General features: G+C 42.0%; 2 protein-coding genes across 5 annotated transcripts in view; one reads left to right on the plus strand and one right to left on the minus strand.

Moving 5' to 3' along the window:
- The first annotated feature begins 25,321 nt into the window (after nt 1–25,321).
- Nucleotides 25,322–167,180, plus strand: LOC124545920 (calcium uniporter protein, mitochondrial). Its single transcript, XM_047124881.1, has 6 exons — nt 25,322–25,481; nt 93,303–93,479; nt 96,321–96,439; nt 138,679–138,825; nt 157,582–157,785; nt 160,707–167,180. The coding sequence occupies exons 1-6, from the start codon at nt 25,322–25,324 to the stop codon at nt 161,013–161,015; spliced, it is 1,116 nt and encodes a 371-aa protein (XP_046980837.1). The 3' UTR covers nt 161,016–167,180.
- An 84,160-nt stretch (nt 167,181–251,340) lies between these two features.
- LOC124545110 (RNA-binding protein 26) overlaps nt 251,341–288,358 on the minus strand; it is a 266,987-nt gene continuing 229,969 nt past the window's right edge. For all 4 annotated transcript variants that reach the window (XM_047123928.1, XM_047123929.1, XM_047123927.1 and 1 more), the window contains 3 exons: nt 283,740–283,912; nt 276,511–276,649; nt 251,341–252,042 (listed from right to left, as the gene is read on the minus strand). In XM_047123928.1, the coding sequence (XP_046979884.1) occupies nt 251,953–252,042; nt 276,511–276,649; nt 283,740–283,912 (402 nt within the window). In that variant the 3' untranslated portion in view covers nt 251,341–251,952. The remainder of the gene's footprint in view (nt 252,043–276,510; nt 276,650–283,739; nt 283,913–288,358) is intronic.

The raw sequence follows: 288,358 nt of genomic DNA on the forward strand, positions 1-288,358 counted from the left end.
TCCGGACTGAAGCGCTTAAAACCGCTCGGCCACCGCGACCGGCAATACATGATTTCAGCCTCTTCCTTCGGTAGGCTAACCCGCTTTCACGTTTCAGTGGTGAAACTCATCGCTCTGAGCATCGGCTCACTCTTGATAGGCACTACATATTGCGATTACAGCGTCGTCTGTTAGCCGTTTTTCGAACTATTTCCAAACTTATGTATAAAATTCTTACAGCTTTCACAATAAACGTGCGGCTTGTTTCAGTCTATCGATCTCAGTTGTGGAGTTATTTTGTTGTAAAATTAGGGTCCCCTTCGCTGGACACCCTGTACGGGTGTCCTCCTCAGACTACATTAAAGACAAACAGTAAAGCTACCCACGGAAATAAGTTTTTTAACTGTTCTTCGAGTGTCAATAACCCTAACATTGGTACAGGCATTAGTAACATAATTTTCTGTAGCGTAAAATTGGTCAAGATAATTTGAAGTAACGAAAACCTATAGTTGTTTCTTTCTCACATTAAAAGATTACCCGACTGAGGGTGGAAAGTGACACAGGTAAACTGCATGTAGAGTAGTGTGTAGGTATCCAAGTACATGTTACATCGATAGTCGTGAAAGAAATACAGACAACAAAAAAATAGTGATGCAGACACTCTCAACTTAATTAATGTTCAGAACTGAAGAAAATTAAGGGGAAGAAAACTGAATAGATTACCATGAAAATTCACGTATATGTAATTCTGTTCGTAAAGGTCATTGTGGTCTCCAAGAGAGTGGACTGTGGTAAGTATATAATTTTCGCATTATAATTTTCTGCAGAAACACTCAGTGTGATGAGAAATCCGACTGTGCGATGATCATGGTGCTATAAGAATTTCTCTGGGTGTAAGAAACAGTTTATCTGAGTGTACGGAAGACTTAGAACCTCAATAGTTATGGCAGACGTGCGAAAAAGAGTAGTGTTTCGACTTATCGTGTAGCAAAACACCTTGCTACTCTGTCGAGCCCACTAGTTGGTCTCTGTGATCATCACGTTGAGAACTCGGCGGATTTCTTACGTCGATTACGGAGAATGAATTTGAATGACTCTGATATTCTAGTAAGTTTTGGTGTGGTCTCTCACTTCACTCGTGTTCCCCTGTCTGTTTCGTTACGGTTAATTGAGGTTAGGTTTAGTGTGGAATTAACGAACCTTTTTTTGACTTCCGCTTGCCTTTTTTTTATTCAGTGACCAGCACTATTAGTAGACAGATGGAGTAGCAGTGGGAAGCTCCTTGTCGTGTATCATTGCAAATTTGTTTATGGAAGACATTGCAGGGTCGTGCTAGAGGGTCGGAATGTGGCTAGGATGGGCGGACTCTGTGAGGAAACAGCAGTCTTGTTTAAGCTACGCCTCGCCTGCAGCAGCGGCAACCCGCCGTACGCAGGGGCACCGCGTGCAGCGGGATCCCACTGCGACTCTGCGTTTCCTTCGTTTATATGGAGCGCGCGCACGCGCCTGCTCAGGTGGTCGTGGCGTCGTTAACTAGGCGTTTCGCGCGCTCTCGCCGGTCACGGTCGCAATCGCGGCCGCTGGGTGAGAGGCTCTTTCCGAAAGCGTGCTTCTCGTCGCACCGTTGGGCAAACCGCCCACGAGAAATACGGACTCCGCCGCACTTCGCAAACACTCGGGTCCGTGCAGAACCACAGGATATTAATATGTAATTGAAAAGGTACCCACTAACGGTCTTAACTCTCTCGTGTGCTGTCGAGAGCTTGCATGCATTTAAACGCGCGTTCAAGAATTATTAAACTCGTTTGTAAAAGTTACTGGCACCACGCCAGAGAGCTGCTGGTACTCGTAACACCTGCAGTGTCGCGTGACACGATGTACGCACCGCGGCCTATCTCTCACGCGGGCCTCGGCTGGGCTCCATACACCGACACCACGCAGTGCATTTACACACGTCAAAAAAATTTTCGCATCATCCCAGTTCCCTGAACTCCTGAAGATAGACGTTCAGTGTCGATATTGTTTCACAGACAAAGTCCCTTTGGCTGTTCAGAGATGTCATTAAAGCCGCCCAAAGATGTTAACAACCATGCATGAGCAGCGCCTATTAGACGGGGGAGGTCCGACAACCGATCAGTTCCAGTCGTTCCATCAGGAAGTAGGTTCACGGTATTGACCGTCCAGGAGTGGTTGAACTACAGACAGCACGTCTGTAGTTCAACCATGCCTAGAAGGCCAATACCGCGGTTCGATCGCGTCCGCATTGTTACTTTGTGCCAGGAAGGGCTCTCAGCAAGGGAAGTGTCCAGGCGTCTCGGAGTGAACCAAAGCGATGTTGTTCGGACATGGAGGAGATACAGAGAGAGAGGAACTGTCGATGACATACCTCGCTCAGGCCGCCCAAGGGCTACTACTGCATTGGATGACCGCTACCTACGGATTATGTCTCGGAGGAAACCTGACAGCAACGCCACCATGTTAAATAATGCTTTACGTGCAGCCACAGGATGTCGTGTTACGACTCAAACTACGCGCAATAGGCTGCATGATGCGCAACTTCACTCCCGAGGTCCATCTTTGCAACCACGACACCGTGCAGCGCGGTACAGATGGGCCCAACAACATGCCGAATGGACCGCTCAGGATTGGCATCTACATATACATACTCCGCAATCCACCATACGGTGCGTGGCGGAGGGTACCACGTACCACAACTAGCATCTTCTCTCCCTGTTCCACTCACAAACAGAACGAGGGAAAAACGACTGCCTATATGCCTCTGTACGAGCTCTAATCTCTCTTCTTATCTTTGTGGTCTTTCCGCGAAATGTAAGTTGGCGGCAGTAAAATTGTACTGCAGTCAACCTCAAATGCTGGTTCTCTAAATTTCCTCAGTAGCGATTCACGAAAAGAACGCCTCCTTTCCTCTAGAGACTCCCACCCGAGTTCCTGAAGCATTTCCGTAACACTCGCGTGATGATCAAACCTACCAGTAACAAATCTAGCAGCCCGCCTCTGAATTGCTTCTATGTCCTCTCTCAATCCGACCTTACAGGGTTCCCAAACGCTCGAGCAGTACTCAAGAATAGGTCGTATTAGTGTTTTATAAGCGGTCTCCTTTACAGATGAACCACATCTTCCCAAAATTCTACCAATGAACCGAAGACGACTATCCGCCTTCTCCACAACTGCCATTACATGCTTGTCCCACTTCATATCGCTCTGCAGTGTTACGCCCAAATATTTAATCGACATGACTGTGTCAAGCGCTACACTACTAATGGAGTATTCAGACATTACAGGATTCTTTTTCCTATTCATCTGCATTAATTTACATTTATCTATATTTAGAGTTAGCTGCCATTCTTTACACCAATCACAAATCCTGTACAAGTCATCTTGTATCCTCCTACAGTCACCCAACGACGACACCTTCCCGTACACCACAGCAACATCAGCAAACAGCCGCACATTGCTGTCCACCCTATCCAAAAGATCATTTATGTAAATAGAAAACAACAGCGGACCTACCACACTTCCCTGGGGCACTCCAGCTGATACCCTCACCTCCGATGAACACTCACCATCGAGGACAATGTACTGGGTTCTATTACTTTAGAAGTCTTCGAGCCACTTACATACTTGGGAACCAATCCCATATGCTCGTACCTTAGTTAGGAGTCTGCAGTGAGGCACCGAGTCAAACGCTTTCCGGAAGTCAAGGAATATGGCATCCGTCTGATACCCTTCATCCATGATTCGCAAGATATCATGTGAAAAAAGGGCGAGTTGCGTTTCGCAGGAACGATGCTTTCTAAAGCCGTGCTGATGCATGGGCAGCAACTTCCCTGTCTCAAGGAAATTCATTATATTCGAACTGAGAATATGTTCGAGAATCCTGCAACAAACTGATGTTAAGGATATTGGTCTGTAATTTTGAGGGTCCGTCCTTCTACCCTTCTTATATACAGGCGTCACCTGCGCTTTTTTCCAGTCGCTCAGGACTTTACGTTGGGCAAGAGATTCGCGATAAATGCAAGCTATGTAAGGAGCCAATGCAGTAGAGTACTCTGTGTAAAACCGAATTGTAATCCCATCAAGACCTGGCGATTTATTTATTTTCAATCTATTCAGCTGCTTCACAACCCCAGGGATGTCTATTACTATGTCCTCCATACGGGAATCTGTACACCGATGAGTTGCACAAATGTTCTCAACCAGACAATCGTTTTGGGGTGCCATTGTGTGGGGCCGACGTACGCTGCTCGTGGTCATGGAAGGCGCCGTAACGGCTGTAGGATACGTGAATGCCATCCTCCGACCGATAGTGCAACCATATTGTCAGCATATTGGCTAGGCATTCGTCTTTATGGACGACAATTCGCGCCCCCATCGTGCACATCTTGTGAAGGACTTCCTTCAGGATAACGACATCGCTCGACTAGAGTGGCCAGCATGTTCTCCAGACATGGACCCTATCGAACGTGCCTGGGATAGATTGAAAGGGGCTGTTTATGGCCGACTTGACCCACCAACCACTCTGATGGATCTACGCCGATTCACCGTCGAGGAGTGGCACAATGTGGACCAAAAGTGCCTTGAACCTATGTATAGTATGCCACCACGAATACAGGCATGGATCAGTACAAGAGGACGTGCTAACTGAGTATTAGAGGGACCAGTGTGTACAGCAATCTGGACCACAACCTCTGAATGTCTCGATTTTTATATTGATCTCTATTCCAATTTTCTGTACAGGTTCCGGAACTCTCGGAACCAACGTGATGTAAAACTTTTTTTGATGTGTGTACTTGCAACATTCCCACCAATCCCTGTAACGACAGTCATCTCCCTATAAATGTGCATAAATGCAATCATACGCATGCACGAATCCAGGGTTGGGTTCTGCAGGGATACAATTTCTTACTTTCTGCTCCCCCTTACCTCTCTCCTACCGCCCCCTTCCCCTCTCCCCCTCGACTGGAAAAAATAATTTGTTGTCACGTCTACTTCTTAACGTACCACGGTTGCGTCTAGGATTTTAACGATAATAAGAATAATATACACTGAGGTGTCCTAAGTCATACAATACCTCCTAATATCGTGTCGGTCCTATTTTTGCCCGGCTTAGTGCAGGAACTCAATGTCGCATGGACTCACAAATCGTTGGAAGTCCACTGCAGAAATACTGAGCCATGTTGGTTCTGCAGCCGTCCATAATTGCGAAAGTGTTGAAGTGTTGGCAGTGCAGGATTTTGTGCACATACTTGCCTCTCTATTGTGTCCTGTAAATAACAGGATTCATGTCGGGCGATCTGGGTGGTCAAATCATTCGCTCGAACTGTGTAGAATATTCTTCAAACCAATCGCAAATAACTGTGACCAGTTGACTTCGTACATTGTCATCCATAAAAATTCCATCGTTATTTGGGAATATGAAGTCCATGAATGACTGCAGTTCGTCTCCAATAGCCAAATATAACCGTTTCCAGTCAATGATCGATTCAGATGAACCAGAGGACCCAATCCGTTCTATGGAAACACACCCCAGACCATTATGCAGCCACCACAATTTGCACGGTGCCTTGTTGACAACTTGGGTCCATGGCTCGAGCCCTACCATCAGCTGTTCCCAACTGAAATCGAGACTCATCTGACCTGTCGACGGTTTTCCAGTTGTCTAGAGTCCAGCCGTTATGGTGACGAGCCCGTGGGAGGCGCTCTAGGCAATATCGTGCTAATAGCAAAGATACTCGTGTCTATCGTCTGCTGCCATAGCCCATTAACGACAAAATTTCGTCGCACTCTCATAAGAGATACGTTCGTCGTACGTCTCACATCGATTTCTGCAGTGTTGCTTGTATGTTAGCATTGACAACTCCTCGCAAACGTAGCTTCTCTCGCTCGTTAAGTGAAGGCCGTCGGCCACTCCGTTTTCCGTGGTGAGAGGTTGTTGTTGTTGTGGTCTTCAGTCCTGAGACTGGTTTGATGCAGCTCTCCACGCTACTCTATCCTGTGCAAGCTGCTTCATCTCCCATTACGTACTGCGGCCTACAGCCCTCTGAAACTGCTTAGTGTATTCATCTCTTGGTCTCCCTCTATGATTTTTACCCTCCACGCTGTCCTCCAATACTAAATTGGTGATCCCTCGATGTCCCATAACATGTCCTACCAACCGATCCCTTCTTCTAGTCAAGTTGTGCCACAAACTTCTCTTCTCCCCAATCCTATTCATTACCTCCTCATTAGTTATGTGATCTACCGAGCTAATCTTCAGCATTCTTCTGTAACACCAGATTTCGAAAGCTTCTATTCTCTTCTTGTCCAAACCATCTATCGTCCATGTTTCACTTCCATACATGGCTACACTCCATACAAGTACTTTCAGAAACGACTTCCTGACACTTAAATCTATACTCGATGTTGACAAATTTCTCTTCTTCAGAAACGCTTTCCTTGCCATTGCCAGTCTACATTTTATATCCTCTCTACTTCGACCATCATCAGTTATTTTGCTCCCCAAATAGCAAAACCCCTTTACTACTTTAAGTGTCTCATTTCCTAATCTAATTCCCTCAGCATCACCCGATTTAATTCGACTACATTCCATTATCCTTGTTTTGCTTTTGTTGATGTTCATCTTATACCCTCCTTTCAAGACACTGTCCATTCCGTTCAACTGCTCTTCCAAGTCCTTTGCTGTCGCTCACACAGTTACAATGTCATCGGCGAACCTCAAAGTTTTTATTTCTTCTCCATGGATTTTAATACCTACTCCGAATTTTTCTTTTGTTTCCTTTACTGTTTGCTCAATATACAGATTGAACCACATCGGGGAGAGGCTACAACCCTGTCTCACTCCCTTCCCAACCACTGCTTCCCTTTCATGTCCCTCGACTCTTATAACTGCCTTCTGGTTTCTGTACAAGTTGTAAATAGCCTTTCGCTCCCTGTATTTTACCCCTGCCACCTTCAGAATTTGAAAGAGAGTATTCCAGTCAACATTGTCAACAGCTTTGTCTAAGTCTACAAATGCTAGAAACGTAGGTTTGCCTTTTCTTAATCTAGCTTCTAAAATAAGTCGCAGTGTCAGTATTGCCTCACGTGGAATCCAAACTGATCTTCCCCGAGGTCCGCTTCTACCAGTTTTTCCATTCGTCTGTAAAGATTCGCGTTAGTATTTTGCAGCCGTGACTTATTAAACTGATAGTTCGGTAATTTTCACATCTGTCAACACCTGCTTTCTTTGGGATTGGAATTATTATATTCTTCTTGAAGTCTCAGGGTATTTCACCTGTCTCATACATGTTACTCACCAGATGATAGAGCTTTGTCAGGACTGGCTCTCCCAAGGCTGTCAGTAGTTCTAATGGAATGTTGTCTACTCCCGGGGCCTTGTTTCGACTCAGGTCTTTCAGTGCTCTGTCAAACTCTGAGAGGTAATGCCTGAAATTTGGTATTATCAGCACACTCTTGACACTGCCGATCTCGGAATATTGAATTCCCTAACGATTTCCGAAATGAAATGCCCCATGTGTCTAGCTCCAACTACCATTCCGCTTTCAAAGTCTGTTAAGCCCGTCGTGCGGCGATAATAACATCGGAAACAGTTTCACAGGGATGGCCGGAGTACAAATGACAGCTCCGCAAATACAATGCCCTTTTATTTTGTGTGCGTGATGCTACCGCCATCTGTATATGCGCATACCGCTATGCCATGACTTTCGTCACGTCAATCTATATAAAAATGTTTTATACTGAAATTAGTTGAACTATTGTTCAATATACTATTCGACAAAATTGTCAGGAAATGGGAAAAAACTGAGGCCACGGGGAATTTATGAAGCAATCAGGCTAGGAAAGAAAACCAGAGAACGAGATATTCGCTCTCTGGCATTCACTGCTGATCTCTCAATACAGTAAGTCTCTCGATAGTTCGAGGTGAACGGGACCGGAACCACCTCGAACTATCGAAAACTCGGACTATCGAAATTTAAATGGGAAAAAGAAATATTATGATGTTTTAAGTAATCCAGGTCAAAATCTGAACTTTATTAAAATAAAAGTATTTACACATGCATTTGCATTGGCAGAATAACAATAATTATTTATGTAGACAAGTAATAGTGAGTGTCTTTTGCTTGGCGAAGCTGCAACGTTTCCTCGCGGGAATGTCACGCCACCGTCTCAGGAGCAGTAGGTCAGTTGGTGTCGCCTCAGGCTGGTGTTCCACGTAGCACATGGCGGCCTCGAGAGCAGCGTAGCCATCGGTGTGACTCATCATCGGTGCAGCCTCTGCCCCGTCACTCTCACACTGCGATGGAATGTTAACCATGTGAATTATAGAAGAGTCTGTCACCACCAACTGTTCGTCCGAATTTAACCACTCGCCTACTTTCACCTCCTCTGCCTCTTCACACCCTGGCAATCTTCTGATTAAATTACACAGTGATTGATCGTCCTCATCTGCTAAATCTTCACTTTCTGTGTCTGGCATACTTTCCTGTAGAATCTTCTTCCACGACTTAGAAATTGTGTCAGACTTTATTTCGCTCCAAGATTCGCTAATCCAGTACACGACGACGTCCTTCAAAGTCACTTTCTCCAAAGCTCCAACAATGCTTTCGTTGTCTTCGGAATGCCGGATTGACTGTAGCAATCGCCGTAGATACTTTTTTTTTAGACATTCCAGAACGCCCCGAGCCATGGGCTGAATGAGACAGGTAACGTTTGGTGGGAAAAACCAGGCGTGGACACCGTCGCACTGCAGCTCTCCTGCATTTTGATGTGAGGACGCATTATCCATGAGCAAAATTGCTTTGCATGGCAGTCGCCTTTCTTTTAAAAAATTCTTGCAGTCAGGTACAGATGAGCTAGAAAACGAGTACTTGAAGATTTCCTGATTCATCCAGGCATTATTCGGATGTGTATAGACAACTGGAAGAACTGAGACGGATACATTCTTGAATGCTCTTGCCTTGGCAGACTTCCCAATCACAACTAGTTTTAGTTTGTGGTTTCCAGTTGCATTTGAAGCTGCCGTAACTGTGAGCCGCTCTTTGCTTTTTTGTGCCCAGGAGCACTTTTTGCTTCCCGAGAAGCAAGTGTTCTCGCTGGTAACGTTTTAAAATTTAGCTCAGTTTCGTCACAGTTACCTATTTGTTCATTAGACAAATTTTCGTCAGTTATGATTTTTTTAAACTCGACGATAAATTTTGAAACGGCCTGAGCGTCACCAGAGAGTTTTTCTTCACATACGTCTAGTTGACGCACTCCATACCTCTTCTTCCACTTGTCGAGCCAGCCCACACTAGCGGCGAAATTGTCATCTCCTTCCTGCAGCTTGTTTCTGAAAAACAAAGCCTTTTCTTGCAAGATTGCGCCAGAAATCGAAGCAACCTTCTGTCTCTGTTGGTTAAACCACATGAACAATGCCTGACTTGTTTTTTCGAAGTCTGACTTCTTTATACTTCTTCGACTGAGAGATTCGTGTGAGCATTTCTGTGAAGGAAACTGTTCCAATTTAAGTCAGTTTCTTCGCCAGTCACCAACAGTAATTTCACCGACACCATACTCGAGAGCAAGTTTTTTTATCGTTTCTCCTTTGTCAAGTCGTCTTAGTGCTTCTAATTTTAGATGCAAAGGCACAAATTTCCTCTTTTTTGTTACAGCATTCATCTTTGTAAGGTGTACAACTGAACACACAGCCAACAAACAAAACGACACACAACGCTGTACAGTACATGTACTGGGAACTACAGCAGCGTATGAACTCCCCAGTTTTGATCGGTAGCAGCCTGCGTATTTCGTGCCATACTGACAATAGATGTTCGTGCAACAGGGCAGCGAGCTAATCGTCGGTGTTGATTGCATTGTTGTCTGCTTTGTCACTGAGCTGTACTCTCCCTATCTATCTTTTGCAATGATGTTTTCATTATTTATCGTGTCAGTAAAAAAAAGAAAGTAGATTGTTGTAACCTTTAAAAAAAGGCTCGGATTATTGGAAACTCGAACTATCGAGACTCTACTGTACTAGCAATAACACAGAAACGCAGTAAAGCAAACTGCGGTCTTGAAAGAGAAGGCTGATAAGATCGGAATGCAAATCTCTTTCGAGAAAACAGAATACGCGTGAGACCAAAAATATGCACCACAAAAGATCACAACTACATTTGGTGAGATGAGAGTTCACTAATTCAAGTATTTGGGGGAGATGATACAGGCAAATGGAATAGAGAAAGCAGCTCTTGAAAAGAGAAATCAAGAGATGACTAGATTATTCTGGAGCTGGCAACATGTACAATACATAATGCCTATCACATAATGTAAAAGTAAGACATTGCAACACTGCTATCAAACCAGGAACTTTATGCGCATCACAAACATTGGTCGTGGATCGGTAAGTTTCTTGCTAGCAAAGTGGAAGCTTATTATTCCATACGAGAAGTGGCAGATATGATGTGCCATGGTCTAGCCAATGGAAGCAACCATCGAGCCCGTGTCCCTTATATTGCTAATGCTACCATTATGCTGCTAAGCGTAAAGATAAAAGTGCAATGTAGATTTTCAGCAACTTATAAAAATACAAATTGGTACCATTACAACTAACGTATGCGTTGCACTTGCCCAGAACTGTGAATACGGTTTACAGTAAGAACACTAAGAGATGTTTACTGATTAGTTGCCATGGACAATAACAGAGCAATGTGCCCTCATTTGTTTATTACATTGATTAGATCGTGATAGAAAACAGCTAGCAGTACAAGAGGTGTGTCCCACAGCAGCGAAGATTAGCAAGTTGTCGTAACTGTTAATGTATGCACTTTAAAGCCCGTTCTTACTGGACATTTTTGTCTTGTTTTGGTCCATACGTCGACCTGTCAAAATATGGAATACATTTTCGAACAGCCTATATAACTTTGCATATCCTCAGGTTTTAAAATGCCACAGATGCCTAAAACTTTAATTTAAAAAAAATAACAACAAAGCACCTAAGAAGATTTACTATAGTTATATATTTCATTCAGTGTTTCGAAAACCGACATAGCAAAACTTCAAAAAAGTAAGTTTCAGAGAAATACATCATTTGGAAAGTACTAGTCGCAAAATTTGAGATACGCACATGCCGTCGATGTAGAACCTATAGCAGTAGATGAAGATGAAATGGGAGATACGATACTGCGTCAAGAGTTTGACAGAGCACTGAAAGACCTAAGTCGAAACAAGACCCCAGGAGTAGACAACATTCTATTAGGACTACTGACAGCCTTGGGAGAGCCAGTCCTGACAAAACTGTACCAACTGGTGAGCAAGATCTATGGACAGGCGAAATTCCCTCAGACTTCAAGAAGAATATAATCATGCCAATCCCAAAGAAAGCAGGTGTTGACAGATGTGAAAATTACCGAACTATCAGTTTAATAAGTCACAGCTGCAAAATACTAACACGAATTCTTTACAGACGAATGGAAAAACTGGTAGAAGCCGACCTCGAGGAAGATCAGTTTGGATTCCGTAGAAATGTTGGAACACGTGAGGCAATACTGACCCTACGACTTATCTTAGAAGAAAGATTAAGGAAAGGCAAACCTACGTTTCTAGCTTTTGTAGACTTAGAGGAAGCTTTTGACAATGTTGAGTGGAATACTCTCATTCCAATTCTGAAGGTGGAAGGGGTAAAATACAGGGAGCGAAAGGCTATTTACAATTTGTACAGAAAGCAGATGGCAGTTATAAGAGTCGAGGGGTATGAAAGAGAAGCAGTGGTTGGGAAGGGAGTTAGACAGGGTTGTAGCCTACCCCGATGTTATTCAATCTGTATATTGACCAAGCAGTAAAGGAAATAAAAGAAAAGTTCGGAGTGGGTATTAAAATCCATGGAGAAGAAATAAAAACTTTGAGGTTCGCCGATGACATTGTAATTGTGTGAGCGACAGCAAAGGACTTGGAGGAGCAGTTGAACTGAATGGACAGTGTCTTGAAAGGAGGGTATAAGATGAACATCAACAAAAGCAAAAAGAGGATAATGGAATGTAGTCGAATTAAATCGGGTGATGTTGAGGGAATTAGATTAGGAAATGAGACACTTAAAGTAGTAAAGGAGTTTTGCTATTTGGGGAGCAAAATAACTGATGATGGTCGAAGAGAGGATATAAAATGTAGACTGGCAATGGCAAGGAAAGCGTTTCTGAAGAAGAGAAATTTGTTAACATCGAGTATAGATTTAAGTGTCAGGAAGTCGTTTCTGAAAGTACTTGTATGGAGTGTAGCCATGTATGGAAGTGAAACATGGACGATAAACAGTTTGGACAAGAAGAGAATAGAAGCTTTCGAAATCTGGTGCTACAGAAGAATGCTGAAGATTAGATGGGTAGATCACATAAATAATAAGGAGGTATTGAATAGGATTGGGGAGAAGAGGAGTTTGTGGCACAACTTGACTAGAAGAAGGGATCAGTTGGTAGGACATGTTCTGAGGCATCAAGGGATCACCAATTTAGTACTGGAGGGCATCGTGGAGGGTAAAAATCGTAGGGGGAGACCAAGGGATAAATACAATAAGCAGATTCAGAAAGATGTAGGTTGCAGTAAGTACTGGGAGATGAAGAAGTTTGCACAGGATAGAGTAGTATGGAGAGCTGCATCAAACCAGTCTCAGGACTGAAGACCACAACAACAACAACAACAACAACAACAACAGCAGCAGCAGCAGCAGCAGCAGCAGCAGAATTTCAAACTTTTGGCAACGTCATAATTTGCTCGTTTAAATTTCGAAGTGTGCGCTCACGTTTTTCAGTTTTCGCTTAGGACTGCCAACGTGAATACAGCTCTGCGCGCTACAGACATGAGAAAGTGTAAATGGCAGGATGCTGTTCGTTCCGGTAGTTTGCGCCTACGTTTGGGAAAGGTGATTCGTTCTGTTATCATTTTCGTAATGGAAGATGTTCCCCCCTCTGTCTCACCTCATTCAACTTCCTTGGACTTCGAACGTGTCTGGTTTCTTGTTGTCAGCAGGTCCGGATGGGATGGGCGCTTTTAGTTGAGTGGAATGTTTTCTGCAGCCGGTCGGGTAGCAAAATCCAGTCATGTTGGCTATCCCCTACGCAAGCAATTACAAAGTGGAATTATTTCCCATTACGGAGAACCTTCATCTTACATTCTTCTCCCAGAGCTGGCTACATTGTTTCTGCATCTACATATATACTCCGCTAGCCATCAAGCGGTGTGTGGCGGAGAGCACAATTCGCGCCAAAGTCATATTCCCCCCCCCCCTCCCCCTCTGTTCCACTCGCGGATCGCGGGAGGCAAAAACGACTGTCTGAACGCCTCAGTACGAGCTCTAATTTCCCTTATCTTTGAATGGTGATCATTGCGCGATTTGAAAGTTGGTGGTAATAATATATTCTCTACATCCTCGGTGAAGATCGGATTTCGGAATTTAGTGAGCAGCCCCTTCTGTTTGGCGCGCCGTCTATCTGCAAGTGTGTGCCACTTCAATATTTCTATGAGATTTGTAACGCTCTCGCGATGGCTAAATGTACCAGTCACGAATCTTGCCGCTCTTCTTTGGACCTTCTCAATCTCTTGAATCAGACCCAACTGGTAAGGGTCCCACGCATACGAACAATACTTCAAGACTGAACGAACTAACGTATTATAAGCTATTTCCTTTGTTGAAGAACTGCATCGCTTCGGGATTCTACCAATAAACCGTAATCTAGAGTTCGCCTTACCCGTTACTTGTGGAATTTGATCATTCCATTTGAGATCATTTCCAATAGTCACACCCAGACACTTGACGGACGCTACCGCTTCCAAAGACTGGGCATTTATTTTTTACTCGTATATTAATGGGGATTTTCGCCTTGTTATACGCAGTAGGTTACACTTACTAATATTGAGAGATAACAGCCAGTCATTACATCACGCATTTATTTTCTGCAAATCCTCATTGATTTGTTCACAACTTTCGTATGCTACTACTTTCCTGTAGACTACAGCACCATCGGCAAACAGTCTCAGGCCGCTGTTAATACCATCAACCTGATCGGTTATGTAAATCGTAAAAAGAATTGATTCATCCAAAGCAGCCCTATCACGCTCAATATTGTTCACACAGCAATAATGTTCCAATGCATTGCGCGGAAGTGCGATGCCAAGAACGGCACTCTACTGTTGAGCTGCATATAAGAGCTCTCGACGATCCGCAACTCGCGCGCATTGCGACTGAGATGCTTGCATTGGTAATCACAAGCAGAAATTATGCAGAACAAGCAAGGTAAGCCCGAGAAGCTTTATGTGACTATTTCATTGGATCAGGTGGTATTTAATGACAGCAAAGATTTGTAAACCACGACAGTAAAAACTAATTACAAATTACACTAGTGAGCTGTATAAATTGTGTACATATACTATTTTTATGTATTACTGAACTGTAATTACTGTTACAAACGAAATAAAACAACCGCGCTGAATGAAAAGTTAGTTGGTGTTATGTATTTACTGTGGCAACTACTGAATGAAAGTTAAACATGTACGCTCACTGGGTAACTGACCTGATCTTCTTTGACTATTCTGTGAGCTGTTACAATATAGACTTCAGCTATCATGACACCATTATCTCCCGTCTCCCTTGCTAATGCAGGCAGTGACTTACCTGCGTTTCCTGATTTTAGTACCACATAGTGCTTTTATACGCACTCTAAAGGGGGAAAAAGGCGTGCCACGAAGAAATTATACGAATGGGACGGAAATCGGTAGATGTGATATACATGTACAGACAAACACATGATTACAGTTTCAGACAAATTCGATTTGTTCAAGAGAAAGAGCTTCACGAATTGAGCAACATAGGTATTAAAATTCATGGAGAAGAAGTAAAAACTTTGAGGTTCGCCGATGACATTGTAAATCTGTCAGAGACAGCAAAGGACTTCGAAGAGCAGTTGAACGGAATGGACAGTGTCTTGAAAGGAGGATATAAGATGAACATCAACAAAAGCAAAACGAGAATAATGGAATGTAGTCAAAATAAATCGGGTGATGCTGAGGGGATTAGATTAGGAAATGAGACACTTAAAGTAGTAAAGGAGTTTTGCTATTTAGGGAGTAAAATAACTGATGATGGTCGAAGTAGAGAGGATATAAAATGTAGACTGGCAATGGCAAGGAAATCGTTTCTGAAGAAGAGAAATTTGTTAACATCGAGTATAGATTTAAGTGTCAGGAAGTCGTTTCTGAAAGTATTTGTATGGAGTGTAGCCATGTATGGAAGTGAAACATGGACGATAACCAGTTTGGACAAGAAGAGAATAGAAGCTTTCGAAATGTGGTGCTACAGAAGAATGCTGAAGATAAGGTGGGTAGATCACGTAACTAATGAGGAGGTATTGAATAGGATTGGGGAGAAGAGAAGTTTGTGGCACAACTTGACTAGAAGAAGGGATCGGTTGGTAGGACATGTTCTGAGGCATCAAGGGATCACAAATTTAGCATTGGAGGGCAGCGTGGAGGGTAAAAATCGTAGAGGGAGACCAAGAGATCAATACACCAAGCAGATTCAGAAGGATGTAGGTTGCAGTAGGTACTGGTAGATGAAGAAGCTTGCACAGGATAGGGTAGCATGGAGAGCTGCATCAAACCAGTCTCAGGACTGAAGACCACAACAACAACAGTAATGCGTTGCTCCACCTCTGGTCCATATACAAGAAGTTATTCGACTTGACATTGAATGACAGAGTTGTTGGGATCCTTCCGAGGGATATCGTCCCTGATTCTGTCCAACTGGAGCGTTAGATCGTGAAACTCCCCGGCTGGTAGAGGGGGACTGCCCACAACGTTCCAAACGTTCTCAGCTGGGGAGTAATCCGGAGACTTTGCAGGCCAAGGTAGGGTTGAGCGAGCACGAAGACAAGCGGCAGAAACACCCGCCGTGTGCAGGCGGGCGTTATCCTGCTGAAAAGTAAGCTCAGAATGGCTCGCCATGGAGCCGTGTACCGCAAGTCTCTAGAGGAACGGAAGGTTCCAAATGATTGGAAAAGAGCACAGATAGTCCCAGTTTTCAAGAAGGGTCGTCGAGCAGATGCGCAAAACTATAGACCTATATCTCTGACGTCGATCTGTTGTACAATTTTAGAACATGTTTTTTTCTCGCGTATCATGTCGTTTCTGGAAACCCAGAATCTACTCTGTACGAATCAACATGGATTCCGGAAACAGCGATCGTGTGAGACCCAAATCGCTTTATTTGTTCATGAGACCCAGAAAATATTAGATACAGGCTCACAGGTAGATGCTGTTTTCCTTGACTTCCGGAAGGCGTTCGATACAGTTCCGCACTGTCGCCTGATAAACAAAGTAAGAGCCTACGGAATATCTGACCAGCTGTGTGGCTGGATTGAAGAGTTTTTAGCAAACAGAACACAGTATGTTGTTCTCAATGGAGAGACGTCTACAGACGTTAAAGTAACCTCTGGCGTGCCACAGGGGAGTGTTATGGGCCCATTGCTTTTCACAATATATATAAATGACCTAGTAGATAGTGTCGGAAGTTCCATGCGACTTTTCGCGGATGATGCTATAGTATACAGAGAAGTTGCAGCATTAGAAAATTGCAGCGAAATGCAGGAAGACCTGCAGCGGATAGGCGTTTGGTGTAGGGAGTGGCAACTGACCCTTAACATAGACAAATGTAATGTATTTCGAATACATAGAAAGAAGGATCCTTTATTGTATGATTATATGATAGCGGAACAAACACTGGTAGCAGTTACTTCTGTAAAATATCTGGGAGTATGCGTGCGGAACGATTTGAAGTGGAATGATCATATAAAATTAATTGTTGGTAAGGTGGGTACCAGGTTGAGATTAATTGGGAGAGTCCTTAGAAAATGTAGTCCATTAACAAAGGAGGTGGCTTACAAACACTCGTTTGACCTATACTTGAGTATTGCTCATCAGTGTGGGATCCGTACCAGATCGGGTTGACGGAGGAGATAGAGAAGATCCAAAGAAGAACGGGGCGTTTCGTCACAGGGTTATTTGGTAGGCATGATAGCGTTACGGAGATGTTTAATAAACTCAAGTGGCAGACTCTGCAAGAGAGGCGCTCTGCATCGCGGTGTAGCTTGCTGTCCAGGTTTCGAGAGGGTGCGTTTCTGGATGAGGTATCGAATATATTGCTTCCCCTACTTATACCTCCCGAGGAGATCACGAATGTAAAATTAGAGAGATTCGAGCGCGCACGGAGGCTTTCCGGCAGTCGTTCTTCCCGCGAACCATACGCGACTGGAACAGAAAATGGAGGTAATGACAGTGGCACGAAAAGTGCGCTCCGCCACACACCGTTGGGTGGCTTCGGAGTATAAATGTACAAGGTTATTACAAATGATTGAAGCGATTTCACAGCTCTACATTATCTTTATTATTTGAGATATTTTCACAATGCTTTGCACACTCATACAAAAACTCAAAAAGTTTTTTTAGGCGTTCACAAATGTTCGATATGTGCCCCTTTAGTGATTCGGCAGACATCAAGCCGATAATCAAGTTTCTCCCACACTCGGCGCAGCATGTCCCCATCAATGAGTTCGAAAGCATCGTTGATGCGAGCTCGCAGTTCTGGCTCGTTTCTTGGTAGAGGAGGTTTAAACACTGAATCTTTCACATACCCCGACAGAAAGAAATCGCATGGGGTTCAGTCGGGAGAGCGTGGAGGCCATGACATGAATTGCTGATCATGATCTCCACCACGACCGATCCATCCATCGGTTTTCCAATCTCCTGTTTAAGAAATGCCGAACATCATGATGGAAGTGTGGTGGAGCACCATCCTGTTGAAAGATGAAGTCGGCGCTGTCGGTCTCCAGTTGTGGCATGAGCCAATTTTCCAGCATGTCCATATACACGTGTCCTGTAACGTTTTTTTCGCAGAAGAAAAATGGGCCATAAACTTTAAACCGTGAGATTGCACAAAACACGTTAACTTTTGGTGAATTGCGAATTTGCTGCACGAATGCGTGAGGATTCTCTACCGCCCAGATTCGCACATTGTGTCTGTTCACTTCACCATTAAGAAAAAATGTTGCTTCATCACTGAAAACAAGTTTCGCTCTGAATACATCCTCTTCCATGAGCTGTTGCAACCGCGCCGAAAATTCAAAGCGTTTGACTTTGTCATCGGGTGTCAGGGCTTGTAGCAATTGTAAACGGCAAGGCTTCTGCTTTAGCCTTTTCCGTAAGATTTTCCAAACCGTCGGCTGTGGTACGTTTAGCTCCCTGCTTGCTTTATTCGTCGAGTTCCGCGGGCTACGCGTGAAACTTGCCCGCACGCGTTCAACCGTTTCTTCGCTCACTGCAGGCCGACCCGTTGATTTCCCCTTACAGAGGCATCCAGAAGCTTTAAACTGCGCATACCATCGCCGAATGGAGTTAGCAGTTGGTGGATCTTTGTTGAACTTCGTCCTGAAGTGTCGTTGCACTGTTATGACTGACTGATGTGAGTGCATTTCAAGCACGACATACACTTTCTCGGCTCCTGTCGCCATTTTGTCTCACTGCGCTTTCGAGCGCTCTGGCGGCAGAAACCTGAAGTGCGGCTTCAGCCGAACAAAACTTTATGAGTTTTTCTATGTATCTGTAGTGTGTTGTGACCATATGTCAATGAATGAAGCTACAGTGAATTTATGAAATCGCTTGAATCATTTGTAATAGCCCTGTAGATGTAGATGTAGGGCAACTAGACGGGACGTAGAATGTCGTCGACGTACCGCTGTGCTGTAAGGGTGCGGTGGGTGAGAACCAAAGGTGTCCAGCTATGAAAAGAAGACAATCACTCCTCTCTGTCAGGCTGTATGGCGAGCGACAGATAGGTTAGTAGCTCACCGCTGTGTGGGGCGTCTGCAGACGTGTCTTCGGCCTGGAATCTCGTTGACTGGAATAGGATTGTATTCAGTGATGAGTCCCGCATCGAACTAAGCCCCGATGGCCAGCATAGACGTACCTGGAGATACCTAGGATGGCGGTGGGGTACCAACCTGATGGTCGCCCGCCATACGCGGTGTCGTGGGGTTTCCTAGCGTGTGGTTTCCTACGAGCAGTGGCGCACTAAACCTGTCAGAGGCCCGGGCCGGCAAAACAAATCGAGGCTCCCCTTGCTGCCCCCTCCCACCCCCCTCACCAAACAGGATTTCTCCGAGAGTTTCACACGCAAACGGAAGGAAGTCCCACATTGCTTATCATCTTCATTTTCTGTCGTGATAATTTACAAGGTATAACGTTATTTTATGTAACACTGAAAGTGACTGCTCTCGTAATCTCGTTACTATTATTTAATAGCTATGTTGCCCTTTATACGACAGAAATCATTACATGATTTGTGTTGTTCAAATCTATTATGTTTCGCAACTAAATCGGCATAGAGCGAGCGGGATGTACAACAATGAATTCACATTTCCCCAACCAAGAGGAAGGTCACTGTCTACTTAAAACTTCGTTCAGTGCATGGTGAAGGGTACTTTACTTACGGATTTCAACAAAAGCCACAGTGTTGCTCCGATCTTGATGAAATTTGTACATTTGATCTTCAAAACGAGGGGAACCTCGCCGTCTACGTGAAGTTTCATACGGTGTATGGCGGAGGGTGCCTTACAACAGAATTACACACCATCTGACTGATCAGCTTGGGAGTTGGCTCATTTATGTATGTTTTCGTGGTGAAGGCATTTACACAAGCCAACGTATGCTGGATGGCGGATGGTTATTGGCCTACCTTTAAATACATTCAACATCTTCTCGTTAATCAGCATGAAAGTTGGCAGATATACGTATTTTTTCATAGATGGGGAAAGAGGAGATGGCATGACGGAGCGGAGGAGGAGATATACGGAGAGAGGAGAACGTGATGGGGGCGGGGAGGGGGGAGGAGGTGCATCCAGAGAAGTGAAAGAAGCAGATTAAAAGAGAGAGGGAGCAGCAGGTAAACAGAGAAAGGGGGAAGGTGATGAATGACTAAAGGAACACTGTAATAAATACGTAAATTAGGGGTGTTATTGTGAATTTGATGTACTATTAGAAAAAGCGGAGGAGGAGGTGGACAGAGACGGGAAGATGGATGGAGAAGGAGAAGAGGATGGAGGGCAGATGGAGGAGATGGAAAGAGAGGCGGATGGGCGGAAGGAGGAGGTGGATAGAGAGACGAGATAGGACTAAATGGACAAGAGAGATGAGGGAAGAGGGGATGAACTGACATAAAACTGGGATGAATAAATATCCGGGCAACGCCGTGTTTACAGTTAGTAATTAGATAAAGATTCACGCGACAATGGGCGTGTTCATCTGAAAGAAATCACGGAATATTTCCCTATGGTTAGATGCGGTGTATAAAGTCTCGATAACTAGAGTGTTGTTCTTGATGTCTACAGATGATAAAATTCGTTGCTTAGTACAGATGACTCCACAAAAGTTCATCTAGTTGGAATTTCATCTTTATAAAATGAGCTACATTATAATCAGCTGAAAAATGCTCCTGTTGGAGCACAATAAAGGCAAATATGTTTGTGTTTAAAAGTCTCTGACAGAAAAGTGGGCAATCAGCTGGCTGAGTCCTCATTCCGCCTTCATCACCAAAAATTCTGGAAGCTTCACAGGACGAGTGACCATGTTTGTAAGAAATTTACCAAGTAAAATTTCAGTTTTGTTGAGATAAAAATTCAATAAATAGCAGATTGTCTATTAGAACTTTAGAAATACCGTTAAAAGCGTACTTTTGTGAATGAGATCCGCCAAATACAAATAATTAGTTTCGTACAACATATATGACGAAACTCCAGAACTTTGCGAAATTATTGATGCTGATCGACGACGACGCTGTCTGAGAAACGGTGACAACACCTGCACTGAGGGTGAGCGACTGGGGTAGACAAGCAGTGGGGGAGGCTCAGTTCGCAAATACCTCATTAGGGAACCGGTTGCTCTGGACAGCTTCGCTACCTGTTGCACCCTTGTAGGAAACCCCACGATAGGAAACCCCCCGTAGCCCAATACGGCTCGACAACCAGGAAAGATGGCCTGGGGTGACAGTTCTTTTCATAGCAGGATCACTTTTCTTGTCATCCGCGGCACCTTTATAGCACAGCGGTCTTTCGACTATATTCCACGCCTCGTTTTGATGCCCTTCATGGCAAGCCATTCTAGGCTTATATTTCAGCAAGATAATGCCCGCCCGCACACTGCCTGTCTTCGTGCTTCCCAAAGCCTTCGTTGGCCACCAAGGACGCTGGATCTTTATCCAGTTAAGAACGTTTGGAGCATTAGGCGCAGGACCCTCTACCATACCGGCGTTTTGACGATCTAACGCGCCAGTTGGACAGAATTTGGCTCGATATCCCTCAGGAGGGCTATGGTCGCAGGTTCGAATCCTGCCTCGGGCATGGATGTGTGTGATGTCCTTAGGTTAGTTAGGTTTAAGTAGTTCTAAGTTCTAGGGGACTGATGACCACAGATGTTAAGTCCCATAGTGCTCAGAGCCATTTGAACCAAACCTCAGGAGGACACCCAGCAGTACTATCAACCAGTGCCAAACTGAGCATCTGCTGGCATAAGGGGCAGAGCTGGACCAACGCCTCATTGGCTTGATCTCTTTGTGAACCTCTTTCTCTTGTATAAATCATCCATTTTTTCTGAAATTGTAATCATTTGTTTGTCTGTGTATGTACATCACATCTACCGATTTTCCTCCCATTCGAACAGTTTTTTTTGTCTTAGAGTATACATCTTCGAGCCCAATCTCTGATCTTTTGTCCTTTACTTTTTCAGTTCTTTGCGGAAACTCGTTCACAGCGATTTCAATTTCTCTCGGTTTTGATAGGAACTGGTGTGTATTGCGCAATAGCACTCTTAGGCAGTACAGTATCGAACTTCAACATTTCTAAAGCTCCGGAGTGTTGTTCAATATACTGCGCAAACAGTCAATATTGTTCTCAGGTTGTCATTTTTATTGCGCGACGCTCATTACTGTGCAATAAATATTGAGCGAGTGAGGGGGCCCTCAACAATACAAACGGTTTAGTTAATTTGTTGGCCATGTTTTTTTGACTGCATTGACTTAGAAGATTAAATGTTTTACACCTCCAAAAGACCATAGACCTTAGTATCTGACATAAAAATTTCAACTTGATATGTCTACGGATCCTGAGAACGTTCTTAATAGTCGGACAGGCAACGAAGATCCTACAAGCGTTCCACTTTTACGGATTGAGGCACAGAAATCTAAAAGTGTTTATTTTTCCTAAATGAAACTTTTACTACTTCTCAACATAATCCCCACCAATATTAATACGCTCGTCCCAACGATGAACTAGTTTTTTTATACTTCATGCAAAGAAGTCTTTGTCTTGTTGTTTCAGACACACTGCCACAAATTCTTTGACTTCCTCGTTGTTGCTGTACATTTTACCACGTAATGCCTTCTTGAGTGGAACAAACAAATAAAAATACGAGTGAACCACATTTGGACTATACTGAGAATGAGGTACTATCTCCTAACTTATTTATCAATATTTTCTTGGGTCAGAATGGCTGTGTGAGGGCGAGCATTGTCGTGCCTTTTCACTGAGATCCTCCACGTTTTTCTCTTATTGCTGGCTTTACTTTGTTTGTCATCATGTCTGAGTAGTAGGCGCTGTATATGGTAAGGTCTTCCAAATAATCCCAAAAGACGACACCCTGGACGTCCCAAAACGAGGTCAACATGGCTTTACCCCTTGATGCTTGCATTCTGAATTTCTGTTGGACATATGAGTTGGCATGCTTCCAGTCCATGCTTTATGTTTTCGACACTGGTTCAATGTGGTGGACCCAAGTTTCATCTCACTTAAAATCCTGTTTAGAAACGGGTTAACCTCACTTTCATAGCGTTCTTTCCAGTCTCAGATGGTTCAAATGGCTCTGAGCACTATGCGACTTAACTGCTGAGGTCATCAGTCCCCTAGAACTTAGAACTACTTAAACCTAACTAACCTAAGGACATCACACACATCCATGCCCGAGGCAGGATTCGAACCTGCGACCGTAGCGTTCGCGTGGTTCCAGACTGTAGCGCCTAGAACCGCTCGGCCACACCGGTCGGCCATATGAAAGACTATGGTGCCTAACGGTGTGGAAAATTTAAGCTTCTAAAAAATACGGCCATTTACGTCACATCTTTTGATACTCGCAGACTGACTCACTAACACCTAAAGGCTACTCCCGCTGGCCTAGAATCATAAAATTTGGCAAGAAACACGTTCCACAGTACAAGTAAAGGGAAAAAATCCGAAAATAGTTAATTTCTAATTATAACACATTAAGATCTTTTTGCCATTATAACTTATATTGAGTTCATTCCCCGACAAAAGAATTACAGAAATATATTTCTGCATGCAAATATAAAATGTAACTTTTAGTCATGTTTAGTAAGTAGATAAAAATATTTATTAAATCTTTTCTCTCTACGTACAGTGTATCAAAGCTCCTTTAGGACTGCATGTGTATAGTTCCAGACTGCAGTGTCATTTTATGATGAGCTGCGGTGTTATCATCCTTGAAGTTTCAACAACTGCTGTGTAGAAGATCAGCATCGCTGCAGAATGCGCCCTGGTCGCGAATGTAACAGTACGTGTCTGACGGTGGAGCAGCGAGGCAACGTCAAGTTTTGTGTGTGTGGGCGAGAATGGGTCGAATTTGACCCGAGTGCAGAGTGGCAGGTACCTGGCTGTTCCTCCACGACAGTACCCCAGCCCACAAAATGAAGATCGTGCGTGAGGTTTTGGGCAGCAAACGGATCACAGTCTGGATCACCGGCCGTATTCGCTGGATTTGGCCCAAGCCAGTTTCAAGTTGTTCTCCAAATTGAAGCTGGCAATGAACGGACACTGATACAACGCTATTAAGGACGGCCAAGAAAGTTGCACTGCACCACTAAATGCTATTCCAGAAAAGGGGTACAGTGACTGTTTCGAAACACTTTTAAAAAGATTTCAGCTTTGTATTGATACAGGGGAAGACTGTTGCAGTGATTTTGTGAACATAATCCATGATTTTAATTTTTCAAAGCCACAGCTCTAACTTACACTAAGTGATCAAAAGTATACGGACACGTAGCTGAAAATGACTTAAAAGTTCGTGGCGCCTTTCATCGGTAAAGCTGGAATTCAATACAGTGTTGGCCCACCCTTAGCCCTGATGACAGCTTCTACCCTTCGCAGGCGTATTTTCATTCAGGTGTTGGAAGGTTTCTTTGGGAATGGCAGCCCTTTCTTGACGGAGTGCTGCACTGAGGAAAGGTATCGATGTCGGTCGGTGAGCCCTAGCACGAAGAAGTCGTTCCAAGACATCCCAGAGGTGTTCTATAGGATTCAGGTGAGGACTCTGTGCAGGCCAGTCCATTACAGGGATGTTACTGTCGTGTAACCTCTCCGCCACAGGCCTTGCATTATGAACAGGTGCTCGATCGTTTTGAAAGATACAATCGCCATCCCCGAATTGGTCTTCAACAGTGGGAATCAAGAAGGTGCTTAAAACATCAATGTAGGCCTGTGCTGTGATATGCCCAAGCATAACAACAATGAGTTTAAGCCCCCTCCATGAAAACCGGAGTCTTACTATTTGGGGAGCAAAATAACTGATGATGGTCGAAGTAGAGAAGATATAAAATGTAGATTGGCAATGACAAGGAAAGCGTTTTTGAAAAAGAGAAATTTGTTAACATCGAGTATAGATTTAAGTGTCAGGAAGTCGTTTCTGAAAGTATTTGTATGGAGTGTAGCCATGTATGTAAGTGAAACACGAACGATAAATAGTTTAGACAAGAAGAGAATAGAAGCTTTCGAACTGTGGTGCTACAGAAGAATGCTGAAAGTTAGATGGGTAGATCACATAACTGATGGTGAAGTATTGAATGGAATTGGGGAGAAGAGGAGTTTCTGGCGCAACTTGACAAAAAGAAGGGACCGGTTGGTAGGACATGTTCTGAGGCATCAAGGGATCACAAATTTAGTATTGGGGGGCAGCGTGGAGGGTAAAAATCGTAGAGGGAGACCAAGAAATGAATACAGTAAGCAGATTCAGAAAGATGTAGGTTGCGGTAGGTACTGGGAGATGAAGAAGCTTGCACAGGATAGGGTAGCATGGAGAGTTGCATCAAACCAGTCTCTGGGCTGAAGACCACAACAACATTGTGAAGGTGGTTCGATGAACCCACTGCCAGGCACTTAAGTGTGATTCGCAGAGTAGACATGCAGATGTTGATGAACACAGCTCGGCAGAACACTCGGAATCACAAGCTTAGTACAGTGGGCTGCTGCGGATGACAGAGGTGGCGGTAGAGCAGCAGGTGGCGGTGTGGACTGACCTGGCTAGCCGCTGCCGCTGCCGCTGCCGCCTCTCGGCGGCTGTCTGCTCCAGCCAGAAGCCGCCGGGCCTGCAGAGGGCGGCCGCGTCCGCGGGCTCTTCGGCGCCGGAGGAGTGTACGCTGCCCATCGCGGCTCTCGGCTCTGTCTGCCGTCTGCCGTGTGCTGCGTGCCGCGCGCTCTCAGCCGCAGGCTGTCCGGCGAGCGGGAGGGGGAATGTGGGCCGACACAGCCCGTGAGCGTGCAGCAGCTGTGCAGCGGGACCTGCCCACCTGTGCTGTGTACAGGAAAGCTACACACACACACACACACACACACACACACACACTCCGCACCGCACTGTGCGTCGCCTTTCATCCGACGCCCCATTTAACTCGGCCGGTTGTACACTGGTGTCCAAAATTAAAGCAACAGCCGCAATTTATAACCAGGTTATAGTAAAGTAGAAACAACACAGAACGTAAACGACTGCATCGTACCTTCCGCGTGCGAGTCGCAACCTCCCATAGTTCCTCCCGAGTTCAGGAGAACGGGGTACCACAGGGATCTGTCCTAAGTGTCTGCCTGTTTTTAATTGCAATTAACGGGTTCGCTGCGGCGGTACGAACGTCTGTCTCAGCTTCCTTGTATGCTGACGACTTCTGCCTGTACTATAGCTCCATTGGCATTGCAGCTGCTGAACGTCAGCTGCAGGGCGCTATCCGCAAGGCGCACTCTTGGGCTGTCGCGCATGGCTTCCAGTTTTCGGCTGCCAAGACCTGCGTTATGCATTTCTGCCGCTGACGAACAGTTCACCCTGGGCCGCGGCTTTATCTTGCTGGCGAACTTCTAGCTGTGGTGGAGACACATCGGTTTTTGGGCCTTGTTTTTGATGCTCGGTTGACTTGGCTCCCACATATTCGGCAGCTTAAACAGATGTTTTGGCGGCGTCTTAATGCTCTGTGATGCTTGAGCCACACCAGCTGGGGCGGCGACCGATCTACCCTCTTACGGCTCTACCAGGCGTTAATCCAGTCCAGTCTGAATTATGGGAGCATGGCTTATGGTTCAGCATCCCCTTCTGCGTTGCGGGTGCTGGACCCAATCCTTCACAGCGGGATCCGACTTGCCACTGGTGCTTTCCGGACCAGCCCTGTGGACAGCATACTTGTGGAGGCAGGTGTCCCTCCACTGCGGTTACGGCGCCAACGTTTACTGGCCGCCTATGCTGCACATGTTTGTAGCTTGCCCGGGTATCCTAATTATCGTCTTCTGTTCCCACAGTCGGTCGTCCACCTCCCTGAACGTTGGCCCAGGTGGGGTTGTACGATCGCGGTCCGCGTCAGAGAGCTTCTCTCAGGGCTTGGGGTTTTCCCTCTTCCACTTCCTTTCCGGGCCCCTCTGCGTACACCCCCGTGGTGTGTGCCTCGCCCACGCCTTCGGCTCGAATTGGCACAGGGCCCGAAGGACTCAGTCCCTCCGGAGGCCTTCCGCCGCCGCTTTCTTTCCCTTCTTGCCACGTATCTGGCGTTGTTTACACTGACGATTCGATGGTTGCTGGTCGTGTCGGTTATGCTCTGACTCTAGGGAACCACTACAAACAACATTCATTGCCAGCTGGCTGCAGCGTTTTCACTGCCGAGCTGGTCGCCGTCTTTCGTTGCCCTAGAGTATATCCGCTCCTGCTCAGGTGAGTCCTTCGTTATCTGTAGCGACTCCCTGAGCAGTTTACGAGCTGTCGGTCAGTGCTTCCCTCGCTCTCGTCTGGTGATGGCTGTCCAGGAGTCCCTCCATACTCATGCCCGTTGCGGCCGCTCTGTGCTCTTTGTGTGGACCCCGGGCCATGTTGGGATACCCGGCAATGAACATGTTGACAGCCTGGCCAAACAGGCCACCAGTAAACTATCTCTGGAAATTGGCCTCCCGGAGACTGATTTGCGAGCGATCTTACACCGCAAAGTTTTCCAACTTTGGGACACTGAATGGCGCAACCTGACCACGCCATACAAACTCCGTCCTATCAAGGACACGACGACTGTGTGGCGGTCATCCATGCGGGTCTCTCGCAAGGAGTCTGTTATCCTCTGCCGGCTGCGCATTGGGCACACTCGGCTGACGCACGGCCACCTATTGCGACGTGAGGATCCACCTCTATGTCGCTGCGGATCCGTTTTGACGGTGGTCCGCATTTTGTTGGAGTGCCCCCTTTTAGCTGTGCTCAGGCAGACGTTCGTGATGCCTGACACGCTCCCTGCCCTTTTAACAAATGACACTGCCATGGAAGGCTTAGTTTTGCGTTTTATTCGGGCAGTTTTTTTTATCACGTAATCTGAGTGTTAGTTATGTTTTTTGTTTTGAGCCTGCCCTTTGGCCTACGATTTTAGACTGAGTTTTAGTTTGTTTCTCGGTGGTTGGCTTTTCCTTTTTTATCTCTATGGTCGGCCAACCACTGTCACACTCTGTGTGATTTTAATTCGTTTTATCTGATCTCTGTCTGCGTCTTTCTTGTCCTGTGTCGTCTGTTGTCGTCTCCATTCTTCGTTTTTACTCTGTGTGATTGTTTGCAGTTCTGGAAGAAGGGATCGATGACCATCGCAGTCTGGTCCCTTCAATCTCACAAACCAACCGTAAACAACTGCAACGTGCATAGCGGCAGACAAAAATGTTCTTCCTTTTTTCTAACTTAACGGATTTACACGCACACACTCCGACAACTGGTTAATGTGCTCAGTATGGTGTGTGACCACCTGTGGCAGCAATACCGGCCTGACAAACGGCGAGGCGAGCTGTGAATGGTGTCATCAGTCTCATGTTGAGCCAATAACTCCCATTCTTCCTGCAGCGCTGCTCGCCAAGTCTCAGGGAGTGGTTGATGGATGCCGACGCGATGCAACCCGTTTCCCTTCTGCATCTCACAAGGGAAGGCCTCAGACACGGCCAACCGATTCGGCTCAAATTTGGCAGGTCGCCTGTGTACAACCTAAAACGAAGGGTCCGAAAATGCATACTTATTCAGAAATCGAAGTAAGAAACTTTTACAACTGCCGCTTCTGCACCCACATGGTAAACGCTTTTCGCCGACAGCACAGATAGCGCAACGGCCAGGGTAACTGGCTGGAAATCGGAAAACCCGGGTTCGAATCTCGAAGGAACGTAGCGGATGTTATTCTTTTCGTTTGTATTTTTCCATATCTCAGTTTATAGGGATAGGAAGGTTAATAAGGTAAGTAAATCAATAAGGAATGATAATAAACTTACCTTATTGACCCTAGATAGAACTGGAGGTCATCAACGTAGATGTAGTATTTGCAGTAAGACAAAACTGATGGCACATCATTGATATCGTACCAGTGTAGCCGCATGCACGTCATTCGTAGGAATTAGCCTTGTGTAAAGTTACGCTGAAGAGCCAAAGAAACTGGTACACTTGCTTATATTGCGTAGGGCTCCCGCAGGCACGCGGAAGTGCCGCAACACGACGTGGCATAGAACTGACTAATGTCTGAAGTAGTACGGAGGGAATTGACACCATGAATTCTGCAAGGCTGTCCATAAATCCGCAAGAGTATGAGCGGGTGGATGGAGCCACTCTGTAGCATACAGTAAAGGCTTTCAGGACCGGACGTTTCAGCTGCCGAGAATTCTTCCGGGTTGTATGACCGTGGTCCATGGAACTCTTCAATCCCTGACATTTCGTCCAAAGCTGTGTTGGACATCTTTGGAAGTGCTCCTGGTTGTGCTGTGCAGTCGACAGCTTTGGACGAAATGTCAGGTATTGAAGAGTTCCATGGACCACGGTCATGCAACCCGGAAGAATTCTCGGCACTGTGTAGCAGTTCTGGACGGGTGGGGTGTCGCACTGTCCTGCTGGAATTTCCCAAGTCCGTCGGAATGCACAGTGGACATGAAAGGATGCAGGTGATCAGATAGGATGCTTATGTAGTTGTCACCCGTGAAAGTCGTATCTAGACGTATAGGGGTCCCATATCACTCCAACTGCACACGACCCACACCATTACAGAGCCTCCACCAGCTTGAACAGTCCCCTGCTGACATGCAGGATTCATGAATTCATGAGGTTGTCTCCATACCCGTACAAGTCCATCCGCTCGATACAATTTGAAACGAAACTCGTCCGACCAGGCAACATGTTTCCGGTCATCAACAGTGCAATGTAGGTGTTGACAGGCCCAGATGAGGCCTAAAGCTTTGTGTCGTGCACTTGCGAATGGTGCAGGAGTGGGCCTTCGACTCCGAATGCCCATATCGATGATGCTTCGTAGAATGGTTCACACGCTGACACTTGTTGATGGCCCGGCACTGAAATCTGCAGCAATTTGCGGAAGGGCTGTACTTCTGTCACGTTGAACGATTCTCTTCAGTTGTAATTGGTCTTGCACGATCTTTTTCCGGCCGCAGCGATGTCGGAGATTTGAAGTCTTACTGGATTCCTGATATTCACGCTACACTCGTGAAATTGTCGTACGGGAAACTCCCCACTTCATCGCTGTGTCCCATCGCTCGTGCGCCAACTATAACACGACGTTCAGACTCACTTAAATCTTCATAACCTGCCATTGTAGCAGTAGTGACCGATTTAACAACTGCGCCAGACACTTGTTGTCTTATGTAGGCGTTGCCGACCGCATCGCCATATTGTGCCTGTTTATATATCTCTGTATTTGAAGCCTAATGTCTATACCAGTTTCTTTGGCGCTTCATTGTATAAACTGGTATAGCGTAGAAACGAGTTTAGATAGGACATTGCCGCGCGGGGTAGCCGCGCGGTCTGGGGCGTCTTGTCACGGACCGCGCCGCTCACCCCGTCGGAGGTTCGAGTCCTCCCTCGGGCATGGGTGTGGATGTTGTCCATAGCGTAAGTTAAGTTCGATTAAGTAGTGTGTAACCTTAGGGACCGAGGACCCAAGCAGTTTGGTCCCATAAGATCTTACCACAAATTTAATTTTTTTTCTAGGTAGGACATTGTTTAGGTTTCATTGTACGGAACGTGCGGATCACTACTAGGAACAAAGTGGGGCAATAAAAGTATTTGTGGGAATATAAGTGAAAATCAGTATGAAATTGAAAATTATAAAATAATGCCCAGTGAAGAGGGAAGAATCCGAGAGCTACGGCAGCGTCAGAAAGGACATGAAGAAGACTGTGGAAAGCAGTTACGTAGCGGGTCGATCGGGCATACGCGGATAGCGGCAGTCCAAACGTATACAGATCATTTGTATGGGACGTTGGAAGGCAACACAGAATACAGCGATAATATAGACATAAGTGGCAACGTGATAGCGCCAGAGGAGACTACCCGACCACGATATTATTGGCACTTGTGTCGTCGTCGTCGTCGTCGTCGTCGTCGTCGTCGTCGTCCCCCCTCCCCCTCCCCCCCCCCCCCCCACTTGTCTGCTATTGGAAATACGCGATGACGTTGCAGTAAACAAATACGTTGGTAACTAAGGAAAATGCATCGCGTTGTGAATGATTTCAAGACAGCTGTGCATCTACTATTCTACTGTCGAGTGGGTCAGTGTGTCACCGTGCTCTCACTCCCAGTGGCAATAATATTGTGGTAGACTAATACGTATCGTGGCCACTAAATATCGTCGTGTTGTCAAGCGACGCTGACACGTCGGGCATCAGTGCTCGTATATCGATGGAGCGTGCTACGGTAGACGTTGATGTTATTGATAGTTAACTTACATTTTCACAAGTTTAGTCGTAGACCCGAATCTTCGAGTTCGATTTGTAAGATGCTAAACCTGGTTTTTACTTCTGTATGTTCTTGAAGGATGGACAGCAAGTATGCCAATAGCAATGAAGGTCGAGGCCTTTGAAATATCGATGTACCTCAGAATGCTGTAGAAATCAAGAATAACACCGAAATATTGCGAAGAAACACGAACAGCGAGAAATATTAACAACGTTTAAACGAAGAAAAACTGTATTACGGAACGCCGGCCCGGTTGGCCGAGCGGTTCTACATCTACATCTACATTTATACTCCGCAAGCCACCCAACGGTGTGTGGCGGAGGGCACTTTACGTGCCACTGTCATTACCTCCCTTTCCTGTTCCAGTCGCGTATGGTTCGCGGGAAGAACGACTGTCTGAAAGCCTCCGTGCGCGCTCTAATCTCTCTAATTTTACATTCGTGATCTCCTCGGGAGGTATAAGTAGGGGGAAGCAATATATTCGATACCTCATCCAGAAACGCACCCTCTCGAAACCTGGCGAGCAAGCTACACCGCGATGCAGAGCGCCTCTCTTGCATAGTCTGCCACTTGAGTTTATTAAACATCTCCGTAACGCTATCACGGTTACCAAATAACCCGGTGACGAAGCGCGCCGCTCTTCTTTGGATCTTCTCTATCTCCTCCGTCAAACCGATCTGGTACGGATCCCACACTGATGAGCAATACCCAAGTATAGGTCGAACGAGTGTTTTGTAAGCCACCTCCTTTGTTGATGGACTACATTTTCTAAGCACTCTCCCAATGAATCTCAGCCTGGTACCCGCCTTACCAACAATTAATTTTATATGATCATTCCACTTCAAATCGTTCCGCACGCATACTCCCAGATATTTTACAGAAGTAACTGCTACGAGTGTTTGTTCCGCTATCATATAATCATACAATAAAGGATCCTTCTTTCTATGTATTCGCAATACATTACATTTGTCTATGTTAAGGGTCAGTTGCCACTCCCTGCACCAAGTGCCTATCCGCTGCAGATCTTCCTGTATTTCGCTACAATTTTCTAATGCTGCAACTTCTCTGTATACTACAGCATCATCCGCGAAAAGACGCTACAGTCTGGAACCGCGCGACCACTACGGTCGCAGGTTCGAATCCTGCCTCGGGCATGGATGTGTGTGATGTCCTTAGGTTAGTTAGGGGACTGATGACCTCAGAAGTTAAGTCCCATAGTGTTCAGAGCTATTTTTTTTGTATTACGGAACACCAAATATGTGCTTCTACAGTGCATGATAGAAGGGAATATCGAGGACAAAAGCGAAAAGGGCGAACAAAGCCATGGACAGTGTTGCCAAGTGCAGACCAATCACTTCATACTGCAGTTCATAGAATAAAGATGCGTCGTATGGTCGACAACATTCTTTAATGGTTAGGCCGGTATTACACTATCAAATTTCTTTGTCAAAGATATTTGATGGTGTAATAGGAACTTTGTCAAATGTCGTCCAATATTTGATTAGTGCCTCGCTGTAGATTTGATCAAAGAAATCTCTTGTTTTCTGTTCACTGCAATGTGACATGTTACCACATGGGGCGCTATCATTGCTGCAGCGTTCTGTCGTCTGTAGTGTTTTTATAAACATTGCCGGTAAATACAGTTGGCGTGTGCCGACAACTGCAAAATTAATAGAGATGTGTGAAGCTGATGAGGCGCTTTACAACGTGAGGCACGCTGAATACAAAAATAGATTAAGAAGATCGTAGACCTGACCTGACGTAACCTAACCTAACCGAACATAACATAACATAACCCTCTCCTGTAGCAATGAATCGGAGTGTTACAGTGAGTCTGTCTTCTGAAGATGAAGCAGTTCTTAAGTGAATATTGTGCATTGTGATATGAGGATACACTTCACTGAGCACATACAGAAATGTATGCTCATCCATTCTTAAGTAATTGATGTACGACTTGACTTTTTCCACTGTAAGCTCACGTAACAAGTTTTGTTGAATGCTTTTATCGTGTCGTCGTAAAACCCACGGTTTCACCCAGATTAGATTAGTTTTTCGTTCCAAAGATCCATGCTTAGGAGATCCTCGTGGATGTGGAACATTTCAATTTTTTAAAGCTGAAATAACAATACTAACAGTCTGAACAAATACAATACATCATTTGTTTCTATTAAAAATTACGGCAATGGAGTAGGAGGAGTTGGCCACGAATAAGTCTTTCAGACTCCTTTTAAACTGATCTTTATTTCTAACTAAATTTTTTATGTTTGCTGGCAAATTATTGAAGATGAGTGTTCCTGAGTAGCGGACCCCTTTTTGAACTAAAGTAAGTGCTTTTAAGTCCTTGTGCAGATCATTTTTGTTCCTGGTATTGTATGTATGAACTGAGTTGTTTGTTGGAAAAAGAGATATATTATTTAGGACAAATTTCATTAAGGAGTAAATATACTGAGAGGCAGTAGTTAGTATGCCCAGTTCTTTGAAGAGGTTTCTGCAGGACGTCCGTGTATTTACTTCACAAATAACACACATTACACGCTTTTGGACTCTGAAAACTTTTGTTTGACTTGAAGAGTTACCCCAAAATATTATACCATATGACATTATGGAATGAAAGTAGGCAAAGTATGCAAGCTTTTTCATTTTTATGTTGCCTATGTCTGCTAACACTCGAATTGCAATTACAGTTTTGTTGAGGCGTTTCTGCAGTTCTCTGGTGTGCTCCTCCCAACTGAATTTATTATCAAGTTGTAATCCCAGGAATTTAAGACTGTCAACCTCGTATGTATGGTTCCTTCCCCCCCCCCCCCCCCCCCCACTTCTTTTCCGCATGTGCACACAATGTAATTGCGGTATATGCAACTGCTGCGGTTAATAAGTTGTTGTCAGCCATCTTGACCTTTAATATATTTGACGGAATATTTGATCACATCTTTGATCAAATGTTTGACAAAGAAATTTGATAGTGTAATACCGGCCTTAGGCAAAAGAAGAAGAAAAAGGAGATGGTGGGCTAAGTGCTGGCATCAACACTCGACTCTGCTCACCCGGAACCCATTATACGTGTGTGCAGTGGCCTCCGTCACACCTCACACTGCAAGACACCGCGCACCTGGCAGGACACCGTGCAAACAGTTGCATGCGGTTTTCCACTAGGCGGAACTCATTGGCGCTAATGCGCCGTACGTTTCATTTACATGTAAATGACCGCACGTGTCTGCGCTGCCTCGTTCGGGCCGTGTTTGTCCACGTCCCCTCAGCTCGCTAGTTGCACCCGAACCCCCTCCAGTTCCGGGCGGCCTGTGATTGTTTCCGCCGGACTGAGTTTGGGCACGGCTTTGTGTTGGGCGCTGTGCGCCAAGGCCCGCGTCACACGGAGCAAGTTTTTCCGCAAGTTTGCTTGCGGACACGGACGCCTGTTGGCTGGTAGGGAGCATGGACGGCCAGCTCGGCTGCCGAAGCCGTGACGCGGTGAGAGGTGAGCTGTGCGGCAGGTTGTTTGCGGGCAAAGTGCCCGTTTAATGTGCACGTGTTTGTTGGAATAACAGATACCTTAAAGGTATTTAGGCATAACTCCTCCCTATACGTGTGATGTAAAGCAATAAGGGTGTCTTCACTGTGACGACGTCTGCAGTATTGTAGACAAACTAGACTAAGGGAAATTAACATAAAGCTCAACACAGCATTTTCTAGCAAAGAATAAAAGTGTACAATAAAATCCCAACGAGACTACTAAAACAAAGTTATTTAAAAAGACAGGTAGAAAGTACCTGTTAAGCAGTACACAGTGAAGGATTACGCAGGTAACAGTTCGGGCAACGAATTTCGTATAAAACGTAAAACGAGTCAATGACAATAATAAATCTATAATTCAATGTTGTCTGCTTTTTATTTCGGCATATTTTTTTTCCACAGTTGCAGGTATACAAGTTTTGTTGGTTAAATGCCGTCTTTTTCAACTATAATTGAAGTCCCTAAGACCAAACACGTTTCATTTTATTCTATAGCATCTTCACGGTCACTTTAACAATACGGGGTTTACCTATTACATTTATGTCTGCTTGTACCATGAACACCTTACCGCGACAGAAAAGGACATGATGATACGGTACAAGAAACATCTCCTAAACCTACAAGAGAACATCGAAATTCAAAGAGCAGTAATAGAGGAGAAACATACAATAAATAACCAGACAAACATTCAGCAGCCAGACATTATTTATACAAAAAAAATTACACAAAATAACTAGGACAATTTTGTTCACACACACACACACACACACACACACACACACACACACACACACACACACACAGAGAGAGAGAGAGAGAGAGAGAGAGAGAGAGAGAGAGAGAGAGAGAGACAGAAATAGCAACCACTACCAAAACAAAAGACGAACGCATCCCACAATAGCATAGATACACTGAACACACGAAATGGCGAGAGGACACAGAAGCGTGAATGTATTTATTGCAGTGAAAGAACTGTGTGCTGAAATCTCAGACGTAAATGAGGAAGAACAGGAAGAATAACGTAAACAACAAAAAGCAGCGAGTAACGATAAGAATTAACACAGTTTGTGGTAGTAAGTAAACAGTGTGAACTATTCGTGATCCTGGCAAACAAAAGTGTAAGAGAAAAAAAAAAAACCAGCATTCTTACAGTGACAACTGAAGATGCTTTAAAATAAATCGAAATGCGGATGTATAATGTCACGCCGGCACGGTAGCTCAGCGTGTTCGGTCAGAGGGTTAGCTGCCCTCTGTAATAAAAGAACTGAGTTAATAGATCAACAACGAACTTAAAAGGGTGTCTTAGGACATCCGCTCCGATCAGATTCAACGAACAAAAACGAACAAAATGAGATTAAAAAAAAAAGCGGTTCTAGGCGCTTCAGTCTTGAACCGCGCGACCGCTACTGTCGCAGGTTCGAATCCTGCCTCGCGCATGGATGTGTGTAATGTCCTTAGATTAGTTAGGTTTAAGTAGTTCTAAGTTCTAGGGGACTGATGACCTCCGATGTTAAGCCCCATAGTGCTCAGAGCAATTTGAACAATTTTTTTTATATATTTTCACACGAGACTTTCACATTTTTCTTCTTGTTTACAAAACCTTAGACTCAAAGATCTGCAATGTGAAACATCCCATTAGAAAAATTTATGAACTACTGTGCTGATAAACCTCTTACGTTATTTGATTTTCAAACAGCTGAGCAGAACTGAACGTACTCAGACATTTCTCTCTTTACTTATTCTGATCAACACTAAACTGACACACACTATTTTTAGCGCAACGCAATCTGACTTTCAATAATCCCTACTAAAGAATGGACCTGACTGACAATAACCTATACGTTTCATGAACCACTTACCTCACAAAAATCTTTGTTACTCGAACTACTGCAACACGGCGAGCGCCAATACTGCCAGCTAAATAAAAGATTCAAACTACTGAAGGCACTAACTACTGATAGGCACTGTTAGCAAATGAAAGATTTTGATAGAGAACAAACAACGTATTTACCTTAATAATATCCAAAAGTAATCATATACACTCCTGGAAATTGAAATAAGAACACCGTGAATTCATTGTCCCAGGAAGGGGAAACTTTATTGACACATTCCTGGGGTCAGATACATCACATGATCACACTGACAGAACCACAGGCACATAGACACAGGCAACAGAGCATACACAATCTCGGCACTAGTACAGTGTATATCCACCTTTCGCAGCAATGCAGGCTGCTATTCTCCCATGGAGACGATCGTAGAGATGTTGGATGTAGTCCTGTGGAACGGCTTGCCATGCCATTTCCACCTGGCGCCTCAGTTGGACCAGCGTTCGTGCTGGACGTGCAGACCGCGTGAGACGACGCTTCATCCAGTCCCAAACATGCTCAATGGGGGACAGATCCGGAGATCTTGCTGGCCAGGGTAGTTGACTTACACCTTCTAGAGCACGTTGGGTGGCACGGGATACATGCGGACGTGCATTGTCCTGTTGGAACAGCAAGTTCCCTTGCCGGTCTAGGAATGGTAGAACGATGGGTTCGATGACGGTTTGGATGTACCGTGCACTATTCAGTGTCCCCTCGACGATCACCAGTGGTGTACGGCCAGTGTAGGAGATCGCTCCCCACACCATGATGCCGGGTGTTGGCCCTGTGTGCCTCGGTCGTATGCAGTCCTGCTTGTGGCGCTCACCTGCACGGCGCCAAACACGCATACGACCATCATTGGCACCAAGGCAGAAGCGACTCTCATCGCTGAAGACGACACGTCTCCATTCGTCCCTCCATTCACGCCTGTCGCGACACCACTGGAGGCGGGCTGCACGATGTTGGGGCGTGAGCGGAAGACGGCCTAACGGTGTGCGGGACCGTAGCCCAGCTTCATGGAGACGGTTGCGAATGGTCCTCGCCGATACCCCAGGAGCAACAGTGTCCCTAATTTGCTGGGAAGTGGCGGTGCGGTCCCCTACGGCACTGCGTAGGATCCTACGGTCTTGGCGTGCATCCGTGCGTCGCTGCGGTCCGGTCCCAGGTCGACGGGCACGTGCACCTTCCGCCGACCACTGGCGACAACATCGATGTACTGTGGAGACCTCACGCCCCACGTGTTGAGCAATTCGGCGGTACGTCCACCCGGCCTCCCGCATGCCCACTATACGCCCTCGCTCAAAGTCCGTCAACAGCACATACGGTTCACGTCCACGCTGTCGCGGCATGCTACCAGTGTTAAAGACTGCGATGGAGCTCCGTATGCCACGGCAAACTGGCTGACACGGACGGCGGCGGTGCACAAATGCTGCGCAGCTAGCGCCATTCGACGGCCAACACCGCGGTTCCTGGTGTGTCCGCTGTGCCGTGCGTGTGATCATTGCTTGTACAGCCCTCTCGCAGTGTCCGGAGCAAGTATGGTGGGTCTGACACACCGGTGTCAATGTGTTCTTTTTTCCATTTCCAGGAGTGTATATCAGTTCATGATTACAGTATTACAAATTTACTCTTTCTGGTGGACACACGTCCAGATCGTTCACTCTCAGGATTCTGCCATCTCTCCCCCCACATCCACCACTGCTGGCGGCTCACCTCCAACTGCGCAACGCTACGCACTGTTCACATCCAACTGTCCAACACTACAATAGCAATATTCCAACAATGCAAATCAGCCACAGACTGCACACAGCACAGTCAGTGATTTTCATACAGAGCGCTACGTGGCATTACCGACATAAAAACCTAAACAGCCTACTTACAAATGTACAGGGTGTGTCAAAAAGAATCATCCGATTTGGCATGTCTATATTTCTGAAACTAATAAATATGTACAATGAATTTTGTTTTTTGGATGAACGGCATACTCAAAAAGTTTTTTTTTTCATTCCTTTTCATAGGTGTTCAATATTCCTCCCTTGAGATGAACGGCATATGTCAGTGCAGTATTCAAATTTTTCCCGCCACTGCAGCGAGCATGTTATGGCTTCCACAGCTGCTGTTATGAGATGCCTCAGTTCATTCATTGTTGTTGGTAACGGAGGCACACAAACAGAGACTTTTATAAACCCCCACAAGAAATAATCACGCTACAGTCAGGTCCGGTGTCCTTGGAGGCCAGTAATGTAAAGCTGAATCATTTGGTCCAGTGCGAGCGACCCACCGTTCAGTAATCCTCTGATTTAAAAAGTCCGGCGCTTCCAGATGTCAGTGTGGCGGTGCCCCACCCTCCTGTTAAATGAAGTCGTTTAAATCAGTCTCCAACTATGGGAAAAGAAAGTTCTCAAGCATATCGAGATGTGTGCTTCCTGTAACAGTGTTCTCGGCAAAGAAAAATGGACCATACACCTTTTCCCGTGAAACTGCACAAAACGCATTAAAGTTTGGAGAGTGTCTCATGTTGTCCAACTTCATGTGGTTGTTCCGTACCCCATATTCTCACATTATGACGGTTCACCTTTCCAAATGGTTCAAATCGCTCTGAACTCTATGGGACTTAACAGCTGAGGTCATCAGTCCCCTAGAACTTAGAACTACTTAAACCTAACTAACCTAAGGACATCACACACATCCATGCCCGAGGCAGGATTCAAACCTGCGACCGTAGCAGTCGCGCGGTTCCGGACTGAAGCGCCTAGAACCGCTCGGCCACCGGTGCCGGCTCACCTTTCCATTTAAATGGAATGTTGCCTCGTCACTAAACACTAAGCATGGAAGAAAACTGTTACCCTCTGTTTTGCCAAGAACGAAATTACAGAAATCCACACGTTGTTGTTTGTCACCTTCTCGAAGAGCTTGCAGTAGCTGAATTTTGTATGGTTTCATGTGTAAACGTGGACGCAACACATGCGAGACGGACATCGGGGGCATGCTGAGCTGTCGAGCTGTATATCGAACGGATTTCTGCGGACTCCTTGTGAAACTATGGCGGATGCATTCGACGTCTGTGTCAGACACTCGGGGACGGCCCGGCGATTTGCCTTTACACAAACAACCTGTTTCTCGGAATTATTCATGCCAGCATCTTATGCTCCACACCATACCTAGTGCGGAAGTCACGCGAAACAGTTATTAGTGACCCGCACTGCGGAAAACATAGAAGAAAAAACGCTTTCTGTTATCCTGACACCATTTGACTAGAACTGAAGTGGGCGCGCACTGCTGCTACCTGGCGGGAACCGTGTGAAACTCGAGAGTTTGTTATTTGCAACAGTACGTTGTTCACGCACATATCTCAAATAACGTAATAGTTATAATTTCCTTAAATCGGATGATTCTTTTTGATACACCCTGTATAATATTAACAACTTATGCTCTATCTGATCTGAGCATCTCCCCCGCCTATAGAGGGATATTGACGAACCACACTTGTAAGTATGTAAGTGCCTGTATATATGAATATGTTACTTTGTTGTTCTTAAATTGTAATACCATGGCATGTCCAATATCCTTGGAAAAGTGATGTACGGATGAATGAAACTACTAAGTACTAGTAGTAGTAGTAGTAGTAGTAGACCACGTTTAAACAAATTTCAAGGGACCGAGAAATATCCAATTCGGTTAAACGAAGTTTCAGTTAACGTGTTTTCTTGTAAAAATATGCAACTATTGAGTTCACTTTTCTCTTTACATGTTATTGCGCTTCATTGAGACGATTATTTCTTGATCGAATGCCTCTAGACGGGTGGTGGTCATAGCTGATAATAAGACCTATGTGCGGAAGTTCCAGGTCTTCGAACTGATGTGTCGAGCAGTGATCCAAAGTTAGCAAAATATTTCTCTTCCTCTCACCTATTTGTTGTTGAACCTTCAAGAACCAGCAATGGAAGAGTGATTTGGTCATCCAAGCTTTATTGTTATTTTTGTAGTGGCATGGCAGACTGAAGTTTCGTACTTCCAATCAGTAATGGTTTGAGCATCTCAGAACCGTCTGAATTACAACCCAAGACGACCGATTCTCTCCCTGCTGCAGTTTCCTCCATGACATGTTTCGCCCTTGAAATGTGGTGTTCCTTTTTTTTTTTTTTTTCGGGCATCAAGTTACAGAAAACGCTGGTTTTATCCATATTAAATACATCTATTCCGTGATGCATGTGAGAGACATGGGACTGAAATTGCCGCACCCACTCATTGACATCTTTATCATTTATGTGCGTCCTCACAGAAACAGACAATAGTGATTTTATGGCTCTTCTGAAAAGAACCATAGCCAGTCCACAGAACACACAAACCCAGAAATTCCCTTTTTCTGGGTGATTTCACGAGCCTTTTCTTGAAGTGTAACAGGATTTGCTGTGAGCGCATGTATTAGAACCACTGAAATTGCAAATCCTCCATTTGTTCATGTCTAGCTGTCCTCAAGCGCCAGATTTGTCTGTATTTTCTTTCTTGCACTTATTGTCGATAAGAGAGCAGACTTAGGAATCTGAAAATGTTCTGCGACCAGTGTTTTAGTCTTCTGCCCACTGTCGACCATAATGCAAAATTTGTGGCTTCTGTTTTAGCGTGGGAGCAGGATAAGCTCTTTCCTATTTCGGCGGCATATTGCGAGTAATGGAGCGAAAGGGAAAAAAACACAATCACCATTCACAAACAGAGACAGGGAACGCTCTGGATTGTTACGTGTCGCGCGCAGTGTGCGTCTCTTGATCAACCCGTCTCTTCCCTCACCCTTGGATGTTAGGCCGAAGCAAGCGATCAAGCTATTATTGCGAAATTACACTACAGTACATTATTGAGAAAAAAATTGGAAATTCATAACGGAAAATACCGTAGTGCCAGCACTACATGTGTACATACATTATGTGATCAAAAGTATCCGGACGCCCCCAAGAACATACGTTTTTCATATTAGGTGCATTGTGCTGCCACCTACTGCCAGGTACTCCATATCAGCGACCTCAGTAGTCATTAGACATCGTGAGAGAGCAGAATGGGGCGCTCCGCGGAACTCATGGACTTCGAACGTGGCCAGGTGATTGGGTGTCACTTGTGTCATATGTCTGTAGGCGAGACTTCCACACTCCTAAATATCCCTGGGTCCACTGTTTCCGATGTGGTAGTGAAGTGGAAACGTGAAGGGACACGTACAGCACAAAAGCGTACAGGTCGACCTCGTCTGTTTACTGACAGCGACCGCCGACAGTTGAAGAGGGTCGTAATGTGTAATAGGCAGACATCTATCCAGACCATCACACAGGAATTCCAAAGTGTATCAGGATCCACTGCAAGTACTATGACAGTTATGCGGGAGGTAAGAAAACTTGGTTTTCATGGTCGAGCGGCTGCTCACAGGCCACACATCACGCTGGTAAATGCCGAATGGCGCCTCGCTTGGTGTAAGAGGCGTAAACCTTGGACGACTGAACAGTGGTTGGCACTGAGCACTATGGGACTTAACATCTGTGGTCATCAGTCCCCTAGAACTTAGATCTACTTAAACCTAACTAACCTAATGACATCACACACATCCATGCCCGAGGCAGGATTCGAACCTGCGACCGTAGCAGTCGCGCGGTTCCGGACTGCGCGCCTAGAACCGCTAGACCACCGCAGCCGGCTGACTGAACAGTGGAAAAACGTTGTGTGGAGGGACGAATCACGGTGCACAATGTGGCGCTCCGATGGCAGGGTGTGGGTTTGGTGAGCGTCATCTGCCAGCGTTTGTAGTGCCAACAGTAAAATTCGGAGGCGGTGGTGTTATGGTGTGGTCGTGTTTATCATGGAGGGGGCGTGTACTCCTTGTTGTTTTGCGTGGCAAATCACAGGCCTACATTGATGTTTTAAGCACCTTCTTGCTTCCCACTGTTGAAGAGCAATTCGTCGTTGGCGACTGCATCTTTCAACACGATCGAGAACCTGTTCATAATGCACGACCAGTGGCGGAGTGGTTACATGACAATAACATTCCTGTAATGGAGTGGCCTGCACAGAGTCTGACCTGCATCCTATAGAACACCTTTGGGATGTTTTGGAATGCTGACTTCATGCCAGACCCCACCGACTGACATCGATACCTCTCCTCAGTGCAGAACTCCGTGAAGACTGGGCTGCCATTCCCCAAGGAACCTTCCAGCACTTGACCGAGCGTATGCCTGCGAGAGTGGAAGCGGTCATCAAGGCTAAGGGTGGGCCAACACCATATTGAATTCCAGCATTACCAATGGAGGGCGCCACGAACTTGTGAGTCATTTCAGCCAGGTGTCCGGATACTTTTGATTACATAGTATATCTTTTTAAGTTTAAAAGAAAAGTGAGATACGGAATTTGTGAGGTGGGGACTAATTTTTTTTAGTTTGTAAGACAAATTATCCGAAATTTTGTTTAAGGGGTAGATTTATCGATGCAATTCGGCAGGAACCGTACAGCTGGTATGGGTTATAACCGAGTTTTCGATTTATCCGATTCCGAAATAACGAGGGCCTACTGTGGTGGTAGTCAGATTGTCACTAAAATAGAGTGAACTGTCATTAATAAAAAAAAAGATCAGAATAAACGGAAGGATTTACACTTGTCGGGAACTTCGCATGTTTTGCGGGTGATAGCTGCGGTGCTGTTTCCCCAGGAGATTTATCTGAGTGCGACCTGCTTTGGCCAATCAGAAATCATTTCGGCGTCCCATGGCGCAAGCTGCAACGTGGAGCCTCACTTCAAGTGCTAGGACTTAATCTACTACTACTACTACTACTACTACTAATAATAATAATAATAATAATAATAATGGAACAGACAAATGTAAGAAAAATAGCATAGTCAAGGGAAAACACACTAAACAAGAAGATTACTTATTGGATAACCACAGCGACTGCATAGAAGCGATGGAAAAAACAGATGCCTATAAATATCTAGGATACAGACAAAAAATAGGAATAGATAATACAAATATTAAAGAAGAACTAAAAGAAAAATATAGACAAAGACTAACAAAAATACTGAAAACAGAATTGACAGCAAGAAACAAGACAAAAGCTATAAATACTTATGCTATACCAATATTGAACTACTCATTTGGAGCAGTGAAATGGAGTAACACAGACCTAGAAGCACTCAATACACTTACACGATCACAATGCCACAAATATAGAATACATCACATACATTCAGCAACAGAAAGATTCACATTAAGCAGAAAGGAAGGAGGAAGGGGATTTATCGACATAAAAAAACCTACATTATGGACAGGTAGACAATTTAAGAAAATTCTTTATAGAACGAGCAGAAACTAGAAAAATACACAAAGCAATCACTCATATAAATACATCGGCTACACCACTGCAATTTCATAACCACTTCTACAACCCTTTAGATCACATAACATCAACAGATACAAAGGAAGTAAATTGGAAAAAGAAAACACTACATGGCAAGCACATGTCTCATCTAACACTGCCACACATCGATCAAGACGCATCCAACACATGGCTAAGAAAAGGGAATATATTCAGTGAGACGGAAGGATTCATGATTGCAGTACAGGATCAAACAATAAACACCAGATATTACAGCAGGCATATTATTAAAGATCCCAATACCACAACAGATAAATGCAGACTTTGCAAACAACAAATAGAAACAGTAGATCACATCACAAGCGGATGTACAATACTAGCAAATACAGAATACACCAGGAGACATGACAATGTAGCAAAAATAATACAACAACTTGCTATACAACATAAACTAATAAAACAACACGTTCCCACATACAAGTATGCACCACAAAATGTACTGGAGAATGATGAATACAAATTATACTGGAACAGAACCATTATAACAGATAAAACAACACCACATAACAAACCTGATATCATAATCACCAATAAAAAGAAGAAATCAACACAACTAATCGAAATTTCCATACCCAATACAACAAATATACAGAAGAAAACAGGAGAAAAAATTGAAAAATACATCCAACTGGATGAGGAAGTCAAGGACATGTGGCATCAGGATAAAGTTGACATTATACCAATTATACTATCAACTACAGGAGTCATACAACACGATATCCACCAGTACATCAACGCAATACAGGTACATCCAAACGCATACATATAACTACAGAAATCTGTAATTATTGATACATGTTCAATTCCCCGAAAGTTCCTAAATGCAATGTAACATATACCGTACAGTTGAAAGCAAGTCACGCTTGATCAAGGTCCGCGTCACTTTCCATTTTTAACCAGATATAACGTCTGAGAAAGGAGAGAAATAATAATAATAATAATAATAATAATAATAATAATAATAATAAGTACTGCGACTAGCCCTTACTAATACAAGTCCCTACTACTACTAATGCTACTGCTAGCCATTACTACTACTACTACTAGTAGTGCGTGGATTCAGACCGCTACTGCGAGTGTATCACCACGGGACGTCACGGAAGCCCCGACCCATGGGACTAAAGGAATTATTAAACTTCTGCAGCCTCGCCGGGTCGAGCAATACGAGACAGCTGCTGTGTGACGAGCTAGCATCTGGCTGACGAAACAGCAGCTCACACTCGTTAGTGTACGCCACGGCACAGTTTTATTAGCCCACGTACCACCGAGTTAGTCACGTGCGCGTGAGCTCTACCGTACTGTTGCAGGGATATGTCGACATTTATCTGGCTGTATCTTATGTAGCCGTGCTCTAGAGATAGCGTCAGTTTACTGGTAAGTAAGACGTCCTGGGTCCCGGGTTCGAACCTCACCAATGCTTAAACTTTGAATAAAAATCATCAGCAATGGCGGCCGAAGACTTCCGGCATAAGACGTCACGCTCATTCCGCCAAAGGCCTTGTCAAAGGGGGCGGAGAAGCAAACAGTTCAGGGCTCTCTCTTGGCCTTGGGGTTGGGAAACTACCCCTAAAAGGCGGAATAACCCGCAGTGATAAAAGGCAGGAGGATGCGGAAGGCTACTGAAACCACTGCATTAAAGACGCATCACATGTACCCACAAGACATGTGGCATGTAACTGAGAGTGTGTCATGATGGTCTCCCGTTGCAAAAGCTTCCGGACTAGTTCCCCACTCGGATCTCAGGGAGGGGACTGCCACGGCAGAGGTGACAAGTGAGAAAAAACATGAATAACCAACGAAAGGGTGACGTTCTTCGAATCGGGGCGTAGAAAGTCAGAACTTTGAGCGTGATAAGGATGCTGGAAAGGGAAATGCTAAGGCTCAATCTACACTACTGGCCATTAAAATTGCTACACCAAGGAGAAACGCAGATGATAAACGGGCATTCATTGTACAAAATATATTATACTAGAACTGACATGTGATTACATTTTCGCGCAATTTGGGTGCATAGATCCTGAGAAATCAGTACCCAGAACAACCACCTCTGGCCGTAATAACTGCCTTGATACGCCTCGCCATTGAGTCAAACAGAGCTTGGATGGCGTGTACAGGTACATCTGCCCACGCAGCTTCAACACGATACCACAGTTCATAAAGAGTAGTGACTGGCGTATTGTGACGAGCCAGTTGCTCGGCCACCATTGACCAGACGTTTTCAATTGGTGAGAGGTATGGAGAATGTGCTGGCCCGGGCAGCAGTCGAACATTTTCTGTATCCAGAAAGGCCCGTACAGGACCTGCAACATGCGTTCGTGCATTATCCTGCTGAAATGTAGGGTTTGCCACAGCTCGTGGTCGTGTGGTAGCGTTCTCGCTACGCACGCCCGGGTTCCCGGGTTCTATTCCCGGCGGGTTCAGGGATTTTCTCTGCCTCGTGATGACTGCGTGTTGTGTGATTTCCTTAGGTAAGTTAGGTTTAAGTAGTTCTAAGTTCTAGGGGACTGATGACCATAGATGTTAAGTCCCATAGTGCTCAGAGCCATTTGAACCAAATGTAGGGTTTCGCAGGGATGGAATAAAGGGTAGAGCCACGGGTCGTAACACATCTGAAATATAACGTCCACTGTTCAAAGCCCGTCAATGCGAACAAGAGGTGACCAAGAGGTGTAACCAATGGCACCCCATACCATCACGCCGGGTGATACGCCAGTATGGCGAGGACGAATACACGATTACAATGTGCGTTCACCGCGATGTCGCCAAACAGAACCTGGATTCATCCGAAAAAATGACGTTTTGGCATTCGTGCACCCAGGTTCGTCGTTGAGTACACCATCACAGGCGCTCCTGTCTGCGATGCAGCGTCAAGGGTAACCGCAGCCTTGGTCTCCGAGCTGATAGTCCATGCTGCTGCAAACGTCGTCGAACTGTTCGTGCAGATGGTTGTTGTCTCGCAAACGTCCCCATCTGTTGACTCAGGGATCGAGACGTGGCTGCACGATCCGTTACAGTCATGCGGATAAGGTGCCTGTCATCTCGACTGCTAGTGATACGAGGCCGTTGGCATCCAGCACGACGTTCCGTTTTATTCTCTTGAACCCACCGATTCCATATTCTGCTAACAGTCATTGGATCTCGACCAACGCGAGCAGCAATATCGCGATACGATAAACCGCAATCGCGATAGGCTACAATCCGACCTCTATCAAAGTCGGAAACGTGATGGTACGCATTTCTCCTCCTTACACGAGGCATCAAAACAACGTTTCATCAGGCAACGCCGGTCAACAGCTGTTTGTGTATGAGAAATCATTTGGAAACTTTCCTCATGTCAGCACGTTGTAGGTGTCGCCACCGGCGCCAACCTTGTGTGAATTCTCTGAAAAGCTAATCATTTGCATATCACAGCATCTGCTTCCTGTCGGTTAAATTTCGCGTATGTAGCTCATCATCTTCGTGGTGTAGCAATTTTAATGACCAGTAGTGTAGCTACAGAGGTGCCAGTGAAGTGAAATGGAAAGAAGGCAATTATTTATAGTCAGAAGAGTATAAGGTAATACCAACAGCGCCAAAAAATAGTATAATGCAAGTAGGACTCGTTAGAAATAGGAAAGTAGGCAGAGAGTGAGTTGTTATGAGCAGTTCAGTGATATGGTTGTTCTCAGCAGAATCAAAAGCAAACCAACATTGATAACAATAGTTAGGTATACATGTCAACGTCGCAAGCGGAAGATGAAGACGTAGAAAAAGTATATGAGGATATTGAACGAGTAATCCACTACGTAAAGGGAGGTGAAAATCTAGTATCATGGCCAACTGGAATGCAGTGTAGGGAAGGGAGTAGAAGAAAGGGTTACGGGTGAATATGGGTTTTGGTATTACGAATGAGAGAAGAGACAGAATAATTGACTTCTTCAATAACTTTCAGCTAGTAATAGCGAATGCTCTTTTCAAGAATCACAAGTGGAGTAGGTACACTTGGAAACAGCCCGGAGATGTGGAAAGATTCCGGTTAGATTACACCATGGTCAGACAGAGATTCCGAGATCATATATTGGACTGTAATGCGTACCCGGAGGCAGATACAGACTCAGATCACAATTTAGCAGTGCTGAAGAGGAGGCTGAAGTTTAAGACAGTAGTCAGGAAGAATCAATGCGCAAAGAAATGCTATATGGAAGTATAAGGAATGAAGAGATAAGGTGAAATTCTCTGAGGCCGTAAGTACTATGATGATGATGATGATGAATAGCTTAGTAGGCTAAGAGGGATGAACATCTATAAAAAGGGCAACCATAGAATCTAGAAAGAAAAGCATAGGTAAAAGGATGGTAACTGCGAGGAAACCATGGGTTACAGAAGAAATTGTTCAGTTGATCGACAACAGAAGCTAGTACAAAAACGTTAAGCGAAATTCAGGAATGTTGTTGTTGTTGTGGTCTTCAGTCCTGAGACTGGTTTGATGCACCTCTCCACGCTACTCTGTCCTGTGCAAGCTTCTTCATCTCCCAGTACTTACTGCAACCTACATCTTTCTGAATCTGCTTAGTGTATTCATCTCTTGGTCTCCCTATACGATTTTTACCCTCCACGCTGCCCTCCAGTACTAAATTTATGATCCCTTGATGCCTCAGAACATGTCCTACCAACCGGTCCCTTTTGTCAAGCTGTGCCACAAACTCCTCTTCTCCCCAATCCTATTCAATACCTCCTCATTAGTTACGTGATCTACCCATCTAATCTTCAACTTTCTTCTGTAGCACCAGATTTCGAAAGCTTCTATTCTCTTCTTGTCCAAACTATTTATCGTCCACGTTTCACTTCCATACATGGCCACACTCCATACAAACACTTTCAGAAACGACTTCCTGACACTTAAATTTCTACTCAATGTTAACAAATTTCTCTTCTTCAGAAACGCTTTCCTTGTCGTTGCCAGTCTATATTTTATATCCTCTCTACTTCGACCATCATAAGTTATTTTGCTCCCCAAATAGCAAAACTCCTTTACTACTTTAAGTGTCTCATTTCCAAATTTAATTTCCTCAGCGTCACCCGACTTAATTCGACTACATTCAATTATCCTCGTTTTGCTTTTGTTGATGTTCATCTTATATCCTCCTTTCAAGACACTTTCCATTCCGTTCAACTGCTCTTCCAAGTCCTTTGCTGTCTCTGAATGAATTACAATGTCATCGACGAACCTCAAAGTTTTATTTCTTCTCCATGGATTTTAACACCTACTCCGAATTTTTCTTTTGTTTCCTATACTGCTTGTTCAATATACAGATTGAATAACATCGGGGAGAGACTACAACCCTGTCTCACTCTCTTCCCAACCACTGCTTCCCTTTCATGTCCCTCGACTCTTATAACTGCCATCTGGTTTCTGTACAAATTGTAAATAGACTTTCGCTCCCTGTATTTTACCCCTTCCACTTTTAGAATTTGAAAGTGAGTATTCCAGTCAACATTGTCAAAAGCTTTCGCTAAGTCTACAAATGCTGGAAACGTAGGTTTGCCTTTCCTTAATCTTTCTTCTAAGATGAGTCGTAAGGTCAGTATTGCCTCACGTGTTCCAACATTTCTACGGAATCCAAACTGATCTTCCCCGAGGTCGGCTTCTACCAGTTTTTCCATGAATTCGCGTTAGTATTTTGCAGCTGTGACTTATTAAACTGATAGTTCGGTAATTTCCGCATCTGTCCACACCTGCTTTCTTTGGGATTGGGATTATTATATTCTTCTTGAAGTCTGAGGGTATTTCGCCTGTCTCATACATCTTGCTCACCAGATGGTAGAGTTTTGTCAGGACTGGCTCTCGCAAGGCCGTCAGTAGTTCTAATGGAATGTTGTCTACTCCCGAGGCCTTGTTTCGACTTAGGTCTTTCAGTGCTCTGTCAAATTCTTCACACAATATCGTATCTCCCATTTCATCTTCATATACATCCTCTTCCATTTCCATAATATTGTCCTCAAGAACATCGCACTTGTATTGACCCTCTATATACTCCATCCACCTTTCTGCTTTCCCTTCCTTGCTTAGAACTAGGTTTCCGTCTCAGCTCTTGATATTCATACAAGTGGTTCTCTTTTCTCCAAAGGTCTCTTTAATTTTCCTGTAGGCAGTATCTATCTTACCCCTAGTGAGATAAGCCTCTAAATCCTTACATTTGTCCTCTAGCCATCCCTGCTTAGCCATTTTGCACTTTCTGTCGATCTCATTTTTGAGACGTTTGTATTCCTTTTTGCCTGCTTCATTTACTGCATTTTTAAATTTTCTCCTTTTATCAATTAAATTCAGTATCTCTTCTGTTACCCAAGGATTTCTGCTAGCTCTCGTCTTTTTACCTACTTGTTCCTCTGCTGCCTTCACTACTTCATCCCTCAGAGCTACCCATTCTTCTTCTACTGTATTTCTTTCCCCCATTCCTGTCAGTTGTTCCCTTATGCTCTCCCTGAAACTCTGTACAACCTCTGATTCAGTCAGTTTATCCAGGTCCCATTTCCTTAAATTCCCACCTTTTTGCAGTTTCTTCAGTTTTAATCTACAGTTCATAACCAATTGATTGTGGTCAGAGTCCACATCTGCCCCTGGGAATTCCTTACAGTTTAAAACCTGGTTCCTAAATCTCTGTCTTACCATTATATAATCTATCTGATACCTTCTAGTATCTCCAGGATTCTTCCATGTATACAACCTTCTTTTATGATTCTTGAACCAAGTGTTAGCTATGATTAAGTTATGCTCTGTGCAAAATTCTACCAGACGGCTTCCTCTTTCATTTCTTACCACCAATCCATATTCACCTACTATGTTTCCTTCTCTCCCTTTTCCTACTCTCGAATTCCAGTCACACATGACTATTAAATTTTCGTCTCCCTTCACTCCCTGAATAATTTCTTTTATCTCATCATACATTTCATCAATTTCTTCATCATCTGCAGAGCTAGTTTGGATATAAACTTGTACTACTGTAGTTGGCGTGGGCTTCGTGTCTATCTTGGCCATAATAATGCGTTCACTATTCTGTTTGTAGTAGCTTACCCGCACTCCTATTTTTTTATTCATTATTAAACCTACTCCTGCATTACCCCTATTTGATTTTGTATTTATAACCTTGTATTCACCTGACCAAAAGTCTTGTTCCTCCTGCCACTGAACTTCACTAATTCTCGCTATATCTAACTTTAACCTATCCATTTCCCTTTTTATATTTTCTAACCTACCTGCCCGATTAAGGGATCTGACATTCCACGCTCCGATCCGTAGAATGCCAGTTCTCTTTCTCCTGATAACGACGTCCTCCTGAGTAGTCCCCGCCCGGAGATCCGAATGGGGGACTATTTTTACCTCCGGAATATTTTACCCAAGAGGACGTCATCATCATTTAAAGGCTGCTGCCCCTCTTCAGGAGCCACACGTTGTCTGTCCTCTCAACAGATACACCTCCGTTGTGGTTGCACCTACGGTACGGCCATCTGTATCGCTGAGGCACGCAAGCCTCCCCACCAACGGCAAGGCCCATGGTTCATGGGTGGGGGATTCAGGAATACGGAAATACAAGTCACTCAGGAATGAAGTAAACAAAATGAGAGGAAGCTAAGGTGAAATGGCTGCATGAATAATGTGAAGAAATTGAAACACGTATCATTTTCGGAAGGACTGCCTCAGAATATAGAAAAAGCAAAAACAACCTCTGGTGAAATTAAATGCAAGGATGGTAACATTTACAGTGCAGTGCAGAGGAGAGAGCGAATAGACGGAAGGAGTGCAGTGAAAGCGTCTATAAGGGAAGACTTGTTTGATGACGCGATAGAAGAAGAAATAGGAGACTACAGCCGGCCGGTGTGGCCGAGCGGTTCTAGGCGCTTCAGTCTGGAACCACGCGACCGCTACGTTCGCAGGTTCGAATCCTGCCTCGGGCATGGATATGTGTGCTGTCCTTAGGTTAGTTAGGTTTAAGTAGTTCTAAGTTCTAGGGGACTGATGACCTCAGAAGTTAAGTCCCATAGTGCACAGAGCCATTTTGAACCAAGGAGACTACAGGAAACAGATAGAGGATCCAGTATTAGAATCAGAATTTAAAAGATCTTTTGGAGAATTACGTTCAAATAAGTAGAAGGGATAGATAAGATACAATCAGAACTTCTAAAGTCATCGGGGGAAGCGGCAACAAAACGACTATTCGGAAAAACATAATCCACACAATTCGGAAGATAGCGAAAGCCGTCAAGTGCTGACAAGAATAACTTACAGAGGAATGGAAAACAAAACTGACCATTTGTTAGATGACGATCAATTTGGCTTTCCGAAAGGTAAACTGCGAGAGAGGCAGTTTTGACGCTGCAGTTGACAATGGAAGCAGGACTAAAGAAAATCAAGACACGTTCATATGATTTATCGACTCGCAAAAAAGAGTTGAACAATGTAAAATCGTGCAAGATGTCCGAAATTCTGAGAAAAATAGGGATCAGCAATACGGAAAGACGAGTACTATACAAAACGTACAAGAGCCAAGAGGAAATAATAAGACGTGAAGACCAAGAACGAAGTCCATGGATTGAAAATGGTGTAAGAAAGGGATGTATTGTTTCGTCCCTACAGTTCAATCTATAATCGAGGAAGCAGTAACGGAAATAATAGAAAAATTCGAAAGTGGGCTTAAAATTCTAGGTGAAAGGATATCAGTGATAAGACTCGCTGAAGGCATTTCTATCCCCAGTGGAAGTGTGGATGAATTACAGGATCTGTTGAATGGAATAAATAGTCTAATGAGTACAGAGTATCGATTTAGAGTAAATCAAAGAAAGACGAAGTAATTAGAAATAGCAGAAATGAGAACAGTGAGAAGCTTAATATGAGGATTGGTTATCACGAAATAGATGAAGTTGCGGAATTCTGCTGCCTAGGCAGCAAAATAACACATGATGGACGGAGCAAAGAGGACATGAAAAGCAGACTAGGAATTCCCAAAGGGGCGTTCCTGGTCGAGAGTAGTCTGTTTGTATTAAACACAGGCCTTCATTTCAGGGAGAAACTTCTGAAAATGTGCGTTTGAGTACAGCATTGAGATGTGATGCTACAGACATATGTTGAGAATTATGTGGACTGATAATGTAAGAAATGAAGAGAATCTGTACAGTATTGGCGAGGAAATGAGTGAATAGAAAACACTGACAAGGAGGAGGGACAGGATGATAGGACATCTGTTAAGACATTAGGGAATAACTTCCTTGGTACTAGAGGGAGCCGTAGAAGGTGAGAAACTGTTGAGGAAGACAGAGATTGGAATGCATCTAGCAAATAACAGGGAATGTAGTACTCTGAGATGAAAATATGGCTCATTGGAAGAATTCTTGGCGGGTCGCATTAAACAACTCCCTTGTGCTATTTGCATTCTTTTTTTTCCTTGAATTTTAAGTTAATGTCATTTTTGTTGATACAGAAGGCAGAAGACTCCTAAATTTTTTTTCTTAGGTAGAAATATTTCTTAAGTTGTCATTTAAAACAGTTGCCACTCGTTTCTACGAAAAATTGTAAGTGTATTCTTTTTGATTTGTAATCAAGAAAAATTTCAGATCGATTATTTTCCACAAGTTTCTCTTGTCTTCGTCTTCTTCTTCGGTATTGTAATTCTAGTTTCATGAAATAAATACATTTGTTTCAGAAAATTATAAACCTTTTGTTCGAACAGATTTTTCTTTGAATGAATGAATTGTATTCTATCAAGTTTTAATGACGCTCATTGCGAACAGTATGGTAACCAGCCTTGAAGTAATGAAAAATCGATTGCATTCTCCGACTGACAAACACTAAATTTTCGATTGTATCACATTGCAGAGTTACATTACAGTGAGTAGACTTTTTTTTCAACAAAGAGCAGTAGATATCTCATAAGATGTGGCTACCATCTCGGCGTCGCGTTATCTGGCGCTGTGGAGATCCGTGTCAACCGAAAAGTTTAACTCCACACGGTACAAAGAATGACACCTTTGCATGAATAAATTGAAATGTAATAACCGTAACATACTAAAATGTGGCTATTTACCTGTCGCCACTTAGGCGGAAAAGACACCAGTGAGTTGTGAGGCTGTATGCGTGCCTCTTCCCAGACAGAGATTTTTCTTAGCTGCCGGAGTCACGGGTTCATGCTCTCATCAGAACCCCTCAGTCTCGCCATTGTCATGTGCCTGACCAGTGCCCTATATGCAGGGTATAAGTTCAGAGATATTTATATGTGGTATCGTAATACCGGGTGATCAAAAAGTCAGTATAAATTTGAAAACTTGAATAAAGCACGGAATAATGTAGGTAGAGAGGTACAAATTGACACACATGCTTGGAATGACATGGGGTTTTATTAGAACCAAAAAAATACAAACGTTCAAAAAATGTCCGACAGATGGCGCTTCATCTGATCAGAATAGCAATAATTAGCATAACAAAGTAAGACAAAGCAAAGATGATGTTCTTTACAGGAAATGCTCAACATGTCCACCATCATTCCTCGACAATAGCTGTAGTCGAGCAAAAATGTTCTGAACAGCACTGTAATTCATGTCCGGAGTTATGGTGAGGCATTGGCGTCGAATGTTGTCTTTCAGCACCCCTAGAGATGTCGGTCGATCACGATACGCTTTCGACTTCAGGTAACCCCAAAGCAAATAATCGCACGGACTGAGGTCTGGGGACCTGGGAGGCCAAGCACGACGAAAGTGGCGGCTGAGCACACGGTCATCACCAAACGAGGCGCGCAAGAGATCTTTCACGAGTCCAGCAATATGGGGTGGAGCGCCATCCTGCATAATCATCGTACGTTCCAGCAGGTGTTTATCAGCCAGGCTGGGGATGATGCGATTCTGTAACATATCGGCGTACCTCTCACCCGTCACGGTAGCAGTTACAAAACCAAAATCACGCATTTCCCCGAAGAAAAAAGGCCCTACAACGGTATATGTGGTAAATCCAACCCATACCGTGACTTTCTCGTCATGCAATGGAGTTTCCACGACAGTTCTAGGATTTTCGGTAGCCCAAATTCTGCAGTTGTGGGCGTTGACAGACCCTCGGAGCGTGAAATGAGCTTCGTCGGTCCACAACACGTTACTCAACCAATCGTAATCTTCCGCCATCTTTTGAAACGCCCATACCGCAAATGCCCTCCGCTTCGCTAAATCGCCAGGTAACAGTTCATGATGTCGATGGATTTTGTACGGATAGCATCGGAGGGTACGCCTAAGTGCCAACCAAACAGTCGTGTATGGAATGCCGGTGCGGCGTGCGACTGCACGAGCGCTGACTTCCCCGTGCATAGGCGAACCCACTGTAGTCTCCATTTCTTCCTGAACTGTTTCAGCAGCATTCCGCCTTGTGCTCGGTCGGCCACTGCGGGGTCTATCGTCTAAACAACCCGTGGCTTCGAACTTCGAAATCGTTCTCGCCACAGCTGCATTAGTCAACGGACCTTTACCCGTTCGAATCCCCTTCCTCAAGACCGCTACGGTCGCAGGTTCGAATCCTGCCTAGGGCATGGATGTTTGTGATGTCCTTAGGTTAGTTAGGTTTAACTAGTTCTACGTTCTAGGGGACTAATGACCTCAGCAGTTGAGTCCCATAGTGCTCAGAGCCAATCCCCTTCCTATGGCGATAGGATCGTAACGCTGAACTAGCACATTCCCGATTCTTCAATACAGCTTCACTAAAAGCGCCTTTTCAGGTTACGTCAACATGCTGCGACTGCTGGCGCATCTGATTCTTTCTCTTATTACAGCTCCTTCTATACACTATTGTCATGCGCAGTCACTGACGTTTTGCTGTCCAGCGCCATCCGTCGGACACTTTGTGAACTTTGTTTTTTTTCGGTTCTAATAAAACCCCATGTCATTCCAAGCATGTGTGTCAATTTTTACCTCTCTATCTACATTATTCCGTGGTTCATTAAGTTTTGAACTTTATACTGACTTTTTGATCACCCGGTATATACACACATCTGTGTGTTGGTCTTTTTTCTGTGCGTCGAACAGTCTTCTCACAAACACGTCACCAACTGATGTCTTCTGCATGGTCGCATCTGGTCCGCGAAGTGGTCTACGCTTAGACTAACCATTTTGCGTCCAAACTTCATCACCTGACGTGCTGCCGGGGGAAAATAAGCATTAATGGCTTGCTCTTGACGCATGTATTTGGACGTACTAACCAGCTTAAAAACATACGGTGTTCAGTTCACTGTCCTTAACCTCCAATAGAAATATCTGCGCTTGTCCCTGTTATAACATGCAGGTATCTAAAAAAAAGTGTTACAGCAACTCGGTTCCAGGCTCTCCTGAACCCTAACGTTGATTGTGTGTATTACATCAATGACACATCTTGCGCAGTGCCTATGTGACAGAGTGGGTAAGACAGCTGATCTGTTCCAGTCATAACACCAGGAAGGAAGTACACTACTTGTGTTGTCTGTAGTTCCGCCACGCGTAGGTCAGTTCCGAAGTTTGATCACATCCGCATTGTTACGTAGAGTCAAGGAGGGCTCTCATCAAGGAAAGTTTCCAGGCATCTCAAAGTGAACCGAAGCCATGTTGTTCGGACATGGAGAAGTACAGAGGTTCAGGAAATGACATGCCTCGCTCAGGCCGCCCAAGGGCTACTACTGCAGTGGATGACCGCTACCTACGGCTTATGGCTCGGAGGAACCAAACTGTGCGCAATAGGCTGCATGATGTGCAACTTCACTCCCGACGTCCATGGCGAGGTCCTACTTTGACTCCAAGAGACCATGCAGCGCGGTACAGACGTGCCCAACAACATCCTGAATAGACTCGTCAGAACTGGCATCAAGTTATATTCACAGATGAGACTCTTTTATGGCTTGAACCAGGTAATCGAGCCGGCCGATTCTAGGCGCTTCAGTTTGGAACCGCGTGACTGCTACGGTCGCAGGTTCGAATCCTGCCTCGGGCATGGATGTGTGTGATGTCCTTAGGTTAGTTAGTTTTAAGTACTTCTAAGTTCTAGGAGACTGATGACCTCAGAAGTTAAGTCCCACAGTGCTCAGAACCATTTGATCCATTTTGAACCAGGCAATCGTCGCAGACGTTTCTGGAGGCAGGCTGATCAGCCTGAGCATCTTGGACACACAGTCCAGCGAGTGCAGCAAGGCGATAACTCGGTCATATTTTGGGGCGGCATTATGTGGGGCCTACGTACGCCTCTGGTGGTCACTGAAGGGAATCAAAGGGCTATGCGACACAGGGATGACATCCTCCGCCAATAGTGCAACTATACCGGCAGCATTTCAGAGAGGGATTCGTCTTAATGGATGACAATTCTCGCGCTCTTCGTGCACATCTTGTGAATGCGTTCCGTAATAATAACGAAATCGCTAGATTAGAATAGAAGTCAAATCAAACACCTTTCAGCCGTCTAAATTTCCGTATTGTTATATTATTGGGCTACAAGTTTCGGCGATATATTATTCCATCTTCAGGTCCCTCGGGTACAGTCGAAATAGGGACCAGCATTCAAAGACTAGTATGCATAGATATTTGAGTTGTTCTTTGAAGTGATCGCTGTCTCAGAAAATCTACAGTCTTTGAATGCTCGCCCCTATTTCGACTGGATCAAAGGGACCTGAGGACGTGTAATATAGCTCCGAAACTGGGAGCCCAATAAAATAACAATATGGAAATTTAGAGGCCTTGAAAAGTGTTTGATTTGACATTGAGTACTGAACAGCTGAGGTTGTGCAACCATCTGTGAAAAGATGGGCATACATAGACTGAATTACAATGTCCAGCATGTCCTCCAGACATGAACCCAACGAACATGCCTGGGATACAGTGAAAAGAACTGATTTTTGACGAGATGATCTGAAATATCTACGCCGAATTGCCGTTGAGGAGCAGGGCAGTCTGAACCAAGATTGTCTTTATGGTCTAATGCACAAAATGCCACAACGACTACAAGGGTACATGACCTCAGTTCATGGCTTGTAGAAAATAAACTAACGTTAAATCACAGTAAGACTCAGTTTTTAGAGTTTCTAACACACAATTCAACAAAACCTGACGTTTTAATCTCGCAGAACGGGCATATGATTAATGAAACTGAAAAGTTCAAATTTCAGATAGAGAGTAAGCTGTCGTGGAAAGCCCACGATCAGGATCTTGTTCAAAGACTTAATACTGCCATTTTCACTATTCGAACGGTATCAAAAGTGAGTGATACTTCGACACGTAAATTAGTCTACTTTGCTTATTTTCATTCACTTATGTCGTATGGTATTATGTTTTGGGGTAACTCTTCCAATTATAGAAGGATATTTTTGGCTCAGAAACGGGCGGTTCGGGCAATAAGTGATGTGAGTTCACGAACCTCTTGTCAAAAAAATGGTTCAAATGGCTCTGAGCACTATGGGACTTAACATCTTAGGTCATCAGTCCCCTAGAACTTAGAACTACTTAAACCTAACTAACCTAAGGACATCACACACATCCATGCCCGAGGCAGGATTCGAACCTGCGACCGTAGCAGTCCCGCGGTTCCTGACTGCAGCGCCTAGAACCGCATGAACCTCTTGTCGACCTCTGTTCGAGAGTCTGGGTATTTTTTTCGAGAGTCTGGGTATTTTGACATTGGCCTCTCGATATGTATATTCCTTATTGTCGTATCTTGTTACCAATATTAGTTTATTTCCAAGAATAAGCAGCTTTCACTCGGTTAATACTCGGCAGAAATCAAACCTCCATTTGGATCGGACTTCCTTAACTCTTGTGCAAAATGGTGTGCAGTATACTGCTGCATTCATTTTCAATAAGCTACCACAAGAATTCAAAAATCTTAGCAGTAATCCACGCGCTTTCAAATCGAAACCGAAGAGTCTCCTCATGGGTCACTCCTACTATTCTGTCGAGGAGTTCCTTGAAAAATTAAGCTTATTCTTATTGTATTGCTGATAGCGTTTACTTAAACTTGTGGACTGACTTGTTTTCAGGTTCATGAACATTTATTTTTATCTGTTATTACTTTTATGTTGTAAGTTCATGTACTGACACGTTCCATGACCTTGGAGATTTGCGCCTCAATTTGGTCCTACGGAACTTGACGTGTAAATAAATAAATAAAATAAATCAATGCAAGAGGACGTGTTACCGGGTATTAGAAGTACTAACGTATGCTACCGTCTGGAGAACAAATTCAGAAAGTCTAGATCATTATTTTACAACTTGCAATTTTTTGTTTTCATGAACTATAAAGAGAACTGAAATGTTGTTTTTGTATCTCTATTCCATTTTTATCTAAAGAGCCGGTAACTCCTAGAACCCTTTTTTTGACGTGTGTTTATATATATTTGGTTACTAGAACACATTAACTACTCTTACTATCTATCTTTTAATTACGTCATGAATCTCAGTACTCCTTTTCACTGTCAACAAGAAATGAATTCGCCGGGAAATGATAACTGTTGACAGCTGGCTGGAACTTAGCGTTATGATGCAACGCTCATGCAATAACTCCCCGTCTACCAGCACCGGGCCCCAAAAAGTCTCCTCGAAGACAGCGCGCGGCTGCCACCACCGCAACGCAACGTCTCGTTGTCGTCTACGAGGTTGCTCTTGAATGCGGGACACTGCTCCGCACTCTTTCTCAATCAGCTCAGTTGAGCGTCCGTGAATGGCTACCCCAGTACGTTCAAATGTGTGTGAAATCTTATGGGACTTAACTGCTAAGGTAATTAGTCCCTAAACTTACACACTACTTAACCTAAATTATCGTAAGGACAAACACACACACCCATGCCCGAGGGAGGACTCGAACCTCCGCCGGGACCAGCCGCACAGTCCATGACTGCAGCGCCTGAGACCGCTCGGCTAATCCCGCGCGACGCTACCCCAGTATCTCTTCGTCTCTCAGACGTTCTGTGTGCATCGCTCGTGAGGTTTTGCGTTCACACGACCTGTCACGGTCGCCTAATGCGGCATTACGGCACCTGGTTCAGATATACAAGAACAGCATAATATACAAGAATAGAATATTTAATTTAATCTACAGGGTGAAAAGTATTTAAACCGACAAACTCTGGGAGGTTGTAGGGGACATCAAAACAAATATTTTTCCCTAATATCATTTTTTCCGATGAGGATTATTTAAACCGGTGGAGGCCGTATTACGCTCTTCAGTTGTCAGAGGGCGTATTACGCTCTCCAGTTGTAGGCAACTGCTGTCCACCAATGTAGTAGTGCATTGTCTCTGTTTACTAATGGAGCGATACACCTGTAGTGAGTACACTGGTATGGTTGGTGCGTACTACGCAGCGCACCACAACGGACGAGCTGCACAGCAGGTTATCAACAACAATATCCTAATCGCCGTATCCCGTATCATACGACTTTTCCTGCTGTGTACCAACGTCTCCGTGAGACCGGGTCTTTTAGCAGATTATCTGGACAGGGGCGCCGTCGCACGGTAAGAACGCTGCAATTTGAGGAAGCTGTCATGCAGCATGTGGAGCGGGATCCTTTAATCAGCACTCATGCAATTGCACGTCACATGGGGACGAATTAGACGAATGTAAGAACAGTCCTTCGGGAGCAGTTGTTACGTCCATTTCACTTACAGCGTGTCCACAACCTGGAACCAGTTGATTATCCACCCAGAGCACAGTTTTCGCAGTGGTACCTGGAAGAGTGTGAAATGTATCCTACATTTCCATCCTCTGTGTTGTTTACCGATGAAGCAACGTTCGGGCGTGATGGAGTCTTCAACATGCACAATTCGCATGTTTGGAGTGAGGATAACCCACATGCCACAGTTACTAGCGCTCATCAAGTGCGGTTCTTCGTTAATGTGTGGGTCGGTGTTGTTGGGGACTGTTTAATTGGGCCGTATCTGCTACCTTGGCCATTAAATGGCAGGCACTATTACAATTTTCTCGCCAGAGCATTGCCAGAATTGCTTGAAGACGTTCCGCTCCCTACAAGACAACGCATGTGGTTCCAACATGACGGGGCGCCGGCACATTTCAGTCGTCGTGTGCGTCGATTCCTGGACAGACGGTTCCCAGAAACGTGAATTGGCAGGGGTGGTCCTGTACCATGGTCTGCTCGATCCCCAGATATGTCCCCTCTGGACTTTTTTGTGTGGGGAGAGATGCACAACCTTGTTTACGCAACTCCTGTTGCATCAGAAGAGGATCTGGTTTCCCGGATAGTAGCAGCAGCAGCAGGAACAATTCAGGATACTCCTGGGATTTTTGCCCTTGTCAGACAGAACATGATCCGACGGTGTAACCTTTGTTTACGTGTCAATGGAGGCATTTTTGAAAATCTACTGTAATTGAAATAGGGTTGTGTTAATGTGTCTCTTGGTCATAAAAAAATGGAAAAGTGTTTGTTGCTTTAATTAATTTGCCGCCAGAGAAATCTTCCTCTACCAGTTTAAATACTCCTCATAGGAAAAAATGAGATTAGGGAAAAATATTTGTTTTGATGTCCCCTACAATCTCCCAGAGTTTGTCGGTTTAAATACTTTTCACCCTGTATATCAAGTGTGTTAACCAGGATGTCGACAAAAACTAAATTTTTGAAGTTTCTAATAAGCAGTTAGCAGATTAGAACGTTGAAAGACTCCATCTTGAGCAAAAGCAATTCGATATTCCTTTTAAAGATGGTAACTTATCCCAAATCCTATCTCTGGAACGGTCAGCGCCGTAACTAATCTCTGTCTGAGGTTTCATATTTTCGTAAATCATCAGTCTCAAACTATTTTCGATTCTCCACAATGATTTTCAGTGAGCACAGTTAGGATAACTTTCTGTTTGATATTGTGAATAATCAACAACTGTATATTTCTTGAATGGTAAGTCGTACACGTACAATTAATTTTCACTTCTTATGGAATTCCTTACAAAAAATGCGGAGCAGGTCTTGACAGTAAGACTTCAGTCAGCATACTGAAACATAATCTCCTTACGTGCTATATTCGTTATTTTTCAATTACAGTATTTTTCGTGAGTAATTCAGTTGAGGGCAGATATGGGCAAAAGTCGCCGGCAGGATCTTCTCTGCTCTGCTCAGCGGCTTGTGATTTCTCGCAGCACCGACGATGATGTTGCCGTCGGCGCAGTGCGACTGCTCACGACAGGAAACACAGACAAACATTAACGTTCAAAAATTATCGTGGCAACATATTAAAATATGAAAACAAATTCGGAGTTAATAACTTAATTGCCATCGTATTATTGTCTCCTCAAGCGCACACACTGAGGTGGTAACAATCCCGGTGTAACTGCCGCTAATTTCCGTTATATCAAACAACAATGAAGAAATATAGCAGAACTCAGAGTTCCTTGTGAAAAAAACATATTCATTATTATATGACACGAAGAAATTTGACATTCTGGACTGTTTGTGTTGTTGCTTCATGTGTGTGTGTGTGTGTGTGTGTGTGTTTTATAAAGGCTCCTTTGAAAAAAATTAAATTTGTTTACTACTACTACTACTACTACTCCTACTAGGCTACTTACTGTTTAGCTCTACAGGACCTTTATACAGAAATGTTTGCCACACCACCTTGTATTGTCTTTCTATGTGTGTGAGTAACTGTATGTTCACTGTTGTGGGTAAATACATACAGCGTACACAGGGCGATGTGTGAAACTGTTAGCGATTACACGCTTCCGCTGTTGTAGAAATCTGCTCCATTGCTGCAGACACCGTGTTGAGCTGAAAGTGGTAACCAAAGTACGGAGAAATATTCTTCGGGGCTCTGTTGCATAGCAGTCAGATTGCTTTCAGTTCTGAGAAATGTCCAGGTACAATTGTGGATTTGAATGATCCATGAAGTGACTTCTTTTCCGAAGAAATCATCGAACTATTTCACTAGAACTGAACGCTCCCGTCGGAACTGTTCTCAAGCTGGTATTTATTATTAAATCACAATAGAAGTAAACGCTGGGTGTAGAATAACACGTACATTCTTGAAATGAAAAATATTTTATTGTTCTATTAACTGATTTCCTTCCATATACACATATATTTTACAATGTGAATCAAAAACTCGCGATGGCGTCGGTTCTTACACCACAAGAAAGGCTCTCTTCTTGTAAAAATTACTCTTAACAAGAACAAAATCTCTATATCCTAAGAATATTTATGTGAGCGCTGACCGCCACAGAGTAATAAACAATATCTTTGTCTCTCTCTCTCTCTCTCTCTCTCTCTCTCTCTGTCTGTCTGTCTCTCTCTCTCTCTCTCTCTCTCTCTCTCTCTCTCTCTCTCTCTCTCTCTCTCTCGCGCACTGTCACAGCAAGTTGCGCTGCATGATACATCATAGTTTGTGTCTGTTGTGTGTGTGTGTGTGTGTGTGTTGAAGATGCATACATTGGCGTGACAAAAGCCGTGGGACAGCGATATGCACATGTACAGATGGCGCTATTATCGTTTACACAAGGTATAAAAGGACAGAGCATTGGCGAAGCTATCATTTGTTCTCAGGTGATTCATGTGAAAAGGTTACCGACGTGACTGTGCCAACCCGAAGGGAATCAACGGACTTTAAAAGCGGAATGGTAGGTGAGCCAGTCGCATGAAGCACACATTGATGGTCTGCTGAAACGTCTGAGTTCAGCTACGTATGCTATTAGGGTTATTGCAAATTTTGGTGATAAGAATCTCAGTAAATTAGCTTACTATGCCTACTTTCATTCACTGCTTTCGTATGGCATCATATTCTGGGGTAATTCATCGTTAAGTAGAAAAGTATTCATTGCTCAAAAACGTGTAATCAGAATAATTGCTGAAGCCCACCCACGGTCATCCTGCAGACATCTATTTAAGGATCTAGGGATCCTCACAGTATATATATTCACTTATGAAATTTGTTGTTAATAATCCAACTCAGTTCAAAAGTAATAGCAGTGTGCATAGCTATAACACCAGGAGAAAGGATGATCTTCACTATGTAGGGCTAAATCTGACTTTGGCACAGAAAGGGGTAAATTATGCTGCCACAAAAGTCTTTGGTCACCTACCAAACAGCATCAAAAGCCTGACAGATAGCCAACTAACATTTAAAAATAAATTAAAAGAATTTCTAGATGACAACTCCTTCTACTCATTGGTTGAATTTTTAGATATAAATTAAGGGGAAAAAATAAAATAAAAAAAAAAAACAAAACAACTTAAACATTAGTGTCATGCAATATTTTATGTAAAGTAATATCTTGTACAGACATCTTTTATTAACCTGACACGTTCCATATCATTACGAAGTGTCGTATTGATGATCTATGGAACAAGTATTAATCTAATCTAATCATGGGGCATTCCATGTCGGAAATCGTTAGCGAATTCAATATCCCGAGACCCTCAGTGTCAAGAGTGTGCCGAGAATACCAAATTTCAGGCATTACCTCTCACCACGGACAACACAGTGGCTGACAGCTATCACTTAACGATCGAGACCGACGTCGTTTACGTAGAGTTGTCAATGCTAACAGCCAAGCAAAAGGCCGTGAAATACCCACAGAAATCGATTTAGGACTTACTACGAAAGTATCCGTTAGGACAGTTGGGCAAAATTTGGCGTTAATGGTTTAGCACGACGTCGTCTGCGGCTCCTCTCCTGGGCTCGCGATCATATCGTTTGGACCCTAGACTACTGGAAAACCGTGGGGTCATCGAATGAGTCCCGATATGAGACGGTAAGAGCTGATGGTTAGGTTCGAGTGTGGCGCTGACCTCCCGAAGCCACTAACCCAAGTTGTCAACAAGGCACGCGCAAGTTGGTGGTGGCTCCATGATGGTGTGGGCCGTGTTTACATGGAACGGACTGGGTCCTCTGGTCTAACTGAACCGATCATTGACCGGAAATGGTTATTTCCGGCACTTGGAGACCATTTTCAGCCATTCGTGGACTTGATGTTCCCAAACAATGATGGAATTTTTACAGACGATGATGTGCCGTGTCACCAGGCCATAATTTTTTGCGATTGATTTGAAGAACACTCTGGACAATTCGAGCGAAGGATTTGGCCTCCGAGATCGCCCAACACCGGCCCCATCGGACATTTATGACCCACAATTGTGAGGTCAATTCGTGCAGAAAATCCTGCTGCGGCAACACTTTTGCAATTATGAACTGCTATATAGGCAGCATGGCTCAATGTTTCAGCAGGGGACTTCGAACGACTTGTTGAGCCCATGCACCGTCGAATTGCTACGTTACACTGGGCAAAAGGAGGTACGAGACGATATTAGGTGGTGTCCCATGACGTTTGTCACTTAAGTGTTCAAATGGTTCAAATGGCTCTGAGCACTATGGGACTTAACAGCTATGGTCATCAGTCCCCCAGAACTTAGAACTACTTAAACCTAACTAACCTAAGGACATCACACAACACCCAGTCATCACGAGGCAGAGAAACTCCCTGACCCCGCCGGGAATCGAACCCGGGAACCCGGGCGTGGGAAGCGAGAACGCTACCGCACGACCACGAGCTGCGGACGCTTAAGTGTATTTCTAACGAATATCTGGGTTCTTTCTGCTGGAGCAGCTTTGAAATGAAGACAACTGGCTACATCCAGCAAAGAAAAATTTAATGTAATCCGCTGGACCACCTTAGGCTGAGGCTGTAAGTGTGCCGTGGGAGAACTGAAAAAGGACTGACACAGACAATTGTTTTAATTTGTCTTTTATTGCATTACACATTGTCGGCGAGTTGGCTGATGGAGTTAACTGCATCGACAGTTGTCCAGTGCGCCTGTGTCTACAAAAGCGCAAGCGACACACTGAATTAACTATTGGTGAAACGTTATGTGTAATTGAGTCTGAAATACTAGTGTTTATTGGTACATTAGGCGCATTACACGAAGCGTGGTTTGCGAGGTAAGTTGGTAGACATTCTGTTTCTATCGATTCTTCCACTTGCACCAGGCACCTCGCGAAGAGTCTCGTTATAGTGAGCGTATGGTAGATGGAGGCTTTGAGCTGTGACCTTGAGGCTGCTGGCTACGGCAGAATCGGCCTCTGCTTGTGCCCCTCAGGTGACCCACTTGTGTGGTAGAGCTTGCCTCGTTAGCAGGGCTGAGCTGCGAAAGCTGAGCGCGCGCGTACACACACACACACACACACACACACACACACACACACACGTGGGGCCAGCGGACCGTGGCAGCCGCTGACCACAACACAGCCCCTTTCCACAACACAGCGCCTCTCCTTAGTACACTACTCTTCTTGCTTTCTTCCAGCTTTCCCGCATCACTCCAAAGGCGTTACACACTGTACCGCCGGCCGAAGTGGCTGTGCGGTTAAAGGCGCTGCAGTCTGGAACCGCAAGACCGCTATGGTCGCAGGTTCGAATCCTGCCTCGGGCATGGATGTTTGTGATGTCCTTAGGTTAGTTAGGTTTAACTAGTTCTAAGTTCTAGGGGACTAATGACCTCAGCAGTTGAGTCCCATAGTGCTCAGAGCCATTTGACCCACACTGTACCACTGACCATTGTACTGTCGTCGCAGATATCTGTTTGGCACCGCGAATATTAGTATGTGATAAAAATATCAGGACGCCTATTAGTAGGCATTAATATGGGGTGTGTTCACCTTTCGCCTTTATGGCGGCTAAACTGTGCTGGGGATACTTTCAGTGAGGTTTCTGAAATGTCTGTAGGGGAATGGCATTTCATTCTTCCTCGAGAGGCGAAACCAGAAAAGATAGTTCTTCTTGTGGGGCAGCCGCAACTCTACAAGTTTTGCAAAAATGAAGAAACCACAGAGCAGTTGCTTAATCCATAATCTTTTATTGTATACACGATCGGTTTCGGAACGCTTAAATTCCATCATCTGGTGTAAACTGTAGTAAAAAAAAATATATGTTACACGCGAATGGAAGGCTATCCTGCAGTCTGAAATATCAGATAAGCAACTGTGAGACTCAAATTTCTAAATTAAAACAAATTAAAAGAGAGAACAGGAAGTTACTAAAAAATAAAATCACTTAATCATCTGAGGTCATCCTCACTCCGCTGTCATGAAACCAAACGTTCCGTGTCGAAAGGATAAAACGGACCTAAAAAAACCCGAAAAAGCGGACATTTTGACCGGACCCCAAAAGTTGCCAAAATAATGAAACATGTAAAATGGAATAAAATTGGAGGGGGGAGAGGGAAATCACAAATAGCGTAAAATTACTAACAAAAATTTCATAACAACCGTTGCCTCGTGCTGCCTGACCGGGAACACAAACAGGAAAATTATGTAATAGTAAGTACTGGCGGTGAGTACTGAAGACACACACGAACCATGCGCAGGCGCGGTTTGTTTGAAGTAGAAAAGCGGGAAGTAAGAGCAGAAAGGAGACGAAACCATCACAAAATTGAGAGAGAAGAGAACCTGCACATTTTAAGAAAGAAGGAAAAATATAACTTTATATGGACAGCTTAATCTACCTGGGTTATGTCATAATTAACTAAAGTGTTTGTGTGATTCAGGTTTGTTCGCTCATTAATTCTATTGACAGGATGGGAATGAAGACTTCGTACGATTTCAATTTCTTCCGGAACATTTGGTTTTGAATCAAATGTATTGTCAGAGCTGTCTTGGAATTGGTCTGGTCTTTGTGTTCTTTGATTCTCGTATGTCCGCTCCTGGTAGCTGAGTGGTCAGCGCGACGGAATGTCATACCTAACGGCCCGGGTTCGATTCCCGGCTGGGTCGGAGATTTTCTCCGCTCAGCGACTGGGTGTTGTGTTGTCCTTCTCATGATCATTTCATTCCCATGGACACGGAAGTCGCCGAAGTGGCGTCAACTCGAAAGACTTGCACCAGGCGAACGGTCTACCCTACGGGAGGCCCTAGCCACAAGGCATTTACATTTACAATTCTCGTATAAAAATTCCTGCCTGTCTGGTCAGTGTACCTGCTCTTACACTCATAGAGTAAATATCTCTGGAGTGAGCATCCACATGCGCAGAACAGATTTTGTGTTGTCAGCATACATTGCCGGCCTGGTCACGTGTTCTCGGGACGTCGTGTGTTTGTCCGTATAACGCCCTGTATATTTAGAATGTCACTACATCCCTAGTACAGACGGATTCTTTTCGTACGTGCCGTGGATTATTTATATACGTTGCGCAGACATTTTAACAGTATCCATTTGATACGGGGAATAAACCAGCTACTTAACTTTTAAGGGCAAATGATATTGCATTCTGCTTCTTTGCGATAGGTGTCACAGTTCAGATGGACTCGATTTTTGGCAGTTTTCGGTATGATACGGCACTTTATAGTATTACAGAGCCTGACGTACATTTTTGCACTAATAGTCTTGCAAAACGACTTGACAGTACGCTAGTACTTTTGCAAGTGTCCGGAAAACACCGAATTTGCGACACATTAGCGATTATATCCCTGACAATTCGTCCTTTTTTTCCTGCTACTTCTGCGTATTTATTTTCTCGTTTTTGCGACCTAAAGCAAAATTTTTCTTACTGGTGACACTTTGAAGTATTTATTTAACGCATTTTACGTACTTGCTCCCAGTTTATTAAATAAATAGTAGACTGAGTAATCTATATACATAATCGACAAGTCACTGATAAATGCATGGAGGATAGTATCTGCTGAAACAAATAATTATTTCCTTTCCTGTTCCTCTAGCAAATTTACGAGAGGAAGCGATTGTTTGTAACCTTTTGTACGAGCCGTAATATCTATTATATAGTCATAAAATCGTAGAAAAATAGGTCTAAAGAATCAAGCCTTAATTATAATGCGTCTCGAAATTTTTAACATATACGGTGTCTCTAACTAATATAACTATAATTAGAGCTACATGGTATGTACCCATGAAAAGTCACTATCCCTCCCTTCACATATTTTTCTTTGCATCCATAGTAACAACAGTAATTCACCATCGCTATTACACTATCAATAAACGGTGAAACACAACAAAAACTCTTGATATTATAAACTTCAAACCCTGCGGAAAGCACACACGCACAGCGAAGTCCCAAGAACACGTGACAACCCTGGTTTAATGTTGACAACATGCGCAGAACGTAATGCTCACTCCAGAGATATTTACTCTATGCTTACACCACTGGTTTTTATCGCACTCAATACGATACACTCCGAGATAGAAGAAGGGATCCTTTTTGAAGACACTCTGTAGAACAGTGGATGGCGATTGTATCAGATTAGTTTCGTTTTGAACACTGGCCGTGCCGTGGGCGCCGTGTTGTGTGCCCCAGTCGCCCGCACACGCCAGACGCGCGGACACACGCATCTTTCCGAGAAGTCTCTGGCCGGGCGTCCTTCACGGCAGCGGAAGCAACTGGAACCGGCGGCCGCATAGTTCCGCCCCCTGGCGGGCTACTTAGATCCGCCGGCTGGCGCAGCCCACATCCCCACATCTAGGAGAGAGCCCCACCGTGGACCCACCACTAACAAACACTAATAGTGCAGGGAACCAAACGAGAGCGGCGGTAGCGGTAAATACTGCAACGGAAGATAGTGAAACATTGCAGCAGCGTGATTCGCGATGAGGTAGAACCCTGCTCGAAACAGGCAAACTTGAGCCAACGACCGTGAAACCCTGTGTCCGATCACGGGAGTACGCAGCATTGGTGTGCTACAAGTACTGCACGTGACAAACTGTGTGGAAACATCACCTGTCCTAACAAAGCAGATAACAACACGAGCAACCGAACGTGCCCCTACGTACCACAGAGAGAAACGCACCAAATTACTGACAAGCACAACGAGTGCGTTGGTGAGTGGTAGACCTGAAAATATATCTCCAGGCAACTCCGTGTTAAGAAGTTATGTTCGATGTTCATCATCTTAGGTTGTTGTTGTTGTGCTCTTCAGTCCTGAGACTGGTTTGATGCAGCTCTCCATGCTACTGTATCCTGTGCAAGCTTCTTCATCTCCCAGTACCTACTGCAGCCTACATCCATCTGAATCTGCTTAATGTATTCATCTCTTGGTCACTCTCTACGATTTTTACCCTCCACGCTGTCCCCCAATGCTAAATTTGTGATCCCTTGATGCCTCAGATGTCCTACCAACCGATCCCTTCTTGTAGTCAAGTTGTGCCACAAAATCCTCTTCTCCCCAATTCTATTCAATACCTCCTAATTAGTTATGTGATCTACCCATCTAATCTTCAGCATTCTTCTGTAGCATCACATTTCGAAAGCTTCTATTCTCTTCTTGTCCAAACTATTTATCGTCCATGTTTCACTTCCATACATGGCTACACTCCATACAAATACTTTCAGAAACGACTTCCTGACACTTAAATCTATACTCGATGTTAACAAATTTCTCTTCTTCAGAAACGCTTTCCTTGCCATTGCCAGTCTACATTTTATATCTTCTCTACTTCAACCATCATCAGTTATTTCGCTCCCCAAATAACAAAACTCATTTACTACTTTAAGTGTCTCATTTCCTAATCTAATACCCTCAGCATCACCCGACATAATTCGACTTCATTCCATTATCCTCGTTTTGCTTTTGTTGATATTCATCCTATACCCTCCTTTCAAGACACTGTCCATTCCGTTCAACTGCTCTTCCAAGTCCTTTGCTGTCTCTGACAGAATTACAACGTCATCGGCGAACCTCAAAGTTTGTATTTCTTCTCCATGGATTTTAATACATACACCGAATTTTTTTTTTTTTGTTTCCTTTACTGCTTGCTCAATATACAGATTGAATAACATGGGGGCCAGCCGAAGTGGCCGTGCGGTTAAAGGCGCTGCAGTCTGGAACCGCAAGACCGCTACGGTCGCAGGTTCGAATCCTGCCTCGGCCATGGATGTTTGTGATGTCCTTAGGTTAGTTAGGTTTAATTAGTTCTAAGTTCTAGGGGACTAATGACCTCAGCAGTTGAGTCCCATAGTGCTCAGAGTCATTTGAACCATTTTGAATAACATCAGGGAGAGGCTACAATTCTGTCTCACTCCCTTCCCAACCACTGCTTCCCTTTCATGTCCCTCGATTCTTATAACTGCCATCTGGTTTCTGTACAAATTGTAAATAGACTTTCGCTCCCTGTATTTTACCCCTGCCACATTTAGAATTTGAAAGAGAGTATTCCAATCAACATTGTCAAAAGCTTTCTCTAAGTCTACAAATGCTAGAAACGTAGGTTTGCCTTTCCTTAATCTTTCTTCTAAGATAAGTCGTAGGGTCAGTATTGCCTCACGCGTTCCAACATTTCTACGGAATCCAAACTGATCTTCCCCGAAGTCGGTTTCTACCGGTTTTTCCATTCGTCTGTAAAGAAAAAGCGTTAGTATTTTGCAGCTGCGACTTATTAAACTGATAGTTCGGTAATTTTCACATCTGTCAACACCAGCTTTCTTTGGAATTGGAATTACTATATTCTTCTTGAAGTCTGAGGGAATTTCGCCTGTCTCATACATCGTGCTCAGCAGATGGTAGAGTTTTGCGAGGACTGGCTCTCCCAGGGCCGTCAGTAGTTCTAACGGAATGTTGTCTACTCCCGGGGCCTTGTTTCGACTCAGGTCTTTCAGTGCTCTGTCAAACTCTTCACGCAGTATCATACCTCCCATTTCATCTCCATCTACATCCTCTTCTATTTCCATAATATTGTCCTCAAGTACATCGTCCTAGTATAGCCCCTCTATATACTCCTTCCATCTTTCTGCGTTCCCTTCTTTGCTTAGAACTGGATTTCCATCTGAGCTCTTGATATTCATACAAGTGGTTCTCTTCTCTCCAAAGGTCTCTTTAATTTTCCTGTAGGCAGTATATATCTTACCCCTAGTGAGATAAGCCTCTACATCCTTACATTTGTCCTCTGAACATGCCTGCTTAGCCATTTTGCACTTCCTGTCTATCTCATTTTTGAGACGTTTGTATTCCTTTTTGCCTGTTTCATTTACTGCATTTTTATATTTTCTCGTTTCATCAATTAAATTTAATATTTCTTCTGTTACCCAAGGATTTCTACTAGCCCTCGTCTTTTTACCTCCTTGATCCCCTGCTGCCTTCACTACTTCATCCCTCAGAGCTACCCATTCTTCTTCTACTGTATTTCTTTCCCCCATTCCTGTCAATTGTTCCCTTATGCTCTCCCTGAAACTCTGTACAACCTCTGGTTTAGTCAGATAAACTGACAGGAATTTGTAGCATATGATAATAACTACTTACCAAATTCTTTATCAAAAATTCATGAAAATGTGGTGAAAATCTTTATAATGCCCCTACTACCTACCTCCCACCGTAAAAGCCAGAACGGCCACCAGCGACCGATGGAGACTGCACTGACTACGACTGCGTTATGTGAAACGGAGGAACTGATTTTCAAACACTGTTACAGCTAATTGCATCCTATAAGAAGTGGATTGTTATGATCTGTATGCCTCTGGTCCCGCATACGTGTGCCTTGAAATATGGCTAAAATAAATGCCGGTTTGAAGTTGTCACTTGTAGTTCGCACCATGATGATGATGATGATGTTTGGTTTGTGGGGCACTCAACTGCGCGGTTATCAGCATCCGTACAAATTACCAACCTTTGCTCAGTCCATGACAACACAAACACCCAGTCATCTCGAGGCAGGTGAGAATCCATGACCCCGCCGGGAATCGAACCCGGGACCCCGTGCTCGGGAAGGGAGAACGCGACCGAGAGACCACGAGAGTTCTAATCATGGACATTATCTCGTAGGCTCACAACAAACACTACTCTCTGCCTACGATGGTTTTATTGATAGAATACCGCAAAAGTGCAGTCGTCTCATTGGGCGAAGTAAAATTCGCGCACTCGGACCTCGCAGCCCAATTCCTCACATACTAACAATACAAAAATGTCTCTCAAAATTTCGTCCTACGCATATTTCCGGCAGTAAATGGACGTTAAAGATTGTCAGTCTGGCAACGCTGTAATCACAAGTACGGTAACTACCTTTATCAGCACATTTTATCGGTGCTGTGCAGTTCGTACAGTGGATAGCGATTTGGCCTGCAGGAAGTCAGGGGTTCGATTCTGGGCGAGGCGTATTTGTTTTTATTTAACAGTTTCATTCTGCCATATACTACTGTAGTAAACACAGTTTCTCAAGCCACGTGTATCCGATATTTATATAACACATGTTTGGAAATTATTTGCAACGCTCGTTGCTAGCGCTACTGATGACGTAAGGCCACAAGGAAATGTAGTGCACCTGGACATGGCAAGAATAATGATTGGTACTAATCGATGGAACCATTGGGGGGGGGATATGGTATACAGAAGACAGGTGTGGAATCTACACTACTGGCCATTAAAATTGCTACACCACGAAGATGATGAGCTACAGACGCGAAATTTAACCGACAGGAAGAAGATGCTGTGATATGCAAATGATTAGCTTTTCAGAGCATTCACACAAGGTTGGCGCCTGTGGCAACACCTACAACGTGCTGACATGAGGAAAGTTTCCAACCGATTTATCATACACAAACAGCTGTTGACCGGCATTGCCTGGTGAAATGTCGTTGTGAGGCCTCGTGTAAGGAGGAGAAATGCGTACCATCACGTTTCCGACTTTGATAAAGGTCGGATTGTAGCCTATCACGATTGCGGTTTATCGTATCACGACATTGCTGTTAGCGTTGGTCGAGATCCAATAACTGTTAGCAGAATATGGCATTGGTGGGTTCAGGAGGGTAATACGGAACGCCGTGCTGGATCCAACGGCCTCGTATCACTAGCAGTCGAGATGACAGGCATCTTATCCGCATGGCTGTAACGGATCGTGCAGCCACGTCTCGATCCCTGAGTCAACGGATGGGGACGTTTGCGAGACAACAACCATCTGCACGAACAGTTCGACGACGTCTGCAGCAGCATGGACTATCAGCTCGGAGACCATGGCTGCAGTTACCCTTGACGCTGCAGCACAGACAGGAGTGCCTGCGACGGTGTACTCAACGACGAACCTGGGTGCACGAATGCCAAAACGTCAATTTTTGGGATGAATCCAGGTTCTGTTTGGCGACACCGCGGTGAACGCACATTGAAAGCGTGTATTCGTCATCGCCATTCTGGCGTATCACCCGGCGTGATGGTATGGGGTGCCATTGGTTACATATCTCGGTCACCTGTTGTTCGCATTGACGGTGCTTTGAACAGTGGACGTTACATTTCAGATGCGTTACGACCCGTGGATCTACCCTTCATTCGATCCTTGCGAAACCCTACATTTCAACAGGATAATGCACGACCGCATGTTGCAGATCCTTTACGGGCCTTTCTGGATACAGAAAATGTTCGACTGCTGCCCTGGCAGCACATTCTCCAGATCTCTCACCAATTGAAAACGTCTGGTCAATGGTGGCCGAGCAACTGGCTCGTCACAATACGCCAGTCACTACTGTTGATGAACCGTGGTATCGTTTTGAAGCTGCATGGCCAGCTGTACCTGTACACGCCATCCAAGTTGTGTTTGACTCAATGCCCAGGCGTATCAAGGCCGTTGTTACGGCCAGAGGTGGTTGTTCTGGGTACTGATTTCTCAGGATTTATGCACCCAAACTCCGTGCAAATGTAATCACGTGTCAGCTCTAGTATAATATATTGGTCCAATGAATACCCGTTTATCATCTGCGTTTCTTCTTGGTGTAGCAATTTTAATGGCCAGTAGTGTACACTCATGCTCATAAATTAAGGATAACGCTGATACATGGTGAAACAACGCTCTGGTGGTCGGTTTGCGGGTTTAAATCACCTCGGGGTATGACCAAGCAGTGCATTTGACCTGCGGTCGCCGCACGGTGGCGCTGGCAGCAGTCCACATACGCAGAGGTGCGTTGGTGCATGTCAGAGAACGGTGCAGCGAGTAAGTGTGCAGACGTTTTCAGACGTGCTAATGGTCACTGTGTGTTGAAAACGGCTCAAAGAACACATATTGATGATGTTATGAGGGGTAGAATACTAGGGCGACTGGAGGCTGGTCAATCACAGCAGGTCGTAGTACGGGCCCTCCGTGTGCCACAAACTGTCATCTCAAGATTATGGCAACGACTCGAACAGACAGGAAACGTGTCCAGGCGCTACAGTACGGGACGTCCACAGTATATAACACCACAAGAAGACCGATATCCCACCATCAGTGCCCGCAGACGGTCACGGAGTACTGCAAGTAGCCTTGCTCGGGACATTACTGCAGCCACTGGAACAGTTGTCTCCAGACACATAGTCTACAGACAACTGATCAGACATAGTTTATTCGCCCGGAGACCTGCAAGGTGCATTCCACTGACCCCTGGTCACAGGAGAACCCGTAAAGCCTGGTGTCAAGAACAGTTTGTCCTTTACCAGGTGTCGGCCGCGGTGGCCAAGCGGTTCTAGGCGCTTCAGTCCGGAACCGCGCGACCGCTAGGGTACTGATGACCTCAGGTGTTAAGTCTCATAGTGCTCAGAGCCATTTGAACCCATCCTTTACCAGGTAGCGTGGCTAGAGGAGGAACCCACAAGTGTCCACATATTCAATGAAAGGGCCGCGCGTTTCGTTATAGGTTCGTGTAGTAAGAATGAAAGTAATGGAGGGTTTCAGCCAACTGCAGTGGCAGATGCTAAAAGAGAGGCACTGAGGATCACAGTGTGCTTTACTGGTGGAATTCCGAGACCGTTCTTTTCCTAGAAGAGTCAACCAATCTGTTGTTTCCTCTTACATACGTGAAAGTAAAATTAGCGAGATTAGGTCACACACGGAAGCCTACAGTGCGCTCTGACCCATAAATGCGTAGCCAGATGCAGTAGTCGTGGGGTCAGCGGTAGTGGTGGGGGTCCTGCTGAGAGCGGCCACTGCGTGGCAGGAGAGGCGCCGTCCAGCACTTGTAGCCTACTCACAAGCACGGCTGGCAAAGTTGCAGCTAGCGAGTCTACAAATGGGCCAATTATCAGCTTGTATAAAAGACGAAGCTCACAGCTCAGCAGGCGACAGCAGTCTGAGGCGACCACACCTTTGGAACAGATGGGTGGGATCGACAATGCGCCTCTGCATGTGGGAGCTCTAGCGACAGTAGATCTTCGCGCGCATCATTCACAACTGGAGCAGGAATGGTGGTGGGAGAGCGGCTTCCACGGCAGTTGCACGCAAGGTACCCTCCTCCACACACCATGCGGTGACGTGCGAAGCGTGGATGTAGATACTGGAATGGCTACGACACGTCTCAGTGTGGCGATATCACGCCTGCGCAGAAGCCGCGGGTTGCCACAGCTGTTGCAAACGTGGCACAGCAACGGCTTGTGCAAGTTTGTGTAGATAAACAAAGCTAGCGAAGAAGTTTCAGTCCGTATTTTTATGCTAGTCCACTGGTTCAGACTGATGGCCTGACAGCCTATAGTTCTGCCGTTACAATTACTGTCGTTCGGCACATCATGTCGCCAATCTACTGCCCGTCTGCTGGGCTATAACTAGTTTCGATGACATTTAATGAACATCTTCAATCAAAATTCTCTGATAAGACCGTAGCCATAAGCTGTACAGTAAAAGGAATAGCTGTGGCGGTTTTTGTGTATCATCAACATCGACAAGTGCAATGAATATGGATGATACGATACTCTATGGTATTCTGCGGTTTGAATTCACTCTGTTTTTTTTATAGCAGTTGCATTGATTTGATTTTGTAAATGATACAGACATCATTATACACATATATAATGCATTATTCAGACTACAACTTTCCCGGATAATTATTTTGTTGAAATTGCACAAGAATTCCACCTGACGTAGTGTAATAATGTTGACTATATGCCATGCTCATATCACTAAAATTACAGATCGTACATCAGAGCTTATGTAATTTTTTTTGTCATCGATGGATTTAATTTTTCTTAGCAAATTGGTCATGAAAAGGAACCACAGAATACCACCCGCAAGAACACTGACGTATGCTACCAGAAATATTTTTCTCCTTGATTCGTGCGTAGTTTAATTTTGGCCACATACATCAGCAATGAAATCTTGTTCAACAATAAATACCATAAGCACTGTTCTTAGAAAATGCAGTCTGATTCGATTAATTTTTTCTTTTATAAATAGAGTTCAGTACCACCGGTGCACATTTATTTCTTACACATCGAAATATTGAAAGTTTGCAGTTTCAAGTAATTTAAATTTGCCACTGTAATAAAAGGTAAGATGGCGGCCAACAAAAGATAGAGTATTTCTTTTTTGATTAAGATTTTCCTTTTCCCAATAAATCATTTAAATTGATGCCACCAATAAAAAAATTATTAAATTGTTTTGAAAATTAGTTAAACACAAACCCATGCTATTTTCAACTAGAAGTACAGACAAAGTTGCTATATAATCGCAACTAACAATAGCTGCGCTTCTTGCAGCTATGATGAAACAATTAATACAAAATTATAATTAAAAGAGGAAGTGAATTTTCAATAAATAATCATAAATAGTTTTAACGCATTTGGCTCTATTTGTTTTTACCAACAAATGAACATATAAGTACAATAATTTTACATTAAATGTTTTTCATTTAACAGAGCTCAAATCGATTTGCGTCTTGCGTCGGCGACGTACACCAGAAGACGACAACAAAAGGGTACAAAAGAAAAGAAAAGAATGACATAGTTAAACAAAGAATGTGAGACAAATATTGTCTCTGTTTTACATAATTATCATCTTTTTAAGAAACAATTACATAATTGAATGAATATTATCCACACGTTCACATTCCACTCGTAATAATATATATATATATACATATATATCTCGTGGATGTTATATAGCATTACAGCGCACTTGTCACAACATTCTGTGGCATCTAGCATTTTACTAAACCTACATTGCATCAGACAGTGCTGTGCGTAGACAAATTGGTAGATGCCACGCAATATTGTACAGCTTATGATTGTTATTTTCAAAGAATTTTCACAAGTCATAATTCTGATGTCTGATCTGATGTCTACACTACGCTTGTTCGTCCTCTTTTGGAGTACTGTTGCGCAGTGTGAGGTCCTTAACAAATAGGATTAACGAGGTACATTGAGAAGGTTCAAAGAAGGGCAGCACGTTTTGTATTATCTAAAAGTAGGGGAGAGAGTGTCACGGACATGATAAAGGATTTGGGGTGGCCATCACTAAAAAAAGGGCGTTTTTCGTTGCGGCGGGATCATCAACTTCCTACTTCGAATGCGAAAACATTTTGTTGACGTCGACCTACGTAGGGAGAAGCGATCATCTTAATAAAATAAGGGAAATCAGAGCTCGCACGGAAAGGTGTTATTTTCTTCCGCGTGATTTTCGAGGGTGGAATAATACAGACTTAGCGTGAAGCTGGTTCGATGAACCCTCTGCCATGGACTTAAGTGTGATTTTTCAGAGTAGCCATGTAGATGTAGATGTAGATATAGATGTGATGTGAAGACGATCATTGACTGATCGTAACTAGTTATCAATTGTGACTAATCACGACTGACTGTCACAATATAAATATTTCAAAAAAATTTATTGAGTTGTGGCATCTTTCGTGACAGTAAGTCAACCATTATTAATGTTTATCTGAGGAAATATTTGATGGTCTACGGGTTGGTAATTTTTATAAAATAAGGCACTTTTTATAATGTAATTTTAATTCATAAGAACAGCAATACATGAACAATAAACTCAAAAACAAAAATCTCGCAGCCATCGCCATCCATTATTTATGTTTTTTGAACAATTAACTCAAATGTTTCAGTTCTGGAAATGCAATTACAGTTTATTTATTCCTTTGGAAAGATTTTACAAAGCTGCTCAGGTATTAGGTACATTTCGTCATAAATCGTTTCATAACTAATACTTTTACTCTATTTTATTAATTTAACATATGTATTTTGCTACGATTACATGATTTTTTTCGTATCAGTTACATATTACATTTCCGCTTATATGTTGACCTTCGACAATTACCCACATATATTAAGTAATTATTCGTTAGGACATAATCGTGTAGAATTTAGTTTTATGCGCACTTCTTATACACCGCTATAATGGGTCACTTAAAAACAACAGAGGGATTATTGTTTAAAGAAAGATATATTGACGTCGCAGGATATCCTCATGACATCTGCCAAACGAAATACAGAAGTTACGATAGCTTAAGCGTAATTTATGCTACACCTTAAGAGTTAAAATGTTGAAAGAATTGTAAAAGAAAAAGAAAAATTTAGAATTTAAGTCCTAAATAGTAAACATTTATGTGAATGAAGACATTGTGATTGTTGTGATCACTCATTTGCGAATTTATCTTTTCCGTATTGATGACTTTTGAATTTCGTGTGGGAGATAATGTTTTTAATGCCCCGTTACAGAAGAGTATAAGAAGTGCTCGTAATTTACACCATGTTCGCTGGCCTGCTGCACTTCGTGTTGCGACTTAAGAGAGTTTACTTTTATTTCCATCAAAATTCAGTATATAAAATCGTGGTGCTATATTTCTTAAAACAATTAAGTATACAGCGGATGAGATGTTTCCTTGTTGGTGTTTCCCTCTAGTGACTTAGGTTAGAATCACATGAAGAAATGCGAACTAGAAATCACCATCGGCAGTATCCGGCGTTCTCTACTGTTTTGTTATTGTGTGACATGAGTTTGTGTTTTGTGTCAGCCTTTGTAAATATTCTAAGTTCTACACATTTAAGTCCTGTGTCAGACTTACAATGAAAGCCATTGGGAGGACATCGTTCATTCTTCAATTACAGTGCTTTATGATGGATAAAATTCTGTAGATCTTTAAAATTAGTTACGTAATATGTGGACTAATAAGCCGTACTTCGAGGGTAGTGCACCATCTTGTTCTTTTAAACAGAAATACTTCTACCAAGGCACGCATGACATTTGCAAACGAACTGAGTTTCTTTAAGGTCTTAACAATTTTCCCTGTTTTTAAAATTGAAATTTATGTTAGTTGCCAGTAGCTTCTATTTCAGGATGTTTTTAACTTGTAAATGATTTTTGATTTTATTTCTTCTTAATTTTATTTCACTTATTCATTATTGATGTGTAGTAGATTAATAACGTAACACACAGATTATTAAATACTGTACTGACGAGATTTAGTCGGTTGCAACACTTTTAAATCTGAGTAGAATATTTGCTCATAGGGACATGAACCATGTTGTGCTCTCGAACTGTTTTTCACATTTGGAAAAAATCGTACTTTTCCGTATTAATTTTGAAACGTCCCCTTAGAAAAATTTATGAATTACTGTGCTGGTAAACCCCTTACGTTATTTGATTTTCAAACAGCTGAGTGGAACTGGACGTACTCAGCCATTTCTCTCTTTACTTATTCTGATCAACGCTAAACTGACACACAATATTTTTAACGCAACGCAATCTGACTTTCAATAATCCCTACAAAAGAATGGCCCTGACTAACAATAAGCTATACCTTTCATGAATCACTTACCTCACAAAAATCCTAGTTACTCGAATTACTGCAATACAGCGAGCGCCAATGCTGCCAGCTAAATAAAAGATTCTAACTACTGAAGGCACTAACAGCTGATAGGCATAGTTAGCAAATGAAAGATTTTGATAGAGAACAAACAATGTATTTACCTTAATAGTGTTCAAAAGTCATAACATTTATATCAGTTCATGACATCCAGTCTTACAAATTTACTGTTTCTGATGGACACACGTCCAGATCGTCCGCTCTCAAAACTCCGCCATTTCTCTCCCCACATCCACCACTGCTGACGGCTCACCTCCAACTGCGCAACGCTACGCGCTGTTCACATTCAACTGCCCAACACTACAATAGCGAATGTTCCAACAATGCCAACCATCCACAGACCGCACACAGCACAGCCAGTGATTTTCATATAGAGCGCTACGTGGCGTTACTAGCATATAAACCTAAACAGCCTACTTCCAATTTTTGTAATTTTAGAAAAACACTGCAGCAGACATAAAGTGAATGGTATCATTTCAAAATGTAATAAGAAAATATACCAGGGCTAATTTTTTTCAACCTATGATCGGTCGTGAAGTGAAAACCAATTAAAAATTAAAAATGTTTTATTTGCAACATTTAGCTACACCTTCACCGCTACGCATCAGACCATTCTCATAGTGTGGTACTAGCTTTCCAAAATCAGCTGGAAGAAAAGTTTGTACAATCTTTTAGAGGTTTCAATTTCACCCAAGATTTATTCTTGCTACAGTGCATATGGATTATTTTGTGTTAGAAGAAGAGCCAACACCGTGCTACGAGTGGAGGCCGAAATGCACGCGTTTTAGCTCACGCAGGCTGGCGTGAAGAGGAAAGAACTATACTGACGTGAGGTCTGGAACATGACAAGGAATGAGAATTCAGAAAGCGGACCTAATTAGTTTGATACTTTAATCCATTAATGATGAACGTCGCTCTTGACGGTACATGATTCACAATATTATCTGTTCATAGTAACTGAATATGGCGCCTTGCTAGGTCGTAGCAAATGACGTAGCTGAAGGCTATGCTAAACTGTCATCTCTGCAAATGAGAGCGTATGTAGACAGTGAACCATCGCCAGCAAAGTCGGCTGTACAACTGGGACGAGTGCTAGGAAGTCTCTCTAGACTAGACCTGCCGTGTGGCGGCGCTCGGTCTGCAAAAACTGATATTGGCGACACGCGGGTCCGACGTATACTAACGGACCGCGGCCGATTTAAAGGCTACCACCTAGCAAGTGTGGTGTCTGGCGGTGACAGCACAGATTACATGAGATGGCTACAGTTACAGGTCAGTAGCACAAACGGTTCTGAGGTTCCAGGTACCTAGCCATGCTGAAATACCCGTATTGGTGCACGATGTAGCCTCCATGAGCGGCAAGGCAGGCACTGACTCCGACATCCAGCCGATTGTACAGACGATGAATACTGCCCTAGGATATGTTTTGCCAGGCCGCTCGACCTGTTCACACAGTTCTGTGCGAGTTGTTGGCTGACGAGTTGCACAAGTCACTTCTCGTCTCATCATATCCCACACTTACTCAACTGGAGGCAAGTCTAGAGGTCGTGCCGGCGAGGGATATTGCTGCACGTTGAGGTTCATGGGCAGTGTGTGGTCGAGCATTATACAAGGTGCATTCAAGTTCTTTCTAAGGCCTCCAATTTTTTTTCTCCGGACTGGAAAGAGATAGAAACATGCGCATTGTTTTAAAATGAGGCCGCGTTCATTGTCAATACGTCCCAGAGATGGCAGCACCGTACGGCAGATGGAATTTTACCGCCAGTGGCAAGAATGAGAACTGTTTTAAATACTTAAAATGGCGACGTTTTTCTTTCCTGAACAGCGTGCAATCATTCGTTTTCTGAATTTGCGTGGTGTGAAACCAATTGAAATTCATCGACAGTTGAAGGAGACATGTGGTGATGGAGTTATGGATGTGTCGAAAGTGCGTTCTTGGGTGCGACAGTTTAATGAAGGCAGAACATCGTGTGACAACAAACCGAAACAACCTCGGGCTCGCACAAGCCAGTCTGACGACATGATCGAGAAAGTAGAGAGAACTGTTTTGGGGGATCGCCGAATGACTGTTAAACAGATCGCCCCCAGAGTTGGCATTTCTGTGGGTCCTGTGCACACAATCCTGCATGACGACCTGAAAATGCGAAAAGTGTCATCCAGGTGGGTGCCACGAATGCTGATGGACGAACAATGACATTTTTCAATCCAGAAACAAAGCGCCAGTCAGCTCAATGGAAGCACACAGATTCACCGCCACCAAAAAAATTTCGGGTAACCGCCAGTGCTGAAAAAATGATGGTGTCCATGTTCTGGGACAGCGAGGGCGTAATCCTTACCCATTGCGTTCCAAAGGGCACTACGGCAACAGGTGCATCCTACGAAAATGTTTTGAAGAACAAATTCCTTCCTGCACTGCAACAAAAACGTCCGGGAAGGGCTGCGTGTGTGCTGTTTCACCAAGACAACGCACCCGCACATCGAGCTAACGTTACGCAACAGTTTCTTCGTGACAACAACTTTGAAGTGATTCCTCATGCTCCCTACTCACCTGACCTGGCTCCTAGTGACTTTTGGTGTTTCCAATAATGAAAGACACTCTCCATGGCCGCACATTCACCAGCCGTGGTGCTGTTGCCTCAGCGATTTTCCAGTTGTCAAAACAGACTCCTAAAGAAGCCTTCGCCGCTGCCATGGAATCATGGCGTCAGCATTGTGAAAAATGTGTACGTCTGCAGGGCGATTACGTCGAGAAGTAACGCCAGTTTCATCGATGTAGGGTGAGTAGTTAATTAGAAAAAAAATCGGAGGCCTTAGAACTTGAATGCACCTCGTACTGTTGGAACAACACACCACCTTCCTGTTGCAAGAACGGCACGCGAACAGGTCTGACAACGTTCTGGACATACTGAGGGCTGGTTAGTGTTCTCTCCAGAAACACCAAAGGTGAAAAAGATTTCTAGCTTATTGCAAGTCAAAACTATAAAGCCTTGGATGGAGCTAGTGTGTCTTGGATGAATGCACTAGGTCTACATCATATGCGAAAACGACCATCACTTGCATCCAGGCTGAATCTCCTGTCTTCGCTGAAGACCACGGCTCACCATTCAATCTTTTGAGTGACCTGCTGGTAGCTCCAGTCGAACCGTGCACGTCAGTGCTGTGACGTGAGTCGAAGACGAGCAAGAGATGTGCATGTTGAGTCGTGGACAAAATGAGCGAGGCCCCTCGCCTTTTCGTTATGCTAATCCGCACAGATTTTATAAGTCTGCTACACAGCATAACAGGCAAGGCGACGAAGTGCTACCAACATACTACGCACAGCCGTGAAATTGACGAACTATCCAAATTTTCTCAGACTGTTTCAAACATATGTATGACTATATTAATGCTGATTAGTGTGTTAAACACAATACGTAAATAGAAGATATAAATGAAAGAAGAAACGCTAATTAGTATGAACTGTTCAAATCGCTCTGAGCACTATGGGACTTAACATCTGTGGTCATCAGTCCCCTAGAACTTAGAACTACTTAAACCTAACTAAGCTAAGGACATCACATACATCCATGCCCGAGGCAGGATTCGAACCTGCGACCGTAGCGGTCACGCGGTTCCAGACTGAAGCGCATAGAACCGCACGGCCACACCGGTCGGCAGTATGAACTGTACTAATAAAAATAAATGTCAGCTTGTCGAGATAACATAACTGTTTTAGTAAGACAAAGTACCCCAGATAGTTACGAATTAGCAAAACGGGTTTTAAGGGCTGGCTAGACCGACAGACAAATAGTCAAGAAAGTGAGACTAGTAGGGTTCCATTTCCCCCGATTTAGGTGACGAAATCCTAAAACGAAAATAGCTACGACAGTTACTGAAGATCAGGGCCACATAAATAACCCCCCCCCCCCCCCCCACTCTTTATTGGAAATGTTCTAGTTGCAGTCGATACATCAGCATATTACTCGTAGCTATGCTTTCGATCCAAATCACGTTTACAGGAATGCAAATAAAATCCATTTGCCTATACACGTGGTAATTCAGATCCCAGTATTAATGCTACCGCGTTTTAGAAGTGCGAGCATTCCCATTGCCAGGTAGCTTAAGAAACACTTCGGCTAATGAACGTCTTCTGGCTGTGGCGAGTCTAATGGAGAATTCGAAACATTGTAGAATACGTTTGGCAGCTATGTAGCTGTTTATGTCCTCGGGTGGTGCAGAATTATCCTACTAAATTTACTCGCTAATAACCGTATTTTGTTATTTCGATAAACATCCCGAATGATTGTCACATAAGCGGTCACATAAAGGTACAAAATTATTGTTTTTGAGTACAGAAAGCTCTGTGCAACGGAAACTGCGGATCATTTTGCCATTTTCACTGCGAAATTGCCAGCTTATTCAAGTCTGGGGTAAAAAAATGGCTCTGGGCACTATGGGACTTAACATCTGAGGTCATCAATCCCCTAGAACTTAGAACCACTTAAACCTAACTAAGCTAAGGACATCACACACATCCATGCCCGAGGCAGGATTCGAACCTGCGACCGTAGCGGTCGCGCGGTTCCTGGGGTAATAATAGAGGGCAGTTTGCCTGGGTTGTCTGCTAGCGTAGTGAAAGGTGTTTGCTACTGCAAGGGAGGTCTGGTTTGTTTTCGGTCCTAATCTCGATGGAGGCAGGTAGATTGGCAGTAAAGCAATTTTAAGAAATTCACGCGCCCCCAATACGTTTTATTGCTACCTTTATTCTGTACCGGCGTCCTGTGGATGTAAATATGAAGATCTTGTAGAATTTCATACTTCTTACTGATTACTTTTTCCGCTTCTGTCAGTAACTGAATTGACTTACGTGTGGCACTGAATGATTTTTTACTGAATTTCGTTATGAATCTTCATGCATTACTAAATTTGCACGTTTCATGGTAGGTCACGAACGGTATTCCAGTATGACTGGTCTGAACGTTGACACAGACCGTTTCGCAGCCGAATACGCATAATATTTTGCTAATTCGTAACGATCTGGGGTACTTTGTCTTACTAAAACAGTTATGTTGTCTCGATAAACTGATATTCATTTTTATTAGTGCAGTTCATACTAACTAGCGTTTCTTCTTTCATTTACATGTTATATTTAAGTGTTGTGTTTAACACACTAATCAGCATAGTCATACACATTATTGAAACCAGTCTGACAAAGTTCGTATAGTTTTTCAATTTCACGCCTGTGCGTAGTACAGGGTTATTACAAATGATTGAAGCGATTTCACAGCTCTAAAATAACTTTATTATTTGAGATATTTTCACAATGCTTTGCACACACATACAAAAACTCAAAAAGTTTTTTTAGGCATTCACAAATGTTCGATATGTGCCCCTTTAGTGATTCGGCAGCCATCTAGCCGATAATCAAGTTCCTCCCACACTCGGCGCAGCATGTCCCCATCAATGAGTTCGAAAGCATCGTTGATGCGAGCTCGCAGTTCTGGCACGTTTCTTGGTACAGGAGGCTTAAACACTGAATCTTTCACATAACCCCACAGAAAGAAATCGCATGGGTTGAAGTCGGGAGAGCGTGGAGGCCATGACATGAATTGCTTATCATGATCTCCACCACGACCGATCCATCGGTTTTCCAATCTCCTGTTTAAGAAATGCTGAACATCATGATGGAAGTGCGGTGGAGCACCGTCCTGTTGAAAGATGAAGTCGGCGCTGTCGGTCTCCAGTTGTGGCATGAGCCAATTTTCCAGCATGTCCAGATACACGTGTCCTGTAACGTTTCTTTCGCAGAAGAAAAAGGGGCCATAAACTTTAAACCGTGAGATTGCACAAAACACGTAAACTTTTGGTGAATTGCGAATTTGCTGCACGAATGCGTGAGGATTCTCTACCGCCCAGACTCGCACATTGTGTCTGTTCACTTCACCATTAAGAAAAAATGTTGCTTCATCACTGAAAACAAGTTTTGCACTGAACGCATCCTCTTCCATGAGCTGTTGCAACCGCGCCGAAAATTCAAAGCGCTTGACTTTATCATCGGGTGTCAGGGCTTGTAGCAATTGTAAACGGTAAGGCTTCTGCTTTAGCCTTTTCCGTAAGATTTTCCAAACCGTCGGCTGTGGTACGTTTAGCTCCCTGCTTGCTTTATTCGTCGACTTCCGCGTGCTACGCGTGAAACTTGCCCGCACGCGTTCAACCGTTTCTTCGCTCACTGCAGGCCGACCCGTTGATTTCCCCTTACAGAGGCATCCAGAAGCTTTAAACTGCGCATACCATCGCCGAATGGAGTTAGCAGTTGGTGGAGCTTTGTTGAACTTCGTCCTGAAGTGTCGTTGCACTGTTATGACTGACTGATGTGAGTGCATTTCAAGCACGACATACGCTTTCTCGGCTCCTGTCGCCATTTTGTCTCACTGCGCTCTCGAGCGCTCTGGCGGCAGAAACCAGAACAAAACTTTATGAGTTTTTCTACGTATCTGTAGTGTGTCGTGACCATATGTCAATGAATGGAGCTACAGTGAATTTATGAAATCGCTTCAATCATTTGTAATAGCCCTGTATGTTGGTAGCACTTGCTCGCCTTGCCTGTTATGCTGTGTAGCAGACATTAAAGCTGTGCGGATCAGCATAACGAAAAGGCGAGGGGGTCTCGCTCGTTTTGTCCATGACTGTACATAGTCCCACAACTATTAACCGGTTTGTAACAGCTTGTGTTGACACATCTGGGCTCACAAGCACTCTTATCTGTGCCGTGGTAGCTGTGCGATCTGCCACTGTTGCTCCTACAAGACGACGAACCTGGCGGGCGTCTGGGCTGCGTGCACGCCCAGAACTTCGAGTGCGAGGGTGCCAATGTTCACGTGACCACTGATAGCACTGTTGCACAATGACGCAGCATGTTCAACATGTGTGACAGTTCTCGAAAAGGATCTTCGCGCCACTGTGGAAGCTACGATTTGACCTCTTTTACACTCGCTTGAATCACACAACAGTGTAAGTGATGACGAGAAAGGACCAACCATCATAATGGAAGAAGTAAAGTCTGCCATAGCTGCAATGAAAAATGGCAAAGCGATAGGTACAGATACAATACCGGGAGAAATACTAAAATGCTTGAACCAAGATGGAATAAGAGAAATATTGAGGTTATGTAATAAAATATATGACAGTGGTTAATGGCCTGAGGACTTTCTGACAACAGTAATGATTCCATTACCGAAAAATCAAGGAACCAAGAAATGCAGCGAGCACAGGACAATCAGCCTCATTTCGCATGCAGCCAAAGTGATGTTAAGAATAATTAATAAAAGACTTGAAAAAGTAATGGAGGAGAATCTTGGCGAGGAGCAATTCGGCTTTAGACGGAATACGGGCACCAGAGATGCAATAGGGCTCCTACGAATCTTGGGGAAAAGGTTTATTGAAAAAGGAAGAGACCTATATATGGGCTTCATCGATCTAGAAAAGGCATTTGACAATGTGGTTTGGGAAAGCTGGCGACTATAATGAGCGAAAAGAGAGTAGACTGGAAAACCAGAAGACTTATAAACTCATTATATCTTAATTAAAAAAGTTTCAGTTAAAGTGAGAGGAGAAAATACAAACTGGATCAGACTAGGAAAAGGAGTAAGACAAGGATGCTGTCTATCACCTATTCTTTTCAACCTCTACTTGGAAAATATGACTGACCAATGCTCATTAGATGACAAAGGAGTAGAAATTGGACGAAGAAGAGTAGAGTGTTTGAGGTTTGCTGATGACATGGTCCTTTTAGCCACAGGGGAAAAAGAATTACAGGATTTGGTGGACATCATTGCAACTAATGGAAAAAAATATGGAATGAAAATTAACACAAATAAAACAAAAGTATTGGCACTAGGAGGAAATAAGGAAATAAAAATTATGCTGAATGGAGAAATACTAGAACAGGTGCAAAATTTTAAGTATCTTGGAAGCAGGATAGACACTGACTGGAAGTGCACCACAGAAATTAAAACAAGGATAGCAATGGCAAAAGAGGCGTTTTATAAGAAAAGGAAATTTTCTGCAGCGGTCTGGACAGAGAACTCAGAAAGAGACTCATAAAATATCTTGTATGGAGTGTTCTTCAATATGGCGCTGAAACATGGCCTATGAGGAAAAAAGACAGAGAAAGGCTGGAGGCTTTTGAGATCTGTACATGGCGGAGGATGGAAAGAATAAGTTGGATGGACAGAGTAAAAAATGAAGAGGTACTGAGAAGAGTGGGAGAGAAAAGACAGCTACTAGATGTAATAAAGAGAAGAAAAAGAAATTGGATTGGGCATATATTAAGAAAGAATGACGGACTGATAAAAACAGTTTTAGAAGGTTATGTAGAAGGGAAAAGGAAGTGAGGAAGGAAGAGATTCCAGATACTGGATGACATGATGGACGGTACAACATACAGCAGCTTTAAGAAGGAAGCAATGGATCGCAGAAAATGGAGAGGCAAAGGACCTGTTAATATAGCGGATAACTGATGATGATGACACTCGCTGAGTTGGCTGTAGGAAGCGTGAGTGCGTGTTAATTACATCGTTGTCTCCTTGCTTGACATGTTTGCACAACAGTGAGCGCTCTGGTAACTATGCCACTATGCTATCTGTTGGGGAGGGGGGGGGGCGAATTTTGAAATCATTATCAGTGCACTTACTATCACTGAGGTGGCATTTGCCATCACTGGATCAAAATCGACGTCGTCCTTCCAAGTGTACTAATTTTTTTGCGGCAGTTGTAACCTCCCTCTTTCTAAACGGCCTACCCTGCTTGCGATATAAAATATGACCGTGGATCGCGTGAATACCTAATGGATTTTTTCTAATTCTGTAAGGCTATCGATGAGTAGGAGGAAAGCGTACAACCGACCCTTCTGATGGAAAGTCTACTAAAATTAAACGTAATTAAACCGAACAGGGCTATAATTTGAAAAATGAAATTTATTTTCTTCATACACTCACAAACAACACTGGTCAGAAAGGGGTACCACTGATCATGAATCCAAAAGTTACACTAATGAACGAAAAGGAAGTAATTAACGGTCGCCAGCTCACTAGGGCAATTTACACCCAAAATCCTCTACAAGATGATGGGAAAGAAAAACATGTATTATTAAGCACTGACGTGGCGAGTAAGGTTGCCATTTTTTTTTACACTAATTTTAAGTGAGTATGTAATGATAAAGAAAACTGAGAAGTCACTCTTACGTTATGTTTGGCATTAAATTTTGAAAAAGGCTATCGAGTAATGATTTGAAAATATGCAATTAAACTGTATGTTAGTACTGAACGTCGTTACGTGAACAATGACTTTCAGTGACCTCAACATAACGTTATCAAAGAAATAAAAAGCAGCACTTTTTACTTTGCCGTTAGTTATTTTGCAAATTGGATTTCGTATTATTGACTGAACAACTGAGGGTTTTTTTTTTTTTTTCATTGGCTTGAACAGAATTAAACACTAGAATACGAACCAAACCAAACAGCCATGTGCTCCAAGCTATATGTAAAATAAGTAAAACTTCTGCACTCTTAATTTGTGCGTTTCTTTATATTTGGATTTTTTCTAGTGATTGATTCTGAAACTTGAAAAAAGAAATTGCTTTACTTTTAGTCATATACTGAAACCTCTGTTGTAAAACAGTTAATTGAAAGTAGACTGAGGCTAAAATTCTTAAAAGAGAAATTATTCATTAACAAACTGGCTGTAACTATTCAATTTGTTTCTTATGACACTCAGTTAGCATATTAGGAAAAAGAAAGGAACAAGGATCCTGCTTGGTAACAATGTCTGGGGTAAATGAGGACACAATCGCCTTGAGTTTAAACAGTAAAACACAGATAAATACAATGAAACGTCAACAGACTTCTACCTAAGTGTACACGTACAGTGAAGCAATGTCCTTACTTATTAAAAGAAAGCATTTAAATTACAAATATTTACATAAATTCAGATAAAAAGATACATATCAGTAGCAGGTGCATTTTCGGTGTTACACAGAGTATGTTAAACATGTACAAGGTCACTCCAAAAGAAATGCACACTATTTTTTTAAAAAATCCATCTTTTATTCTACATGTTTCAAAGTTTTACAGTGTGTGGATACATCCTTTAGGAACAATATTTTCATTTCTCCACATAATTTCCATGCCTCTCAACTGCCTTACACCGTCTTGGAACCAAACACGGTAAAATTTTGGACAAACCTGTTGGAGCCACTGTTTGGCAGCATATGTACAAGGGAGTCATCACCTTCAAACCTTGTTCCACGAAGAGAGTCTTTCAGTTTCCCAAAGAGATGGTAGTCACACGGAGCCAGGTCAGGACTGTAAGGCGGGTGTTTCAGTGTTGTCCATCCGAGTTTTGTGATCAATTCCATGGTTTTTTGAGTGACATGTGGCCGTGCATAGTCGTGTAACAGCAAAAAATCCTGCTTTTGCCGATGTGGTCGAACACGACTCAGTCAGTGTTGTCACATATGCATCAGAATTTATGATGATTCCACTTGGCATGATGTCCACAAGCAAGAGTCCTTCGGAATCGAAAAACACAGTAGCCATAACTTTTCCAGCAGAAGGTGTGGTTCTGAATTCTTTTTTCTTGGTTAATTTGCATTATGCCACTCCGTTGATTGCCTCTTAGTCTCTGGTGAAAAATGATGGAGCCATGTTTCATCACCTGTCACAGTTCTTCCAATAAATTCATCTCCACCATTCACGTACTGTTCTAAAAATTCGCTGCATACCATTTGTCTTGTTTCTTTGTGAGCCACTGACAGCATCCTAGGAACCCACCTGGCACAAACCTTTTTTAACGCCAACACTTTCAGTATTCTGCAAACACTTCGTACTCCTATCCCAACGTAGCGTGACAATTCGTTCACTGTGATGCGTCTGTCAGCAGTCACCAATTCGTTAACTCTCTGCACATTGTCTGCAGCTTGTGCAGTACGAGGCCTGCCACTGCGAGGACAATCCTCAATATTGCCGTGCCTGCTTTCGTCACGTAACCTGCTTGCCCACCGACTAACTGTACTGCGATCTACAGCAGCATCTCCATACACCTTTCTCAACCTCTTGCGGATGTTTCCCACTGTCTCGTTTTCACAGCAGAGGAGTTCTATGACAGCACGTTGCTTCTGACGAACGTCAAGTGTGGCAACCATCTTGAAGACAAGCTGTGACGGTGCCACTCACGGTGGGGAGAAAGGGGGGGGGGGGACAGGTTGAACTAAGTTTGAAAACAAGCGGGAAGGATGTATCAACACACTGTAAAACTTTCACACATGCAGAATGAAAACTCTATTTTTACAAAAATTGTGTGCATTTCTTTTGGAGTGACCCTCGTACTATTCAGCTCGCAGAACAGCTGCTGTTGTCGTCGATGTCTCAGTGTTCCTCAGACAGATTTTTCTGTGGTACTGTTGTTGTTGTGGTCTTCAGTCCTGGGACTGGTTTGATGCAGCTCTCCGTGCTACTCTATCCTGTGCAAGCTTCTTCATCTCCCAGTACCTACTGCAACCTACATCATTCTGAATCTGTTTAGTGTATTCATCTCTTGGTCTCCCTATACGATTTTTACCCTCCACGCTTCCCTCCAATACTAAATTGGCGATCCCTTGATGCCTCAGAACATGTCCTACCAACCGATCCCTTCTGCTAGTCATGTTGCGCCACTAACTTCTCCCCAATCCTATTCAATACCTCCTCATTAGTTACGTGATCTACCCATATAATATTCAGCATTCTTCTGTAGCACCACATTTCGAAAGCTTCTATTCTCTTCTTGTCCAAACTAGTTATCGTCCATGTTTCACTTCCACACATGGCTACGCTCCATAGAAATACTTTCAGAAACGACTTCCTGACACTTAAATCTATACTCGATGTTAACAAATTTTTCTTCCTCAGAAACGGTTTCCTTGCCATTGCCAGTCTACATTTTATATCCTCTCTATTTCGACCATCATCAGTTATTTTGCTCCCCAAATAGCAAAACTCCTTTACTACTTTAAGTGTCTCATTTCCTAATCTAATTCCCTCAGCATCACCCGACTTAATTCGACTACATTCCATTATCCTCGTTTTGCTTTTGTTGATGTTTATCTTATACCCTCCTTTCAAGACACTATGCATTCCGTTCAACTGCTCTTCCAAGTCCTTTGCTGTCTCTGACAGAATTACAATGTCATCGGCGAACCTCAAAGTTTTTATTTCTTCTCCGTGCATTTTAATACCTACTCCGAACTTTTCTTTTGTTTCCTTTACTGCCTGCTCAATATACAGATTGAATAGCGTCGGGGAGAGGCTACAACCCTGTCTCACTCCCTTCCCAACCATTGCTTCCCCTTCATGCTCTTCGACTCTTATAACTACCATCTGGTTTCTGTACAAATTGTAAATAGCCTTTCGCTCCCTGTATTTTACCCCTGCCACCTTCAGAGTTTGAAAGAGAGTATTCCAGTCAACATTGTCAAAAGCTTTCTCTAAGTCTACAAATGCTTCAAACGTAGGTTTGCCTTTCCTTAATCTAGCTTCTAAAATAAGTTGTAGGGTCAGTATTGCTTCACGTGTTCCAATATTTCCACGGAATCCAAACTGATCTTCCCCGAGGTCGGCTTCTGCCAGTTTTTCCATTCGTCTGTAAAGAATTCGCGTTAGTATTTTGCACCCGTGACTTATTAAACTGATTGTTCGGTGATTTTCACATCTGTCAACACCTGCTTTCTTTGGGATTGGAATTATTGTATTCTTCTTGGAGTCTGAGGGTATTTCGCCTGTCTCATACATATTGCTCACCAGATGGCAGAGTTTTGCCAGGACTGGCTCCCCCAAGGCCCGCAGTAGTTGTAATGGAATGTTGTCTAGCAGTCGGTATTTTGTGCCCGCCCTAGTCGGGCTGCCTCCACTGGCTGCGCCCTTGTCAAATGCGCCCCCTGCGCTGTGTGTTGCAGCCGGCGAGGTGACGGTGGAGTACTACCGCGGCCTACCGCAGGTGACGGTGCCGCTACCGTCGCGGCGTGAGCGCTGCCGCTTCACGCTGCGGCCCGTCTCCAACACGGTGGGCGACTTCCTGGCCATGCTGCGACACGAGGACCACGGCATCGACCGCGTCGCCGTCTCCAGCCTCGGTCAGTACCCAGCCTGCTGCGTCTGTACGCCTCTTTTGTAGCGTCACCACAGTGCTCTAGCGTGTGCTAAACAAATCCGTGACAAAAAGATAAAAGATCCGCTCTTTGTTATATCCTCTCTCTCTCTCTCTTTCTCTCTCTCTCTCTCCCCCCCTCTCCCCCCCCCCCTCCCTCTGCCCCTTTTCCATCTAAATACCAACCACCCTTCCACTACTTTGCATTCACTGTTCACGTCCCTGCACTCATCATTGTCCTGCCGCCTGTCTCCCATCTCCACTTAAGTTATTAACTCTCACGACACTTGACAGATTTTATGAAACGTCCCCTTAAAAAAATTAATGAATTACTGTGATGATAAACCCCTTACGTTATTTGATTTTCGAACAGCAGAGCAAAACAGAACGTACTCAGACATTTCTCTCTTTACTTATTCTGATCAACACTAAACTGAAACACAATATTTTTAGCGCAACGCAATCTGACTTTCAATAATCCCTACAAAAGAATGGCCCTGACTAACATTAACCTATACCTTTCACGAATCACTTACCCCACAAAAATCTTCGTTACTCGAACTACTGCAATACAGCGAGCGCCACTACTGCCAACTAAATAAAAGATTCAAACTAATGAAGGCACTAACTACTGATAGGCATAGTTAGCAAATGAAAGATTTCGATAGAGAACAAACAATGTATTTACCTTAATAGTGTTCAAAAGTCATAATATATATAGCAGTTCATGACCCCCAGTCGTACAAATTTACTGTCTCTGATGGACACACGTCCAGATCATCCGCTCTCAAAACTCCGCCATTTCACTCCCCACGTCCACCACTGCGGGCGGCTCACCTCCAACTGCGCAACGCTACGCGCTGGTAACAGCCAACTGCCCAACACTACAATAGCAAACAACAATGCAAATCAGCCACAGACTGCATACAGCACAGCCAGTGATTTTCATACAGAGCGCTACGTCGCATTACCAATAAAAAAACCTAAACAGCCTACTTACAATTTAAATATATTAGGTCTACAACTTTGCTTCCGTCGTTTTGAAATAGACGGCAGTAGCGCCAAGTGGGGTTCAGGTGGTTGGTCATAGGTGTAATACAATAAGCTTAGGCATCTGTAAACATAATGTCATAAAAATATTAGTCGATTTGTGATTGCATCATAAGGGTATTCTCGATTAAGTACGTCAACTTGCGTACCCATTTCTCGCCATTTGCGGGAAGTTTTAATTTTCTGCCTTAACATGAAGAAATCTGCGGGTGATGCTCTTAAAATGCAGGTAAGACCACTGGTAAGGGAACTATTAGTGCAAGAACGTGCATAGAAAGTTTTCAACGCCTTAAGAACGGTGATTTTGATGTCGAAGACTGGCATGGCGGGGGAAGACAGAACGCTTTCGTAGCTACTGAAACAGACGAAGACAGTTACAGGACATCAGTATCGAAAGCAGTTGATGCGTTCGAGCCCAGCACTGAAACACAAACGGCCACAATACAGCGATAGACACGTAAAGGTAATTTTGCAGCAGGTCAGTGCTCGACCCCAAGTCGCAAAACCCGTCAAAATATACATGGAACGTTGAAATGAGAAGTCCTATCCCTGCCGCCGCATTCTCCATATGTTGCTCTCTCTGACTACCCCCTTTCTCGGCCAGTGGCATACAGTCTGGCTTGAGCAGCACTTCCGATCATATGAACAAGTGCAAAATGGAATCGATTCATGGATCCCCACAAAAGACGCCCATTTCTTCGGCCACGGGATTCGTATGCTATCCAAAAGATGGAAGAATGCATTGGCCAGTGATTGGCAGTACTATGAATCGTAATTTTGTTGTAAGTTTTTCACAACAAAGCCCCGGACTTCGAGAAAAAATGGCGGAAGCAAAGTTGTAGACCTAGTAGATTACACAGTGTCCCGTTTATTTTGTATTTACTGACCTGTCAGAGGCATTTGACTGTGTAAATCACGAAATACTTTTATAGGAGGTGATCAATAAGTTTCCGTTTGAAACTTCCTGGCAGATTAAAACTGTGTGCCGGACTGAGAATCGAACTTGGGACCTTTGCCTTTCGCCGGCAACTGCTCTACCATCTGAGCTACCCAAGCACGACTCACGACCCGTCCTCACAGCTTCAGTTCTGCCAGTACCCCGTCTCCTACCTTCCAAACTTCACAGAAACTCTTCTGCGAAAGTTGAAGATGGTAGAGCACTTGCCTGCGAAAGGCAAAGGTAACGAGTTTGCGTCTCGGTCCGGCACACAGTTTTAATCTGCCAGGAAGTTTCATATCAGCGCACACTCCGCTGCAGAGTGAAAATCTCATTCTGGAAACATACCCCAGGCTATGGCTAAGCCATGTCTCCGCAATATTCTTCCTTTCAGGAGTGCTAGTTCTGCAAGTTTTGCAGGAGAGCTTCTGTGAACCAGATGTGGTGTCGCAGAGGCAGAGCCCAACCAGACCAGGTATGCTGAACATGGGATCCGAGCGGGCCGGTGTGGCCGAGCGGTTCTAGGCTCTTCAGTCCGGAACCGCGTTGCTGCTGCGGTCGCAAGTTCGAATCCTGCTTCGGGCATGGATGTATGTGGTGTCCTTAGGTTGTTGGTTTAAGTAGTTCTAAGTCTAGGGGACTGATGACCTCAGATGTTAAGTCCCATAGTGCTTAGAGCCATTTGAGCATGGGGTCCGCTTTCGCTCCAGTGGAATTACTCGCTCTGTGTTGTTGCTGTTGATGTTGATGCTGCTGGTGCAACTGCCACCAATCTTCAGTATAGCTAATTTTTCGGAGTAGATGAACAGATGAGTCAGTATATTTTCTGTATCTGCGCAGATGACGTCCGGATAGCCTCGTCCAACACCATAGAAGTGCTGATGGAAAACGACTTCAAACTCATCGTCAACGACAGCGTCTACGTGGTGAACACGCCCCGGCAGGAGAGACTAACCAAAGTAAGTACAGCATGTCTCTGCACACACTTCTGCACGACCTCTGGGAGTGGTGAGTCACTCTCCAACGATAAATCCGTGTTTCTTTATCCCAAGTTGCACAAAGTGTTGATCAAAAGATTCTGAGAGCTTGGTTTTGCTAAGCGTTTTGACCTAAGCAAGGCGTGGTTTTGACTGTAAACTGAGTAATTGATGCTACGTAGTGTTACCGCCTCTGTGACTCCGGTAGCTTTAGTTCAGTGTTAAAAATAACGGAGCCGCCTGCTGGTTGCTTGTGTATTGGCAGACGGCTACAGACGTGCAAACAAGAGTTGCTCGCGTAACGCAGCAACTCTGTCCCGTATCGCCCGGCAGCTGTAAAGTCTTTTTTATTTTATCTACTTATTTATTGATTTTTTTTTTTTAGTAAACCGTTCCGTTGTATTGTTTCGTCTTTTGGTTTACTGTGATTTCCCGAGAATTCCACAACATGTCTCGTTAATCAAGTTGTTCCTTTCTTTTAATACGCCCATTTAACTTCAACCTGCGTTTTTTTCATATTCAAACACATATTGGGCCGGCCGGTTTGGCCGAGCGGTTCTAGGCGCTTCAGTCTGGAACCGCGCGACCGCTACGGTCGCAGGTTCGAATTTGCCTCGGGCATGGATGTGTGTGATGTCCTTAGGTTAGTTAGGTTTAAGTAGTTCTAAGTCTAGGGGACTGATGACCTCAGAAGTTAAGTCCCATAGTGCTCAGAGCCATTTTTAATGTCTTCATTTGCTCTTGATCTCTTCGTCCCTTCTTCAGTTAACAGGGACATTTTGTAATTAAAAAGGCGAACTGATATAGAAAAAAAACTGTGGATTGGTACAAAATGAAACTTTTACTACTTCTGCCCCGGCCGATATTAATACAGTTGTCTCAACAATGAACTGGTTTTTTTATGCATGATGCGAAGAAGTCTTTGACTTGTTGTTCGAGCCACTTTTCCCACTAATTCTGTGGCCTCCTCGTTGTTGCTGAACATTTTTCCTCCTTGAGTGGACCAAAGAAATGAAAATCCGAGGGAGCGAAATCTGAGCTGTAGGGAGGATGAAGCAGCACCTTCCAACACATTTTTCTAGTGGTTTCCGGAGTTCAGCTGGGCGGTGTGAGGGCGAGTATTGTCGTTTAGTACATATCAACCCTTTTTTTATCCGCGACGTTTTTCTCTCATTGCTAGTTTTATTTTGTTCTTCTGCATGTCTGGGTAGTAGAGACTGTTTCTTGAATGCCGATCTTCCAAATAATTAAAAAGACGGGCAACACGCCTTTTCCCGCTGATGGTTGTGTTGTGAATTCCTTTGCTTCCTTTCCATGCTTTGTCCTTTGGACTCAAAATGATGAACCCAAATTCCATCACACGTTAAAATCTTGTATGGAAAAGGGTCACCTTCCATTTCATAGCGTTCTTTCAAGTCTGTACCCACTCAGAGTCTTATTTCCTTGTGCTTTGGAGCAACTTTTTAAGTACCCACCTTCCAATTGTTTTGCTGTACTTGAGCTTATCACTGATAACGTTGTAAACAGTGCCAACACTTACTGCAACTGTTTTTGCTGTATATTCAGCTGTAACACGTCGGTCCTTAAGAGGTTAATGTCGTCAATGCGGGTTTCATGCGAAGGAGCTGGCACTTCAGGTAGTTCGCTCTTTGGTTTCCATATTTTAGGAGGTAGTATGGACCAAAACAAGAAAAAAGTGTCTAGCAAATATGGCAATGAGATGAATACCGTAAGCAGTATGAGCACTTACCTAGTAAAAAAGATGCGTGCCTCAGTAACGAAGATGGACAAGTGCTCATAGCTCGTAACATATGCACTTTGCAGCCCATGTTTACTGGACAGTTTTTTTCTTGTTTTGGTCCGTACTACTGCCTCTGCAAATATAGTACGTAAAGAGCCTGCAGAAGAAGAGATGTGTTTCAGAGGATCGAAGCAGAACAAGTGCTGATAGGTCTTCAGGTATGCGTTCTTCAGCCCATGTTTGTTGGACTCTCTTGCTTAGAATGATCATTCTTGTCATATTCCTGAATATTCACCATCCATCTTGGGACGCCTACAATTATTACGGTCATTTGGGACTTCTCATCGCAAAAACAACATAGTATTACGTATGTTATTAGCAAAATTCATAAACACGCTTACGTCTGTAACAAATAGGAGATAATTACATTAAAATTGCAAAATACATTTGGCCAGCCTGAAGAAAGAGGGTCCTTCTACCGTCTAGATACATCTCAGTTCACACTTGTGTTTTGGTTTTCTTGGTTCCGTATGTCAGTTGGTAAAACATGAACCCTTATAGGGTCACCTTATTGCCCGTATGTCTCTTGTCTGTCTGTCCGACTGTTAGAACCCTTCTTCACAGGAACGCGTAAAGTTATCAATCTGAAAGTTATGTCACATATTATCGTCTGCGGCCCCTTGGCAATGTTAAAAATGTGAAGCTTCTAAGTCAATGCAGCCAAAAAATACGGCCATTTGCGTTACAGAAAATGTAATACTCGCATACTCACCCTTCAGGACCAACAAGGTTCTTCCCGTTGATCTAGAATCATGAAATGTGGCATGGAGTAAGGTTTCATTGTACAAGCAAAAGGAAAAAAATTCGAAAATTGTGAATTTGTAATTATACCACAGGGAAAATTTTTTTGTTACCAGTCCGTCTGTCTGTCCGTCCTTCTGTTAAACCATTTTTTTCTCAAAAACAGGTCGACGTATCAAGTTGAAATGTCTATAGTCTACAATCCTTTGGTGGTGTAAAAATTGTTAAGCTTATTAAGTCAGTGCAGTCGAGAGATGCTGCCATTCATGTCACGTATTTTGATACTCGCTAACTCGCTCATTAAAATCTATAGGTTACTTCCCCTTGATGTAGAATCATTAAATGTGGCGAGAAAATAGATTTCACAGTAAAAGTAAAGGTAAAAATGAGAGAATTTTTAATTTGTAATTATATCACACGAAAAGAACATCTGTTTTGTCACTTGGTACTCGACTTCAGACTTGAAATTAAAACATTCTCTAAAGTGGTGGAATGCCTTGAACCGATATCTTGTCACTATTAATGTCGATAACAGACAAAAATCGCCGAGATTCTCGATTCTCAGAATACATGACTTGTCGGTATACGTAATTAAGTTTGTGCGGAATTCTTGAGCGCGCGAGTCCTACTCACGCCTGGATAATTTTGTTATTCATGTTTTATACAACTTTCATTAATGACCATTTTCACAAATACTCATTTAAAGTATATCTAAAAGCTAATTGTAGGTAGTCATTACCTGGTATGATTATGGGAGGAACTAGGTAACTCATGTTTCCTTCATATGACGTGTGACTTGTGGAGGATTTATGGCTGTGGCATATTTTCATATCGATCTATTATCGATCTGTCTGCAACTTTTGAGATACAATCGGGATTTGGGAAGTGGGCTGTTGTGTTTGCTGTTGTGGACAACTTTCATTTGATACTTCACGCGATATGATCTCTCCAACTGTGTAATCGTTATTATTTTCTATTGTCCAGCATAATATTCGTAATTAAAAACAGTTGTAACTTTCTTAATACTTAACGCACAAACATGCTTAGATACAAGCAGCTCACATCATAGATATGATTTTTATGGTGTTTGGTTTTAACGCATCACGTTTGTATGTAGCGTAGTTTCCATGAAAATTCAATTTTCGTATCTTATGTTTCGTTCACTGTAACCCCCCCCCCCCCCCTCTCCTCCCCAGTGTGTCTTGTCTGATTCCTCAGCCATTTCTTCATGGACCCGCGGAGAAAATTCTCGCGTCCACCCGGTCACTGTTTACCTTAGCCAACCCTCCCTCAACCACTGCCTTGACAGTTACGGTCCACTCCGCCAAATACCGCTCCAGAAGACAACTATTACAATGCAACACCCACCCACTCAGTGTTTTTTTTCTTTCTTTTTTTTTTACATTTAAGACTGCGCACCATACATGGGTAGGAGAGGTTAAATTGTCGATCAGATCTGAGGAAAGATACAGGGTGTTACAAAAAGGTACGGCCAAACTTTCAGGAAACATTCCTCACGCACAAATAAAGAAAAGATGTTATGTGGACATGTGTCCGGAAACGCTTAATTTCCATGTTAGAGCTCATTTTACTTTCGTCAGTACGTACTGTACTTCCTCGATTCACCGCCAGTTGGCCCAGTTGAAGGAAGGTAATGTTGACTTCGGTGCTTGTGTTGACATGCGACCCATTGCTCTACAGTACTAGCATTAAGCACATCAGTACGTAGCATCAACAGGTTAGTGTTCATCACGAACGTGGTTTTGCAGTCAGTGCAATGTTTACAAATGCGGAGTTGGCAGATGCCCATTTGATGTATGGATTAGCACGGGGCAATAGCCGTGACGCGGTACGTTTGTATTGAGACAGATTTCCAGAACGAAGGTGTCCCGACAGGAAGACTTTCGAAGCAATTGATCGGCGTCTTAGGGAGCACGGAACATTCCAGCCTATGACTCGCGACTGGGGAAGACCTAGATCGACGAGGACACCTGCAATGGACGAGGCAATTCTTCGTGCAGTTGACGATAACCCTAATGTCAGCGTCAGAGAAGTTGCTGCTGTACAAGGTAACGTTGACCACGTCACTGTATGGAGAGTGCTGCGGGAGATCCAGTTGTTTCCGTACCATGTACAGCGTCTGCAAGCACTATCAGCAGCTGATTGGCCTCCACGGGTACACTTCTGCGAATGGTTCATCCAACAATGTGTCAATCCTCATTTCAGTGCAAATGTTCTCTTTACGGATGAGGCTTCATTCCAACGTGATCAAATTGTAAATTTTCACAATCAACATGTGTGGGCTGACGAGAATTCGCACGCAATTGTGCAATCACGTCATCAACACAGATTTTCTATAAACGTTTGGGCAGGCATTGTTGGTGATGTCTTGATTGGACCCCATGTTCTTCCACCTACGCTCAATGGAGCACGTTATCATGATTTCATGCGGGATACTCTACCTATGCTGTTAGAACATGTGCCTTTACAAGTACTACACAACATGTGGTTCATGCACGATGGAGCTCCTGCACATTTCAGTCGAAGTGTTCGTACGCTTCTCAACAACAGATTCGGTGACCGATGGATTGGTAGAGGCGGACCAATTCCATGGCCTCCACGCTCTCCTGACCTCAACCCTCTTGACTTTCATTTGTGGGGGCATTTGAAAGCTCTTGTCTACGCAACCCCGGTACCAAATGTAGAGACTCTTCGTGCTCGTATTGTGGACGGCTGTGACACAATACGCCATTCGCCAGGGCTGCATCAGCGCATCAGGGATTCCATGCGACGGAGGGTGGATGCATGTATCCTCGCTAACGGAGGACATTTTGAACATTTCGTGCAACAAAGTGTTTGAAGTCACGTTGGTACGTTCTGTTGCTGTGTGTTTCCATTCCATGATTAATGTGATTTGAAGAGAAGTTATAAAATGAGCTCTAACATGGAAAGTAAGCGTTTCCGGGCACGTGTCAACGTAACATATTTTCTTTCTTTGTGTGTGAGGAATGTTTCCCGAAAGTTTGGCCGTACCTTTTTGTAACGCCCTGTGTATCAATTACCTTTCCGTGACAATGAAACAAAGAAAAGAGGTACAGTAATACATGTTAGCCTAAATGATTCGTCGGGTTCAAAATAGAGTTTATTTAAAAGCAGACGACGTAGAAAGACGAGCGATACATGAAAAGACACGTCACTCACCAGGTGAGTACAATGAGTGCACCCTTGGATACCCGGCACACATCCAAAAGGTAATCCAGTTCCGCCCATACGTTCGCTACCATGTTTTCAGTAATGTTCGTCTCAGCTGCATTGATGCGTTCCTGTAACTCTCGCGGAGTTTTTGGCACTGGGAGTCCACAAACTTGCCCTTAACATGGCCTCAAAGGAGGAAAGCACATACATATGATGTGGCGGCCTGGAGGGGCCATGAGAACAGAGGGACATCAACCAGTTCAGCGCGCCTATCCAGCGACGTGACAGTTCTCTGTTGACAGAGGTGCGGACGGTTATGCTCCAGTGAAGTGGAGCCCCGTCCAGTTGACACTCGAAGAGTCAGCAGTCAGTTGCGACAACAACATAACTGCAACATTTCCAGGTACGTAGGACCAATCACCTTGTGCTCGATGAAGAAATCTGAACCATACACTTTTGTCTTGGATACGGCACTGAAGCCGTTCACTTTTTAGAGAGCGCCATTCATATCAACTTGGAAATACCGATATTCAGTACCCCGCACTCTCACACTGTGACCGCTCACATTTCCCGACAGATGAAATGTCGCCTCACCGCTGAATATTAATGTCCCCGCGAAATCGTCATCTTCCTTAGTTTGCTGCATTCGGGTACAGAGCTCCTATCGGCGGGCACATTCAACTGAAGTCAGGTGCCGTAACAGTTGCAAACGGAACGGTTTGAAACTCTGACGCGCTCCACGATTTCTTCTGAGACACACGGTCGTTCCGTGATTTTCCCATTACACAGACAACCAGTATCACAAAACCGGCGAAACCAACGCAAAATGCTCTGGTGACCGGATGCAGCTTTTCCATATTTGCGTGCGGATGCACGATGAACGCTCGTAACCGACGAACACTTAGCATGTTCTACGAGGGGCGTTCTATAAGTAATGCAACAAATTTTTTCTCGACCAATTTCGGGTGAAAAAAAAGCGGAATTTGTTGTGGTGCGTGCTGGAATATTCCCGCTTCAGTCTCTACAGTTTACCGAGCGCCGCGTCCGGCCATCCTGATTTAGGTTTTCCGTGATTTCCCTAAATCGTTTGAGGCAAATGCCGGGACGGTTCCTTTACAGGGGAACCGCCGAATTCTTTCCCCATCCTTCCCTAATCTAATGAAACCGATGACCACGTTATTTGGTCCCCTCCCCGAGTCAACCAACCTCTATAGTTTCTTGTAGTTCCGATTGGTGGCGGTGCTACACGTAGGGTGACCAGACGTCCGGATTAATCCGGACATGTCCTCCTTTTTAGCTCTTTGTCCGGGGTCCGGGCGGATTTTTACAGTGTCCGGCTTTTTCGCAAAGTTGAGCGTAATACAGTTAAATTTACAATTCGTCCCGTTCTCTTGCTATTTTCTTAAATACTTTAACTATTGGCACAGCCTTCGTGATAAACACGCACGAAGGCGGTGTTAGTAGGTGCCACAAGGATCGTCGATGTTATCGTTGATCTACCTATAAGCGAATGCAAATATCAATTATTTAAAATTTTCGTTTTGTATCTACGCTTTGTATTGGCTTGGCTTCCTGTAGTGCACGTGTGATTTGTGAGTGGAATTTTTAACCGAGTGAGTTACGTAAAATATTTGGCTATGCCTAAACGAAAGTGTCCATTTTCTGATGTAATTTCCTGCAAATATCCGGCTTTAACAAAGGGAGAAATGAATTTGAAGCGGAATGTAAGATATGTGGAGCTGAAACGTACGTCTCAGTGGCCAGTGAAGGTAAGAAATAACTCTACAGATTAACTGTCATGGTTTTATTTCATTGTTTCATAGTCATTCAATTTATTTGTATTCGGCAGGTTAAAGTGCAGTTTACATGTCGTCAACTGCTTCTAGAATTGTAGATGTTGGTAGTGGTGCGTCGAATGAAGGAAGGTGAATGGTCTTACGTTTTTCGCTTTGTAAACAATTTCTTGTTGTTGACATAACAAAACAATTGACGCCACACTGTCCCACAATCAATGTTTTTAATTATTTTTGTATCGCTCAGTTAACCACCACCTGACCATCAGTAACAGTTAACTACTAGTTTTACCGGTAATTCCCGGCAGTCACGTGACTTGTCCAAAGCTGACGGGTGGTATCCTCATCTGCAGTTGACCCGTTTGATGTGTCCTCTTTTTTTCTTCCTTTGTCCTCCTTTTTGAAGCTGTTTGTCCTCCTTTTTAAACAATTGCATCTGGTCACCCTAGCTATACGTAGCCTTCAAAATGGCGTCTGTAACTGAGCAGAGAGCTGTCATTGAGTTTCTTTTGGCGGAAAACTAAAGTAGCGCAGATATTTACAGACGCTTGCAGAACGTCTACGGAGACCTGGAAAGCCGACCTTGGTGGTCTAGCGGTTCTAGGCGCTCAGTCCGGAGCCGCGCGACTGCTACGGTCGCAGGTTCGAATCCTACCTCGGGCATGGATGTGTGTGATGTCCTTAGGTTAGTTAGGTTTAAGTAGTTCAAAGTTCTAGGGGACTGATGACCGTAGATGTTAAGTCCCTTAGTGCTCAGAGCCATTTGAACCATTTGAATCACTAACAAACACCTCGCTGCACAACTGTACGTCTCTGTTGGTAGTGTTGACACGTGTCCACCAGATGGGGTACTCAAAGGTTTGTGCCCGGTGGGTTCCTCGGCTCTCGCACCTTCCGACTTCCATCTCTATGACCCAATTAAGGATTCACTCCGCAGGAAATACACTATTGGCCATTAAAATTTCTACACCACGAAGATGACGTGCTACAGACGCGAAATTTAACCGACAGGGAGAAGATGCTGTGATATGTAAATGATTAGCTTCTCAGAGCATTCACACAAGGTTGGCGCCGGTGGTGACACCTACAACGTGCTGACATGAGGAAAGTTTCCAACCGATTTCTCATACACAAACAGCAGTTGACCGGCGTTTCCTGGTGAAACGTTGTTGTGATGCCTCGTGTAAGGAGGAGAAATGCGTACCATCACGTTTCCGACTTTGATAAAGGTCGGATTGTAGCCTATCGCGATTGCGGTTAAACGTATCGCTACATTGCTGCTCGCGTTGGTCGAGATCCAATGACTGTTAGCAGAATATGGAATCGGTGGGTTCAGGAGGGTAATACGGAACGCTGTGCTGGATCCCAACGGCGTCGTATCACTAGCAGTCGAGATGACAGGCATCTTATCCGCATGGCTATAACGGATCGTGCAGCCACGTCTCGATCCCTGACCCAACAGATGGGGATGTTTGCAAGACGACAACCATCTGCACGAACAGTTCGACGACGTTTGCAGCAGCATGGACTATCAGCTCGGAGACCATGGTTGCGGTTACCCTTGACGCCGCATCACAGGCAGGAGCGCCTGCGATGGTGTACTCAACGACGAACGTGGGTGCACGAATGGCGAAACGTCCTTTTTTTCGGATGAATCCAGGTTCTGTGTACAGCATCATGATGCTCGCATCCGTGTTTGGCGACATCGCGCTGAACGCACATTGGAAGCGTGTATTCGTCATTGCCATATTGGCGTATCGCGTGGCGTGATGGTATGGGATGCCATTGGTCACACGTCTCGATCAGCTCTTGTTCGCATTGACGGCACTTTGAACAGTGGACGTTACATTTCAGATGTGTTACGACCCGTGGCTCTACCCTTCATTCGACCCCCGCGAAACCCTACATTTCAGCAGGATAATGCACGACCACATGTTGCAGGTCCTGTACGGGCCTTTCTGGATACAGAAAATGTTCGACTGCTGCCCTGGCTAGCACATTCTCCAGATCTCTCACCAATTGAAAACGTCTGGTCAGTGGTGGCTGAGCTACTGGCTCTTCATAATACGCCAGTCACTACTTTTGATGAACTGTGGTATCGTGTTGAAGCTGCATGGGCAGCTGTACCTGTACACGCCATCCAAGCTCTGTTTGACTCAATTCCCAGGCGTATCAAGGCCGTTATTACGGCCAAAGGTGGTTGTTCCGGGTACTGAATTCTCAGGATCTATGCACCCAAATTGCGTGAAAATGTAACCACATGTGAGTTCTAGTATACTATATTTGTCCAATGAATACCCGTTTATTATCTGCATTTCTTCTTGGCGTAGCAATTTTAATGGCCAGTAGTGTAGTACGTGGATAATGGGGAGGTTAGTGATGCAGCAGGATGTTGGATCCCACGTCGATCAGTAGAATGATATCACATGGACATACTGGCTCTGCCAGTAAGTTTGTGTAAGGCTGCCGCACTGAACAGAGATTATGTTGAAAAACAGGGTTTTGTAGAAAGAGGTGAAAATAAGATGGCTGAATGGAATTCTGAATAAAACGAACCTGCTTTCAGATAAAAATATGTTTCATTACTTACTGAATGCCCCTCGTAACACACAAAATGTACTACCGTCAGCTTGAAGAGTGCTGTCACAGATCTGCCATCCAACTTGCACGCGAGACACGATGCGGACTTTATAAGCTTGGTGAGTGAATCTGTCTTTTCATGTATCACCCTTCTTTGCACGTCGTATACTTGTCGGTAAACAGCGCTTTGAAGTCATTTATGCCAACCCTGTAAATTTTTTTCCCATTTTGGTTGCTTTTGCATCGCTAGTTTAATGAGCGTGGATGTCTGGGGAAAATGTGTTCTGCTTCAAGGAATGAATAGGCAAGCGGACTCAGGGTTGAGGAAGGAGAACCTACAAATTCCGTTTGCCGGCTATCAAGATGTCCGCTACTTGAATACGAAATCGGTTTGCTCATAAGAAATTGGAGTCAAAATACCATATAACTGCTCATGAAAACAGGATGTAACATCGCTGGGAATCAAACTAAATAAATTCTCTCACACTGATGCTGCACGAAGTCACATAAAACACAGGCACTTGGATTGAATACATTACGACCGCTCGCCTAAATTGCCCGTGCCTCTTTCCCCACTGGCTGTTATACTGTTGCAGCTGTCGCGCCATCTGGAGCCAATCCTGTAACGTTCATTTATTACTCGTGTGTTTGGGAAGCACTCACCCAATGAAGTCCAAAGTTACCCTGTGTGATACAGGTATATTCTGTTACCGAAACTCTGTGAATTTCGCCGAACTGTTCACATCTGATATTTTCATATCCTGTCCGTAATCATCAATTGGCAGTCGACCACGTGGTCTGTTAGAAGTATGCTGACGTCGAAGTGTTAGTTCGATTATTTGAAGCACAATCGTGTAACATTTCATGTTCGAATAGGGTATTATAGGTTTTGATGGGTGGCACTGTTCTCAGAAATTATCAATTATTCCTCTTAGCAGTGATACCAATTGTTTTCACCAGCGTGCGCATGATTGTTGGTGACGCGGGTGATGAAGAATTTGCAGCACGATAAGCGAACGAAAAGTAATTCCACTCGTGAAATTTAGTCCGACGGATTATATGTCTCTCTTCCACTTAAAATACCCACTCAGATTTGATCAAGTTGACGCTGTTGGTAGCACAAGGGTCGCGTGGCGGCTGATTGTTGACTCCCTGCATGACTCACGAGTTCGAAAGATTCGCCACTCAAGTAATTCACTATAACCGAGCAGTCAACACTGATGTGAAGCAGCTACTTCAGAGGTAAAGACTTACTTAATCAAAATACCCAAATCGGGTTTTGCTGCCATGACGTTGGCACTGCACTTGGCACGCATCGCGCAAACTGAATCAAGATTCTCGGCTACTGCGCTCTCCGGAGACGCGATTATAAGAACTGCCGCGGGGCAGACAGCGATATTACGTGTGCTTACAAGGGTAGCACACATTAGCTTGCGACTCTTCAGAGCAGTGTTGGAAATTGATTGACGCTTTGAAGATCTAAGGGGTCAGCCTTGCAGTTCCCTCTAGGGTCTAGGCGATAGTGACAGTGTGCTACCATCGTCTGCACGCCTATTACTACGCGACTTGTGAGGTTTAAGGCCGGTATTACAGTATCAAATTTCTTTGTCAAATATCTTTGTCAAAGAAATTTGATGGTGTAATAGGGAACTTTGTCAAATATTTGATCAAATCTAGGGCCTCTCTGTAGATTTGATCAAAGAAGTCGCTTGTCTTCTGTTCACTGCAATGTGACATGTTACCACGTGGAGCGCTAGCATCGCTGCAGCGTCTGTCATCTGTAGAGTTTTTATAAACATTGCCGGTAAATACAATTGGTGTGTACCGACAACTACAATATTAATAGAGATGTATAATGATGAGGCGCTTTACAACGTGAGGCACCCTGAATACAAAAATAGATTAAGAAGATTGGAGACCTGACCTAACCTAACCCTCTCCTGTAGCAAGGAATCGGAGTGTTACAGTGAGCCTGTCTTCTGCAGATATAGCAGTTCTTAAGTGAGTATTGTGCATTGTGATATGAGGATACACTTCACTGAGCACATACAGAAATGTATGCTCATCCATGCTTAAGTAATTGATGTACGACTTGACGTCCTCCACTATAAGCTCAGGTAACAAGTTTTGATGAATGCTTATATTGTGTCTTCGTAAAACCCACGGCTTCACCCAGGTACGTTTCCTCTTTTTTCCCCGCTTCTCTTCCGCAGATGCACACAGTGCAATTGTGGTACATGCAACTGTTGCAGTTAATAACAAGTTGTTGTTGTCAGCCATCTTGAACTTTGGCGAAAAATATGACGACAGTGTAATAACAGTCGCGACACTTCCCCTCGATTTTGTTGCCTGCAGCGCCCCAAGCGGCCGGTAGGTTGAACTGTGAGTTCGGCGCGATCGTGAAAGCGAATAGTGATTATTTATTTTGATTTATACAATGGTTTTTACCATCGGGAGCGTTTTTAGCGCAATAAATTGCAGCAACAACAGGAAGAAGACACCACAGCTGTCTTTTTTTAGGTTTCCTAAGGATCCTGAGAGGTATATACCATCATGTTATTAAACTGTATCGTCAGGATTCACTTGCAAACTATATGTGTATAAATGATGAATGTTTCGTTTTAGGAGCAGAAAATGGCTAGTTAATAGCAGACGAGAAGACTTTATGAAGAAAGACCCAGTTTACCTGTACAATAATATTAGGTTTTGTCTGCTACATTTCGAACAAAACCAGTTCATGAACGCAGACAATAACAAACTCGTGTGGGATGCAGTACCCACACTGTTTGACATTCCAAATAAGCCACCTCAACTGACAATTAAGAGGTAACTGCCACAAAGATTCGACATTCAATCGAAAGCTGTGAAACAGTCCTATGACACAGAAGCAGCCAGTTCAACTCTCCATGTATCAGTGCCAGATTCGTGTGAACATCAACTCAGACCTGCTTTGGCGATGAAGTGGTTAGAATAAGTGCAGCTGTTCGTGTCTTATAAAAGCGTGTGAAGTGTCAGAATGTACAGATCGAGCGAAACTATTACGGGACAAGGAAAGTGCCTACAGACAGATTGTTTGAAAATTATTCGAATATGTAGTTTTTCGTGAAATGTAATGTAATCAGCTCATTATAATGTTTTCAGCATATTTCTCCCACTATTTGGCAGTTGCTTGTCCCACTTACAAGGGAACCTCCCCACCGCACCCCCCTCAGATTTAGTTATAAGTTGGCACGGTGGATAGGCCTTGAAAAACTGAACACAGATCAGTCGAGAAAACAGGAAGAAGTTGTGTGGAACTATGAAAAAAAAGCAAAATATACAAACTTAGTAGTCTATGCGCAAGATAGGCAACATCGAGGATAGTGTGGGCTCAGGAGCGCCGTGGTCCCGTGGTTAGCGTGAGCAGCTGCGGAACGAGAGGTCCTTGCTTCAAGTCTTCCCTCGAGTGAAAAGTACTTTCTTTATTTTCGCAAAGTTATGATCTGTCCGTTCGTTCATTGACGTCTCTGTTCACTTTAATAAGTTTAGTGTCTGTGTTTTGTGACCGCACCGCAAAACCGTGCGATTAGTAGGCGAAAGGGTGTACCTCTCATATGGGAACCGAAAACATTTGATCGCAAGGTCGTAGGTCAACCGATTCCTCCACAGGAAAACACGTCTGATATATTCTATACGACACTGGTGACGGCATGTGCGTCACACGATAGGAATATGTTGTCGACCCACCTAACTTGTACACTTGGCGAATGGGAAAAAAGATTCTTCTACCTTGCCTGATTTAGGTTTTCTTGTGGATATGATAACAACTCCCAAAAAGTGATGAAAACGTAACAGCTTGTTACATAAACTGCAACAAATGAGTGCAACAGTTTCACAGTCGCACAGTTTTCACTGTGCTCTGTCAAAACATATGTTACTGGCAGAAGTAAAGCTGTGAGTACCGGGCGTGAGTCGTGCTTCGGTAGCTCAGTTGGTAGAGCACTTGCCCGCGAAAGGCAAAGGTCCCGAGTTCGAGTCTCGGTCGGGCACACAGTTTTAATCTGCCAGGAAGTTTCATATGTTTTTAACGTTTTCAAATTTTTCCGTGTGTAGACCGTCAAATCCTGCATATGTCCAAGCAGACCTGAACATGTCTTTGAATTTTGGAGAGCGAAGTTGATTATGTGTGAGTGCCTGAACTTTGATAATTGTCTGAAAATAAAAAATTAAACTTTATACTGGAGGGAAGGCTTGAACAAAGGACCTCTCGTTCCGCAGCTGCTAATGCTAACCACGGGACCACGGCGCTCCTGAGCCTACTCCATCCTTGATGTTGCCTATCTTACACATGGACTACTCAGTTTGTATATTTTGCTTTTTTTTCATAGTTCCACACAACTTCTTCCTGTTTTCTCGATTGATCTGTGTTCAGTTTTTCAAGGCCTATCCACTGTGCCAACTTATAACTAAATCTTAGGGGGGTGCGATGGGGAGGTTCCCTTGTTAGAATAATATAGAGGTGAAGGTCGTACGTGTGGCAACAGGCGGCAATGACACACACAGTAGGCCTACAGAACGATAAACGAGCTGTCGATCGCTTTTACATGTAGAGGTACATGTCTGTGCTTCTCACATTTGAATATGTGTGTTTATACTCTTTTGATATCAACGTGGTAAGCTGCAATTCTGTCCAATGTCACAAGTGTTTCTTCACGAATGTGTTGTAGCATGCCACTCTATTCATGGTTTTTGTCCATACTTGCGCTTATTTTAGAATCACTTTTAGAAACATATATGCGTTCTGATACACAAACTCTTGGAGGCAAGGAAATAACTCGAATAATTCGGAAATTACGTAGGAGATGGATGCAAACAAACATTATGCTTACGACGCGTCTGACGTTCACCTTACCTGCCACTTGAAGCGCTAGTGTCGCTCCATCTGTCAGACGGTAACAACTTTTACAGCAGTGTCGCGACTGTTATGTTAGACTGTGATAATACCCCTTTTTAGCGCCACGTCAAAGATCTTTGTCAAATATATTTGACGAATATTTGATCACATCTTTGACAAAGCAATTTGATGGTGTAATACCGGCCTAAGATTGTCAAACAGCTATCGCCGGCGAGAAGATAGAGGAGAGGGAGGGGCGCGAGGTTTGAGGACGATTGAGGGGAAGCGGGACGATAGAGGGGAGACGCGGCGATTGAGGAGAGACGCGGATTGTTGCAGGTGTGTGAGTGGGAGCAGGCCACGTCGAGCGAAGACACACATTCCGACGCAGATAGCGACTCCGATGCGGGTAGCGATTCCGACACCGAGAGGCGCACGGGCCGGCTGCGCGGTCTAAATACTGGCGAAATAGAGGTAATGAAAAGTCAGAATTGTGCCAGTAACACAGCACACCTGTTGATTAATTGGTTATTAATTTCGTTTCACGAATATCTGAGATGACAGAAGTCCTGGGATACCTCCTAATATCGTGTCGGACCTCATTTGGCGTAGTGCAGCAACTCGACGCGGCACGGACAAAACAAGTTGTTGGAAGTTCTCTGTAGAAATATTGAGCCATGCTGCCGCTATAGCCATGCATAGTTGCGGTACAGGATTTTTTTTGCTCGGACTGACCTCTCGATGTTCGATGGGATCCATGTCGCGCGATCGGCGTGACCAAATTGTAATTGTCTAGAATGTACCGGGTGATCAAAAAGTCGGTATAAATATAAAAACTTAATAAACCACGGAATAATGTAGATGGAGAGGTAAAGATTGACACACATGCTTGGAATGACATGGGGTTTTATTAGATCAAAAAAAAAACTAGGTTCACAAAATGTCCGAAAGTTGGCCCTGGACAACAAAACGTCAGTGACTGCACATGACAATCGTATATAAAAGGAGCTGTAATGAGAGAGAGAATCAGATGCGCCAGCAGTCGCAGCATGTTGACGTTACCTGAAAAGGCGCTTTTCAAATGGTTCAAATGGTTCTGAGCACTATGGGACTTAACATCTGTGGTCATCAGTCCCCTAGAACTTAGAACTACTTAAACCTAACTAACCTAAGGACATCACACACATCCATGCCCGAGACAGGATTAGAACCTGCGACCGTAGCAGTCCCGCGGTTCCGGACTGCGCGCCTAGAACCGCTAGACCACCGCGGCCAGCAGAAGGCGCTTTCAGTGAAGCTTTATTATCAGAATAGGGAATGTGCTAGTTCAGCGTTACGATCCTATCGCCATAGTAAGAGGATTCGAACGGGTAGAGGTCCGTTGACAAATGCAGCTGTGTCGAAAATGATTTCGAAGCCACGGGTTGTTTAGACGATACACCCCGTAGTGGCCGACCGAGGACAAGGCGTAATGCTGCTGAGACAGTTCAGGAAGAAATGGAGACTGTAGCGGGTTCGTCTATGCACGGGGAAGTCAGCGCTCGTGCAGTCGCACGTCGCAGCGGCATTCCATACACTACTGTTTGGTTGGCACTGAGGCGTACCCTCCGATGCTATCCGTATAAATCCATCGGCATCATGAACTGTTACCTGGCGACTAAGTGAAGCGGAGGGCATTTGCGGTGTGGGCGTTTCAAAAGATGGCGGAAGATGACGATTGGACCGACGAAGCTCATTTCACGCTCCGAGGGTCTGTCAACTCCCACAACTGCAGAATTTGGGCTACCGAAAATCCTAGAACTGTCGTGGAAACTCCATTGCACAACGAGAAAGTCACGGTATGGGTTGGATTTACCACATCTACCGTTATTGGGCCTTTTTTCTTCGAGGAAATACGTGATTCTGGTTTTGTAACTGCTACCGTGACGGGTGAGAGGTACGCCGATATGTTACAAAATCGCATCATCCCCAGCCTAGCTGATAAACACCTGCTGGAACGTACGATGTTTATGCAGGATGGCGCTCCACCCCATATTGCTAGACGCGTGAAATCTCTTGCGCGCGTCGTTTGGCGATGATCGTGTGCTCAGCCGCCACTTTCGTCGTGCTTGGCCTCAGACCTCAGTCCGTGCGATTATTGGCTTCGGAGGTACCTGAAGTCGCAACTGTATCGTGATCGACCGACATCTGTAGGGATGCTAAAAGACAACATCCGACACCAATGCCTCACCATAACTCCGGACATGCTTTACAGTGCTGTTGACAACGTTATTCCTTGACTACAGCTATTGTTGAGGAACGATGGTGGACATATTGAGCATTTCCTGTAAAGAACATCATCTTTGATTTGTCTTACTTTGTTATGCTAATTATTGCTATTCTGATCAGATGAAGCGCCATCTGTCGGACATTTTTTGAACGTTTGTATTTTTTTGGTTCTAATAAAACCCCATGTCATTCCAAGCATGTGTGTCAATTTGTACCTCTTTATCTACATTATTCCGTGATTTATTCAGTTTTCTAATTTATACTGACTTTTTGATCACCCGGTAGTTCAGACCAGTAACGAACAGCTGTGGCCCGGTGACATGGGGCATTGCCATCCATAAAAATTCCATTGTTGTTTGAGAATATGAATTCCATGAACGGCTACAGATGGTCTCCAAGTAGCCGAACATAGCATTTCCAGTCAGTGATCGGTTCAGCTGGACCAGAGGACTCGGCCCATTTCATGTAAACGCGGCCCGTACCATAATGTAGCCACCACCAGCTTGACAGTGCCTTGTTGACGGATTCGTGGGGTCTGCGCCACAGTCGAATCCTACCATCAGCTCATACCAGGCCACAGTTCTCCAGCCGTCTAGGATCCAACCAATATATTGCTATATATACTAAGATGGTATCTGTTCTTTCGGACATGGCCGACAGAACAGATACCATCGGTGACCATGCAGCTCGTTAGAATGAAATTACAATGAAATGAACACCCTTAGCTGCTTACAGGCGTTGACATACGTCAACGGGGACAGATGAAAATGTGTGCCCCGCCCGGCGCTCGAACCCGGGATCTCCTGCTTACATGGCAGACGCTCTATCTATCTGAGCCACCGAGGACACAGACGATAGCGCGACTGCAGGGATTTATCTCTGGCACGCCTCCCACGAAACCCACATTCTCAACGTATTGTCCCGCACTACGTTCGTAGTGCCACCGCCCATTATACTCATTACTCGCGGCGCGTTGCCGATTCCCGTAAGAGTTCGGGCGCTGTTTGTGCATTCGCACAGAAGAAGAAGATGGTCGAATATATATATATATATATATATATATATATATATATATATATATATATATATATATATATATATATATATACTAAGATGGCATCTGTTCTTTCGGAGATGTCCGAAAGAACAGATACCATCGGTGACCATGTAAGCAGGAGATCCCAGGTTCGAGTCTCGGTCGGGGCACTCATTTTCATCTGTCCCCGTTGACGTATGTCAACGCCTGTAAGCAGGTAAGGGTGTTCACTTCATTGTACAGGGTGATTCAAAAAGAATACCACAACTTTAAAAATGTGTATTTAATTAAAGAAACATAATATAACCTTCTGTTATACATCATTGCAAAGAGTATTTAAAAAGGTTTTTTTTCACTCAAAAACAAGTTCAGAGATGTTCAATATGGCCCCTTCCTGACACACGAGCAATATCAACCCGATACTCCAACTCGTTCCACACTCTCTGTAGCATATCAGGCGTAACAGTTTGGATAGCTGCTGTTATTTCTCGTTTCAAATCATCAACGGTGGCTGGGAGAGGTGGCCGAAACACCATATCCTTAACATACCCCCATTAGAAAAAATCGCAGGGGGTAAGATCAGGGCTTCTTGGAGGCCAGTGATGAAGTGCTCTGTCACGGGCTGCCTGGCGGCCGATCCATCGCCTCGGGTAGTTGACGTTCAGGTAGTTACGGACAGATAACTGCCAATGTGGTGGCGCTCCATCCTGCTGAAATATGAATTGTTGTGCTTCTTGTTCGAGCTGACGGAACAGCCAATTCTCTAACATCTCCAGATACTGTAGTTCAGTTACAGTAGCACCTTCGAAGTAAAAGGGACCAAAAACTTTATTGGCTGAAATGGCACAGAAAACGTTCACCTTAGGCGAGTCACGTTCATACTGAGTTGTTTCCCGCGGATTCTCAGTGCCCCATGTACAGACATTGTGACGGTTGACTTTCCCGTTAGTGTGGAAAGTTGCTTCATCACTAAACACAATCTTTTAAAAGAAAGATTCATCTGTTTCCATTTGAGCAAGGATAAAATCACAGAAATCGATTCTTTTAATCTTATCAGCTGCAGACAGTGCTTGAACCAATTTCAGACGATAAGGTTTCATAACTAACCTTTTTCGTAGAACTCTCCATACAGTTGATTGTGGAATTTGCAGCTCTCTGCTAGGTCTGCGAGTCGATTTTCCTGGGCTGCGAACAAATGCTTGCTGTATGCGTGCTACATTTCCATCACTCGTTCTCGGCCGTCCAGAACTTTTCCCTTTGCACAAACACCCATTCTCTGTAAACTGTTTATACTAACATTTAATACACCACCTATCAGGAGGTTTAACACCATACTTCATTCGAAATGCACGCTGAACAACTGTCTTCGATTCACTTCTGCCGTACTCAATAACACAAAAAGCTTTCTGTTGAGCGGTCGCCATCTTAGCATCAACTGACGCTGACGCCTAGTCAACAGCGCCTCAAGCGAACAAATGTACAACTAAATGAAACTTTATAGCTCCCTTAACTCGCCGACAGATAGTGCTTAGCTCTACCTTTTGTCGTTGCAGAGTTTTAAATTCCTAAAGTTGTGGTATTCTTTTTGAATCACCCTGTAATTTCAATATATTGCTGTCAGCAAAGGCTCTCGCGTCGGTCGTTTGCTGCCATTGCCCGTTAACGTCAGATTTCGCCGCACCGTCTGTCGAATACGTTCGTCCCACATTGATTTCTGCGGCTTTCGTGCAGTGTTGCTTGTCTGTCAGTACTGACATGTTTATGCAAACGCTGCTGCTCCTGGTTGTTAAGTGAAGGCCGTCAACCACTGCGTTGTTCGTGGTGAGAGGTAACGCCTGAAATTTGATATTTTCGCACCCTGTTGTCACTGTGGATCTCAGAGTACTGAATACCCTAACGATTTCCGAAACAGAATGGATATCCCATGCGTCTAGCTCTAACCACGATTCCGCATTCAAAGTCTGTTAATTCCCTTCGTGCAGCCATAATCATTCGGACACACTTTCACATGAATCACCTGAATACAAATGACGCCTCCGCTAAAGCACTGCCCCATTATACCTTGTGTACGCAATACTACCGCCATCTGTGCATGTACATAGCGCTATCCCATGACTTTTGTCAACTCACTGTAGAGTTAGTGTCTCCAGTGGAGGACCCTATTGATCAGTTCATAAATCTTACTCAGAATATTATTAAGCTATGCAAAAAAAAAAAAAAAAATAGCACATCACACATTTCTTTCCCCAGAGAACGAAGTAGATATTGGGCACAGATATAGTGCAGACGGTGGCGTGTAGCGACAGTATACATGGTCTCCTCAGAACCTTGTTGGAGGCAAATGTTTGCAAGTCTTGCTGCAAGTTACCATTGGGAGTAACTAGTTACTGCTCTGTTGTACACCATTTGATTACTGAATAAACATATCCCTCTGTTCTTGTTAGCAAATTTTCATTTCTTTAAAGCCAAAACAGCATTTTGTGACTTTTCCCCCTTCCAGTCACTCGAAATTCTTTTAAATGTGAAAAGCATACGTTTCTGAGAAAGCTTCATTTTAATACACTGCCGACTATCCTACCCTACCCTACCCTACACTACACTACACTACACTACACTACACCTCCCCATCGCACCCCCCCCCTCAGATTTAGTTTTAAGTTGGCACAGTGGATAGGCCTTGAAAAACTGAACACCGATCAATCGAGAAAACAGGAAGAAGTTGTGTGGAACTATGAAAAAATAAGCAAAATATACAAACTGAGTTTTCCACGCGCAAGATAGGCAACATCAAGGATAATGTGAGCTTAGGAGCGCCGTGGTCCCGTGGTTAGTGTGAGCAGCTGAGGAACGAGAGATCCTTGGTTCAAGTCTTCCCTCGAGTGAAAAGTTTACTTTCATTATTTTCGCAAAGTTATGATCTGTCCGTTCGTTCATTGACGTCTCTGTTCACTGTAATAAATTTAGTGTCTGTGTTTTGCGACCGCACCGCAAAACTGTGCGATTAGTAGACGAAAGGACGTGCCTCTCCAATGGGAACCGAAAACATTTGCCAATGGGAACCGAAAACATTTGATCGCAAGGCCATAGGTCAACCGATTCCTCCACAGGAAAACACGTCTGATATATTCTATACGACACTGGTGACGGCATGTGCGTCACACGACAGGAATATGTTGTCGACCCACCTAACTTGTACACTTGGCGAATGGGTAAAAACATTCTTCTACCTTGCCCGATTTAGGTTTTCTTGTGCATGTTGTAATCACTCCCAAAAAAGTGATGAAAACATAAGAGTTTGTCACATAAACTGCAACAAATGATTGCAACAGTTTCACAGTCGCACAGTTTTCTCTGTGCTCTGTCAAAACATATGTTTTTAACGTTTTCAATTTTTTCCGTATGTACACCGTCAAATCCTGCAAATCCAAGCAAATCTGAATATGTTCTGGAATTTTGGAGAGCGAAGTTGATTATGTGTGAGTGCCTGAACTTTGATAATTGACACGGACGGACAGATAATAATTGTCTGAAAATAAAAAATTAAAATTTTCATTCGAGGGAAGACTTGAACCAAGGACTTCTCGTTCCACAGCTACTCACGCAAACCACGGGACCACGGCGCTCCTGAGCTCACACTATCCTTGATGTTGCCTATCTTGCACATGGGACTACTCAGTTTGTATATTTTGCTTATTTTTTTTCATAGTTCCACACAACTTCTTCCTGTTTTCTCAATTGATCTGTGTTCAGTTTTTCAAGGCTGTGCCAACTTATAACTAAATCTGAGGGGGGTGCGATGTGGAGGTTCCCTTGTCAGGTGGAATGACGACGAAGAAAGTCAGGCTTGGGTACTGACATCGAATTAAACAACAAGTTTACTGTTACCAATCACTGTTTATGATATCCACAACGCATTTCAAGGTTTAATCCTCCATCATCAAATGGAGTTAAGACTTTGAGATAACCTGTGGCTATGTCTAGTGAAGAACCGAAACACTACTTCAGAATACGCATGTGGGGAGGTTTTTGACTAAACGCTAAACGTGAATGCGAAAATAAAACAACTAAAACAGGAGACCTCCAGTGGTGATTGGCTGCTTTCTCTGTCGTAATGCATCATATACAGGTTGTATCATAATTAATGGCGTAAACGCATACAGTTGAAAGTACACGATACTAGAAGCAAAAAAGTCTCAGTAAACATAGGGTCGAAAGTGCATACCTTAAGAGCTACGAGCAATTTTTCATCTTCGATACTGTGAAACAAATCTCTTCCACTACTGCTGGAAGAGGCCGACAGGCAATTGCGCCACAAATTGTTGGGGAAGTTAAGTTCGCCGTGGCTGAGAATGCTGGGCGCAATGTGCAATCTTGAAGCAGTACACGAACTGTGTCACAACAGCTAAACGTTCCACAGTCCAAAGTTCGAAAAGTGCTGTGAACAGTTGTGGTATGGTATCTGTACAAACTTCACATTACCAGCCAAGTTTTGCCACGTGATGCAGACATCAGAGTAGACTTCCTGTTATGTTTCTAGCAATGTTTGAAGTTGACATGTGACCCTGGTACATTTTGCGGAGTGATGAAGTACACTTCACGCTCACTGGAGAAGTGAACATCAACAATTTTCGTATTTGGGAATCTTCACCACCAATGAACGTCCACGAGGTTTCCCTGCATAGTGAACGCATTTCTGCATGGTGTGGCTTCACGGCACAGTTCATGGATCGTTCAAGTTTCTTTGACGAAATCTGAACCCAAGGACCAAGGGTATGCAGCGTGGACGACATACATTACTGTGATCTGCTTCATCTACATCTACATCCGTACTCCGCAAGCCATCTGACGGTGTGTGGCGGAGGGTACCTTGAGTACCTCTATAGATTCTTCCTTCTATTCCAGTCTCGTATTGTTCGTGGAAAGAAAGATTGTCGGTATACCTCTGTGTGGGCTCTAATCTCTCCGATTTTATCCTCATGGTCTCTTCGCGAGATATACGTAGGAGGGAGCAATATACTGCTTGACTCCTCGGTGAAGGTATGTTCTCGAAACTTCAACAAAAGCCCGTACCGAGCTACTGAGCGTCACTCCTGCAGAGTCTTGCACTGGAGTTTATCTATCTTCTCCGTAACGCTTTCGCGATTACTAAATGATCCTGTAACGAAGCGCGCTGCTCTCCGTTGGATCTTCTCTAGCTCCTCCATCAACCCTATCTGGCACGGATCCCACACTGCTGAGCAGTATTCAAGCAGTGGGCGAACAAGCGTACTGTAACCTACTTCCTTTGCTACCTCCCAGATAATTTATGGAATTAACTGCTTCCAGTTGCTGACCTTCTATAGTGTACCTAAATGATAAGGGATCTTTCTTTCTATGTATTTGCAGCACATTACACTTGTCTACATTGAGATTCAATTGCCATTCCCTGCACCATGCGTCAATTCGCTGCAGATCCTCCTGCATTTCAGTACAATTTTCCATTGTTACAACCTCTCGATATATCACAGCATCATCCGCAAAAAGCCTCAGTGAGCTTCCGATGTCATCCACAAGGTCATTTATGTATATTGTGCTTCGCCAAAATGTGATACTTGCTGTAAGGGAAGGAAGTCCTTTGGACTCAATTGTTTTGATGTACGATGGAGCTTCACCTCACATTGCTGGTGAGGTCAGTCGGTTACTCCGTAACACGTTTGAAGAAAACCGAATCTTTGGCCGATTGTTAGAAACTGTGTGAGCACCAAGATCATCAGATTTGAACCCATGTTGTTTCTGTTTGTGGGGATACCTGAAGGACAGGGTCTATCAACGGGACACTAACATAAGTTGGAGGCTGCAGATGAGAATAGCGAGGGAGGTGGCCAACATTCCACCTTAGATTTCTCCGGCATCAGTAGAGCTATCTATTGTGCGGTTCCAGGTTGTCGTGGATGCAATTATCGTCAACTTCAGCAACGTTTGCAACCTGGAACGTAAGCATGGAACGCAATTACCTAATGTTACCCCTCTCAAGAGGAAATTAAAATGTGTTTCTTTCAAAGGTTTATTCGCTATTTCTCTTCCGCATGTCCTTAAAATTTTTCCCACGAAGTTTATTTCTCCTACGCTCACTCATTTTTCTGAAGTAGCCAAAGTTAAATTATAATCACACGATATATTATAGATCGCAAGTTTAATTAAGGCACTCGGAGCTTATTTATTTGGAGGATAGAGTTCAAATACAGCTAAAATGAAAAGAAATGAATATGTTCCAAATATAATTTAGAACATTTTGTCCGGATCGGGGCTCGAACCCACAGTTCTTATCTTTTGTGAGCTGTCTCCTTAACCATTACCCTATATCGGTATACCTCAAGGTTGTGGCGTCACCTATCACTAGATGTCTAAAGACAGTTAAATTCTGAGCTCCCCATAAATTACACCACAAATCCTAACATGGATTCCAGAAGATTGGCACCAGATTCCAGTTGTGCTAACGGAGCTGTGTGCCACATATCAAACAATAACTCAAAATATTTATTCAAACTGCATGTTCACAGAGGTGACAGTAACAACCATCGGCCATGTTTAACTTCAGCAGGCCTACATACACACACACACACAAAAAAAAGACTGGAGGTCTCAGTGGTGTACCTCACCAACAAATCACTTAGAACCGCCTGACAGCAAGCATTATTTAAACGTATAGTACTTTTAACTAACAGTAGATTGTCATCTTTATGTATAAAAGGAAAGTCGTGACTCAGTCACTCATCACCGCCCAACCCAAACCGCTAAGGACAGAAACTTGAATTCTGGTGGGAGTGTAGGCGTCGTTAGGGATGGAAGGTTTTTTTTTAAATATGTCACCATTAATGCAATTTTAAAGCTAGAACTACAAAAATTGGTATTTGGTTTCTCGGTCGGAAATAAAGAAGTACCGGTTTCAGCATTTTTGGAGCTTTAACCCCTATGGTGGTGAAATCATGGGTGAACCGTTTTTAAAAATAAATCATTCTTAAAGTACTACTAAAGCACGTTTAAAGCTACATAAAATTGGTATTTGTCTTCTCGGTTAGAATTTTTTTTTAAATGTGTGTTTCAGAGGTTTTTCTTAATACAAACCATAAGGGAATAAAAGAGTGGATGAAAGCTTTCGCGGAAATATTTCATTACGAAAGCATTTTAGACACTATAGCTATGAAGATTTGTATTTGGCTTCTCGGTTGAAAAAAAAAGTTTGTCTTTTTCGGAAATACAACCCCATAAGGGCATATATTAAACATACATAAAGCTAAATCTATGAAAATTGGTATTTATTTGACTTCTAAAGATGTATGTGTTAGGAGATGAAAGTTTCTGTGGAAATATCATCACAAGAACTCAAAAGGCAGGATTAACAAAGACCTCAGACTAGCTATTAGAATCGCTTTCTTTATCAGAAGTACATTCCGGAAAGATCATGTTTTTATGGCAGTAATTAGCGCGAAAAGTTTAAAAGATTTTGCTATTTGTGAACAATACAAAAATTCAATTAAGGAAGAACAAAGAAATCTATGCATACCATATAGTCTACGTGAATCGAAGTAGCAAGCGCTAAGCTAGTTGTATACTAAATCAGAATGTATACAAATTGGCAGCAACAATATTTGAAATGATGTATAAAGTCTCATCTTAAAGGAATCGTTATACTGATTCCGAAAGATCTTAGATTTTGCGAGTTGGCAGCGTTTCCCAAGTTAAGCATAATTTAATAATGTGGTTAATATTTTATTAATATTATTTAACCTGACGCGGTTTGAACCCACTTGTGTGTGAAAAGCATTGTCTTTAGTCCTCTAACATTTGTTGAATGAACTTTACTTCTGAGAACATCCTTCCGTTGAATTTTGACATTGCATAACTGATCCATTTGTCAATACGTGATTCAGTTTTGTAATTATCCAAAGGAATAGGTCTCTTGTGAAACCTATTATCCTATCGTGATCTTTAGTTGTTACAGATCCTAATTTCATGGTAGCAAAATATGAGGTAATTAATTTATCTGGTTTCAACATTCGAAATATGGATTTCTTATAGGGATCTAAAAATACGATTTCGGATGGATTGGACGGTATCTAAGGAATCAGCAAACGATCAGCAATGTCGTGTTGTTGTTAAAAACACGTCTTATCTATAACAAAAATACAATTTACAAAATATCGTTTTAGGCTCGGGGCAAAGACTCCGTTGGAAGGTGTCGCGATCCAATTTGCTTCAGTAATCGACGGTCGATTACTTAAATTATATCAGAAGGTCTGACTCAAACTTCCATTGTCACTGATGATGTTTCCACCTATGATTTCCGAACACTACCACCAGAATCTCTCCCAAAGCATATGTGGGAAATAGCGCCGCTTGCGACGTCCCCTCGGATTTCTTGACGAACTTTGATGATTCAGTGTTTACTATTGGTTATTCCAAACTTGATTAACAATTTTCACCTCAGGAATATCACAATATTGACGGCAAAACATTATTTAAAATTATTATTGAACTCACTACCAAACATACTTCTCAGCGTACTCATGTAAGGACAGCAAAAAACGTATCTCTAGTCAAATAATGCTTCTTTAAGTGATTTAAAAACACAAGCAACCAACTGGGCACTCGTCGGAGGTGCGGTGGCAGTACTCACTGTCCGGTGTTATCGTTGGAACTGCTCTGCTATCTCGAGGTCTTCAGCAGCCTCCTGCATTCTGTAGCTTCCCTACCTTTTCCGTTACAAAATTCATAATTCTTCGTTGGAATAAAAGGAACTGGCCTTGTTGGCTCTCCTTTGTTATAGAATGGAGCTGATAAAAAAAAAAGAAAAACTCTCAGCGTTCGAGTTATATACTGACTCATTTACGACGTTCAGCGTGGATCTTCAAAATGGCATTGACTGTCGGTGGTTTAAGAGATTACCATCCACGCGATTACTAGATTTCACCACTCAAAAGTGGGAACAGTACTGCGTTCTATTGTTATTCTGTTGCTTTAACAATGAACATCATCGCAGTCCTTGTTGCGTATCTTCCCATCGAGTTTTTGAATTCTGGCCTAGCTTTCAACATTCGCAAAGTTTTTAAGACAGTAAATAGTTCCTGTAGTGTGGAGTTCAGTGATGCTACCTCGTTACTGCTTGGACTGTCTGCCTACAAGCATCGCAGCGATCCCCAACGTCGTTTTACTTGTCTTTTCATGACGAGACGGGTCGTTGTTTTCTGGTCAATGTAGAGCGTCATAAGATTGTACCATACTTGGACACTGAATATAATGAACAAATTTAGTACGGGAATAAAACATTCGCGGGTTTCAAGCCGCGTCGAGTGGTTTACTGCCTACGAGATTTCGGCAGAGATCTGTGCCATTGTCAAGTGGACATCCACTCGACAATGGTAGAGGAGATCTCTGCCGAAAGCTCGTGGGCAGTAAACCACTTGACGCGGCTTGAAACCCGTGAATGTTTTATTAACGATATCGCCGCGAAAGCATGCATTCGTACAATTTAGTACGTGAGATAAATCATAATCGTACACACTGGGAGAACATACTCAGTGGAGTATGCCTGCCACAAGGAATACATGTGAAATGGATTAAATGCACTGGCGTGACAGAATGGAACAGAGTAAATCTAATAAACCATGACAACGCAGTGCATGCCAGACAGTGAATTTTACGTAGACACATGAAAAAGTTGATGCAACAAAAATGAAAAATTGGAACCGAACTGGAAATGACAGACGGCCACAAAAACATAAATATGTGATACTAAGAGAATAAATGAACGTACTGGCGATGGTGCAACTTCAGCGAAACATGTGTGGATGTTAAAAGAAGTAATTTGTTCCTGTTCAAAGCAGAGCTTTTCATAATTATGTAATGAGATATTTCGAACAGAAGTCCTCTCCCGTAGCAGCCAGCGTGGATTCGGAAAACGTCGGTCATGTGAAATGTAACTTGCACATCTGTCACATTACGTCCTGAAAACCAAGAATCAAGGCAGTCAGGTGGGTACAGTATTTGTCGACTGCCGGAAAGCATTTGACTCGGTAATAATCCAACGTTTATTAAAGAAAGTGGAGTGTATTGGGTATCAAAGAAAACTCGTGAGCTTTCTTAACAGCGAGGACGCAGCGTGTCGTCTTGAATCGACAGTTGTAAATCTAACTGCACACTTGCCCATGGGAATTATGTTGGGATCCTTGCTGTTGATGTTGTACATTTTCCAAATATCATAATAAGATAATATATACCGCCAACATAGGTTGGTTGGGAGGCGTGGCTGTCGGTTGAGGATCGTGGTGGAGACTTTAACTAATTCGTTCCATGTCCAGGTGTGCGTGGCACTCGCGAAAATCTGACAAAATTCACACTTCCCACCAGGTGGGTGTGGCACTTGCGTCATCAGTGACGTCACGGACATCATCTGGGGTGGCCTACTTTGGGCGTTCTGGTCTGGGGTGACCTACTTTGGGGCGACGTCATCGCCACCATCTCGGGGATGTGTCTGTGACGTCACGACCGCCATCTTGGATAACGGTACTGTGGGGCGACGTCCTGGTCTGGGGTGACCTGCTTTGGAGTGACGCCGGCCCTTGGGGTGACCTACTTTGTGGTGGGAGCCCAATCAGTGTGTCTGTGACATCACCGGTCTAACGGTACTTGGGGCATCATGTGACGTCATGGCCGCCGTCTTGGGTGGTGGTGGTTAGTGTTTAACGTCCCGTCGACAACGACGTCATTAGAGACGGAGCTCATGCTCGGGTTAGGGAAGGATTGGGAAGGAAATCGGCCGTGCCCTTTCAAAGGAACCATCCCGGCATTTGCCTGAAGCGATTTAGGGAAATCACGGAAAACCTAAATCAGGATGGCTGGAGACGGGATTGAACCGTCGTCCTTCCGAATGCGAGTCCAGTGTGCTAACTAGAGATGGGCAAAACTGTTCTTTTCAGAGATCGAATCAGAACTGTTCACTCCCTGAAATGAACTAGATCTTTTTCATGACTCACCACTCATTCACAATAGAAAATAAATGGAAGGCACATTGCCCTTTAAACTTGGTTTATTCCAATACTATACCTGTATTTTGATCTTATTTGGTCCTATTTTGAAGTAACACAGATAATGAGTAAGAATTTTGTATTGTTTATTGAAATTTCCACGATATGACAAAGTTTTTGATTATCGATTTATTTTGCACTATCGTGGTTTTTTGGGTGATCGGAAAATGTTGTAACTTAAGATTCACATTAACAATGTATTTGGCTATAATGTATTAAAATTTCATTAACCTCGTACAAATACATCCCAAGCCATATATTTTTAAAGTGAACGTTTCCTTCCGAAGACGCCCAAAATCGCAAAATCCGTACTACAATTAGAAAAAAAATATAAATTTGACTGTAAGACCAAAGTGCTGCATATAGCCTTACGTAGAATAAAACAAGGAAAATATTGGTGTATCACATTTTGCGATACATTTATTGGTTCACTCGTAATTAAAGTGTAAATTCGAGTGTCCATAATAAAAAATCCTATAGTAAGAGGAGTCGTCAGAAACCTCATCTGATCAGTTTAAACAAATAAAAATAAAATAAAAACAAACGATGTATACATAACATAATTATGTAATATACATATCGGTATTAGTACGAAGAACAATATCCAGTATAGACGAACTCCGATGCAGAGACGCTGAGTCAAGCTGGTCGAGCCGCGAGCTGTAATGCTGCGTGAGCTAAGACCGCAGAGACCAGAGTGACACCTGAGTTGCTTTGCTCAACGCTCTGGCTTAGAGTCGAGGACGTGGGGTGAGCGTTGAGCGGCCGAGTTCCGAGGGTGGGGGGAGCGGTGAACGGCCACCAGTCACCCGCTCCGAGACAAATCGTCCGTTCTCTTGCGAGCAGGCTGTTGCAAGTAGTTCGTATGTTCTCCGCTAGGAGGCTCTGTCCTGTTGCTCGCATCAACTGCCCAGAGGGCAGGACGTGCGACTGAAACGATCGCCGACGGAGTGCGATGCTAAGTTAAGGTGCGCCAGACACTGCACGCGGTAGAGGAAGCACAGAGACGGCACGGCATATGTGAAACACAAAATCCAATGGGGCACTGCACAATGCAGGCAGCCAAGGCAGAAGCTGGGCAGAGGCCGTCGCCGGCTGTGTTGTGTGGCGTGCAGTGTGCTGTGACCAGCAGAGGCCCCACTGACCTGCTCCGACACTCTCTCTCTCTCTCTCTCTCTCTCTCTCTCTGCTGTGTGAAACGTTTGGAGCTACCATTCTTTTTTTCTGAATCACTGATTGTTCACTCCTTTGAAAGATTCAACTCTATGAATCAGTTCAGGAGCGGATCCCCCATCTCTAGTGCTAACCACTGCGCCACCTCGCTCGGTGCCGTCTTGGAGGGGGGGGGGGGGGCGGTGACGTCACAGGTCTAACGGTACTTTGGAGCGATGTCCTGGTCTGGGGTGGTGCCCCCCTTGCCCCCCTACTACTGCCTTGTGGTATTCACATCAGATTGCTTCGTATAACGTGCATTATTAAGCTATGTACACAAATAAACACAGTATGTCGTTACACTTTGTTTTACAGTGGTTCACAGGATGCAAACATTCGATGTTTAGCTCTTTATTCGCATGAAGTGTTTAGTGCTTTTGGTAAGGGATTTCAGATCGATTCAGTATTTCTGGATTTCCGGAAGGCTTTTGTGGTTTCCTATCAGAGAGGTCACAGTTCGTAGTAACTGACGGGAAGTCATGCAGTAAAACAGAAGAGATTTCTGGCGTTCGCCAGGGAAGTATCAGAGACCCTTTGCTGTTCCTTATCTATATAAACGATTTGGGAGACAATCTGAGCAGCCGTATTAGGTTGTTTGCAGACGACACTGTCGTTTATCGACTAATAAAGTCATCGGAAGATCTAAACAAACTGCAAAACAATTTAAAAAAGATATCTGAATGGTGCGAAAATTGGCGGTTGACCATAAAGAAAGAAAAGTGTGAGGTCATCCACATGAGTGCCAAAAGGAATTCGTTAAACTGGTTACACGATAAATCAGTCAAATCTAAACCCGTAAATTCAACTAAATACCTAGGAGTTACAATTACGAACAACTTAAATTGGAATGGCAGGACACTTAGAAACTGCAACAGACCTACTAAGGAGACTTGCCTACACTACGCTTGTCCGTCCTTTTTTAGAATATTGCTGCGCGGTGTGGGATCATTACCAGATAGGACTGACGGAGTACATAGAAAAAGTTCAAAGAAGGGCAGCACGTTTTGTATTATAGCGAAATGTGGGAGAGAGTATCATTGAAATGATACAGGATTTGGGCTGGACATCATTTCGCTGCGACGGAATCTTCTCACGAAATTCCAATCACCAACTTTCTCCTCCGAATGTGAAAATATTTTCTTGACGCCGACCTACATAGGGAGAAACCATCACCACGATGAAATAAGGAAAACAGAACTCTTACCGAAAGTTAATAGGTGTTCGTTCTTTCCGCGCGCTATACGAATTGGAATAATAGAAAATTGTGAAGGTGTTTCAATGAACCCTCTGCCAGGCACTTAAATGTGATTTGCAGTGTGTCCGTGTAGATGTAGATGTAAATCTAATCTAATCTAATCTTCTCTCAACGTATAGCAGTGCCGGGAGGCTTGCCACAACAGCATAAGAATTCCCATATCCATTGTGCTGTTACTTCGTGTTGGCCTTCTGTGATCTACAAAACAGCTTTTGTCTCAGATGTCTCTTGGTACAAAAACAAAAAAAACACTGGTCCAATTTAAAAAAAAAATAGACAGGTGCCTGTAGGACTCGCTCACTCAGGGTTCCGTACAAACTTAATTGTAAATGTAGACACTTCATACATTCCTAGAAGCGAGAATCTCTATCACTTCTGCCTGCTACTGACTTTGATACTGGTAAGACATCCGTTCCAAGGATTCAAAGACTTTAGAGAATGTTTTAATTTCAATTTTATGTCGGATAACAAATGACAAAAGAAAATTTTTTCGTCGATGTAATTACGAATTAACAATTTCGGATTTTTCCCTTTAGTCGTAGTCTGGAACCTTGCTTCTTGCCAGATTTCATAATTCTAGGTCAACGAGAGGTACTCTGTAGGTTTTGGTGAGTCAGTTTGCGAGTATCAAAATATGTAACATAAACGGTCATATCTTTTGACTGAATTGAATGGGACCATATACCCTAATATGTGACATACATTTGAACTTGATACCTGTACTCATTCCTGATAAAAAGGATTCTTAACAGTCGGACAGGCACACGAACAATAAAGTGATACCGTAAAGGTTCCACTTTTACATATTGAGACACGGAAACATAAAAAAAAACCTGGTACTGAACAACTGAACATTGGAATTTATGTACAATGTGTTTTCAAGCGATTTTCAGTAGTATAAGCAAACACACAGGGCTTGGGAAACAAAACAATCTTTGTTTGGACCGTTTTTGCTTTCATTTTATTTATTTATTGTCGTGTTCGATACGTTGAATGCAAGGGGCAGTCACCATGTTTTAATTATCACCTCTTAATGATCAAGCTGCGCCAGTGCCGGTGAAACTTGGTGATGCTATTTGTGTCTGTGTTCACCTTTCAATGTGACACATTTTTAGCCAGCCGCGGTGGCCGAACTGTTCTAGGCGCTCAGTCCGGAACCGCGCGACTGCTACGGTCTCAGGTTCGAATCCTGCCTCGGGCATGGATGTTGTGATGTCCTTAGGTTAGTTAGGTTTAAGTAGTTCTCAAGTTCTAGGGGCTGATGACCTCAGAAGTTATGTCCCATAGTGCTCAGAGCCATTTGACACATTTTTCACCATCAGCGGCTGACGCGGCAGAGATGTTGGCTGTAGTAGTCATTCTGGAAATGCCGCCACGCAATGGTTTGATCTTCCGATGAAACAGGAAGAAGTCATTGGGTGCCATGTTAGGAGAAAACGGGGGGAGGGGGGGGGGGGGTTTAGAGACAGAATCTGAATTTGATAGCCGAAGAACCAGTGACTCTTCGCACTGCGCTGATGGCTGGGTCCTCGCTGTTTTCGGCGTGGTTGTGAATCCGTTTGTTTTCACTTTATTGTCTTGGGGTCATAGTGATAAGCCAAGCACTCGTCCACAATGATTAGGCAGCTTCAGAAGCCATCTGGATAGGCCTGATACAGCTGCAACACTTCGGCTGATGTCTCCATTCGGCAGGCTTCTCTTAATGGGGTTGAGCGGTCACAGAATTCAGCGGGCGGCGAAATTTTTCGTGTTCAAAATGTCGTGAAGGATGTTGAGATCTGCTCAGAGAGCGATTTTCACTTTTTCTGCTATCGCCTCGATTGTGATCGACAGGTCTTCCAGCACCAGGACGTCCATTTTCTTTGTGGTTGCCACTTACTCACAGAGGAGTGGTCTGTCGCTTAATTCTTCGTCATTCGGTGTCGTCTGACAACAATAAAAGCGTCGACGCCTCATAACCACTGTGTCATACGATGGTCCATCCTTCTTTTACTCTTCCACTGACTCAGCACGGGTTATTGCAGTGTTGTTCCCCTTCAAATGCAGAAAACTAAATACCGCATGATGCTACACTGTCAATGGAGTGCACCATTTTGTTTAGCTCCTCTAGCGGCGAGATAAGCCAACAGAGATACCGTTTTTGATTGCAAATGGTGGAGAAATTTAGATTTTCAGGTATGTTGTGTATATTGTGTGTATTGAACCGGGGACCTAGAAACGATGGAGAGGCTTCGTCCGCGCCGCAGCCCTCAGTGGTTCACAACCCCACTACAGGCTACAGCAGTCCACTCACCCCACCGCCGCCCCGCACCGAATCCAGGGTTATTGTGCGGTTCGGTGAATCGCAGTGTATTCGTTGTCTTCTCAGTTTGGCTCGTCTTCTTGGTCGTCAATGGGTTCTCAGGCCGTATTTGTATATAAGGGCACAGCGGACGGCCGAAGGGAACATCTGCCGTCATCTTCTGTATACCGAGGTAGTAGCATCTAATTGGCCGCTTTCTCTGACATTTATTATTTAGGAAGTCGGTTATGAATCAATTTACAATCTTCGTTATTTTTATATGAATGGATTTAGATTGGCTTTAATTACAGAAAACGTTTTAGCTCGACTGCATTAAGTTCGAGCCGGCTAGAATTTTTAAAACGGGACCGACAGTTGAACATGACCTCTGAGCTACATACGTAAGAGACCTTGTATTGATTGGTATTTACATCAAAGTCTTGAAGCTTGTTATAGCTTCATTATTTAACGGATGTAATCAAGTGCTGAAGGGGAAAGTAGCCTATATCGCAACGGCTTTCAAATCGCACCACCACGTTTTTAGATTTACCGGTGATACTTACGCACCACCTAACGGAAGTAGTTTGAACTAGGGAACACTCCCATGAGGCGACAATAGTTCGGTTTCAGTGGCTGCGGTAGTTTGTGTTGTATTTGTTTTATAAGAAAAGTGACGATTTTAATGTAAGATTTGTGTACTTTCGTAAGGAGCCTGCTACTAAGGTACAAAACATAATTTCATTCACATCTATTACATATAATTAAGATATATTTAACTACTCTTTGACATCGTTATAATTGTCATTCAATCAATTGTTTAGCTTACAGCATGACAAACTCACAAAATGGTGGTTGCCGAAATCGCACCACTGCTGAGTTGCCTAAATAGCACCAGTGCGATTTAGGAATCTTTACTGGTGCGATTTAAGAACCTTAGTAATGAAAGCCATTTAGGCTAAATACTTCAATACATTTATGGAGTCTAATATTGCCGAACTAAGAAAAATAATTTCGCGGTGATCGTGAAAGTTGTTTCATAACAGGTATTATTATTTCACCTTCTTCATTGCAGATTTCTATTACAATGGCTGCGAAGTGGTCTCCAGAAAGTATGACACGTGCATTGGAGGATTTTAGAGAAGATTTTAAACAACGGAAATTAAAACTGAACGAATGTTGCACAAAAAAAAGAAATACCAAAGAAAATTTTTCTAAGACATATTCGAGGTGACGTTATACGGGGAGTCAACCGTGGCAACAATGGGGCAGTGAATGGAAAACAAACAGCATTACCACTTTCAGCTGTAGAAGAACTTGTTAACGTCATTTTAGAATTCGAAGAGAATCTGTTCGGTCTTACGAATAACTGAAGTAAGGAAGTTAGCTTTTCAAATAATTGAGGCTAATCCCCATCTTGACAATCCATTCAGTAAAGAGAAAAAAACGGCTGGTAAGAAATGGTTATACGCTTTTGTGAAACGTCATCTGACACTTAACTTTACGACAGCCTGAAAATGTATCTATTGCTAGGGCTGGAGGTTTTAATAAAGAAAATGTTAACAAGTCTTTTGACAATCTGGAAAAAAAATGTAGACGAGCATAAACTAAATGGACTGCCCATTTTCAATGTCGACGAATCGGGTTTCTCAACTGTACACACTGGACTCGCATTCGGGAGGACGACGGTTCAATCCCGCGTCCGGCCATCCTGATTTAGGTTTTCCGTGATTTCCCTAAATCGCTCCAGGCAAATGCCGGGATGGTTCCTTTCAAAGGGCACGGCCGACTTCCTTCCCCGTCCTTCCCTAATCCGATGAGACCGATGACCTCGCTGTCTGGTCTCCTTCCCCGAAACAACCAACCAACCAATCAACTGTACAAAAGATATCTCCTAAGATATTGGCACAGAAGGGGAAACATCAAGTGGGTAGTGTTCCTAGTGCCGAAAGAGGAACTAACACTACAATTGTCTGCTGTACGAGTGCTAGTGGTAGTTATGCCTCCCCCCCCCCCCCCCATAATATTTAAGAGGCTTAAAACTGGTGCTCCGCCAGGCACTCTTGTGCCGCATTTTATTGCTTATGTGAAACCATCGCAGTGAGACAAGTTCTTCTTGTGTTGGTTGGACACTCGACACACTCCATGAATCTTGATGCTATTAAATTTGCAAGGTCGCACGGTGTTTTACTCTTATAACTTGATGGGCACACTACACACCGTTCCTATTATCATGAAGCACTGTGGAAATGGCTGCGAGCTAATGAGCCTCCTGTGACTCGGTTCGATATTTGTTCTCCGCTTTCCGACGCGTACATCCGAGCAGCGACCTTCATCAATGCAATGAATGGTTTCAGAACCACTGGAATCTGGCCCGTAGACAGAAATGTCTTTCGCGATGCTGCCTTTGTTCCAGCCATTACCCATTCACAGAAAAGCAACACAAATCAAGTAGAAGAGACGCCAATGTGCCTAACGCTTCCCAATGACAGAGCTGAGAATGGGCGTCAAGAAGCTGAAGGAGGCCTCCAACGGAGCAAATACAAAGGTATAGCAACCACTTCAAATTAGCCCCTCATGAAGTCTTGCTGCGACCGTCCATGAAATGAGTCCTTTGTCAAAACCGGTTAGGTCTACCAGACAACGAAAAAGACCAAAGAAAGGCGCTCAGAAAGCTGAAATGTTGACTTGAAGCATACGAATACATTGCAAGATATTAGGGACAAAAAATCACTTCATGTTGCAAAGAAAGTGTTGAAATCAACTAATGGGTTTGGACCTTCAAAAGGAAGAAGCAGAGACGCAACGAAAATAACACTGGTTCATCGTAATCATCTCTCGAAAATATTCAGGTTGAAATTGATTTGTGAAGAAAGTGTGGTGGAGGATATGCTGCAATGCTCAGTTTGCAGAAAATGGGCTCATGAAACCTGTGCTGGTGTTCTAAAACATGAAATGACCTTTCAGTGTGAGTTTGTACATAAGTTAAACTGTATTTGAACAATGATAAATTTATTTTCTTTTTTTCAATAACAGCAAAGCATTATTACGAATATTTTAAAGGCTATTTGTGTGAGATATTCAGTGAAATAAATAAATAATTTATTGTATGGAGTATACCCTTAAATTTGAAAACAAATTTTCAACCAAAAACCGCATAATAGTAGGAACACGAGCGATTTTGGCACCCCATGGAGCAATTTAGGAAACCATTAGCCCAAATGGCACCAATTGCAGAGTTTTACAGAACTGTCAAAAATAAATATATATATTATGGCAAAAATTTCTTGTAAATGCTTTTTGTACCCAAAACACAAATATTCATTTCTGTTTATTTATGTAACTAAAATAGAACATTTTAAGGCTTTTACAGCAGTTTTTATGAAAAGTGGTGCGATTTAGGCTACTTTCCCTATTCAGATCTTTCCAGTCTAATATTTAACGCATTAAGTTTTTCGCAAAAACACTGATTTTGACGAAAATATTGCACCCATCAAGTTGAGATCTGTAACAGTTGACTGTGAAATACATTTGCACATCCTGAATAATTTTTGGCTTTCTACCGTCATTATTTAGTGCCACTTGCTTTTTATTTATAACGATCTATTTAGGGAAACATATTCATCTGGTCATTCTGAGATTTAACAGTTTAAACATTAATGTACTGAAGTATACACTGCCAAAGTTTGGAAAAGTACTTTAATTTTTAATTTCATTCTTAGATTATGATGCAATATTTGTATGCTACGCATAGGCGCGTTATGTTGACATCGCGCTAGTTGCAGTGAACTGGAGCAACCCCCTGGTACACTCGCTCGGCTCTGTATCTCTCAAATGATACAGCACTTGTTACGCCACACATCCTCAAAAAATAGTATTCCTAAAAGTAATGTCATCCTTAGCCGTTATGTGTGCAATATGTGCATGTAATTTAGGAGATTCACGTAATTTCTGGGGAATAAGCTCTTCTGAAAAACACCAATTTTCAACTCTTTCACATATACGTATATTTCAACAAATTACAGTTTAAAAATAGAAATTACAGTTTATTTTAACGATATATACAAGATTTTAAGCTAAAAATTGAACAATTTGTGTTGTTTTGCTTCAGACGTGTACAGTTCACCACTTCGACCAGTACGCAGTGGATCGTCAAACTCGTCTTCTTCCATGATGAATTCAACTTCTGGTGCATTGCCGTATAATTCGAATCCACATTGAAAGATCCAATGGAGCATCGAAGTCCCGCTGTCTTTGCAGCTGCATTAGTTGCCTTAAGAACTTTCTGCATTGGCTTGACAACAATGTCTATGGAGCTGGTTCTTTATTCATTGGCACTGGCATCGGATATACCCCCCACCCTGACAATCCTGTTGCATACTGACAATCCTGTTGCATACGTACCTACTAAAAAATAATGTTTTCAAACGACTGTACCACGGAAACGGTACGTTTCCTGGCATGGGTTCCAATTCGAAATATTGTGTACATGGGAATTTCCGAACACCCTGTATATGAAACTTGCAGGAAATTTATCGCTCTTTAAAACTGATAATGGCATATTGTAGCGTAAAATACACTGGGAGTAAGTTACTGAGAAAAAACTGAAAAAAGTGACATTTCTTGTCGGTTTTCCTCGAGATGATGGATAACGTACAAAGGGGAGATCTAAAACTTGGGGTATTACAGGCACCATATCTGAAAATCAAACTCACTCCACCTTTTACAACTCTACCCCCATTTCACTGCTGTCTGTACTGGGCTAAGATGATCTCGTCGTTTACCGGGACTACAGGCTTCCGTCTGCAAACAAACGAAAAAATTTTCTGCATTTGTGTGGCCATATTGTCCGTAGTTGGTTCACAATTTCTGAGGGTATTTTCGTTCCGTCGTTAAAACTACATGGAAATGCGTGTCCTTTTTTTTCCTTTTTTCTTTTCGCCAGACGCGTTTCGCTATACCTCAATAAAACGAAGCGCGTCTGGCGAAAAAAAAAAAAAAAAAACGCATTTTCTTGTAGTTTCAACGGCAGAACGAAAATATACCCAGGAAAATATTTTTCTTATACTTTTGACAAAAATAGCTGCAAATTGTTAAATTCTTGTTGACTACTTGATTTCACAACAAGCTTTTTCCCGCATATGTGCATCTGTATCAAGTTTCCTCTAGATTCTATATGGAGTGACGTCCATAAATCATCTTGGAACGTAAGTTCTTTTATGTACCTGCGTTGTTAACAAGGTCAGGTTACTTTCTACAGAAATTTCGTGTTATGTTTTTGACAGTTGTAAAATGACAGATCATTCCAGTGATGCTTTGTGTGTACGATCTGTCATTTTACAACTGTCAAAAAATAACACGAAATTTCTGCAGAAAGTAAATACAGTATGTAACCTATATTAGTTACACGTTCCATGGACCATTTTGTACGATGAATCATAAAGATATGGTACAACCCATTTTACATTCACATTGCAAATTAATTTGTGAAAATAACTACCAGTTGACATTTATAAGTTTTTATTTATTATAATGCCCATGTGAGTTAGTAATAACTGCTCGCCACCTTATAAACATTACAATAATAGAAATTCCTCCAAAGAACGGAAGGAGTTGTCAAGGAGATTCGCAGTTTGTTTTCAAATTTTACTTTGCTGTCTGTCAGATATCTTATATCGCTGGGCAAATGATCAAAAATTTTAGTCGGGGTATTGTGCACCCATTGTGTGCTAAAGACAACCTTAATGTGGAATAATGAATGTCACTTTTCCTTTGGAATTATGTACTTCACTGCCTCATTTGAACTGTGGTGGACAATTTACAACACACTTCATGAGGGGAATAAATGTGCTGTGAAGCAGTAGTCAGAATCCCCAACTCCTTAAACAGATGCCTATAAGATGATCATGGATGGACACCGCATATTATTCTTACAACACGTTTTTGAGCAGCAGAGAGTTTCTTTTGTAAAGATGACTTACCCAGGACATTATGCCACATGACATTATTGAATGAAAATGTGGAAAATATGCCAATTTACTGATTTGTCTCTTCCCAAGGTTTGTAATGACTCTAAGTCCTAATGAGGCTGAACTAAGTTTTGTAGGAGTTCCAAAATGTGCTTTCTCCAGTTTAAATTCTCATCAGTATGAACACCTAAGAATTTTGAAGCTTCCATTATATTTATTGTTTCTTCACCAAGTATTATACATATCATTGGTGTAGTACCCCTAGATGTGCACAACTGAATATTCTGTGTCTTTTTAAAATTAACAGAAAACCAGTCAATGACACTTTTAAGAACATTGTTTACTGTTTCTTCTGTTCCTGTATGTACCATTGGACTGATTACCGTACTAGCATCATGTGCAAAAAGAAGTAATTCTGCTTGTTGTGCCTTAGGCGGAAGATTATTTGTGTATGTGAGGAACAATAGTAGAAGTAAAATTAAGCTGCTTATGTGAGCTCCATAGGTGATTTCTCTCAAGTCGGGATTACGTCCCCAGACTATGTTGACTGAATTACTAAGTACAACTTTCTGCATTGTTTTGGTTGGATATGACATTATCCATTGGTTGACTATGCCATTAATTGCATAAAAATTCAATTTACCTAGAAGAATGCTGTGATTCACAGAGCAAAGTGCCTTAGATAGGTCACAGAAAATACCAGCATAGTACACAAAAGATTTTATGTTCTCACATGATTTATGAATGTCACTTCATCTAGACAGTATAAATACATGACCTATGTTAACAACACAATACATACCCTGATCAGCCAGAATATTATGACCACCAACCTACTATCGGTATAAACCCATCCAAGCGATACCAGCATCACCTGGTGAGGGATGACTACTAGTCGGACACACGTAGCATCAGTGAGTGTGTTGTTTGTGTGTAGAATGGGGAAGACATTCGATCGATCTGTGTTTGACTGAGGGAAAGTTGGGGTGAGCCAGAGTCTTGGCATGAGCATTTCAGAATCTGCACAAATTGTTGGGTGTTCAAGGAGAGCTGTGATGACTGTCTTCAACACTGTTGTCTACCAGGGGACCATCCCCTTGACACGTGTACTGCGGGAGGGAGACAAGCTGACGGCAGCTCCATTATGCTCCAGGTAACATTCATATGAGCACCCAGGGTTCAATGGAGATCGTGCAAGGCAAAAGGATGGCCAAGGAGTACCGTACACCAGTTGCAGACCACGTACACCCCTTCATGGTGATCATTTCCCGATGGCAGTGGCATTTTCAGCAAGAAAATGTGTCTTGTCACAAGGTCTGGATTGTGATGGAGTGGTTTGAGGAAAACAGTGGTGAGTTCCAGTTGATGCGCTGATCATCCAACTCGCCAGATCTGAACCCAATCGAACACGTGTGGGATGTGATTGAACATGTTGTCAGAGCTCATCACCCCCCACCCTCCCCCCCAACCCTCCACCAAAATTTACAGGAATTAGGTGTCTTGTGTGCACAGATGTGGTGCCAACTCCCTCCAGTAACCTACTAAGTCCTCATTGCTTCCGTGCCACGATACAATGCCGCTGTTATCCGTGCCGCAGGTGGATGTACCAGCTATTATGTAGGTGGTTATAATGTTCTGGCTGATCACTGTAAAAGAACTTGTGTACCAAGATTATTTATGGATGTCATTCCATCTAGATGAACTGTTGATAATGGTACATATGCTGAAACAAGCTTGTTGTGAACTTGTGCCGTCAGCAATAAATAAACAGTTTTCAGCTAATCTTGTCAGAAGTGTAAAAAGATGTCTATTATGACCTTATGCAAGCTGCTGGCTCAGCAGAGAAGAAGATACACAAATAATTATGTAACTGTATTACATTCGTGTCAGGTCTCCAGCTGGAACATATTGTCATCTGGATGTATCCAGATGATGGTATGTTCTGGCTGGAGACCCGACATGAATACAACCAACTATTATGCCGGGAAAGTTTACGGAGCCACATATAACTGTATTTTTTCAAGGTGGTAATTAAAACTTTGACAATCCCTCACATTGCTTTGTAGCAGCTCTTTCTACACCTGCTGAAGTTGTTGTCAGAAATACACATGGCAGATGACAGCCGCCCGGTTACTAAGCACATGTTCTGTTTTGCAGGAAGAACTGCAGCGACTGTCAGATGTCCGGAACTTGGTGAACCAGATGTACGAAGCCCTGAACGTGGAGGAGCATCAGCTGCACAAGGAGAGGGAGCTGTGCTCACAGCTCGAGGAGCTCAAGGTCGAGCTGGAACCAATGGAGCAGGTGAGCTTATGTGCCAAGTAACACAGTGGTGCAAATACCGGACCACATATTCGCAACGACAAACAGCTTTCCTTCGGTTGAAGCAATGTTCCTCGGTTATGTATTTAAATTGATAAATATTAGATTAGAGATTAGATTAATACTAGTTCCATGGATCATGAATACGATATTTCGTAATGATGTGGAACGAGTCGAATCCAGTGGAACGTCCACGTAGTTAAAGGTAGTGCTCTCTTATTCTGTGTCTACTTGCTGCCCAAAGGGTTGGGTCTCACCACACGTTTTGAGCTCCTACTCTGGTGCCATCTCATTTCTGTCAGTTTTATCCTGCTCGCAACTGTTTGTTTTACGGTGCCAGACACCAGTCTCTCGTGCCTCTGAGCACTAAGGTATGTGTTGTCAGTGAGATTAGAATATAGGGAGATGGCTTTACATATCCTGATAGCAGCAGTGGGTGGAGGGGGGTGTGGGGGGTCGTCATTGTCCACCATCTTGCCAACACAAGAAATGTAGGTCTTTGGTTACAGTCTTGTGTGCAGCTTGGCACGTCTGATTACGTGTTAAGTGCAACTAATGTCCTACCCAGGCTTCGCATGGGTAGTGCTGATGAATAGGAAAAAGAATCCTGTACTGTCTGAATACTCCATTAGTAGTGTAGCGCTTGACACAGTCACGTCGATTAAATATTTGGGCGTAACATTGCAGAGCAATATGAAGTGGGACAAGCATGTAATGGCAGTTGTGGGGAATGCAGGTGGTTGTCTTCGGTTCATTGGTAGAATTCTGGGAAGATGTGGTTCATCTGTAAAGGAGATCGCTTATAGAACGCTGGTGCGACCTATTCTTGAGTACTGCTTGAGCATTTGGGATCCCTGTCAGGTCGGATTGGGGGAGGAGATAGAAGCAATTCAGAGACGGGCTGCTAGATTTGTTACTGGTAGGCTTGATCGTCACATGAGTGTTACGGAAATGGTACAGGAACTCGGGTGGGAGTCTCTAGAGGAAAGGAGGCATTCTTTTCGTGAATTGCTACCGAGGAAATTTAGAGAACCAGCATTTGAGGCTGACTACAGTACAATTTTACTGCCGCCACCTTACATTTCACGAAAAGACCACAAAGATAAGATAAGATAGATTTGGGGCTCATACAGAGGCGTATAGGCAGTCATTTTTCCCTCGTTCTGTTTGGGAGTGGAACAGGGAGAGAAGATGTTAGTTGTGGTACGAGGTACCCTCTGCCACGCACCATATGGTGGATTGCGGAATACGTATGTAGATGTAGATGTATACGGTTCCATGCAAGCGATGGTGTTTGCCAAGTAGACAATGATGCCTGGGGAGCTGCTTCGTATGTCACATACTGTGAACGCTTTTGTGCGTGAGACACCACAGTGATCTGCATGTAATAAATGGAGAACTCCGAACAAAGCACTGAGGGGATCAATACTTGAGAAGCCATGTGATCCATGCATACAAGTGAACAAAGAATCGATGTCAAAAGATGTAATAATTATGGAGGAGTCGAATGCACAAGAAGGTGGTCAATCTGGCCAACCATGTTGTGTGAATATTATGACCGTCCACATAACGGGACCCAAAGCTATGCCTTCACGATCTGTGTTGTAGTTCCAGGAAAACCATCAACCATGTGCTGTGTGCTGACATCAATGTGGAAACAAAACAATTCCTCCTCATCAAATCTTGGGTCCAGGCTGGCTTGCAGGTGGGACAAAGCATCGGCATATGCGTGCTGATTGGTAGGGCGGAAATGAATTTCGTTGTTCAATGCAAAAGGAAAAGAGTCCAGTGTTGAATGCAATGTGCCACTTTATCTGGTAATTTCACAGAAGGACTGAATATGGATATCAATGGTTTGTGATTGATGACCAGGTGGAATTTGGTACCATAGAGAAAAACATGGAATTTCTTCACAGCATATACAATGGCCAAAGCTTCCTTTTCTATCTGAGAGTACCTGTTTTGAGCAGGAGTCAGCATTTTTTAGGCGCAAACAATAGGCTGTTCATAGCCATAGGGATATCTATGAGCCAGTACCACCTCCAGCCTGTACTGTGAAGCGGCCATCGCAAGGACCAAGTGGAGGCAAGGCCTGGTTAGTATGTCACTAAGCAGGGCGCAGAGTGCAACACGGTCTTAGGGTGGAAAACGTGGTTTCACAGGCCAGCAGCCAGCAACGCATGTACAGCAATGCATGTAACGGGTGACAATTGTCACTGCCCCAGTCAAAAATTTATGGTAGTAGGTGACTTTTCCTGGAAAAACCTGAATTTCTTTGACTGACATAGGGTGTGGAAGCAACACAATAGCAGAAACATGTTGATGCAGGGGTTTGAGACTCTCATGAGAAACTTCAAAACCGAGATAAATGATAGAAGGTTGAAAAAAATTGACATTTTTCTAAATTACATCTCAACCCGGCCGCTTGGAGGACTGAAAAAAAAAGAGTACGGAGATTTTGTAGATGTAAATGCTCCTCAATGGAGGGACCAGAAACCACAATGTCATCCAAATAGTTTGCACAACCGGCACAGATGGTTTAAGTAGTCACAAAAACATTGAAAAAAAGCGGGATCACTGGCAGCTCCAAAAGGCAACTGAAAGTATTGATACGGTCCAAAAGGGGTATTGACAGCTAACATAAGTTGTAACTCGGTATGCAGAGGGAATTGTAAATAGGCATCTGACAAGTTAATTTCTGAGAAATGTTGACGACCTGATAACTTCACAAAGAGTTCATCTTAGTGCGGTATAAGGTAAGTATGCACGGCACATTATGTGTCCATAGAAACTTTTAAAATTGCCACAGAGGCGTAACCAGTCCAACGGTTTCTTTACTATAACTAATGGGGTAGCCCATTCACTTGATGCAATAGGCCAAACAATACTGGATTCCATGAGGCTATGTAATTAATCTTTCTCTTGTTCCCTGGGTGTCACTGGGATCGGACGGATCTGGAAAAAATGAGACTGAGCAGAAGGTACCATGGTATTGTGCACTTGAAAATCATTGGAACACCTCAGTCCAGGAAAGAACAAAGAGAAAAACTCGGAACATAATGCATCTAACTGCATATACGGCACTTGTTCTGACACTAAATTCACTTCATCTGAAGTGATAAAAGCCAAACAACTTAAAAGTATCTAATCCAAAAAAGATTCTCCATACATACATTATCTGCAACAAGAAATGTAAGTGACTAGATACTGACTTGCAGGTCACAGGGCAGAGAATTGGCTGGGAAATGGAATACTCTGTTTATTGTAATTTAGCAACTTTCATGACACAAGAATAAGCAGAGGGGAGCCCATATCTGTATGAGTTTGTGAGTTTAACAAGGCTACCAGAGTTCCTGTATCCATTTGCATGAGCAGAATTAAAAAAAAACACGTTAGTGAAAACCTTGTTTGGTGCAACAGAGATAGCAGATACAATGTTTACATCCATACCTGCATCAGGATCTTTGTGCTGAATTTTTGCATTAGAAACAGAAGGAGTGTGACTTATTTTGTGGCAATTATGACAGGTAGCCGAGCATTTTGACCAGTCTGTGGGCCCTCAGGGTTAATGAAAGAGAGTTGGATTGCTGATACTTCACACCATGATTGAATTTGGTTACCTGCAGCTCATGACACCTTGAACAACTGCGCAATAGCTGAAACCTCTTGAGAGGGATGGATTTTCACACTGGAGGACATGCTCTTGCACTTCAGGGGGAGCTAAACGAATGATAGCATCTGTCACTGTCTGATCAGCACACAAGATGATGATGACAACTTAACCCCTGGAGTTCAGCCACTTATGCTCGATAGGATTGATGTGGATGTTTCCTACAGTGGTAAAACTCAACCCGGGATGCAATGATACGAGTGTACTTGCAACAGTATTTTGACAGAAGTTCAGGCATTTGGTCAAACATGAAAGAAGATGGATCCTGAAAAGGGGCGAGTTAGCATAGGACTTGATACATTCTTGGCAACATCCATGAAAGGAACAAGTCATGGCATAAAATAGCGTCAGTAATCCCAAAAGCTTGAAAGTGTTGTCACAGACATTTTTTGTATGCATCCCATTCCTCAGTGGACTCATCGTTTGTAGAAAAGGGAGGTGGATAAACAATGGGGGCCGGAGGGCAAAGCGACAGGCAACGTGGCCTGAGGAGTGTGCCGACTAGACAAAACAGAAGCCAGTGATTGAAGTATCTGAGTTTGATTGTCCAACTCCTGTGATTGGTGTTGCAATGCCATGGTGAATGATTCTTGCTGTTCAACCAACTGACGTGAAATGTCCTCCATAACACAGTCAGCATAAACAGAGGACCAACCAGAGTAGCAAGTAGTGCAGATAACACAACCACACTTACTAGTCATGCTGTAGTTTGGTGTAAGTACGTATGACCTTTAGACTAAACACAACTTTATTCCGCAGAAGCATTAACAACTTGAACACAGTATTTAAGTAACATTCAAGAAGAATCAGTATTATGAGAAGGAAAGTTGCTGCTCACCATATAGCAGAGACGCTGAGTCGCAGATAGGCAGAACAAAAAGATTTTCACACTTAAAGCTTTTGGCCAGTGGCCTTTGTCAGCAATAGACACCCATAAGCGCGCACGCGCGCACACACACACACACACACACACACACACACACACACACACACACACACACAACTCACACACATGACTGCAGTCTCAGTTGCCTGTAACAGCTGACTTCTTGCTTGTGTTTACACATCCATAGGAAATGTGCATAACCATTTCCAGTGGTGCACAGTACAGATATCACTGGCTGCTAATTAGGACATTAGGGTATCTCCATAAATTCTAACCCCTGGGTGCACTTCAGAGTGTGAACGTCGCACACATCCAGTGAGAGAGGAGAGGGACAGTGCAGAAGACAAGTGGGCTGACAGGAAGTCCCAGCCGTAGTGCGAGTCTTTAATGGCTGACTCAATTGAGCAGCCACAGATGGTGAAATATCACCATGTTCATGTATTACAGGAAGGATACACATACAAGCAGTAGTTCTACACAAAATCCAGACAAACCTTTCTAGAGACAATGTTATCACAGAATTATGAATAATATGGCCTTCACTGTATGTATTATGCTTTAGAGCTCAAACTTTTTGTATCTACAGTTCCCTTAAAATGAACATAAACACCCATGGCTCCTTTCACATTTAATATTAAAGTATGTGGTAAATAAACTAAAGTTTCCAAAAAATAAAAAAAGAGTAGTTACATCATTCTTAACTATTGATTGTATGTATTGTATTGTATGTTAAACAGGGACCTAGAAACGACGGAGAGGCTCTGTCCCCACCACAGCCGCAGTGATCCACAACCCCACGACGACTACCGTAGTCCACTTCACCCCTCCGCCACCCCACACCGAACCCAGGGTTATTGTGCGGTTTGGCCCCCGGTGGACCCCCCAGGGAACATCGTAACACCAGACGAGTGTAACCCCTATGTTTGCGTGATAGAGTAATGGTGGTGTACGCGTACGTGGAGAACTTGTTTGCGTAGCAATCGTCAACGTAGTGTAACTGAGTCAGAATAAGGGGAACCAGCCTGCATTCACCGAGGCAGATGGAAAACCGCCTAAAAACCATCCACAGACAGGCCGGTTCACTGGACCTTGACACAAATCCGCTGGGCGGATTTGTGCCGGGGACGCGCCTCTTCCCACCAGGAAAGCCGTGCGTTAGACCGCACGGCCAACCGGGCAGGCCAACTGTTGATACAATACATTATAATCAACTTTGTATTTTTACACATTATTTTTGCAATAAAATCAACGGAAAGGATGGGCTTACTTCTTCATCATCAGTTCTTCAAATCTCAGCACTTGATTGGAAATTACCACTGTCATCTCCAACATTCATTTGCGACCTATGTTTCATGTTCAAGACTGCCAATGCTGAAAATTCTGCCTCGTGCAAGTAGGGTGGTGCAAGAAATATCAACATTCATAGGGCATTGTTACCTACTTGGGGATATCCTGCTTCACTAAGCTTCAAAACTTAAGCAGTGATGAGGGAATGAACTTCAATTTAAATGTGGAGTATGAAGAAATATAACAAATTGCTTTTGTTCTTTGGTGATAAGTATGTGGGAAGTTCTCTACTGAAAAGACCTTTGATCCACATGTGTTGATAAACTTTTTCTCGAAAGCACATCAGAAATAATCACTGATCACTGATCCACAAACACAGAATTCAGTTCTTCAGTCAACTTAAAGTCATTGTCTTTTAAAACCGAGTGAAGACTGGGGACAATGTGATGCATACCTTTATCATTCAACTTCTCCTTCCACAATACTAGACTGCCGTCTACCACACTGCCACAGTAATGACACTTAGTTGTCGGCATGCTAAAAATCACTACTACTCACAAATTGTTCTTTTACTCAGGACACAAATAAAACAAATTATTATTTTCAAGAAACCACTGAGACGACCTTAAACCGATGTTATGATGGCTCTTGAAGCCACAATGCATAGTTTGAAAACCTGTAAACGTAATACACTGGTAAGGGCAGTGCTATGTAAATGTGATAATTGTATGAGAATTAACAACTGCAGTGCATTGAAAAGATAAAAGATCCTGTGTGTGGTGTGATTGGATAGCTCATTGCATTAGTTACCAGAATATGCCATGATCATTATTGTTTACATATTTATTTAGCTGGCAAACATGAAGGACTGATGAAGATTTTAACCACTTAATTAATTGCAATAAACAATTAAATATAAGTACACACACAACAGTATGCCATATTATAAGACAGACTTGATTAGCAATAGGTTTAGATACAGGTAATGTATTGCACACATTTTGCTATTCCAGTGAGCACTGTAGTTCAATAATGTAAGTTTGTAGATGTTTTAGATTAAATTTAGGTGTTATGAGCTGTGTCTCAGAAGTGTGGAGGGGAAATCTATGCAGCCTGTAACAGTGTCAGGCATTCATTGTAAATATAGCTTATTACTTAATTGTGACTCTGTGAAGTCTGATATGGTCAGTTTGAATTAATAGGTTTTTTCAACAGCTCTGGTAACACGCATAAATATCTACTGCAACCTGTCAGTCTTGGAAACCTCTCTCTTTGCTTAGAGGAGCTGTTAGCAGTGCTTTTATGTGCAACCACACGGACTGGCAGTTTTTCCAACCCAATGATGAGGATATCATCCAGGATGATCTTCCTGCTCTTGTGTGTACTGCACTGTTACCCATTTACAGAAGCTATTGACAATGGCATGTGCCATTTGAATATTGTTGACCAGAAGAGTTGCAGGGTTGGTTTGAGAACTTTTTCCAAACAAGTGACTTATGATCTGCCACCACCCACTCCCTTCCTCCCTTCTCCCAGGGGGCTCACCACTCTTTGGTGAGGACGTGCTTGGCAACCATGGGGCCCCAGCAGTGCTTCTCTTTGTGTGCTGTTTGTCTCCTCTTCTCTTCTCCTGTCCTTTTCCCCTCTCTTGGGGAGATTTCTCGTGCCTCCATGGGCTCTTGAAGCTCATTTGCGTTGGTTTGCTTCTAGGAATATTCTCTCTTGTACTGTTCTCTCCCTGTACTGCTCTTTCCCTGCACTGCTGTCTTCCTGTACTGCCCGTTTCCTGTACTGCCCGTTTCCTGTACTGCCCGTTTCCTGTACTGCCCGTTTCCTGTACTGCCCGTTTCCTGTTCTGCCCGTTTCCTGTTCTGCCCGTTTCCTGTTCTGCCCGTTTCCTGTTCTGCCCGTTTCCTGTTCTGCCCGTTTCCTGTTCTGCCCGTTTCCTGTTCTGCCCGTTTCCTGTTCTGCCCGTTTCCTGTTCTGCCCGTTTCCTGTTCTGCCCGTTTCCTGTTCTGCCCGTTTCCTGTTCTGCCCGTTTCCTGTTCTGCCCGTTTCCTGTTCTGCCCGTTTCCTGTACTGCCCGTTTCCTGTACTGCCCTTTTCCTGTACTGCCCTTTTCCTGTACTGCCCTTTCCCTGTACTGCCCTTTCCCTGTACTGCCCTTTCCCTGTACTGCCCTTTCCCTGTACTGCCCTTTCCCTGTACTACTTTTTCCTCATTTTGCTCTTTCCCTGTTTAGCTCTTTCCCTGTTTAGCTCTTTCCCTGTTTAGCTCTTTCCCTGTGTAGCTCTTTCCCTGTGTAGCTCTTTCCCTGTGTAGCTCTTTCCCTGTGTAGCTCTTTCCCTGTGTAGCTCTTTCCCTGTGTAGCTCTTTCCCTGTGTAGCTATTTCCCTGTGTAGCTATTTCCCTGTGTAGCTATTTCCCTGTTTAGCTATTTCCCTGTTTAGCTATTTCCCTGTTCAGTTTTTTCCCTGTTCCACTCTTTCTTTGTTCCTTTCTTTGCTTGTTCTGTTCTTTCCTTGTTCTGATCTCTTTTTCCTCTGTTGCAGCGTTTGAGGCCATTCTTTCTTTCTTCCTTTCCTTCTTATCTTTTCTTCTCCTCCCCATGTGTGCCTGATGGCCACCCATGCGTTTGACGCACCGGGTTGGCAAGTAGGGCCCGCACATACCCCCTGGTGCAGGCCAGGCCCAGGAAGGGGTGACTGCCTGAGCTGTTACCTTCCTCCTCTGTCGATTGGTCCCTCCGTCTGTTGTTTGGGAGGTGTGACCTAAAGTGAGGACAATCACCTAAGGCGGGAGGCCTCCCCTTTGGAGGGCCCCTGGCTGGAAGGGGCGTGCCATCGGAGACGCTGGCAATCGTGAGGGACTTTTTCCCAATGACTGACTTTCCTTCTCTTTTTCCAAGTGTTTCGCATAAAAGAAAGTGGAATGAGGCTCCTGCCGCAATGTCTCTTCCTGTTGTGCCTCGATATCTAGTAGTCTCACCAGATTTTTGCTACTGTTAACCCCTTTGTTATACAGAAAGGCATGGATGGCATCGCTGGCCCTGTGAAGTCATCTTATCGTCTCCACAATGGTACTCTGCTTTTGGAAATTGATAGCGCTCTCCAGCCCCAGAAACTACTCAAGGCCCAAATCCTCCATGACTATCCTATAAAAGTGGAGGCTCACAGGACACTTAACTCGTCCCGTGGTGTTATCTGCACCCGGCTATTGGATGGTTTGACGGAGGATGAAATCGCTGATCATCTGTCGGATCAGAGCGTTACCGCTGTTCATCGAGTTATGAAGAAGGAAGCTGCCAATTTGGTGCCCACCCGCACATTTTTCCTGACTTTCAATCGGTTATCGCTTCCTACTAAGATAAAGGCAGGCTATGAAGTCATCTCTGTGCGCCCCCCCCCCCCCCCTCCCCGCTGCCTTAATTGTCATGGAGAACATGCTGCTTCTTTTCATTCTTGTCCCGTCTATCAATATGACCCAGCAGTTCAGGAGATAAGGGTGAAGGAGAAGGTACCTTTTCCTGTTTCCCGGAAACTGTTGGCGAGCTGTAAATTGAATGTCCCTTCGTCTGGAACCTTCAGCACCATTTTAGCCTCTTCACGTCCCACGAAAAACATGGCTACGCAAACTTGTGACTTACAGTTCAGTTTGATGGTGGCAAAGTCGCCTCACCTTCAAGCTGACACTCCATCTCCCATTTCCTGGCTGTAGATTCTGCTACCCATTCTTTGCCCTCACTGGCGAAGACGGTTGCAACACAGCCAGCGAACCGTCAATTCAAAAAGGATGATTCCCAGGAAGATTTCTTGCGTACCTCGAGTTTCCAGTCGTCTGGCTCTTCTACCAATTGCCAAAAGCCAAAACAGTCATCCAAAGGCAAACAGTCTTCCCCCTCTCCTACTCCTCAGCCCTTATCGACTCATCGGTCCTTTTCAACTGGTCGACAACAGTGAAGCTCTGTTGATCCTGCTGAGTTGTGGACTGGCTGTCCTCCCTCGACGGCTCACCCTAAGCGGCCGTCAAGGTGAGTGTTTCTTATTCATTCTCTGGTGTTCCTAAATTTTATGGCTCTTTTACAATGGAATATCTGTGGCCTTCGGTCTAACAGGGCAGACCTCCAGCTGCTCCTGTGGTCGCAATGTCCGCTTGTAGTCTGTCTCCAAGAAACCAAGCTACGTCCTCAAGATCATTTTGCTCTTTTCCATTTTACTTCACTACGGATGGACCTTCCCCTTATGGCGGGGATTCCTGCTCATGGTGGGGTCCTGCTGCTTCTACGAGATGATGTTTGCCATTGTCCTATCCCCTTGCACACCCACCTGCAAGCAGTTGCTGCCCATGTTTGCCTTCCCGAATGTACCTTTTCCCTCTGCACCATTTATATCCCTTTGTCTTCTGCTGTCACTAGGGCAGACCTGATGCAGCTTGTTGCTCAGCTTCCTCCACCCTTTCTGCTTCTTAGTGACACCAATGCCCAACATCCTCTTTGGGGCTCGCCTGTTGCCTGCCCGAGAGGTTCTCTTTTGGCGGATCTTCTTAATTGTATTAATCTTGTGTGCCTTAACACCAGCAAAGCCACGTTTCTCTCTTATTCCACGCACAATCATTCCCACTTAGACCTCTCAATCTGATCTGCCCAGCTCGCATGACGTATCAAGTGGTGTGCTCTTTACAATACTTACGCGAGTGACCACTTCTCTTGTGTGACTCGCCTGTACAGTCATACCCCACCACAGCAGCCCGCTCATTGGAAATTCTGTCTTGCTGACTGGGGGCTCTATTCGTCCTTGGCAGTCTTTGACGAATGGCCATTTCCCAGCTGTGATGATCAGGTTGAGCACCTCGTGGATGTTATTCTCTCGGCTGCTGCATCCTCTATCCCTCGTACTACTACTTCTCCCCGTCAGGTCCCAGTCCCTTGGTGGACTGTAGAGTGCGGCAATGCGATTTGTGCCCAATAACATGTGCTTCGTATCTTTCACCATCATCCTACGTTAACGAACTGCATCCGCTACAAGCAACTACATGCGCAGTGCCGTCACACTATTAAGGAAAGCAAGAAAGCGTGCTGGATTTCCTTCATCAGATCATTCAACAGATTTACTCCATCCTCTCTCATTTGGGGTGGCCTGCGCTGGCTTTCCGGGACTACCGCCCACTCCCCGGTTCCTGGTCTGACCATGGCGGGAAACATCATAGTCGACCCTGTAGATATTTCCAATGCTTTGGGCCAGTACTCTGTGGAGGTTTCAAGCTCCACCCACTACCATCCTGCCTTCCTTCCTCGGAAGCAAGTGGAGGAGGCTCGTGCAATCTCTTTTCTCTCTTTGAATCGAGAATGCTACAATACTCCTTTTACTATGAGGGAGCTTGAGCATGTTCTCTCCTCATCCAGGTCTTCTACTCCTGGGCCTGATACAATCCACATCCTCATGCTGCAGAACCTTCCTCGTGTGGGAAAACACTTTCTCCTCAATACCTAAAACCATATTTGGACTGACACTACATTTCCCACGCTTTGATGTGAAGCTACTGTTGTTCCACTACCTAAGCCTGGTAAAGATAAATCTATTCCTTCCAGCGATCGTCCAATTTCTCTTACCAGCAGCGTTTGTAAGGTGATGGAACGCATGATCAATGGTCGATCAGTGTGGTGGCTGGAGTAACACCATCTTCTCACTGATGCTCAGTGTGGGTTTCGAAAGCGCTGCTCAGTAGTTGATCATCTCGTCACCCTGTCGATGTTCATCATGAATAATTTTCTGCAGAAGCGACAAACGGTGGCCGTTTTATTTGATTTGGAGAAAGTGGCGGACAGGCATTCTACATACTATGCACACATGAAGCTTTCGCAGTCATCTTCCCACTTTCATCCAGGAATTTTTAACAGACACAGTTTTCCGGGTACGTGTGGGTTCCTCCTTATCCCACACCTTTCCACAGGAGAACAGGGTGCCTCAGGGCTCCGTACTGAGTGTTGTTCTCTTTGCCATAGCCATCAACCCAATTATGGACTGCCTTCCAGCTGGCATTTCCAGCTCTCTTTTGGTTGACGAATTTGCTATTTATTGCAGCTCCTGCAAAGCTGTCTTCAGTGTTGTATGGGCCGTCTCTGTTTGTGGAGTGTCACAAATGGTTTCCGCTTTTGTGCTACCAAATCCATTTGCATCAACTTCTGGCAGTACAAGGCGTTTCTTCCACCATCCTTGTGACTGGGCCAAAATGCTCTCCCGTTCATGGATGCAACGAAGTTCTTAGGGCTTACGTTCTATGGGAAACTCAGTTGGTCTCCCCATGTGTCCTACCTGGCTGCATTCTGCACCTGGTTTCTCAATGTCCCTCGTGTATTGAGTGGTACTGCTTGGGGAGCTGACCGGACTGTCCTCCTCCGCCTCTCTTGATCTCTTGTCCGCTCCAAGTTGGATTATGGATGCGTTGTCTGCTCCTCTGCACGGGCTCCTATCTTAAACTATCTAAATACAATCCACCATTTGGGGATCCGTCTTGCCACTGGTGCCTTCCATACTAGCCCTGTTGAAAGTCTCTACGCAGAAGCCGGTGAACTATCACTGTCATACCAGCGCAACATCCTACTCAGTAGGTTTGCATGTCAGCTTTCTTCCATGCCAGGCCACCCAACCCTTGACCCTTTTTTTGATGACATTCTGGACTGCCAGTACGAAATGTACGTTTCTTCTCTGCAGCCTCCCGCCATCTGCTTTCGTCACCTGTTTCAGCAGCTGCAGTTCACACTTCCTGCCACTTTCCAAATGGGGGGGGGGGGGGGGGGGGGGGAGGGAGCCCTTCACTACCTTGGCTTCAGACATAGGTTTGTGTTTGTTGTGACTTCAGCTCGTTCCCGAAGGATTCGACTCCCGAACTGACCTATCGCTGCAACTTTCTCGAACTTTGCTCACAATTGGCCAATAGCATATTTTTGTACACTGATGGTTCCAAGTCCACCCACAGTGTTGGCTGTGCTTTTGTCGTCGGGGCTGATAAGATTCAATACTGGTTTCTCGACCAGTGCACAATTTTTACAGCAGAGCTTTTTGCCCTCTATCAGGCTGTTCACTACGTCCGAAGGCACCAGCTCATTCACTGTGTGATCTGCTCTGACTCCCTCAGTGCCCTTCAGAGTCTGGATGATCCCGATTCAGTCCACCCCATCATTCAACGGATCCAGGACTGCCTCTGTTTGTTTCCAGATGGGGGAGTCCAAGTGATGTTCACGTGGGTTCCTGGCCATGTTGGTGTGCCTGGGAATGACGCTGCTGATGCTGCAGCCAAGGCCGCAGTCCATCTCGGTCGGCCTGCCTCTTACTCTGTTCCCTCACAAGATATTTGTACTTTTCTCTATCGGTGTATCATGTCACTTTGGCATGACCATTGGTGCTCCCTTCATGGGTACAACATCAGAGAAGTCAAACCTCTCCCGATAGCCTGGTTGACTTCCTCCCAGCTGTCTCACCATGAGGAAGTAATGTTAGCTTGATTGTGAATAGGGCACTGCTGCTTTAGTTGCCGCCACTTGTTGAGTGGCGACCCCTGCACCCAGCTGTTCTTTCTGTGGCCAGCCATTAACAGTCAGACGTTTCCTGATCCTCTGCCCCGTTTTAGCCACTTAAGCCTCAGGGTTAGGCTGCCGCCCGCTTTGCCGGACATTTTAGCAGATGTGGCTTGCATTTAAGTTTTTTAAAAAGCAGTAATATGACAAAAGAGATTTGATTTTCTACCTGGTGATGCTGGTGTCCTGTCGACGTCTTTTAGATACTCTTCCGTAATATCTTGATGTTTTAGATTTTTTTTTTTTTTTCCTTTCTGCATTGGACCTCGCAGCGGTTTTTACCCTCACAGTCCCAGCATTCTATGGTTCTATACTGGGCACTTATGACCTTAGATGTTTTGCACCCTAACCCCCTACCCCCCCCTCCCCCACCCAGCCCCAAAAGAAACCTTCCTCCCCTTTCCCTCGTATCCCTTGTACACCTTTGCAGTGTCAGTTCATGCTATTAACTGTGATACACACTGCATACATACAGTCCGCAGCTCGTGGTCTCGCGGTCGTGTTCTCGCTTCCTGAGCACGGGACCCCGGGTTCGATTCCCGGCGGGGTCAAGGATTTTCACCTGCCTTGAGATGCCTGGGTTGTCCTCATCATTTCATCATCATTCCTAAAAGTGGCGAGTTTGGACTGAGCAAAGGTTGGGAATTTGTACGGGCGCTGATAACCGCCCCGCAAACCAAACATCAGATCTTCGACTTGGATGCCCCTGCCCTTCCCAGCTTGTGTGCACTGAGTGGCCACTAGTAATTGTGACATGCCCTTTATAGAAATCTTGCAGTGGTGATGCTTCCGGTGCCCTTCTCAGTTTGCACCCCAAGCAGCAGCTTGTGTCACTTGAGCCTGAATCCGGGCCTGAGCACTTGCTCTAGATGGAAGCAGTTTTCTGTGACGAGGTTATATTGGCATTTTCTGAGATGGTTGCCACAAAATGCAGTGTCTTCTTGTTTTAATGGTAGTAGAGAACTCTATACATTTTACCCTGTTAACATACCCTTTAAATGAGAGTGCACCTCATTCACTGTACCCATTTTTTGCTGTGGTGGTAATGTCGTGATTTACATGGTGCATCAGAAACACCTCCCAAATTTTAAACCTAAGAAATACAACAATGCAAAATGACAGTCACAAATGTAATGCACAGTTTGAAAGAATAATGTTTGCCATTTACATCACATGCATTGTTACACCACAGCTGCGAGCAACAAGGAAGGGTGCCTGGATGAACAAATGCAGTGGCTTGTCAGGACTAGTCAGGCATGTAGTGGACATCATTGAGGTTTTGTGATTGATACTTACTCAAATAATGCCCACTCTGTTCTCCAGCACAGAGTTCATCATGTAGACGCTTTAGGATAGGTCAACAGGTGAAGGGTCCAGGTAGGAAAATCATTCTGTTGTGGTTCAGTTATTTGATAAGAAGGTGTTAAAATGTTAATATAAAGCCTCTGTGATCTCCTCAACATTCAGTCTGTAGGCATGCATTTGCTACGTAACTCTCGGACTGCACTTTCATCTGTCAGGCTATGTCAATAAACAAATACATATTTGGTATTGGTCCACAGGCAATTCTTGACAGATCCTTCACTACCCTCTCAACAGCGAATGTGTTACTGTTTGGTGTGCTCTCACCGATTTCAGAATTGTAGACCCATACATTTTTAAAGAAAAGGCCACAACTGTGAAAGAAACATCTGATCATATGTACAACTTCTACACAACTTCCTGCAGTAACACTTAATTACTTAGGGAGTCCTGCTATGTTGTGCCACAAGATGGCACCACTGTACACATAGCCAGGTTGTTGATGGTCCCTTCTCAGAGAAATGTTGGCAGGGCATCTGATCCTCTTACAGAGTGATGTTCCATGACTAGGAGGATCATGTGGCACTTCAGGGAGTGGCTTTAAATGTGTATAGAACATGGTCATAATTTGAACGATGTGTTGTTGTTGTTGTTGTTGTTGTTGTTGTCTTCAATCCAAAGACTCATTTGATGCAGCTCTCCATGCTACTCTATCCTGTGCAAGCCTCTTCATCACCAAGTAACTACTGCAACCTACATCCTTCTGAACCTGCTTAGTGTATTCATCTCTTGGTTTCCCTCTATGATTTTTACCCTCCATGTTTCCCTCCAGTACTAAATTGGTGATCCCTTGTTGTCTCAAAATATGTCCTGTCAACTGATCCTGTCTTAAAGTCAAGTTGTGCCACAAATTCATCTTCTCCCCAGTTCTATTCAGCACCTTCACATTAGTTACATGATCTACCCATCTAATCTTCAGCATTCTTCTGTAGCAGCACCACATTTTGAAATCTTCTACTCTCTTCTTGTCTAAACTGTGTATCATCCATGTTTCACTTCCACACATGACTACACTTCACACAAATACTTTCAGAAAAGAGTTCCTGAGGCTTAAATCTACACTCGGATTCCTCTTCTCCGGAAACGCTTTCCTTGCCATTGCCAGTCTACATTTTATATTCTGTCTACTTCGACCATCATCAGTTATTTTGCTGCCCAAATAACAAAACTCATCTGCTGCTTTAAGCATCTCATTTCCTAATCTAATTTCCTTGGCATCACCTGATTTAATTTGACAACATTCCATTATTCTAGTTCTGCTTTTTTTGTGTACATGTTGACACTGTCCATTCCGTTTGACTGCTCTTCCATGTCCTTTGCTGTCTCTGACAGAGTTACAATATCATCGGCAAACCTCAATGTGTTTATTTTTTCTCCCTTGATTTTAATTTCTACTCCAAAATTTTCTTTTGTTTGCTTTACTGCTTGCTCATTATACAGATTGAATAACATTGGGGATAGGCTACGACCATGTCTCACTCCCTTCGCAACCACTGCTTCCCTTCATGCCCCTCAAATCTTATAATTGTCATTTGGTTTCTGTACACATTGTAAATAGCCTTTTGCTCCCCGTATTTTACCCCTGCCTCTTCAGAATTTGAAAGAGAATATGCCAGTCAGCATTTTCAAACAATTTCTCTAAGTCTACAATTGCTATAAATGTAGGTTAGTGTTTCCTTAACAACTCTTCTAAGATAAGTCATAGGGTCAGTATTGCCTCACATGTTTCTGCATTTCTACAGAATTCAAACTGATACTCCCTGAGTTTGGCTTCTACCGATTCTTCCGTTCGTCTATATATAATTCATGTTAGTATTTTGCAACTGTGTCTTATTAGAAAGATAGTTCAGTAATTGCCACACCTGTCAGTGCCTAGTTTCTTTGGGATTGGAATTATTATATTATTCTTGAAGTCTGCAGGTATTTCCTCTGTCTTGTACATCTTGCTCACCAGATAGTAGAGTTTTGGTATGGCTGGCTCTTCCAAGGCTATCAGTAGTTCTAACGGAATGTTGTCTACTCCTGGGGCCTTGTTTCAACTTGGGTCATTCAGTGCTCTGTCAAATTCATCACACATATATTCCTTCTCACTTTCATTTACATCCTCTTCCATTTCTATAATATTGCCCTCAAGTACATCACCCTTGTATAGATCCTCTATATACTCCTTCCACCTTTCTGCTTTCCATTCTTTGCTCAGGACTGGTTTTCCCTCTGCGCTCTTGATATTCACACATGTGGTTCTCTTTTCTCCAAAGGTCTCTTTAGTTTTCCTGTAGGTGGCATCTATCTTAGTCATTTTGCACTTCCTGTCGGTCTGGATGATGTCATTTTCAAAACCTAAAGTGTGTGTGTGTGTGTGTGTGTGTGTGTGTGTGTGTGTGTGTGTGTGTGTTGTAAATGGCAAACACGACTCTTTCAAACTGTGCATTAAATTTATGAATGTTACTCGTCTATATCTACATCATATTCCGCATGCCACCTAATGATGTGTGGTGGAGGGCACTTTTGGTACCACTACCTGATCCCTCCAAACCTGTTCCACTCACGAATATTGCGTGGGAAGAATGATGGTCAGTAAGACTGTGTATTGGCTCTAGTTTCTCAATTTTTCTCCTCGTGGTCAATACGCGAGATGTATGTGGGGGTAAGTAATATGTTGTCTGACTCCTCCTGAAAAGTGCTGTCCTAAAATTTCAATAGTAAATCTCTCCGTGATACACAACGTCTGTCTTGTATCATCTGCCAGTGGAGTTTGTTTAGCATCTCCGTAACGCTATCTCACCAGCTAAATGATCCTGTGACGAAACATGCCGCCATTTGTTGGATCTCCTCTATCAGTAATACTTGACAGGGATCCCAGAGAGATGAACAATAATCAAGAAACGGGCGAACAGGTGCCTTATAAGCCACTTCTTTCGTGGATGAGTTGCATTTCCTTAAGATTCTTCCAATGAATCTGAGTCTTGTATCTGCTTTTCCCACTATCTGTTTTGTATGTTCATTCCACTTAAGGTTGCTCTGGATAGTTGCGCCTCGATATTTTATGGCAGATGCTGTCTCCAGCTGTTTGTCATCAATAGTGTAGCTATACAGTAGTGGATTTCTTTTCCTATGTATGCTCAATATGTTACATATCTTTACGTTCAGGGTCAACTGCCAGAGTCTGCACCATTCATCAGTTTTCTGCAGGTCATTCTGCAAATTTTTACTATCTTCTGGCGTTACTACTTTGGTATTAACAACTGCATCATCTGCGAATAGCCTTAAAGAGCATCCAATGCTTTCTACTAGATCATTTATATATTTGTGGTACTCCGGATATTACCTTTACCTCTGTAGTTTTAGTTCCATTAAGAGCGACGTGTTGGAGTCTATCTGCAAGAAAGTCTTGAATCCAGTCGCAGGTCTGCTCCGATACTCTGTAAGCTAGTATTTTTTTAATGAAAAGGCAGTGTGGGACAGTGTCAAATGCCTTACTGAAATCAAGGCACACAGCATCAGCCTGAGCCCCGTTGTCCATTTCGCTGTGGATCTCGTGGAGGACAGAGCGAGCCGAGTTTTGCACGATCTCTGTTTGTGGAATCCATGTTGATTTTTATAGAGTAGCTGTTCATTTTCCACTAACATCATAATTCTTGAGCATAAAACATGTCCTATAATTCTACAACAGATTGACATCAACGATATAGGTCTATAATTGTGTGGATCTGTCATTTTGCACTGTTGTGTTATATAAGCGTAAAACTCAAGAGTTATTTCTTCTGCACCCTCTATTTGGAGTCCCCCATATTGGCCAGAAAATATAATCTATAAACACAATAATGTTTGTCACCACTTTCATTTCAGAAATATTTTTGGGTTAGTAATGCAAATTCCTACAATAAATAAATTCTCTGTTTATAATAAAAACGGGTATTGTGTAAATACAAAAAATGTTCTGTTCTCTGCTCCATACAGAAGCGACAGGAACTGGAACAGATAGCTTCCCGCCGAACTAACATCTTGACGTGGGTTGGCCTTGGCCTTATGTCGGTGCAGTTTGGCATCCTGGCACGGCTCACCTGGTGGGAGTACTCCTGGGACATCATGGAGCCTGTCACTTACTTCGTGACCTACGGAACGGCTATGGCTGCCTATGCCTACTTTGTATTGACCAGACAGGTATGTATTTTTGGGGTGTATGTGTATGTGGGAGGGGGAGGGTTGAGGGTGGTGGGTGGGAGGACAGTGCTGCCAGTTGCCATGCAAATTACAGAATAATGAGGAAACTTTCGCTGTAATGAAGGAGTAAATGCGAAAATGATAACACTAAAAACATAAGAAAGTGCCTATTACATACTTCAGAGACTATGGCAAAGAAACCATTTGTTGGCCTTTTACCATCAGACTCTCACCTGCAGCTAATGACACTGACTAGTTAGTGATACTGTTTTATGATACAATTGTAGAATCTGTATTGATTAATAAATTCTCTTTTCCTTCCAGAGAAATAAGGTATGAGAGAATTCTACAATGCACAATTGAACTTGAAGTCTTTATTTCAAATACAGAGGTCTAAATATATGCATACGTATGCAGGTGCTGCATTTACTCTTAAAGACATTTATTTGTCTAAAATTTTTGCAGCATTCCCACGCAAATGTATGTCAGAAAAGGAGTCTACACTTGATTATACATCTTACACACTGTTTGAGGAAGTCAGGAATTTTCTACAGATTCTGTATCCATACATTTGAGTAGGAAATAAAAACGCCTGGTTGTACAGCTCGTTATTCAGACACATCAACATAAAATAGTTTGGAGCCAACCTATTTGTGTTACACCAGTGTTTTATGTTCTTCCTTGACTCTTCTGAGTCTTAGGTTTTGATATTTGCTAGGTGCAGCTGTAATGTATGATTATAGTATCATTGCAGCATTTAAAATGGGGTAGCAATACCTTGAGCTGGTGCGAAATCTGAAAAAGCATTGTTGCCTTAACATGTGCTATCTTTTGGGAATTTGGCTTCTGTATCTTGTGTAAGTTCAAGACTGCCCCTCCGAGTATCAGCAGTAGGGTTAACTATGTCCCGAGTGTAATACAAAATTATTTTATTGATTGGTGTAAAAACTTATACATCAACTGAGGAATTATTACTGTGTTAATAAAATAATTTTTTACAGGGCACTGAAAATGGGTTTTAAGGCTACTGTATGAAAAATAAACAAAAAGTTGAGAGATGCAAGTGGTGTTCAAACATGCAAAATATTGCAGTCAGGCTGCTGAATGCTAGAGAATTCATCAAGATTAATAAAAAGTGTTTACTAAACAGCAGCACACTATTTCAGTTGTAGTTGCCAGTGTTGTGGTGTCAACATTGGCACATGCATGGGTCATGAGCAGTGAAAGTGCATCGTTAGGTGTGTCTGGTGCACTGTGTATTCGGACACACTTGTACTCTGCCAAGGATTACAGTCTGATGTTAGTTCCGCCACAGTTTGCCACCTGTCCTGTTTTACCAGTTGCCAATTCTACGATGTCCAACATCTGTAATGAGGGGTGGCCGCACAACCCTGCGACATCTGGACTTGGTTTCACCACATGTTGAAGACACTCACCACAACACTCCTCGTACACCCAACAATATCTAATGAGCTCATTGTCGATGGTACATTCAACACTAAATCTCATCCTCCTCCTCGAACCATGCAGTTCCTGAAATGCTTGTGCCAAGCTCCCGAGCCATTGCAGGCTGCCCTCAGTCGAACTCAAATAGACCGCACGCCTTCCCCATTCTACAAATGGACAGCATTTTCACCGATACTGCGTGCACTGTGATGTGCCTGACTAGTAGTCATTCCTTGCCAGGTGACACTGCTATTGCCTAGATGGATTTATACTGATAGTAGATCAGTGGTAATAATGTTCTGCCTGATCAGTGTTTATGTAGCTGGTGCGCCAACATCCGAGGGATTTTCCCGTTTCATTACCACTGTAGTCCTCCTTTTGCTGTTGGCAGCGGTAATTTGCTTCAGCATGGGAATGCAGGACCCATATCCTTTGATACTTTCTTCTTTCTTGTTAAAGCTAGTGTCATGTTTATCAGTTTCTGTAGCTTCCCTGAACAGATAAAAGCAGAAGTTTTCTGCCGTCAGTTTCAAATGTCGGTTCTCTAATTTTCTGAATGATATTCCTCAAAGAGGATGCTACCTTTCCTCCAGGGATTGCCATTCGAGTTGCCGAAGCATCTCTGTAATACTAGCGTGTTAATTGAACCTACCGGTAACAAATCTAGCAGCCTACTTCTGAATTGCTTCAATGTCTTCATTTAATATGGGTGGTGGAGACCCAAACACCCAAGCAGCCCTCAAGAATGGGCTGTAGTAGTGTTCTACATGCAGTCTCCTTTACAGATAACACAAACTTTCCTAAAATTCTTCCAATAACAAGACCCTATCATCACACCAACTAGAAAGTTTGTCTAAGTCATCTTGTATCCTCCTACAGTCACTTAACAATGCCACCCTCTCATACACCACAGCATCATCAGAAAACACCCGTAAATTGCTGCTCATCCTGTCTGTCATATTATTTATGTATATAGAGAATTACAGCAGTCCTATTACATTTCCCTGGAGCACTCCTGACAATACCCTTATCTCTGATGAACACTCGTCATCAAGGACAACTTACTGGGACTTTAGAGTTAGGAAGTCTTTGAGCCACTTGCATATCTGGGAAGCTACCCTGTACAGTCCTACCTTTGTTAACAGTTTGCAGTGGGGCACTCTGTCAGTTGCTTTTTGGAAATCTGAGAATATGGAATTATTATTTGGTAGACCTCTCACAGTGTGTGCTCCGCCATGCCTGATTTTTCTTACTGCACCTACCTGCAATACTGCAAGTGTCAGCAGGGATGGAAATGTTGTATATACTACAATCGAGTTTTGTGTGGAACCAATATTACAGTGAATCTATTAATAATATGTGTTCTGTATTTGTAACTTTTTAAACAAGAAAATAAGCTATATTTGTTTGTACACTGTAGACATACCTCATTCTTTTTTCTACACGGGTTATTTTGTCCTCTGCTTATTTTTCAGGAGTACCTCCTTCCAGATGTGAAGGACCGCCAGCACCTCATCATCCTGCACAAGCGTGCCCGAAAGATAGGATTGGATCTGGGCCGCTACAACCAGCTCAAGGACAGCATCGCTCAGCTGGAAGCGGACCTGCGCCGGCTGCGTGATCCCCTGCAGCTGCACCTGCCCCCCCACCATCTGTCGTCGGCACGGTCACGGCCGGGCGCCGGCGCAGATGGCACCGAGCCGCGCTCTCCCCTCGAGCGTGCCCAGGCGCACATACGTAGCCTCCTGCAGCGCGGCAGGAGCGCCACGAGGGGGTCCACGTAACCGCGTTCTGCTGTCTGTTCTCTAACGTTTTTCTACCAGATACCTTTGCAGTTCGAACTGGCGTGTACAAAGTGGGGTTCCTGAGATGGTCTTATTCAAATATTAACCGACCCAAAATTCTGAGTATTCTGTGGTTTGTGAGAAATAATATGTGCTCAAACTGAAGGTGTCTGTGAAGAAAAATAAACACTAACTGTAGCTGCCGAGGGCCTAGCGAGTATGTCGCAGCACGGACTGCTAGTAACCTTCCTCGCGCTCGAAATTTTGTTGTCCACCCACACGGACGTTTGCCGCATTGTACTTAGGAAACGATTACTTAATATCGAACGTCGCTTCTCTGGGTTCTACCTAAATCTTGAGAATCTTTGTTTTGTATCTAGAATGTGACCTCGGTAGAGGTAACAAATTTTGACAGTAGTGTCAGTTTTGTATGCCCTTTAAAGAAACATGCCTAACGGTCTGACATTTCTCCAGTTTCTCTGCATGAAGAAACTGAGAGAGCTGTTATTAAAATTGGGATATTTTGTAGGGAAACTTAACATTTCTGCGCTCTGCTGAGTCATTAAAAAGCCGGAATATAACTTTTGCATAATAGCTCTGTATGAAATGGTGTGTGGCATCGAATTAATGTGTTCCAATTTCGAGCGAATGTCAGGTTAAAGTATTGTAATTGTTATGTAACTGTATTGTGCTTTCAATTTAAAAAGCAGATCGTCGAGTTTCGAAGACTGGTCTAATTGAATGGATGTGCCTCGAGTGAAGTCTATAGAGAGTCGAGATGCACGTGCGAATTACTTTCGTGGAGAAGCTGTAGATTCTAGTGTGTAAAACGGTAAACCAGTTTCCTCGTCGCTGTCAGGAATAGACTGGTTCTTCTTGCCCGAAGACAAGTTTCTTTATTTCATTTTAAATTGCCAGAACTAGTTCCGTTCTTTCAGCTAAAATATTACTGAAAGACCTATTATCTACAGTTACCAGACAGGCTAAGATGATTATAGATACAGATTACAGTGCAACCTTTTTTACTCTTGTTGTTAGCTTTATTGTACTGTGGTTATGTCAACATGGTGCTTCCTACAAAGCAGCCAAATGTACAATTAAAATAAGGTAATTTGTGGAGATGTAGTTACTTGAATATTGGTTGGAGATTGTATAGTGGCTGTTCAGTTGGTAACATACTGAGTGCTAAGACTGTGATGAAATATTGTGTTGCTAAGCTCTGCTATCTCCAACTTTTGAGAGAGAATATATTTTCTGATTTTTAGTATATGGCTGCACTTGGTTACCAGAAGTAATAAGCTGTGTGAAATGTACTCATTTCAAGCATTATGTTTTGTATAATTTCACATGGAAGGCAGGTGTTGATTGTAATAATGGTTTGGCAGGTGAAACTGAGGTAGCTAGAGTAGTTCAATAGCACCAGACAGCTGCTCTTGTGCATTCGTCATTATGTCCTGTTACTGCAGAATGATTCTGTGACGTATTCATCTCTTTACATATACATTCAAATTCTTATACAAATTAAAGCTGATGTCCAAGACAGCAAGTTATAATCGGAACTTGGCATATGAGGTCCTAATATCATTCATGTCCGGATTGGGTGACCTATTCCTGTTCTAATTGAAACTACTTTTATTTAGATTTGCATGCTTCATCGCATTTCCAGAATGTAAGTTGCTAAAATAGAAGCCTACCAAGCGATCAAGTTTTATGTAGCCCGGCATCAAGAAAGATGTTCATTACAGGACTGAGTGCAGAGAGAAATATTTCACACAGTTATTTTTCTATATACTGCAACATTGCTAGAGAAAATCACTTACATAAGATTTCTGCCAGCCAGTGTTCCCCCTTTTTTGCTTCAATTTCCTCAGCCTGTTGCTGGTCCACCTCACAAACAGATACGTACTGAAACTGTAAAACTGCAAAATATTAGTGACCGGTTTCTGATATTTAATCATAAGTTATACAATATAAAGAAAGGGAATGAAATTATGTCTTTTGTACTGTTACAACTGTCTTCAATCAAAATCTGCCTACAGCACAACATATTTCCTCAGCTGTACATTCCTAACAAGGTAACCAATGTGACACCGTTGTTATGTAGTAAACAAGCAGAGCAGTACATATCACAAGCATTGCAGCAGAGTAGTAGAGTTGAATTCGCTGCAGTACATTTAGATGCCTTATGTAGTCGCCATAATGCTACTTATTGCTGTAGCTAATAAAGTGCTTTGTAAAAATTAATATTTAACTGGTTGCACAAATTGTGTGTGCTTTGTTTTCCATCACAAGCCTTAATCATACAAGAATGTAAATTTAGTTTTTTAATTTGTTGCACCTGATGAATTTCCTACTTTCATCCTTTGTGTAAGTTTGATATGTAATTTTGGGTAGGAACATGGTTGAATAGGTATCTGAGGTCCTGATTATGTATCTTTGTATGAAGAGCTATCAGCATAAAAAAATCTTCCTTTTACATATTTTTAAACTTGTACAAAATGTGAGTCATCTGTGAGCATGTGGAATGTACATTTAAGTGTAAGATACTTTTGTATCAGTGTATTCACAGCTATTAATATGAATTGTAGAAAAGGGAGGAAAGTGCAGATTTTTGCAGTACTGAATGAGTTGAACTGTTGCTTCTGAACACTGAAAATTAGACAATCAGTAGCTGTAACAAATTTGATATTTCACCAAAGCAGAGACCCTCGTATCGAAACCTTTTTTCAATGGATTTACAATTTAGATGGCACAGAGAAACTGGCTGCATTGTACATAATCAGGCCCCTAATACTACTCTTTGTAATACAGAGCTATTGAAATGAAGTTTTATTTCTTTTCCTAGTTTGTAATTTGTACTAACATATAAATTAATTTTAATCTGCTTATTAATTTGTAATTTTGAGTTTAGTGCTTTTACTTGCAATCTAAGTTTCTATAGTTATATAACAAGCATTTATACATTTAATAAACATATATTAACAAAAAGTCAACCTAAGAGTTTCCTTAAAACAAAATCTTTTGAAATTCTCATTCAGTAATAAAGAGGAGCAAGTGATCTCTCAGTGAAGCATTATCTATATTAGCCAATAGAGTATTTTGCTAATTGATTTAAAAAATAATAAAACCAGCCAACTAACTGCATGCAAAAGCTAGTGCCAAGATTTTAAATTAAGATTTCTAAAACATAAAACATGGTATGTCTAAATTTGCTATTTAGCATGTTGTAGCTATTCTGAAAATATTTGTAAAAACAATTTTAAAACTACAAGAAAAGTCACTAAACTATGTAAAATGCATTCAACTTTCTTCAAAATGGTTATTTTCTTCCCTTCTTCAAATGCACAAATTGTTAATATATCTTATGAATTACAAAATGGATTCCTGTACACTCAGGTTTGTTAAGTGTACATGGAAAAGAGCAAAGCAGTAGGTAGCTTTGTGATAAATCGCAGTTTTTTTTAAAAAAAAATTCATATACATTAATATCTATTTTATCTAATGCTTATTTCTTATAGCATTAGAATGTGTGTGTGTCATACATTGTGTAAAATTAATGCAGACTGATTAAATTGTGGAAGAAATAAAATGAAACTGCCATACTGGAATAATGTAACTTCTTAATTGTTGAAGAGTTAATATTAATTCTTGTCATTCACTTTCTGGTTTTTATTTTGATCAATTGGTTTAGGTTTCACTGTTACATCTGATCTCATTTTAATTTGACAGTAACAATATATGACATTAAAGCAGTTCATATAACCTCATTTTCATAAAAGGTGTTGTTACAATACCAAGAAAATCAAAGGAAAGGTGACTCAAACTGATACCTTATCTTTAGGTCAATTCTCAGGCACAATGAATGTTGACTACTTGAGTAGTCTGTGCCTTATTAATTGCTTACAGTTGAGGCTTTCATCAATACTGTTGCTTTAGCCTACATAAACACTAAATTACATTTGTCTTTATAATATATCTTGTCTTACAGAAAGTGCATCGTTACCCTTTTCTACAAGATGAAATTGCAAAGAAACCAAAGTGTCAGGGGCACAATGCACTGAACTTTTCACTACTGGTTTACATTTAAACATTGTTCGATTTTTCTGTTAGATAACCTCCTATATTCCTGTTATCATATAGCTTAATTATGTACTAAATTATGGTACATCCTCTTTGTTTCTGCCATCAACTGCTAAGGACAACACATCCACGTGGAAACCTGCATGATACTGTAATGGTCACAAAGTGGCAGAAGATACATTCAGTTTTGTTTGACAATGTCACTTGAAAATAAACCTTTGAAGAATTGTGTGTTCATAAAATCCAGTTCAACTTCCACATTCATGTTAATGAGATATAAATAAAATCTGTTACACATAAGTAAATATTCCACCAGATAACATCCTATACCACTATAATAGATTGTGCACCCCAAACCCACATGGAACAGAAGATGCATAATTATAAAATCTGCTGGCTAAGACTGTGCACGTACATGTTGGCTTCACTCAATGCTACATTTAGGCTGTTGAAAGATAATTCCACACAACATGTAACTTAGAAATTGTTTCAGTTTAATAAAGAGAATACCAAACAGTTTGCCATTATAACTGGTTGACCAGCTGCTATGATGCTGAGTTGCCATATCTTGAATGTGTTATCCTGTTGCACTTCCATCTGAATAAGATTTTTCTCATAATGAGTAACTGCTTGCTTACAGTAAAACACACTTGTGTAGTCCTTATCTTATCAGAAATTCTCCTTTCATTGTAATATGAGTAATATAATGTTTGATACAAATTGCACATTAAAATTCAAAGTGGCAGACCCTACATTTAACTGCTACATTATCATAATGACCAGTTGTTGAATGAATATGTGCACTGAAGGCAGTGTCTTTCTTTCTGTCTGACCCATCTACCCCCCACCCCTCCCCCACACTTCCCTCCCCCCTCCCCCCTTCTCTCTCTCTTATTGTCAAAACAGCATAAAAATTGCAACATTAAAAGTATTTTGCAAATTTCTTAACAAATGTAAACAATGTTGTGGAATGTTTAGATATTACTTTGAAGATGTATTTTTCTTTTATTTAATTATTGAAATTGTCCACAGTTAATTTGTTAAACCAAAAGTTTAATTGACTCTCACAGTGCAGTCAGTAGACAGATAAGCCCACCTCTCACAATGATGTGCAGGTGCTGTATTACAAAACTTGGTGCAGTCAGAATACAGACATATTTACACAGCTCTTTTAGGAAGCACACTTTGCAAAAAATGAAAGAAAAAAGGAAAAAAATAAAGCTTTTTACATCACTACTCTCCTTTGGAAATTACACCTTCCTCCCAATATTTAGTCACGTTTTCTGTACGACATTGCGGATGTTTCCACAGGTCTGACAGGGTATAAAACTGTGCAGGTGAAAATTTCATATTTTTACCGACAAAGTCTCAACTTGTATTTTTTATTTTCATTTTATTAATTTGATGCACAAGTTCAGTGTAACTCATTGTGTACTATGTATTTGTAAAATATAGTTCTGACATTCTGTAACTGTGTTCGTTTCTCAGGTTAGCTGAAGACAAATATAAACTTTCTTTATTGCTGTTCCAGGTATCTTATTAATGTGTTACAGAAGCAAAACTGTATGTTTGTGCAATATATCTTTTGCATGTTTTTCCTGATCCCACAGATTTGCAAAATATTTTGTAAATAGAGAGACTGGAAGTTCCTTTTATACATTACTAAATTTACAGTTGGATATACTAGTGATTGTTCAATGAGCTTATATAACTGTAAAAACCAATTAGTTTTAGAAATTTTGTACATTTATGTAAAAGTAATTTCATGATTCTGAGGTTGACACAACATTAATATTTTACTAAAAGGTTATGTGTTTGAGCAGAATTTCTTTCCATTATAAAAAGGAACAGCATATGTGAGGTCTGACAATTCTTTCAGTTATTATTTTAAGTACAGGTTATGTCAACATTTCTTTTGATCTGTGCACATAATTTTAAAAATTAATTGAAATGAACAATAAATAGTAAAGGAATAAAAGTGAGACAAGAGTACACAAGAACATGGGTACACTGGAAGAATGTTTGTTCATAACTCTGTAAAGCAAATGGTAATGAAATAAAATAAAGAGCTGTGTTACAAATAAACTGTAATTCCTCCTCATAGCCTTCCACTGATATATTCTCCTCTTAACACACAATTCATTGTTTGTTTGTTAGCTATTTGCATGTTCCATGGATCATAATTATGACTCCTAACTAATATGTGCAATGGGTCAGTTTTACAGTTATAGTACACATTCTCAGAGGGGAATAAGACAACAAGATTTTTGACGTAAGCAGTGATGTGTACTTAACTATGTCCAGTTTCTCCCCCTTTCTTAAAAAAAGAAAAAAAACCAAAAATTATTCTATGGAGGAGATGGTGTTGTCAAGCAGATATGATTTCAGTTTGGGTCTGAAGTTAATTTTATTATCTATTAAATTTCTATATAACAGATGGTCAAAGGTTTTTGTAGCAAATTACCACACTTCTTACTGTGCTACACTAAGGCTGAATGATGTAAATCATTTCTCCTGCTATTATTGTATTTGTGAATGTTACTCTTGTTTCCGAGCTGTGATTTTGTTGACAACAAGCATGCTTTTACTATCAGTGTTGTCTGCAAGGTCATTAATATAAAACATGTACAGGAAGGGTCCCACCACACTTCCTGGAGCACATCTGAAGTTACCTCTACATCTGACAATCATTCTCCATCCTAGATAATATGCTGCATCCTCCCTAAAAAATCCTCACTCCAGTCACAAAACTTACTTGATACCCTATATGATCTACTTTTGACAATAAGCGTAGATGTGGTACTGAGACAAATGTTTTTTGGGAATCAATAAATACAGCATCTACCCGATTGCCTTGACCGAAGGTTTCAGTACGCTGTGAGAAAAGTGTGAGTTGGGTTTCACATGACTGATGTTTTTGAAACCATTGATGGTTGGCATTGAGGAGGTCTTTCTGTTCAAGATACCTCATTATATTTGAGTTCAGAATATGTTGTAAGATTCTGCAACAAATCATTGTCAATGATATTGGATGGTAGTTTTGTGGATCACTTCTACTACTCTTCTTGTAGACAGGTGTGACCTATGCCTTTTTCCAAGAACTGGGCACAGTTTTTTGTTTGAGGGATCTACAATAGAATACTGTTATCAGAGGCACAAAGTCAGCCACAAATTCACTACAGAATCTGACAGGAATTCCATCGAGCCCTGGAGTGTTGTTTTCCACACCACCGACACCAATGCTTATTTCATTCATCTTTTCAGTGGTACGAGGATTAAATTGGGGGCAATTTCCCTGGGCTTTCCTTTGTAAAAGGAAAGGCATTTTGTTGACTAAAACTTCACCAGTTTACCACTAGGATTTTAATGCTGTTACCTGTGGGAGGCATTTCTTTCGATCTTACAATTGATACTTCTGGTTTTTCTACAGCCATCATTATCTGGAGTGGATGGAGAGTCACCTAATCTAAAAACCTTGTGTGCACCCCACACACAGCCAGCTACCTGAGTGGCAGCCTCTGATGTGTAGTGCACACCTCACTCAAGCCATTTAGTGGGATCCTACAGTTCTTAACCCTATGGTGCAAGTCCAGGAAGTCGCAACCTAGCTTGCCACAGAACTTTTGAAGTCTCTGGTTCAGTCCTTCCACTTGACTCAGAACCAAAGGGCCACAATCAGTTCTGGGGACAATGCTGCAAATTCTGAGCTTCGCTGAAACTCCATGTACAAGGATGGTCATCTCAACCTTCTCTGCCAGTCACTGGAATGACCCAAGAATGACATCAGAGCCCAGACGACAGGCATCATTTGTTCCAATGTGCACCACAATCTGCAGTTGGTTGCACCATGTTCCCTCAATGGCTGCTGGAATAGTCTCTTCAACTTGTTGAATGAGGCTGCCAGGCACACACCACTGAGTGCACCTGGTGTTCTTTCCTGCCTCTTGCTGCCATTTCCCTAAGGGTACCATCATTCGCTATACATTTGAATTGATGACAATTAATAGAAACCTACCCTTTTGCGACTGCCTCCTCATGACACTGGACAAAACAGGTTTCCCCAAAACTGGTTAAGTGAGTCCCAAAACAGGTTAAGTGAGTCCCACTGCCTCAGTTTGTTAGACAGCATCTCAAACTTTGTGGTTAAGGGGATCGTTACAACACCCTGAGTCTTCCGTGGTCCCCGTGCATCTTGTACAGGATGCCTAGATCTGCCATTGACATGCCACTCGTAGTCAAGTGGACGAGTAATAACAGATCCTGTACTTTCTGCAGAGAAGACAGGATCCAAGGGAGAGGATAGTGCTTGAGGTACCTCTGGTACAGGTATCATAGGTACATGACTCTTGGAAGCTCTCCCAACATACCAATTCGCAGCAGCTGCCAACTGTTTAATGGCAGTCAAGGTGATTTCCAGCTGCTTACGAACGCCAACCAACCCATCCCTTGTTTGAGAACAGCATTCACAGTGAAACTGCATCTTGGTTGGAGCAATGTATTACAAGGCAGTGAACAAATAACTTTAAATTAAGACCACAGATTATCTTTCAGTCTGTTGAGTTAAAAAGTTGCTAATGGAAGCAAATACATAAAATGAGATTTCTATTAAGGCAATACAAAAATCTTTGGTAAAAACTACTGGTTTTCTAAAATGTTTTGAGGTTAATTATAGTTGTCAGCAAACTCAGAAACAGAGTTAATTTATGACAAATGCAGACAATATAAAGGGCTACTCCTCTTTTAAGGTAGAAATACATGTAGCACAATATGTTAGTTAGAAATCTGATAAGTAACTAAATCACGAACGCTGATTTACTAAAATTGGTTGACGGTTGTGCAAGGACAATGGTAGCTTCCAAAAACTAAGGTACAATGAAGTTCATGGATGATGTTTTCTTTGGCAAAACTGTGAACCACAGAAGCTGATTTGCAACAAAATTTTTCTTTGGTGGAAGAGGATAAAGTGTTGTATGTTGTAATAAACCTTTCCTGTATGATGTTTGTGGAAACCTAATATTAGCTGAAATATTCGAGACAATCATCCTAGTTCTGATCTCAACTCATTTCTCTGCTTATTCACCAAATTGAAGTTTTTTTTTTTTCTCTCATGCCTTTCATATAAAAGACATGTATACATTCTGAAATTAGACCAGACTCCTTCGGCAGTCCCTCAGCCAGCAATCAGAAGAGAGCACCTGCAATAATATTATCTCTAACTTCTAGATACCTGATTTCCATTTAAAATTGTTGTAGATAAAAAGCCCACTGGGCCAGCCGAAGATGTAGTAGTTGGCATCTCTTCAGAAAATTAAGCACCTTATGGTTAGTCAGTACCACTGTATGATTTCCCAATAAGTGCCCCTTAAACTTTTGTAAACCATATGCAATGGCTATCACTTCCTGTTCAGCCATGGTGTAGTTTCTTTCGGCCACTGTCAATATTTTACTTGAAAAAGAAAACTGCAATGTTGATCCTTGCCTTCTTGGCCTCCCAATTAGGAGATCTCCATGCTGACACCTTATAAATAAGCATTGGAATTATGCAAAATCTTACTATTTATCAACTAAGGCCTGGAAATGGCTACTTCTCATTCTTGTGTCAATGCTCATATGGCATTCTTCTTGAACAGTTGGTCTGAACATGGATTGTCAAATGCTTGTAAAGAAGGGAGGAAGGAAGACAAGAGTTTAACATCCCACTGACAGCGAAGTCCTTAGAGACAGAGCACAAGCTCGATTATGAATTACCTCGAGGAAAATGATCTGCTGACACACAGTGAGCATGGATTTGGAAAGTATCATTCTTGTGAAACACAGCTAGCTCTTTATTCTCATGAGTGCTGTAAAACTGATTCTATATTGCTAGATTTACAGAAGGCTTTTGATACTGTTCCTCACAAGCAACTTCTAACCAAATTGTGTGCCTATGGAGTATTGTCTCAGTTGTGCAGCTGGATACAGGACTTCATGTCAGAAAGGTCACAGTTCATAGTAACTGAAGGAAAACCATCAAATAAAACTGAAATAATATCTGCCATTCCCCAAGGAAGTGTTATAGACCCTATGCTGTTGCTGATCTGCATAACAATTTAGGAGACTATCTTGAGAAGCCATCTTAGACTGTGTGCAGAAGATGCTGTCATTTACCATCTAGTATAGCCATCAGAAGATCACATCCAACTGCAGAATGATTTAAGCAAGATGGCTACATAGTGCATAAAGTGGCAATTGACCCTAAATAATGAAATGTGTGACATCATCAACATGAGTTGTAAAAAGAATCCACTAAATTTCAGTTACACATTAAATCACACAAATTTGAAGGCTGTGAATTAAATAAAATACTTAGGAATTACAATTACAGACAGCTTAAATTGGAATGATCACATAGAACATGTTGTGGAGAAGGTAAACCAAAGACTACATTTTACTGTCAGAACACTTAGAAGGTGCAACAGGTCTACTAAAGAGACTGCCTACATTGTGCTTGTCTGTCCTCTTCTGGGATATTGGTGTGTAGTTGGATTGACAGAAGAAATCAAAAAAGTTCAAAGAAGGGCAGCATGTTTTCTATTATTGCGAAATAGGGGAGAGAATGTCATGGATATGTTACGCGAGTTGGGGTGGCGAACATTAAATCAAAGGTGTTTCTCACTGCAGTGAGATCTTTTCACAAAATTTCAGTCACCATCATATGCCTCTGAACGTGAAAATATTTTTTTGATGCCCACCTTCATAGGGAGAAATGATCAGAGCTCACACGGAAAGATTTAAGTGTTCATTTTTTCCCATGCACTATTCAAGAGTGGAACATTAAAAAATAGTGTGAATTAGGTTTCATGAACACTCTGACAGGCACTAAGTGTGAATTTCAGAATATACTTGTAGATTTACATGTAGATAATGAATGGATGGGAAAGGGAATTGGGCATGCTCTTTTCAAAGGAATGATCCTGGAATTTACCTGTGCAATGTTCTGCTGTTCTTTACCATGCTATTGAGTGGCGAAGTAAAGTCTGATTGAGAGCTAAGACTTCCTATTATTCAAGCTTGCTCATATCACTATTTCAGCATGCTTGCCGTCCCCTTCTGATCAAACTTATTTTCTCGAAGTGCTGCAGTTACTGCTGGAAGTTAAGGGTACAAGTCCAACATCCAACTTTCGAAATAAATTTGAGGATTCTCATTAACAATTTCTCATATATTGTACTCTTGTTTATAATAACTGATAATTAAAAAACTGTTACATTATTCAGAATACTGTGAAAACATCGATAAGGACAAAGTCCAAAAACCTTTTGTCTTAATTAACAGGTTTCAATTGAGTGTACCCACATAACAAGTTTTCTCTGGTTCCCCATGATATCATAGGTGTCGTCACAGCTACTCTTCCTCTATGGCATACACTGTATCTCCAAGGTAGGAACCAGTGACACAGAATAAACCACCCAGCCAGCAGGTACAGCGAATGTGGTTCAATGTTTATTGTCGTCCCAGCTTGCAGAAATGCTGTGTCCCTCCATCACAAGTCAACCTCAACATTAAAACAAAGACAAAACGCAGATACAGAGTCTCATAATTCCTTTATGAAGCATAAGGAGAAAACAAAAAGCTTTCTGTGCCACACATACTTCGTTGAAGTACATACCTAATGACTCCCACCCTTGTACTCTTTTCTCTTATTCTGTCTAGCACACACATACTGACCCACCTAATCCAGTTACACTTGCTGCCACCTTTCTTCACACATATCCACCCACTGACCAGCATCCAATTATTGTCATGTTTTAAATTCTTTTTTTAATGTTATTTTTAGTTTGTTTTCATCTTTTACTATTGGCCCTGCTCCCTAAGGTGTCACCTTTTTTTCACATACCTCATTGTTTCATCTTTTTTGTGATTTTTCCCATGTACTCACTAATCCTTCACTATGGATTCTTGCTCCTTCCATCTGTGCCAATATAGAAAAGTTTTTTTATCACTAGCCAGAACTCAGTCCCATATACTGTTCCGACATTGATGCCTAGTTTATGGAATCTACTCCAAATGGCATGACCATCAAATTACCCACCTTTAGCTGGAACCTCTCATTCCACAATGACTTCTGTCTGTTCACATTCCATTAGCCCACAGCCCTTACAAACCTAGTCCTCCAAAAACATATAAATTAGACCCAAACCTCCTTGCAATATCCCCCCTCCATCCATAAAATTATCCTACTCTTCAATCCCAAATTCCTTAGTCCCATTTCTCACACTGAAACTCTTGCCCTCCAGGGACTAAAGCAGAATGAACGATGCTGTCTCAAAAAGCTCTCCAACAGTTTCACCTCCTACACCTGCCTTGGGCTAACACTATCCACCATCTTTACATGAGTCTACAAATCTCCCCTGTATCTCCTAACAGTTGACAAACTGTGGCTTTCAGACCTACAACATTTACCACACTCTCAGATGATCTTTCCCCCACCATGCAAAATCCAGAAGATATAAGGTCTGAAACACTGTTATGAACCTGTCCTCCAAAAGCCTTAGTTCCATAGAAGTATCAGTCCTTCCAAAGACCTTACATTTTGCCCTGCTTCCAAATGTAATTACGCTGGCCTTGTTAAAGACCTTCTCTCCTTCCCCCAGTCCCTACAGAGAAACACTTTTTTGCCACCAACCGTAACAATCAGACTCAACCCAGAACCAATGTTGAATCCTGCCTAACTCAATTCACTCCCCCATGTAATGATGACCTACTCCCACTGCCCTAAAATCACCCCCTATTAACACTTCAGAATTTCCTAACCTCAAACCTCGCTTCCTCACTATCATTGCCCAAATCTCTCAACATGGAAACCAACACTACAACTACAAAAAAAGAACTGGACTCCACCACCTAAAACCTGATCTCAGCCTTATAAACCTACCTGCCAACAGGGACCCCACCATTGTGGTCATGAATTGCAGGCATTACCCGGTAGAGGGTCTCCACTAGCTGTCAGATACATCCACATACCAACTTAGCCACAGTGACCCATTCCAGAAACCCAGCAAGATCTCCCACCCAAAATCCTTAGATCCATCCTACAATTTCTCTCCAGAGTCTCTCTCTCTCACTCTCGCTCTCACTCTCTGTCTGTCTCTGTCTCTCCACACCTTCACCCCTCAGCACACTCCTTTTTAAAGTCCATGAACCCAATCACTCGGGACGCTTCACTGCGGCCAATCACTGTGCCGCACTGAGAGAATCTCTGCTCTCATGGACCGATGCCTTCAGCCTGTTACCCATAATCTACCCTCCTTTAAAGGGCGATTCAAAATTTCTAAAATACAGTTATAGGTGTTGTAGATGGGTCTCAGGACAGCAATATTTGGTAATAAACTCATGTCTGAAAGGTGTTGTTTAGCAGGTAAAAGACTTCAAATAATGGAAGGCAGTACACATTGACACAATTTGGTGTCTCAGGTCATGTGATATCTTGTGTGGCATCATGTCAAGTGTCATCAGAGAACAACACAATAAATTAAAGTGCATGTACATCAGTTGCTACTGAGTGATCAAGAAAGACGGAGCATTACAGAATGGCAGAGTACACATTTTCTGAGTACAATGATGTGTTGCTCATTTACAGTGAAAGTGGACGGAATGGTCGATTAGCACAATGCCTGTCCATTACATGCCATTTTTGCAAGATTGGGACAACACCTTCAAGAAACCAGCATCTTCAAGGCTAATAGGGCCAATTGGGTCATGGCCTGATGTGCCACACTGTTGATGTGGAAGAGGAAGTCCTCCAACTGACCAACCATAACCAGTAGACGAGTACCTGTAACATTGCAGGTTCAGTGGATGTATCCCAGAGTAGCATCTGGGAGTTCTCTGTGAACAGCAACTTTACCCCCAACACCTCCAAAGGGTGCAGGTAATGGATCCAGCTGTTTTTGTGCCACATGTTGATTACGGTGCGTGGCTCCTACACCAGTGTGTTGAAGTTCCAGACTTTCCTTAGATCATTCTTTTCACAGACTTCACAAAAACAGGTCTGCTGAACCATAGTAACAGCCACATTTGGGATGATGAAAAGCCTCATGCCACACACCTATAGATTTCAACATCATTTCAGTATTTATATGTGAGCTGATATTATCAATGGTTGTTTGAATGACCACTTATTTTATTGCCACATCTTAATAAGACATACTGGCATAGCATTTGGAGGATGTGCCATTGTTTATCGATTGGACGGTGTGTTCCAACATGATGGCACACCAGCCGACTTTTCACATGATGTCCATCAGCACGTTCACCATTGGTCATCGCGATCACTCGATTTAACACTTCTGGACTTCTTCCTGTCAGGATACGTGAAGAGTATTGTATACAAGACTCTTGTGAAGTCACAGGACGATCTCCTTGCAAGTGTAATGGCTGCACCAGAGGTCATACAGGACACTCCAGGACTTTTGGTCCAGGTGTATGTGAACATTGTTCACAAGAACACTTTATGCAGTGAAACTCATGGTCAAACATGTTGCAGCTCACACAGGTATGAATTGGATGAAGCACACTGTAATGTTGTGCGTATGTAGTCACACTAATCGGCTGCCTATAATTGTACGGGGTAACGTGAATTTTTTGTATGGCTGAACGTGAACAGGTTCAGGGCTCACCGCACGCTGCAGTCAGCCCAGCTGGGTGACAGGTACCAACAAGCCAGGTGCAAAGATGAGCGGCATGGCCAGAAATGGGGACAATCTGAGAAGGGGGATGGACAATGGTCGCTCACTTAGCAAGTGTGGAATACAAGAGCAATGGTGGACTTTCAGACAAGCTGAAAGATGGCTACTTATAGCTCTTAGAAATTCAACAATAAATCACAGTCAAATAATAAAGCAAATCTGAATACATCTGCAATCTCAGAAAAATGAGATACGTCAAATGACACAACAATATTTTCAGTATCTTTAAAACTATGAAAGTTAATATTTTTCAGTGACTAAACATTTTCACAATGAACCTCTGAACTTTTAAACACTTCATGTGATTTCAACAAATGATATAGCTGTTACCACTGAAAGCAACATATCTGTATCTATTTTATTTCTTGATTTATTATGTGAGTAATATCTTTTCATTATGCAAATGTTTGTCAGAACATCGTGTTATCCACAAATGAATGCAGCCTGAATTCCTCTTATCTGGTCATACTTGTGTATTTATTTAATGTATATGTTACACATTTTAATACAAGATCATGGTAATCTAAAAAGTGGTCAGTAGCATGTGTTAGCTGACACCACCTTTGGAAAGAGGGCCAAAAGATGCTTCTGTCAAGCAGACATAAATAACTGTTTATACAATATTTAATGACATCTGTTGTCATTTATAATGAGTGCACTTGCACGAGAATGTTGGCTTATTTATTTATGAACAAATCTTTATTTATAATTATTCAAAAGGATCTGAGTGCGACTGAATGATTATAACATTTCTTTATTTAAATATTTTCAAAATATATTAGTTAAGTTCAGGAAGTGGTCAAGGTGAATCAAACCATGTCTGTAGAACTTAAGAAAGATGTATTTTTGTGGGGGACAGCCTACAGACAACAGAAATCAGAAAGAGGCATTTTTTCGAGTGAAGAGCTCACATTTTATGTTGGTTCTTGAAGAAGGCAGACTTGTTGCTGATATAGTATGTTAATTTGATTGTGTTGGTAACTGATTCTGGGTGGTGAACGGCCACTATACACTCTTTTTCCAACTGCAGTGTGTTAAATTTGTAAATAATCATGTTGAACACTGGATCTGGTGAACATTCTGTGTATTTTGATCATGAAATGGACTTAGTTTTCCCATATCTTTGGTGACTGTTTTGGGGATTCTTGTAACACTCCCAACATAACCCTAGTGCATTTGATAAGGGTGTTTTCTGTCTGGATTTTAACTGGTTATTGTAGGACCACTGTCCTTTTATTTGGGATGTCCATTATTGAATAAACATTATCGAACATAAATCTCTGTCATCTGCATTAAGTATATACATTATAATAGACTTCTTTTTATTAAATTATTAATTAATCCTTTAGTTTCTGTTTGTGTGACTTTATTAATTCACAATTCTAGCTAATGCATAAACTATTTGACTGTAGGATCACAGTTGCAGATTATTTGCAGCAAGTTAGGTGCTGGGCATGAAAGCAAAAATTTGCAGCTCACCCCATAACCACACTGAGCTATTCTTTTTAAACAAAGCTGTGCGTAAACCAGCTACCTAAACTATGAGAAACATCAGGTAAATTTATCTACATGATCTAGACAGAGGTTGAGAACACCCTGTCCACATTTCTCCAGAATGTCAACATCATCTGCTCCATTCACTTTACCTGGTCCTCCTCAGTCAAACAATCCATCCTCCCTGATGTTGACCTTCATCTCAAGGATGGCTAAATCAGTACCTCCATCCATGTCAAACCCACCAACCAACAGCATTACCTCCACTTCGACAGCTGCCATCCACACCATACCAAGACGTCTCTTCCAAACGGGTCAGTCAATCATGGTCATGGCATCTGTAGTGGCAAGCAGTTCCTCTCCAAATATGACTAGGGTCTTGCTAAGGCCTTCACAGACTGTAATTACCCTCTCAACCTTGTCCAAGAACAGATCTCCTGTGCCTTGTCTCTCCAATTATGCACTGTCCGGCCCCATAGGAGTCTCTCATTACTCAGTACCACTCAGGATTAGAGCAGCTGAAACACTTTCTCTGCCAGGAATTTGATTACCTCTCCATACCCTGAAATGAGGGCTATCCTACCCACCATCCTCACCACCCTTTCTACACTAGTATTCTGTCACCTACTGAACCTATGCAATATCCTTATCCATCCCTACTCCACCCCTGCTCCAAACCCCATGCCTTAAGGCTCATCTCATCCAAGACCTGTACCATACATCTTCTCATCACCACCTACTCCAGTCAGGTCACAGCCTTTTCCTATCCAGTCAAAGGCAGGGCTACCTGTGAAAACAGTCATGTAATCTACAAACTAAGGTGCAACCACTGACAGCCTGTGGCCAAGAGAAAGCCACCCAGTTGCTGAACATGCTGCCCAGAACAATGTTCTTCTCTTCAATGACTGCTTCACAGCCTGCGATATCTGAATCCTACTAACAAACAACAGTTTTTTTGAGCTGTGCAGCTGGTAACTCTTCCTGCAATATATCTTACAGTCCCATAATGTCACTTGTCTCGACCTTCACCAGTCCCTGTCCCCCACCCTGTTGCTGATCCTACTTCAGCACTACATGTGCCTTCTACTCCATCAAAACATCTACTAGTCTTTTCACCTTCTTTGTCTCTCCTCTCTCATTTCCTGTTCCCCCTGCCCAAGCACAGCCACCCAACTGTGCATCTAGTCTTCACCACACCCCTGCATGCTCCCACAAGCAGCACATCATCTTCCTCCACCCCTACCCTGCTATCCCACCCTCCCCCCACTCTCTGCACCATTCCTCTTCCTTACCCTACCATCCACCCCAGATTGCTGCTCACAACAGATACAGGCACAGCCTGGCAGCCTGGAGTCAGGCCTCATGTTCCACATCCATGAGGATCTCCTCAGCATGGGTCTATGGAATGAAAAACTAATCTAATCTCATCTAAGCCTTTTCATATTACTGTCGTCTGCCCCTGGGAGCTGAGTGGTCAGCGTGACGGAATGCCAAACCTAAGGGCTCGGGTTTGATTCCCGGCTGGGTCGGAGATTTTCTCCGCTCAGGGACTGGGTGTTGTGTTGTCATAATCATCATCATTTCATCCCCATCGACGCGCAAGTCGCACGAAATGGTGTCAAATCGAAAGACTTGCAACCGGCGAACGGTCTACTCAATGGGAGGCCCTAGCCACACGACATTTCATTTCATATTATTGTCATAGTTACAATTATAACTTCAAAACACATATTAAAGTCACTTCTTATGTGACAGTTCATATTTTGTCATTGTCTACACAAGGTGAAGAAATGAGGGCCTGCAAGCCCCTATTTATAACTTTTTAGCTGCTTTTAATGTCAGAAAAGTCTTTTTCCCTAACACACAATTGAGATATGATAAGGCTGCACACAAGTTTCTAAGTACCAACTCTCCAGTAACACTGCTTGAAATAGGTTTACAATTTGCTGTCTCCCCAAAAATGAAGATCCAGATGTCTACCGATCTAAAGGTCAGATTAAGGTGTGTTACGCACCAGTCAATATTAGTTTAAACAGAACACACGTCAAGGATGTTCCACTATCATTTCTTGTCTTATTCTGCTGACTAGATTATGTAACTTCAGTGTTAAGAAATGAATGTGGCCAATGAGATAGCAGATCATTGCCACATCTCAAACTATTCACTTTTCATCATTAATCAGCTGCATACTATTAATGAAATACCTGAAGCATCATTGTTCACATTACCCACCAGTATGCTGACTCGAATAACTTCCATAAAGACATTTACACTCGCACTGACCAACAAGTAAGTGTTCACAGTTTTGCTGACGTTAGTACAGAGAGTTTCACAAGTTAATTAGAGGGTGCTAACTCTGACACTGTGACATTGATGTAATGATTACAAACCACAGACTGCCTGTGGTATTGTCCATTACTCACATTTATATACACATGTAAGAATAAACCTCAAACATTGATGTACACATTGGTTATTGGCACAAAAGAGAGCAAATTTAAAGGATACACAATTACACTGAGAAAAATTACAAGTTTGGTTAAGTATGGTTTGTTTGATGAGAAAATTAACAAAATAATAGTAGCTATGTTGTGTCTATACTGTACGAGGTGCATTCAAGTTCTAAGGCCTCCGATTTTTTTTCTAATTAACTACTCACCCGAAATCGACGCCCTGCAGACGTACACATTTTTCACAACGCTGACGCCATGATTCCATGGCAGTGGCGAAGGCTTCTTTAGGAGTCTGTTTTGACCACTGGAAAATCGCTGAGGCAATAGCAGCGCGGCTGGTGAATGTGCGGCCACGGAGAGTGTCTTTCATTATTGGGAAAAGCCAAAAGTCACTAGGAGCCAGGTCAGGTGAATAGGGAGCATGAGGAATCACTTCAAAGTTGTTATCATGAAGAAACTGTTGCGTAACGTTAGCGTTGTCTTGGTGAAACAGCACACGTGCAGCCCTTCCCGGACGTTTTTGTTGCAGTGTAGGAAGGAATTTGTTCTTCAAAACATTTTCGTAGGATGCACCTGTTACCATAGTGCCCTTTGGAATGCAATGGGTAAGGATTATGCCCTCGCTGTCCCAGAACATGGACACCATCATTTTTTCAGCACTGGCGGTTACCCAAAATTTTTTTGGTGGCGGTGAATCTGTTTGCTTCCATTGAGCTGACTGGCGCTTTGTTTCTGGATTGAAAAATGGCATCCACGTCTCATCCATTGTCACAACCGACGAAAAGAAAGTCCCATTCATGCTGTCGTTGCGCGTCAACATTGCTTGGCAACATGCCACACGGGCAGCCATGTGGTCGTCCGTCAGCATTCGTGGCACCCACCTGGATGACACTTTTCGCATTTTCAGGTCATCATGCAAGATTGTGTGCACAGACCCCACAGAAATGCCAACTCTGGAGGCAATCTGTTCAACAGTTATTCGGCGATCCCCCAAAACAATTCTCTCCACTTTCTCGATCATGTCGTCAGACCGGCTTGTGCGAGCCCGAGGTTGTTTCGGTTTGTTGTCACATGATGTTCTGCCTTCATTAAACTGTCGCACCCACGAACGCACTTTCGACACATCCATAACTCCATCACCACATGTCTCCTTCAACTGTCGATGAATTTCAATTGGTTTCACACCACGCAAATTCAGAAAACGAATGATTGCACACTGTTCAAGTAAGGAAAACGTCACCATTTTAAGTATTTAAAACAGTTCTCATTCTCGCCGCTGGTGGTGCTCCCATCTCTGGGACGTATTGACAATGAACGCGGCCTCATTTTAAAATAATGCGCAAGTTTCTATCTCTTTCCAGTCTGGAGAAAAAAATCGGAGACCTTAGAACTTGAATGTACCTCGTATACTACCATGAAGATTTACCAAGTTTCATATATATGTTACAAGTTCTTTCTAATAAACTTAATTTATCTATTAACAGATTATTCCAATAACCAAAGGTATTCTGTAGGTCAGAAAAATTTGGGCAACAAAATCAAGAGATTTAGTTATTGGAATTAAATTTGTCAAAAAATCAAAATAATGGAAGTATTTTCTGGTGTGTGGAAAGTTAATTACAAATAAGTTTCTAGTTAATGACTTCTCAGGAAAAGGAAAACATTTACCTAAAAAAGGGAAATTAGGGCTTTTGACCAAGTTGTGTTATTTTATAAACAATTAGCTGTTTGCTCATTGACAATCTTAATGCCAAGTGTTATGTAGAGATTGAAATTGCTAAGTAATCTTTCAAATAAATTGTTTTCACGTAAACTAATTATATCTTGATAGAAATAATGACATTATTTAATAACTAATTAAGTTTTTTCAACTACAGGTTAAATAAGAAATTACCCATATTGCGTACATATTACAAACATAATGGAAAAAAAGAGAGTAAAAAATCATATTTATGGAGTAGAATTGTAGCAAGAGAGCTCCTCCTACCTTGCTATGCTTTAAGCCTCTTCAGGTTGGCTTGATTTTACTCTAAAACCACCTATCCATTTTTCAAATGCAGAAATGGAACTTTTATTATTAGTAGATTATTTCCTCTTCCCACTCAATCTTGGTGGTATTGAGGCTGAACTGTGCTCATTCATCTCCAGTAGTTTCACTTCAAGTGTTCTTTGTGGGTGGTTGTGGCAAAGTTGTTAAAGCCTTTGGTATTCATTTTTTGACAAGTACGGATCTTGTGGAAATCCTGAAATGGAGAGAATTTGAATGTTACAAATGAAGCTGAAGTATACACGATGAGGGTTTGGTGTTATCATTATGAGGCACAGTGCTTGGGTAAATAACCCACTGTTTATTACATGGGCCTCAGACTGAAAATGAACTGAAGAATGCAATGAAGAATTCTAACATCCATGGGGGTTATCCAAACATCATTGCAATCGATGGGGAATATGTGATCAAATATCCAGTAAGAAATGTTCCAGAATTCCACAAACATAAGGGCACATTTAAAGCATTGTTCTCTTTGCTATATCAGATGGTAGTACTGCTTCATTGATATCACTTCCAATATTGGTATTTATGTGAACAGTACTGAAAAGCCGGCTAGAGAGTCTAGAACTCTAGATCTCTCGGAATATGCAGTACTGCTTGTGACAACTCCTTATTTGATGAAGCCTTTCTCAAAGTAAGGGTATTCAACTACATACTATTTGGAGCATATAATGTTGAGGAAAATCTTCCAGAATTCTGGTTTCTACATTTTGCTTTCATGAGAAGCGAATACCACTTCACCTGCATATTAATAAGAGTTAAATGTATGATGACACTCAAATGGCAGAGAGAAACAATTTAATTAATGGATCAGGAACGCTACGACGATAGAGATTACCAACTAGGAACATGGATAAAGATAAGTCCTGTGTGATGATTGATATGAGGCAACAATTTGATGAAGACAGTGGTCTGCAAACTATATTTTTGACTTGCTCTGTACCATGCAGTATTTCAAATTTTAAGTATTTGCACCATAATTCATGAGAGTCAAGCACTGTCACAATGTTGAGTAAAATTGTAGTAACCTGCACATTGTTGCACCTCTGCCACCTCTACCGCAGCAAATGTCAAAACGTGTGCACATGTGAGCAGTGCACCGTTCGGCTGCTCCAACCCACTCCAGAGGCTGCCGACGTGTGTCCAGTGCCTCTATCACCAGCAGCCAATACCAAGCAGCCCCTGGCAGGCAAATGTTTCTTATGTAGTAATATACTGGCTCCAGCTGGCAGTCTTGTGTATGCTCTCTAAACTGTATTGTACTTAAGCTGTCATACTGTGACTTAGTAAATAGTTTGTTTCTTATGCCCATGTTTTTTTATTGTGTTTGGATTAAGTATAAAAATAATATTGGATACTGAATTCAGCTTACCATGACGTATGATGGCTGATGACTGCAGGGTGGTGATGCAGCAGTGAGGCAGTGTCTCTGTGCTGAGGATGGACACACAGGCAATGGTTGTCAATTCACGGCCCTACAGAGGCATGTGTCATTTGATGGATCAGCTGTGACTGGTTAGTCTTGGTGGTTTCAATCCCATTTCCAATGCTGTTAGTTGCAGAAGGCCCACTGTATGAAGGCTGTGTCAAAACATCTGGAGCAGGGTTGATGGCCTGGTGTGGCAGAATCAGTAGATCATGTGATGGGAGTCTGCATGATGCTGTTCACACGGAAGCACCAACTATAGAAGTCCTTTCTGCTGATGCTGATGAGCTGGCATAGCATTGGCCAGATACTGTGGTCTCATTTCGGTTGCTTGGCCATGATCCCAACTGTCGGTATTTGAGATGTTACAAAATAGTGAAGGTAACAGTGGATTAAATAGGGGAAAAGACAAGGCATGGCAGAAATCATTGGCTATCACAGAAGATCCTGAACTTAAATGATGAAAGGAGAAAATATAAAAATGCAGCAAGTGAAACATGGCTAAACGGGAATGGCCAGAGGACAAAAGTAATGATTTAGAAGCATATTTCACTAGGGAGAAGTTAGATACCACCTACAGGCCTCTGGAGAAAAGAGGAGCAGCTGTACAAATATCAAGAGCTCAGATGGAAAACCTGTATAATGCAAAGAAGGGGAAGATGAAAGGTGGAAGAAGTTAAACATGGCATTGTTGTCTGTCCACTGTCCATGCTCATTGTCCTCCTCAGGCATGACTGGATGAATTAAAATAATGAAAGAAAGTACTGAGCAAGTATTAGCCTCTATAATTGCATAGAGAATTTTATTAGAGTGATATGATGTGATCGCAACATGATGTGAGTAGCAAGTTACGAGATATTAAAGTTTAAATCCAGCAGATCAATCGCGATTTGTGAGTGCCAGAAGTGAGAAGGGTCGGCCATTATCACAGAGTGGAGTAGAGTTGGCTGTGGAAATGCAGGTCATGGGGACACAGGTAAAGCCATGATGTTGGGAAAGTTTATAAGGTTGGTGGATCGACACAAACTGTGTCCTAAGCAAAAATACTGCATACTTTGCTGCAGTGACATCCCTTCTTTCCAAACAGGTGGAACAGTACAACTTCCATAAAAGACAGAGGAAAAATAGGGCATGATAAAGTAGTTGTGATTTTCAGTCCAAAGATTGGTTTGATGCATCTCTCCACACTACTCTATCCTGTTCAAACTTCTTCATCTCCGAGTAACTATTGCAACCTACATCCCTCTGAATCTGTTTACTGTATTCTTCTCTTGGTATCCCTCTACAATTTTTACTCCCCCCCCCCCCCCTTTCTGCGCTTCCCTCTGGTACTAAATTGGTGATTGGTGATCCCTTGATGCCTCAGATTGTGTCCTACCAACGGATCCCTTTTTTTAGTCAAGTTGTACCACAAATTTCCCTTCTCCCCAATTCTATTCAGCACCTCCTCATTAGTTACACGATCTACCCATCTAATCTTCAGCATTCTTTTCTAGAACCACATTTCTAAAGCTTCTATTCTCTTCTTATCTAAACTGTTTATTGTCCATGTTTCACTATCATACATGGCTACACTCTATACAAATACTTTCAGAAAATACTTTCTGACACTTAAATCTATACTCGATGATAACAAATTTCTCTTCTTCAGAAATGCTTTTCTTGCCATTGGCACTCTACATTTTATAGCCTCCATACTTTGGCCATGATCAGTTATTTTGCGTCCCAAATAGCAAAACTCACTCACTACCTTAAGTGTCTCATTTTCTAATCTAATTCCCTTAGCATCATCTGGTTTAACTTGACTACATTCCATTGTCCTCATTTTGCTTTTGTTGATGTTCATCTTATATCCTCCTTTCAAGATATTGTCCATTATGTTTAACTGCTCTTCCAAGTCCTTTGCTGTCTCTGACAAAATTACAATGTCATCGGCAAATCTCAAAGTTTTTATGTCTTCTCCCTGGACTTTAACTCCTACTCCAAATTTTTCTTTTGTTTCCTTCAGTGCTTGCTCAATATACAGATTGAATAACATTGAGGATAGACTATAACCCTATCTCACTCCCTTCTCAGTTCTTAAGTTAGGAATTGTAATAGTCAGGAGAGGGGTAAAATTCTGGCAGATATCCATTCTACAAGAGTATCACTTGGAGCTATCGAAGGAAGGTGTTCCAGTATCCAAAATATTATCATTTCCCAAAGATGAAGGTGTGGCATCATTGTCACTCCAGTTGGGCAGTAGTGGGGAAGACATGCCTGGAGCCTGAAACGAGTGACATGTTGCAAGTTTGAGTATATTGCATAAATAAAGGCAAACTCTTTGCCTTTACAAATGTCTGCTTGTGTCTGTGTATGTGTGGATGGATATGTGTGTGTGTGTGTGTGCGCGCGCGCGAGTGTATACCCCTTTTTTCCCCCTAAGGTAAGTCTTTCCGCTCCCGGGATTGGAATGACTCCTTACCCTCTCCCTTAAAACCCACATCCTTTCATCTTTCCCTCTCCTTCCCTCTTTCCTGATGAGGCAACAGTTTGTTGCGAAAGCTTGAATTTCATGTGTACGTTTGTGTGTCTATCGACCTGCCAGCACTTTCGTTCGGTAAGTCACATCATCTGTGTTTTTAGATATATTGTAATACATGTACACACAAAAATTGGAGGACACTGGGCTCCGGCAATATATCAAGCATTTACCAGATTTGTCTATGATTTATTTATAGGTTTATTAACTTCCCCAGAATGTCATTTTCTTAGCACATTCATCCTCAGAATTCACATGCTGGTGAGCAAAATGCCATTAACTGTTCTTTAGGTAGGAAAGTCTGACAGGGGAGGGTGGTGTGGTTGGACTTTGAAGATGCAGAATTGAAAAGACAGGTCTGCTATTCACTAGTTCCACATATCCCTGTTACACTACAGCTTCCTAACTCAGGCAGTTTACATGTGATACATCACTGGTTAGAGTTTGGACTGTCATTATTTTCTCTTGTAGCATACCATGTGTTTTATTTTATTTGGCATGTAAAATATATGAGGGAAAAGTGAATATGTTACAGGAGTATATAGAGCAGCTATACAAGGGAGATGAACTTTAAGGCAATATTATAGAAAGGGAAGAGGAAATAGCTGAAGATGAGATGGGGGATGTGATCCTGTGAGAATAATTTGACAGAGCAATAAAAGACTGAACTGGAAACAAGGCCCCTGGAGTAGACAACATTCCTACAGTATAATTCCTTGTCCATCCTTTTTCCAATATTGCTCCCAATCCTGCATCCTATGGGCCATTCCCTTGTGGTCAAGCCAGGTGCAAGACCTGTCCCGTACACCAACACACCACTTCCTACTGCACTCCAGTCTTGTTTATACCACCTATGCTGCAATTACTTTGCATCATTCTATGCAGGCATGACAAGTAACCAAGTGTCTACTTACATGAAAGGCCAACGCTAAACTGAGGCAAATGCCAAACTCAATCATCCAGTTGCTGAACATGCTGTGCAGCACAATACAAGTAACTTCAACAGTTGCTTCACTATGCAAACCATTTGGATACTCCCTTCCGGCACAAGTTTCTCTGAATTATGCAGGTGGGAACTGTCTGTCCACCATATCCTGCAATCTCACAATCTTCCTGGCCAAAATCTCTGCTAACCTGTTTCCCACAGCCACAGTTACCTTTCCCCTTCTCTTTGTCCACACCACTTCTTCTCCATCCAGATTGCATACTGTCTTCCCTCACCACTCCTCCCCCACACCACTTCTTCTCCACCCAGATTGCGTACTGTCTTCCCTCACCACCCTTCTCCCCCCCCCCTCCCCCTGAAAGCAGGCATTCTCTCCTTGTCCTCCTCCTCCTCTCTTTCTCTCTCTTCCTTTTCCGGCCCTCTTCTTTCTCCTATCTTCACCTTCCTCTGCTTTTCTCACCTCCAATCCCCCCCCCCCCCTCCTTTTTCCCCTCTCCCTCCCTGTACCTCATATATTATCTATCCTCCGAACTCCTTTGTTGTGCAGCTGCTCACTCATCTGTTGAAAGACCTGCCAAGCACTATCCTGCTCCCCCCTCCTTGCCTCATGTCTCCCTCCTACCTACTTCCCACCTCCATCTGCTGAGTTAACTGCTGTCAATAACCAACAGTAAGTCTCGTAGCAGCCATGGGTGTGTATATTTGGGTGTGTCTGTGGCTGTATGTGTGAAGGTGAATGTGTGTACTTCTAGCAGGAAAGAGAAAGAGTTCAGAAGCTCATGTAAGTACTATTTTCAGTTTGTGTGGTTCATTGTGCCACACCTCAGTTGGCTGTAGTTGAGCCGTTGTCTTTCCTTCATGATGAGAAATAGAAGTATGTGAAATACACAGCTCTTTTATGACATTACATAGACTTAACAAAACTCAAGTAGGTTACAGATAAATTTACATTTTTGACCTACTCCTGTTGGACATGTAAATGTTGTCACTTTGCAACCAAATAGACAGGTTAGTCCACCTTTGAGTAACATTCCTGCTCTAAGGTTGATTTTTCTTTACTTTTCAAACAAATATTGCACTCACTGCATCACTAAAGTTCAGTTCTGTCCAGTACTTTGCACACCATAGTCCGTTATCTCGCATATTCTCATCTATAACAGTGTGAATTCATTCAGTGCAATCTTTCATGACCAGTATATGATTTGTTGCTTATTTTTGTTTTGTGGAAAATTGGCTGTTGCCCAAGGCACATTTCTCTGCCTGATATTTCTTCTCCCAATATTTGACACATTACCAGAGGCTATAACCACTAAGAAAAGCAATTACCATTTCAAACTAGCTCAGCAATCCAAACTACATATCCACACAACAAGTTTGTGACATCATCCAACTGCTACCAAAGATCAGAGAGTTGCATCAATGTCTGTTATGAATTTTGTAGTGGAGAACAGTTGGCACTGTTTATTTTATATAGCACTAAGGCCCACAGCTTATCTAATTTCAATACTTATTATTTTCTGTTAAAGTTGTTTTTGTGATTTTGAACTTCCACTGTCTCTCTGTGCTTGTCATTGTTGTTGTGATCTTCAGTCCAGAGACGGGTGTGATGCAGCTCGCCATGGTACACTATCCTGTGAAAGCCTCTTCATCTTTGAATAACTACTGCAAGTTACATCCTTCTGAATCTGCTTAGTGTACTCATCTCTTGGTCTCCCTCTACGATTTTAACCCCCCACACTTCCTTCCAAAACTAAATTGGTGATCCCTTGATGCCTCAGAACATGTCCTACTGAATAATCCCTTCTTCCAGTCGTGACATTCCTATTGCTGTAGTGTGCAGCCTGGTATGCTTGCTGCTGCTCCGGATGCTGCTGCTGTTGCTGCATCTATTCCTGCTGTCCCACCTCGTCTGTCACTGGCACACTGATCAGCTCGCACTGTGGTTGCGAGTTGTATGCCACGGAACGGTTTACAGCACCGCGAACTGTACCATCATGCATACCTTAAAACGCCCTTCTCCCAAATTCTATTCAGTACCTCCTCATTAGTTAGGTGATCTACCCATCTAATCTTCAGCAATCTTCTGTAGCACCACATTTAGAAAGCTTCCATTTTCTTCTTGTCTCCACTGTTTATAATCCATGTTTAACTTTCATACATGGCTACACTCCATACAAATACTTTCAGAAAAGGCTTCCTGACACTTAAATCTATACTTGATGTTAACAAATTTCTCTTCTTCAGAAATGCTTTCCTTGCCATAGCCAGTCTATATTTTATATGCTCTCTACCTCACCCATAATCAGTTGTTTTGCTCCCCAAATAGCAAAACTCCTTTACTACTTTAAGTGTCTCATTTCCTAATCTAATTCCCTCAGCATCACCTTATTTAATTTGACTACATTCCATAATCCTCATTTTGCTTTTGTTAATGTTCATCGTATATCCTCCTATTTATCTCTGTACCTACATCAACATTTATACTCCACTTATGGTGCATGGTGGAGGATACCTTGTACCACTGCTTTTCTTTCCTGTTTTACTTGCAAATGGAGTGACAGAAAAAGACTATCTATATGCCTGCATATCTTGTTCATGTAGTCTTTATGTGAAATGTATATTTGTGGCAGTAGAATCATGAGTTCCAGTTTCCGAAATGGTTCAAAAGGCTCTAAGCACTATGGGACTTAACATCTGAGGTCATCAGTCCCCTAGACTTAGAACTACTTAAACCTAACTAACCTAAGGACATCACACACATCCATGCCCAAGGTAGGATTCGAACCTGTGACCATAGGCAGCAGTTCGGTTCTGGACTGAAGCATCTAGAACTGCTCGACCACAGCGGCTGGCCCAGTTTCCTAAAATACTCCCAATCTAAGTTGACAATTCACCTTCCCTACTATCAACATTATGTGTTCTTGCTCCATTCCATATCACTTTTCGACTTTACACCTTGATACTTAATCAATGTGACTGCATCAAGCAGCACAAAACTAACAGTGTATTCAAACATTACAGGACTGTTTTTCATACTCATCTGTATTAATGTATATTTTTCTGCATTTAGAGCAAGCTGTCATTCGTCACACCAAACAGAAATTCTCTTTATGTCATCCAGTGATCCTTCTCCAGTCACTCCATAGGGACACTTTCCTGTACATTACAGCATCTCCAGCAAACAGTTGCAGTTGCTGTTCATCCTATCCATAAGATCATTTATATGTATAGAGAGAGAACAAGAGTGGTCCTGCCACATTTTCCTGAGGCACTCCTGATGATAACCTTGTTTCTGACGAACACTCGATATCCAGACAACATACTGGGTTGTATGACTTAAGGAGCCTTTGAATCAATCAGAGTCTGGGAACCTATACCATATGCTTGTACATTTGTCAACAGTCTGCGGTGCAGCAAGCACTGCATCAAATGCTTTTTGGGAATCTGGGAATACAGCATATCCGTCACTCATCATCCACGGTTTGCAGGACATATCACGAGAAAAGGACAAGCTGTATTTTGCACGAGCAATGCTGTCTAAATTTGACCCGATTTGCGGATAGACGCTTTTCCGTCTCAAGGAAATTTATGACATTCAAACTTAAAGTATGCTCAACAATTATGCAGCAAATCAATGTTATCTATATTGGAATGTAATTTTGCGGGTCTGTTCTTCTACCCATCTTATATACAACAGACACCTGAGTTTTCTTCCAGTCACTAGTGACTCTGCACTGAGTGAGTGATTAGTGCCTGACAGCTCACTTGACCACAGTGCATGCCACAAGCCAACACATACAGATTTATATCTCCATGCCTCCAGCTCCCACCATCCCTCACAGAAAAAACAATGTGGTCAACACTCCAGTACACGTGGTACGCTCAATCTCGGATTGCATTTTCAAAGAAGCAATTGAACTTCATGTGACTGATAATTTAATCAACAGAGTCACTAGTTTCTAACTGAGCAAGCCATTGGAGCCAAAATTAATCTCCATCAAAGAAAAACGTAACACCTGGACAAGAGATACAACATGGACAGTGGGTGTAAGGAAACTGAGACCCTCCCTTCCACCATCAGCCATATGCACCCTCACCACCAAGCTCAGTGCAGGGCTAATGAGGCCTGGAGTCTGGGCTGGCATTGTATAAAAACCCCAAGCTGGCAGCAGACACTTCATTCCATCAAAACCCTCTGATGTTGGCAGAACAATTGTCTGCCAAAATATTGTGGCTTTTGAATGATTTGATATGGCACTACACCCAAGAGCGGTGAAAGAAGCATGTACACCAGGAAAGAAACTTTGCCCATAATTTATGTCCATCATATTGGGACTAAGTAATGTCTACTCATTGCCTAAGAAGGGTGCTTTTTCTAATAAAAATACTCTCCTAGCCTCTTTGATATATTTTTTAACTTTGGTAACCATTGTTGCTATAGTTCAATTCTTTTATCTTGGCGGCTCGCGCATGCCCGCCCAGACGCGGGAGATTGCTGCGTTGCCAGTTGCACACGACGCACGCGCCAATAGAAGCAGCGCCATAGTATAGCATAGTTCGCAAGCTTACGTGTAGGGGGGAGCGCGCAGTTCGTGAAGTAAAGCCACCACGGCCGCATTAACCCTTTCGCTGCTACAAAGACGTGCTACCTGCATTCAGTGCTGTGCGCAATTTGTCACTGCACTGCTTGCCTGTGCTGACACATGGTGTTCCGACTGCTTTGACACTCTTATCAATCGATTCCACAAAAACTATTTGGCCCAAAACTTAGATTTTTACACATCTTTTTGACTGATACCTTCCCCCCATAAATGACTTAATTTTGTTTCGATGTTCAACGCACTTATTATGCAGCATTAAATATAGTAAACCATTGCACGAAATTTTGAAGAGTTTGCAGAGGTAAAAGTCCATAGAGTATACTTTCCGTATGGCCGATTTTAGTTGCCACAATGTTGAGAATGAAATGTGGACAAGATACCTAAATTTCATATAAAATTTACTGTATAACAATAGCTCATTTAAGTACCACATAGGTGTCGTATGTAATATTGAGAAATATTCCGTCTTTCGCGACTGTAACAAAAGTTTTATTTACACTGAGCACATTTGGCTTCATTTTAAAGCACTTCAATCAATCAAAAGGAAGTAGACAAAATACATTAAACAAAACTGTGGACTTACAAAAACATTAGGACTTGAATATACCGTCTATTAGTGAAGTGCTCTGAGCTATGTCAAATATAATTTTTGTGTGTGGCACACACAAACATCATTTACTTGCTAAAACACTGATCTGCCAACACAAACGTTGAATATTGTGTTACCGCAGCACAAAACTACGAAAGGTGACTAGGCAATGGAGGAGACAAAATACTGTCCATTGAAGATGCTTCAAAAGAGAGAAACGCGTCTGGTCTAAATACGCCCCTTATTACAGTTGCAGAAGAGGAATATATTTCAGTACCATTGTGTGTGTGCCATACCTTTCCTTGATTGAAGTACTTTAAAATAAAGCCAAACGCGTCCGGTGTAAATAATACTTTTATTACAGTCGCGAAAGACGGAATGTTTCTCAATATTACATACGACACCTATGTCGTACTTAAAATTAAATGAGATATTGTTATACAGTAAATTTTATATGAAATTTAGGTATCTTGTCCACATTTCATTCTCATTATTGTGGCAACTAAAATCGACCATACGGAAAGTATACGCTATGGACTTCTACCTCTGCAAACTCTTCAAAATTTCGTGCAATGGTTTACTACATTTAATGCTGCATAATAACTGCGTTGAACATCGAAACAAAATTAAGTCATTTATGGGGAGAAGGTATCAGTCAAGAAGATGTGTAAAAATCAAATTTTTGGGCCAAATAGTTTTTGTGAAATCGAATGATAAGTGTGTCAAAGCAGTGGCAACACCATGTGTCTGCACAGGTGAGCAGTGCAGTGATGACAAAATCGCGCACAGCGCGGAATGCGGGGAGCACGTGTCTGCAGCAGCGACAGGGTTAATGGAGAGACAAAGCACTAGAAATTTCAAAAAATTGCATTCAAACGAATATAATTCGTGAAGTAAGGCACTTCGATATTGTTTTTAAATAATGAAAATATTAAGCACCACATAAGGTTTGAGCTCAAACCTTTCACGTAGCAGCCCAACACCTTAACCGTTACGCTAACGCACCTCGTCTGACTACATAACGCCATGAGGACTATAGCACGTCACGCAAAATACTGACAAACACTGTTGGTATAACTATGAATTATTCACGCTTCGTCGAAGTACAATAGGAAATAAACAATTACCGCTGTTCTTTATTGCGAAAAAGCGGTTCGTGAGAGTGATACAAACACCTTTCCTTGCTATCGCCTGAATTAGGAGTCTTATTGCTTCTTTGGTTTAATTAATTAATAGAATATGAAGCAATTGGTATAAAGAATGCTTTTTCCAAACTTTCTATAAAAGAATGTCTGCTATCAAGACATTGCTTTTGTTCTATTACTTTATTTATGACTGAACGTTTCTAAAACTGAAGACACTCGTCCATGCTCTGCACTGCAGTCGAGATGTAGCAACGTCGTTCTCTGTTCATTGGCTGACTGTGTTTTGTGACGTCAGATGCGCAGAACGAACCTAAACTCGGCTGCCAACATAAATGACGCGCACTTTATGGTGACATCATGATTGCTAATGCCTCTCTTTATAGTGACACTGTTGATAAGGTTAAACTTGTTTACAGCTACAAGGTCTAAAATATTTCCATTGCATGTGGGTTGTTAAACTACCTGCTCAATACAGTTTTCAGAAAACATGTTCAGAACTACTTCACAAGACTGACTGGTCATTGTTGTTGTTGTTGTTGTGGTCTTCAGTCCAGAGACTGGTTTGATGCAGCTCTCCATGCTACTCTATCCTGTGCAAGCTTTTTCATCTCCCAGTACCTACTGCAGCCCACATCCTTCTGAATCTGCTTAGTGTATTCATCTCTTGGTCTCCCTCTGTGATTTTTACCCTCCAATACTAAATTGGTGTTCCCTTGATGTCTCAGAACATGTCCTACCAACCGATCCCTTCTTCTAGTCAAGTTGTGCCACAAACTCCTCTTCTCCCCAGTTCTATTCAATACCTCCTCATTAGTTATGTGATCTACCCATCTAATCTTCAGCATTCTTCTGTAGCACCACATTTCGAAAGCTTCTATTCTCTTCTTGTCTAAACTATTTATTGTCCATGTTTCACTTTCATACATGGCTACACTCCATACAAATACTTTCAGAAATGACTTCCCTACACTTAAATCTTAAGCTGTCCATACCACTTGCAGTGAATCCATAGACGTACTAGTCTATACTCGCTGGGTTAAAGTCACCTCAAACTAATATTGCATGATCAGGGTACTTCCAAGCTATTTAGTGCAGACTTTCTGTGAATGATTCTATAACAGTTAAAGCAAAATCAAATGGAAAGTAAAAACATCTGATGATTAACTTGAGTTCATCTAGACTGATTACTCATGTGCAGATAATTTCACAGTCAGACTCAAGTTCAAACTTGATTAACACAATGTTTTCGTCAACAGCAATGAACACTTCCCTTCCATCTGCCTTTTTGATACACATTCTATTCCTCATTAAATATTATGGAGCTTTCTACTTTTGAGTTTCATCCAGCTCTCAGTTCAGCATATAATTTGAGCATGATAGCTTTCTTGGAGGGCAGTAAATTCAGGAACTTTTTTGTTAAGAATGCTTTGGCAATTTACTGTTAAAATTTTGACATTCAAAGTATCTTTACACTGTATGCAGTCTGATTTCACTCTCTGTGTATCAAACGGCAAGTGTTCATCTGAAGATCTCAAACTATCGCCTATGGCCTTAATGCTCTCCTCAATACCAGAAGTTTGTCAAGACATTTCAAAATAAACATCTACAAAACACACCTACAGCCAGCAGTACTATATGGATGTGCCACCTGGAGTACAACCAAGCAAGATCTGAACAGACTGATGATATTTGAAAGGAAAGTCCTTCGGAAGATTTTTGGAGCAGTTTACGATGATGAGAGTGAAAAATGGAGGATTCATTACAATACAAAGTTGTATGATATTTACAAAGAGCCGAACATTGTGGTTATAATGAAGACACGATGGCTCCAGTGGGCAGGGCATGTTGCTAGAATGCAGGACAACCGATGGCTGAAAATTGTACTCAACACCAAGCCAACTGGCAGAAGGCCTGTAGGAAGACCTACAACTCGACGGAGAGACTGCATATCCAAAGACCTTCAGAGAGTGGGACTGCTGGAAGGATGGCAGAAATGAGCTGAAGACAGGCTGAAGTGGAGGCAATCTCTCAAAGCAGTGTGTGGTCCATTGGGCCTGATCACGTAAAGTAAGTAAGCAAGTATGATATTGCAAATTGGTGAGTCTTCACCACTTCTGCCAGCTGCCTGTAGAAACTGAGTATACACTCAGAATCCAAGTGATAAGCAACATTGGTGCTGACGTGAACTACAACTTGAAGATGATTGCACCCTACATCCTTGATAGTCACATGCAGGGCCTCCTCCACATTCTGGTAGGGTCCATGACCAGCATACTGGGCTTACATCTACATCGATACTCTGCAATCCATCTTACAGCGTGTTGTACCACTACTAGTCATTTCCTTTCCTGTTCCCGTCGCAAACAGAATGAGGTAAAAACTTCTGTCTATATACCTCCATATGAGCCCTAATTTCTCATATTTTTAATTTCGTGGTCCTTAAGTGCAATGTATATTAAAGGCTACAGAATCATCCTGCAGTCAGCTTCAAATGCAATTTCTCTACATTTTCTAGACAGTGTTACTCAAAAAGAACATCACCTTCCATCCAGGGATTCCCATTTGAGTTCCCGAAGCATCTCCGTAACACTTGCGTGATGTTTAAACCTACTAGTAACAAATCTAGCAGCCTGCCTCTGAATTGCTTCAGTGTCTTCCTTCAATCCACTCTGGTTCATATACCAAACACTCGAGCAGTACTCAAGAATAGGTCGTACCAGTGTCCTATATGCTGTGTCCTTTACGGGTGAATCACTACCCTAAAATTCTCCCAATGAACCGAAGTCCAGCTTTTGCCTTCCCTGCTACAAACCTCACATGCTTGTTTCATTTGCTACAGTTTTGCAATGTTAAACCCAGATATTTAAATGATGTGACTGTATTAAGTAGGACTAATTCTATATCCGAACATTACGGGTTTGTTTCTCCTACTCATCTGCATTAACTTACATTTTTCTACTTTTACAGGTAGCTGCCATCCATCATACCATCTAGAAATTTTATCTAAGTCATCTTGTATCCTCCTACAGTCACTCAACATCAACCACTTACCATACACTACAGCATCATCAACAGACAACTGCAGATTGCTGCCCACCAAATCATTTATGTATACTGAACTTCTTTCCAGCCCATGTCATTATTTCTCTCAGTGCTCCATAACATGCCTAACTTTGGAGACCCTGGTATCTAGCAACCTCAGCAGCCAGCAGCATCTTCAGCTATTCATGAACCAGGGCTAGCTCCTCCTGCCACCTCACACAGCATGCACACTCCCTGTACATCCTACTACTAAAATTAGAATGAAAATAAAAGGTAAACAAAATGGATGAAAACAAGTGCTGTTGTCTGCCATCTGGCTACTCTACAACATTCAAACTACCCGACTTTGACACTGTGAGAGGTGTAAATCTATACTATGAAAATTATGATATATGTGAAATACTAACATGAAAAAAAAAATTAGATTTGGTGTCTTTTATGTGGGACTGTAGGTGATACGGATAATCAGTGTCGCAAAATGAAAAGTGCAAATCGCTGTAAGAAAACTAGCTCACTGAACTTGAGTGCACAGCACGCAGACAGACACTTCCAAAGCAATTACTCTATCTTAATAAAACTGTAGTTTCGGAGAAATAAATTTGGTGGTTCCATAATCCCAGTACAATTGTAGTCTGGGCAACATGGTGGACCTGGCCGTAGCACCAGCACATCATCACAGTAATTCTTTAAAGCATCAAAACATTGTGAAATCTAACCTAAACTAATGTTGCCAAAAGGCCATTGATACTGTTGCCAATCAGATTCTACTAAAAACAATACAATCATCTGGAACAATAGGAACTGCCAATGACTGGTTTCAGTCACATATGAAAAACAGGGTACAAAGGGTAGAGCTAGTACAGATTTCAAATAAAGCAAAATTTTTATGGAAGCATTTATCAGATCCAAATTATATTAACATAGGAGGCCCTCAAGACAGCACCTTAGGATCTATATTGTTTCTGATGTACATTAATAAATTTCGGGACAATGTTAGGCATGGAGAAAAAATTCTTTTTGCTGATGATAGCAATACATACTGGGTGATTTTTTCCACCATGTACAAACTCTAGGGACTGATCAAAGACAGGATATGTAACAAGAAAGGTCTAATGAACTTATGTCCAGAAATGCATCGTTTTCATGCTAGAAACCATTTACTCAATCATAGGTTGTTACAGAGAGTGCAGTCTAACATGTATTGCACCATGCAGCCACAGTTCAGTATGTGTTGAAAATGGTTTCCATGTGCCTCAACGCATGTGTGTACGTGCACACATTCACATCAGCCAGGGTGCATCCAAACAGTGTCGAAGGCAGCATGAATATGCTGCTCCAGAATGGACTCTGCAGACACAATGCTTTTGAGACATCCCCATAACCAGATATTGTACAGGTTGATATCCCATGAATGAGCAGGCCATGCAACTGGACACCCTCGTCTGATCCATCGACCAGAGAAGACACGATTGAGAAGCGTCCAGATGTTAATGGTGAAGTGGGCTGGAGCACCATCATGTGACAGCCACAAAACCCTTCGAAACACCAACGGCACTTCTTCCGACAGGGGAGGGAAAATCACCCGCAAGAAACGCCAATAGTTCCAGCCTGTTAGACAACGTGAAAGGAAGACTGGTCCCAAAATACAGTTGCCAATTATCTCGGCCCACACATTCCAGCTACACCAAGGCTGATGACTCACTGTCACCATACCGCAGGGGTCCTGCATACTACCCCAAAGATGACTGTAATGGAAGGTGAAGGTAACACTCCATGTAAAGGTGGCCTCATCTGTGAATAGGATGGATGAGACAGATCCTGGAATTGTGGTTTCCTGATGATGAAACTAGTGATAAAACTGCTCCTGATGTGGAAACTGTCACTAGCAAGCCCTGCACAATCAGTAGGTGATAAAGGTAGTAACAATTGTCATGGAGAATGTTCCACACAGTCATCTGGCTCTGGTACTGACATGGTGGTTGCCCTCCACAATGTTAATCACATTTTCCTCCAAGTCTGCTGTCTGAACATTTCGAGTACGTCCTTCGTGATTTTCTGCTTCCTGAAATGACCCTGTCTCAGACGAACGGTGAAACACTGTTGCAAACACTGACTGTTGTGGTTGTTGTCTGTGAGGATAGGTCTCCTGATACAACCTTGCTCCACTGCCCTTTGCCATTTGCCTTTCTGTAAGTAAATACTATGTCAGAAAGCCCTCAATTCAAATACAGAACCTTGTGTACAACACTGTATCACATCCACTACAAGGTGAGTCGGCAAGAGAAGTGAATCTGACACAACATTACCAATTACTATGGCAGGAAAGGGCACTAGGGCATGACGTATGGAGAAAAGTATCACCCTCTAGGAGGAAACCATACATACTGTAACTATCTGCATGGTACAGCACGCATTAGATCACAGTCTATTCAGCAAAGTATGACTGAATAAATGGTCTCTAGCAAAGAAACCATGCATTTTCAGACATAAGTTTATTAGGCCTCTTTTGTTCTGTATCCTCCCATGGATCAAAAACTAGAGTTTGTACACGGTGGAAAAAATCACCCCCAATAGAACACCAAAACTTCTAGCGGAGAAAGCAAATGGAAGCCTAAAGAATGTTTATGATTGGTCATCATGGAATAAACTTATACTGAATATAAAGAAAATAATCAGCATGAATTTCTGCTTAGACAAGGAAAATAATTCTGTAAGAGTAAATGTGGATGAAAGTTTTGTAGAGTGTATAGCAAAAACAAAATTTTTATGAATTAATATAGAGTCACCTGAAGTGGGCTCTTACTGTGAAATCCTATACCTAAGATATGTGATGGAAAATTTGAACTTCTTTCAGTTTTCTTGAGCTCAACATCCCATTTACTGTGGAAAGGCAGTGTCTTGGCATTTTCAAATGGACCAACGAGACAACATGAAGAATTTGGACACTGTTTCGCGCACGTGTGTGTGTGTGTGTGTGTGTGTGTGTGTGTGTGTGTGTGTGGACCAGGGGGGGGGGGGGTTGCATGCAGTGCATTGTAGTGTAGTGTGTGTGTGTGTGTGTGTGTGTGTGTGTGTGTGTGCGTGTGGAGGGGGGGGGGGGGTTGCATGCAGTGCATTGTAGTGTGGTGTGGGAACTGATATGTGATACAAATGAGGAGTGTAAAAGTATTTGTTGGTAAGATAACATTACTATATGCTTGCATTAATTAATTTTTAATTTTTTTCCTTTTTATATTAAGATCTCATGTCTGATATTGTTATGTAAATGACCTGTGGATGAATAAACAAATAACCAACCAACCACAGACCTTACACTAAAGTTATTCCGAGCCTGCCCGGTTGGCCGTGCGGTCTAACACACGGCTTTCCGGGCGGGAAGGAGCGCCTGGTCCCCGGCACAAAACCGCCCAGCAGATTTGTGTCGAGGTCCGGTGAACCAGCCAGTCTGTGGATGGTTTTTAGGTGGTTTTCCATCTGCCTCGGCGAATGCGGTCTGGATCCTCCTTATTCCGCCTCAGTTACACTATGTCGGCGATTGCTGCACAAACAAGTTCTCCACGTATGCATACACCACCATTACTCTACCACATAAACATACGGGTTACACTCATCTGGTGTGAGACGTTCCCTGGGGCGTCCACTGGAGGCCGAACTGAACAATAACCCTGGGTTCGGAGTGGGGCGGCGGAGGGGTGAAGTGGATTGTGGTAGTCGTTGTGGGGTTGAGGACAACTGTGGCTGCGGCGGGGACGGAGCCTCTCCATTGTTTCTAGGTCCCCGGTTAACATACAATACAATACAATACAAAGTTATTCCACTAGTCTCAATGCCAACATTTTAATGGAAGCAAACCACATTCACCTGCGTAACATATTTTCATGATACCTGTTACAAATGTTTCAGCACTCTAAATATTAGCTACAGGTGTATTATAATGAAGAAATTTTCGAAAGCTATAAAATATATAAAGAAATGAGAATATATACAAAATATTTGTGAATTGTATCCAAAACATTCATGAATTAACATTAAACAATGGAAAATCCAGAATGGAAAGTAACAATATCATGAAAACGGTAGTTGGTGCTCACCACATAGTAAAGATACTAGTGTGTGTGTGTGTGTGTTATCTATTTTTGACAAAGGCCTTAATGGCCGAAAGCTTATTGTGTGAGTGTCTTTTTGTTGTTCCTATCTGCAACTCAGCATGTCTGCTGTATGGTGAGTAGAACTATCCTTTTCATAATATTATGAATTAACATTAATTAGAAGCAAGTACAACTCACAAGAGCATTCCATATTTATACATAAGTGTACTTCATATAAACGACTTTCAGGTTATAAATAGCAAAACATTAAGGTGTCGTCTTGTGTACTAAAATGGTAATCATGTTGTTTCCCAAAAATAGCATTACAAACTGCGATCTGGCTTCTGTACCAGTTAAAGAAAGGCTTTCACTCCCTGTACTTTACCCCTGCTACCTTCAGAACTTCAGAGTGTTTTCTTGTCAACACTGTCAAGAGTTTGCTCTAAGTGTACAAATGCTATGGAAGTAGGTTTGCCTTTCTTAACCTATCTTGTAAGATCAGTTGTACGGTCAGTATTGCCTCACATGTTCTTACATTTCTTTGAAACCAAAACTGATTGGTCATGAGGTTGGGTGGACGGCTTTAAAATTGTTGGATGCCGATCAGTGTTGTCATCAGCACCCTTCCTCAAGATTGCAGTATGAGTAGTTACTCTTGTTAAAAAGAAAAGCAAGGTCATATAACCACAGTCATAGTCATAAAAAATTTCACTTACAATCTCCAGTATATCTGATCATATTGTTGTCATGTGTTAACAATATTAATAAAACAGTGGATGGCTTCTACAAACTTTTACATTCTTCTGTAAATAATTTGAGTCAGTATTTTGCAGACATTCCAACAAACAGAACTAAAATCATGGATGTGTGTGTAGAGTTTTATCTCCTAGAACACTGTGCTCCCAACAAAGGCATCCCAAGTAGAGTATTACAGAATGGAAAGTACTGATTTAACAGTAATATCCACAAAGTTCTGAGGAAATAGAGGCTGCTGCACATAGGAGCCTGGAGGAAAACTTTTGAATCCGTAAGAAGATATTTGTGTGATGTTTATAACTATTTTCACATCAGAAATTACCTGTACCTCTTCCAGAGCAATCACAGTTTGATGTAAATTCATTTGCAGGATGGAAAGCTTTTGTGTAATTGCTTGTAAATGAGATCTTTACATTTTAAAACACTAAACCACATTCTTGTTACATATACTTTATTTTTCTCAATTTGAAATTACTTTTGTTATTCCTAGTGTGAGCAGAATGTAATTCAGTTATTTAGTGACAAATTATATATTCTTGGAAATATTGGGTAGGTCTGCTTAACTTGGATAAAACACAATACATTCAATTCTATAATGTGGCATATGAAACTTCGTTAATTTCAATAAAGCAGAAACGAAAATTAATAAGTAAGCAGTGAGTTTCACTGTTCCTGACTGCACCAGCTGATGAGAATTCTCACACTGTGAGTTTTATATAACTGTTCAGAACCTTCTCAGATTCAACACATTGGCCTTGAAAACAAAATTTTGCAATTTTCATGCATTAGACATTTACGACATAATATTCTGTTGCAAGTTACTGACAGAGATAAAACTGTGTAGTAAAACAATATTTGTAACCAGCATCTCTAGAAAACCACAAGGCCCAAATACATCTGAGCCACACAAAGCCAGGAGGATACTGAAAAAGACTTACAACTCGTTGATAGCAAACAGTTTAACTCTTTTGTCTCAAAACTCACTTTAGGTTATTCGGTCGGTTTGTTTCAGGAAGAAGACCAAACAGAGAGGTCATCGGTCTCATCGGATTAGGGAAGGACGGAGAAGGAAGTCGGCCGTGCCCTTTCAAAGGAACCATCGCGGGATTTGCCTAGAGGATTTAGGGAAATCACGGAAAACCTAAATCGGGATGGCCGGACGTGGGATTGAACCATCGTCCTCCCGAATACTTTAGGTTATTCCAAACAAGCAATAATTGCCCACAGGCACAAGCTAAATGAAACACTGTGTGTGAACTTTCTGAGCTTACAAGTGAATAGCTTAGATGGCACCCATGCTGAGATAAAATAGTCAAAAAGCTCAACTCTGCCCGATTTGCACTTGGAAACCTCTTTCACTGTGCTGACCTACAGATGGTATTACTCGTGCATACGTGGTATCCCACCACTCTCCAGGTCATCTTCAGACTGTATTCGGCATGGAATCTCATTGACTGGCGTAGAATTGCCTTTAGTGATGAGTCTCACTTTGAATTGAGCCCCAGGGATCAGCGAAGGTGTGTCAGGAGATGCTCAGGACAGCGGCAGGATACCAACCTCACTGTTGCCTCCCAAATGGCCCTACAACCAGCAGTGATCCTCTGGAGTCCCATTTCTTTTCATAGGAGGAGCCCTTTGGTTGTCATCCATAGCACCCTTACAGCACAGTGGTACATCAACAATATTTTATGCCCCGTTTTGTTTCCCTTCACGGTAAGCCGTCCTAGTCTTACATTTCAGCAGGCTAATGCCCGTCCACAAACAGCAGAGAGATCTATTGCACGTCTTCACGCTTACCGAACGCTCCCTCGGCTAGTGAGGTTAGCGGATCTTCCCTCGATGGAAAATGTTCAGAGCACTACAGGCAGGGTCCTCCGACCAGTTCAGGATTCTGACAATCTAATGTGCCAATTGGACAAAATTTGGTATGATATCCCTCAGGAGGACATCCAACTAGCAGTTAATGTCAAGCTGAATAACTGCTTGCATAAGGGCCACAGGTGGACCCATGAGTTATTGACTTGCTCAATCTGTGAAGCTGTTTCTTTTGAATAAATCGTGATTTTTATGATATTGTAATTGTTTGTTGTTTGTTTGCTATACATGTACATCACATCTACCGATTTCCATCTCATTCAGATAATAATTAGTGGTGTGATCGGCTTTACAACACTGACATATTTACTTATGGGTTGTTGCAAATCATTTGGGGTGAGGGTAGCACAAAAGAAAATAAATCAGGATCTTGTCCAGAACTACATTACAGTGGCAGACTGCATTACAGTCGAGAATCACTTTGACTTCCTGGAAGGAGAATTTCATCTGAAGTGAAAGCAGACATTACTGAGGATGATTTGCACAAAACAATTTGAAAAGAGAGAGAAAGAAAGAGAGAGAGAGAGAGAGAGAGAGAGAGAGAGAGAGAGCAAGATAGAACGTACAATTGGGAACAGCATCACACACATTGCTGAGAATATTCCTCATGCTAGTGTGTAGCTTGTGTCATCCTTTGAGTAGTATAGTAGTGCTCTGTCAAAGTATTAATTTAGAGCTTAGAAAATCACTCAGGCAAGAGGAGCATTCAAACATTGATGTGGCTGATGCATCAATCCTAAATCAGTGACATCATATGCGACATAGTTTGCGCCTCAATGTTTGTAGTAAGAGGCTACTTAAATAGCTAATTGCCAGAAGCACCCAGTCTGTCCAAAGCAGTATCAACCCCATCCCACTGATTTCCAATGTGTTCTTGGGTGTAGTTTTAGAGCAATTCCGTTTGAAAGAGCTGCAGAATAAATACAGTTACAGTCAGAGATGGGTGTTCCTCTCCTGAACTAATTAAAAAAGAGCTAGAACCTTCTACAGAGTAAGTGATCAGTGACTTGGAAAGAAAGAGTGGTAGCTCTTTGAACCTAAAATGTCTCCCCATTGATGTCAGTGGATGAAATGAAGATTCCAGAGCAGCTGCCTTAACAGTGTATAAAGCAGCATGCTGAATTAGACACTATGACATACGCCATTCTATTCAGGAACATCTGCCAAGCTGCATGTATGTACATATTCATACACATTTCTGTTGTGAGCAGCTTTTAGAGCCAAGAAAAGAATAGAAAGTGGAGAAAGAGGAGTTCTTTAATGCAGAAAACAATATCTTGCCTTTTATTCTTGTTCTCGATTTGAAAAGACAACTTGCAGGGAACTGCCATGTTGCCTCACTCGACAGTTCACTGTGAGAAGAACTGATTCGCGAGGGCTCTCTCTTCTCACCACTCGCCTACTGCTCCTGACTTCACACGGAGTAGATTGCAGGTGAGCTACTTCCCAGTAATCACTCACCACTCTCCTATTGCTCTACTACACACAGAGCACATTGCAAGGTGACTCAGGAGTGACCACACACTTTGTGCTCTCAGCTCACGCACTGATTCAGCAGTGCTCTGGACTCATTCACTGATTCAGTTTGCAATCCAGTCCAATTCCTTCTTGACACAGTACTATCTGTTCAAGCTAAGCTCACTGGAGTAACTGTTCAGCATAATAATAATAATAATAATAATAACGTCTGAGACAGGAAAGAGAAATAATAATGACTATTACATAATTAAATTATACAGTTATGGATGCATTTATAGATTATAGAATACACTGCAGGCACATTTGTCCTCATTTTAAGTTTTTACAATATAGCAAGTGCATCTTAACATTACAAGTTTTCATATTTCCATATAGCATACTTTTCAAGACTGTAGGACATAAGTCAATAACATCATCTTCACCTAAACGAGCTTAATGTGATATTTGATATCACTTTACCAAACTGGATAAGAAAAAGGAAAATGCTGTTACTGCCAGTAGGTAACTTCTCGTTGTTCTGACTCATCATCAAACTTGAATAGACGTGTATAGTCCAAGTGTCCAACAGCACCTTTGGAATGGTATGGGTCAGGAAGCTGAACAAGACTGTACTCAGTCGACGATGCTTCTACATAAATTTGAAAAATTGTTTCTTGCAAATCATCCTCAGTAAAGTCTGCTTTGACTTCAGATGAAGTTCTCCTTCCAGGAAGTCAAAACGAGTCCAAATCTGTGTCCAGCCTGCCACTGCAGTGTGGTTCTGGACAAGATTTTTATTTATTTTCTTCTGTGATGCTGTCACCCCAAACGATTTTCATTTGTGACAACCCTTGAGTAAATATGTCAGTGTTATAAAGCCAACCACGCTAAATAATTATGGCATCAGATATGAGTTGTGCCCAGAAGGTAATGGGAATTTTTGGTTTTCTTTAAGAATTTTTATTTATTTGTCAGCATCAACTTTGTCCCCTTCAATGGAGTCGTCCTCAGATATCACACACTTGTGCCATCGCTTTTTCCAATTTTGGGAGCATTTCTGGAACTCATTTTTCATTACGGTGGTCAGTTCCTTCAGCAACACTGTTTTTCTCTCAACATTGGTGGCAAAACAATGTCCTTCCTCTCTTCAGCCTCGGGAATAGAAAGAAGTCTCAGGGGGGCCGTGACTGGCAAATACAATGGCTGAAGCAACATAATAGTTTTGTTTTTGTCAAATAATCATGAACAAATATTGAGGGTGAGTGGAAGCATTATCGTGGTGCAGTTTTCATGAGTGGTTTTGTCACGAGTGGTTTTTCTTCAGATTGCTTCATGCAAACAGTGCATAACTTCCAGGTAGCATTCCTTATTGACCTTACAACCATAAGGCAGGAACTCATGATGCATTATCCCATTGTAATTGGAGAAAACAGTGGGAAGAACCTTCACATCTGAGCAGAATTGTATAATTTTTTTCACTCTTGGCTCCCCATACCCACGACTTTATTAAGAAATTCCTGAGGGATGTCTGCATGACTTTGTTTTTGATCAAAATTCAACAACTTCAGGGCAAACCCTGCTGCTACAAGTTCTTATCCAAAACATCCAAAAAAAATTGCTTGGCATGAGCCATTACCAATCTAATGGGTCGGAATTCTTCAATTTGGGTGGAGTTTGGTGATACCATCAGTCAGCTCCAAGGAAGCCATAATCTGAGACCTGTGGCAATTGCTGAACTAGACAAATATTGATATGACATGCATTTACCTGGAGGTAATGATTGTTTAAACTTGCGGGAACTCAGATCATGCTACTACACAACTAATGAGGAAAAATAGGGAGGGGCTATATATTTAAACATTGGAGTTAAGTCTCATGCCTTCCAAGTTAATAAATATTGTGCTGAGCAGGACTCTGAATACTGTACCACAATAGTGGATCAGGAAAAACACTAAATTCAGAACTGGTAGCTTAAAAAATTCATCAACTATAAATAGTTTTAGTAGGGTTATATAGACTTACCAAGGAATCACAGTTTGTGGAAACTTTAACGTTGGTTTTCTGCCAGACAGTACAGACCGAGGACACCTAAACTTCATGTCCATCTTTGGAGAGTGTTGTGAGAAGTGCAGGATAGAGTGTAGCAACCATAAAATTTGGTTTTAGATCCAATATTATGCTGTGATTTGACTGTAAAGCCAGTCCTCAATAGTTTATCTGACCATGCTAGTTAAATGTTAACAATTAAATACACTACTGGCCATAAAAATTGCTACACCAAGAAGGAATGCAGATAATAAACGGGTATTCATTGGACAAATATATTATACTAGAACTGACATGATTACATTTTCACGCAATTTGGGTGCATAGATCCTGGGAAATCAGTACCCAGAACCACCACCTCTGGCCGTAATAACGGCCTTGATACGCCTGGGCATTGAGTCAAACAGAGCTTGGCTGGTGTTTACAGGTACAGCTATCCATCCAGCTTCAACACGATACCACAGTTCATCAAGAGTAGTGACTGGTGTATTGTGACGGGCCAGTTGCTCGGCCATCATTGACCAGACGTTTTCAATTGGTGAGAGCTCTGGAGAATGTGCTGACCACGGTAGCAGTCGAACATTTTCTGTATCCAGAAAGGCCCATACAGGACCGGCAACATGCGGTCGTGCATTATCCTGCTGAAATGTAGGGTTTCGCAGGGATCAAACGAAGAGTAGAGCCATGGGTCGTAACATATCTGAAATGTAACGTCCACTGTTCAAAGTGCCATCAGTGCGAACAAGAGGTGACCGAGACACGTAACCAATGGCACCCCATACCATCACCCCGGGTGATACACCAGTATGGCGCTGACGAATACACGCTTCCAATGTGTGTTCGCCGCGATGTCGCCAAACACGGATGCGACCATCATGATGCTGTAAACAGAACATGGATTCATCCAAAAAAATGACGTTTTGCCATTTGTGCACCCAGGTTCATCGTTGAGTACACCATCACAGGTGCTCCTGTCTGTGATGCAGCGTCAAGGGTAACAGCAGCCAACGTCTTCGAGCTGATAGTCCATGCTGCTGCAAATGTCGTCGAACTGTTCGTGCAGATGGTTGTTGTCTTGCAAACATCCCCATCTGTTGGGTCAGGGATCGAGACGTGGCTGCACGATCCGTTACAGCCACGCGGATAAGATGCCTGTCACTCGACAGCTACTGATGGGAGGCCGTTGGGATCCAGCACGGCGTTCCGTATTACCCTCCTGAACCCACCGATTCGACATTCTGCAAACAGTCGTTGGATCTCAACCAACGCAAGCAGCAATGTCGCGATATGATAAACCGCAATCGCGATAGGCTACAATCCAACCTTTATCAAAGTCGGAAACGTGATGGTATGCATTTCTCCTCGTTACACGAGGCATCACAACAACGTTTCACCAGGCAACGCCGTCAACTGCTGTTTGTGTATGAGAAATCAGTTGAAAGCTTTCCTCATGTCAGCACGTTGTAGGTGTCGCCACCGGCCCCAACCTTGTGTGAATGCTCTGAAAAGCTAATCATTTGCATATCACAGCATCTTCTTCCTGTCGGGTAAATTTCACATCTTTAGCACATCATCTTTGTTGTGTAGCAATTTTAATGGCCAATAGTGTATACTGACCAATTAGATACAGATTATAGAAGAAGAATACTGTATTGCAGAGTTAAACTGGCTCACTCACACAGTTTAGAGAGAAATTACAGAAAAACACGTAAGAGAAATTTCATGGAAAACTCTTTCTGAAACATATTCCTACAGCACTTTGAGACTTGTTTTCCCATAAAACAGACAGGAATAAAAATGAACAAAGCAAGGACAAGGGGGTGGATAACTCTTAGGATGAAAGTATCTTGAGCTAGGAAGTGAGACCTCTACCTAATTCAAAGAACAAGCTGTAATCAAGATTTGAAACAGCATTACCACCGGTATTGTAAAATACTCTAATCGACCATTAAAAAAGGAAAACTTGTGTACTATGCCTGTGGTGCTAAGAACTGGTTCAGAAGAATTTTGTGTATTAATTATACTGTGCTCTGATCAATATCTTCCACCAGAACGTAACAACATTAATCTTCCTGGTGTAGAATGATGTTTACATTCTTTACTTTTTCTACTTGCTGGGTTTTTTTAGTTGTAATTTGGAGTCATGGTAGATTTCTATAAATTAAGAATAAATTTTTGCTGCATACTGCAAAGATATTAATTGTGCAACTCATAAATAATTGTTATTTTTCTTTCCTACTCAATACTTCAGTTTTATTTTTTCAATTAAATAGGTGACAAGGGTAAATCTTTCAATGTAAAATCACAAATTTCTTTAATGTTTTATTGTTGCAGGGAAATGCAGTTTATTGACAGCACCGATTCATTCTTACATACATACATACATACATAATAGACCATGTAATTTCAGAGTGTGTGTACCTCATGAAGGCTCAAACATAAGAGAACATTGAACAGTGGGAGCTTCTTGCGATCACAAGTTGTTGTGTGAACTGTGGTGATGGCCGATTCAGCATTTTCGGCTGTTGCAATGAAGAGTCCACTGTTAGCATGCCATGTTGCTCGCACACTAGACATGAAACAGAAAAACATTTATGCAGTAAACAATATTGTATCATACCAATAAAAAAAGCATATAAATTCGCATAAAATCTTTTGAATAAATATTTAATTACTTTAATGTTGTCTTACCTGTATTCGTGTAAGTGGGAAGTACAATACAGTAAAAGTTTCATTATCTTGTCACACTACATGCTCTAAAAACAATAATCCCAGTGTAGGCAAAGACAATTATGAAATATTATTATACAAGAAACAAACAAGAAAACCATCCAAATAAAATTGAATATGCAGAAAATAGTTCCGGCAGAAGTGATAATGCTTAGATGGCCAGTGAAATCAATGATTAATTCCTGGCAGTGGCATCAAGCACTGCATCCACCAATAAACAACCAAATATAGATGCATTAAATTTACTTTGGCATGCTACACAAATGAATATCAAACAATAGTTTCAAAATTATGACTCCTAAGGAGATAACAAAATTCATCAGTTCTCAAAATAGTAATAATTCTGCTGGCTATGATGGGTTTTCTAGCAGAATATTAAAATATTGTGCTGACTTGATAAGATTAGCATTAAGCTGTCTTTGTAATCAATCAGTGTCTCAGGGCATACTTCCTGGCAGACTTAAACATTCTGTGTATCCTTGGAGCCTTTCACAGTGGCATGCCTTAGTAAAATCTTCTCAATTTTCAAGCTGTCATCAGGAGTAAGGAAACCACTGACTGCCAGTGCTGGCACAGTGTTCCACCTACACAATCATTGCAGCAGCATCTGGAACCTTCCAGGGAGGGCCAAAGTAACACATGAGTGGAAGGCAAGTTGAGAAGCTCATATCAGCTACAGCCAGCCAAGGGCTGAAGTGATGATTGGTGATGATGCACGAGCGAAGAATATAGTCTCTTCAAATTTTATTGTGTGTCCATTCTCCAAGGAATATTCAGCCACACTTGAATTCTCAAGCTCTCTCTGTTTACTGAGTCACACTTCCACAGCACAAAACCCTGGAACAGAGAGAGTAGTTTGGCCTACGTACACGCTGCCGCGTTAACAGGAGCACACCATACATACTGGGCACTCAAAGACCTACAGAGTCTTTAATGAACATAACTTACCCTCTGGGAAGCAGACCAGAACACTAGTCTCAGTCCCTGCACCTGCAGCAACATCTAATCTCGCTGGTTCTTAGCCCATAGTACAGAATGAATGCAGATAGCTTGGCCTCTTCTACCAAGTCATGAGCCATCCTTCATTGGTGGCACCTGAAAGTGTTAGCAATATCTCCCTTCAGACTCCAGATAATCATCAGAAATAATCAAGGCACAGTGTACTAACATTTTCAGGACCACGTTCTTGTGAACAGGATGTGAGAGTGACAGTTTCCAATGTGCCACCTGATGTCATCCTGTCCTGTGGCACGCCTAGAGCTGCTACAAACCGCTCAACTCGCCTTCCTGCACATGCACCACTTTGGCCCTCTCTGGAAAGTTGCAAACCCTGCTGTTCTGCCTATCATTGTGCCAGTCCTGGGAACCAGTTTTTTTTTTCCCCACAAGACAATAGCAGATACAGCTATCAAAAGCTCGACTGAAAACCAATAAAAGTTTGGCAGCCAGGGACTGTGGTTGTGTGTGTTGCATTTGCATAAGCCTGTGTGTATGATGAAGGGCTGTTTTGGGCAAAAGTTTTGTTTGGCAGTGTTTTGTTATGCCTACCTGCAACTCGGCATTTCGGCTATATAGTGAGAAGCAACTATCCTTTTCATAATATTTTCGTTGCTCCATTGTGGATTTTCAATTATTTGATTTTAAAATTTTATTAAATGTACTATTGCAACACCCATCAACAAAACTGGAGATACGTAGACCACTCTAAGTACAGACCTGTGTCAGTCCTTCCACTCTTTTCAAAAGTTTTTGAAATCTGAGCAGAACTTGTTAACTGCCTCTCAGTTTGGCTTTCTGCAAAGAAAGCAATGCAAGACCTCACAAACAACAGCTCAGCAGAGCTAAACATAAAAAATGATACTGTTGGAATATTTTGTAACCTTGTCAAAGCCTATGATTCCATGAACCACAGACTTCTAGTTGGCAAAGTGTCATGTCATTAATAGCATCCCTGTTGAACGGATGAAGCCTCTTTGTCAGAATGCGTCACAGACATGGAACAAACCTCAGAGTGGGGGAATGTAAAATATGACATCTCATGTTTGTTCTAACCTATACAATTGATCTTTCAATAACTTTGAAGTTTTTGAATTGTTCTAAACTCAAACTTAGTAGACGTAGCGTACAAGGAACCACTTGGGTGCGAGGTCGCAAAAGGCCAATGATGTTTACGGTATTCGACACGCCACATATTGTCTGCCATGCAACAACAGTGTTGGCTGCTATTGGCAACGGGGGGCGGGACTGGAGGTATCCAATGGTGAGCACAACATGAGGCTGTGAAGAGTAGTTGGACTGCTTAGTCAACGAGTAACTCGCAACAGTACTACAGTCTTAGTGGTGTTGATACAATGTAGAGCAATGGCAACGATAGACAAAGCAAACATTGCACTGTATCTACAACAACAGTTGCTGAAGTTGACATTTCATCAGAAAGGAACCAAAGAAATTTCACACAGTGAGAAAGAAGTGACAGATGAAATATTAGTGCTCCTGCATGATGAGTCAGTGGAATGTGTGGTGTCTTATACAGGGTGTTACAAAAAGGTACGGCCAAACTTTCAGGAAACATTCCTCACAAACAAAGAAAGAAAATATGTTATGTGGACATGTGTCCGGAAACACTTACTTTCCATGTTAGAGCTCATTTTATTACTTCTCTTCAAATATCATTAATCATGGAATGGAAACACACAGCAACAGAACGTACCAGCGTGACTTCGAACACTTTGTTACAGGAAATGTTCAAAATGTCCTCCGTTAGCAAGGATACATGCATCCACCCTCCGTCGCATGGAATCCCTGATGCGCTGATGCAGCCCTGGAGAATGGCATATTGTATCACAGCCGACCACAATATGAGCATGAAGAGTCTCTAGATTTGGTACCGGGGTTGCGTGGACAAGAGCTTTCAAATGCCTCCATAAATGGAAGTCAAGAGGGTTGAGGTCAGGAGAGCGTGGAGGCCATTTAATTGGTCCGCCTCTACCAATCCATCGGTCACCGAATCTGTTGTTGAGAAGCGTACAAACACTTCGACTGAAATGTGCAGGAGCTCCATCGTGCATGAACCACATGTTGTGTCGTACTTGTAAAGGCACATGTTCTAGCAGCACAGGTAGAGTATCCCGTATGAAATCATGATAACGTGCTCCATTCAGCGTAGGTGGAAGAACATGGGGCCAAATCGAGGCGTCACCAACAATGCCTGCCCAAACGGTCACAGAAAATCTGTGTTGATGACATGATTGCACAATTGCGTGCAGATTCTCGTCAGCCCACATATGTTGATTGTGAAAATTTACAATTTGATCATGTTGGAATGAAGCCTCATCCGTGAAGAGAACATTTGCACTGAAATGAGGATTGAACCATTCGCAGAAGTGTACCCGTGGAGGCCAATCAGCTGCTGATAGTGCCTGCACACGCTGTACATGGTACGGAAACAACTGGTTCTCCCTTAGCACTCTCCATACAGTGACATGGTCAACATTACCTTTTACAGCAGCAACTTCTCTGACGCTGAGATTAGGGTTGTCGTCAACTGCATGAAGAATTGCCTCATCCATTGCAGGTTTCCTCGTCGTTCTAGGTCTTCCCCAGTCGCGAGTCATAGGCTGGAATGTTCCGTGCTCCCTAAGACGCCGATCAATTGCTTCGAACGTCTTCCTGTCGGGACACCTTCGTTCTGGAAATCTGTCTTGATACAAACGTACCGCGCCACGGCTATTGCCCCGTGCTAATCCATACATCAAATGGGCATCTGCCAACTCCACATTTGTAAACATTGCACTGACTGCAAAACCACGTTCGTGATGAACACTAACCTGTTGATGCTACGTACTGATGTGCTTGATGCTAGTACTGTAGAGCAATGAGTCGCATGTCAACACAAGCACCGAAGTCAACATTACCTTCCTTCAATTGGGCCAACTGGCGGTGAATTGAGGAAGTACAGTATACACTGACGAAACTAAAATGAGCTCTAACATGGATATTAAGCATTTCCGGACACATGTCCACATAACATATTTTCTTTATCTGTGTGTGAGAAATGAGGAGTACAATGATGATAAAATGTGCTTAACAAGTGAAAGTGATATTGAAACAGGTGTTGAGCCATGTAGTTCATCGTTCTTGTTGGGCAAGGGGCCACAAATCCCGCCTCCAGTGGAACACAGTAAAGGGCAATCATTGTCCAAGGAGCAGGTACTAAACAAAATTACATACAGGGAAGATCATTCGCAGCATAGTAAAAAAAACAATTATGAACAGATTTTGAACCAGGCTATAGCAATATGAATGTGTAGCACATAATGAAAACTACAGATATTCAACAGAGGAGAAGACTTACTTGATATAAAAACTGCTTTTCGTGCATTTCAAGGATGCTCGATATAATTTACAGGATGTCCATGATAGTGACCTAGTATGTTATGCACATCAAATCATGCACGACACAGATTAAAGTGATTTCAAGGGACACAGTGAATGGTTGCATAACTTCAAACACTGATACAGAATTTGAAGACGTACGATAAATAAATGTCTAATAAAGCATGAACTTGATGATGCATAGCAAACTGCAGAACCAGCCTGACAATTTGTAGATGAGATAAACAAACCTATCCAATTGTTCAGGAAGATCATCTACATCTACATTTATACTCCGCAAGCCACCCAATGGTGTGTGGCAGAGGGCACTTTACGTGCCACTGTCATTACCTCCCTTTCCTGTTCCAGTCGCGTATGGTTTGCCGGAAGAACGACTGCCGGAAAGCCTCCGTGCGCACTTGTATCTCTCTAACTTTACATTCGTGATCTCCTCGGGAGTTATAAGTAGGGGGAAGCAATATATTCGATACCTCATCCAGAAGAAATTTGTTTTCATCTCCAACCAGTCAGCATTTGAAGAGGAAATGAAAATGAAAGAAGTCCTGGAAATTAGAGGTGCCAAGAGAGTTGTATCAAGATCAACTAACATCAGTGCCTTAATGAATTCATATACAGTTACGCTGACTTAATTTGGATGGCAAATTGGCTGGAAAATTATTTACTGTGTTGCGAGAAGTTGGAGTTGCTCTGCCCACTATGATTCTCTCTCGTGTGCTTGATCTTGCAAGTGCAGAAAGTGAGAAAATGTGCGCAAGAGTACTACAACTATGATACGGGTACTGCTTTTGCCAAACAGTTGGTCAAAAAACTTACTTTTACTCAATTCCTGGTCTGCATATAAATGATACTACTTTAGAGCAAACTACCCCTCTTGCGAAATGTGTAACATTGCACTTCATACCACCTGGAATCACTGGACAAATTCAGCATCTGAACATTTGTTTCTTTCTATGTCTGTAAACCATATGATCATATTATCCGCAGCTATGCCTTAAAGGATAGCCAGCTGCGTGATAAGTTCCATGACAGACTGTTTCACATTTGGTTGCATGCCATCACATTTCATCAGTTCTCATCAGCCTGCTACACCAATATGATTCTCCATATGCATTCTTTAAGAGTGGATGTCCTGTACGGTCTGTAACTCCAAAGAAGTTCACTTTCAATCTTGAGGGTGCAAACCTTTGTGATCATTGTGGTGCATCAATTTTCATTTGGTGTTCATGGTGCAAGCTAACGGTTCATTTCAAACATTCCCTAAATGTCAACTATGTCCATTTTGTGAAGTGTAATACATACATCCCATAGAAGGTTGAACTCTGCACCTCCCGGGCACTCATTTTCTGTTGCCCTCCTGATGCACAAGGTGAGTCATTAGCAGCTAATATTTTTCCTGACATAACTGTTACAAATAAGCCTTACTAAAGATTGAACTTGCGACATCACACTTAAGTGGTTCCTTGTTAGATGATAGGTGAACATGTTTACAGTTTAATTCTTAATCCCAGAAATACTATCTTGCAATTTGAAACAAGCAAAATTGTTAGGTTAGCACCAGAATGAGCACTATTAATGAAAATATCCTAAACGAAACACCCACAGCGAAATTCTTTGTCGGACTATTGGGTACTGCATTAAAATGGAGTCAACACATGTAAACTAATCCAGAAGTTTGGTTTAGCGTGTTCTTCCCTTAGAAGCATCTCTCATTGAATTGAAGACGAGAGTTCTGTTTTATTTTGCATGTTTTCATTCTCACTTATGTTATAAGATCATCTCCTGGTGCAGTGCACCTAAAGTAAATGAAGTGTTTATTCAGCAGCAGGAAGCAGTAAAAATAATGTGTAACATAGGTAATCATACATTTTGCAGAGACAGTTATAAGGATCTTTGAATTCTTACACTCATGTCCCAGTACATTTACTCCTTAATGGTTTATCTCAATTGACAATAAAAATAAGTTTCAGATGAACTGTGATCTACTCAATCAAATATGAAGCAAGAGATTTGGAATCCTTGATAATTCAAAAGGAATTAAAAACATACGTCATAAACCGCTCTTGTTACAAATCATCTGAATATCTAGATTTGAGGATTGAAAAGTTCTGTTAACTGAATGAGAAGTAGCTGTGTTCACCATAAAACTGCATGACAAGTAGTAATGTACTGGAAACAGAAACAAGTAATTCAATATGTAGCCAAATATTACCTTTAAAAAATACCAGTATCATCAAGTTAATATTATGCTACCACTAGGAGATACAAAGTAGCTATTTAGTATAGATGAGAAGATCACAACTTTCAACAAAGCAGCAGATTTCTTCATAATTTAATTGATTACATTTAGCTGGGATAAGCATATAAAACATTAGGCACTACAGTGAGCACTTAGTGTTAGTACAGTATGGAGACCAAGTATCTATGATTTGGATCTTTCGTTAATGTATACCTCAGCTTGTTCCTCATCCATAAAGTTTTTTCCTTCTCAGTGGGATCACTGGTACAGGAATGAATGGTAGCAGAAGCCTCTTCAGGGACCTAGGGATTCTCATACTTCTGTGCCAATACATTTTATCCCTAAGAGGCATTTTTGTTAGCAATAACAGTGAATTGGAACTGTGACATTAATCACTATGATACTACAAGTAAAAATAATGTCCCTACAGACAATGTATACCTGTCTATGGATCAGAAGGATCAAAAGTCATCTAACAAGTTGCTGGCAGACATCACGAAGGAAACTGAGAATTCCCAGAAGTTGAAAAACAAAAAGGGTATTTCGTAACCTATTCCTACTATAGATTATTAGTATATTTGAACTTGTGGATTTAAACTATGGTTAACAGTTATTTTCATATTAATAGGATTGGAATTTGCCAGTATCTAACTATCGGATAATTTTCTGTGTAAAGTTACATAGATACTCAGCTTGAAATATAGGAATACTGTTAGAAATTCCATTGGCATGCTGCTCACAAACTTGAAAGAACAGAGTGCCAGAGCATGAAATATCATTATACCTACATCTACGTACACACACTGCAAACCACCATACGGTGCATGGCAGAGGGTATGTTTGACCGCTAATAGTCATGTCCTTCCCTATTCCACTCACAAACAGGGCGAGGGAAAAATATTTATATGCCTCCACATGAGCCCTAATTTCTCTTATGTTAAGTAACGTGAAATGTACGAGGTGCAACAATAAAGTAATGAGGCTAATGTGGAGGGAGAGAGAGAGAGAGAGAGAGAGAGAGAGAGAGAGAGAGAGAGAGAGAGAGAAAAAATTGCTTCCTGTTTTAGTCCAGTTTAGTGCTGTCTGCTTCAAAGTAGTTCCCTTCTGATTGCACACACTTTTTCCAGTGCTTCTGCCATTGATGGTAACATTTTTGGAATTCATCTTCTGTAATATCCTCCAAGACCCTTGTCACAGCTTTTTGGACATCTTGTGTTGTTTGAAAATGGTGTCCCTTGCCTGCCGTTTTGACTCTTGGAAAAAGAAAAAAGTCACACGGAGTGATATCTGGTGAATAAGGTGGCTGTGGTAGTACTGAAATTTGTTTTAAGGTTAAAAATTGCTGTACTGATAGAGCAGTATGGGATGGCGCATTATCATGATGCGGACTCCAGTTATCAGCAATGTTAGCACAGACACGAAGAACCCCGTTTTGAAGTCTTTCTAAAATTTATTTGTTGTAATATTGGTTAACTGTTTGTCCAGGAGGCACAATTCTGGATTGATTTCCGCTTGCTCCAACAAATTGGCTGCCACATTTTTCCGTGTTTCTCGCTGTTGTAGTGTGAGATATTTGGGGACAATTTTATCACAAATCTTTCTCATACCAAGATCTTCAGTTGTTATTATTAGATGAACTCTTTCTCAATTGATGTTCAGTTCTTCTGCAATCATTTTCACAGATAATATTCAATCAGATCGTACGAGTTCACGCACCCTGGCCAAGTTGCCATCCGTATGTGAGGTTGATGGTCGTCCATTGCGGTCTTCATCTTCAACATTCGTTCTGCCTTCACTAAACATTTTATGTCAACGGAAAACTTGAGCTCTTGACATAACATCCTCTTCAAAAGCCTTCTGGAGCTTACCGTAAGTTTTCATCAAGTTTTGACCCAATTTAACGCAAAAAGAAATGGCATACCATTGTGCAATATTATGAGGTTCCATTTCCGTGACGAGAGACACAAACATGTGTTAACTTATTACAGCACAACTCATGAATGAGCAGTTGCATTGATGTCCCGCATGGACTAGAAGCAGCTTACAGACAAAGGTCAAAGATATTGTGAAGGCTGCAGGGTTGTCACATCTTGCAAAGAAAATCAGTCTCATTACCTTATTGTCGCACCTCGTATGCTGGTGGCAACAGAATCATCTGCGATCAGATTCAAATGGTGGTTCTCTGAATTTTTTCCTTGAGAAGAATGTTGCCTTCCCTCCAAGGATTCCCATTTGAGTTTCCGAAGTACCTATGAACACTTATGTGTTGATCAAACACAATAGTAAAAAAATCTAGCAGTCTGCCTCTGAATTTCTTCAGTGTCTTTCTTTAATCTGAGCTGGTGGGGACAGCAAACACCCAAACAGTATTCAAGAAGGGATTGCACTAGTGTTCTATATGCAGTCTCCTTTTCAGATGCAACATACTTTCCTAAAACTCCCCCAATAAACTGAAGTTGACCATCAGAAAGCACCGGTTTGACAAAAAACACAAGACAACAGAAAAAAATGTGAATAATTAAGTATTAAACCCAATTATGGAGCCCACCCAGAAAAATTTCAACACATAATGTGATGCCCACAATCTGCAAATATTTTTTAACTCAGTACAGTGAACAGCTTGTGGATAATGTTGTAGATTAAACACGTAATGAGAACAGTTAAAATAAGATTATGATGAGTCATCAGACAAAACTTTCATCCCAACGAAAACTGCCCACCTTTCAGGCTGATTTCCACTGAAGTTTATAATTCTCCTTTTTTCATCCCCAAGGTCAAGGAGACCAAAGTTGCAACCATACTCTACCACAAGCATCTAATCGAGTGCACAGGAAGCGGAAGTTCTGAAAAATGTTGGTAGGTGCCGCCACAACTAACTTCTGCCGTCAAATAAATGTAGCGCTACACAGGCATGCTTTGCAGGCACATAGATAAATACTGGTGCCAAAACCTCTGCGTCAGTAAATAAATTAAGAAAAAAGGTAGAAGACGACCTTTTTTCTCTGCCCCGAGTTTCGACAACTGCATTCTCATACATTATCCAATGAAGTAAATAGAAATTCCTTATTGTTCAACTTCGAATGTAGCAGCCTTTCAAATATTCGTAGCAACAAAAATAAATTTCTTCACACAAAAATACCAACAATGCATAAGGCTTTAGGATTGTTGCACGAGTTGATACGCTGGGGCTCATTAAGATTTGACATAGCGGCACCTATTGCTCTGTGGAATTTTGTGAAGTGCTTGTTGGTGTTAGTGAACCACAATGAAGAACTTTCATTATACTACCAAATTCGAGGGGGGAGTTATTTCTTTTAAGGAACAAAGTTCTAATCGTGCTGCAGGTCTGCGATACGGGATTGATGAGAGCAACGTCAGGCAATGGCGACTGCAGAGAGACAAATTATTTGAATGTTCAAGTAGCAGGAAAGCATTTAGTGGGACAAAGTGTGGCCAATATAATGCACTAGAAATGATTTTAAATGAATTTGTTAAGGAACAGCGTCAGAAATTCCTGCCTGTGAACGCCGAAATTTGAAAAATTAAGGCACATGAAATTGCTAGAGAGCAAAAATTCGAAAATTTTAAGGCTAGTCGCAGCTGGATTGATCTGTTTATGAAGCGCTGGGGTTTTTCACTTCGGAGGCGAACTTTAGTTACACAGAAGCTGCCGAAAAATTATGAAGAAAAACTTGTGGAATTTCAGTGCTTCATGATTAGGCGGTGCACAGAAAAGCAATACCTTCTTGGTCAGATGCTAACCAAACTCCAGTATATGTTGACACGCCAAAGGAAAGAAAGACATAAGTGTTCTTACATCAGCGGCGAAAAACAGCAGATGTCTGTCACGCCTGCTTGCGCAGTAGATGGACATAAATTACCCCATTCATTCATAGTTTTCAAGCGAAAGACTTTACCAAAATCGGAAGTGTTTCCAAAAACTGTAATTGTACAAGCAAACGAAACTGGGTGGTTTTCGGAGGACATGGTGCTGGAATGGATTAGGCGTGTGTGGAATCGTCGTCCTGGCGCAATGCTTGGTTTACGCAGTCTGTTGGTATTAGATGCACACGCAGACCATACAACACCTGCAGTAAAACGAAAATTAGGGGAAAGCAAAATGGACTTGGCAGTAATTCCAGGCGGGATGATGTCAATTCTGCAACCACTTGACATCTGTTTGAATAAACCATTTAAGGACAAGCTTAAACGCATATACACAGACTGACTTTCGAAAAGCGACAGACAACTGTCACTAACAGAACGCGTAAAACGAGCAAGTTTGTCGCAAATGTGCCAATGGATTTATGATGCATGGAAGTGTGTTCCAAATCAGACTGTGCAACAAGCATTTAAAAAATGTTCGATATCCAGTGCACTAGATGGTATGGAGGACGATGCTCTGTATGAAGAAATGAGCAACAAAGAATCGAGTGATAGTGATTCAGAATCATGACTGATATTTTAAACATTTCGTATGAGATGTATTGCAAACCTAATAAAATTTTGTTTTAAATTTCAGAGTTTAATTTCTATTTCATTCTTATTTTATAAGTGTTGCTACTCTGCATTGCGGAGGATAGAAAAGCGTGGAGAGCTGCATCAAACCAGTCTACGAACTGAAGACAACAACACACTCTATTTATTTGAAGTCTTCACTAAACATCTACTACGAAAATCCGACTGGCAAGACTGGGATGTGTGTCAATATGGCCAACTCTACGTTCTGAATTTTTTCCTACCTGTGGCAAGAGATGGTTGCTAATACGAACTTTTATGAATCTTAAATCACATCCAGTGTTCTCTTCACCATAAGAATAATACGAATGTAAACATTATGCCATGTATTCTTTCGTGTTTGCTGCTATCTCATTTAAATCCTGTCTGCCTAATAAACTAGGAAACTAGAGTGAGACAACAGCAAACGCAGAAGTATATACATATCACGTCATGTTTATATTCGTATTATTTTTATGCTGAATAGTGATACAGTCAGAAATGAAGCATGGCAACTGACTCAATTTTTAAATCTAAGATGAGTCTAATTTCTGCGCAGAATGTAATGTACTAAAGAGGCGTCTGCAAAGATTTTCAAACGGAGAAAAATTTTTGTTAAACTCTCGTTCAGAACATCTTCTATCATACGCAGTCTATTATTTGGTTCTTGTTGATCATTATCAAATAAATAAGCAGTGTAAGTAACAACAAATAGCAGTCTCTTGACATTGTTCCGCTACTGAGACAATTCCTATTTTTTTTTTTTTTTTATTATTGTAAGCGGCGGTAGCGCGCACAAAAGCAAGCCATGCCGTGAGCGGCGACAGGTCATAAACACTCATTATCAGAATGCGACAAACAATGCATGACAGTTGAATAATGCATTTTCAGCTTACAGTGACGTAAACATCTATAACAAAGAGAACGGCACATATCAGGTCAAAGCAAAATAAGCAATTGATTCAAAACAGACGAAGCACGTCAAAAAGGAAGGGTACCCGTATAAATACGGATGGAGCACCTGACACATAGCAATGACTACCTGGTAAATCTTAACTGCTAAACTTACGACTGGAACCAAACTACTGTAGCTGTATCTTCATCCATTTGTTCTAAACTTTTGTCTCATGTTACAGTGGACCAACTTTGTTTCGATTTGGAGGTGCGGTCTAAAACTTTTCTCTCCCCTTGAATTTTGAGTCTCAAATTTCAGGTGCGATCCCTCCCCCCCTTGACTTCGAGTCTCATTTATCAGATGCGGCTTTGATTTAAGTGCGGCTTGGATTCGAGTAAATACGGTATTTATCTCTTTGCATGTCACATAGAGAACATCAAATTTTACAAAATGTAAATTGCCAGAGTGGAAACTAAATGCAAAAGGTTGTGAGGGAGGTTCATGAAAGATTGTACTTGTATTCTGATATGTGTATTTTTATATCCTGACATTGTGGTAGAGGCATCTTCCATGCAAAAGCACTGTCTTTTCTGACCATACAAATAACATTTCATCGCTTTTTTTGCCTGTGGTATCAGACGCCTCTCACTCCTGGCAGTGGCAACACCACTGGAGAAAGTAGGCAAATGTCAAGAAACAAAATTATTCTGCTTCATTTTCTTGTACATTTATTAACCTCATCTGAAATCCTGCAAACTAGTTATTTATAATATAATAAGGAAAGTTACTGTTGTTCATTACCACTTGCACAGTGGCTGTGTAGTAACTTTTTACAGGAACCTCTACAGGAAAAACGTATTCCTTATCCAACCTCCATAACTCGGACATGTTGACCAATAAGCTAGACCTGCATAGGGAGGAGTGGGGTTCAAGTCCCTGCCGGACTGCCCAGATTTAGGTTCTCGACTGTTCCCATCAGTCATTTAAGACTAATGCTGGGTCATTCCTCAAAAATGATTCAGCTGATTTTCTTTGCCATCCTTGAGCAATTTGATTCCATGTTCTGTTTGATAATTAACTTGCCAATGGTGAGTAGTTAAGCTATGATCTGTAATGGCTTTATGGCTGGTACTACAAATAACACGGTGTGAACAGTTTTGCAAGTAACAGCATTTACTTCTGATATTCCTGCGTATTATTTACAACACACATCTATTAAATAATGATGGAGAGATTTATTAGATCAGTAATCCCGTTCAGAATGACAGTAGGTGACCGGGAATTTAATGTTGTCACCATACTCAGAAAATAACTGAATTGCTCGGGTGAACACAACAGTAAGTGCCAATGCTGTGTATTTTGAGTTACAGGATAATTGAACAGTAGAATATTATACATCAGTAAAAAGTTCTCATTCACTCAACAGAAGTCAGGGTGACGCTTCATGGTAAATGCCAGTGGCTGTCTGCCATGGGAACATAATGGCAAGCGACAGGTAAAAGGACTGGTGCTAAGAAGGATCCGTTTACTTTTTCCAAGAGTTACAAGAAACTGAAGAAGACATACTTAGTGATCCTGATATCTCTGACTAGGATCCTGAGTACATACCCAATGAGTCAGAGGTATGTAAATTTGCAAATCTGCTACACTTAGTATGTTTCACTAACATGATGAGAAGTGCGTGTACATCCATTATGTACCGGAAATGCATGAAATATAAGGTTACCACTGAATGTCTGCTCTTCAAGGCTTTATGATGTGTGTGTGCATATTTTTTCATTTATATTTGTACAAATAATAATATACTCTAAGAAAAAAATTAATGATGCAACAAGAAGGAATTATCCGAATGGGGCAGATATCGGCAGATGTGATGTACATGTACAGACAAACAAACATTTATAATTTCAGAGAAAATGGATGATTTATTCAAGAGAAAGAGCTTCACAAATTGAGCAAGTCAATAACGTGTTGGTCCACCTTTCACCCTTATGCAAGCAGTTCTTCGGCTTGGGACTGATTTACAGAGATGTTGGATATCCTCCTCAGGGAGATCACTGGAGGGCCCTGTCCATAATGAGGTGGTTGTCTATGAGATAACTAGTAATCGAATAACCAGTTGGGTGGGATCTGATGCAGCTACACTGTTTAATGCTTCGAGTGAGTTGTAATTGTGCGGTAACACCTGTCCGTGGCAACAGTGTGATGTAATGAAAGTTTATTTCATTATTGTTTTATTAGACAGTGCTTTAGCTTATATGACGTAAGTTTGTTCCACCACTGATTAATTAAACTAAGATTAAAATGCGATTTTGCTCATACATGATTACCTTGCTAATATAAAGACAGCTATTCATTACATGCATAGAAAGCATAGCATGTGCCCAATCTTGTTATGAAGAATGGCATGCCTGCCCAACGGTTAATATACCCTTTTCACATTTGCAAAAAAACTTGCCTTGTCAAGTTATGTAATTCAACAATATTGTGAAACTCCTTAACAGAGCCTCTGTGTATCGTGTAGATCGGTCATAAACTAAGCCATTCACTTAATGCCCATGGAACTGTGATAATCATGGTGATAATGTTAATATTGTGGCCCACTCCAAAGGAATGTAAAAGGATTGACGAATACTTGATCTATCCTTTTATAAGTCGACTACAATGCACTATTATAGAAACCAGCTGCTGTTTCCATGTTCTCTCATCGTCCTCTCATTCCCCGCAGCAAGTGTGTGGCTCGCCCCTTGAAATTTTTGAAAAAATAATTTGACAACACTTGCCTGAGGCTTCACTGCCTCACAATTTAATGCTTATTGTGCACATGGAATATACGATACTCTTGTTCAGGACCTCCTTGTCTCATCTTTACCGAAGCATGTGACACCTAACATTCCCAGACGTGATCTACACATTACAACCCTTTCATTTTCTCCATTTTAGAATGTCTCGGCCATACAGACTTCCAGTGCAGTCATTTCATCAACTCCCGTGGTCCATGGAATTTATGCACAAACTTCTCTGATTCTTTGGTTCTTACCTGAAATTTCTTGTGCTTGAAATCCAGTACTAGCTGATGCTCTCCAACCCAATCTAAACCTAGTAATATAGGCACATTTACTAAATTTTCCACTGCCAAAAAAACTTTGAGAGAAGGTAACATTACCTTAAGAAAAGTCTATCATGGTCTCCTACTGCACTGGCTTACTTTTGAGTCTAGTTATACCAATAATGTCCACTCTTGACACCGGCAGTGTGGGATAACTTCCCTCTTGATTGATTTATCATCCCTGCCTCACAAGCAGAATCCAAAATAAAATCCACTCTTTTCTGGCCAGTCTGTCCACTAACAACAGGCTTAATCAATAACCCCAACCCAATGCCATCAGGTTCTTCACATAATTACTCTCTAAGCATCCTTTCTTCATGTAGGTTGACCTTTCTCACATATTGGGACCCTCGGTTACTACTACCCACTGGTCCCACACTTTTCCCATTCAGTATTGCCCCATTGCTCATTGGCAGGTTTACATTAGCATCCTCTTGGTTGTTGGTTATCAGTCTAGGATTACTGGTACCTTCTTTCTTTCTATTCTGGTCCTGCGTTCACTCCTGGACCTCACTACAGTGGGTGATTAGGCCCAGTAGTCCCCTGTAGCTATTTTGGTTTAATTTCTATTACCCTGCCTAATACCCTGGGATTTAAACACACACGTTGGAAGAGAAAGACAAAGCTGCAAAAGTGTGCTTGGACCAGAGGGTTGGGGCTGCCGAAATGAGGAAGGTGAAAGACTATTGGAGTTCTGCCAAAGGAATGGCTTGCTGGTTGGAAACTCTTGGTTCAGGAAAAGGGAGAGCCACAAGATTACCTGATGCAGTCTTAAGAGAAAGTCGATAGTTGACTACTTCCTGTCTGACAGTGAGATGAGTAGGAACATCACTGACATTAAGGTAATACCATCAGAGGCTGTAGTGATTCATGAATTTCTGTGTAAATTCTAGAATCACTCGGCCTTCTACCATCTCGAACACACGATATTCTAGATACGAGTGTGGGATGGTAAAATCCTACCTGCTGCACATCATATGTTTGTGTGTGCAGGTTTAAAATCAGTCGTGGGAAGAAAGTAGACGCAGTGGTTGAATGGCACCGACAAGTACTTGTCAGGCAATCCATAGAGGTTTAGTGTGTGTGTAAGAAAGAACCATGGAGTTTTTATGCCACTCTGTGCTTATTATGTCATTGACTATTGTTATGTGAAACAAGAACAGTTGAAAAAGTAGTCTTGTAGACTCTTGACTCAGCCTTGGTAGAGGCAAGACGTATTTTTGGATTCATTTTGAGAAAGTTTTGGTTAGTCAAGCCAATTTTCTTTTAACTGTAACTCATTTTGCTTCTAATGTTTGACGGTATGAGGTACGTACAGAAAATTGCAAATGTACGTTGAAAGTGTGAATTACGTAGTGCATGAAAGTCAAATACATTGTTAACAGACGAAAAGGAAAGTTCGTATGTCTACTCATTTTATAAGTAGAAAGTGGCTTAAAAGTTCCTGTACCTAGCTCTATTCGATGGAGAAGACGTCAAGAGATTTTCCAGCAGCCGACTATCCCGTAAAGAAGAGGGGCTGCAAAATTCCAAGTCAGTCACCTTGTAAAGAAGTGGATTGTGGTTTTGGGGAAATAAATCAGTATAACCCCCACACACACTTTAAGATGTCACAAAATGTTAGAATGTGGCGACCTGTGTGAAAGGTCCGAAAAACATGAATTTTCAGTCAAAAATGAGAAAAGAAGCTGTTGCATGTTTCCATAGCAAAAGCTGTTGCATGTTTCCATAGCAACCGAACATAATGTGACAAGGGATTTACTCTGAGACACTGGAATATGTTCAAGTATCTAATGGAGCAAAATTCGAATGAAAAATGGTGAAGACATGAAAAATTCGCAATTATAAAACAGCAAAGAAGATTTAAATGTATTTGACTAAGAAGAAATGCGCATAGAACGCTTCAACCAAGAAGATCCAGTGTGGGCAGTATACAGCTCTCACACACGTCGCGGGGACGCAGACGCGGAAACCAACGTACATCCGATGCCACCAGCACCAGCTGCTGTTCACCAGTGCTGACCTGCCTCCACATCCGCTCACCTACTCAATGAGAATTCTACGCCGGGTTAGTGTGAAACAAAACTTCATTACTTTAGTACGAAGTGGTACAAGATACTGTCGAGTGAACTATTATTGTGTCATTATCATATTTTAAGTTAGTTTTAAATGCTTACTAGAGCTAAAGCATATAAAAGTATGGACAATACACAACAAGTTGGGGACACTTAAGAACTGGCCATGAAAGTTAGCAAGAAAGTGCCTGACTGGGCTGAGTTGATAAAATTAATCAATGCTCAGAGTGCGACTCTAGGGTTGGTAAATTCTCAATTAAATGCTCAAAGTCTTAAGTTAAATACATTAGATTCGCAATTAAATACCAAGAGTGTGGCTTTAAATGCTCAGGGAAACACTAAATATTCAAACAACAAATTTGGGTTTGTTAAGTCCCAAGGTCAACTCTCAAAGTGAAGAATAGTAATCTGCGCAAGGGCATGGGCGCTTTGAAGACTGAGTTCGACGCAATAAGTACTGAAGTAGAGAATTTAAAAGCAGATCTAAGAAATGAGTTGACAAACTCTTTGACTACTCATATAAATCATATGTTTACCGACCTTCGTCAGAAACAGAATGATACCTTTCAGGATTTGTCAAAAAGGTTAGACCTTAGCATTGAGAACAAATGTAACAATGTAGAATCCAAACTTATTGAGAAGTTGGGCTCTTTTGAAAATGTGTACAATATTAAGTATAATTATGTAAGACGTGGGTTGTATACTTTGCAAGAGAGTGTAGATAAGCAGAAAGAGTTAACGCCAATTGTTCAGTCTCAAATTACAGGTGTCAGTACACGGGTAGACGATGTAGAAAGAAATTTCAAGGAGAAAGTAACTAACTCTGATATTAAAAATGCAATTAGTTTGGAGGAACAATTTGGGGAAATTATAGACCGAGAAGTTACTGAGAGAATAACATCCGGGAACGTATTGCCTTTTCCTTCTTCTGAACTCACTGATGCCAGGAAGGGTATAGAGAACTGTGGACAAAGTAGAAGACAAAGTAGAAAAAAGGGTAACTTCACCTAATGTTGTATTAACTAGTGAAGCTGTGACTGATTGACAATGGGGAGCTAATTCAGGGTTATCTAGACAGTTCCCTAAATTTAGGCCGGATGGAAATGTACACCCGACCCATTTCTTAAGAAGATTTAATCAAGCTTTATCAAAAAATTGGGAAGATTCCAAGAAGATCGAATTTGCTGTGGGGTACCTTATGGGGAAGCCTTAGAATGGAGTACAGTAAATACTGAATTTTTCTTCTTGGGAGGACTTTCAAAAGAAATTTAAAGAAAATTACTGGTCTGCCAGTGCACAAGAAAAGTTAATATCAGATCCATGGGACCCGGGCAGAGTCATCTATCCCCCAGGGACATTAACATTCTGAGTTAACGGGCGGAGTGACTACCATCAGATCCCAAGTTGTTTTCAGTGTTTCTACCAAATAGTTTTCCTGCACCAAATTCCTTTAAATTCTAAAACTATCCTATAATCTTATTGCTCAAAAAAACTGATTACGATCATAAAATAGAGAACAACTTAGAGAACTTACGGTAATCACAGAAGGAAAAAAATTTGATGTCTAGACGAAATAAATTGAATAGAGCATTATATTTGTGGAAAATATAATATGATGTGACTAGCTGAACAACTGTTATACCATAGTGTATAGATTTTCTATTTTGTATAGAGTATTTTATGCCTTTTATGAAATGTGATCTGGATGGGAGGGGTTGTATAAATTTTGAAAGGGGTGGGTATTGTAGCTAAAAGCTTGATTTACAAGAACAGATAAATCATGATAACATAAAACACACATCACACCTTTCAAACAACCCTCACAACCAAGTGTGCCTGATTCTTCTTCATTTTCCATTTCCATAGGGTGGCTAGGATTTCCTTCGGGGACCTCGAGGGTGAAAGTGGAACAAGTCCATTCTGTAGGAGACAATTTAACACCAAACCTCCTCCGGCATCTCATTCGAGTACCTGAGAGGTAGGGATCCTCAGGAAGGGGGTTGGGGAGGTTTTCCTGTCTTTGGGGCTATCTTTTTTCTCTTCTTCAATCCTAGCAACCACATCTATTTCTTCCTTTTTTACTTCTCATCTTGAGGACCTGTCTATCTTTTCCCTCTTTCCATATTCATAAACTTCTATCGCCGAAGTCATTCCTTATTTCCGTGGTTACGAATAACCTACATCTTATCTTTAGATAAGAACGCTGAAGAATCAGACTACACGAACACACATTCACATACAGACAAATCTACACTTCTATGCAAACATTAAATGTATATAAGACAAAGCCTGTCATGATGTGAGAACCGCCAGGTGTTTTAGGGGAAAAGGTGTATACATAGGGAATTTCACACATATATGGGGAGTTATGACGGTTCTACACCGAATATACATAAGGAGAGGTGCCCATACGTAACGAACAGTTATAAAATAGTAATGAGTGATGGATAAATAAGAAAAAGGCATGAGCAACATCAGTGCAATAAAAACTGATGAACTGAAGGATAGGGAGATGTCAGTAGTATATACAGACATAATATCTATTGAAAGTATAGAAGGTGATAAGTAGAGGAGGACTCTAGGGAGTGAATGACATATTAAAGAATGAATGCGAAGCTTAAAATAGATTTATATCTTTACCCAAAGATACTTAATTATGGTATACATAGAAATGTATATTAAGGTAATGAACCGTGAATCAAGTATACAGGGCAGACGTACCTACATGGAGATAGGACGATCTGTGGCCTAAAAAATAGAGATGTTTTGTAAGGGGCATACCTACCAGAATGGAAAGAGGAACTGCTCTCATAAGGTCAACCCACAAGCAAGGAATAGGTGCTGATCCTAGAAGAAGGGGACAGTATCGTGACAAAAGTCAAATTTTATAGGAATTATCCTGGAAAGTGTAAATTCTATGAACGACTAGCATTATTATGTTTCGTAGAAGTAAATTAGTGTCAAAAGAACACTTTCATTTCGTCCAGAGTTCCTCCAAGCTACAAAATGGTTCAAATGGCTCTGAGCACTACGGGACTTAACATCTGAGGTCATCAGTTCCCTAGAACTTGAACTACTTAAACCTAACTAACCTAAGGACATAACACACATCCATGCCCGAGGCAGGATTCGAATCTGTGACCACAGCAGCCGGCTCCAAGTTACAATTAATGAAAATAATACACACTAGGAAAAAGGTAGTACAAAAAGATAAGAACAGAAAATAGATTACTTATGTGTCATAAACACCTAAAGTTTTCGATTGAAAAAGGAAATAAAGAAAAGAAAAAATGTCTTCATAATTCCTCAATATTAGTAAAGCTAACTAAAACCATGAGTAAATGCTCATGTCTTAATAACAAAGTAAAATAAGAAAAGAATACAGAAACAATAAGCAAAAGATTGTTCCAGAGAGGACAGAGAATTGTTATGGAAAGGAGGGGATATGTACATAAATATATGTAAAAAATTGTATACTGTTAAAATATGAAGTGTTATTATGAGTGATATTATTTGCGTAATGATTATATATAAAATATCGCATGTTCGATCTGAGGGGGGATATGTAGTGATTCGAGAATTTCTGTGTAAATTCTAGAATCACTCAGTCTTCTACCGTCTTGAACACACGATATTCTAGATACGAATGTTGGATGGTAAAATCCGACCTACTGCACGTCATATGCATGTGTGTGCCGGTTTAAAATTAGTCACAGGAAGAAAGTAGACACGGCAATCTATAGAGATTTTAGTGTGTGTGTGTGTGTGTGTGTGTGTGTGTGTGTGTGTGTAAGGAAGAACCATGGAGTTTTTATGCTGCTCTGTGCTTATTGTGTAATTGACTATTGTTATGCGAAACAAACGTTGTGCATGAAAGTCAAATACATCGTTAACTGATGAAAAGGAAAGTTTGTATGTCTACTCATTTTATAAGTAGAAAGAGGTTTAAAAGTTCCTGTACCTAGCTCTATTTGATGGAGAAGACTTCAAGAGATTTTCCAGCAGCCGACTATCCCGTAAAGAAGGGGGGCTGCAAAATTCCAAGTCAGTCACCTTGTAAAGAAGTGGAATGTGGTTTTGGGGAAATAAATCAGTATAAGCCACACACACATTCACACTTTAAGTCATCAGAATGTTCGAAGGCCTTAGATAGTGACCATGTTTGCTGGTAATGAACCTGAGAGGGACTAAGGATTCGCCTATTGCAGCAGACATCCAGCACAGCAGACTCCAATTTACTATGGGACAAAAAAGAATGGAGTGCTACCTTTCCTCAATGTTGAAGTTTACCGAAAGCCTGATGGTAAACTTGGCCATAGAATATATAGAAAGCCCACCAACACAGATAGGTACCTACATGCCTCCTTCCATCACCCTACCACTGGATGACCTACAGCCACAAATCATTGTGTGGGATGGGTGGTTAATGTGTCAGACAAGAAGGTTGAGGCTGCAGGATGTAGCGTCAGCAAAGTTAAAAGAGGAAGTTCTGAAAGAAATGCAAGGCCACACATTGTTAAGAAATGGGTCTGTAGAATTACAAATATGTGAGTAGCGTAACGCTACTTGTGGAAACCAGAAAAAAAGATGTGGACTGAAATGTAAGGGGTTGTGTACATTGTGTGCAATGGCCAGATATGAGATACAAGTTATTACTTTTGCAGAGGTTACCAGGAACAACCGAACATTTTAAAATGATTGGGTTGGATATCCTCAGGCCATTCAATAGGGCTACATCTGGGAATTAGTGTTAACTATTACTTGTCATTTTTCTATCTGTGGAGAAATGATGGCAGTATCTAACAAACAGGTGACAACAAACATTGGCCAATAGCTGGGTGTCCAAATTTGGAAAGCCAGAAACGATGTCCACTGAGCAGAGACAAACTTTAAGTCAGATTCGTTAAAGCAGCCATGTAATTAAAGATTAGCATGGCATCCTAGGGCTAATCGTAGGACAGAGAGGGTGAATCGCACAGTCTGAAGAATACTGAATCATTCTGTGAATGCGCATCATAATGATCAGGACGTGTATTTATTCATAGTTTAAGAACGTAAACTCGAAAGTCCATTTGGGGTAGTTTATGGGAGGCATAGGCCTATGTAGTGCCTGTTTGACAAAATAAGGCCAAGAGTTGGAAAGGACAGAGACTCCGTCAAGGACTTCATGAAAACAATAGAGGAGATATTTGGAGGTGTGTTCAGGGAGCAAACACAAGAGTCCTGGAATGCCAAGAGCAACTGGGAAATTGTGAGAGCAGATTACCACAGTATAAAGTTGGTCAGTGGGTAATGTTATTAAACACATACATTCCAAAAGTTTAGACTAAGAAATTTGTAACTCATTATTACATGCTTTATAATGTGGTTGAAACAACATCGCTGGTAAACAACTAAGGTGGCCAGCACAAAAGTAGAGTCCTCAAGGTCACTGCCACTACCACTGCTTGCCACCAGCAGGGGCTGTGATTCGCCCACCCCTCGGCTTTGTTTCCATGTAGGTATCGTTAGCGGTGCGGTAGGTCAGAGCAGCTCAAAGTTCAGTGTTACCGTGCTATGTCGAGTGGTCACATCTGATCACAATGTCTTACTGTCTTTAGAAAGGTGTTCTGACGTGTGTTCGGTGGTGAACAACAATGTAGGAGTAGATTAAAACTGTGTGCCGGACCAAGACTCGAACTCGGGACCTTTGCCTTTCGCGGACAAGTGCTCTACCAACTGAGCTACCCAAGCACGACTCACGCCCCATCCTCCCAGCTTTACTTCTGCCAGTACCTTGTCTCCTCGTTTCATATCAGCGCACACCCCGCTGCAGAGTGAAATTCTCATTCTGGAAACATCCCCCAGGCTGTGGCTAAGCCATGTCTCCGCAATATCCTTTCTTTCAGGAGTGCTAGTTCTGCAAGGTTCGCAGGAGAGCTTTTGTAAAGTTTGGAAGTTAGGAGACGAGGTACTGGCAGAAGTAAAGCTGTGAGGACGGGGCGTGAGTCACGCTTGGGTAGCTCAGTTGGTAGAGCACTTTCCCGCGAAAGGCAAATGTCCCGAGCTCGAGTCTCGGTCCGGCACACAGTTTTAATCTGCCAGGAAGTTTCATATCAGCACACACTCTGCTGCAGAGTGAAAATCTCATTCTGGAAACATCCCCTAGGCTGTGGCAAAGCCATGTCTCCGCAATATCCTTTCCTTCAGGAGTGCTAGTTCTGCAAGGTTCGCAGGAGAGCTTCTGTAAAGTTTGGAAGGTAGGGGACGAGGTACTGGCAGAAGTAAAGCTGTAAGGACGGGGCGCAAGTCGTGCTTGGGTAGCTCATTTGGTAGAGTACTTGCCCGCGAAAGGCAAAGGTCCCGAGTTTGAGTCTCGGTCCGGCACACAGTTTTAATCTGCCAGGAAGTTTCATAACAGCGCATACTCCGCTGCAGAGTGAAAATCTCATTCTGGAATGTAGGAGTACTTTTAGTTCTCCTCCGGTCGGTGTGTGTATAGGGCAGAAAGACATTCATAAACAATCAAAAATTATCATATCGAATGTACTCAAGTTTTTTACTGATCTGGTCAACAATGAAGAAGCGAGGAATAACTTAAATTTTGCACAAAATGTATAAACTTACTGCTAAGGCATGTGCTGTTTCCAAGTCAACTGTAGGCCGTATTACCAAATCTGTGTCATTGGAAGAATCTCCAAACATGAATGAGTGTTTCGATTATCCAAGAAAGGGATACGAACATGAATTGAAATCAACTGACTTTGACGATTTTAACAAAGAGCTCGTGCATAGAACTGTTTGGATTTTAATTCAGAAACTGTAATGATGGACGAACTTTGTAACACAAGACAGGGACATTGCAGTAGTAAGAACAAGGTTTTTGTGTACCAAGTACGTATTGCATGCTGAGAATAATAGGTTTACAGCAAATTGAGATAAAACTTGGGTTTCACAAAACTTTTCGAACAAACATTTTGCTCAGCTGCAGTGAAAATATTGGCTTCAAAATAACTACAGTTACTTTTGCATAGCGTATATTGGTGTTTTGAGTGGTGGATGCAATGACGAAGGATACGTATTAGCAGCCAATAAAATATTTTCGGGAAGTAGGAAATATTCTCGGTCATATTAAAGTGAGCCGTCCACACAAAACTCTTCGCAACGGCCTACGACTCACACACTGCTGCGCACGGAATATCACAAAAGTAATTTGCCTCTGTACACAATACGATACAATAATGATGTCTGAAATGTTACCAAAAACAATTTTGTAGTTTTCTTAACAACTTTCTCACGGGAAGTTTCTTCACAGTCCTACAGAAAGAAAATTCATCAGCGACTACATTTTTCACTACGCAGTTGTCACAGTATCACACCTCTTATAATATTTTATTTTTTATCTCAGAATACTTTTGTTTCCAAAATAAAAGATGCAGCATATGCATCTGTAAACTTTGAGGATGTTCAAATTTTTTTCAGTCCAATTAAATTAGCGATTCTATTACTGCCAAAGGTTGAAGTAAAAAATTATTTTCCTCCAAAATTTCTTGTACATTAGTTTTCAGGTTTTTTCCTAACAGCTAGTGAGAATTTTCTTTTGGGAAGTACTCCATCATATTCCAGACTAAAAATAGTTGCCCAATTTTTTTAAAATTTTTACAAACATTTGAAATTATATATATATATATAATGGAAGGAAACATTCCACGTGGGAAAAATTATACATAAAAACAAAGATGAGGTGACTTACCGAACAAAAGCGCTGGCAGGTCGATAGACACACAAACAAACACAAACATACACACAAAATGCAAGCTTTCGCAACAAACTGTTGCCTCATCAGGAAAGAGGGAAGGAGAGGGGAAGACGAAAGGAAGTGGGTTTTAAGGGAGAGGGTAAGGAGTCATTCCAATCCCGGGAGCGGAAAGACTTACCTTAGGGGGAAAAAAGGACAGGTATACACTCGCACACACGCACATATCCATCCACACATACAGACACAAGCAGACAAAAGGATATGGGTTTTAAGGGAGAGGGTAAGGAGTCATTCCAATCCCGGGAGCGGAAAGACTTACCTTAGGGGGAAAAAAGGACAGGTATACACTCGCACACACACACATATCCATCCACACATACACAGACACAAGCAGACATTTGTGTGTCTATCGACCTGCCAGCGCTTTTGTTTGGTAAGTTTCATCATGTTTCTTTTTAGATATATTTTTCCCACGTGGAATGTTTCCCTCTAATATATATATATATATATATATATATATATATATATATATATATAAAAACTTGGCAATGAAGCCCTATTTTCGTGCTGTCCACTATAGCTCCAGTTACTGACTCATACAACTATTGTTCATGTTGGTAGTCTGAAGCCATTTCAAGATGCTCCAGGTGCATTGACATGAGTGTCATCATCTACTGATGGTAAAGCCATAGTGGTAGGAAGACGAGAAAGTGCAGAAACCTTGCATGACCCATACAGGAGAATGGATTAAGACCAAGGAAGTAGGAGAAAGTAGTTAACATTTCAGTTTGAATGTATGTGTTATTTGGAAGCATAAGTGATTAGCCTATCAGCTGAGGAAGAGGATAGGAGGGAGGACTTTTGTTCATAACACATGTAGTGTTATACTTCTATGTTCTTTTGTGTGTAATCTAAATATTTTACAGTTAAGTTTTCTTTTTGTACGTCTAAAAGACAGCAGATGCTTCAAAGGAGGGAGGGGAGTGATGGTGTTCCCTATTCTCAGGTTGCCACAGGTTCAAAGTAAAGATGAGGGGAGTCCTTATCTAGGCAGTGCTGCACAACTTCACCATGAGTGGACAGAAGTTGTGCGGGAACTACTATTAGGAACTGGAGTACTTTTCAAAGGCAAGAGGATGTAGTACTCATGAGCCATTGGGCTCTGAAGCTGACCCCAAATGCTTGGGGAAAGGATAATGAGATGAGACTTTTGGAAGAGGTGTTTATAGAATTACAGAGGAAGATGGAATGAAAAGATATTCTGAAGAAAATGATGAGTGAGTGCGATAAATTGCATCAGTCATATGAGCAACTGCAAGGGCAAATGTAGAATATAGTGGAAGTAGGGCAATGCATGCTACTGCTATGTAAATTAGGTTGGTTAGAAGCAGGGGGGTAGATTACTGAAAACAGTTTTCAGGACTGCGGACGTTAGGGACATCTGGGAACTGAATGGTATGATAGAGTGAGTGAGTGATGTAGCAAGATCACCATGGAATGGCATACAACACAGTTAATTAGTTTGGAACAAGGGGTACTGAACAACACAAGGGGAGGGTTAATGAACAACACAAGGGTATTACGAAGTTCAGCAACAGAGGTAACGCACTTGCTAAAGAAGACAGTGAATACTGTGAAGTGAGATGTGGAAGTTACACAGGCCTGGATGGGACGCTTTGAATAGGAGAATGGCAGTAGCAAGATTGTTGTAATCTTTCGCCGATAGCTTGTGGGATGCAGCGATAGTGGTAACAGAATTGCCGGAAGCAGTCTTCCATATGGCACATGGGCAGCCAAGTCCAGCTCTATAATGCTGAATCAGTTCTTGGTAGGCCTGTGAAGAGTGCAGAAGAAGTTGCTGCTGGAATTGGAACTTGTGGTTGCATAGTTGCACCAGGCAAGTCAAATCTACCATAGTAATACTACAACAATGGTTGAGATCAGGGCAGATGTAGCACGGTTTTTTATTTTAATACAAGTTTCGATTAGCAACAAACGAGCCCAATTCAAATGTTACACCACAAGTACATACCCACTAAGGTGGATGACCTTGAGGAAGTTTGTCTAAGGAAAGACACAGGAGGTACTGTTGGTCACAGAACATGGTGGCAGACATGTGGTGATATCACTAATTGAACTCAAACATTGTGCGAGAGAGAGGCTCACCATCTGCCGGTCCCAGGCGGAATGTACATGTACTGATACATGCAAGAAGCAATTGTATTTAGGTAAAGCAGAGGTCAGGATTGTCCATGCAATATCATGGAGCCTTTACCCTCTTTTCAGCAAGCCAGTTCACACTTGAATTATTCTGTAAACAGTGTCAAAGTTGTAGTAGCGAACTGCTACGGCAAGGTAAGTTTGTGAGAGCCATATGTTTGGAACTGAACAGGAGTGGCGTAATTATTAACAAGATGAACTGCGACATAGCATGCAGACCTTTCACCTGTCAGCTTCTATTACAGGGGAAACCAAGTTGAACATCAGGCAGCTGCAGTTGTACTGGCCTGAGAAGACACTAGCAAACCTTCCAGCGAGAAATCTGACCTACCTGAATGAAATGTTTATCCTAGATTAATCCTATTCTTAAAGTGGCTAATAGACACACAAGAGGGAACTGTTTCAGTAGAACAAAGGCTTTCACATGAACAGCAATATCGGGAGGAGCGGCAGCAGTATATGATCAAAACAATAAGCTTCACAACCACATGCACCTTATAGTGTTGACTCTGTTTTGTGCATCCTTCATCTAACTTGCACAGAGGGCCTATCATCAATGCAGTCCTCCCGTACATCAGGTACCAATGGACTGCTTAGCCACTTATACATGAGAAGGTACAGATGGTGTAAACAGCCAGATACAGCAATGAGAAAGTCGTATTGTAGTATTTAATTAATTGTGATTCGAAGGACAGGGAAACTTCAAAGGACAGGGAAACTTCAAAGGACAGGGAAACTTCAAAGGACAGGGAAACTTCAAAGGACAGGGAAACTTCAAAGGACAGGGAAACTTCAAAGGACAGGGAAACTTCAAAGGACAGGGAAACTTCAAAGGACAGGGAAACTTCAAAGGACAGGGAAACTTCAAAGGACAGGGAAACTTCAAAGGACAGGGAAACTTCAAAGGACAGGGAAACTTCAAAGGACAGGGAAACTTCAAAGGACAGGGAAACTTCAAAAGACAAGGAAACTTCAAAAGACAAGGAAACTTCAAAAGACAAGGAAACTTCAAAAGACAAGGAAACTTCAAAAGACAAGGAAACTTCAAAAGACAAGGAAACTTCAAAAGACAAGGAAACTTCAAAAGACAAGGAAACTTGAGGGGTGTTGAAATAAACATTGTTGCTTCAAGTTCGAGATGCCTTAAGGGCATGATAAGGGCATATTTACATAAACAGCTTTTTAAGGTACCTACCCTCAGCTACAACATAAACACACAGACTATACAACTTGGCATCTACAAAATTATCTTTATAAAAGCAAACATGGTATATAGTAGGCTGCAATGTAAACATTTTTTATTTAAATTGTGTGATTAGCTGATTTCGTTCATAAGTCATTTTCAAGCACCTGAAAAACAAGTCTGGAAGAGCATGACATTATCTGCATGCATCTCCATGTATAAATAACACACTACCCAATTCACATTAACATACAACATTATCGTGCAATATTTCTACTTACACATACTACCCTACATGGTAAGTGCACACCTCCGAGGCTGGCCTAAAGAGGCTGCCTTACGGCAGTAATAAGCTGGTGTGATGGGCTCTTGGCCACTCCAGTCGTGAAGCGATTATGGATCACTTCACGGTTACACTGTGCCTTAATGTAACCTCCGATTCATTTGTTGGCACTGAAAATGAAATGATCATACGCCATTTTTTGGCGGGGATATCCCCTTCGGGGTTCGGCTGCCGAATTGCAAGTGTTTTTAGTTGACGCCACTTCGGCGACTTGCGTGTCGATGGTGACGGTGATGAAAATGAAGATGGAGAACACAGGACTCCCAGACCCCTGCTGGGAATCAAACCCAGGCCCCCTTGCGTGGTAGGCGGTAATGCTACCGCTGCACTACGGAGGCGCACTGTCGGTACTTATTACTGGGCAGGGGTGGGGCCAATATTTTCCAAAGTACACTTATCAGAATTCTACTTGCAACTGCCTCTGGATGATGATTCCAAATGTATCCCCATAGTGAATACTCCTTTTGGGTTATACTGACACCAGCACCTGCCATTCGGGGTAGCTAGTGCTCCTGCTATTTTGCAATGATTTTTGGATCAACTTACAGCCTCTGTGCTGGGGTGTATTAACTACCTGGATGATATTGTGGTCTCCAGTTCCTCAACAGATGAACATTTGCGGAACCTTTGTGCCTTGTTCATCGTGCCACAGGCTGAAGGTTTGAAATGTAACTTGAACAAATCACAATTTTTTCAGACGTGTATTGTCTATGTCGGTTTTAAAAACTCACGTACTGGCGGCAAGCCTGCACGCCAGCACGTCGAAGTCATTACAGCTTTGCTGTGCCCAACCCTTGTCAAAGAGTTGCAGGACTTTCTTGGAAAGATTGCATACTACCATTAATTTCTTCCTAAAGTGGCCACTGTGGTTCAGTCCCTTCATACTCTCTTATGTGATGGTGTTTCTTTTCAATAGTTGTACGCTTGTGAGAGTGCTTTTATGCTGTTGAATTCGAAATTACACTTGCTCAGTTACCAGCTACCTTCCAACCAAGCCAACATCTCGTTTTGGCCACAGATGCCTCCCAGTATGGCCACAGATGCCTCCCAGTATGGCCTCGGTGCCATTCTTGTGTGCAAATATGATGATTCCGAATGTTGTATTGCATACCATTCCAAAACTTGATCAGACACAACAGCACTATGCCAAGGTACAAAAATAAGCCTCTGGTGTTGTGTATCCACTCAAAAAATTTCATGTTTACCCTCTATGGTTCTAAATGTCATTTGATTACTGATTCTAAACCTCCAGTTTCCCTTTCCCATCCTTTGGTGTCTTCCTGACAATGTGGCCCATTGCCTGCAAAGCTTGACACTCTTTTTGTCACCCTACAACTACAAGATTCACTTCCATCCTGCTGCACAAAACACTAATGCAGATTCTCTTTCTCAGTTGCCAGAACTGTTGTGTTTCCATTTACATATCAAAGCCAAAACACTGTGGATAGTTTTTCCATTACCAGTTCTTAGATTTCGGCAGCTGTCGTGGCCGATACTATCTTATGTTAGATTGTTCAGTTTGTCCACCGTGGCTGGCTGAGCATAGGATCATTTGCATAATTATTTTGCTCTCTGTCAATGTCTCTCAGTTCTTTATGGTGTGTTAGTGCTGGCTACTGGACAGTTGATGCCCAGAGTTGTGATCCTACGTGCATTGCAGCAGGACACCTTGCACCTTCTCCACCTGGACCATCAGGGTGTTTCTCATCTTCCAGTCATTCACAGAAAGTTGTACATCATATAGCATGAGGTCAGCATAACTGTAGTGCTACCAGTAAAAGGGAAATAATCATTGGGAAACTGTACAAAGGTTAAAGCTTGACAAGTGTAGCACCATGGGTTTGGTGTTGCTCACATCGTTGTTTCAGATGTATGGGGAGTGTTACAAGCCACAGGCACTGTTATCCAAAAGAAAAGAGATGGTCGACCATAGTCAACTACTTCAGCAGATGACCGCTGCAACAGGCAAGAAGTCACCCGTATGAAGCAGCTGGTGCATTAACAACCAGATTTAACAGGTCTGCAAGGCATACACTCTATCACTCCATAGTGGCACGGTGACTGCACGGGGTGGTTTTAATTGCTTGATGATCAGTACACTGTGTTCCCTTAACACCCTCCTATCGGCAGCATTGGTTGCAATGATGTCAAGTGGAAAAGGACTGTCTGAATGAAGAGTGGGGTCAGGTACTCTTCCTGCAGATTCAGTCTGAGTAGTCATTCTGGGCATACCCTCATATGGTGGGGGGTGGTAACACACAATCTACCCAGGAAAGTTGTCAGACATGATTGTTTTTGTAGTCCAGATGTTATGGTGTTAAGAGGCATAGTGTTGCATAAGTGCACTGATCCCCAAATTTTTGAACACAGTAGACTCACTGTGTAACATTGAAACATTGCACTCCTTAAACATGTGCATCTCTTCAGGGGTCAGTTCAGCTCCAACTTCATTTTTACAATAACAATGCACAACTGCATCGAACAGTACACATGCACGAGCTCTTGGAGCAAGAGGATATTCTGTGAATGGACTGGCTTGCCTGTTCCCGAGTTAAATACCATCAAGCTTGAGAGTGATGTATTGGGGAGACAAACTGCTGCATGTCCATATGCACCAACAACCTTTCGGCAAGTGTGCTAGTGGAGGAATGGAACACTCTACATAAGAACTTCTAACCATCCTTGTGGCCAGCATAGAAGCATTTTGCAGAGCATGCATTGCTGGCTGAAGTGATCGCATACCCTATTAAGAATCATGTCCCACTTTTTGTAATGTCCAAGGGACCATCATAAAACTTGGTGACTTCAGTGTAATTATTGTCTTTGAATAAAAGTGTGATTTCTGTTCATCTCATTGGATACTCATTTCTATTGCCTCCTGTACTACACTGTGGCACTTCAGTCATGTTCGGTCAAAGTAAAATCGAGCTATGTAACTTGGCAGTGACACATTGTATGAAAGTTTCTTTTGTCTAAGTTTTGCACACCGGTGTAGAATGGACAAAAGTCACTAAATGGGCTTCTACATACGAAAAACTTGAAAGCTTCATAAATGGAACATAGTATGGAAACTAGATGCCAAATGAGAAGCTAGAAAGTGATAATGTGATTTTTTTTCGAAAATCTTTACACACTTGATTACCTGGTTCATTACCATAAATACATGCATAACTCCTGGACCTTTCTTCAACAAAGTTAAATGTTTACAACAGTATTTCCAACACGAAATTAATTTTTTAACATATTTGATATTTCCTGAACTAATGGTCATTTCAGAGTATCTGAAGTACAATAATAAATGTGACCATCCAGTACAAATACTGCCAAGTGTAACAGCATGCCACAGAAACACGCTGTGCTGTTAATGTGACTACAGCACAACATTACATTATTTACAAAATAGGGGTGGGTACAAAAATTAAAAAATATGTCTGATAGGAACAATGTTATTTTCAGGCCAATTATTCAATAACAGAGAGAGGAAAAGTCAGCCAGCCGATTGCACATGGCAATTATGAGTGAGTGAGTGAGCGTGTGTGTGTGTGTGTGTGTGTGTGTGTGTGTGTGTGAGAGAGAGAGAGAGAGAGAGAGAGAGAGAGAGAGAGAGAGAGAGAGAGAGAGGGGGGGGGGGGGGGGTTTACAGCATCTCTCTGCAGGCAGAGGCAGTCAGGTGACCTCCAGACCAGCTATCAAAAGAAGACAATGTTGCACCTCGTTATGGGCGACGTCCTGCATTTGGTCCATCGATTCAGTAGCCACGTGCGGCACGCTTACCTGGTAAGAACGATCTGATACAGATACTAAAATCTTAATGAGAAATGCAAAAACATCAAAAATTATCAATTTGTAGGCATCCACAGCAAGACTAACAATATGGGCTGTATGGCAACTGTTATGTCCCTTGCCTCAGAGAGAGCACACAAAAATGATTGAAAATAAGCGGCAAGGGACTGCACAGGCAATACGACACAAAAAGGCTTTGTTCTGGAACTCCTATTTAGTTTACCAAAATCACTCTTCTGATTATTTGTTTTATTATCCATCCAGTCACTTTCTTTTGCTGTCTTAAATACAGAAACTCATCAACTGCTTCTGTGACTTCATTGTCAATTTGCATGATTTGTCATTCTGCTAACAACTGAATTTCAGGTCTAATTCCAAACTCCCTCTATTCTTTCCATACACTGTCGAACTTTATCTACCTTAGAGGCAAACAGTATGTCAAGAGAGCGAAAGTCATTCAGATGCATTCCATGTTTCTTCTTAGTTTCCCCACTTTAAGGGTTCAAAATTACATCTTTAATTAATGAAAGCAGTTTTGGTTCATTTCTGTTTTCATTCTGAATTTCTCATATCCTGATAAAACTGTAGCATTGACATACATATGCTTCGGAAATGCTCACACAGATTAAATCAAATGCTTTGCTCCTTGAGAGCTGTCAGTACAGATTTTGTTGATCCAGGTCTCAGAAAATGTGAATCACAAAGTAGTGGCTAGATCAATCAATGGGAAACCAGGATGGAACATAACAATATTATTAAAGGGATAGTAGCTACTCACATTATAGCAGAGAATCTGAGTCACAGATACACATAACAAAAAGACTGTCAGAAAGTGAGCCTGTGAGCCTTCAACCTACAAGACCTTTGTCATAAATACACACACACACACACACACACACACACACACACACACAAAAAACACATTCTCTGACAGCTGAAGCCAGATTGTAAGCAGCAGTGCATAATGGGGATGCAATGGGGTGGAGGGGGTAATGAGAAGGCTGGGGTGGGGAGGGGGAGGGGTAGGGATAGCAGGATGGGAGTGGGGGACGATAAAGTGCTGCTTGTGGGAGCATACAGGGGCGACATAGAGAGAGGGTAGCTGGGTGCAGTCAAGAGATTTGACAGAGGGAGGCGACGGAGGGTAGTGGAAAAGGAGAGAAGTAAAAATGACTGAGAAGTAAAGAAGACTGTAGTGCCAAGATGGGAACAGGGAGCAGGCTGTGGAGCAGTCACTAAAATGAAGAACATCGTGTTGGGCGGCATGCTCAGCAACGGGGTCGTCCAGCTGTTTCTTGGCCACAGTTTGTTGGCCATCATTCATGCGGACAGACAGCTTGTTGGTTGTCATGACGAAGTAGAGTGCAGCACAGTGGTTGCAGCTTAACTTGTAGATCGCATGAATGGTTTCACATGTGACGATGGCAGGATATATGCAACAGATCTTACATCTAGGTCAATTACAGGGATATGAGCCATAAGCCAAGGGGTTAAGAGCAGGGGTTGTATGGGGATGGATGAGGAAATTGTGTAGGTTCGGTGGGCGTTCAGTGACTGCTCCACAGCCTGTGACATCTGGATCCTTCCCACCAACACCAGCTTTTGTCAATTGTGCAGATAAGGACTCTCCCTGCAATATGTCCTACATTCCCGACCTCAACCTTCGTTAGCCATTGTCATTACCCATTTAGCCCCTTCCCTGTTCCCATCCCAGCACTACACAGTTTTCTTTAATTCCCAGTCTTTTTTACTTCTCTCCTTTTCCGCTACCTTCCGCCCCCTCCCTCTGCCAAATCTCTTGACTGCACCTAGCTACCCTCTCTCTCTGTCGCCCACAAGCAGAACTTTATCATCTTCGACCCCCATCCTTCTATTCCTACCCCTCCCCGCCCCTATCCTGCTTTATCCCTCCCCCTCCCCACCCCAGCCTCCTCCTTACCCCCACCACCCCATTACCTCCTCACATGCTGTTATAACTTCAAGTTGAACAAAAATATTTCAAGGATGACGCAATACATGAAAGTCACAGTTCAAGTAAACAGAGTAAGACGTGTGTCACTTTAACAGTCAAATCGTAACTGAGTCAGAGTCTAGCGGCCGCTGGCTTGCTGGCCGCTTAGGTGGTGCTGCTGCTGCATGGCTGGCAGAGAGCGCTGCATGTAGAGGACACGCGTAACTGCGCAGCGGCACTTTGAAAGATCGGTGAGTCACAACACATGTACTGCTGCTGCTGCATTTCTCATTTCAGGACATATAAGAGGTAGTTGAAACCATGGTGGAGAATGTAATTCACTTACTCCAGTCCTGGGTGATACTGAGTCCAGAGGGGAGTGCTCCTCTGTGGTCAGATGGTGGGGCTCTGGGAGGTGCTGAGTAACAACTATCCTTTTCATAATATTTATACAAAGTAGTGGTTCATATTCACAGCTCAATTAAATAACTGCCAAGGCAATTGAGCCTCAGCACCAGGAGATGACAGTGGCCGTGTATGTGTGAGTGAGGTGCATTATTATACATTTTTTCTATATCTGAAGGACGACTCATTCAATCAGCTGACAAAATCAAGCACTCTTCTTTCAATGTGCCTATCTGCCACTCAGTACCTTCTCTACATGGTGAGTAGCAATCCATGTTATTTCAGACTATAAGATAAATCTTTTACACATCATCCCATCCCAAACCCTAGTGTCAAAATGTATTTAATGTCACAGACTGGCTTAGGTACCACAAAAATTATGAAGCCAGTGGTAACATTAAATGTATGTGATTATTGTTACATTTCAAACCCTTTCCACCCCCACTTCTCAAGGGGCAAAGCAACCGCAGTACTTTTTCTCCATATAGTAAGTAGTGAGTAGACAGTGTATTATTAACAGTGCTCCAAGTGTTCCAGAGTTACCTGTGAAACACACACACACACACACACACACACACACACACACACACACACACACTTTATATTTTACCAACACACTAACACAAAGCTGTTAGGTCATAAGGCATGCCAAAAGCATTGCAAAATCTTACTGTAATTCAATGTATCCTCTACGTAAATGATTCTCTGGACTGACCTGCACGTTCGTAGCATTCCTTGGCCATTCCATTTCTACAAAATACAACATAATTATAAGTCATTAGAAAGCTATTGCCCATTATTCCAACAAACCATGCAATTTATCAAAATGCATTGATGAATACTCACTTATGAAAACGATTCTTTGTAGTAAATGCAGACAGGCAGAAAGGAAAACTGTAGACACAACTGCAACATCCAGAATTTACAACTGTGTAATGCAGTCATCGGCCAGTCAGACTCACTGCTGAATTGGTGACATGAGTTGACAGTTGATTCCATATACTTGACATGTACCATACAAATCGTTTCTGTAAGACTGCTGGATGATTGTTCGTGGAATACTACTGAGAATTTATTGGAGACCAAGATCGCCTGTAAAATAAAGCTCAATTCCAATCAATCTGCAATCCAAATAACTGATTTTCATAATTAGTTTTATCAGTTGAGAGTCTCATATGACACACACATTGCAGTATCACTAAAAAAAGCAAAATTCTCAAGACAATCTTTTTAAAATTGTTGAGGTGACACTTCTTGTAGTTAAACTTCCAAAAAAATTCTATGCCACAGTTACCAACCTTCTTCTCACTTTATGGAAAATAAACTTAATGTCAACAGTCTGGAGATAAGATTTCTGACAAAATTGCTACAACCACAGAGTGACAGGGATCTAATGAAATATGGAGTACTGGGATGAATATCATCAACTGAAAACCAATACTGTATAAAATACATGCAATATCAGAACACCATTTTCTTTTGGAATCTACCTACAGGATGGAATATGTGATTTCCTGAAACTCACTGGCAGATAAAAATGGTGTACTGGACGAAAACTCTAACACAGAATCTCTCCTTTTGTGGGAAATGCACATACTGACTGAGCTAACCAGGCACAACTCATTATTCATCCTCGCAGATTAACCAGCTACTTCTGCAAAGTCTGCAGGAGAACATCTGTACAGTTTCAGGGGTATGAGAGAGATGTATTGGCTGAACTAAAACTGAGACGGCAGATCGTGAGTCATGGCTGCATAGCTCAATTGGTAAAAGCATGGCCTGTGAATGGCTATGCTCTGGATCAAAGGTCCAGTCTGACACAAAGTTTGATCTGCTAGGAAGTTTCATAAACTGTGAAAACTCCACAACAGAGTGAAAGATAAATTCTGGAAACATAATTTCCTAAAAATTAAATTTCTCACATTGTATGAAAGAGCATAATTAAAATATCTACATATACATCAGTAAAATCAGTTTCTTTATTTTTAACAAGGAACAGCAAAAGTTAACCTTGATCAACTACAGTGGTCACAAATATGTAATAAAATAATCAAGAGTAAAATTTTACCACTGTAAAGAAAACAATGATGTACATAGCACATGTTGCATTGGAACGGAAAAAGACAGCAAAAGTTGTAGAAATGAGGAAGAAACAGACTGCAGTTGGAAGGATAAGCCATTTGTAATCACAGTGGAAAATGAGAAAAAATTGTAAAGGAGGAACTTAATGTGAGCAATGGAACCCGAGAACTGGGTACAAAATTCTGCTGTTTAATAATGCAATGCAAGAGAGAAGATTGGATTTCTTAAAAATTGTATACAAAACAATTTTAGTGATTCAAGTACCTAAGATCACCATGGGTGGAAAAGGATTATGTTTTGCATTAACTGATAATCAAGAGAAAACAGGCAGAACGGGTAAGAAAATTACCAGACGAGAAAGAAAAAGGATTACAGTTTACCGTCCTGTTGATGACAAGGTCATTTGAGATGGAGTTCATGCTGCAATTGGGAAAAGATGGGTGACTTAAAGCAGGAAGGCTTGTCAGGGATTCTAATCACAGCCATCCCGAAAGCTAGCCCAGTTCCTCAGCCACTGCAGCATCTCACTCAAAGAGGAAGAGAAGGGAGAAGCAATAGGGTATGCCATTAGCACAGACAAAAGTATAACACGGAGACTGATATTCAAGACTACAACAAAATGAGAAAACAGACCCTTGTATTCCGAAATGTTTTGTATTCCCTGTGTCTACAGTTCACTGCTTATACATCTTATTAACCCATTACTTTTCTGAATTATCAAGCCTAAAGTGAACAGTATACTTACTTCTGTTTAAGAATGGACTATCAGGAAAGGATATATTGTTAGTCACCAAAAACAAGTAACACTGAGTTGCAGGTAGCCACAATGAGAAGACTGTTCCGTAAAGCCTTTTCCAGAAAAGAAAACAAACACATAAGTACATTCACACAACCAAGTACACATGACCGCTATGTCCGGCAGCTTAGACCATAATGCATCACGATGTCTGGGGTGGGGTGGGGAAAGGGGAGGGATAGCAGGGTACTGGTGTGTGTGTGTGTGTGTGTGTGTGTGTGTGTGTGTGTGGGGGGGGGGGGGGAGGGGGGGGGGGGAGGGGCACGCTGCCTGTCAGAGCATGCAGGAAGTGGATGGCAACATGAGAAGACTGCAAGACACAGCATCAGGAGGCCGTGGAGTATGGGGAGGGGGATGAAAAGGAGAGGATAAGGGAAGGGGAAAAGATGGACAGGTACATTGGACAGAGAGCAACAAATAATGAGAGTGAGGCAATGAGGCAACATGTGAAAAAGGCGAGGTGACAGGACATGGATGATTTCAGGAGTGGGGAGAATGGGTTGTGAAGGTAATTCCCACCTGCACAGTTCAGAAAACTGGATGCTGGAGGGGAGGATCGAGATGGCCCATGGTTGTGAAGCAGCCATTGAAATCAAGGATGTTATGTTCAGCTGCATGTTGTGCCACAGGGTGGTATACTTTGCTCTTAACCACGGTTGGGCAGTGGCTGTTGATCCTGCTGGACATCTGGTTGGTACTCATACCAATATAAAAATATGCATAATGACAGCAGCAGAGTTGGTATACAACATGGCTGCTTTCACAAGAGACGAGGCTTCTGATGGGGTAGGATAAGCCTGTGACAGGACTGGAACAGGAAGTAATGGGTGAACTGAGTGGGCAGGTCTTGCATCTGGGTCTTCTGCTGGGGTACGATCCTTGTGACAAGCGGCTGGGGGTTGGGAATGGCACAGTGATGAACTAGGATATTGTGGAGGTTGGGTGGGTGTCAGGACACCACTTTATGAAGGGCGGGAAGGACTGTGTGTAGAGCATCCCTCATTTCAGGGCATAATGATAGATTATCAAAGACCTGACTAAGGATGTGGTTCAGTTGTTCCAGTCTGAGGTAGTGTCGGATGCCAAAGGGGGCACTCCTTTGTAGCAGGTTCTTGTGGGTGATGGGAGGATTTGGTGTGTGTGTGTGTGTGTGTGTGTGTGTGTGTGTGTGTGTGTGTGGCACGGCAAATCTGTTTGCTGACTAGATCTGGGTGCGAAGGCGTTGGTGACATCTTCAACATACTGGGCAAGGGAGTTCTTGTCACTGCAGATAAGTTGTCCCCTGTCAGCCAGGCTGTATGGCAGGGATTTTTTTGTGTGGAAGCATGGTAGCTGTCAAAATACAGGTACTGATGGTTGTTTTAGTGTGAACAGAGGTGTCGATGGAACCATCAGAGAGGAGGTAGTCAATGTCCAGGAAGGTTTAAATTTCTTCTTTGGCAGAGAAATCACGTGTCACCATTCCATGGACTGTCTTTTGGTTTCAGGCTTGTAGTGGTGACACCACGTCTCATCTCCAGTGACGATGCAATGAGTTTTTTGTCATTCTGTAAGCATCCATAGGACCCATCTCACACAGATTTTGTGATAACCAAGATGTTCCAACATTGTTTCCAGGCATTAAAGCTGACATTCAGCTTTGCACATAAGTCTCTGGTCGTTACCCGCCAATCAATGTGGATGAGTTAATCGAGATGCTCTTCACTGCGAGGGACGACAGATGCGCAATGTCGGCCGGGCCACGGCTTGTCACGCACACTGTTTTCACCACCTTGAAAATGCCATACCCATTGCCTCATATTGCTCATGTTTATTGTATATTCTCCATACACCTTTAGCAAGCTTTGATGGATTTCAATCAGCGCAATTTCTTCAGCAGTGAGGAATCCAATCACACTTCGCTGTTTTACATGCGTGTGAATATCAGTCTCCATTCTGGAACACTCCTCTGCTGGCACTAACTACCACAGAACAACGGAACCACTTGCAAATGAAACAAAAAGGTTCAAGCATTACATTACACCAATGACATCTGGCACAGACATCCGAAGTCACCACAAAAAAATAAGAGGCATTACTTTTGGTACAACCCTCGTAGTATCACTTCTATTATATCACAATGTAAGAAAACTACACACGTGAAGTTAATATACTGTTCAGAGAACTGATCACACACCATTTAGGTAACAAATGAAGTGGGAGACTGAGGAACAAGTTATGAACAAAATACAAAACCTTAAATTCACATACCTTGAACTAACACACAGTTTGTTTGCAAACAGGAGCACACAATTTCTCCAGACAGAACTTGAAATTCAAGAGTTAGTAAATTTGAAGCTTATAAACCCAATTCACTAATCAAATTATTGATTTTTTTACCATCTGTCATAGGAGTGGTAATTTTTTCCAGTTGTATGCTGCGCTCTATCAAAGTCTTTTTGAAACCTGGGGAAAAAAAAAAAGGGTCTTATTAAATATTACTATACGTTCGGACACAACAATTATCAACAAAGTCTTTAAATGAATGGAAGAATTTTAGTTGGTGTAACTGACAATTTTGCTTTCTTGGGATTTTTTTTCTTTTTTTTTTTCCTCTTTCTTTTCTTTTGTTTTCTTTTTGTGAGGCAGTTCTTTTTTTTTTTCTTCTCATGTTTTCTGCACTCACTCATTCTCTGTACAAAAGTGTTATGCTTTGAAAGAAGCTTTTTCTTTCTTTTTCTCTCTTTGTTTATTTCTTTCTTTCTTTCTTTCTTTCAATTTCTTTTCTTTTCTTTTCTTTTTTGATCTTAATTCTTTTCATATTTTAATCTTTTCAACTGAGCATATTTTCAAAGCACTTTTATATATTTTAGTACATCTTTTCTTACATAAAAATTGGCCCATTAGAAATTAACACACAAATATTACAATAAACTTTACATCAAGAAGTACAGATACATAATATTAAGTAACAATATATGTAAACTGATAGAACTACCAGGACAAAATACTTTCTATTAACTACCACAGTGTATTTGAGAGAAATAAAGTAAGTGTCGCTTGTTCTTATCGTTACACAGTAAAACTGCTTGGTATTTGTTTGTTCTGATCACAAACATTAATGGAAAGTACATCACAGCAATTTTGCCTTATCATAGACAATACCATATAGAAACAATTTGTGAGGTCCAGCAAATCCATTGGAAAATAAAATAAACCATGACTGAAATAAGTGCACTACAAAATATGGCAAAACAAATCAAAATGGCATAGTAGTATGAGAAATTTGAATAAGCATCATTTCCAGCACTATGGCACAGTCAAAATGCAGCTACAACATTAAGAATCTGAATGTCATTTAACCCAATTACATGCTCCACCTCCAAGGCAGAAACATTGTCAATTAAAAATATCTTTTATGGGGATATGATTTAAACTATTAAATTAATTGAATTATGTTACTGAAGAATAGTCAGCAGGAAACTCTCAGCAGATCTATGTTTTGACAGATTAAATGTATGAAAAATATCTTTCATTTTGCACAAATTTTCACACAATATAGTAATGCTATTATGACAAATATTACACACAAACACACTATTGAAAGGCACATCTCTGACTCTATGAGCATGTGCTTCCAAATTTAATAAACTCTCTAAACTGACAGTGCCAGTTTATACAGTATGCAATTACCACTTTCCAATTCAAAACCAAATACAACTAATTAAAAACTGATGTGAATTCAAATGGTGCGGAACAGCTGTTAACACACTTGTATTTTTCAGACAGCAAAATATCTTTACAGACTTTAAAATCTCACTGACGACTACAACATGGCACACTAAGGATGCTACATCGGTACTTACTCACAGACAGTGCTTGTATAGCAAAGCAGTGAGGAACTATTGTCTTCATAATAAAATGTTGCTTTCGGTTTCCACTCAAGCTGTAATGGATATCTGTGAACTTGGTGGTCAAAACAGAGATTTGGGATTCTTCAAAGTACAGTTCTACTTTCCAAACAATGAACCGTAGCACATTAGTCAAATGAAATTTTTCAGTTTATTCTCAAATTACATAAAAAGAAATAACCAAGTACCGGTGTCGTAGTTACACGAATACCGCAGGTGAAGCCCCAGAAATTAACCTGAAAGTATTGTTTCCATAAAAACAACCACAAATATTCACTGATCTTGCAAAGTACTTTCAATTAACTCTCCTTTTGTCATGTAGCATGTTTAGTCCACACATGGAACATTACTGTACGAGTTCTTAATTTACAAGATCTAAGCTCTTTATAAGCTGCTGGTACAATGAAGCTAGTTTTCTATTCGTGCAAAACTTCAATGACACATTAACAACAAAGAATGAGAAAAAGTGTGGATAGTCAGTCACAGACAGATTGATATCTGTCAAAGGATGTGATCATTCTGCTTATTAGGTAAAGACAGCAACTGTTCAGTTGCATCTGTGACACACAGTGCACTTATCTGTTCCTTCAACAATTGTTTTCCCCAAAAGTTATTACTGTGATTTACTGAATTATAGCCAAAAATGTAGTGTCAGCTCATCCTCTGTATTAAAACACATTGACAATGATAAACGGCAGAAGAAAATTTATCTTTGCAATTTACTTTTCAAACTGTATAATTACAACAGTTGGTACAGTTCGTACTGAACGCAGGGTGATAAATTCAGGACATGTCTACAACATCATTTTTATAATTGCAGATAACTGACAGTATACAACAGAAAGTCATTTTAATTTTTTAGATCAGTCACATTAAACACTGGTATGTGTATGCCTCAGTAGTGTGCCAGGATCTGCGCAGTGACCTTGCTGGCAGCCTCTGCTTCTAGTGGGATTCAGCTGTATTTCATAAATTACTAGTCATGTACGTAGTGACCCCAAATTTGGCTTGTCTACCTAACACAAATCAATGACAGAACATAATGAAGCTCATACCTGAAAGACAAGGAGGAGAAACCCACACAGAGACTTGAAGTTATATACACAATACTACATTTCACATACAGGAATGGGTGGGAAAAGATAATACAAGTGACTAAACGCGAACTGCTTTGTACCAAATATAAAGAAATTTATACAATGAAAGCTAATGTTACACCTCTCTAAGCAGTGAACAAATATATCACCAAGGCAGAACAAAAGCACTGAAACCAATTTCTTTTCATTGTGTATCACAGAAGTGCAGTACAGTGCTATCGCCGCCAGCTTCGATCTTCTCCATCTTCCTCCTCTTCCTCGTCATCCTGGAGGAGAACATCTTCACTCAGTTCGGCACCACCAATCTAAAACATAAGAGAGGGACAATTTTAATTTGTTTCATCGTTCACTTTAAGTGACTTATTTTTATAATCTAAAAGCTGCATCACTCTCTTGATTATTACGAACTCGCCTGACTGGAATACCAAAGTAAACCTCTGAATTGGAACATTTTTCCCAGATAATTAAAAATGAAACTGGTTTCTTCTGAAAGCTGTGCACTGTACACTTATTTTAGACAGTAATTTCAAATTTCCTGGTAAAAGCACAAGATTCAGGACAATCTCAAGCTCCTAATTTGTGCATCACAGATCACTGCTCCGACAAATGGTGGTCAGTTTTCTTTTCTATGTGCACTATGTATTTTTTATGTGACACCACAAGATTTTATCTGAAGTGGATACCATATTTAAAATGTAATGTACTGGTTAAAGAGGTCATTCACTAACTGAAAGCAATGTAGATGTCCTGGAAGTTTTAATGTAAAAGGATTTGTCATTAAAAGGGGAATTACGCTGCAGATCAATCTGTCACATCTGCACATGCACAGGGGTGCTTTCAACTGAAATGGCTAAGGGTCTTGAAAACAAATGTAAGATTGGCAGTGTTCTACAAACATTTAAGGAACTATCTACATAATTCTTTCAAGGCCACAATGAATTCTTCAAAACTCGTGTTTTAAAGGCAGTGAGCCTAGGGAACTGGACTGTGTTTGTGAAAATGTGTCCTTTCTCTAATGCAATGTTCTTTTTAAATGCATTCACTTCAAAAAGGATTTTTTTTCTCATCTTGCAATGTCTTACTGAAAGCAATGTAGAATAAAGTCAACTTAAAAAATGCAAGATCCACAATCAATTCCAGGGTGTTCTACTTCTTGTTCCTGCCCTCATTTCCTTCATAAATTCAACAATAGAAGGTTTCCAAGCGAATCATCATTCCAGACATGCCCCTTGACTTAACCAAAGTACTTTTCAGTAATATATAATGTTCCCATACCCTTTGTTCAATACTGACAAAACTTTTGCAGCCGACAATGGAATAGTGTGCGTGACTTCAGAAAATTTACTATTCTTATGATCTATTGCATCATGTGCTCTGTGCCAGAAAATTTAGCAGAAAGTACTTCTTGGTGTACAGAACAATGAATCCCATCTGTCGGTAACTGTAATTTTTTGCTCTTTCATTATGAATTAAATCTTCAAATTCTTTCTGCATCGAGTTTAAAAGTTGTTCCCTAGCAAATTTGGCCTGTATATCACATAATAGACACTGAGAATTCTTATCCTTCTCTTTTGTCATTTCCATTTATTTTTAAGGGCTTGTGACAATGGACCTGTGAACGGCGAATGGTAAACATCGCTGACATCACAATTCTGTCGATCTGAAGAAAGTCTCGTCAACTGAAAAATGCCACACTGCAGTGCTAAATTCAATGTCGTGCTGCACTGAACACTCTCGAGAAGTACCAAACAGAGCTGAGAGAGACCGAGTGTCGGCCCACACATCGTGTTCGTGTGCAGTTTGGCATGCTGTGGGCAACCTGGATGTATGGGACTGACAGGTAGAATTGTAACAACAGAATACGAAAAGCTGGAGGGAAGTCACTCGATGTTACGGAAGCAAAAGCATGCCAATGAGGAAGGAGATCAGACAGCACACATTCCGGTATGGTATCAAGAATAATGTGTCTTCAGTTGGATGGATATTGGTCCTGCATTTAAGGGTCTGAAAGGCCCCATGGCAATCAGTAAGTAGGAGAACAGCCATGTGTGAGGCTACATGTATGTAATACTCACTGATGTGGCACTTTGCATAGCCATCTCCAGGCAAAGAACTGTTCTCATTGTAACTAAAAATGCGTGGACCGGTAGATGTTTTTTGTGGAAGTATGTACAGAATTTAACTGATGTGTGTGTGTCCTGATTGTCATGCTATCATGCTACCTATGATAAGATGCGAGGGTGGTTTGAAAAGTTCTCGAAATCACCATGAGATGTCAGCACTAGCACAACGAGTTGTTCATGTAATACTCATTGGACTGTTGCCTGTAAACACGTGCCATGTCTGTGTTCTTGAAAGAGAGCTCTGGTGGTGATGTGGCTCTATTGTTGTTCCCAGGTTGGGATTTGTGAAGATTTGGAAGGGGGGGGGGGGAAAATCGAGATTCGAGCAGTGATTAAGTACCCTCCACTCTGCCCTCCAATACTAAATTGGTGATCCCTTGATGCCTCAGAACATGTCCTACCAACCGATCCCTTCTTCTAGTCAAGTTGTGCCACAAACCCCTCTTCTCCCCAATTCTATTCAATACCTCCTCATTAGTTATGTGATCTACCCATCTAATCTTCAGCATTCTTCTGTAGCACCACATTTCGAAAGCTTCTATTCTCTTCTTGTCCAAACTATTTATTGTCCATGTTTCACTTCCATACACGGCTACACTCCATACAAATACTTTCAGAAACGACTTCCTGACACTTCAATCTACCGAATTTACTCGAATCTAAGCCGCACTTTTTTTCCGATTTTTGAAGTCCAAAAAACCGCCTGCGGCTTAGAATCGAGTGCAAAGTAAGCGGAAGTTCTGAAAAATGTTGGTAGGTGCCGCCACAACTAACTACGGCCGTCAAATATATGTAGCACTACACAGGCATGCTTTGCAGGCACAAAGATAAATACTGGCGCCAAAACCTCTGCGCCAGTAAATAAATTTAAAAAAAGGTGGAAGACGAGCTTTTTTTCTCCACCCTGAGTTACGACCACTGCATTTTCATACATTATCCAATGAAGTAAATACAAATTCCGTATTGGTTATCTTCGAATGTAGCAGCATTTCAATGTACTACAAAAATCCGACTGGCAAGACTGTTCGAGATGTTTGTCAATATGGCCAAATCTACGTTCTGAATTTTTTCCTACCTGTGAGAAGATATGGTTGCTAATAGTAACTTTTTATGAATTGTGAATCACATGCAGTATTCTCTTCAGCATAAGAATAATACGAATATAAACATTTTGCCATGTATTGTTTCGTGTTTGCTGCTATTTCATTTAAATCCTGTCTGCCTAATAAACTACGAAACTAGATGAGACAACAACAAACGTGGAAGAATGTACATATCATGTCATGTTTATATTCGTATTATTCTTATGCCTAATAGTGATAAAATCAGAAATAAAGCACGGCAATTGACTAGATTTTTAAATCTAAGATGACTAATTTCTGTGCTGAATGTTATGTACTAAAGAGGCGTGCGGAAAGATTTTCAAACGGAGAAAAATTTTCGCTAAACTCTCGTTCAGAACATCATCTATTATACGCAGTCTATTATTTGGTTCTTGTTGATCATTATCAAAGAAAGCAGCAGTGTAAGTAACAACAAATAGCAGTCTCTTGCCATTGTTTCGCTAATGAGACGATCCCCCCCCCCCCCCCCCTCTCTCTTTTTTTTAAGCGGCTGTAGCACGCACAAAAGCAAGTCATGCCGCGAGCGGCGACAGGCCGTTAACACTCATTATCAGAATGCGGCAAACAATGCACAGTACAGTACAGTACAGTAATGCGTTTTCCAGCTTAGAATGACGTAAACACCTATAACAAAGAGAACGGCAGTTATCAAATCAAAGAAAAATACGCAAGCAATTCAAACCAGATGAAGCACGTGAAAATGGAAGGGTACCGGTACCCGTATAAATATGGACGGAGCACCTGACGTATAGCAATGGCTACCTGGTAAAGCTTAACTGTCAAACTTACGACTCGAACCACACTACTGTAGCTGCATCGTCATTCATTTGACCTAAATTGTGTCTCATATTACAATGGACCAACTTTGTTTCGATTTGGAGGTGCGGCCTAAAACTTTTCTCTCCCCTGGAATTTCGAGTCTCAAATTTCAGGTGCGGCTTAGATTCGGGAAAAATTTTTTTCCTTGATTTCGAGTCTCATTTTTCAGGTGCGGCTTAGATTCGAGTAAATACAGTATACTCGATGTCAACAAATTTCTCTTCTTCAGAAACGCTTTCCTTGCCATTGCCAGTCTACTTTTTATATCCTCTCTACTTCGACCATCATCAGTTATTTTGCTCCCCAAATAGCAAAACTCCTTTACTACTTTAAGTGTCTCATTTCCTAATCTAATTCCCTCAGCATCACCAGACTTAATTTGACTACATTCCATTATCCTCGTTTTGCTTTTGTTGATGTTTACCTTATATCCTGTGGTAACAATGGAAAAACTCTACTGGCATTACTCTTGCCATGTCATGGATGCTTGAAGTGACACTGTAACTGTCATTACGTGATGATGTGATCATATCTTCAACCGGATTTTTAACATAGGTTTATTCTGCCAAGCTCTTTCCATAATGTGCTGCATATGACTGACAGATTTCTTCCAGCCTTCAGAGGTGACTTTTCTAAGAGCTTCATAGAAAAGTGCTTTGGCCGCAGATAGGATAAATTTTGCTCTTACTGCTGGGACTACATCTTTTAATTTGGACCCATATCAATCCTATTGGGGTAGGATGGGATGGCAGTAATAAGCTAGTTGTGTGATAGGTGCATGTCCTCAAGTTTGTCAGCTCGTGAATTTTTGTATTTGTGGATCTGTGGTTTTTGAAGAGCTTAGTTCCATAATCTTTACCTTTTTAAGAATATCACTTATTTTGATGCTGCAACATAGAGGCCAGTCAGTCATCTCCTCCTTTTACTCCGCCAATGTTGGTGTCTTAACAACAACAATAGAATAATTGGGAGCATTATGAAGAACAATTGCTGATGGTGTAGGCACGTAACATACAAGCCACAATTCTTGACTGACATTTCACAGCAATACCCTGGCTGAGAGAGCAATTTCTAACTTTTCCTACGAATAACATTTTAACAAATAGAGGAAGAACTAAGTCACAGACAAGCACAATGTAAAACAATTTGGGAAACACTTAAGCTGACAAACAAAAGTCCTTCCTCAGAAGTAGAATTCTCACACACGCATTGGGGTTGGTGGTGGAGAAGTCATGAGGTGGAAGAGGGTGGTGGGAGGGGGGAAGAGACATCAGGGTGGGGTGTGAGAAGGATGCTAGTGCTGTCTGTAGGACCATGCAGGAATTTGGTGAGGGCGGGATAGGGGCTGCTACGTGCAGTATTAGGAAGCTGTGCTGGGGGGGGGGGGAGGGGGGGAGTAAAGAGAGAAGTAGAGAAGAGGAAAAGACTTGTAGCTGCATTGGTGAGAAAGATGGTGCATGTATACGGTAGTGGGAGCAGAGAGGGGATAGGCAGAAGGAGGGCAGGACTGGGGGAGGGGGTGTTAGGGGAACAAAGGATATGTTGTAGGGAGAGTTCCCACCAGCGCAATACAGAAAATCTGGTGTTGGTGAGAAGAATCCAGGTGGAATTATTGTCACTCCACCCCGGACTTTCCATTGTTCAACATTTAACAAACCCGCTTTTCAAACTGTTGCATATCAAACAATGAACAATAGTACTAACAGGTAAAATATTAACCCCACAACTGTTAGAAATGGAAATAAAATCTCTGCACATAACAAACAATCCAATAGAATAGCACACTGTCTGAAGCATAGTGCAGTAGTGGTAGTTGCATGTGTGGTAAGCACAGATGAATCCAGAATCTGAAAGTCTCGTGAGATTGGCCTAACGTGTTCCTCCCGTGTGGGCTTCATCCCACAACTACCTTTGTCATTGTCGATCTCTAAGTAATTCTGAACAGAGCATAACTCCACAAATTATGAAGACATTGAAAAAATGAATGATACAAAAGAAATTGTTCAGTGTGTATCATTAAGGGAGACAAAAACTTAATACGATAGGGCTCTAGAATTTGATAGATTATACAATGGTAAAATATATTTAGAAACCAGAATTTAAAATGTAAATCATTTCCGGGAGGATAAGTGGACTCTGACTGTAACCTGTCACCTATGAAATGCCAATTAATGCTGAAGAAATTGTACAAAGGAAATAAATTATGGACGTTCTTTAGAATTTTAATCCTTGGATAAGATCTGGAACTGATGAAAGGAGAAAATAATACAAAAAGTGGCAAATGTTGCAGGGAAAAAGGAATACAGAGATGAAACTAAAACGAGAGATATTGTACTGTGAGAAGAATTTGATAGAACATTGAAAATGCCCACGCTGAAACAAGTCAGATTGGGGTAGACAATATTCCTTTAGTAAGTTTGTAGACTTTTGCATCCAAAGTCAATTTCCATAAAAGTCTTCTATGTTGTAGACTGCATAATTTCCTACTGCAAATTGTCCCCATCGAGATCAAAATATGTAATACTACTGGAACAACACAACTTTTAACTCTTGTCTATGTCTTCACTATTGCTCTTTAGCTGGTTAAAGGAGTGTAAATAAAATATGTTATTTGATTGGAGATTGGAAGTGGAGGGGAAGCAAGCTGGTGTTCTCTACCAATTGTAATTTAAGACGAAAGTCTACTGGCCAACACTGATGACTCAGGATGTTGTGCTGTTCTCAGTTCTCAGTGTTTGGTTGTAATGTAGTAAGACTTAAACACACGTACAAAGATGCTACATTCATATTTATGTTTGCAATTGCCGATCATATATGTGTATGTGTGATAAAAATTCTTTGAATATATTTTCATTGGCGATTGGTTCACTGTACTGGTGTTTGTCTTTTCTCAATGTATAAATACAAAGCGTGTAAAGATCTAAAACATACGGCAGAAAATAATATAGAACCTTTAACATCTGAGATCACACTTCAGATGAGAGAGAGAGAGAGAGAGAGAGAGAGAGAATGTGAATGTGTATGTGTGTGTGTGTGTGTGTGTGTGTGTGTGTGTGTGTGTTTAGATGTACAACTTTGTCTCAATGACCTCAGTCAACACTTGCAAACATAATATATTTACTAAGCTTCTGCTTTGCCAAATGGCTTAAAACATTATTGTTCTCATTAAAATAAGACACAGTTTTTAAGAAAAATCATAGAAAGGTTGAAAATTATTGCTTTCAAAACGAGTTTTTGAGGAACAGTTAATACAGAAGGAAATTCTAGAATGGAAGGTTATGGACAATAGTTTGGAGGGGTTGGTCAACACAGCCAGAGGTTTGTTCTGTGGGAGCATTGTACACAGCCCCAATAGGACAACCAATAGGAAGACCTGAGGGCTTGGGTTTATGTAGTAGGTAAAAGGTAAGAGTGCATGGGGCTGTTGTGAGGAGGGAGATTGATTCAGGTGTCAGTTTTGGGATGTATCTAAGGGCTTGAGGAGTTGCTGGAGAGCGTCGATCTTCTGGGATGGATCGTGTTTGTAATGTTTTTCTCCAAAAATGTTGGAAAGTTGGTGGAGACCCTCAGCCACACTGTCACTATGATTCATGTCGTGGAACCTTTGTCTGCAAGAATGGTGATAGTGTCTGGATTGGTTTTCAGGATACGGATAGCCGTTTGTTCGACGGTAGTGAGAATGGACTCACCGGGGAGGGTTTTTGGAAAGGAAGGTGAGACTAGGTTAGAAGTGAGGAGTTCCTGAACAATTACCGAAGGATGACTGAGTGGAAAGAGTGGAGAATCACAGTTGGAGGGAAGCTGGACACTTTTAAACAAGATTTGATGTGGCGTTTTGGTTGGCTATTGTCAGTGTGGTGTGTGACAAATATTTCCACTGTAGGGAAAGGTTTAGGGCTAAAGGAGAGACCTTCAGAAAGTACTGACACTTCTGCTTGGGTGTTTGGCAGTTTGTTGGAGCAGATAGAATAAGCAGGCAAAAGATGGAAGTTGCATTGCCCCAACAGCATTACAAACATCATTTGCAACAGTGGTGAAAATGCTGGTACATATTTGTAACATTATGTGATCTACGACAAGTGAGAATTTTACGGAAACATTCCCTCAGAATCATTAAGATCCTCAGAACGACTGACTGTGACAAAAACGTACCGACTGGATACACAAGACAGGTGACACCTTTCTTGAGTTTTGAGAAATATAATAATCCCAATACTGAATGGTCAGCTACTGACAAGCATGGCTGTTATTAAACTGTATGTTTAATAAAACAATGAAAACAATCTATTATTGATAAAATTACTTAATTGTATAGGTAAAAAATCTACTCACTAAGCAACGGCTGAATACACACATACAAGACTGTTGTGATTGGCAAGCTTTCAGAGCCAATCACAACAGTCTTTTACGTGTGTGTTCTGCCGCCGCTTGGTGACTAGATTTTTCATCTATCCAATTGTAAGTTTAATAAGATATAACTTGAACCACCTATGCAATGACTGGTAGAAGCCAATCGTAGGAACATCAGTTTGGGTTCCACATAAATGTAGGACAATTTGGAGCAATACTGACCCCATAATTCATTTCAGAAGATAAGTTAATAGAAGGCAAGCACACTTTTCTTGCTCTGGCTGGAATATACTCTTTGGAAATCTGATGGTATCAGGGATGAAGTACAGGGAATAAAAGGCTATACATAACTCGTACAGGAACTAGATTGCAGTTTTAAGAGTTGAAGGATGTGGGAGGGAAGCAGTGACTCAGGAAAAAGTGAGACAGGGTTCCTCCAACATATCCGGTCTATACATAGAGGAAGCAGTAAAGGATACCAAAGACAAGTTTGATGAAGGAATTTAAGTTCTACAGTTACCTCTACATCTCTGCAAAACCACTAAGAAGTGCATGGCAGAGGATACATCTCACTGTACCAGTTATTAAGGTTTCTTCCCATTCCATTCATGTAAGGAGTGTGGGAAGAATGTTTGTTTAAATGCCTCTACGCATGCAGTAATTATTCGAATCTTGTCATCACAATCCCCTGTGAGTGATACATAGAGGGTTGTAGTATGTTCCTAGAGTCGTCATTTAATGCCGGTCTCTCGAAAATTTGTTAGTAGACTTTCTTGGGATAGTTTACATTTATCTTCAGGAGTCTGCCAGCTCAGTTTCTTCAGCATCGCTGTAAGACCCTCCCATGGGTCAAACAAACCTGTGAACATTCATACTGCCCTTCTCAGTATATATTTAATATCTCCTGTTAGTACTATCTCATACGGATCTAAGTCATTTGCAAGCGATCTCCTTTGTGAACTGGCTGCACTTCCCCACTATTCTACCAATAAACCAAAGCCCACTAATTGCTTTACCCATAACTGAACGTATGTGATCATTCCAAGTTTGAAGTTCAGACACACAGCCCAGCTACCAAGAACGGCTCCTATCTTAAGAAGCAGGTTAGTTAGTTTAGTTTCATCTTCCTCTTCTTATTCTCCCCCAATAGAAATAATTCTATGGAGTAGAAGTTGTCAAGCATAAACTTTTTTAGTTTGTTTTCAAATTTTATTTTCCTATCTGTCAGACATTCTGTATCCATGGGTAAGTAATCAAAAATCTTTTTTGCAGCACTGTGCATACATTTTTGTGATAAAGACAACCTTAATGCGGGGTAATGAATGCCATTTTTCCTTCTGGTATTGTAATTATGTACACTCTTTGACATAAAACTCGACCGGCGGCCGGCCGCTTCAGAGGCAAAGTCCGCGCCGATCGCGACATGGGACAAAAAAACTGGCCAACTCGCTAATTCTCTAAGTCCGGTTATCTGCACAATCTGGCAACACTGTAGACTGCGCACTTCCTGGAGGAAAACTTGTCCCATGATACAGAAACCCTTGGCTGATTACGCCTGTGGTCTAGCGGTAGCGTGCGTTGTTTCTGTTCATAATGTCAGTGGATCGAGAGCAGCTGGCATAAAATATTTTTATAGCCTCTTCTGTCTGAATGCTGAAGACGTGAATATAATGGTAGCGCAGATTCAATCTATTTCGCTTTCTGACACAACGATATCAAAATTTCATCCAGTAACAATTTTGCGGCAGATTTCCTGCAGACTGTCCTCTTCTGGAGGCCGTATGCGGCAAAGCTCCGGGATCCACTGGCTGGCTACCGGCAGCGGCCGTGGCGACAGCAGCGGCGCTGCACTCCCCCGTTCTTTATCGAAAGCGCCTGCTACCGCTCATCGCTTTTGATTATTTAAAATGCTTTATTATTAAATGTTGCTCCACACAAAAATGTCTACAATTTCCATTCATGCTCAAAAGCAACGGAGACAGACGCCCTGATTAGTAGGCGGGTATTATATTACATTAATCAGCAAGAGCTGAGTATGGCCCGAAATTAATTTTATAGACTGGGACGAAATTAAACCACCTCGCTACATTCGATGAATTTATAAATGCTTCATACCTTGTTTCTTTCCCTTTCAAACTCCATTATTTGTGCAACTTTTGGTCAATGTTCGGATGTTTTCGTCAAGCCAGAGTGAGCGTCTGTGGTTTAAAGTGTATTACAGTTCTTGTTTCATTCCTTATGGTAAGTCTATGCGATAAACTGTGTGAATACCTTGCAATGCATGCTCTGTAGCAGTGCAGGAACACTGCACATTTGGAGTTCCATGTATGGGTTCATGAAGTATTTAATGTTGATCGGAAGTGATAGTTAAGGTCATCAGATTTAAACCAGAGAAATTAGTCGTTTTGAGGTTTCAGAGAACGGAAAGGAATTGCTAACGCCGGTGTTAGAAAACGTCTACAGTTAAATGCTATTGCAAAAATTTAGAAGAAGGGAACTATATTAATCAACATGTGCACTTCATAAACAACCTCCTGACATGTTAGACCTATATGACGGACAAAGCTCAAATTTATATCGTTGACAGTCGGTTTGAATCTTTTCAGGATCTATTTTACAGTGAAGCACCTTGGCATTTGCAAAGCAGACATCCATGATATTAACTTAATTTACTAAGTCGAAATCGGACGAAGATTGATGTTTAAAGGCATTCTTCAGATTTCGTATAAGGAATTTTTACTAGCAGTTTGCAACTCCATTAATTAAAATGGAAAATAAAAGGTTGTAGTCAGCAGCTTCCACCGAGATTGGAACTGCTATGTCATACAGTAAGAGCACCACAACGCACAAGGGAACCTCTTTTTTCTCAATTTTGCTTTTTTTTTTCTTTTACTTTTTTTTTACGATTACCCCTTTTTTTCTCTCTTATTTTAAAGCCCCTTATGAAAATGGCACTAAAAAAAAAAAGAAACTAAGTGCCAACGCCACTTTTCATCCTATAACAAAAAAAATCTGGTCCACTTCAGACATTGGCTCCTGACTAAACCTACCCCAGAGAGCTGCCTATATACCAGGGGAAATATGGGAATTCAAGGTTAGGGCTATCCTTAAAAACAAAACACAATCTTCCTTTTTCTGAATTTTATTATTATTATTATTATTATTATTATTATTATTATTATTATTTTTTTTTTTTTGTTTATTTTTGTTGTGTAATTGATAAGACGCCTTCTGCGCCCCGCTGGTAATATGTTGAGTCACGTCTTCTCGAAATTGATGTGTTCCGTTCAATAGTTCAGAAATGTTCATTGGTTCAAACAGGAAACCTTCTTCACTCTTGGCTTAACACATTCCAGCTGTGAGGCAGGTCGTGGAAAGCACTCCCAAGGAAGTTCGAGAAAAATTATCTGTATTTTGGGTGATGGACAACGACATAATGACGGTCGTTGAGGTATGTCCAAAAATCAAGTACAGAGTCTACAGTTTGTCCAAATAGGCAGTGAATGGCATGTCCACGAATCCAATTCACAGCATTGGTCTTTGTCCGAGGAAAATAGTCACGTCCCGGAACTAATAATGAAAGGGGAGTATTCCGATTCAGAATGTCCCGCGTTAGGAAAGCCACAATACGACGAATAACCTCTGAGCTAACGACGCACTGGCGACAACAGATGGACTATAGTCACTGCGATGTTGCCTGAGCCTCAAAATGCAACCTTAAAACACACAAACAGGTGTTACTTATGTGAAGAACGCCGTTCTTGGAGTCCAGAAATTAAATACACTTTCTGAGTGTCTCATCTTACAGTGGATTATATCGTACGAGTCTTCGATGTGGAAAACTAATGTCAAGTGAATTTAGCGAGGCAATACCGGCCTACACCCGGAAGTAAATGCACTATCAGAGTGTTGACAAATACTTGCTACGACGCTGCCATTTCTCGGCTCTCTTACGAGGCAGCTCTTCAGCGAAATGCTTGTCGTGATTGTCCGATACGGTTCTTCAGAGTGGAGACGTGCGCGCACGTTAGGTTTTTATGCGGTGTTCTCCCCTGATGGTTTCTGACGTTGCCTTGTGGGCTATGTATACATTTAAGACATTCAATTATCATTAATCCAGAATGATACAAGTTTCTGCTTCTGGCGTGGAAGAAGGCTGTTGACGCCGACATTATATCATTTCAACTTAGGGACACCAAAACGGGTCATTCAATGTTTCTCATTAAACATAAAGCGCGAGAGATAATTTTCCGTAACGTTAACAATCATCTAAAAATACAAACGAAGTAAAAATACATCGGAAGCTTATTCGAATTGAATATAATGTAAGATACCAAATGCTATGCACCTCGATGTCGAATTTGTCCACGTGCAATCATTTGCAGCATACACATAGAACGTCATGATTACCACGAGAATGAAGAAATATGTTGGTAAGGATGGAAGCAAGAAGAGACGCAGTCAACAAATATTCGATTCCTCATGGCATTCGTTTCATTTGAGACGTAAGAAGAGGTAAAGCGGGATATTACTTTCGTTAACACGAAAGATATGCCGCACATATTGATAACAAGGTTCAAATGGTTCAAATGGCTCTGAGCACTATGGGACTTAACATCTATGGTCATCAGTCCCCCAGAACTTAGAACTACTTAAACCTAACTAACCTAAGGACATCACACAACACCCAGTCATCACGAGGCAGAGAAAATCCCTGACCCCACCGGGAATCGAACCCGGGCGCGGGAAGCGAGAACACTACCGCACGACCACGAGCTGCGGACTGATAACGAGGATGTCTGTGTCTTCATACGTTTCCTCCTTGAAATCTGTATGCTCTATTATATACTAAGTAGCCTGATCATTGTTTCAGTAATGTTACCCTCTTGTTTGACCCCGTAACGATGAACAGATTCCAAATGCATGTCTCTGCATGAAAGTAGCTGTTCAAACCCTTCCTGGGTTGTTTTTGGTGTTTTATTGCTTGGAATTCCTGAAGCACACCACTGTGCCTTCCCCCCTCGTGGGTTAGGGCTCAAAACTAAACCGCTTTTTATCCAATGGCATAATTTATTCAGACAGCATCAGCACAAGACTATCAAACAAATCCTTCCATTTACAGTTGCAACACTCTAACCAACACTGACCGAAGTGTAATCCACGGTCATGGTCCGAAATTAGCAGCAGTCTGCTACTGTGGCAAAGTCAGTACTACACTTTCGATCCCGCAGCACCGTTTTATCTGGTAACACTGTGTAGTTGCAGAGTTGTGCCTGCATGTCTGCCCTCACACTGTCAACTGTATGTATCTCACTTCTCCTGTAGAAATACAAAACGTGTTGCAGGTTAGTTCCTAGGATAGTAACATTAAATTTGCGCTGTAGACGGCACATGAACTATCCATATTACTCATCAATATAAAAAGACACTATTATGGGAATTTAGCAGGATTACTGAACATGAATTCTGAAATTGGGTGACTGACCGCACAGGTGCTAAACGTCGTCAAGAGTATACGATGTCCTAATCGCATTAGGAATATGAAGATCGTCTTCGACAGCTCGCAACTTTCACATTGCTATCTCCACACTATTGCTGAATTTGTGAAAAATCAAAATGGCTTCACATCCAGCCTATGATGCCTAGAAACGTCTTTACATCCTGCTGACATGAGAATAGCATAATCTATGCGTCATAAGCTTGCTTCTGCTAAACCATTTAATAGACTCGCATTTTTTCCACCGTGACTAATTTTGTAAGCTAAGCACATCATCCGTTACAGCACACTCCTGGGGCTGGGAAATGTGGCCACAATGGTCTGGTGGAACGAACTATCAAGGTGCAATGCGTGGGTTCAGGCATTTACTTTTAAGAGGCACAAACAGATTTACTTTACCTCTGGCAACCTCAAGAGAAAGACGTTATAATCCAGAATCCGCATTAGGCATCACGTTCCTTCATTACCAACTGGGCAGAGCCGATTTACGTTGGGAAATGACATAGCAGAAGTCATGGTAAACAGAAATACAGTCGCCAGTAAACTTACTTACATTAGAAAATTTTATTTTATTTGATGAACCGATAGCCATTTAAAGGGACAAGGCTCTTATTTTACTTGTACTAGATTGAACTAGAGATGTTGAAAAATTTGGTGCTGGACTGTGATTCGAATCCGTATCTCCTCTTTCGAGGATCTGAATCTCTCGGAACAGTATAGTTCAGTCATTTCGTTCCTTTTCCCAAGACTGCAATCATTTCTAGGTCTCCTCCAAAGGTTAAGTATGTGGGTCTGAGCCCTGATCCAGTACAAAAATATTCATAATTTCATTTCAAGCTTTATCAAGTGCACACCCACCTGCTAGTGAAAATTGACGCGCATTTTTAATGTCTGTTCATGTGTTGCCAAAATCGCAACAGGTGTCGTTATTTCTGGTCAAACACGCACACATCTTACTGTTCGTGAGTAAGTAACTGATACTTAAGGTAGGGTTTCTAGGAATACGTAACTATATTTATGAAATGCCACATTTGCATACTTCTTGAGTACGACACAGCATACCAATTAAACACAGACCCAATCAAAATCTAAGTGAGTAGTATTTTACTAATTCGTGTCGATAGAGGCATGCTTGTGTACAGATACTCGGTTTTATTAAAACAGACTTTCGTCGTAAGGTAATCGTGGTTAGTTTTATTTCATTTCTTATAATACAGTGCACAATTTTCGTAAGGTTTCCTTTAGTGTTGTTAAAACAATAATAAACATGAGAGAGAAATTAATCATCAACGATATATGCGAATTCTCTGATGTTACTTATGACAGTCTGACAATGCACATGCAATTTATTGATTACATGCACGTAGAAAACTTGTTCTGAGTTAAAGCTGTCAAACAGCTGGCTGGAGTGGGCGTGCGGTTCTAGGCGCTGCAGCCTGGAACCGAGCGACTGCTACGGTCGCAGGTTCGAATCCTGCCTCGGGCATGGATGTGTGTGATGTCCTTAGGTTAATTAGGTTTAATTAGTTCTAAGTTTCAGGCGACTGATGACCTTAGAAGTTAAGTCGCATAGTGCTCAGAGCCATTTGAACCCATTTGAAAGCTGTCAAACAAAGTTTGAAGAAGAATAAAATCCCACTACCACACGACAGCTAATGTAGAAAATACTTTTCTGACATATTATGGCACGATGCACTCTCCCTACACATCTTCGAGATGCATCTGCTGTCTATTAAACCTGAATACAACAAAATGTCACAGTAGTTAGCCCTTTTTCCACATGCGACTACTTTGGGTTGAGAAGTGAAGGGAATTATATTCAAAGTTCCATTAGATTGATAACTTCAGCATACAGCAGAATTGCGTTTTAAAAAATGTAGCACTGAATGTATTCGAATTCGCGACATCTTATCTACGCTACTAGCTGACACGTAGCTACAACAGCTCCAGAGCTCGACAACTATTCCTCCAGAACTTTTGGATTCCACAGCACTGTGAGATTATGCATATGGCCAGGTCTTGACTTCTGGGGAGAGACAGATTCCATTCTACACCAAGTGAAGAAGATATAATGGCAGTGTGATCTGAAAATTCACATTAAAGATGATATTCCTTCTCTACCAAGTAGACGGTAGGTTGAACCACAATAAAGTCTGGAGTGGCGACATGTAGAATCTCTATCACCAGTAACCTTTCTTATACTAGTTATTTATTTCAAATGACGAAACAAACGCTATGTATGGTCACAGGACACTTATTCCATCTTTTATCCGAGCTTCTGTATGTCGATAAAATTGGTTCTGAACTGGGAATGCAACTCAGACCGCCCTTAACACGGAATTTGATCCCTTCGTGACAATACAGCTCGGCTAAAATTTGTTGTTTGTTCAAAACTGCAGATTCCTCAACATCTCCACATATTACGTGTGAATGGGATCGAATCCTGGCCCGGTACTAAAGATTTAATTATGTGTTATCAAGCTCTAGCATGAGAACACCTTTCTGCTGGTGGATAATAATTTTGATTTTTAATGTATTTTCATTCGTTGTCAACACTAACGATATCTGACGTTTTTAACTCCCAGTGAGACACAGAACTATTTACGAGATGACTGTAAGTTCAAGATGTTATTCTGAGCAGCTGGTGGAGAAAAATTCGGTAGCTGACGTCTCTTTGTGTGTAGTCAACAACGATATGTGTGGAGCTCTATTCCCAGGAGCGCTGAACTCTTCGTCATATTATTTCTAGTTCAAACATGCTCACATGTCACTGCTGGTGCAACAAAGCCATATTTAACGTTCGTTTTCTCTAGAATATAACAGGTATAGGTGCCGGGTTGGTGCCTGGGAAGGAAAAAATTAAGTTTCATCTCGCCATTTCAGTTAAAACACCTAGCTACTGCCGCGAAAATCCGATATGTCACATTTGACTGTGCTTCAATAGCAATCCGATTAGGTTCTGGGTTCGAATCCGTGTCCAACACAAAGCTTTACCTCACGGCATTTCAAGCAAGTTACTTGGGAAGAAGCAATATTTAACATCTCTCATAGTTCGTTAACAGGGACAATAGATGTTGGGTAGGGATTCGCATCTGTTAAAAATGCTTGCGTTATGCAATTTAAAGTTGATATTTGCTAACTGATACTGTCTAAAATCGAGGTATATCACTCTCTGTATGCCTTATCAGGAATGACTGTTAGTTTCTGTCAGTCACGAAATCTTTGCTTAGTCTGCATGACCTGGGTTTGAATCCATATGCAGAACGAGACGGTTCGTCTTGTCATTTGAAGTTCATACATATTCTCAACTAGCTGCTCGTGAATAACTTAAATTTTTAATGTCATTTTGTGTTAAATAATAAGTACGGTATGTTACTTTGAAGAGGAAATCATGAATACGACGAACTTAGTACATGCACTACCAATCTGACGTAATAATGAGAGTGGTAACATTTCAGGTATGTCATTTATTGTAATAAATGTGAGCTTACAAGCCTTAAGGACAGTCTTATCTGTGATAAGGTGTTCCCTGATATTTGTAGTATCGTGGTATTACTTTACATCTTGAGTTATTGCGATACAGAGCAGTGTTTTCTAGTGGTGACTTGTTGGAACCATTTTCAATAGTCAAACGACTGTACCAAGGAGCGATTAGAGGACCTGCTAGACAGCTGCGTTATGCCGGTTGCATGCAAATCAGGCGAAATGCAATTCAGGTCGTTCGGATACTTTTGAGCACGACTGTACATCTCGAGGTGAAAACGTACGAAAATACACAACTGCATTTTTGCGAACTTCTGTTTTATTTTCGCATCAATACTGTTGTGAACCCACCATCTGGTATCAATGCTTTACATTATCATCCATTATATATAATCATTTTTATAGTACACTTGATATTATAGATAAGTAGGACACAAGACAGGACATAGATAATGTCCGTTTGACGTCAACAGTGTGTAACATTTTACTTTTTTTGAATAGGACAATGTTCCACTCCAATAATTTTTAGATTAGTTACAATAAGCTTACGCTGCAAGAGAATTCGCTTGTATTTTTCAATATGTGCTCTGTTGTCTGTTTGAAGGCCTTCCATTACATCGGCAACGTAGTGCAACTCCACCGAGGGTTGTCTGGAGTAGGGTGGAGATAGCAATGTGAAAGTTGCGAGCTGTCGAAGACGATCTTCATATTCGTAATGCGATTAGGACATCGTATACTCTTGATGACGTTTAGCACCTGTGCGGTCAGTCACCCAATTTCAGAATTCATGTTCAGTAATCCTGCTAAATTCCCATAATATAGTCTTTTTATATTGATGAGTAATATGGATAGTCGTCACGTTCATGTGCCGTCTACAACGCAAATTTAATGTTACTATCCTAGGAACTAACCTGCAACACGTTTTGTATTTCTACAGGAGAAGTGAGATACATACAGTTGACAGTGTGAGGACAGACATGCAGGCACAACTCTGCAACTACACAGTGTTACCAGATAAAACGGTGCTGCGGGATCGAAAGTGTAGTACGGACTTTGCCACAGTAGCAGACTGCTGCTAATTTCGGACCATGACTGTGGATTACACTTCGGTCAGTGCTGGTTAGAGTGTTGCATCTGTAAATGGAAGGCTTTGTTTGATAGTCTTGTGCTGATGCTGTCTGAATAAATTATGCCATTGGATGAAAAGCGGTTTAGTTTTGAGCCCTAACCCACGAGGGGGGAAGGCACAGTGGTGTGCTTCAGGAATTCCAAGCAATAAAACACCAAAAACAACCCAGGAAGGGTTTGAACAGCTACTTTCATGCAGAGACATGCATTTGGAATCTGTTCATCGTTACGGGGTCAAACAAGAGGGTAACATTACTGAAACAATGATCAGGCTACTTAGTATATAATAGAACATACAGATTTCAAGGAGGAAACGTATGAAGACACAGACATCCTCGTTATCAGTCCGCAGCTCGTGGTCGTGCGATAGCGTTCTCGTTTCCCACGCCCGGGTTCGATTCCCGGTGGGGTCAGGGATTTTCTCTGCCTCGTGATGACTGGGTGTTGTGTGATGTCCTTAGGTTAGTTAGGTTTAAGTAGTTCTAAGTTCTGGGGGACTGATGACCATAGATGTTAAGTCCCATAGTGCTCAGAGCCATTTGAACCATTTGAACCTTGTTATCAATATGTGCGGCATATCTTTCGTGTTAACGAAAGTAATATCCCGCTTTACCTCTTCTTACGTCTCAAATGAAACGAATGCCATGAGGAATCGAATATTTGTTGACTGCGTCTCTTCTTGCTTCCATCCTTACTAACATATTTCTTCATTCTCGTGGTTATCATAGTGGTGTACATGTTCCGCTTTTAACCCGCCCATGCTTGCCCGGTGGCCGGGCGGGCAGGCCGCCGCGCGTTGACAACAGAACGGGCAGGCTGCTTCACTCCCAGCCAAGCCAAGCAGAACCCAACCCGGGCATGCTGCGGGTAACTTGCTTGCCTGCCCATCTTACAGCTGAGCTGCGCTACGCAGCCGTTTAGTCTGCGCGCGTCATTGTCGTATTATGAACGTTAATCAAAAGTTTTTATTTTACCTGAGCACCAAAAGAGAAACCCCAACATATATACATATAAAGTTCGACCTATTCATTGTGCTGCCTCCACCATTGCGATAAGTGAACTGCGGGCTAACTACCTGGCTACTCTAGTCACAGTAGCTTGACAGCGCAACCTGTTGTCAGGCGCAGCAAGTTGAGCGGGTCCCGTGAAGCTTGGCAGGCTTGCGGGAACCCAGGTAGCCCGGGCTTGCGGGAGCCCGTGTCGACCGCATTACCCACTATGCCTCAGTACACGCGCACTCTTGTGTTTACGTCGCGGCAGGATGACCTGCATGAATGGTTGCAGAGGTGCTAGGGGCAAGCAGGCTGCAAGGGGAATTTGTACATCTCTAGGTTATCATGACGTTCTATGTGTATGCTGCAAAAGAGTGCACGTGGACAAATTCGACATCGAGGTGCATAGCGTTTGGTATCTTACATTATATTCAATTCGAATACGCTTCCGATGTATTTTTACTTCGTTTGTATTTTTAGATGATTGTGAACGTTACGGAAAATTATCTCTCATGCTTTATGTTAAATGAGAAACATTGAATGACCCGTTTTGGTGTCCCTAAGTTGAAATGATATAATGTCGGCGTCAACAGCCTTCTTCCACGCCGGAAGCTGAAACTTGTAGCATTCTGGATTAATGATAATTGAATGTCTCAAATGTATACATAGCCCACAAGGCAACGTCAGAAACCATCAGGGGAGAACACCGCATAAAAAACAAACGTGCGCGCGCGTCTCCACTCTGAAGAACCGTATCGGACAATCACGACAAGCATTTCGCTGAAGAGCTGCCTCGTAAGAGAGCCGAGAAATGGCAGCGTCGTAGCAAGTATTTGTCAACACACTGGTAGTGCATTTACTTCCGGGTGTAGGCCGGCATTGCCTCGCTAAATTCACTTGACATTAGTTTTCCACATCGAAGACTCGTACGATATAATCCACTGTAAGATGAGACACTCAGAAAGTATATTTAATTTCTGGACTCCAAGAATGGCGTTCTTCACATAAGTAACACTTGTTTGTGTGTTTTAAGGTTGCGTTTTGAGGCTCAGGCAACATCGCAGTGACTATAGTCCATCTGTTGTCGCCAGTGCGTCGTTAGCTCAGAGGTTATTCGTCGTATTGTGGCTTTTCTAATGCGGGACATTCTGAATCGGAATACTCCCCTTTCATTATTAGTTCCGGGACGTGACTATTTTCCTCGGACAAAGACCAACGCTGTGAATCGGATTCGTGGACATGCCATTCACTACCTATTTGGACAAACTGTAGACTCTGTACTCGATTTTTGGACATACCTCAACGACCGTCATTATGTCGTTGTCCGTCACCCATAATACAGATAATTTTTCTCGAACTTCCTTGGGAGTGCTTTCCACGACCTGCCTCGCAGCTGGAATGTGTTAAGCCAAGAGTGAAGAAGGTTTCCTGTTTGAACCAATGAACATTTCTGAACTATTGAACGGAACACATCAATTTCGAGAAGACGTGACTCAACATATTACCAGCGGGGCGCAGAAGGCGCCTTATCAATTACACACAAAAAAAAAAAAAAAAAAAAAAAAAAAAAAAAAAAAATAATAATAATAATAATAATAATAATAATAATAATAATAAAATTCAGAAAAAGGAAGATTGTGTTTTGTTTTTAAGGATAGCCCTAACCTTGAATTCCCATATTTCCCCTGGTATATAGGCAGCTCTCTGGGGTAGGTTTAGTCAGGAGCCAATGTCTGAAGTGGACCAGATTTTTTTTGTTATAGGATGAAAAGTGGCGTTGGCACTTAGTTTCTTTTTTTTTTTAGTGCCATTTTCATAAGGGGCTTTAAAATAAGAGAGAAAAAAAGGGGTAATCGTAAAAAAAAAGTAAAAGAAAAAAAAAAGCAAAATTGAGAAAAAAGAGGTTCCCTTGTGCGTTGTGGTGCTCTTACTGTATGACATAGCAGTTCCAATCTCGGTGGAAGCTGCTGACTACAACCTTTTATTTTCCATTTTAATTAATGGAGTTGCAAACTGCTAGTAAAAATTCCTTATACGAAATCTGAAGAATGCCTTTAAACATCAATCTTCGTCCGATTTCGACTTAGTAAATTAAGTTAATATCATGGATGTCTGCTTTGCAAATGCCAAGGTGCTTCACTGTAAAATAGATCCTGAAAAGATTCAAACCGACTGTCAACGATATAAATTTGAGCTTTGTCCGTCATATAGGTCTAACATGTCAGGAGGTTGTTTATGAAGTGCACATGTTGATTAATATAGTTCCCTTCTTCTAAATTTTTGCAATAGCATTTAACTGTAGACGTTTTCTAACACCGGCGTTAGCAATTCCTTTCCGTTCTCTGAAACCTCAAAACGACTAATTTCTCTGGTTTAAATCTGATGACCTTAACTATCACTTCCGATCAACATTAAATACTTCATGAACCCATACATGGAACTCCAAATGTGCAGTGTTCCTGCACTGCTACAGAGCATCCATTGCAAGGTATTCACACAGTTTATCGCATAGACTTACCATAAGGAATGAAACAAGAACTGTAATACACTTTAAACCACAGACGCTCACTCTGGCTTGACGAAAACATCCGAACATTGACCAAAAGTTGCACAAATAATGGAGTTTGAAAGGGAAAGAAACAAGGTATGAAGCATTTATAAATTCATCGAATGTAACGAGGTGGTTTAATTTCGTCCCAGTCTATAAAATTAATTTCGGGCCATACTCAGCTCTTGCCAATTAATGTAATATAATACCCGCCTACTAATCAGGGCGTCTGTCTCCGTTGCTTTTGAGCGTGAATGGAAATTGTAGACATTTTTTGTGGAGCAACATTTAATAATAAAGCGTTTTAAATCATCAAAAGCGATGAGCGGTAGCAGGCGCTTTCGATAAAGAACGGGGGAGTGCAGCGCCGCTGCTGTCGCCATGGCCGCTGCCGGTAGCCAGCCAGTGGATCCCGGAGCTTTGCCACATACGGCGTCCAGAGGAGGACAGTCTGCAGGAAATCTACCACAAAATTGTTACTGGATGAAATTTTGATATCGGTGTGTCAGAAAGCGAAATAGATTGAATCTGCGCTACCATTACATTTACGTCTTCAGCATTCAGACAGAAGAGGCTATAAAAATATTTTATGCCAGCTGCTCTCGATCCACTGACATTATGAACAGAAACAACGCACGCTATCGCTAGACCACAGGCGTAATCAGCCTAGGGTTTCTGTATCATGGAACATGTTTTCCTCCAGGAAGTGCGCAGTCTACAGTGTTGCCAGATTGTGCAGATAACCGGACTTAGAGAATTAGCGAGTTGGCCAGTTTTTTTGTCCCAAGTCGCGATCGGCGCAGACTTTTCCTCTGAAGCGGCCGGCCGCCGGTCGAGTTTTATGTCAAAGAGTGTACATCATTGTTACTTCTGTATTGTGGTGGATTATTTACAACAAACTTCATGATGGAATAAATATACTGTGAAACAGCACACAGAATCCCCAGCTCTTTAAGCAGATGTCTACAAGATGATTGTGGGTATGCACCTCAAGTTACTCTTATTGCACATTTTTGAGCAAGGAAGTCAGTCTTTCTTACAGATGAGTTACCCCAAAACATAATTCCATATGACCGACATTGGCCAACAGCAGGTTAGTTAGTTTAGTTTCATCTTCCTCTTCTTATTCTCCCCCAATAGAAATAATTCTGTGGAGTAGCCATGTAAGGAAGTGAAACATGGACGACAAATAGTTTAGATAAGAAGAGAATAGAAGCTTTTTTAGTTTGTTTTCAAATTTTATTTTCCTATGTCAGACATTCTGTATCCATGGGTAAGTAATCAAAAATCTTTGTTGCAGCACTGTGCATACATTTTTGTGATAAAGACAACCTTAATGCGGGGTAATGAATGCCATTTTTCCTTCTGGTATTGTAATTATGTACATCATTGCTACTTCTGTATTGTGGTGGATTATTTACAATAAACTTCATGATGGAATAAATATACTGTGAAACAGCACACAGAATCCCCAGCTCTTTAAGCAGATGTCTACAAGATGATTGTGGGTATGCATCTCAAGTTACTCTTATTGCACATTTTTGAGCAAAGAAGTCAGTCTTTCTTACAGATGAGTTACCCCAAAACATAATTGCACATGACCGACATTGGCCAATAGCAGTCCACTAGGTTTTTTTTTTTTTTTTGTGGCCCACCAAGACAATCAGAAAACTCTGTCTTGACCCGTGATTTCCTTCCCGACCGAGGATTTGCTCTAGGATGGCCAAGTCAATATGCATAGACACTGTGCAGTGTAGAAGACTAATCACACAAAGTTGCAGTGGCTTATGGGAATGACCATAAAGGCATTATCCATTTACTTACTGACACACAGTTGGAACACATTATGAAAGACATGTTTAATGGTGTGACATTAGTTGACCTTTACAAATCATTAAAAGTTTGCAGGGAATGTTGTTGTTGTGGTCTTCAGTCCTGAGACTGGTTTGATGCAGCTCTCCATGCTACTCTATCCTGTGCAAGCTTCTTCATCTCCCATTACCTACTGCAGCCTATATCCTCCTGAATCTGTTTAGTGTATTCATCTCTTGGTCTCCCTCTACGATTGTTACCCTCCACGCTCTGCTCCAGTACTAAATTGGTGATTCCTTGATGCCTCAGAACATGTCCTACCAACCGATCCCTTCTTCTAATCAAGTTGTGCCACAAATTCCTTTTCTCCCCAATTTATTCAATCCCTCCTCATTAGTTACATGATCTACCCATCTAATCTTCAGCATTCTTCTGTAGCACCACATTTCGAAAGCTTCTATTCTCTTCTTGTCTAAACTATTTATCGTCCACGTTTCACTTCCATACATGGCTACACTCCATACAAATACTATGTTCTCTATATTTGAGTCTACATATATTTGTGAGCAAAGCTTTTCTACCTTTAAGAATAACAAGAGTAAATATAGGCCCCTAGGCACTCTCTGATAAGACATTAACCTGCAAGTTGGTGATGAGAATTTCAACAAGCAATCTCACTGTTTACTTAAAAAAATTATAGAAAAGGGTGATAGGATACATCTGTCTAACCAAGCCGATTTTAAGATTAAATGTGGTTGCAGCTATAGATGACATGAAATTAGTACAATAAATATATTTATTAATACTGCCACTATTTTACTTTATTTATGTTCTTTAATTTTTATGGAAAATTTATACGTTTTCTCAAATATAATATCAACTAAAGACTACACTCACCTCCTCCTCGTCATCAGCAAGAGGCTCATCAAGCCCACCGTCGCTGCCCGCTCCTCCCACCAGCACGACCTGGCGGTGGGCGCCACCCCCAGGGTGCAGGTGGACTGTCGACATGAGGCTCCCACTCACCGATCCCGATCTGAAAGTAGATTTCCATCATGGTAACACACCTGTGAATGGATTCTTTCTTCATAATAGAAATGTAAAATGTGGTTGCTAATTAAGAGAGATTTGCATTGAAAGCTGACAGAGCTTTTAGCACAGTGTAACCACTTGGAAAGGAAGGCATAACTTTTTCTGACATGGTCGCACACCTAGTTCTCAGTTAGTACTGTTCAGAGGAGTACAACAACACCTTGTATGGAGTTGGCATGTGTCAATGAAGGGAGACGAATGGGTTGTGAGCCTAGGAAGGGAAGTTTGAAAAGAGAATTATGAGGGAAATTTCATAAATAACGTACACTAATTTTTTTACTTACATATTCATTTATTTATTTTTCAATCTCTCTTTACAGTCCTTCAATATAGTCTTCTCTATGACTGATTCCCAACATCTTGGTAGCTCTATTATTCCATCCAGGACACCACTTCCTTTGTTCTGTCCAATGGCTTGGGTAATTGTGGTAGAAAGCTCTTCTACAGAAAGATAATGATGTCAACGCATAGATTTTTAAAACTTTGGGAAAAAGTCAAAGTTTAGTGGACTCACGCAGGGAGGATGCGGCAACACTTTCCATCCATATTCAAGCAATTTTTGGGCTACAACATTGGTGGTATGCGGGTTAGCATTGTCAATGAGAATGAGCAGCCCAGCCTTGAGCAACTGAGGTCAGGATTTGTGCATTTTTCTGCTCAGGTTTTGCATGAAGTTACAATAATATACTGTTGTGACACTTGTTCCACATGGGACTATCTGTCATGATGATTCCTTGACATAAAAGTCATGATTTGCTTGAGATTTGATTGAGCACATTGAAATTTTTTTGGATGTGGAGAATCTGAAGCTCTCCACTCATTGGACTGTGATTTCAACTCTGGTTAAAAGTCTCTAATCCATGTTTCATCGATACCGACAATTCAGTGCAACAATCATTGACCTTCATGTTCAAATCTTTTGAGCAAGGTTGCACTGTCCAGGTATTTCTGCTTCTCCTCAGGAGTTAAACAGTGAGGGGAGCATCTTGCTGAAGTTTTTTTCTTCTTCAAATCATTTGTCAGAATACGGAATACTGATGCCGAGGGAATTCCTGTGGCTCCAAAGAGCTCCTCACAAGTCACCCTGCGATCTTCACCAAGAGTATCTGCTTATGACCACCACAAAAACAATTAACTCAATGTGAAATGTTACTACGATCCACTATAAACGCACCACAAACTTCACTTACCATGCTGTGTACTTCTGTCAGATTTTTGCTGCGTATAGTTTCAATCTTGGTATATGACGCCTGGTCTTAAACAGCCACAGTAATCGAGACCCCCTACAGGTCCATTTCTACCTCTCACCAATTTTACGTTAGAACATGCAGCGAAAAACCATAACTACATGCTTCTTCCTCAAGCTCCCAACTACATCTGATGTAATTTTCATTGCTGTTACATCAAACAATCCACAGTAATACCAACCTGTGCACTATTTATGAAACGTCCCTCGTAAAAGAAACTAACGGTATATTCCGAAAATTACGGAGTACGTAAGTGCTCATCTGGGCTGTACGCCTATGGAGGACAAGAAATCATTGTGTGTGTCCACATTTCTACTTATATGAAATATCAATTCATCACTGTAGATGAACACGGTCCAGAAACTCTTCATCGTCGTGCAGCAACATTTCGTTTGTAAAGCTCGCACATAAATCATTAGGCCTTAGAGTTTGTAACAACTGCAAATGATAAGGAAGTAGTTTTAAGTGTCTTCTTAAAAGTCTCCTCAAAGACGTCACTGGAACTGCTAATTCACGACTAGCCTTCCGAACTGATTTCTTGGGACTGTGCATGAAACTCACTCATTCAACACGTTCTTCACTCACTCTTGGTCATTCCGCACTCTTCACTTTGCACACAGGTATACAAACAATAGTGTTTGAGCTGCTCTTTTATTTGATGTATTATTTATAATTCTAAGTTGAATGTAATAAATTCTGCACAGCCTTAAAACCCATATATTAATTTCGAAACACCCTGTATAAAGGGTTACTTTATTAGGACAGTTTGTCCCATAATAACATGGGCTCAGCCATCCTTTGTTAAGAGAAAAATTGGTATTCCACAAATCATGTGCAGTAGTAACTTTCTGCATCAACTGCAGTTACTTACAAAATGGCTGACATCAATATTTGTATAAGACAGTGTTCTGTGATAGAATTCTTGAATGCACAAGGTGAAACACCCATTTGTACTCATGAAAGATCGAAAAATGCATATGGTTACGCAACAGTGGATATGAACACTCATACGACGGGTTTATCACTGTAACAAAGCAAAAGGGCAAACACTGCTGGCTGAAGAAACAGAGAGCGGCGGGCCAGTGGGTGCAGTGACTCCGAACAACATTCAGCAAGTAGATGACATCATTCATGGTGATTGCAGAATGAGTGCAGATGATTTGTGTTGCTTTACACCCATCAGTCAAGGCAGTGTGATGACGATTATTCAAGAACTGGGATTATCGAAGATTTGTGCAACTTGGGTACCAAGAATGTTAACTAACAAGAATTTAAAAAAAAGAAAAGCAACTGCCTGCCAAATCTTGTAGTACTTCTGTACGGAGGGAGAGGAGTTTATGCAATAAACCATGACTATATACAAGACATGGGTTCATTTTTCTGAACCAGAATCAAAAACACAGTCAGTGGAATACTATTACAGAAAATCACTGACAAAGAAAAAGTTCACAATTGTGTGATCAGCATGGAAAGTTGGGGCTACATTATTCTGGAATCTAGAGGAAGTCATTAAGGTTGATTTTCTGGAACAGGAATGTGTAATGAATCCTGTCCAATATATATGCATGCTTAAACAGCTTAAGGTATATCTTCATTGAGTGTGCCCAACAAAAGCTATGGCAGATGATGTTCTTTTGCATGACAATGCACGATCATACACCAGTCATGAAGTTTTGTCTCGTCCCCCACACAGCCCTGACCTGGCCACCATCAGACTTTTATCTGTTCAGACTACTAAAAGGAGGTCATCATGGGATTCACTTTGAGGATGAGGTTGGTCATGAAAATGACAGTGTGTCAATGGCTTCGGAAGCAGGACTGTGTGTTTTACCACACTGGACTACATGCTCCGTTAAAATATGGACCGTAACTGTGGTAATGGATGGGGATTATACTGAAAAGTCGTAGATTAATCATAAATGTTGTGGTTCTCAACCCACATAGTTCTGTTTTACATTTCTGACAAAAAAGGAGGCTTATTCTTTGACTGAGCCTCGTATGTAATGAGACATTAACAACAGATGGGAATACGTGTGGAAATGTGTTTCAGTCAAAACCTGCATAACTGCCAAAGTATAATTTAATGTAAGGCATACCATAAAAAGATGGTGTAGACAACTGAGACACATCAAAATAATTGTTATGATGAAAGATCCATAATTTGATACAATATTAATTTGTTTTTCCTGGAATGGTATGAAGGTTAAAAGTTTTTGTACTCTGCTATCTGCGAAACTCAATAATGTGGATCCTCAGGTTCTATTTTCAGTAATATGTGTATCATAGAATTTGGAACATTCTGTGAACTCTAACCATTTTCTATAGTTTTTCCACTCCGTGTGCAGAATCAAATATCCTGCGAAGGGAAGGAAAGATTCAAGTTTAAGGTTCAATCATTAATAGATGGAACTAAAGTTCAGATTGAGGAAGGAAACTGTCTGTGCTTTTCCCAAAGGAATCACACTGGAATGTACCTTAGAGATCCAGGAAACACACAAATCTTAATAACCACACCACTAGTATCTTAACCACTGCCCCCCCCCCCCCCCCCTTGCTCATTAACATATTGTATAAATAAAAACGAGTCTCTCTGTAGTGAACTACTGAATTATCCTGTCTGTCTGTTATTTACAATTTATTAAGCCGCTATTTTCTAACAAGACAAACTCCAATAACAGTCGTGTCATTACCGAAAGTGCTAACTCTGTCGTATTTTAATCATAGATACAAGAAATGAGAGATGATTCAAAAGTGAATGATGTGGGAATCCACTGGATTTCTTACTACTCACTCTTATTACTGAGTTATTTGGCTTTTTTAGCACAACATTCTTACTTTGTTATATTCCTATATAACCAGTTATTTGTAATACCATTAACTAAATAGAATCTTGTCTCTTTTAACGCAAAATAATTATCTTCACATTCAAATGATTTTGACAGTTAAAAAACCAAAAATATTATTTCTGATTCTGATAGGAATGTGTAAGGAGACCAAACAGCGAAGGTCATCAGTCTCCTATTCACCTCCGAGGACAGAAGCAGTGTACCCTATCTGTCTGTGTATAAAGTAAATTCTGTATGAAAGTGTTCTAAATGTTGGCATAGCAAATATCTGAGACGGAACATCGGAACCAGCCCAGTATCCACCTAGTGGAGTGTAGGAAAGCACCTAAAAATCACAGATGCTGGCCGGCACACTGACCTTTCATCATCAATCCGATATGAGGATTCAATTCAGGACCGGCTTATCTCTTCATTCCAGAAGTAGTTACAATGACAAGTGCTCCTATCTGGTAATATTACTTATGGAATTGTTTTGGATTAAAGTATTAGTGTATACAGGGCTATTACAAATTATTGAAGTGATTTCATAAATTCACTGTAGCTCCAAATAGCTCCATTCATTGACATATGGTCACGACACACTACAGATACGTAGAAAAACTCATAAAGTTTTGTTCGGCTGAAGCCGCACTTCAGGTTTCTGCTGCCAGAACGCTCGAGAGCGCAGTGAGACAAAATGGCGACAGGAGCCGAGAAAGCGTATGTCGTGCTTGAAATGCACTCACATCAGTCAGTCATAACAGTGCAACGACACTTCACTTCAGGACGAAGTTCAACAAAGATCCACCAACTGCTAACTCCATTCGGCGATGGTATGCGCAGTTTAAAGCTTCTGGATGCCTCTTTAAGGGGGAATCAACGGGTCGGCCTGCAGTGAGCAAAGAAACGGTTGAACACGTGCGGGGAAGTTTCACGCGTAGCCCGTGGAAGTCGGCGAATAAAGCAAGCAGGGAGCTAAACATACCACAGCCGACGATTTGGAAAACCTTACGGAAAAGGCTAAAGCAGAAGCCTTACCGTTTACAATTGCTACAAGCCCTGACACCCGATGACAAAGTCAAACGCTTTGAATTTTCGGCGCGGTTGCAACAGCTCATGGAAGAGGATGCGTTCAGTGTGAAACTTGTTTTCAGTGATGAAGCAACATTTTTTTTTAATGGTGAAGTGAACAGACACAATGTGCGAATCTAGGCGGTAGAGAATCCTCACGCATTCGTGCAGCAAATTCGCAATTCACCAAAAGTTAATGTGTTTTGTGCAATCTCACGGTTTAAAGTTTACGGTCCCTTTTTCTTCTGCGAAAAAAACATTACAGGACACATGTATCTGGACATGCTGGAAAATTGGCTCATGCCACAACTGGAGAGCGACAGCGCCGACTTCATCTTTCAACAGGATGGTGCTCCACCGCACTTCCATCATGATGTTCGGCATTTCTTAAACAGGAGATTGGAAAACCGATGGATCGGTCGTGGTGGAGATCATGATCAGCAATTCATGTCATGGCCTCCACGTTCTCCCAACTTAACCCCATGCGATTTCTTTCTGTGGGGTTATGTGAAAGATTCAGTGTGTAAACCACCTCTACCAAGAAACATGCCAGAACTGTGAGCGCGCATCACCGATGCTTTCGAACTCATTGATGGGGACATGCTGTGCCGAGTGTGGGAGGAACTTGATTATCGGCTTGATGTCTGCCGAATCACTAAAGGGGCACATATCAAACATTTGTGAATGCCTAAAAAAACGTTTTGAGTTTTTGTATGTGTGTGCAAAGCATTGTGAAAATATCTCAAATAATAAAGTTATTGTAGAGCTGTGAAATCGCTTCAATCATTTGTAATAACCCTGTACTGAATCAAGTGCCTGTGAGTGGATAACTGCACCATTAGTGGTCTGTTTTTTAAGGTTAAAAAGTGATAGTGTCAGCCTTGTGTAAAAATGAATGTGTGCACGCCCTCTGAGTGATCCGACACATATCTTAACCTCCCCTTGGTAAGATATACTTGTTACAATGACGGACACTATACGTCAAACTGTAATCAAATCTATTTTCTGTAAGATTCAGAGATCAATGATTTATACTAAAATGTGTAAACTTTATTCTCTTCTGTAATTATCTGAAGACAGTTGTAGAAATTTTATGTTTTGTAAGAAAACTTCTGTTATGATTGTGATGCTGTAAATAATAAAACGTAAGTTCAGAGTTGTTACTGTCTGGATGGAAATGGACATAGTTTCTGGAAGAAGAATCTGGCTTGCTGCGCGTTAATTAGAAATGAACTGACAATATTTCGTTATCAAGTAGTGCATTTGATTGTGCTCAATCTAAGTGACTTAGAATGCATTGGGTAAATGTCAGTTTCAATTGAAAGAGACTCTGCATCTGCACCATTCTAATACACATACTATATGAAGTGTAGCTCTGCTGCTTGTATTTCATGAGTAAAAACTGTGTACTGTTCTGTGGTTTAAGCAGTACCATCTTTTCTAAGTTTATTACTTATCTCAGAAAAAAAGTATATACTTTCCTGAAGATGAGCACTTAAACGAAAGTCAAATGTGCTTGTACATTGGCTCATGCTCTGAATTTCACATGCTAAAATTTTGGGTAATTTTAGAACAGCTCACTATGCTCTAAAATATTTTAAGTTTACTATTAATGCTGCACACTATCAATAATTATTGTTATTGATGATAAATGCTAAATCAACTTCATTCAATTTTGCGTAGTGTGTGGCTGAGTAATACTAATTCCGGTCATAATCCAGTCTCTTAGGCTACGCCATGGGTCATTATCATTATTGTGACATTTTCAAATATGACAACTTTACTTCTTTGTTGCAAAATTGTGCTTTTTATGATAAAAATTTACTATGTACACCCTGGTAAAAACTGGGGGTATTACATAGTGTCATGGCAGACGTGTTAATGTACACACCTGAGACGGGTTGTAGCTGGCTGTCCTCCTCCACACCACGTCACTGACAGCAGTCGGTCCTGAAATGTTCGGCCCTTCAGAATTGCCAGCTCCGCTTCCTTCCTCGACTTGTAGTTCAAGATCAAAGATGGTGTCGACTCATCAACTACGTAGTCTACAACCTCTCCAAATTGCTGTTGCACAAAAATGCAATGACAATTAACAAATTAATAGAAAATATACTTCAAGAAACACACAGACTAACCCAGTGAATGTCAGATTAAAACTAGAACAGTTGCAGAAAAGGACAAGAGAGGTGGGGCCTGGTTGTGATTCATAAAGCCAGAGTATCAACAAGTTTGCTAACTAACTGTTGTCAAAATATGCATTAATTACATACAGTGTGAAGGTACCAATACCATTTTTACCGTCTGATCAGTTCAATACAATAAAAAATTCTGATCTTTAGACAGTGCAAACACTCTCCACATTATACGCTGTCATGAGAATAGTGGAACAGACTTATAAGTGGTTCAAGGAAACTAGCTTAATCTTGAATCTTACGAAGATTCTATTTTGAAATTCCAGATCAAGAAAATTAACATACAGATACCAGAAGTAAAGATCATTGTGTACACACTAGGTGAGGCTCCATGTATGAAGTTCCTGGGTGTCTAGATCGACAACAAAATGAAGTGAGACAAGCAAGTGGATTAGTTTACCAAAATGCTCAGTTCTGAATACCATGTACTTCAAAATCTATTTCATTCTACTGATCTGGAGTTTGGATAGCTAACATAACACTTCACCACTTTATCCTGGACATTTGTTCAATTTTCACTGGTCCTGAAGTACTTTTATATGCTGATAGATGATTTATTAGTCACACACAGTTTTTTCACAAATCAAATAAATAAATTTTTCATTTAAGCCTATGTCCCACAAAGAGAAATCTTAATTCAAATACAAGGAAATTTTATTGTAGTAGTTAGCCATACTTCTTGGCTTTTGCCTATCAAAAGAGCAATGCATGAAGCCTTCGATGACTACCAGACCAGAACATTGTCAAATGATCTCCCACAAAACCCAAGAAATTCTGGTCATATGTAAAGGCTGTTAATGGCACCAGAGTTGGTGTTCAGCCCCTAGCAAACGAGACAGGAAACAAAACTGAGGGTAGCAAAGCAAAAGCTGAAAGGATTAACACTATTTTCAAACGTTCCTTTACAAAATAAAACCCACGAGAATTGCCCCAATTTAATCCTTGCACCACTGAAAAGATGAGTGAAGTAAGTATTAGTGTCAGTTGTGTTGAGAAACAGCTGAAATTGTTAAAATTGAACAAAGCTCCAAGGCCCGACGGAATCCCTATCAGAGTCTATACTGAATTAACCCCTCTTCTAACTATAATCTATCATGGATCCCTCAAACAGAAAACCATGCCCAGTAACTGGAAGAAAGCACAGGTCACACCGATCTACAAGGAGGGTAATAGAAGTGATACACAAAACTACCATCCAGTATCCTTGACACTGATTTGTTGTAGAATCTTAGTACATATTCCAAGCTCAAATATAATGATGTATCTTTACCAGAGTGACCTTCTCCATGTCAACCAGCATGGATTCTGAAAACATCAATCATGTGAAACACAACCCACACTGTGTATCTTCATTTTACGGATCAGATGATGTACTCAAAGCTTTGGATCCAGGCAGTCACGTAAATGCAGTATTTCTTGATTTCCAATACATATTTGACACAGCACCACACCTACACTTACTGTCAGAAGTTTGGTAATATGGTGTATCAGGTGAAATTTGTGACTGGATTGAAGACTTTTTGGTAAGGAGGATGCAGCTTGTTATCTTGGCTAGAGTGTCACTGTCAGATGCAAAAGTAACTTCGGGTGCACACCATGAAAGTGTGTTTGGACCACTGCTGTTCATGTCGTATATTAATGACCTTGTGGACATTATTAATAGTAACCTCAGGCTTTTTGCAAATGACACAGTTATCCATAATGAAGTACTGTAAGAAAGAAGCTGCATAAATCTTCAGTAGAGCTTGATAAGATTTCATAGTGGTACAAAGATTGGCAACATGCTTTAAATGTTCAGAAATGAAAAACTGTGCACTTCAAAAAACAAAAAAACCTAGTATCCTATGACTAACATCAATGAGTCACAGTTGAAAGTGGCAGACTCATTCATATACCTGGGCGTTAACACTTTGTAGGGATATGAAATGAAATGAAATAATCACACAGATGCAGTTGTGGGTAACGAAGGTGGTACCAAATAGGACTAATAGGGGATACTGAACATATACAGGGAAGGGCAGTACAAATGGTTGTAGGTTTGTTTGACCCATGGGAGAAAGCTGAGGAGATGCTGAGGAAACTGAACTAGCAAAATTTTGAAGATAAGATGTGAACTAGTCAGAGAAAGTGTCTACTAACAAGGTTTTAAGAACTGGCTTTAAACAATGACTCTAGGAATATACAACAACCCCCTATGTACCACCCACACAGGAATCATGAGGACAAGATTAGAATAATTATAGTGCTCTCAGACGCATTCAAACAATCGTTCTTGCTGCACTCAATACAAGAATGGAACAGGAAGAAACCCTAATAACTGGTACAATGGGGTATACTCTGTGTCATGCACTTCTTGGTGGTTTGCAGAGTATAAATGTAGATGTAGTCTTATCACATCCATCTGGCTTTTAGGCAGTAAACTTTATGATTGACTGTTGACTTGCTGTAGGTGTTGAGAGTTACATTTGTGCTGTGAAATGTAGTTTTGCTGTTTCTTAGCAGCTAGTGACCACATGTCTTGAACAACCCAAAAATGTTCTGTTACGTTTGTGGTAGCTATGTAACTGCTAAGCAAAGACGGGAAATTAACAGTTTTGTGAAAAATGTAGTTCAGCTGTTTTTTTAAATTAGTTCCCATAAGCGTTGAACAACCCAAACATATTCTGTTACATTTGTGGGAGCTACGTAGTTGCTAAGCAAAGCCAGGAAATTAATAGTTTTGTGAAAAATGTCTACTACACCTACTTTGGTATAAACCTGGTGATGAAAACAAAACCTGGATCCACACAAGGTTTGGCATACATTCAGAGCACCATAAGGAGATGTGTGAAAACCTCAGATCTGTATTGAAATAAGGGAACTATGAAAAACATTCTTGAACAACATATGGGGATTTGAAAGAAGTTAGCATGTTACTTGGTCAATAATATGGCTACACAAAAATGCCAGACTTCATTCTAGTGGGTCAGCTGAGCCAAAAACAAGCATTGGAAGGTATCTGAAGGGCCCAAAATAAAAACCCTGCAACTCAATTCACAGAATATAATAAAGGAACTGATTGTTAAACCCAGCAAGGCACTGGTACTTCCTCTTAACATCAAGTTTGGATTAATGAAACAGTTCACAAGAGCATTTCCGAAAATGGTGACTGCTTCCTATACTTGGTAACTAGCTTTCCAAAAGTATCTTTGAGAAACTTAAAGGAGCAATCTTTGCGGGACTACAAATCAGAAATTCGATAAAAAGACAATTTGTTTGAAAGTACGATGAATCCAGTGGGAAACAGGGTTGGGGTTTCATTTAAAGAAGTAGTCAGCAACTTTTGGGCATCAACAAACACCTAAATTATAAAACCATGGTTAGAACAATGTTGCACAGTTTTATGAAATTAGGATGTACCATAGGTGTTAAGCCTTCATTTTCGACATTCACATATGGTTTGTTTCTATGTGAACACAGAAGACTAAGAATAACAGTTTCACCAGGACACCAATGAAATGGGAAAGTGATACCAGGGAAGGTGTAATCCAAACAGTATGGTACTGGTGAAGGGAGATAACCAAAGGCAAGAAGTTTCGCTCCATATTAGAAAGAACTTGATGCAGTGAAATCGATGAAGGGAAATTAAATTGTCTTACATGTTTTGTGTGTCTGTAGTAATTAATACTATGTTTAAGTGAACATATACGATTGTGTACTCTAATGAAGTGTGTGGTGTTTCTAGATAAGGTTACAAAATAAATAATTTATTTTTAATGCAATTAAAAATTCTCTGTTAGAAGAAAAACGTGATTTCAGCTAAAACTTCAGATGTGATTTGTACAAAAGTTTGATGTGATACAGAAAAACAGAAATCGGATTGGAAATCAGAATGAAAAATACTTTGAATATCACCTTACAGTCATAAAACATAGTTCCAAAAGTTTTAAAATGCAGTGTAGTGTAATTTGCTTAGTTTTACTTCATACTGTCCTATATGGCAGAATCTTCTGAGGCAATGCAGCTAATGTAAAAAAATATTAATTCTACAGAAATTTGCAATAAGAACATCACTTTAAGTTGATAACCTATTATCTTGCAGAAATCTCAGGATCCTAGAGACCCTTACACATGTGCAGACACACATCCTACCTAAAAGCATTTGTAGTTAACAATAAGAGTGAATTTAGGAGGAACAATGCAATTCACAACGACAATAGTGTGTGTAAAAAGAATTTCCATAAAGACTATGGCCTGTCTATCACTTAGAATGGAGTTTTACAGTGTGATGCAAAATTTCAGGTTACTAGTAGATACCAGATGGGAAACTGGAATTTTC

The sequence above is a fragment of the Schistocerca americana genome, chromosome 8 (genome assembly GCF_021461395.2).
Source record: "Schistocerca americana isolate TAMUIC-IGC-003095 chromosome 8, iqSchAmer2.1, whole genome shotgun sequence".
Taxonomy (NCBI): domain Eukaryota; kingdom Metazoa; phylum Arthropoda; class Insecta; order Orthoptera; family Acrididae; genus Schistocerca; species Schistocerca americana.

What these genes read in the sequence shown, in the direction of transcription:
- LOC124545920 (XM_047124881.1), top strand. Translation starts at nt 25,322, where the DNA reads ATGACAGAGGTGGCGGTAGAGCAGCAGGTGGCGGTGTGGACTGACCTG. An exon ending in CTCTTCGGCGCCGGAGGAGT is followed by an intron (nt 25,482 to 93,302) that starts GTACGCTGCCCA and finishes TGTGTGTTGCAG; the next exon opens with CCGGCGAGGTGACGGTGGAG. An exon ending in ACTTTGTATTGACCAGACAG is followed by an intron (nt 157,786 to 160,706) that starts GTATGTATTTTT and finishes CTTATTTTTCAG; the next exon opens with GAGTACCTCCTTCCAGATGT.